Source organism: Lagopus leucura, unplaced genomic scaffold (assembly GCF_019238085.1).
Source record: "Lagopus leucura isolate 7727_CA_CO unplaced genomic scaffold, USGS_WTPT01 Super-Scaffold_100021, whole genome shotgun sequence".
Lineage (NCBI taxonomy): Eukaryota > Metazoa > Chordata > Aves > Galliformes > Phasianidae > Lagopus > Lagopus leucura.
In genome coordinates, this window is record NW_024962274.1 from 7,624,723 (window position 1) to 7,875,902 (window position 251,180).

A 251,180-nucleotide genomic window follows, 5' to 3' on the forward strand; every position below is an offset into this window, starting at 1 on the left:
TGGTGCAGTTGACAAAATAGAAGGGAAAAACATCATTCAGAGGACCTGGACATGCTTGAAAAGTGGGCAGTGAGAATCTAATGGGGCTTAATAAGGTCAAGTGCAAGGCATTGCAGTCGGATCGAGGCAATCCCAAACATGAGTACTTTCTGGAAGATGCACTCATTGAGAGCAGTCCTGCAGAGATGGACTTGGAGATCCTGGTAGATGAAAGGCTTAACATGAGGCAGCAGTGTGCGCTTGCAGCCCGCAAGGCCAACTGTGCTGTGGGCTGCATCAGAAGAGAGGTGGCCAGCAGTGAGAGGGAGGGGATTGTTCCCCTCTGCTGTGCCCTCCCAAGGCCCCATCTGGAGGATTGTGTCCAGGCCTGGGGCCCCCAGTACAGGAGGGATGTAGAGCTGTTGGAGTGGGTCCAGGGAAGGGGCACAAGGATGATCAGAGGGCTGGAGCACCTCTGTTACGAAGAAAGGCTGAGAGAGTTGGGCTTGTTTAGCTTGGAGAAGGCTCTTGGGAGACTTATTTGTGGCCTTCCCGTACTTGAAAGGAGCTTATAAACAAGAAGGGGACTGACTTTTTGCATGGTCTGATAGTGACAGGACAAAGGGAAATGGCTTTAAACTAAAAAAGGGAGATTTTGGTTAGATGATAGGAAGAAATTTTTTCTCAGAGCAGTGAGGCACTGGAACACACTACCCAAAAAAGCTGTGGATGCCCCATATTTGGAGGCATTCAAGGCCAGGTTGGATGAGATCCTGGGCAGCCTGATCTAGTGGTTCGCAATCCTGTCCATGGCAAGGAGTTAGAGCTAGATGATCTTTAAGCACCTTACCAACACAAGATATTCTATGATTCTTATTTGAAAGACAGTACACATTCCTGCCCTCCTTTCTCAGAACATTTAAGGGTTTATCACACTGCCTTCACCAGACTTTGGATCCAAGCTCCAAGAGACAAAACCTTGGTCACAAGGCATGATGTTTTGGTGCAACAGCATCCCTCCAGGGAAGTTAAATTCTTCAGCTGGAAAGAAAGAACAACAACAAAACTACTTCAAAAGGCAGCCAACACACAAAGTGCTGTGCAAACTGCAGCACAAGCTCAATTCTTCCTGCAAGAAATTATTTCACATTAAACAACATTCTCCTTTTTGTCAGGTCTCAAAATACAGTAAAACAACACAAACCAACAACCCAGACAAAAGCTGAGAGCTCCAAGCAGTGGATTTCAGATGGAAAGAGAAAGACATTGTGCCAAGTGCCCTGTGACCCTAAGGAGCTGCTGCCTGCAGCAATTGACTGGAGCACCAATCTGCTCTGCAGGTGACCCCACATTGCCTGTTCTTTGATATTTATGGTGGCATTTCACCAGTGTATTGCCCTTTTAGAGCTCACTCCCACCATCAGACCCTAACACAGGTAATTCTGCAAATAGCTCAATTCTGAACTGAAAACTCAAGCAGCAGAGAAGAGTTCAGTTTCAGGAGAATAGTAAACAAAGAACAGGACCAAAATGACATCTCAAAGTACTCGTTTCATCTGGTTGGGAACAGCCTGCAGGCACAGGCTCAAAGCAATGGGAATGTAACGATAGCTAGCACTGCACAGCGAGTTACGAACTGCAGTTGCAGAGTTTGGATAAGACTTTCAAATGCTGAAAGGCTACACTTGGCATTCAGTTTCAGAATTGTTGCTGTTGTGAGCCCTTTGAAATCTAAGCATTCTGACACATTTTAATACTGTATATGTAAATAATGTTTTTCACATTCAGGCAGAAGGAATCAGGCAGACTAATAATGCACACATATTAGAGATAATGCCTTCGGGGAGAAATAATAATTTGCAGCTAAATTACTTAGAGAGGTAATTGGTATTTGTATCCCATACTGCCTAGCATGATATTTAAAGATGCTGCAAAATCCTCGTTACATAGTTATGTTATATGCTATGAAGCAGCTCTCAGACAAAAATCTGCTTAATAGTTAAACCTGTTGCTATAACAACCACTTTTCACAGACATGGATACACAGAACATACACAATGACATCTGCATTAACAAAATCTCTTATTACAATTGAATTTTACCTGGCAAAAGAATCAGTTAAATTTGGGGGGGAGAGGGTGGAAGGGGGAGAAAGGTCTTTTTTTTTCTTTTTTTTTTTTCTTAAACTACCAACAGAATTTGATCTCTGAACACCAAAAGTCTCTCCAAGAAAAACTTCCTGTTTAATTCACCTGGTTTTGGGTTCCACTTAAATGTTTCCCATCCAAAGAAAGGAATTCAACATCAGCCGAGCAGACATTTAAGCATATGGCTGATTCCACTTAAGTGGGTCAAAATACTGTTTTTGATACACACTGCACATGCTCAAAGATGCAACTTCTTCCAGCCTTTGCTCACAAAACTGAAGAGCAGAAACAAAAGCTCAGTGTGACACAGCAGGTCTGGCAAAGAATCAGCAGACTTTTCCTATATTTATTTGATGAATCAAATCACCGTTTGCCCCAACTTTATCCACCTTAGACCTTAATTAATTGCCTGGAATAGGAGAAGGGTATATCATAATAATAATAAAGAAAATTGAAAGAGAGAGATGAAAAACTCTTGTAGGTCAAGCTAAGGCCAGCAGAGAAGTGTTGGGGGCAGTTCAGGAATGGCAGACGGTTTGTGATGCTCTCAGTAATGGTTTGTGATGGCTTCCAGTAATTATGGATATTTACAGACTCAGGAGGTTCATCTCTGCATGAAAACAATAACATACAAAGGAGTGCTACACACAAAGCACAGTGAAAGCCGCTGACTGGGTGCAGGACTGGGTGCTGAAGATGGTTACTTCAAAATAAAGAGAATAAAAACTTCTGTGTAATACTTCCATCCATTTGCATGCACTATACAGTGGCATTATAAAGGAGTATGACAGTAATTATTTCCATCACGAGATTTCATTTCAACCTTAAAACATCTCACAACTAGAAAGACCAAAAGTGGTTTGGACCTAATATAGGAAATAATGATTTTCAGCATAAGAAGTACTCACCAAGAAATTTTCATACACATAATCACAGAATCACAGAACTGTACGGGTTGGAAGGGACCTCCAGAAATCATTGATAATCATATTACTTTTTATGATGGGCCAACTGTAGCTCCTACCTAGTTAAATCTGTTCTTCTCATTGCCAGTTATGAAAGATACCAGTGGAGACAGAAGTACTTGTCTGATTTACAAACAATTTGACATCCCTGTACCATTTCTCTATTTAGAGCATCTCAAACAATACAACTCCTACAATAAACACAAATTACTTTGACTCACTCTATTCCCTCCTCCATCAGTTTCAATATTTACATATTCTAGAAGACAGCTTCAGAAGCAAGATCAAATTTAGCACAAGTTTCACAAAGCTTTCCAGAACTGTGATTTTGTTAATAGCAAGTAGAAAAATACAGGTTTCTACACAGCTGTCTTCTGTGTTCCTCTTGAAAACACCAGCTGTGGCTTTGAATTAATGTTATTGTTTTCAACTGGCTGCACACCTTTTAAAGGATAAAGGAGGGCACTGGAAGCAGAAGTTGATAACTATGTTACGTTGTTCAAGGTTTCTCTTTCAATATAGAACGTGTAAGTAGTAAGGCAGCCTGCCAAGGGCAGACCACAGAAAGATTTAGCAGTAAAAGTTACATATTTTTTTCCTTTTAAATGTAAGCACAAACTAATGTGTGCTAGACTAATACTGTTTACAACAGAAGGCACTAAGAGTATTTTGCCATCAATGATAGAAATACTCAAGTTGCAGGCCTCCCACTTAAATGTAACTAGCCTCATCCCTGCAATTGGGAGGTCAAACAGGAGCATGAAATGTGTTACTGTGGCTGTCAGATATGCAGGATGAACAACCAGCTCATAGGAAAGGATGTTTTGCTCTTCATTTCTGAAGAGATGAGATTCCACTCACTGACTTGGTGTGTTAAGTCAGACATAATGTGGAAGAAGAAGAAGAAGACACTGTGATGGTAATGAGAATAATCATTAAACTTAGCCATTAATCTTTCAGCTATTTACTAAAAAAAAACGTTTAAGGAGTGAGATTAAGATCAGGAAATTTAAATGTATGGCTTTAATTTACAAGTAAGACTCAATATAATCAAATTAGGACTCAGTGTATAGGACTGGTGCACTATGTCTGATTCCTGTCATCTAAAACTCTTAACAACTTTAAAAAAACATGGAAACTGGGTTACTAAATAGCTTCTGTCCAATTACAGGAAAAAGCTGACAAAAAAAAAAAAAAAAAAAAAAGGAGGAAACTGCCTCATCATTTCGCTGACATTAACTGGCATCACACTCTACCTGTATCTAGGTTGCAGTCATCATATTCTATATCCTACTCTTTTCTTCTTAAGAAGACAAGTGTGTGAAAAGAGTAATCTTTTATTTAAGCCAGGTAACACATCTGAGAAAGCAGTCCCTAGTTCAGCTATTTCATAGCCTCAAGCACCTTGAGGCCAGTGAAGAGCTACCTTCCTGTCAGATAAGCAATGGCTCCTGTGCTGCAGTTTCTCTACAAGAAAAGCCAGACCCAGCTGGGACACACACCAGGGCACAGCAGCCTGCAAGTCCCCGCCAGGCCCTGAACAGGCAGGGTCTCGGCTGGAAGGCAAGTTGGGAAGCTTCCACAGTACTGTTGTGACATGTGCTAGACACATCATTCCGTTTGTGCCCCTTTCAGAGAGCTGTATTGGTGGTTTTCTGGTATTTGTTTTCCTATTGCAATCTCCTTTAGCCGCCAGCACAATTTTCAAATTACAGGCAACTTACAGTAACAGTGTGCACAAAATGGCTGGTGTTAAATGCTGTCATCCATCTCCACTAAAACTTTTTGATTATTCAGTATAAAAACTGGCAAGAAGACAGATGGCATCCTGGATATATTTTAGCAATTTTTATCTACCATCAATTATTTATGCCCACTTTTGGTTACAGATGCAAAATAGTCCATTTTTTACATTTTCCAAACAGAGGCTTTCAGTACTGGCTTCAATTACAGCTAAATACTGAGCTTCAGTTGGGATAAACTGCCTACTTTCGACAGTCTTCTCAGGCTCTACTGGAAGGCACAAGGACAGGGCTGACCTCCAGCCCAGAAACCTATCATCAGGGGCTGCCTTGGGGCCACGACTGTGCAGAAGAACTGCTGCTTCCACACAGGACCAAGAACAATCCTTTTGGTTTACCTGTACCATCAGCAAAAACAGTAAATGGTACTTTTCACTGAAAAGAGAAAATGTTCCACAGAGTTGAGTTACAGAATCATTTGAAATGGCCAGAATTTTTCTTAGCCCAATCAATATTTCTATGCCTTGGCTAGAAAAGAAGAACATGCCTAAAGGATGCAACACCCAAATCTACAAATCCCTGTTTCTAATGCAACGGTTCGTGAGAGCTTTGCTCGGGGACAGCCTGCTCCCATTTCCCCCACTGTGAAGGCAGACTCCTGAGTAGCCTCGCTGGAGATGCTCCTGGAGGCAGAAGACTGTGCATCATGAATGTGAAATGGCCAAAGCATGTCATGGAGGATCACAAAATCTATATCACAGAGGACAAGGAGAACATGAATATATGAGTTGTGGTTTTTATGGAACGCTGCCCTAACAAGCGTAGCTGTAACATTCTGTATGCTTCATTCACCTGGAGGTCTGGCCCTCTCTTCCTTGCAGCCACTAGAGGTCAACACAATCACACACTTCAGAGAGGAACACAGAGCTATGGTGGACCGATGTCAGTCATTTGGGCTGGGATTGTGAGATGGACCAGGGTCACTGCTCACCTCCTGCCTGATGGAAAATAGCACGTGTGGCTGCACAGCTCCAGTGGACCAGAACCACAACTGTCTTGAATGCAAATGGGCCTCATTCACCTGTGGAAAAGGAAGGGATGTGGTCACAAGAGTGCATGGCACTCATGATGGTCTTCCGATCTGTGGCCAATGTTCTTCTCATACTGCAATGCAAAATCAGGAAACCAATATCTTCTCTTAGATAATACACTTCCAAATACACTTCTTGCATTATTCAGATTCTCTATGAATTCTGGAGGCAATGACCAGTATTTATTTCAGTGCAGGCATACAATTCTTCAAAATCTATCTTAGAATCTTGTATAACTGTCCAGCAGTTTTGATTCCAAAAATGAATGGATAGACAAGCATACACATGCAGCAGAAACCAGCTCTTCAATCATTTAACCACCTCCCACAAACATGTATTTTCTGGAAAGCCTAATACATTGCTATTAAATTATGAAATTGTGTCTCTCACATCCCCAGTTTTACTGCTGCAGCTTGATAACCTCTTCCCCAGCTGGATGTTTGTTTTGACATAGCATGTCACTGAAGTTCCTCATTTTATCAATCCTTTTCCAACACAAACGTATATAACATCTTCCTAACATCATAAATATCAACAGTGACTCCACACCCTCCACACCCCTACGCTCCACCCTCAGTTCATTTTGCTACCTCTTTGCATGGCCTTGATCAAAGCAGAAGGAAGAAGGTGCTGGGGTGGCTTCCTTTTTCTTTTCTTCATTTGCTGCCTCTGTGAAAGGATGTCCTCATGCTGCTCCTGTGGGGTAGGGGGAAAGTGGGAGCAAACATGGTAAAGGGAAGTTGTGGAGTCACCATCTGTGGAGGTGTTTGAGGAAAAGGTATACATGGTATTTAGGGACATGGTATTTAGGGATATGGTTTATTGGGCTGTATTGGTGGGAAGTGGCTGGTTGGACTAGAATGGTCTTGGAGGTCTTCTCCAACCTTAACAATCCTATGTTTTAGCAAAATAAAAACACTAATATTTTGCCTGCATCTTTATATTTTAGCCTCTTCCAAGAAAGGACAATTCAACAGTTTCTCTCAATAAATACGGATTTAAAGTTCAGGTTACTGCAGATTCAAGTTATTGCTGCCTTATGAAAACCTCTGTGCCAAGTGGAAATATTATTACAAGCCTTATTGCGTTCTCCTGATTGACATGCCAGCATTATAGATAAACTGCTGTCAGAATTGTGACTTATTGTAGAGCACAAACTGTGACATGTAGTGATGTTAACAGCTTTTCAATTTCTTTTTATGACAGTAAGCCCATCTTCCTCAAGTAATTATACATATTTATTACACACTGCAAACTGCTTCATTGCTTTAGTAACACTATCTCACGCTGATTCTAGAAATCAGAACACATTCAATTTTAAAGTCATTTAATTTAGAACAGTAACTGCACATAATTATTAGAAGTTTCATAGAGGGTCTTGATATTCTGTACCTACTTAGAAGAAATTGCAAATTTAAAATTATTCTTTTGATCAGTAAAACATATCCTCGTTTTTTTTACTTCTTGTACTACTCTATAGATTTCTGTTGTTGAAAAACACACACACACACACAAAAACCCACAAAAAAACCCACCCCAAATCATAACAACCAAGGAATTTGGATCTAGAAGTATGGAAAAAAATCTTTACTCGGACAGTAATGAGTCACTGGCAGTGCCACCAGAGATGCTGTGGATGCCCCATCCTTGGAGGTGTTCATTGCCAGGTTGGATGGGGAAGCCTGAGCTGGTGGGTGGGCATGATCTAGAAAGGGATTCTGGGCTATAAACACAGAGGGCATGCCTACCCCTGGTGGGATCTCTCTGTCTACCCAGGCTCCTACTGCTGTCCCTCGCTGGTTCTGCAATAGTCCTGCGCTGCTCAGAGATGTGGCTTCCCAAGTGAAGCACTGTGTCACTCGCAGTGCCCAAATGCTTTCCTACAGTTTCTTCCTGATGAGAGAATCTGCACTTCCAGTGTTGAGAAAGATAGCAGAAATAACAAATACAACTTCACCAAGAAGAAGCAGAACAAAGAAGACTGCTTCCAAGATCAGACCAGGGCTCACCTACATTTCAGGCATGGATTTAGCTGCTCTGAAGTTAAAAAAAAAAAAAAAAAGTTGGAAAAGCCTTCTCAGACCTCATGAATCATTCTCAACTAATGAGAGTAAGATGTGGCTCAGCTATCAAATAAACACACATTATCTGCACTTAGCCCTGGCGGACGTGACTGCAGGGCTGCAGCCCATCGGGCTTCCAGCTATTAGGATAAACAGGTACTGACTGTGCTTCATTTCACTCTTTTACTACTGGATGTACTGGTTTATTCATTAACTGAAAGTCCTCTAGGAGGACAGTGCTGAATACACTGGTGAGCTCCTGTAATGTTAAATTCATTCTTCTACCAGTAAGATTTTAGAATTTACACAAAGAAAACAGAGGCTTCACTAATCTCTCCAAGCTCTCCCTACTCTAGGTTTCCAGCCATTAGGTTCTGAAGGCAGGATAAATTTGGGGAAAAAAAAAGGAAAGAAACTGCAACAATGCTTTAATGTTTTGCTTGTTTCTTTGTTCTTAATTCTTCAAGCTCTTCATTTCTGTCTGCAGACAGATCCTGAACACTTGGAGAAATACATTTCAGAAAGCTGTGGCTCTGAAAGGCAGCCATCACAGACACATGCATGGATGGAAAGGTATATAAGAATGTTCACATAGTTGTGGCAAGGTGTCACTGAAAAATGTGTCAAAGATCTTCCACAAATTTACTCTAAATCAGGCAGGGCTCCCACCAATGCCACCAAGACTGCAGCTTAGATAAAGGTCTATGTCTCAGATCTTTGGAAGGGAGAGCACATTGGTGAGCAAACTTCATGGCATCAGAGACAGCTAAAGCAAGCTACATCAGGAATATAGCCATGGTGATAATTAAAAATATGAATTTTTGTTTCTTTTGAAACAAAAGAACTTTTTGAACTTTTGTTTGCTTATAATTTCAACAAACCTCCACATTTCACAGCTTCATAAAAACAGGAGAGCTCTTCCATGGTTACACATCTATCCTAGCAGCAGACTAGGCACTTTCCTAAATGAATACATCTTCACCAGCATACCTGTATTCATATGATATTAATATTTAAAAAATAAAGTAAAAGTGTGCATGACCTCAAAGCAACTCAGCCAGGTCTGTAGTTGTGTGTGGACAAAGTCAGCCAGCCCCTGAAAACCAAACAAACGAGTCTCATATACAGTGTAATGCATCAAATATCACACAAAGAAATTTTTCTCATCTTCAAAATGTAAATAAAACTTCGGTTCTACAGATATGTGGAGCCAAAATCAAGGAACACTTAATAGCTCTTAAGCAGATCCTAAAAAGATCTTGAGGAGACTGCTTCCATTTTTAATTTGTCTGCAAGGAAATAAGCAATCACAGATGTCTGAGGTTGATTTGTGATAGTGTGCAGCACCTGTTTTTGTTGTGAAGTGCAGGATTTGGATGTCTGGTATTCCACCATCACCGAACCATTGAGGAACCAAAGCTTTCTCCTGGATTACTCTTCCTGCTCAGACCATTCCTGTGGTCTCACTGGCAGCAGATCCAGCCCAGCACTTGGACACAGGGAGACAGGTGACCTTTCCATTCCTCCGTATTTCTTCCTCCTCCCGTTCCTGCTCTTGGTCGTGCAGTCCAGCCTCTGCCTGATGTCTTCCAGGCACCTTCCTCAACCTGGATGAATTTAGCTCCCCATAAAACTAGTGAGGCTAAATTAGTTCCTCCGTGGGTCCAGGGAGCACCAAATGAGCCACTAGTTCAGGGGACATGGCTGGAGTAAGGCTGATGGAGATGGAAGAGACAGAAAAACACTTTCCTGATAGGACTTCCAGCATCCTTTCGAGCCACACCTCCATCGTTCTCCTATGGCTTTCTGCCCTGCTGAGCCACCAGGCAGCAGCCTGCCAGCATGCAGGAAACAGCATGGGCTGAGAAACACATGTCCCTGGGGTAGGGAGGCTGGGGGACACAGGACAGGAAGCTGATGCATCTGAAAGCAGCTTACAGTTCTATGATAACAGTCCCAAATATTTTGTCTATTAGTTTAGGCCCCAGTTTTTGGCAGTCAGAGACGGGATGAAGGCAGGATACATTGTCATGCTATTTTAGCCAATAAATATCTGCCTGTGTGTCCACCAATGAATTTTGCTGTGTAAAAAAGCTAACAGACTTTCATTTAAAACAAAATTAAAAATTCTTGCAGCTTCTCCTCTTACAAATTGCACAGAGCGGCTTGAGAGCTGCTCTGCTATGACCAATGCTTCTCATTCTTACCTTGAGCTTGGCTCATCATAGCCACCTGCTGTTTTCTACATTGTAATGAGACTGCATGTGGAGAAATAGTCCCCTTCTATATATTTGTTCAAATATCTCTCAGGCCAGTTGGGTCACCAGTATGATTACTAAAGAAAAAAAAAGAGTAAGTGGAACAACATCTCAGGGAAGCAGTGCAGCTAATTGTTCTCAGAGCTCAGAAGCCTGTTGTGAAAACAAACAAACAAACAAAATGGACACTGAAAAAGGGCTGCTTGCTGCATGCATTATTTCTGGGAAAGCGAGGATGCAGCTGCAGGTTTAAAAATGGTTTCCCCCCAGCAGTTTGTTGAGTTCTTTCGTTCTGCTGGCTTCACTTGTTTTTTCTTATGTTGACAGCCTGTCTCTTGTCTGTGTTTTACATTAAACAAGAGACAAGTGATGCCATCACAGAGGTTTGCTTATTTGATTGATATTGTTGCAAGTACTTCAAGGAAACGTGCACAGAAAGAAGACTTCATGGAGAAGTACTCCATGATATGGGAAGTTTGCAGCAGCTGCAGATCCCAAGATCTGCCAGAAAGGCTTACATTCATTGAGAACATCATGCACAAGGCAGTTTGCAGACCACTCACTTGTAATAACGGTATCAGCATCTCACAATACTATAACCATACCTCTGGAGAGGCAAACAGAGATAATATAATATCGAACAGCAGGACAACAGCCATCTGTCAGCTGGACATTCAAGTAAAAGTAGCAGGGTAGAACATTTAATGCTTCGTCTGCTTTCAGCAGGGAGATGTATGCCATCCTAGCCAGAGCATCCCTGAATGATGAAGCAAACTAAAATGTTTGCATTAAAAAGTAACGAAGGGAAGCTATTCTTGGAGCCATGTGGGCCACTAGATTCTTGCTAAATGATGCAGAAATATCAGCATGAAAAATTAATACCTGAAGTGGATGATTCTTACTCAGGAAAAGGAGGCGGTACTCAGTGGTCCTCCAGCTGTCCCTCCTGCCAGAGACAAGAGTCCACTTTTGTGCTGCCTTACACAGCAGCAAAGACAGGACACAACTGTGCTTAGCTCTAGGCAGGGAGAGGGTGAAGTACTGTTAGAGGGCCTGCTGGACAGAAGGAGGTTTGTTTTATGGTCCATTTCAGGACCTCAACAGCTCTAACAGAGAAAAAAATCCAGACGGTAGCAGCTGTAACACGGCACAACAGCCTGAACATGGCATGCTCACAAACCTGACAGGGTGGTAACCCATCCTCCCCATGACCACGAGCTGTCACACACTCTGTTCATACAGCCTGAGCCTCTGCCCGATAGAGAAGAACATCACTCTCCCACCTTCCATTTGTAGATTTGGACTTGTTTCAGAGTCCTACAACAGCACAATCTGATTGTACAGGATAGATGAGGCATGGTATTGCTGTATGGCCACAGATATGTTCCTGCATGGAGCAAAACCTATTTCTAGGATTTTGTCTATGTTTGCAGAGCAATTTCAAAACAGAATCAAAGACTCAGTTCAGTATGAGAACTGATCAGGCACTGAAATATCAAGCAACTGGCCTTGAAAGTCAGGGTAAGAACCAAAATACAATGCCATGCTCAGAGCTTTTATCTCCATTCAAGACACTCTTCCTCACAAAACTTGATGAGAGAATACAAAAGGTGAGAAGCAATTTCTAGCTGAGATTAAAACTATGAATGCATTATGGCAACAACACAGCAGAGCTCAAGCACAAGTGTGGATCTGAAATACAGCTTCCATGAAGGGAAAGCAAGATGTGGGACAAAACCTTGGTGTTACGCAGCTATACAGCAAAAATACTATAAAGCTGCTCAAATCCTCAAGGCTTCATTTTCTAAAATACAATCTCACATGACATTGGGTGCAGATCAGGACACGAACTCCAACTGGGCTAAATCTGTTCAACTGAGGAGATAGTTTAAATAGCAGGACACACATCCTGCTGGATGGACAGCGCAGGAACCAGGAAAATAACCTCACCAACGTCTGCATGTTGAGCCTTCAGGCAAAGTAAATGACCTTTCTCCTTTTGAACCCAAACAAATAAATAAATAAATCTTGCTTCACTTTCATGACATATAACAAATAAACCAAATAATAATAATGACTCTATGTAATTTTGGATAGAGTATTATTTCTGGCATATCTCTCTACAAAAGAAAATAACTGGCAAACAGAAAGGTTGATATGAGAAGGAAATAGTTTCCTCCTTTGCTACTTCTAATATCAGTCTAGGTCTTTTCTGAACAGCTCTGAGACTGAGGAGTACAGCAAATGAGTAACAAATGAGGCATATCAAAATTTCCTTTACTGATTGACCGTGAATAGTACACTTACTCCACCAGTCTAACATGCTATTATTTCTAATAGAGCTAGAAGGGACAAGTACTGGACTCTGTTAGGATTTGCCACATTCACGCCGATAAAACCTCTCCAGCTAAATACAAGACTTGAAATTTCTTGGTTCTTGTCAGTAACTCGATGGGACTACATATGTCTGGGCATAGGCTTAGAACTACAGCCATATACAGTATCCCAGAGAAGTCTGGAGGGTCAGAAGTCAGCCAGGGAGAAAGGTTCTAGTCTATTTGATCTAAACATGACATGTCAGGTTGACAGAGTATACTGGGGAGAAGGAACAGTCCTGAGAAATAGAGAAAATGCAAGAACTGTAGCACTCTTTGTTGAAAAAACTGTGCTACCAGATCAAGATGAGCAGAGACAGTAAAACAATTTACATTAGCCACACCATAAAAAAAAACTTGCCGTTCCTGTCACCCCAATGGTTTAGCCTTTTCTACATAACGCAACAGGACAAATTTGCTCTTAGAGGGATTCTTTTCTTTTTTGATGGCTTCAAAATTATTGCCATAAAGAAAATGGTGAAAGAAAAGTCATACAAAATAGATCACTTGCCCATTACACAATCAATTAGACTAAATTAGGCTACTGCACAGTGATGGTACTTGATGAGAAGCAAAGGAAATTGTTCAGGCAGTCCCAACAGGAATTTGGTTAATTATTGATAGAGACTTTATATAGACGACATCCACTGTATTAGAGGAAACCCCCAGTGCTTTAGTGCATGGGTGAGATGTTCGCTTCTAGCTAAATAAGCCAATCTGGCCAATAAACTTAGAACGTTTTCTTAGTTGGTCACAAGCAGGGAGAAAATTGTAAGACAGAAGTCAGGAGATAAATCAGTCTTTTTGAACTACTGAACCCATAACAAGAAGTCTGGACTTTAATTGACTCAAATGTTTAAGTTTGTTAAGACAATGAATGTAACTGAATGTCTAAAAAGAAAAAAGGGACAAGTCTTTGAATCACAGAACTTCTCAGGTTGGAAAAGACCTTAAAGATCATCAAGTCCAACTGCAAACTGACCAAATCACCATAACTCTAGCAACCCTCTGCTAAATCATGTCCATGAGCACCACATCCAAAAGAACTGTAAACACATTCATGGATGGTGACTCAACCACCTCCCTGGGGAGCCTATTCCAATGCTTAATAACCTTTTCTGTAAAGAAGCGTTTCCTGACATCCAACCTAAACTTCCCCTGGCCCCTTGCTGTAAGCAGCTTTCATGTATTTGAAGAGAGTAATAAGGTCTCCCCTCAGCCTCCTCTTCCCCAGACTAAACAACCCCAGTTCCTTCATTCGCTCCTTGTAGGGCATATTCTCCAAGCCCTTCACAAGCCTTGCTTTGGACCTGCTCCAGCACCTCCATGTCCTTTCCGTACTGAGGTGCCCATTGGCAAATTCATTAATATGAATGTATGAGACCACAGAATATATCTGTACCAACTGCTAAACTGACTTCATTTCAGTTTTATTCCCACTATTGAGTATTACTTGGTTTATAGTTGGGGATTTAATAGGATTTCATCTTGAATATTAGAGCTGAAAGTTTTCATCTCATCTGGACTTCCTGAAATTAAATTAACAATTTTAAATAAAAGATGAGGCAGGAAGACAAGGAAGAGTCCAAGCACAATACTAGTACTGCCGTATTTTGAAGGATTTTGAGGAACAGGCATCAGATTGAGACTCCAGACAAATACAGCATGCTTGACCAGTGCATCTGTTGCATTAACATACCACTCAGCCAGCATGTTCCTCAAAATAAGTGGGCAGGTATTTTGCCCTGAAGTGAGTTTCTTCTATTGAGTGTTTTGTTCATGTAGGTTTGCATACAGCCAGCCCATCTATACGTGCACAAGACCCATAAGGGAACAAGTACAGTCCTTGCACAGCAAGGAGGAACATTTATTTTCTGTCAGAGTTAGGTGCAGAGAAAGCTGCAGGGTGCAATCAATCTCCTAATTGATATGTGCATGACACTACAACTCATGGATCCCCTGTGATCTCCAAAGCCTGCTATTTACGGCAGCCACTGATATGTCAGACTTGCAACATATGGACAAACTTTTCATTTCACCTATGCTTCACAGAGATACCCTACTTGTCTCTACTTCTGCTTGCACTGTATAGGCAAGAGAGCTGTTTCAAGATGTGGAGGCAGTACGTCCTATCATCTATTTTTAATGAAGTTTCTTGAGAGAACAAGCACCTAGTACATTATATCCCTGCTTCAAAAAGAACTAACTTTCAGAAAGTCAAAGTACTAATGTTTCCCAAGCTACGGAGTGAATTTTCTGCGAAGACAGTCCAGTAAATACTGCTTTTTTTTTCTCCTTTTTCCTTTTTTCAAATAACTGCTCTGTAATGTTAGCAGACTTTATCTGATAAATCAGTCCATCAGCAGATAAGAAGAATGTTCACAGGAGAAGCATCAGTCAGAAGGGAAAAGGAAGAGATCACCTGGCAAGAGAAAAAGTTAAAAAGAACCACTGGTGTGCTTACCATCTTTTGTGCTACTTCCTTGGTCTGAAAGCCAGCATTAGAAACACTTACACTACCTGTAAATGAAAAGAGAGACCGTAGATGCCACTGGCTGTAGAGAGAAGGAGTGAGGTGGAATAGAACAGTGCCCTGACTGAGCCCTTTGTGCAAGCGAGCATTCTGGGGCACATGTTCAAGGTGCAGACCAAGGATGATCATTTGTAAGTTGTTGTCTGACTGGAGTGGGTTTTGGTTATACATTCTCTTGGAAACATCCTCCCCTTTACACAGTCCACATACACTTAAGCCTTGCAATGAGCTCTGGAGCTCTTTTTTTCTCAAAACATTATTTTTGATTCAGTCCAACAGCTTATGCACATACATACTCTCATGTACCATTTCATGTGACCTTCAGAGCAAAGAGGAATCTATCATCACACTTTCACCTACTGTCCTCAGTATTTATCCAGTCACTCACTAACTGCTGCACCTCCCAGGCATTTAAAAACAACAATACTTTTTCTTCCCATCCTGCCTGAGAAACTTACAGATTCTCATAATTGACCACCACGTAAATATTTATGTTTCAGACCAGAAATTAAGCTTCAGTAGGAAACATTTTCCTTTCTCGCTAGCATAGACATAGTGGGGGTGCAGGAGCTGAGCTGAGAAGTGCAGCAAGGACATACGACTGGACTTGTCCTGAAATCATTTGCAGTTGTGTTCCCTGGTGCAGGGCTGGTCTGCACAGACCTGGCCTGGAATCCACTGAGCTCTGGGCCTGCCCGTGCTCTGCAATGTGCACTGTGCAGAGCTGAGGTCAGGAAGTGAAAGCTCGCTGTCTGTCGCATGGAGCATCTGCTGCAAGTACATGAAGAAAATTGCTCATAAGTAGTGCTTTCCACCAGAAGATCTTCTACAGGTGGCAAAGGTGAAGCAAAGAAAGAAATGACTTTACAGAAGTGACTGAACAGATTGCTAACAGAGCCTGGAAATGATTCTATGCCTTCAAACCCTCTATCAGTAGACACAGCAATCAAGTACTTAGGGGATTATGAATGGTAGGTGGCAGGGTGACATTTTTCTTTCAGAAAGGAAAACACTCCTTTTCTTCACTCATGCTGCTCTTCACAGCGTTTTGCTCAAAGATCAATTCACTAAACATTTTTCCTAAAAAAAAGGTTCAAACACACTGAGATATTTTTCCCCTTCACACAGTACTATTTCATCTATTGAAAAAAAAAAAACAACCAAAGCCTTGGTCAATACATTCATGGTTCAGACAATGAGGAATCTGTTTGCCATTGAGTATTACCAGCTTACCTTAGCACTGAGGTGGATTGTTATTTACCTACCTGCGGTCTCTGGATACCAAATTTCTTATATGCCAATTTTTATATTGGTTGTGGCATATTGGTGCATGGATTTTTCTCCCTATGTTTTTTTACCTTACCAAATAAAGTAAGTACTTTCAAGACAATGCCTTGCAGAACCTGTATTCCTGCAGCAGCAGGCAACACAAGGAAGGATTTCTCATTTTGTTACAGGTCACTACTGACATACGCTGTGTTATCTATTATGATTAGAGCATACCTGACTGCAAGTCATACTGTGACCAGTCAGCTCATGCTGTTCAGGTAACTTATCCTCCAGCACTAAGCTCTTGTAGGGATACCTGAGGTGACATAGCCATTCCGAGCTTCTGCTACCCTGCCTTACCATCAGCGGTGTTCACCCTGGGGCACTCTGATGCTGAACTGTGCTAGAGGCGACACAGTCCCTTGCAAGGGATGCTCCTAAATATTCAGGAGCACTCCAGGGCTGCATTTCTGTGGAGTCAAGGATGCAAGATGCACAGACCCTTGGGGGCAGCTTCTGCCGGTGTTTGCGCAGCCCGGCTCACTGATTTGGCTCAGACTGTAATTCTGAAAGATTTTTCTTCTTGGTTGGCTGACTGTTTTACTTTCAGATCACTCAACAAACAGGAAATGAAAAGGACATCAAACAAAGCAACACTACTGTACTGCTCAGCTGGGAAGATTAGTGTGAGTCTTTGAGGGATGGGGGTTCCAGAACCCGTGTTTCCTTGGATGGGCCCACTTCTCCCCAGTCCTCTTCTTCCTTTTACCTGTGATTATGAAAGGACTTTTTATTTAGCCAGCACGGGGAGCCCTGAAGTTCAACTGCCTAAAAGCCAGGCCACTACTTAATTCAAAACATAAGTAGAAAGAAAAGAGAATGACAGAAACTTAATGAGAGGCATACAGCCTCCAATGCCCCTGTGGACAGAGATGGCATGGGGGGGAAGCAATTTTCATCATACTGACAAAAAAAAAAAAAAAGACTCAAAATAGAAACAATAACAGAAACTAAACACACATCTACTGTTCAGTGGTCAGAGTCACCTAATCTAGCAAAAAGACAATAATTTTGATGGAACAAATGATACTTCCTTAGGCCCAGTACAAATCCTCAGCCTCCCACCTATTTTGTGATTCCAGCCTTCATTCTTACATTGCACAGCTGTCTTAAACAGTCAGTGTCAATCATTTCAGCCCATTTAAACTAAAATAAGAGTGGCAAAATAACTCCAGTTTAATTTGGAGTTACATTGATACCACAAAGATTTTCTGCCCAATGCACTACCTCTGTAAATGAAGTTTTTCAAGCCTCCTGAATTCAGAGACCTGTATAAAAGTAGGAGACTGGAAAGGCTCTGTCTGCTGATTTTCTAGTGGCTTCCAAAATCCATAGATTTCTTCTGGTTCATCACCCTTTTCATAGAATGAGTGCCAGAAGCTCCTACCTCATTAAAAGCAGAAAAGCCACCATTAGAGCATTATTCCCTCCTTCTCCAAACCCTATAGAGGAGAAATTAATTGAATGCAGTCTTACTACTGATGTGCTGTGGAGGGAGTTATTAAAGTTTAGTTAGTGAATTCTGACGCCCTGTTTCCCCTGTGGAGTGCATACTCATCTGCTTATTCACCCAGAGAACTATTTCATTTTATTTTGGGCCCTTCACTATGAGAGTTGCTGGACTGTGTTCAGAGCAGAGCAATGAAGCTGGTGATCGGACCAGAAAACAAGACATTGAAGAGAGACTGACAGAACCAGGCTGATCAATCTGGAGAAGAAGAAATTAAGGGGAGACTTTGTCACTCTATACCTGCCTTAAAGGAGGTTCTAGTAAGGAGAGCATTGGTTTTTCTTAGGTTACAAAACATGAGAAAGTAGCCTCAAATTGGGTCAGGGTAAGTTTAGATTGGAAATCAAGAAGAAATTCTTCATAGAAAGGAGGGTTTAGGCATTGAAAGGGGCTGCCCTTGGCAGTTGTGAAGTTGCCAGTCCCAGATATATTTAAGAGAAGTGTGGATGTGGTGCTTAGGAATGTGGTTTAGTGATACTACTGTTAGGCTGATGGTTGGATTTGATGTCAAGGGTCTTTTCCAACCTGAATGATTCCCTGCTGCATTAGTAGAGAATTGAACACTAAGGGACAACTCAAGATTAACCACAAATGCCATGAACAAAAATCACCTCTTTGAAAATGACATCTGGCATTGTCATCTCAAGCAACCAAAGGCAAAACCTCCATGTGTATCAGAGCTCAGTGTCTGCCAACTTCCTACTGACATTCAGGAGAATTCAACTCAAACTAGGACATGAAAACAAGGGGATTAAATGTTCTCTTTTATGGAGCTATCTCTATGAAGGCACAGAAATCAGAGGTATTTAGGAAATGTGCATAAGAACACGAGTGGGGCGGAACTTTGTGTTTGTTTTTCAAAACAAATATTGAGGCTATTTCTTCTCTTTGTATAAATTGAATGGCTATTGTAACAGGAATATTGTGCACGGCTCTTATCAAGGACTAGAATTTGTATTTCTGAGGGATATATTTGGCTGAAGCAGCTAGGAAGGATGTGCTGCCATGGCATTTAGCTAAGCTCTGCAGAATCCCATATGAAATGCAGATGACTTGAAGTCCAGGTTGGGGATCAGAGTTAAGGACCTGGGTTCACTGCTGGTTACTTTTGAAAGTACATTTATCAAATGTGCACCAGAAATCCACACGAGCTGCTCACATTTCGTCTTCATCTCTCCCCCTCACCCAGCTCCTCACAGACTCCTTCCTGACAGTGCAGCTCAAGCAGACTTTGTTCAGTAAAAGACTATTCATACAACTCCCAAACCCACTAGAAGCGGGATGTATCAAAAAGGCTCTTCCCAGCAGATCTCAGCAGTGCCACGAGTTCACATTTCCCTGTAACACTGCAGACAGACAACGCGGATCAATAATGCCAACAAAGAGGTGACACAGGTCCCTCACCAACTGCACCTCCAACAGCCAGTCTTCCCCACTCCTTGCAGTCCACACTAGGACACTGTTCTCCCTTCTCCTGTTTCTCTGGACCAGTGTCATAGCACAAGCACATTTTCTAATGCAGGAAATAGCAGAGTGCATGGAAATTTATTCTGTGTTCTTAAGATTCCAGTTGTCACGTATTTTCAGCTAGATTTAAACTCCATATGAAGGTTAATGATAGCAATAAAATAAACCAGCCCTATTATAAGCGCTCCATCTTATCTATTAACTCTGTAAATTTATACTAAGCATATATTTCTTGGTCATAAATATCTCTCCATGTTTATATTTTAAATACATAAAACATAATTCACCATGGCAGGAATTAGTATTCAGCATCAGTAGAGCTAACAGCCAAGCAGGGTACAACACCAGGTTTTGCCACCTCTTTCCAGCTGAACACACACAAACATTTAAAGAAAGAATTTGTGAGAAGCTTATTCAGCCTTTTTTCAAACTGTGAATATGTTAAAAGTATCTCAGAGAGTCCCTAGAACATGGGCAAAATGTGAGCCCAGAGTAAACACAGCAAAACACCACATCAGACAGGCAATAGAGGGAACTCATTGCCTTGCCTGGGCTTACCTGCAGCACTAAAAGACTTCAAGATCGCTTTCAGAAGAGTTAGTACAGCCCAAGCTGCAAAACTGATACTTCAGCTCTAGCTTCTCAAAAACCATGCAGTCTTCACAATCCAGCTTCTTGTGAAGGTGAGCAAAAGCCCCTTGGATGAAAAAAACAGTTTTTGCCTCAAGGTGTGAGATATATACATCTTTATTGCACAAAAATATGACAAAGACTTCTGAAAAGTCTTTAATATGCTTATCCATCCTCATGGAAACAACTGGAGTCATATCCAGGTAGGCAGTCTTGCTCTATAATCTATAATTATGTGCTCCTGGCAAGTCATCTGTACTGTTGTATTTACAATATCTTTGAGTGATTCTGCAGCATTCAGACTGTATTGAAGGCAGGAGAATTAGGATCAGAGCAAAAATAAATTAGAGAATGAGATTGCTAATTAGTGTTCACTCTACGCATTTTACTGTAATACACACTCTATAGAAAACACTGAAGTTGGAAAATGCGGTGCTGATCTCCCCACTGAGTTGTATGTAGTATTTAATGAACTAAATTTTTATAACCAAAGCCCACAGATCTGTATCTTTATGAAACATTTCTTAGAAGGTTTTGACTAAGCACTCTGACCTGTCATCACACCTACAACGGACAGATCACACGATACCACGGCATTCCTTGCACATGAAGGGTATTTGCCTTAAATGTAGCCAAAACGGAGCCCTGAGTTGTTTCCTGCCTATGTCAGCACGGTGTTAGGCTTAAATTTGGTAAAGATATCTCTGTGTGAGAGGCTCCCTTGAAATCAATGAAGTCAATTGCAGTTACAATAATAATCACTCTGAATAATCACAGAATAATCACTCTGTTTGCTGCCAGGCTGTTGATGGCAAGACTGAGGCACACACTGTCTGCATGTCCCCATCTTTACCATTTTCCTATTGCAAACATCAAACAGGACTTTTACAAGAATTTAAAGGAAAACAAGGACAATACCTCTGTATCAGCTACTGCCACTATACTTAAACCAATTAGAGACAACTTACATAACCCTGGCAGCTAAAGCCCAGGAGCACAGAGTTTCAAAGTTCTTCTGCTGGTCTGGCTTATTTCACTCAACAGATCTGGTAAACCGTATTAGTAAAGGCACTTTTCCTTCTGTAAAAGATGAGTCTACACGAGGACTGTTTTGCTAGCACAGCTATGCTGGCAAATCTCTTAAGCAGAGGCAGATCCCAACAGAACTGGAGATGAGGGTCAGAGTTCAGATTCATAAATCAGATGGCAGCGGGTATCAGCTGAGACCTGGCAGCTGCTTGCAAGCCTGCTTTTTCCTTGAGGCAAAAGCACCTCAATACAATAGTTTGAATGTCTTTTACTGTACCTTAAGCTGGCACGCATTTCCTGTGAGCTGAGAACCTGCTCTCAGAACTGCAGCTTCTTTTCTACGTACAGGTAATTGGTTAAACCAAAGTGACATGAGCCAGGCACCCACCGAGCAGCTGGGGAAGACAATACTGATCCTCCTCCTTCTCACACTTGACACCAGGAACAAAAATACTGGCACTGCCTGACATACACATTCAATTTTCCATCCTTCCCATTCTATTAGATCTTCAGACCAAAGTGGGCAGAGAGCTTCATCTTTTATTTTATGGGGTTTTTAAGCCAAAGCTCTCAAAGGCTACATTTCAGTCTGTTGCATTCTGCTAAAGGAGATTAGTGAGACCAAAAGAGAGCCCAACTCCTTCTCAGTGTTTGCATCAAACCAAGCACTGTGCAGACAATCAATAAATCAGAGACTGTCTCAGTAAAATGTTGTATATATTTCATTAAATCATTTAAGCGTGTGTGTAAGTAACTGTATGAATAGCATCCAAGTGGAGCACTGCAGAATACTGTAACACCAATGGCATTAGGGAAAGGGAAGGCAGCCTTTGGAAAATGAATAGCTGCAGATGTCGCAGCTTTCAGCCACACTAGATTCCTGGGTTGCAGTATATGATTCACTATTTGTTCCCCCCATAGTGTGAACTAAGAAGAATGGGAACTAGTTAAGTGGGTAAAACCTGCTTCTGACTGCTCCACACTGTTTTCCCAGTTCTTATTAGTTCTCTAGGGCAGCCACAGCGTGAACAGCCCTACTCCTCTTAGTGCAAATATCACAGCTGTGTATAAGACCTTGGTCAGGTCCAGGTGCATACAGTGATGGAGAGGACATGGATCCAGGCTGCAAAAAGACCTGGTCTGCACTGTAGCTGAGCTGTGGGCACGGTGCCTCCTGCCCCATTCAGCCTGAGCTGCCATGTGCTAGGAGGTCCCACAGCACTGCCACACACAGCAGCTCACTGGGAGCACCCAGATGTCACTGCTGCCAGACCAGTGACAAAAGCCAGAGTGCTCACAGCACAGCACAACAGGGAGGCTGCCAGGAAAACATCCAACAGGGTCGGCTGAAAAATGCTCCAGGCTTTTTAAAGAGTCTTATTACTTTTAATATCTGCATTTCAGATCTTTCTGTTATTACTATTTTCTCTCTTGGCAAGTACCAAAGGACAGGGAAGAACTAAGATATTTCCTGATATATTTTGTTTCTCTTTGGATAAATAAACCCTTAAACATTTTAAAAGATGCTCAAGGTTTTCTTTTCAATACATATTACCCATGTCATTTCTTCTCAAAAATACACTTACGGGAATTCTCCACAGTTCCCATATTCACATTCAAAATAGACAGCCCTCATTTCAAACTAAAACAGCCCATATCTCATGCCTCTGCACGTGGCCGGGCCACACTGGGGTGTAGGTTATACTTTCATCACTGATGTAGATTCATACATTTGTCTTCTGCAGATGGTGATGCTTTTCCTAGGCTGCTGATGCATGATGCTTCCTGATTTTTGCCCTGATACAGAGCTATGTCAGTAAAGCAACAAAAAAATCAAGCAACAACAACAAAAAACACAATAAAGCACACAAATCCAAAAGCATACAGATTAAAGTGTACTAGCGTTAGTTTTTTTTTTTCCTGATGGCTCACTTCACCTCAGAACAGATACAAACAATCCTGTTCCAAAGGACTCATTTGTGCTGCTACAGATTCCATCTGTGCTAATGGAGCGTCTAAGTATAACTAGAAGAGCAAACCCAAATGCTCTTTTACCACCTGTCATCTGGATGCAAAGATTTAACTTCAGGATGCTGAGCTTAGCAGTTGCATCCAAGTAGTTTGGCCAAGGTCCACCAAGGCATCACCCTGTAGCCTACTTGTGCAATTCTCAGCCCGTAACAAAGCTTCCCATAAAAGAGCCAACAAAACATGGAACTCAAGACAGCAGTGTAGTCCTCACCATCCTTTTCACTGCCATTAGGGGAGCACTTATAGCCACAAAACATGAGCACCAATGTGGGTTGAAGGGTTGCTTTTAACTCTGTAGATTGAGTTTTGATATTCCATGTTGTGTCACTGGAGGCTGGTCCATAATTCTTTAGAAGTAATTGACAGGTCTCTGACTAAAAAAACAAGATTCATTTGGTCATGCTACCTGGGTTTTGCTCAGTCTGACACTGGATTTGTTATCTATTGCCATCAGTTTCAGTATCTGCAAGAGCTGGATTCCTTTGGGAAAGAAACAAGAATAAAAGCAAATTCACTTCGACTTTGGAGTTCCTGAATGTTTTTTTTATAAAGCCTTTAATAAAACAAACGGAAAGGAGGAAAGGTCTCTGGTGCTCAGAGAATGTGAAGGTAACCTTCAAAATGTGAGTCAGATATAACCTATGCTGAAACATCTACCTGTCTGGGCAAATAGCTTGAAGCAATGACGCATGAACTACTGTCCAGTTCTGCTTCTATAATAAGTATCCACACCAACTATTTCAGTGCTCGAAGACCTGAAAAGTGAAGAGAGCTATTACTCCAGGGATCTGCAAAATACAACATTGTCAGTCTCTAATAGTGAAAAAAGTCCCACAACAATTCCCACTCCAAAAATGATGGAAGACCAGGTAAAAAATCATGAAGTTAAACGTTTGTGAACATTGTGGTGTGCCTTCATACTTTCTATTATCATGTACACGGAGATAAAAAAATTTAAGCTTTCATTCTCACTCAGAAACATAAAACACATTAAAGCTGCTTTGCAGCCACTTGGCATTTGTGGGGTGGGAAACAGATCACTCTCAAGCTCACAGTTACTTTTTGAGAGTTGACAAGGTCAGCAGCCTATTTTCCTGTTACCAGCAACAGGTGATTCCAGGGCCATAAATGAAGCTGACATCACTTCAGCGCATGCTAAACTGAGCCTGGCAGGTTAAATCCTGAGAAGGAATCTGATGGAGTTTTGGCTACATAGGCTTTCCATGAAATCATCACGTTAATTCATTTGCTCCAGTAAAGATTCACCCCATAGTCCAGCCTATCATCATTGTAAAAGCCAACACCTCTGTCTTCGTACCATCTATTTGTTTCTGAAAATGTAACGAATGTGTGTTGTGCAAATAAAACAAAAAATGCAGACCAGATAATCACCACAGTAAAAAAGAGACTCCCTCACATGTCTGTGCCTATAAGAGCATGCAGAACTAAAGAAGCTTATTGCAGCAGAAAGAAAAAGGAAGGCTCTTGAAACACCAGTTGTCTCTCTCAGTCATTCAGGTGAAAGTGCCAGAATGAAACAGCAAGAGCTGAAATGTGAGTGACAAGGGCTGTATTTCAGCCCTGTGCTTAAGAGCAAACTGTGATTCTGTGCTGGTAGGATGGGACGAGCAAGCAGGACAGCTGTCCTGTTTTAGAGGCAGGACATGCTGTAATATTCCCTTACCCTGAGTCAGCTCTGGAGTTGTGTCCAGCACAGCCATGCTCAGGGCTGCACGAGTATCTCACCCTTTTCCCCAGCTTTTGTTCTCAGAGATCCTTTTGGAGTTGTGAACATAAGGGACAGGATGCTCCTTTCAGCTCATCTGCAAGATTATCCTCAATTAAGAGCCTGGTTTAATTTCCTCTGCAACAACATAATACACATTTTGCTAGTTACTATGAAATATGGAGAAGGGAGAGGGAAGAAGAGCAAGTCTTCGTACAAGCAATGCTTTCAGCAGTGTCCCTCACTGCTGTTCTTCCACAGCATCAGACTTTCATTAAGTGAGATGGCTTGGCTGTGCTCTCTGGGTTCTTAATAATGTGTGCTGTGTAGGGCCAGGGAGCCCTGCTTCAGGCAGTCCCTGCGCTGTATGCTCTTCCCTATTGAAATTTGCTTCGCTGTCTTTCAGTTTTATTTGTGCAATGCACTGTACTTCAATTTTGTTTGTGTAAGGACTTCCAGAATTTCAGAGGGCAAAGCTGGTGTAGCATTACCAGGTTGTTATGGATCTCTTTTTGTCCTCCTGAGTTATCCAAGTTTAACCTTATTTAGGAGACAATCTGTCTGGTGCTGCCCCTGTACATGCTCCCCTGGTACAGCTTCCATTGAGAATTTAGCTGCGGCTCAGCAGACCACTGAGTTTTGCCTTGCATTTACAGTCAGAAAGATGAAGAAACCAGGGTTTTCTATTTTACCATAAGGAAAGGCTCCTTAACACTGGGAATATTCTCATTATTGCAACAATAACAGCAGTGTAGTAAAGTACCTTGAAACCTACAAAAAGGCCACCCACCACTGTGGATTCGGGCTATCCACCACTGTGTTCTTGTCCTTACTATCTTACTTATTCCTCCTTCCAAGTTCTGGCAGAGCCTTTAAGAAAAAAAAGCAGAGAACAAATGGCCAGAAGAGTTATCGTCCCCTGGAGCTCATACTGTCCAGCTTCACACCAACCTCAGCAGCCAGGGGGCTTCTGGCCTCCTGCAGAACCCGCCATGAACACCGCACTCATAACAAGACCTGACTGCTGCCTTGAGAAGCAGTTCTGCCTAGAAAGGAAAAAGCATATTGCCCTGCTGTTTCACAGGGAACCAAAGCTAGCACAACATGTCATCTAAGACTAAATGTTTGCTACCATAAGATCCATCCATCTTCTCTGGGAGGAGTCCCTTTTCCAGTCTCACTTGTGCTGGTAAAGGGGCAGCAAGGAGTCTTTTATCTGAAAGCTTGTTTCCCTGGAGATCAAAAGTGTATTCTTTAGTTTTCAAATCTTCCCTCTTTATCCTCACGGTTCCCATATACGGGAAAAAAATGGCAAAACGTTAGGGGGAGTGCATATAAATCACACCAGCCGCTGATCCTCTTATCCAGTAACCATAACACATCATATGCTGAGAGTCTCTCTCTGAGAGAATAAAATAAATTACATTTTACTGGCCAGCATAATAAACCTAATGTTGGTTATTGTAAATTACTGAAAGCATAAAGGTATAGTCTTTGTGTGCTCTTCTTCAAGCGTGGCATATGAAGATCAAAGAAGGTAGTTATCATAGCTGCCCTTTCTCTGTCTCTGCCTTTGACAATAGACGGATCTCATCCGATTCATTATCAAGTCAAGAGACAGAATTAGACAAACTGTTTGAAAAGAAAAAAAAAACAAAAACACTTGCTACCAAAGACAGTAAATTATCTTTGTTATAAATATCGTAACTAAATATTTTGGCATTAAAATAACTAATTCTGGGATAAAATCATAAACAGAACTAGTGAAAGGCTGCGAAGATGATGCGTTCCTTACAAAAGTTTTCACAATACTCAAGTTCTAGAAAAGTCACCCAAAGTCAAACCCCAGTCCAGCGCTCAGACAACCCCAGAAACAACGCTTGCTTGTGCCAATGGTGCTGAAGTGAGAAAATCAAATAACCTGAAGTTACTTCATGAAATAACAGAGGATGGCTGCAAATTTTGCTTAAACAAACAAAAAAACTTCCCTGGGCAGCTGAACTTTTACTTGCAGATTTCTGCATCTTCTCCCACTAGCTCGATTGGACTCAGTGCTTGCTGAGACTCCCCACCACAACAAAACTTTACCTTCTTTCAAGCAACGTGTATGACTCATCAGCTCAGTAATCATGACAAATAAACCAAATTTCCCATCTGTGCCATTGAAGTAAAGACCACTTAAAATCCGTGCCTACAGATACTTCCTCAAATGCACTGCAAAAAGTACAGGAGCAAGGACCTGCTGGATCTTTGACCATCCAGTGTCAAGCAAGAGCAGATCACCCTTAGAGGTGAGCCATGTGAGAGTCACTCAAAAAGAAGAGTGACTTACCTTGTCAGGAAAGGTGTTTTAATTATGTTTCTTGCTGTAAAGATGCACAGCGATGGCTTTGTTTTATGAGTGCTCTGGAGCCTCAGGCACTCGTTTGTATTACAGTTGGGTGCTTTTATTGTATATTGTGTTTTTAATAGTTCCTCAGAAGAATAATCATTTTTCCTTTGAGAAATCTAATACATTATTATTATTTCTGATTCCATAATTATTTGGATCACTGCGGTACATGTCAGCCACATGACTTGTGTATCTTTCTTTCTCCCTCTCTCTCAAAGGATTCTGTTGTTTGCATTATGCAATCATTTTTGCTAATACCAGGACAGATGGCCACAATGAAAACACAGAGTGCGCTTTCTGATAGATACTTGCCAACATCAACAGGAAAGAACAGAATTCATGAACTTTTAGAGAGAATGCACAAGCTTGCTCTTGAGCAGGGAAAAGTATAATGCTTTTACATGCACAGTAGCAGCCAATCTACAGACACGAAGGCAGCAAGACTAGAATAATCTAAAACAGGGCCTGAATTAGCCTTGAAGGCCATTTAACAGAGAGCTGCCAATAGCCTGTTTACCACAGATGGCACAAGTCAGATTTGGATGGGATGCAGTAAGGTGGAAACACTTCAGAAAGTATCTCCTGACTTCTGCATTTAGCAGGAGATGACTTCCCCATCCTGTATGATATGTGCATTGCATTGATCACATGCTTTGGTGCAGGAAAATGGAATCTCTTGTATCTCACTGAGTTTCCAGAAGGAATTTTCGGTTGGGAAAAACAAAGGCAAAAGCACTACCTCTTGAGGCTGCTGAGTCCCAACCTTCCATCCTTTTACTCAAAAGCTGAATGAGTTATTTCTAAACCACTGTTGCATAAAAATCTTCCCTGATAGAACTGTCTCTAGTCTATTCCAGAGCTTTGCTAGGCTGCCCACTGGAAAGATTTCCTAACAACCCAAACTGCTATCCCAATACAATTTAAGCCCACCGTGCCTCCCTCACTCTGTTCACAATTTCTTCCCTTTCTTTTTCAGCAGCCTTTTACACTTCAGGAGGCTCCTCCTCCATCTCCACACAGTCACCTCTAAACCATGCTAAACTAGCATCCAGGCACTTAACATTCCACCTATGCAGCAACTCACACCATAATTCCTGCACCAAGCCCCAAGCTTGTGTGAGGTGTGGGCTGGGCACCCCATGTTATGTACCATAATACATCAAGAATGGGCGAAGGCAGTTACCTATACAGTACTGAGATCGTTTGGATTTTAGGTGGAAGGCTTGCAGATTTGTGTGCTAACTTCACCAGACCCCAGCTCACAAAAGGAAGTCTAACACATTTGGAAAATTTCCGTTCTCCCAGTCAGACTGGATTCCCAGGGCACCTTTGTTCTTCACCAAGAGAGAGACTCTTAGGTGTCACTTAGTAACGTCTGAAAATCCATTTCCTTCCTAAGAACTCACATTGCAGAACGCCACTCAAGAACAGGAAGATTAAATCAGAGAATCCCTACCACCCATTAAACGCATCTGAAAAAGACCAAAGAACTGAAAGGAATTAGATTTCAAACCGATGTTCCTGCTACCATCAAAATTATGATGTTCAGTTGAGCACAGATGATATGAGAAAGCAGAGAGTGTAAGAAAGCCATCTTTGCTTTGTTGAGCGTGTGGTCTCTGATGCTGCCCTGGTTAAGGTTTGACAGAGCACATTAAATTCAAGAGTCTCAAAATAATTAACCCAAGCAAGGTGTAAGAAAAAGAATCAGGTGTCATTGCCAGAGTAAAGCTCTGCATTTCTTTAAAACAAGTGACAAAGAACAGGTCCTACTTAGGCCAGTATTCCTCGTCTGTACAATCTAAATGCAGATGCATACGTTAACCAGATACCCTAGCAGAGCTTAGACCTATGCTCCGTGCACTTAAATCTTAAGATGAAATGTAACATTTTTAATACCATGGAAATGTCTGTACACATTTCTCTGGTATTGAGCCCTGTGCTCACACACCCTCACAAGCACACCACAGAACAGTATTTGCTAATATAATAGTATTGATTTCAACCAGAAATGAGTAGCATAGACTTGGGTCAAGCAGAAGTAAAACACTGTACAAATTCCTGCTGTGAATCTATGAAGGCAGTGTCTGCACTGAAAGCTTTTTCTTTCAGTCTCTATCAGTTCAATGCAGAAAGCATTGATACTGAGAAGAATTTTTCTTGACTTCTACGTGGAAGAGAACAGAAAGCTTTTTGCAGTTTTTCAGCTGCATTTGAAGTAAAATCACTGCTGTAAATAGCAGAAAGCAAATGAACTATGCCTATGAGATGCTGGGATTCAAAATGAGCATTCTGTTGTGAGTTTGACCACGCTGCCCCACACATAAATTGATAGAATGTCTTGGGCTGGAAGGGACTTTAAAGATCATCGTGTCCCAACCCCCTGCTGTGGGCAGGGTTGCCAATCACTAGGATCAGGCTACCCAGAGCCCATCCAACCAGAATTTGGGCTATTCCAAGGCTATATTTGATTGAAGCAACCAACACCTCTTCAACTAAGATGAGGGACACTGCACACACTCATTCAGGCAGTTCATACTAATGTCGGTGCTTTGTGAAACTGAACTTCTGCTGAAGAAGTGTACAGGCTGGCTTCTGCCCTATAGGATTAGGGCAGATTCCAGAAAACGAGTATCTGCCAAAGCTGTAGACCAGCCTCTGGAACTGTCTTCCAGTACAGGTGTATGGCTGACCCTACAGCAAATGAATAGACAGAAAGGCCCGCACTGAGAAGAGCCTGGGCAATTCCCCGGCAGGATCCAAAGTACTTGTACAGAGGCAATTTGTCACTGACAAGGAATGTTTTTCTCCCCTCTGTGATACTTTAAAACAGGCATTTTGTTATATTCATTTGCATGCCAAAGAAAAATGTCACAGACTAAAATTTAGTGAACTAGAATCCTGAGGCAAACTAATTCTAGCTCTTTGTTTTTCTTTATATTCTTCCCCTTCACTTTTTTACATTCCTTAGTTTTGATCATCTTTCCACCAAAAATGTTCTTGATGAATACATTTTGTGGTGAAAAAGTTGTAAAGAACCCACTGCATTTCTTACTTGCACTAGTTCTACACAATTACAGTAAAATAGAAGGATAACATGTCATCTCAGTTTTTTTTTTCCTTCCCATTAGACTTTTCCTAACAAATGCTATTTTGATTTAAAGGTTTTGGTTTAGGGCTCTTTAATGGAAGCAACGAAGAATTAAGAAACGTAAGGTGATTGGTAGAGGTACCTTCCCCAGATGTACCACTTTATCACAGCTGGTAGAGGCTGACAATTCCACTCATTCCATTTGCATGAGCAACTCCAAGGATTCCAATCATAGATAAGAACACAGCAATAAGTATTTACCTCAGGGCTATGACACCATTGTTGACAGTGGAGGTGTTTTTAATTTCCTACAGATCACACCGAAGTGCTTCTCCCAATAATCTATCAACTGAAGTTTCCCATTAAAGTACTTGATAGCAAGGGCCCTCATCTCCCTCCAGCAAGTTATAAGCATGGCAAAACGAAGATGCATTTCCCACAAATTAAAATCATTCTTATGATTGCAATAGCTGAATCCCCTAGAGAAGTGGCACATTGGAGGTGGGAGGATAAACAAATACTCTAATCACATTCTTCTGAAAGCTGAAATTTGGTTTCAAGATCTGATTTTATTTTTATTCCTTCTCCTAGCTCAGTGAGAACTATAAAAAAAAACAAAAAACAAAAAACAAAAACAGAACACCTAAAAAACACATCCTGGTAGCAGACTGCTTTTCAATCTGTGATGGTTTATTTGCATGCTTATCTACCTTAGCATAACAATAGGTTTTAGATATTTGTCTTTTTTGTTACTCTTTTCACAGCACATGCTGCACTGAATGGTGATCATTCATTCCAGTAAATGAGTGATTAACCCAGGGGGTGTCAATTAACACAGGGGAGTCAATCCCTAACTCCTACAAACCAAGCAGTGCTCACTAATGTTTACAGTTCTATTGTTGGTATTTTTTACCACACTTCACATGTGGGTTTGCACTGTGCATTTGGGAGCACTAGCAGCGAGGAAGACTGAGATTCACACGTCTTTGCATACAATGCCCCAGGACCACGCTGACACAACGCAGACCACAGTTTGCATCCGCCTGGGCACACTGGCCCCATTTCCTCACAGCAAATCAAGCACCGCTTGCTGCATCTTGGTGAGGACGGTGCAGGAGAGATCAGCTGGTTTTGCAGAGGACACAAAGGGAAAATCAGTTTTCAAGAGACTGATTCCCAACTCACCACTGTCCCAGAGGCCACTTCATAATTCTGTTACAACACCACGCTTTTTGCATATTGCCATGATCTGGTGGCTGTCTCCATACATTTTAAAGAGCTGCTTTCTCTGGTTGCTGAAGATATCCAAGGTAAGTGCCACATGAATGACTGAAGAAAGACACAAAACCAAGGGTGAAGGATGTTCAAATTGGTCCAATACTGAACTCTCTTAAAGAATGCAGCCAAAATGCAAATTCTTATTAATTATTTACTAATCCCATCTCAGTTTAAGAGCTGTTTCAAAAAATATTAAATCTGTTTCAAAAGCACTAAAAGTAAATACAGTAAGTTCACATTTATCAGAGCACAGCATGAGCATATAAGATGTCATTTTCTCCACCATGGGGAAACTCTGGAAATGAACATTGGCAACCATCAAAACACATTTTATTAAATCTATTTCATTCAATAGAACATTATTAGAATCGCAAGGCTCAGTGAAGACAACTTACATTTAGTTAGGGTAGGTTTCTGAGGTCTTAACTGATGCTATAGAGAAAAATCTTAAGAAATGCTTGACCTTGAGAATATGAAAATGGATGTCTCAACAGCTCTGCTTCACAGACAGCGGAAAGTTTGATCTTCTTCCAACAGGGAATTTCAAAACCTTAAAGGCTGTAGCAAGTCAGATCGTTGTTCCTCAGCCAGCTCTTGCTAGAATAGTCATAATAACCATAATCAGAGATTTATGTATTGTCTTTAATCCCTATAGAACTTAAAGCCGTTTGCAAGAGACTGTGATCATAAAAAGCATGTACAAAAATATATATCACACTCATACTCCTCACTAAGAAAAGGCCAGCCTGCAATGAGACATAACAGCTGCTGAAGAAATCGCAGCATTAGCCTTGAAGAATAAATATGAGGAAAATATAATAACTAATTAAATAGCAAAGGGGATTTAAATAGGCGAGTTATAATCATTATAACTGAACTTGGCTGGAAGATGAAAGCAAACAAGAAAGAAGTATCAACTGAGAAGTTGTAAAAAATCAGTGCATTAATTGTAATGCTGGGAAAGATTTCCTGCTGCACTTGCCTCTGCAACCCCAGTTTCAGTCCCTAAACCTAGTACCAAGCCCCAGTACCAGCTGATGCAGTACAGAACGAGCCAGAGGTCTGTGCATACAGTTCATTGGAGTCCCCCATTAAGATACCTCTCCCCCATAAATATTTTCTCCAAGTCCACCAAAATGAAAGTGGAATGTCACAGAGGCAGTGACACAATAGCTCTTCACACATGTGCTGCTACTGATATTATAGGCAGGGTAGAAGATTTTTAAAAGTTCTTTTTCATTTCCATGTAAATACCAATCTGTTCAACTCCGCAGAAAATTTGAAGCAAGGTTTTTATATCTATTAAGCAACAACCAAAAAAAAAAAAAAAAAAAAAAAAAAAAAAAAAAAAGACATCCAGTTAACGTGATCCTAAACAGCCTGAAAAGACATTTATCATTCATGCAACTTCCGGAGATCCAAAGGCCAATTTCACATCATCTGGGGCTTAAATTCATGGAAAGCTCCTGTGAGAGCTCCCATGGCTGCAGACGTGCATTCCCCATTCTTGATGTTGCCAAACATGTGAAGGATATACTGCAGTGTGTTCACATTGAAAACACTTTAAATATTACTGTGTCAAAGAGCAAAGCAGAGCACACTCTGACGAGGAAGAAATTTCCAAGAATTTTCTGAATCAGGCTTCAGCTGAACTCAGCGGCTTCTGAAGGAAGGCTTTCACTTGGAGAAAAGCAGCTGCCTTCTGTCCAAAGCAAAGAGGAGACACTTGTGACGTGCAATGTAGCAGAAACACAGTGCCCATGCAGGGCAAAGTGCTGCAAAGAAGATCGATGCAACTTTGCCATTGTCATGAGAGGGTTACGTTTGTAGATGGTTATCACCACAAGGAACACTTTTGCACCAAAGTGGAAGAGGAGTATAACAGTGCAAAACGTTAGCAAGAGAGATGGATGAGATGCTGAGTCTCCTAGATCTGTCTAAATTTAATTAGAAGTAACTTTTCAAAAATGATAACTGGAATCCTCTCACACCAGGTTGCTAAACTGCTATCTTTATGAAGTTATATGAAAGTCAACACATCAAAGATTAGCCAAAACACTATCTTGGCTTAACTTTTTTTTCAACCTGATAAAGTATATGTGGACCCTAAACACCACGCTACAAGTCACTGAGCTGAAGTGGTTCAGAAAACGAAACAGCTTATGTTAACTGGAATACTGGTAGCACTGTAATCTCACCTCAAACAGGTTCAGGATCACAGTCAATAACAGGGAAACATTTACAAATGGCAAACAGCTTCAGTCAAAACCACATCTACTCCAGGTAACAGTTATGTTTCCTCAGCATTGTTCTCTGCTGAGTAATTTCCATCAGAGAAAACAACAAACAGAGCCTTAGAAGTTCTGAACGCATCTCAAAGAAAAGAGGAAAATGGAAAGCAGACCCTCAGTGCAGTTAGGCATGTCATTTCTTTCTTTAAGGAAAGGCCTCTCTAAGGAAGAAGCGCAACTCGGCTCAGCTCGTAAAGCTATGTACCTCTGTATTCTCACAGGAGGCTGAGAAGTTCCCAACAGCATTGTGAAGGCTGCCTAATGTTTCTTATTAGGCGCTCAAGAAGTCTTGGCTAGTGAAGTCCCCAAGAAAAAATTGATAAGGCTGGGTTTGAATTGTTAGAGAAATCAAGGTGTGCATGGATACCTCAGTGGTGTGCCACCAGATCCCTGTAACCACTGTTAAGTTCTGTTCATCATATGCTCTGTAACATCTTTCAAACTGTTTCCATGTATCTTATCAAAGGTCTGTCAGCAAAAGGAGGCTTTGTTGTTGCAAGTTCCTGCAAACTGTTAGGCTCTCAGGCAGTCTGCTTGGTGACACAAAAATTCTTCATTTAAGGCTAGACTTAATACTGCATGATCATTGTTTCTTTGTTTTCCTTCTGAAAAGGAAATCCTTATACCTGACAGGGAGAAAAAAAAACAAACAAAAAACTCTTCTCTGTGTCCTTTATATAATTCTTGAGGCATTGCTCTCCCAATACTTGCATACCACCACCAACAACAACAAAAAGTGAGATTTCTCTCTCATATTGTTGGAAGTTATTGTTGCTAGAGGAAGTTGTGCTCCTCTAGCAAGCCATAGGCCAGCTGAAATCCATTTTCAACTTCTCTTCTACCAACACTTACTGGTATTAGCAAGCACAAAAAATTCAATGACACAGATTTGAGGATTCATAAGACAAAGGTTCAAGTTTCAGTCAAATACTTCACTTCAATCCTACCATTTGTACGTAAGAGAGTTTCTAGTGTGCATTTTGATGGCAGAAAATAATCCAAACACTACTGGATCTCTCTCCAAAAGTGCTTCTAAAGAAAAGTTGTTCTCCAGTTTCACCTAATGGGTATTAAGCAAAGTTATACAGTAACTTTTGTGAACTGAAGAAGCTTGCCCAATCCTATCAAGAATGACTATTCAAACAAGGCTGATTTTTTTCCTCATCTGTGTACAACTTGCACCACGTTTCAAATCCCCAGTGAGTCAGCAGAACACTCCAGCTTCAAGCGTAGGAAGAAAATGAAATAAGAAAGCCGCTAATAAATAAAGTCCTGCTAAGCAAAGCCCCAGCATGAACTGTATGACAGGTGGACCACACCCTATTCTTGATGTGCACATCTAACTGTGCTGCATACTTTTAAAGTTGTCATTGCTTAAACAAAACAAAACAAAAAGAAAGAAAGGGTAGAATTTCACTGCTCCTCCATACTGAGTGTTCCACATTTGGCTGCCACAGAAGAGATGAGCTGTCTGTTCCTACAGCAGTTAGATGGAGGAGGCACATGGCCATTAGCCAGAGCCAGGAACCAATAGTTAAAGTGAGATGCTTATCCTAGTTGCCCATTATGTAGGAACAGTGACAGAGAAGTGTTTTATTCATGCAGATAAGCAATTTTACTATGAACTGTTTAAGCTCTCATGCCAACATCTAGGCTTGTCTAAAACAACACTATATATTTAATTAACTGTAACTGATCTGATTGCTGACGGGAAAAATACATGCTCAGTGTGCTCATGACTCAACATTCAACCAAAACTACAGAGGTCAAGAAAGATCAGAATTAACTGTTTCCCATCATTGGATCAAACAGCTTGTTCTAGCTACAGCTCAAAAAAAGAATTTTGTCTCCAGTGAAAGTAGCCTTCAGTCAAGTGGATTCAGAGTCACTGAAAAATACTAGATCAGTCCAACTGTATATAACCAGAACACACAATTCCTGCAGTTTAGTGACTTGAGGGGAACTGATGTTGCAATTAAACTTTCTTTCCCCCCCTCACCCCCTCCCCCCATAAGAGGAAGAAAGAAAGTACTATGAAAGTGTGGACAGTCCTGAAAGAGTTTGGAAGAGGTAAGGCAGCAAGTCCTCAAGTGACAGAGTAGAACTGAAGGACAGAATTAGAAGAGACAAAATAAAGGTACAGGAAACATGAAAAAGATTATCCAAGTATGATAGTGAAGTATAGCAGCAGCTCAGACAGTAGGAAACTTTTAGAAGATGACAGCAACCAATTTATTTAGGAAAGAAAAAAAAAAAAAGAATTGAAAAAGACACATGGTTAAGCAGCAAGTGGAGGCATGAGATAATACACCTGAGTTATAGGTTGCACACTTGCTGTGTTACTCTTACATCCAACAGCAGGTATTTGATCACCACCACTTCTTGCTCCTTAAAGAGGTTCCCCCCCAGTTCCTCCATTTTCTTCCTCATTGCTGAAACAGGAAAAAGTTTCTATAGTCAATGAAATGTTTCACATAATCAGAAATATATTTAGTACCTATAGCCCCACGTGCACTCCTAAGTCCAGAGCTGTTCCTCCCTTACAGTGCAGAGCCCCTGTTTGTGTGGGTGCACTCCGGGTCCCATCCCACCCCAGGCCCCATTCCAGGATTGACAACCCAACGGCAACTGGCCATGAGGCAAAAAGACAGAAAGAACTTCAGCCTCAGCTCACAATGACATTTCAGTCTTTAATCATTTCTCTTTTTGATTTTTTTTCCATTTTTTTTCTATTTAACTGAGGGTGACAACAACTGTGATTGTTTTGTGGTGGGTTTTTGTTGTGGTTTTTTTTTTTTTCCTTGAGATTTTGTAGATGGGATTTTCCAAAGAAACCAGGTTTTTCTACTAACGGGATAAGGAAGGAAAAAAAAAAGAGGTAAAAACAGTCATAATTAGTCTAAAATCAGATTTCAAGACTGCCTTCAGATTGTTATTACATAGATCAGATGACGCAAAATCTTGTTTGGACAAGATCCTTATCCTTGAAGCAATGAAGAACTACACAATGGATAAGAAGTGGTCTTCATTGTGAAAATGCCAGTAACTGAACAATTTCAGCCCGATCATTTGGTTTTCTGTGTTTCAGTGCTCTGGCACACTGCAAAAAGTACATAGGGCTCTGCCTACTTGCCAGCAGCTGAATGAATCACAATCACCCTTGACAAATAAAGCAGGCTAAATATAGGCACATAAACAGAAAACATTACAGACTTGTGATGAATTAATTTACTTGCATGTTACACAAGATTGAACAGCAAACAGAATGGAATCTGTGGAAGTGACAATAATTCTTTAAAAGCTTAAAAAGGATTTGGATTGAGTTCTGCACTGCAGTTGAAAGTGACTCTGGTTCTCACATGAACATCTTACTTTGCAAGTTATGTACTTGCTTGGACTTGGTATAACCTGAGAACTTCTTGTTACAATTCTTTTTCAAATGAGAAACAATAAAATGACAAGTTTTACAAGGGTATGGAAGATTTAGATGACTTTTAAATCTGTCATCTCCCTATGGCTTTCCATCTCTGCAGAAATTTTTCCTCTGCTTAAAAAGGACTCCTCCCCAGCCGAATCCAGCCCAAAACAGAACAAATTTCCTGCAAGGCTTGAGCTTTAAAAATCGTGGAATGTATTTACTTTTATTTAAACAAACAAACAAACAGAATTAAGAACAAGATCTGTCTGCATGGGGCTCTGAGCACCCTGATCAAGCTGTAGATGTCCCTGTTCATTGCAGGACAGTTGGACTAGATGAGCTTGAAGTCCCATTCAACTCAAACAATTCTGTGGTTCTATGAACTGACTATAGACCCTCTTTTCCCTGGAGCAAACAGTCATGGTTCAGTCATTGCTGAACAAAAGTAGAAGAGTATATACCAGGTTTTTCTAGGCTGGGCATCCAGAAGCACTCCTAGTTTCCCAGTTGGCTGCATCCCAGCTCCATGTTGAGAGCCACCCTATCCTCCAGCCAACTCACAGCATCCTCACAACAGAAGGGGTCCGAGCCAAAGGTGATGGCCTCCAATACACTGCACCTCAAGTAAGCAAACATTGTTAAAAATCTCAAAATTTGAAGTCAAAGAGAGTAGTAAAATCCATACCTAGGAAAAATAAAGATGCAGAACTTTCACCTGGATGTTGACAGTCAAGTCCTGGGGGTCACCTAGGTAAGAATACTGCCATTATGTGCAAGAAGGTAAGAGGGTACTTTATCATTAGCAGTTGCTGAGAAGCAGCTGTGTAAGCTTTCTCCTGAATACTGATGGTGGGTTGAGCAAGAGCTTGATTTGCAACACTCACATTTCATCTTTGTTGTTCACTCCACTATATATACACATCAGAGGACACCACAGAAAATTCTGGCATGTCTTTAGTTTAAACTACTAGTGTAATACTTGGACTCACACATCTCTCACACTATAAATGTTTTGCTAGCATGATATAACATTAAAGATGAGGATGAACCACGGCCGTAAGCAGCATTTGCATTCCACTTTCAGAACCATTTGAGTTCCCAGATAGCTTTTGTTGTATTACAGGTCAATATTCTTAATGGTAGCTGACTTTATAAATGAAAATCTATTATTAAAACAAGGCAAAATACAGTATAAGGATGTTCACCTTCTCCTTAGATTTTTTTCATCCCATAGGGACAGAGCAGAGAGTTAAGGCTGGGATTATTTTTCAGCTGCTCTGTACACCAGCTCATTTCACACATGGCAGCACTGGGACTTTGAACACTCATATGGAATACTAATCATCAATGGTTTTGATCATCTGTAATTTAAGTATAGGATTGAAGCAGTCACAAACAGCTGGGAAGATCCAGCTGGTATTTAAAGATCATTCTTTGCCCATTCTGATCTGAAGAAAAAAAAAAAACAGCTGATTTTGGACCAAATTCAGAATGGCTTGGCCTAGGATAGTGCTAGAAGCAGGAGCTTGTTGACAAAGTCTGTTGTTTTGTTTGTTTGTTTGTTTGTTTTTGAACAATTTCTATTATTAATAAACTGCTTCATTAGCTTCAGAAACTAAGACTCTTTCTAAAGATTGTGTTTAACAAATAGATATACATACAAAAGAAAACAAAATCCTCCCTATTCAGTTATCTACTATGCAAACATAAACTTAACTTTCCCCTCTGAGAAATATAATTTTTCTGAAATATATGGAAGCACTGGCAGCTGATCACAAGTTGTGATCCTGATAACAGCAGATGTCAGCATTAAATCATCTGAAAGCAGCTCAGCTGACCCAGGTTCAACACATCCATTGAAGCTTTACATAAAACCAGCTGCACTCAAAATATAAGCCAAAATTTCAATTACATTGGATAAAATCAAATCATAGATTTACTTAAAGTTCTTGCAGGAAAGCAGTTTGGCTGATTGCTTATGTGGGGTGAATGCAGCTCAGTGCTGGCCCTGAGAAGCAGGTGATCACAAACACATCACAGCTACACACAATGGAAACATTTAGAGAAGTTGCTTGCTACACTGCACATACATGTGGTTAAAACAAGCAAACAAAAAACCAACAGCATAAAAGATATCATACTCAGAACCTTAAATATTACAAAGCATTTCTTTTCCTTTTTCCAGAGGCTGCTGGTTGGAGAGGGTATGAGGCGGTCTCATACTTCTGGAAAACACACTCAGCAGACTTGCAGCCCCATATGGTGTTCATATGGCAACTTAGCTGCTTGAGAAGGTGAAGATGCATTCTGTATTTATGTTGATGCAACTCATCTGAGTGGCCCTTCATTTACTACCTCACCTTAACACAGAATGATGAGCTGTGGTTTGAATTCTAGACTCTGTACAAATGTGGTAGGAGGAGGGGTTTTCAAAAACTGTAACACAATAAAGAGAAAGGGCCCGCACTAGCTACTTCACATAACTCATTTTAAGGGAATGAGTTTCTTGCAGAAGATGCGAGTTTCCCTGGTGAGTGCCTATCTGCCATCCTGTGGTTACAAGCCCAAAATGATGGTTGGTTCACATTTACTGTGTTCATAGAGGCACAGAGGAGGGCTGCATCTGCCACTCTGAGCGTTGCTCACACGCACTGATTTACCATTAGATTCTCCCAGCAGCCCTGGCTGTGTTTTGGTCCATGAAGTAAGAATCAACCAACACTGAATATAAACACACGTTCACAAACGTCTGCTCAAAGTTATGAATTCCATTAAGATGTGCTAAGTCTGCTTTAGAAGGAAATTACTAAGCAAATACTGAATTATTCAATCTAATGTTCCATGACGTCTCATATTGCTCTGCTGCAAAACTGGGTTTGAAAATTCACTATTTCATTACATAGGGCTCCTGAAGAATTTTACCTACTTTCCAGGTATTGTATTTAAGGGTCTATACCTATATCCTTTTTCCGTAGGCAAAAATAGACAACCTCATTACAACATATATAATAATGATATTTGCATTTGTTTCTATTTGTTAAGATACAAAGAAAACAGCAAAGGGTAAAATTACTAAAAATATAGCTACACAATAAATCCTCATCTGGAGGAATTTTGCAATATGCTGAAACTTGGTTACATTCTGACTGGAAAGTCTCCAAAGGCATGTTTTTCCATAGGAAAATGCCAATTCATCAAAATCAAAGCATTTAGCAATTGTAAAAAGCCAAATACCGTGGAAACCTATCTTGTACTGGAACCATGCCCAGGCTCCTGCCAGCCTGCCTGCAGCTCTGCACTGCACAGATGGGAAATCAAATCATCAGGAAACTGAAGATAAAAGGCTTGACATGGAGATAAAAACATGCAAGTCCCATTAGCTCCTGCTTCCACTATCCTGACTTTCCAGGGTTTTCAGTCTGACACAACTCACCCAGAGAGTTCATTGCCTGCAGAGGAGTTGGGGGGCAGGGGGAATGAGGGTGCAGATGGTCAGGCTTCCAAGGCCAGGAGGTCCCAACCCCAGTTGAGCCCCACTGTTCCCCTGCCCAGAAAGGGATGCTCAGACCTATTCTCTTTACCATTAAATGCTTAAGTTCTATAGAGAGATCTTATGCCCAGCTGGAGAACATTTGGTATTTCCATTACTCAGAAATGGGCCTACACTTGTGATGTGCAGTTATGGAAACCCAAGGATTGTACCTATCCTTACCTAGTGAAGGATACTGCAGTCACTCACAATAGAAGCAAGACAAGACAAAGCTTGAAAAGTTAATGCTTGAAGCTTGCAGTCTGGACAATTATAACTTTGCAAAATAAAGTTTGCAGAGAAGGTCGTGTTGAGGCAGCTCAAAAATCTAGCTAACCACTGATCTAGATATAGACATAATGGCAAAGAGCTTGTGCCAACAAAAAACTTTGTCTCAGCAACAAGTACAGAACAACATGATGATCTGTGTGCTCAGATCTGCCAGCCAGTGTGCAGGTGAGAGTGCACAGCTCAACACATCATTATAAGCAACTTCACCAGCTCTTCCACTGAACTGCTACTCCCCAGGGCCATCATCCACTGCTATTCAGTCATACCCTTCTCCTTCAACAACTTGCCACATGCCAAGGAATCCAGCTCTACCTCTTCTTTTTCTTTAATTTGGATGCTTCTACTCAGAGTTGGAGCCAGTAACAATGGGATTACGTGAGTGCAAAGCAACAGATGCTTAGCCTAAGCAAGCCAGACAACTTGAGATCTTCCAGGAGTAGGTTTGTTATAATGGGTATAAGCATTTTCAAATCAGTGGTGACTTAGAGGTCTCTTTAAGACTAATTCAGTGGAGCTTTTGGAAACTGGAACTGACTACCCTCTTCACCTTGCAGGAAACACATGGATTGCATTCCCTAGAATTCAAAATAGTTGCCCACCAGTCTTGATGGGATAGGGAGAGTTTAAGCCTCCAAAGCAAGAGGAAAGCAAAATTCAAATACCAAGAACAGATGTTATTGACTTAACTGGACTTTACTGCAGAAATGGCATTTTCAGGTTTTGTTCAGCAATTAAATCATGTTTCATCATCTAGATGTACTAAACAATGAGATTTACAGTAGTAGAGTTAAATATAGATAATATCCACTGGCCTGTATCTGGGAAAGCATCTCACAAATTTTCAGCTCTCAGCATGCCACTGGAATGCAGGATATGAAGTACTAATGAGTCCTTCACAGTTCTGAGAATTGCCACATACAGCATCAAGCAATTTACAAAGTTTCTTTCAAGTGGTAGGACCTGCATCTTCTAACGTGGAAGTCAAAACTGAATTGACAATTCTTTCTATTTGCCTTCATCTTGTTCTTGAAGTAGATTTTCATGCTTGCTTTCTTCCAGTATTCTGGATGCTTTCCTTTCCTGACAGACCTCAGAGACCTTCCTTTATAGTTGATATACCCATATGGAACTGGCCAAATCAAAATATTTTGAAGTTCTTACCATATTGTTCAATTTCAGATGCCAAAGGAGTCCATCTTAAACATGCAGTTTAATTATCGAGAAACTTCTCTCTTTCTCTCTGAAGAACATCTCTGTTCACTTTACTGGGGTTATTCTTTGTGAAACTCTTCACTGGAAGCCAAAATAATTATGGAGATTGCAAAGACGAGATTCCCTGAATCTTTGAAGCGTTCCTTATCAGAAATTTGTGCAACCAGGACCATACAAAGAAATCTAAAGATTTCAGTTATCAGAAAACTACAATATCCTCAAGGAGTGACATGCCAGTGATCTCTACAAGGAACACTAGTAAGCAAAATGGGCAGGGGGATAAGAGGAACAACAAAAATCTAATAAAGTTATAATGTAGGATTTCCATCATTCGCTTCTAAACTTGTCTTCTGTCAGAAAGTATGACCTTAAGAGAATCATTTCTTGGAACAACTCATTCTGGAGCACACAGGGGAGAGGATGTTCTGACCCCTGTCCTGAAAATGCACTAGCTTGTCTTGGCGCAAGTCAAGAAACGAGTCTAGTGGAGCTGCTAATGAGCACTTACTGCCATGTATAACTGAATGCAATGTCCTTGAGGGAAAAATTAACAGGGAAGGGGAGAAAATAATAATCAAAGGACACAGAATACCCAATAAGGAGAACTTTTTCAAAACTTTGTTAAAGACACCCTGAAGCATGAATACAAAAATTGATGTTCTTTGCTAAGACATTGCTCCTTATTTGTTTGAATCAAAAACATATCCATTAGAAGACAGAATATAACCCCAACTGAACATAAGTAAACAAGAAACCAGAGTTAAATTCACTGGTAGTTGAGGCCAATGTCTTCTACACAGCTCACAGACATCGATCCAAAAGTGCATAATTATCAGAGAGGAAGTTTCCCCTTAGTTATGTCAAGTCCTAAATCCTGATATCTCCGCTGATTGTTAATCTATGTTGTCCAGGATATTAGAGAGTGGAGCTCAGTTTTATCAATTACCTACTGACGTATCCAAGAGTAGTCTAGCAGATACATTATAGCATACACAGTTTTGAAAAGGGCGTAAAAATGAGAGCTATCAATGATTTAATGAACCTGACTGTCAGCCACACAGTATGAAAAACAGAGTCTGAGGAGTTTTGTTTGTTCATTTGAGCATTGGAAAGTTTGCACAAAAATTGACAAGAAAGGAATTTGCTTGCTCAATATAACCATGTTATAGCCATCTACTAGAGGGTGTATTGCATCTTCCTTTGAAGACAGGAAGATGGTCCTATCATTTGAGACAAGGAGCTAATTAGGAGTGATTACTGCTACGTCTGTGTGGGTAGATATGAAGAGGTGCCTATAGCTTGCATGTTTACAAGGACAGCACAAAGTAAAAAGGCCACCATATTTTGAGAATTTGCACAGCTGTGGGAATTGTCACAGATTTCTCTAGTCTGCAGAGCATCTTCTTCTGTTGATTATGTAGTCCACAGATGTTTGACAAGTAGCACAGGCATAGTTAACTCTGCCTCTAAAAATGAAATGCAAGTAAAGATGTTTATTAACCTCTCATTCTTAAGAAAAGAGATGTGATAGGATTTTAAAAGAACAGTAGGAAGGAAGAGTCTGCTCTGATTAACCTCTTCTAGGTGCACTACCTCTGGAGCAGAGCGAGTGGTTGCTACAGGCAGTGCTGGTTGAGATTTCTTCCTGCAATTGCAAACAAACTAAGCAGTGAAACAGTTCACATGGTCTTGTGCCTTGTTTTCTCAGAAACACAGATCCACAGATAATCACAGTGCTGCCACTGTGCAATAGAACTGAAAGGGTGCACAGAAGTGGTCCTTTCAACTCCTGCAGCTCTCCTGACACAGCCCTGCTTGGATTCACCACATCCCTCTCCTCTGCTCTCAGGGCCTGGAGTGAGTGGGCCAGCAGGTTCTAACTACCCTGAGCACTCCTCTATAATCCTCTGCTACAACATCTTCCCTCTTTAAGGGTTCATTTCTTTATGTCCAAGTTCGCTCCAATACCACAACCCTACATAACCTTAGATCATCCTTCCATAAAAACAGCAGAGGTGTGAGAAGCGATGCTGTGAAGTCTCAACTGCACTGCCTGCCCACATACCCTTCACCCACTGGACTGAGAGATGCATTTGGTCCTCCTCTGAGCCATGCAATAGGCACACTGTACCTGGCTTTTGTACCGTGCTGAACCTTTGCTCGACTTCCACACTTGTGACCTCAGACCTGCCTCGTCACCATGGATGTGTGTCTGGTCTCCTGACTGGACCTGGCTATTCCCAACGGTCCTTTGAATCCGTGACCTGCTATTACACCAGTTGGATGCTGTGTAATCAGACTCTTGCTACACAGGTAGCCGCTTGCTTGACCACTGTTACCACCAGATCCCTTTCCCTTCCCAGGCACACCACCCTAGTACACAAGACATTTCATCACAGCCACTGCATGCACCTGCTGAGCAGCACCTATGTTTCAGCTCATGCAAATGGTCCAGCATTAAATATCTGCTGAATCAATATTTTAAAGAAACTGCTACAAGTATCAAAGCTGTGGCTGCCTCATCTTGAGAAAACTAGGGAGAATTAGTCTAATGTGGATGTTGTGATGGAAAGTTCTTTGGCTGACTTTGTGGGGGGTGGTTTCCATCCCTTTGTGGAGCCATGGTTTATTTTGTTTCTTGTTCTGTTTCTTGATAGTTTGCCAGCATCCTCTGGGATAGATTCTTCCTCAGCATTTTCTGAATCTATGTCAGTACAGTCCAACAGTTCCTCCTCCCAGCTCTCATACACGCAATGACTCAGCCTTGGCTATCACTTTCCCTTTATTGAACTTCATGACAATTTTTTCAGCTGCGCTGCTGTGTGGTCAAAACAAGTATGTAAGCACTGTGCCAAAAAGGAGTTTCAAACAACAAGAAAGAAAAAGCAAGAGAGATGTTTTGAGACATTGAAAATGGATCTTTTAATACAAAGCAAGCAAACTACGCACTGGAACTCTAGCATTTATCTAACTAGGACTGGTGTGACCAATAAAATGCTCAGCTGTAGCTAAACCTGTAGAAAACTTCAGCTGAAAAAAGCTTTGAATATTCCTCTTGTTTCATAGGCCTCATATTATCAGTGGGCACTAAGAAGATGCCTTTGAGACCTGAAAAAAGTAAATGGCGGAGTGAGCTGCAGAGATGGAGTCACAGACATGCAAGAAGGATTAAGAGGCAAGACTCCTTAAATTACTACCCTAGGATTGCTTGCAAGCAAAATAACCCACTATTGTTGTTAAAAGCAAGGATGACTGTATCAATGACTGGAGTTTCACTGAGAAAGACCATAGGTGTCATGGTTTTGTGATTTTTGGTACAAGTGATGTCTCCAGTCAGAAGGAGGATAAGGAAGCTGAAGAAATTGGGGGACCCTCAAAATTAACTTTAAAATTTTCCTTTACACAGATAAAAATGGGTAACAGCCTCCCTGTTCAGATAAACCTGGCCCTTTTTATCCCCACAATTCAGTTCTAATTGAAAACACACAGGGAAGAGAAAACCTTAACCAATACAGAATGATGCATGCCTTCCTGGCTCACCAAGGTAGCAACATCAACACTGTGATGAGAGATTCCTAATACCACCACCCACAATATAATGTGAGTTGTCAATTTAAAAGTCTCTGTGCTGCACCACATCACAACATAGTTATTAAAAGCTTGATGCATCCATGTTTCCTTAGCTATGGAATAATTGCTTTCTCTGAAATTGAGCCTGAGAAAATCCAAACTGAAACTCAGGCATACAAGAACAGCCCACATTTTTTCCCCATGTTTCAAAACTTAGAGAAAGACTCAAATTCAGTAGAAGGATTTGATAAGTTGTGCACACATTTTTTTCTCTCTTCCTCAAACTACTTTCATCACCAAGTTGTTATCTGCTGCAATATTTTACCCTGAATGCCTATAACTTATATTGACTTCTCTGTCAAAGCTTTTGTTCTATTGATTTTGTTAGAACTTACAGACCCAGAGATCAAGTCTTGCTTTGACTCAAAAGCTGGATATATATATATATATTTTTTTTTTTTTGCTTGTTTTCTAGAGAATTGTTAGTCCCAGCTGCTGCTAGAGGGGGCACACAAGGCCTTTGCTGTGTTCCTGTAATCTTTGTTCTCTTGTAAAAATCCACCAGTATTCAGATTTCTAACTCAGTGAAGACACACCATAAACAACTCCTCAGCCTCTCAGTGTCTTTTTTAGGTCACAGCCAGGTTTTCAGACATCTTCCCTGAGAGGGACACGTTGTTGCCTCTCCTTAGGATACCACTTATATAACCACATGTTCTCAATGGTGACGCAAGCCTCGTGCGTTCCTGGCCACAGCAGGACAGTGTGCGAGACATGCAGCCTCCAGGAAACAGCGATTCAAGTTATGATAATGCTCCACTTGGGATCTCAGTCTGGAGATGGGCCTGAACTGAAACAGAGGACAAATGCATGTATTCTCTGAAGATCGTAGCTATTTGTTTGTACACAAAGGATTGCCAGGGATACTACAAGGCTTCTCGTCTATCTCCACAATAATCTACTCCAGCTTGACTGAGCCCACTTCTATGCCATGGTTTACCCTGCTCAGCCCTGAAAACTGGAATCTTGTTATTATTGTATTTATCTTTTAGTGTGGTTATAGGGAAGGGCTGGAACTGAAGGGACAGAAACATCTCTAGTCCATTATTTCTCTGTCAAGCTCTTTAGGAGACAATAAATGTGGATTCTGTTTCTGTCTTACAGAAATTATAGAGTTAGCTTATTTGAATGGATAAGAATGAGCAAAACAGAGGTAACATCTTCCAGCTCTAGGAGATGACTAATAGAAAAGCTCTTATTATATTTACTATGGACTAAATGGTACAGCTTCTGTCTCTTTGCTGTATGCACTGGTAGTTTCAAGGAGAATAGATGTTGATGTTCAAGATATGATGATGTTTGCATTAAAATGCCTTGTTCTTTTTAAAAAGTTGAGCTTGATAAACAGGATTTAAAAAATGACAACGTTATGTAAAGGTACGTGAGGACAAGCTGAAAACCAGCAAGGACAACCAAATGGCTGCAGTACACTAATTGTTCATATTCTCATACCCCAAGTAAGGAACTGTGCAAGGGAGCTACCAAGGGTTTTAGTTTCAGATCTGATTTTTGTAATTATTTGTAACACACTGCCCAGTCACATTATAACAATGCATACTGTGGATTAAGGGAGCTCAAGTTTAAGGAAGATAAATCAAAAAGGTGTGTTCGCGATTGGGAATATGTGGAAGGGCTGACCCATACAAGACAAAATTCTCTAAACATTTTCCACTTTTAGGTATTTAATAATATTTGGTTAGGAGACCCCCGAAATCCCAGGCAATCTATGCACAAGACAGGTAAAACAACAAACAGCTGGCAAACATGAAGCCACAGGCGTCAAACAAGCTCTTAAGCTGTGTTCTGCCTCACTGCCAAACCTGACCTAATGGGTGGAAAAAAAATAAAAACGTCAATAAAGGAATGTGCTCACAGTACAGATGAACAACTTTGGATGTTTGTGGTGTGACATCAGAGATGCAGTAATGACATTTAGCACTCAGTGTGGGAACTTCTCATCTTTGCATGAAAGGATTAATTCTGGTTCCAAGTTCACCCATTAGGAGCCTCTAGCCATAAAAATCAGCTGGTTTGAGAGCAGGAGCTGAGGGGTTGATTTTTTTAGTTGTTGCTGCTTTGTTTTTAATATAAGATCATTATTTTTTTTTAAGCAATTTTGTTTTGTTTTCAATTCCATCACTTCTTTCCTTACAATATCCATTAGACAGATGATGTGAAGGGAAAGAACAAGAAAAGGGAAACTGAAGAGATGCCAAACTAAGAGCACAGAGTTGTGCCATGTCAAGGAAAAGGACTTGTCTTCATCTGACAGAAGTTATTCCCATTCAGCCTGAAGCTAATTTTCCTCCCTGTTCTTCATAAAAATCTGAACTAGCCTTTAGGTGACTATACTGGGGAACACTAAGATGATTTTTAGGCTCAGCAGAAGAAAGACTACAATAACTTTACTGGGAAGGATTTTTGTAATAGAACCTTGGACAGGAGGACATTTCTATTTACACAAATAACTTCTATAAGAAATTTTATAAGAAGTCTGCAAGGTTACAAGTTTTCTCCAATGCAATCTGGCCTCAGTGTCATGCTTTCATCCAGATAAACTTGGAGGTATTCGAGGAAGTCTTATGACTGACTAGCTGAGATTTTTTTGTACAGTGTTAGTTTATATCCTTTATTCTGAGAATACATGCTAACTTATTCTAGGAGACAATATCTAAAAGTAGATCTCTATTATTTCTAAATTGCAAGTTGCAAAGATCATTACCCACAACCCTGACAATTCTTATTAGACACAACCAAGGATATAATACTGCCTGTAAACAGTAAAGGTATATTCACAGTTTAAGTTGGTTTCCTGTCAACATTTTCTGTACTTTAATAGGACTGCAAAGAAATTAGTCTTTTAATGGCAAGCAGGTTAAATACACTTCCTTCCCATTTTCCAAGCATGGTGCAGGCTTCTGTAGCAGTGAGCCATGGCCAGCCAGCCCGCCTATTAGCCCTGCATTCAGGAACTGACCACAGGTAATTAGTGCTCTTCTGACAGTGGAGGGGCGCAGAAGGTGAGAGCCCAGAGAGGCTCTCTGAGCAATATGGCTTTGCTGTTCATCACAGCTGCATATAACCCCAAAATGCTTGGGGGAGGAGGAAAAGGAGCAGCAGTCCACTATAAATTTACCTATGCTAGATGACTGACAAAGCCATGATAAACAAAATAGTTCACGTGATGTTTTGTGACTCTCATTTTGTAACAAAGAAACAGATTTTACTGTGTTGAGTAGCTAACATGAGAATGGGCAACTGCAGCCCCAGAACCTCTCTCTAAATACACTGTGCTCACCATGATGTGCACAGTCAACAGGGAAGACTGTAGAAACCACAATGAGAAAGTCATCTGGAAAGTTAAAGTTATAGCACAAATGAGAGCCCAGGGAACTTCTACTACATTGCCAAAACTGCAATTTAATGTTCAGGCCAAAAACATTGCACTGCACATTAGGGAGACAGTGTGGTCTGGAGGTTACAGAAGAGGGCTGGGAACCAAAGGATCCTCTTGGGATTCTATCTGGAATGATCTGCTCCCTCTGCAACTTGAAGGAAGTCACTTTGATTTCTGTATCTCTTAGTTTAGATATGAATGTAGATGGAAAACAGAACGTCACTAAAATCTCTCCATGCTGTAGTCAGACCTTATCTATGCAGAATATGTCAGTCTTTTTGACAGTTCATTTCAGGAGGGAATGTCCAAGAAGGGGATCCAAAAAACAGCCTAGTTTCCTAATAAGAAACAAAATCAAGCACAAAATCAACAGCATTTTTATGGTTAAAAAAAAATGTATATGAATGGTACAGGAAACATTAAGCTGCAAACTGTTCCTGGAGAGGGTGGATTTCTAGAAGAAAAGAAAAGGTATCAGGAGGAATCTTGCTGCCAGCATGACACCAATTTATTAAAAAGATACCTTAGCAGTCAGATTGGATGCTGATACTCAAACGAAGGTGTACATTTGGAGTCATCTGGTCAACAGTTTGTGGTATCCACTGGTGAGAGAGAACTGGGCAACATCAAAGTGAGCAGATGTGCTGCTCTGCTGCTGGTCTATGGAAATAGGCAGGAGGGTCCTCCCGGGTCAGTGGCCTACACTGCATCAAAGCCATTCTGCAGTTAAGCGGTGCCATTTCACATGAGTGAAAGTTAGAATGTTGAGGATTCTCTCACTACAGTTGGAATCACATTATTAGAAGGCCTGGATTTGCCACGGATACAGCTTCCTAATATCTGCTAATCCATTATTTCAACTCTGAAGTCCAAGTCTGAAAGCACGGTTGTGCCTCAGCATCACTCAAGGACATTTTACTCAAGAACCGTGATCAAAAACTGCACCCAGCCCTTCGACTCAGCTAACCCAACCTGCTCGGACAGTCACACCAGGATCCATTCAGATTCACCAGCCATTCACTAAGTCAAAGGAAGGAAAGCCTCAGGTTGCAGCACCATCTTCCCTGCAGTTTCACATACAACATACTGTCACTTCAAAAAAGGGTCTAGTACATTTCAATCTCATTTTTATGATTTGCCTGTTATTTTAATTCCTAAAAACATATTTTTGAACATTCCCTTTAAGTGTAGTACCAGATAAATACGATGGGAAAGCATTCTGCAGTAAGGATGCGTTCTCCCTCTGCTCACAAATGGCTTATAAAATCCAACAGTGACATTTTGGCAATCAGAATTATTTACATAGGAGATGGATGACTAGGCATGGGAAAGCAGTCCTGTGTTCACATCAAAGAACTACATTCAAATTCTCACATGTTACATATACTCATTTTTATTTACAGACAAGAATGATTGTGTAACTTAGTGCAAGCATGACCAGGGAGAAGTGCAGTAGGCTGAAAGGGGAAAAATACCGCTTTACTTGCACAGCACAAAAGTTATCTGATTGCATCAGATAGGAAAGTGTTGCCTCAGAGTTCAAGCAGGGGCCATGAAAGCTGAGCTCCTACACTCCCAGATCTTGTCCTGCAGCACAAAGTTGCTGAGTGATGTTTCTCACTTCTATCACCTCAAAAATAAGCCCTGCATGCTGCTGAGGATTTCAGAACAACAACAACAAAAAAAAGCCAAGATACAAACAAACCTCCAAGCCAAAAACCTCCAAACAATAAGCTGAAGAGCAATCCAAGGCTTACAGTGCTACCCAGCTGCAGTTAGTCTCTCCTGTTTAGAACCTCTCTCGTAAATGCTCCCTCCTACCAATCACCTCTCACACCACCAAAAAGCCAGTTTTTTCAGTGCATAAAATGAGGCCTAGAAATCCACTTTTAAGGATACCAGTTTAAAAAGATCTCAACAGCGTATTCTGTGCTTGAGAATTAAACTCTGCAGCAGCACTAAGCACAAGCTAGCAGCTACAAACCAATTAGTTCACACCTGGGAGCGAAGGAAGGCGATAGCAGTGCCTTCTACTAGGATACAAGCACTGCAGAGCAATGAAAGATAACAACAAAGAAAAAACAGCTCACCCTTTCTGATGACCAGCAACAGCTCAAGAGAACTGCAATCTCTATCCTGAGACACTACTTTCTTAGATGCTAATGCTTAAATGAGGGCGAGGAGGTGGTGAGGATTGATCTGGTGGTAATTCTGTTTCGTTACTTGCACCTGAGCTCCCTCGATTAGCCATGCATTCTCACCTGCTGTTCAACATTGGTTCACGCTATGACCCGGCAATTCCTATACAACATCTCAAAGGCAACCCCAGTTTGACTGAAGAATTTTGGGGAACCTGGTTCTAAGCAGAAAGTATAGCACACAAGTGATATTAGAGAACAACAATAACAACAAAGGAACAGTGGTATAGAAAAGTAGTGATTCAAATACTATACAAGTTACTTAACATTAGAACTGGATTGGGATTGTGGTTTTTTTTCCATTTGTTTTTAAAATTTAAACTCTGTCACCTTGTGATTTTTCTCTACTCCTAAAGAGTTGCTGTCAAGGAAAGTCAGTCCTCCCATATTTATCAAAGATTACATCAATTTCTGAACAGCTCATTTAGCTCTTCCATGGCAGTGGAACATAAAATACAGATGCCTGCAAGTCACAGGTATGCTAGAAATTATACTGGAACTTATTGAGTAATGACAGCTCAAAACCCATCATATTTTAATGGCAATCTGTGCATGCAGGAACGCATTAGTGTGATCTTTAAGTGAGAAACTTGCATTGCACCACTGGAGGTTGAAGTCTCAATGCTTGCTTCAGATCATCCACTTACACCAGCTTACACGTAGGATGTCTAAAACATCCAGCTCTGTGAGAAAGACTGTGGTCAACACCCACGTTCCTCAGGCATGGCGGAGCACTCTGCGGTAAAGGCTGGAGTTTGTCTGCTCTGGAGACAGAAGTCTGCCAGAGACAGTCAGAGACCCTGAAGGGAATTCCCCTAGGAGCATAAGGCTCACTCCCTCCTGTTGTGACCACTTTTCTCATTGTTCGTTTTCTAACATAAATGAATAGTGATGTGAATTTAACAAGGACAACCATAGCCGAGACACTTCACAAAACAGCTTTCTCCCTTTGGGAAGAGGATAACAGACACATCATGCGGCAGATGTTAGTCACATTATTAATGTGCTACTGGAAGATGCTCAGGGAATCCTATACGTGGTAAGAAAAGCCACTAAAGGAAGTTTTTGATGACAACAGATCTAATCACTGACCACCTCTTGCATACAAATTATAAAACCACAGCTTATTTTCTAACACCTTGGACAAGTTATTTTTATCCCTTATTACACTTACTTTACTATTCAATCAGTTAATTTATAAAAAAGAAACCAGTTAAAAACAATCTGTGGGTTTTAATCCCATATATAATAGGTAAACCTTGCTTCCCATAGCTCAGCTGTCTCTGATCTAGGATGAGTGATGTGGGGATGGGAGGAGCATTGCTAGAGCTAAACATGCATTTGGGATGAATCCATAGATATTGTTTACCAACGGAAGTGATGTGTTTACTGTACAGTCAATACTACTTGATCTACTTTGAGGAAGCCAGCTGGTAGAGAAGGAGAGTAAATCATTCATTAAAATTGCAATAAGCATATTTTTTATTCCCATGGAATTGGGCTTGGGTGCTTTTGTTTGCTTGTTTTCTAACTGATGCACAAGGTTCTGGATACCTGTGCCTCTTTCTCTGTTGCTGAACTCTATTTAAATGCAAATTAACAAGCCGGGAAATTATCTCATTACTGCTTAGGTATAAGTAGATGATCTGGAACAGTCAGAATATATCTATTTCTGATTTAACAAACAAGCTAACAAAGACCCACAACTCAAAAGTGAAGGCCTTATTCCCCCAAGGTATCACTTGCAGTAAAGTACTACATCCAAACAGAACTTCATATCAAATAGAAGGCACTGCATTAGATACACACCACCTACTTGCTGAACAGTTCTGACTGGAAAAATGTTTTGATAAATTTGCTTCCTTCACACTGGGGATGGCTGGAAGTTCTAGATCATTCTTCTGGTTTGTAGGAGACATAAGTCTACCATTTTCAGATCCTTTCAGCCTGCTGAATTTCCAAAAAGGAGAGGGCAGATGGCATTCTGCGCTTCCCTAAGCTCTTCCCATTAAACCATACTGCATTCTTGGGAATAGTTTAAAAAATAAATCAAATAATATAATGATCTTTCGTAGTGGCCAAAGAGCTGTGATATACTATTTGAATTCAGGACTTTCAGAGGAGCTATGAACTGAACTGGTGTGCTTCGGGCAGAGAGGGAAATAGCAATGCCTTTTAGGATCTCCACAACAGTCATGTGCATACAATTATCTCAATCCTTATTTCAGAAATGTTTTCATTTGAGACTTTTGATTCAAAATGAAAGAATTATTTCAGCAAATAAAGCCACAGTATTTTAAATCTAATTTGAACAGTGTAAGAATTCTTTCCAGTTGTCAGACTTCAAAGATTGCTCACACAAACTCTATGCTGTCTTCCTTTTACCCCATTGAAATCAAAAGGGAGACTAAATGTCCTCTATCCATTTGAGGCTGTGCTGTTACTGACACGGTCCAGACACGTCAAACAGGATAGAGCCCAGTGGCTGTTCAACAGGACAAAGTCAGCCTTTTCCCTAGCTTTGCACAAAAGTAAAATTTGTTCCCTGACCTCTTTGCTTGACCTGTGTGGTCAATACTTTTGTTCTCTAAGATCAGGATTTGAGCTCCATGAGCTGCTGTGAGTCATGGTAGATTCATGACACTAAATGGAGTGAAGCTCATTTAGAGGTCAGATCCCCTCTCACTGCACTGAATTTCATTAACCTCCCAGCTTTTGGCATGACTCTCAGTACTGCAGTGCTTCAGCCTGCTGAAGCATCAGCTTCCATACAGGTACAGTAAAACACTTTAACAGGAGCAATCTTTTTCTTTGCTGAGGAAAAGAAACTTATGACAAAAGCCATCTTACCTTTGTTTTTTACCTGTTGTTAAGGAACTCTGTTAACAAATTACAATGCAAACATTTTCCTGAACCAAGAGATAGGTTTCTTTATTTTGACACTGAAAAAGATCACTTACTTGATTTATTTTGCTTAGTGAAAATATTTGAGGAAAGGACCAAATAAAATGTCGTGTTCTGAGAAGATCAAAACCAGCCAGGAAATCCAGTGTGACATCTTGCTGACAGTTTAGCCCACTGTACGTATTTTCATTGAAAACAAAGACCCTAGTTGATGATTTAATTCTACTTAAAATATACTTGTGTGCTAAATTAATAGCACAGCCTAAGATAAATAAGACACAAATAGAATTTCAAGGATAGCTCAACTTTTTTCTTTCTTTTTTTTTTTTTTTTTCATCATTTAGTATTTTTATGGACTTTTCCCTGCCATCTAATTAGTTCTGTTGCTTCCTCAGACAAACAATTCTTTCTCAGCTAATTGCAAATATGGATCCCAAGTGTTTGCTGACAACCATATGGCTGTAGATATGAAATGTAAATCTTTACTCAATTTTGCCTTAAAAATAAATCCAAAAATGTGCATATATTCAATCAAGAAACATGGAAGTAAAACCTGTTGATGATGCAGGGCTGGGCAGTGGTATGATGTTTTTGTTCAAACCATATTTTAAACTGCTTTTTACCTAAATCTGAAAGCACAGATAATGTGAATAAACAACAAACACTCCTTCCATAGCACACCCCACACAACCATTCCCATTGGGTAAAGGCTGTTCTCACACGCAAGCATGGACTCTTTTGCCAAAGAAATTATTTGGAAACCCTCTGGAGTCATTTTTTAAGGAAGGTAAATATTCCTTAACAGTTGAGCAGCGAAGTTCTGGTGCTGGTTCTTCTGGACTGGTTCTTACTGCTGTTAGCCACTGCTTCTAAAACTATGTTCCTCTCTAAGTGTTGGATACATGACCCTCATGGGATGTATAGTCACCACAGTGCAATTCAAAGTATTTTACAGACCAATATAAAAGTCCCAATCAGAAAACTGAAAGAAGAATCTGAAGATGTTATTCCTGAACCCCTCTTCTGAGGGTATATGTAACACCCTCTACGTAGTTGCAGAGAGAAATGAGGTCATCCCTGAGCCTCCTCTTCTCCAGACTAAGAAGGTTAGGGCCAATGTATTGATCGGAGCTTTGAAAAAGTTCAGGCCTTTTCCAATCTGTTATTTTATTTTTTCCTGTGCGAGAATCAAAGTCAGCGTCAAGGCTTCAAACTTGATTTATAATATCTACTGTATTTAAAGTGGGGCATGATATTCCAGAAGAATCTGGGGAGACTGTGGTACCAAGGCACGCGTTATTCCACGTACAGTAATAAATTTTTGTGGAGGAGGTCACAAGACATCTCAACTAGTTATAGAAATAAAAGGAAACGAGTGCTTCCATTCACACCATGCAGCAGGTAGTTAGAAAAACATAACCCTACACAGTCTGCCTACAGCATCCAACTAAAGTTTAAACCCAGTCAAGATGGCAAAAGGGACCACAGTGGCAATGAGGATTAGGGAGACTGCACAGATTGGCAAGGGTGGGAACTTCAGCTACCCCTTTCCTGGTGAGGCAAAACTCATGCAATGGCATGACTCATATTCTTCCTCCTTCTCTCTGAAATAAACTTTAAATAAGCTGAGAAACTACCTCTTAGATAACCTCTGAAAACTCATAAGAAGTGATTCATAAGTCAGCACAGAATCTGTTTCAAGCTGAATCACAGAAAAACTGCTATTTGATGATCACAATACAATCCACTCTAAGCTTTCATTATAAGAGACAGAACAACTCAAAATTCCACCACAGGAATGTTAAAGTTTATCAACGAAGCTACGGAAAAATGGAAACAGTTAAGATACAAAAGAGCAGCAACGAAAGCAGGGTGACAGCACACAGCAGAGGGGTTATTCAAAAATATCACATAAAGGGACCACATGACCCAAAAAGAAAAATGACTCAGAAAGTCACAATAAGAAGACAGCCTGGTTAAACACCTGAGTAAGGACTGCTCTTAGAATTGAAAGGTACTTCAAAATGCAGAAGACATGGACAGGTGGAGAAAATAGAAAAAGGAACGTATTCCACCAAGTTAGAAATAAAAGCACATTAAAACTTTTTCCTTGTTGGCATGAAGTACAACTTGCTATAGGCATAAAGAGTACTAAAAACAACTTTTTCAAACATACTAGAAGCAGAGGCCTGTCAGAAAGTTTCTGAATCCAGCAGATCAGAAAGATTGAATCACTTCAGAAGATAAAGCTGTTTCAGGAAACTAATTCTTTCCATTAGCACTCAGTAGAGAGGGGTCATGCAGGTTTGCCCATAAGCCAGCCTTCCTGAGCAACCATCTCATGTCAAGGAGCTGAAGAAGTGGCTTCCTCCCAGCTCTGGAAAGCAAACAGCTATGCATAGTCAAGACCTGAATACTCATCCACAGGTGCTAAGCGAACTCACATATGAGATTCTGCTGAGCTACTGGGCTGCATATCTTGTCACGTAGATCTCCAGCATTTGCAGAAAGGTGCAAGCAGCAAATGTCTCACAAATCTGTAGTGTTCAGAAGTGTTCTTGCAAACAAAAGATTGGGGAATTTAGTTTCTACTCTCGTATGCCAGTAAAATACGTAACAAATAACAAAATAATAAATACTGGAGCAAATGTCATTTAGTGAGGAAAAGATGTTAAGTTTCCTAACACAAAATGATGCCTAATAAATCATGTAAGGCCTTCCTCCTTTTTCCTTCTATCAATACATGCTTGGCATTTGTCAGATTCTTCTGTTAAAGGTGAGCAGGCAAACTGAAATACAGATTTTTGTAAAAGGCCTTTCTCTGATTTAATGCGCTTGCAAGAAAATAAATCTGCCTCATCCACAGTGAGATTAATGGATTCCATTTGCACTGCGTATAAGTAGGTACTCGTTTCTCTTTGGGGAAATAACTGTGAATTCAAAGATTTCATAATTTTATTATTTTTATTTTTAAAAAGCACGAGATAATTTTTCTAAACAGACCTAAAGCTTTTCCAGGCTCCCTTTTCATCATCGCATACATTACTTATTGCCAGCCATTCCTGATGAAATTTCTCAGGTTGGATATACTTCTTCTCTGAAAGAGTGGTCAGGCACTGGAAAGGGCTGCCCAGGGAGGTGGTGAGGTCACCATCCCTGGAGGTGTTCAAGAAACATTTAGGTGTTGTACTGAGGGATGTGGTTTAGTGGGAACTACTGGTGATAGGCAGACAGTTGGACTGGATGATCTTTTCCAGGCTTGGTGATTCTATGATTCTCTTCCCATCGCTCCAGTGCCTGCACCATTGCCTCCACTGGGCTCAGATTTTTTGCAAGAGGAGTATGTGTGTGCATATGCACATTTATATATAAAAGCTTTTCCAAGAGATCCCCAGCAGTAGCAAAACTATCATATTTCAATCAAATGTTACTGTCTTTTATATGCAAACAGCAATTTGTACAGCACAAAGCCAAAAACAGATACCACCATCCCTTTGGTAAAGCCCAAGCAAACAGAGCAGTACAAGACATCAGCCAAAAAAAATAAAATAAAAATAAAAAGGAAATCACAGAATCACAGAACGGCCAGGGTTGGAAGGGACCTCAAGGATCACGAATCTCCAACCCATCTGCCACATGCAGGGCCACCAACCTCCACATTCAATACTAGACCAGGCTGCCCAGGGCCCCATCCAATCTGGCCTTGAACACTTCCAAGTACGGGGCATCCACAGCCTCCAGCACCTCACCACTGTCTCTGTAAAAATTTCCCCCTGACATCACAGGAGTTCTGTCTACAAAAGATCTAGACCCTAAACAAGGGCAGCATTTCTAATTCATAAGCATCCTCATTCACTGGACAGAGTACTCCAGATGTGGCTTCACCAGGACAGAGCAAAGAGGAAGGATAACCTCCTTTGCCCTGCTGGCCACATTCTTCTTGATGCACTCCAGGATACCACTGATCTTCTTGGCCATGAGGGAATGTTTTAATGGTCCTCAAGAACAATTTTCTTCCTACCCAGAGAGCTTTGTTGTACTAGAGCCAAAAGAAATCAGAAATGTTACCAAAGCCCCAAGTGCTTGGAGCCAGCTTATTCTACTCCCAGGTGTCTCAGAACCCCTGGCCCTGCTGGCTCCAAGCTACAGTGCCTATCCAAGGGACTGTTGCTCTTCAGAATTTCACAGGGCAGAAATCTAGATGAGGACAGAACTTCCCTGGAATATACCAGGAAGGTTCCCTAGCAATACTACAGACCCAGGGTCGGGGCAGAGACCCACTGGATTCTCCTCACTCCCTCCCAGCAGCTGGGATGCCTGGAGAAAGTATACACAATTATATTTCCCTGGGGTATCCTCCCAGCTCTGAACTTCCTCAGCCAGAGACTGTATCTACAGATTTGTGCACAGGAGCCCTTTGTGGCTTTCTCCTCCATTGATTTGTTTAATCATGGTTTGAATCATTTTGTTTTCAAAACATCCTGTGGCAAGGCATGCCACCATTTAATTATGTTTCTATGGAAAAAGTAAATTTTTTTGTTTGTTTTCATCTTGCCAACCTATTGCTTCATTGTGTTCTTATAGTTCTCATGTCATGAGAAATACTGCCTATGCCTTCATTGTTTACCTTTTCCATACCTCCTCCGATAGTATAAACTGCCATAATCTGCCTTTCCAGGCTAAGAAAAACAGAAACTAGTCATGAGGTTATATGACACTTTCTCTTCTGTCCTCCTAGTATATATCCTAGTCATTTTTTGTCTTTTTTTTTTTTTTTTTAATTGCTTTCAATCATTCTACTGTGAAAAACTACTGCTTTATCTCCATCTTCATCTCAGAAAGGAATTTTGCATGTGGTGGGATTTTTGTTTATATAGTTCTGATTTGTGGTACTCTAACATAGGAGAGATTGGGGCTTATCCTCTTAATTACTAAAACCATATAAAAACATGACAGATGTAAGGCATAGTTTCTTTGTGTAAAGGTTATGTGAACCTCTCCTCTTCACTGTGTATACATGATGACTCATTCTATTTTTTATTTTTTAATTGCTAGCAGTTTTCCCAGTAGAAATCCTTCCCTACACACCTAGAGCCTCCCAGATCCATTTAATATCTGGCATCCATTTGCTACCTGCTATTCCTTAGGCAGCAAGGCTAATTAAAGTCACATATTATGAACCACAGCCAACAGCTTTGTAATTTCACATTTGAATTCCTTTGTAACGTTTGGGTTATACCATTTCACATTGGCAAAAAGCACTGATTGTATTGATTTTGTTCCAAATTCTTCTGCTGATATCTCAATTGGAAATTGGTGCAAAACCTCTGTGAGTTCACATCAGACTGTGTCACAGCAATGCTGCGCACACCTAAGAAAGCACACAGACTGTCCTTAGAACAGGATTCCCAGAGAGAGCTCAGGGCCATCGTGACATATCACAAGATTAAAAGGTCTCATTAACCCTGCAAGTGTGCCTCTTTCCAAATTTGGCATTTAAAGATCTTTCCTTTCACACACACAAATGTTAATGCTGACATCATTTATAACTCAGCAGGGAAAATTTCCAAGCTGGGTGAAAGAAACCTTTTTCTTGCTTCTATGTGCTAGAAAAGTTTGAAGACTAAATGTAAGCAAGACCCTAGTATAATCACATTACTTGTGGCTAGGGAAAAGAGCAAAGAAGCACGAAGCATCTTTCCAAAGGCAAACAAGCAGTCAATCAGATTGTCCTTGGGTTTCTCCTTGGCTTGTTTTCAAAAGGCTGCAAAATTAAGTGGTGTGTTACCTAAAATAACGTAGCAAAACTGAAGACCACATATTTCAGGTCTAAATAAGCTGCAGAGTTTTAGTTCATGGAGTGTCTGTTGTAGCCCCTGTTTTCACCATCCATAACCAAAGAAAGAAGTCCTGCAGTATAACATTATAGCTTACTGTTGTTACTGTTGTTTACCTGATGTTTTCCTTGTATCCCTTTTTCTGTATTGTGCTAGTTATCACAGAGGCCTCCTGATCAGACGTGGTCCTTACCTCTGTCTTCCTCCCCACACACACATTTTTTGCCCACAGGAAAAACAGACTACAACAGCTAACAGCACTTTCCAGCACTGCTGGCTCTGCCCAACCCTGCAGCCAGCAAAGAAAAGTCATCTTCTCACAAGACGACTACCAGGAAGGGCAGGAAGAATTAGTTCCCTGCACCAAATAATCCCTTTTTAGTATACCGCACCTTAACAACCCCATGCAGATCTATACACACACACACACACACATATATATATATACAAAAGTGTATCTTCACTTTCAGAAAACTGCTTGTGCAATTTCACTAAATCTAAAGTCTCAACCTGCAGCAAAATAACTTTCTGCTAAGCTGACATGGCATTTGTTTCCCCGCAGAGAAATGTAGGGAAAAGGAGGATTTCACATCCTCTGACTTATTTTGTCGGGTTGAATTTGATCATACCCACATCATCAATTCAGACACCAAATACAGAGTGCTCCAGGGGAAAGGTAGCCTGACAGTTTTTTATAGGAGGAAAAAGCATTTTTTCATGTGAATATCACTGAGTTGGAGGGCAGTATTTTTCATCCTATCGGGCATGTACATATGCTCCAGGTATTTGCCATGTGTACCTCCTTCTAAGTCTTCTCTGCTGCTGAGAGTGCTCCTTTTCTCCTTCACAAGTTCATGCACACTCACTATCTTCCCTGGTGGGTCTCTAAAATCTAAAGCCCCAGATAATTTTCTTCATATGAGGGCTCAAAAACTCAGAGCTACATCTGCAGCAGCTCAACACTGACATCACACTCCCAGACAGATTCCATCTGCTCTACCAGAAGAGCTGTAACAGACAACATCAGGGAACACAGGACGCAACAAGCCAACCAGACTGCACTCCTTGCACCCATGCACTCGGCCTCAAGAGCAGAAGGCTCGACTCTGTAAGCAATGCAACAACGTGGAGAGCTCCTCCCATACAGCTCTTCTGGGACCAGTTTGCACTGAGCTGGTGGTCCGGTCATTCTCTCAGCAACATACACCCACCTTACACACGCAGTGCTCTTCTCTATTGCTCCCATGGGAATACATTTCTATTTCAACCTGGAGACAGAAAAGGCATCATCCAGTTTCTTTCACTACTGGTAACATTCAGAGCTTTATATGTGTTAAGTTGCCCAGTTCCTGTTGCCCAGTTCCTGTTGAATCCTATATAGGTAAGGTATTTAAGTACCCCAATCCAGTCTTGACTGACTTAAGTAGTCGATAGACATTCAACCAAGTCTCTAAATTATAAAACAATTGAAAACAAATAACAAAAACAAAACAAAAAGAATAGCCACACAACAAATCAGCAGAGACAATTAAAAAAAATAACAGGAACAAGGAATCTTGTATGCAGCATCCATGCCAACAAAACCAGACTGCAGTGTCTCTGCACCTGTTAACACTCTCAATGATAAAGCTACTGTTGAGGTTTTTGTGGTTATTTCACCCTGAATTTCTGCTCAGTTAAGAAAAAATGTAGATTAGGCTGCAAGAACCTTTAAAATATGGCCATGAATTACAACTGAGAGACACCTTTGTCTCAGATTACTCAAGTCACACTGCACAAGTTAGTGGGATATAAATTCTATACACACATAGATGTCATAGAGTCTATTTCACAGCATCATGCTTTTATCTCACAGATCTGGGCTCACATCCACTGAGAGACATTCCAAGAGCATGTGGGGCCTTTGCATCCACAGCCACGCAATCAACAAGGCAGAGAGGTTCTTCTCACTGTGTGCCATCAGCATGACTGCTCTCCACAAGCACTGAGCATTTGAAGAGCCAGCTTTGCTGCTCATGCACAGTGACTCCATCCCGTAAGAACAGGAAAACTCAGTCTTCATTAACTGCCCATAACAACCAGTTCTGCTCTCATCAAGCCCAGAAGAGTGGATTCTTCATAACTGCTGCACATGAGCAGAGCAATTTCACAGGCACTGACTTTAGGACAGTTCAGTAGTAAACCAGTACCCCAAAGACCTATGGCATAACCTGAAGCCACCCTTAGTAAATACCACTGCGCAGCAACTCCTGGATTCTGCTTTGTGGTTACACAGTGCAGTCAGATCTTCTGCTTGCATGGCACACGTTATATCCACTGAACAAGCAGCTGCTGGCGGTTTCCAAAGCCTGGAGAGGTCTCAGCTATCCCAGTTCCATCTCTTTGCTCACCTGAAAGCTCTCCCTAGAGGACCCCCAACCTCTGGCAGCACCCCATGGCTGGCAGTGATGTTGGCACACACCAGGCACCTGGCACACTAGCCCAAGGATTTCAGCCACCGAGTTCCACTCAGCTTGGTGGCACAGCACAAAGAGTAATGTGTCCTTTCATTTCAGCAGAACAGAAGGATGTAAACTGCACCAGCAGAGAACAAATAATTTAAAGTGTAATATCATAATGAGATTATCCAAGAAATTTTAGCTGCTTACAACATCATCAAGACAATATCTGGACCCATTGTTGTAAATATTTTAGTAAGCTTTTTTCTGTGTAAGTAGCTTTTTTTCCCCACAGATAGGGTAGATATGGAGATAAAATGGTTGTTACTTGATTTGACCAAATCTAGCACAGTATCTCCAAGAATACAAACAGAGAATAACAGCACAGAATAGCAATTGCCCAGAATAATCTGCCAGCATCCTGGTATTTCTCACTCAGCTTTCTTAGCCAGAGACCACAGTGCAATCAGAGATCAGTTTACATCTTCAAACCTTAACATGCCTGCTTACCACAGCTGGCACACCTGGATGCTGGCTTACACCTGCACGAAGCCACAGCTCTCCTGCCCTCAGGAACATGAAGGGAACACATTGGCACTGTACACACTCGCATCGTTTTCATTTTACCTTCAGAAGCAGCTCCAGTGCTATGGCAACACAGACAACAAATAAAAAGCAAGACAATGTGAACTTTAAACATAATTGCCATCTTTATGACTTTAATGAAAATTAGCTTTGGGAAAATTCTAGTGCATTTCCACATTTTGTTGACCATCTTTCACCAGTAATTCAATAGGTCCTGAGACTTGGTCTCTGCCTACGCACTGCTTTCCATGGACAGGTCCCCAGGTAATAATTATGCTTTGGCAGTGTATCTTCATACATCTCCAGCAATATTAGAAAACCAGTGCCCAAAGCCAAACCACTGACGGTTGCTTTTTGCATTTTCTCCTTCCACTTCCAAGTGGCTGCTGCTACCCTGAGACAGCCAGCAATACAAAAGCCTGGGAAGCAAAGCAACAGGAAAGGCCCATTAATATACCCTGTAGCCTTCAAAAAAAATAGATCATGGAAAATAAACCTACACATTCTTTCCGCCTTCAGTTTGCTATGGCTTGGCGCCTCTGCTGACTGTGCTCAGGAAGACTTACTTCCAGCCCTTCACCAAAGCACTGTATACTAGAGATCCCAAAAACTGTACTGTGCCACAGAACGGCCATTCTCACAGACATTAACGTCCCATGTGAAATAGCAGAAATTAGCGTTGAACTTAACTTACCTCCTTGGTTCTTAGATCACCTTGGAGGTTTGATGCTGCCTTTCTTGCTGTTAAGCAGAGGCTTTGTTCCTGAACCATATGATTACACATACATATGAACGCTTGCACAAACATGCACACGCAGACAAATTTACTGAAGAATCTGAAAGACTGTAACAGCTTTCACTAAACTTTCTTCTTAGAACATTTAATGTCCATTTAAAGACTACTGAATTATTTATGTGCAAAGCTTCTATATATGTGATGACAGAAGGGATGGTCAGTTAAAGGGAATTCCTGGCAGTGTGCTTGCACACCTTCCTGGCTTTCCAGAAAGGAAACAAACAAAAAATTTAGAATATTTAAGATTTATTGTGGATTTCTGGAAGTTGCACTCAGCCCAGTGGTTGTGGCAGGCGGGTTATTGTGCATGTCATGGTATTTGCAATCTGCCTGCTGCTCCCTCTTGCTTCATGCTTCACTGTTCATTTGAAGCAAACCTCAAAGCTCTTAGTGCACCGTCATGGGACATTTTGGCTAAATCAAGGACTGAAACATTAACCTTCAAAGCTCAAAAGCATTTCTTCCTGCTAAAACACCAGGCTCCCAAGCAAATGTGTCCCATATGCACACATCCTCTGTGAACTGGGCACAGCTGGGGATACACTGGACACAACGCGCCCACACAGTGATCTGTAGGTCACCCAGCAGCCATGTGGGATGCACAACAGAATACCATGTTTGAATGTGATGAGTCATGCACTGTTTTCAAGTTACGGGTTTGCAGAACGTATTGCCTTGCAAAGAATACGTTGCTGTGTTAAATACCAGAAACTTCTCAGCCACCCCAGAGAAATCAGGAACAAAACTCAAGTTCTGTGATCTCCTTAGGCTCTCTAGTTTAACCCTCCCTAAGCAGCTCATGAGCTGGAAGGCTCATATCCCTGATACATTGCAAGCATCTACAGACAAACATCCCTAAAGCACAACAGACCTGGGAACCCACAAAGCCCTTGTTAAACAGAGATGTTTTTATTGAGGATTCCATACTACACGTCACCACATTTATTAATTCCTTGATCAGAAGAGCCTGACTGCTTTCTTACTGCAACAGGGTATTCCAGTCCACACAGAGGCAGAAAAATTTGCAAGCCTGGGGAACAAAAAAGAACCTAAATACTCCTTCCAGTCATGGAAGCTGAAAATGTTGAAAAGGTTTAAAATTGTCCTTCAATTAATAACACACCTACAAGTGACTTTTCCAGTGGGGTTTGTCATTTTAATCAGGCAGGAACATTAGGTACAAAGTACTGATGTGTACTTAATGTTCACTAACACATTTAGTGAACGTTCACACTTCTGCAGAGCCATGGGATCAGTGCCCCAGCAGCTCAAGCAGCAAATCCCCTGCTTTTGTTCACTAAATCGATAAGAATGTCTTCAATACAGGCTGCTGCTTTTCTCTTGCCTGTGTTTGTTTACAGGGAAACCCTCGAAATAACTATCCTGCTTCCCACATCCTCTCTGTCAACCAGCAAGCAAAGTAAGCCACACATTCATTTACAGATGTAAAGCCATTATGTTACATGTTTGCCTTCCAGCATCATTACCTCCTCACATGCACAGGAATGAGATCCATGGCTGGGTATCATCAACCTGTCACATACCTGAGGTAGCAAATAGTATCAATTACCATGTGGAATTCAGAAAGCAACCATGTGCATGCAGAGAATGATTAGACACCTGTTACTCCCACCAAGTTTAAAATGCTGTAATAGTTCCCTCTAAGACATTCATATGCAAAGTATCCAAACAGAAGAGTTCTGGGACATTTTAGAAGCTTAATGAAGTGTTTCACTTTACCATGGTGTCTCGTACTGACCTGTTACTGTACGCAGTAGGAATAAAATGGTTTTAATCTTGACATGTAGACATGACATCTGTTCCTTCTTACTTGAGCAGGACAGAGCAGAGGGCTGCTTGTTTAAACCAGAGCCCCCACTTGGCTCTGGTTCCACTGCCCAGTAAAAACAGGTCTATAAGGGAAGTGAGCAAAATGGCAAAGGCCATGGTGTGCGATGCCTCTCTCCCAAACCGGTCCAAAAATCTAAGTTTGATGGCTGATGTTTCATAGGATTTTCCCTGACATTCTGTCCACTGCAGCTTCCCCAGTACAAGCAGCTACCAAGAAAAAGACAAAAACATTCTCATCAAAACTCCTAGACTCATTTCTAGTTAAGGGTGCCGTAAAAGAACATGTTTATAAATCAGATGGAAAAAGCCAAAGAACAGTTTAAAGAGAGATGGGTTTCTTCTTAGAAAAATAAATGTCAGTCCAGCTCCACCTTCTTTTCTATATACAGGACAGACTGAAAAGACTAGAGAAGGTCACACAGGACATTTAATTTCCTCATTAGATCAAAGAAGCAAGGAACGTAGGCTGATTTTATTCAAGTCCTGAAGGAATCCATATCTCATATCAGATGAGATATGCCTAGCCGCCACTGTTCAGAGTAGCCAAATCTCAGAGCATCTTGATATTAGTGTGCAATTTTATCAAAATAACAGTCACTGGAATAGGAATTGAAATTCAGTATATTCTTGCTTATGAGTACTTGCTAAGCACTGAGCTAGAGAGTATTTCTCAGTTTTTATTCTCTGGCTCAGGAGAAACATAATTTGTACTGTAAGGACATAGGTCCAGAGGGAGAAATTGTGAGTGTAATGCCCTTTCTTCCTAAGACAATCCAGGACACTGGTAATTCAGTGTGATTGGGTTATCCAGCTCCACCCAACTAAAGGCTGGAACTGACTCAGGGATTCCCAGTTTCAGTCTCTGACTGAAGTAAAAGGGAACAGAGTCTGTCAAGACAAAAATGAATCCCAAGAGCAACTAGTTACAGAAATTGACCCGAATTCATAAATAGTTTCAGGATGACCTAAATACCATTTTCCAACCTTATTAATCACAAGGTTTGTTATTTTTGGTGTTCTTTTCCCCCTGATTTTGAAGGGCAGTTGGGTCATTTGGGGCACTTCACTGTGCACGTTAAATACCAGCAAACATAAGAAGAAAGAGTTCTATTTTTATACAGCCTGGACAGAAAGGAAGTCACTTTGGAATTCATTAGTGCATACTTGTAAGGCTGTACTTTGTTTTTCTAGAGTGACCATCATTGCAAAAATTATCACTGTAAGTAACACAGCAGACTAAATGACCTCAGTCATCCTCAAGAATGACATTCTCTTAAATTAAAGGTCACAAAATGCCTGACAGAGTTGCCCTTTTTGTAAGTCACTGGAAATATCAAAACTTCTGAGAATAGAGGATGACCTGGTATCATCTTCAGACACAAAGCAAAATGAAAGGATGCCTAACTAGAGGATCAGAAATATCAGACAAGACAGAGTTGAAGCAGACATCAGTCTGTGGGAAAGAACAGTTGTCAGTTGGCACGTGCTGGAGGTTGTGGCTGTGATCAGCACCACAAACCAGCTGTATCCCTGGTGCATGAACATGGACACAACCACCAGACAGTACAACCTGGGTAACACTATGTGCTAAGCTTCTCCACTTTGTTTTTTATCCTACAAAAGAAGCTTTGTAAAGTACAAGATATAGCAATGACAAAATACACACTGTATAAACTCAGCACATCTTTCGCTGGTCTTTTCAGAGCTGGAAGGCAAATACTAGCAGTTAAATAGGGCTTGACAAGCCTAGCAACTGGAGACGTTACTCAAACTGGGGATATGTAATTAAGCAATAAAGTGTACCATGCTTTGATTGCTAAGGAGTAATAACATGCCTCAGGGGGTGTTAAAAAGCATAAAGCTGTGAGCAATGGCATCTGAGAGTTGCAGTTATGAAGAAAATCACAAGTTTATTACTCATGCTGTGGGCTCAGAGGCTGAAGGCCTGCCCAATGAGTGCCCTCTACCCTAGCCCAGACCTTCCTCTCAGCTCACGAGGAGACCACCACCACCACTTATGGCCATTCCAGATGTGAAAGGCCTGGGTGCAGCCCTTGGGCTGCCCTGCACCCTCATTCTACAATGAAACTTCTCTCAGAGCCCCCATCAGTACAGTGAGCCTTTGGTTGCAGGCTCCAGTTCTTACTTTATGTTTTTTTTATCACCTTGCAGTTTATTCTGAAGTCTATTGGCATAACTAAGAGAGAATTTTACAACTTCCAGTTGCTTCATACTTGCTAACAAAGCACCCAAGGGTACTGCAAGGAAAATAAGGCGTGTAGGCATCCGCAAGGCCAGGATGTCTGCCTTATTTCTGCAGTGGTCAGATAAACTAGCCAACAGATCCATCCTCACTGGGTTGGGAGCCACACTGAGGTGCCCGAGAGCTCTCTGACTGCCCCATGTGGGGAAGGGACACGGTGTTGGTGTGGCACTGTTGTGATTGTACCCAAGTTTAGGGACACATGTGACTGAAGGCAAAGAAAAGCCTTTGAGAGAGAAAATACAAGTATCTAGGGATCACACCATGCTGCTGGGTAGATGTAGTACTTTGCAACATGGTTTAATGGACAATACAGGTGATAGGTAGATGGTTGGACTAGGTGATCTTAAAAGCCTTAACTGTTCTGTAATTCTAAGGGCTGTGTGTGCAAAGATGACCTGCTCTAATGAGACTTCAGAACTTCTATTTCAAGCTCTTAGCCAAGCAAAACGCTTCCTAAACAAGCAAGCTGTGCCATTACAGCTCAGCATTCATGTTTCAACTTGTTTCACTGTACTTTAACATGCAGGTCCACTGACAGCATGGGGAAAAAGTGAACTTCAGGCAATCTTCAAAGTCATGGGAGCAGTGACAGCAACTGAACTTGCAAAATAATCCAGTTCCTGTGTAACTAACCTCACAGCACTGAGGGTACATATGAACTCATTATTTCTACACGAAAAATATCACCAGTGGCAAATCTTGTGGAAAGATTGGGAGAAGAGGGAAAAAAGGCCAATAAATAGCTGATGTTGGAGCACAGTGTTGTTTTCATTGTCGTGCTGGCTGCTTGAAACCCAGTCTTTCCCTAAGGCTTTATTGCACAGTCATTTTTATGGACCAGGGTTTAAATGGAACAGTTTGGCCTTCCAATGTAACAATAGCTTACGTGCAAGGCTCCTTAAAACCACGGGTCCCAGGAGGAGAACATGAGGATGTCTACACGAATGCATTGGCCCTGGCCTGAAACAGCGGAGCAGATTTGTGTAAGACCAAAGAGAGGAGTTAATCATTTTCCAGGCAGTGTTTCAAATTGGATCACTAGGGATATCTGCGAGGATTCCAAAAGAAATGCTCCTGACTGCCATTAATGTACTCCCAGTGACATATGACACACACACACACAGACCAGCAGCTAGCTTGGAAAAAAATCAGTTTGTGTGCAAAGGTGCACTTAGAGTAAAACGCATCACCAGTGACCCATTAATTCCCAGGACAAATAATGACTCCCACTGCCATTCCTCCTGTGCCAGGCAAAGGGGCACAGAGCTGGATGCGGGGCATGTGTGCAGCCCAGCCTCCATCCCTGAAAGCGCCAAGGGGCCGCGCTCTGTTTCCATAACACTTTTTACATGCTTACTTTATGGGTCTCTCGATGACAATCTAAATCCTGCCTGTTCTTCAATAAGCCATTAATCTTCCAGATAGAGTTCAGGGAAGTTACTGTGTAGCAATAAAGTGCGTGTTTCCAGAGCCCAGAGGGAACAACAAAAAAAGTGAAAGGGAGTGACACTGCTTTTAAAAGAACTTCCTGGCTTGTGGGGTCTAAGGGGCATGCGGGGTTATCTGGCCCAAATCCTACCTGGAGCCTGCCCCTTCCTTCCCTCACTGAGCCCTGATGCTGCTGTGCAGGTAGCATTCATGAGAACAAAGTCAATCAAATGCAACTTCTTTGTCTTTGAACCATTTCCTTGCAGTGTGCTGAGGGTGCCAATCTCACAGAGGCAGTGGTGCAAAGCCCCCCAGTGCCCCACGCCCCTTGGCTGGTCCTGTCCTGGGTTTGCATTTCAACTGGTGGCCCACAGTGGGCATTCAACAGTCAACGGCAACAACGGCACAGTCCTCAGCAGAATGATGGGGAAAGCTCGCTGTCTATCTAGACTTAGACAAAGACACAAGACATGTGGTACTTTTACTCCAAATTCCTGGGTCTGTGGTCCTTCGTTGGCACACGTGTATCTCACAAATATTCCTGTACAAGACACTCCTAATCCCCAGTGTTTAATCTGCCCATTCCATATGAATATCACATTCCTTTTTTTACTAATGGTTCTTCACAAAACAAACCATGTGTCACGGGACAGCTTTGGAAAAAATTATTTTCCTTACCAGATGAAATCCTGTGATATTTTGAAAGTCCTTCTTGAGTCTTAATAAAATAGTAATGCATAATGAGGTACACAAACATCAACCAAACACTGAACGTAGCCCCTGCAGCTCACCTGAAGTAGCAAACCTTGAGCAGCAAAATTGAAGGCAATGTTTTCACGTTCTACTGCAGCATAATGACTACTGCTGACACCGAGCTCTGTCAGCAGCCATTTCCATCTCACCAGTGATGAATCCCACCAGCAGTTAAGTTGCACGGTCCTTTTCATCTGCTCTTTCATTCTTGTCAGTTTTTTAGAGCTTAGTGAACATAAGACAAAAAATTTACATGAGAATCTCTCTGAGGTGCACATGTTGGCCAAGGAGCAGCTAATTAGATGTGACTGAAGTTAATTCTGTTTAACACTCATCAGCTAGACACCATGAGAGGGAACATGACAAAGCCTTTAGTGCAGGAGCAGTTCCTCAGTATGGGTAGGTGCCATCACTGCATCACCCATGGGCTTCACCATCATCTCTTAGATAACTCACCCATTTAACCAAAGTCAACAGCAGCATAAAGGTCATTATCCTTTGGTTCAAAATACTATGCAGCTGCAAAAATTAACACACACACAGAGGATATGTGCACAGCCCCAGACCCCACAGTGCTCTTCTGCAGCGCTGCATGTGGAAAACCACTTCTGAAGAAGTGTTGCAGTGGTTCTTGGGCTTTCAGCAGCCACAGATCTGCTCCCTGCTGTCGGAGTGTCAGGAGTGCCCCCTGCTTCCCTGTGCAGCAGGAGCACACTGACTGAAAGCAACTGGTGACACTGGATGCCCTGCTGCTGCTATTAGCTTGGAAACAGCAGTGAGGCATTTTGTAGCAGGAAGGAAAAGGATGAGGAGATGCTCCTCTAAGGCCAGTGGGGACTGGCTTCAACTGAACGGTAATGTATCTGCTGCTCCAAAGCTCCATATCTCATTAAAAATAGTGGCAGCAGTCTGCTCCTCTCTGCTCCTCCCTTCCCTTTTACAGGAAGCTTGGCTTCACCACATCTCCATATTCTGGAGAGAGGGAAGGCTGTATCCATCCTGGGAGGCACACAGTTTACATTTCTTCCTGCAGAGAAGGAAAGGTTGGTCCTCTGTTATTCTCTAGGACACAATTCACAATTCCTTGCAAACACTGCACCTCTCACATCCTCCTGCCTGCTCTCACATTATCACTGCTGGGATGAGACACAGCTGTCTAGGGAAGGCTGGGCTGGGGACCGGCTCTGCACTGGGAGGTAAGAAGCAGGATGGAGGCACTTGCTGGGCACCAGAGCTCACACCAGAGGAAGCGGTTTGTGCTCTGGGGTTCCTTCTCCAAACACAAAGAGTAACATTTTGTCAGAGCTCAGCACCCTGACGTTTGCAACACAGTTATTCTCACATCCACCACAGGCAGTCAAGATGGACTATTGTTAAAAGTTTATAAAGGAGAATCTCAGCCAAAACGAGTAATTTTCCAGAGTACCAGAGTGAACCTGGAGCAGGGGAGGGACTGAGGCACCTCGGGGCTGCTGCTGAGCCGGAAGAGCTGGAGGGATGAGCTGTGCTCTTCCAGACAGCCACAGATGTTAGCAAGTGTCATCTGTTGCTTGTGGTTACTTTGGCATCTAATAACATCAAGGAGGGTAAAAAAGTTCATTGTTCCTAGGTGGGTAGATTTCTTTATTTATGCTGTATCTTCCACTTGAAAATTGCAAGCATTTCGTGTCTGTCAAGGGCACATCATATTCTCACAGCTATGAGTGTAAGCAGCAGCATCTGATAAACCAGTGAAGCACGAGACAATTAAACAGATCACCCAGGAAGAGAGATAGAAACACAGATTGGTGTACATCATTCAACAGTTTTTATTATCCTTAGTCACTTATTGCGACAGCAAAAAGCCTCAGTCTACCCTGACATCATATAAACTCAAACTCTGCCCAAGGCTAAACTAAACCAAAAAAACTCTGGCCCTCATTGATCTTGTATAATTTTCCATTTTTACCCTTGTTGAAATGGATACGGAAGTGTTAATGCAATAAGACAAAGGCTCATCTTGCAGCTATTTTTGGCTGCATGCAGAAGGAACTGTAGAGAGGTGTGATAATTGAAAGAATATGAAAGTAAAACACCAAATGCACAGAGGCAAATATGGTCAGTGCATAAAATAGCAATAGCTTAAAAAATTGTATTAATTTTCTGTGTCTCTCAAATTGAAAAACTATATGCTAAATCTGAAATAACCATGAACTCAGAGAAATATGAAACAGTAAGATTATAACCCAAGCACAGTAAGTCCACAGCCACAGGAGAACTTTGGCACAATGTATTTGTTGTGATCAAGCAGTGTCCTTCACCCCACTCACCACTGCTTATCTACCATATGGTGGGGCTTCTTCGTCCTTTCTTTGCAAGGTTTTGAAATCCTGAGATGAGAATTTAAGGTGGGTGATTTCATCTTCTCCTGAATGAGATGAATGCTTTAAAAGAGATATTCATGTTTGGGGACTCGTCTGCTCCCTATCCTTGAGTTATGCACCTATCCTTGTCCAACACCAGTCACTGAGGACTAAGAAGTGGCAGTAATGGCTGACCTATTTCCTTCCTTTGTACCCCTTACAGACTCAATTTGATTATTGGGGTGGGTGTGGGGATATGTATGAAAAAATTAGACAGATCCAGGGGAACCCACTGTGAGAAGGCCAAACTGGGGAGAGAGGTTTTGTGTTGAGTTGAAGCACATAGTTCTCCTGGCCTTACTATCACTACTACCACTATCTGGGAAAGTGAAGTCCTTCATCTTTCTTAGCCTTCCCTCCCTGGCTAGCTCTTTTCCTGGACCGGAGTGTGCAGTCCTGGGAGATTTCTTCATTTCCACTTCAATTATTCAGCAGGTTAAAGCTATTGAATGAGTAACTCACCTGCATGCAATCCACTGGAAGAGTTTTGAGACTGTGAATCAGCCAGGTGCTACCACAAACCCCAGACTGACAATCTTGAGAGCTGGTGTTTATATTTCCAGCAGGTCCTGGAGCTATGCATACCACATGTGGCCAACATTTCCTATCTATCAAAGGAGAGATGCGTTAGTAATTCCAACAAATGTATGAGGTAGAACATTGCCGGGAGGAGGGAGCCCAATTGCTGTGTTCTTTCGAGACAGCGCATTTGTAAAAATAAATCTCCACTCAGTTCAATTACAATCAATTATCACTATCTTCAAAACCAGATCTGTTAGCTGTGAATCTGATTTAACTTACTGAAGCACACTGGAAACCTCTACCATTCTGGGAGAAAAAGGAGGTTATCTCTACCTTCTCCTCTGTAGCAGTCAAAAGGATTATGAACCATGCTTAATGGAAGCAGTTTTCCTCCCTCCATCCATAGCTTTTCAAGGCTAGCAATATCTCTTCTGGTTTGGAAAAACTACTGCTTGTATTCCTGGGATAGCAGCCTGTCTTCAAGGCATCATGGCAGCCTGACCTGGTGGGTGGCAATCCTGTTCGCAACAAGTGGTTGGAACGAGATAATCTTTAAGGTCCTTTCCAACCCAAGCCAATCTATGATCATTGTTTCAGTTGCACACACAACTAGCTTTTAAAGCCAAAATATGTTTTAGCTGCTCTTTTTTCACCCCTTGTACTATTAAAATACTAATTTGGACAAAGAGAACTGCTCTAGTAAATGAAGGTGTGCCAGACTATCATGCGTACCCTCTGAGCCCCACAGACCAAGAGAGCTCCACAGCTGTCCACAAGAAGGTGGTCACAATTTCGTGCTTATCAGCTCACTTTAGAGCCCAAAGCACAGCATTTCCCTTTATAGCAGCTCAGTTTAACACAAGAGACTGCTGGAATAAGATAGCTTTTTGATCCGCAAAGCAGAGCTGTAACTTACATCTTGTTCTGTTTTTCCTTCTTATCGCCAGCGTTGTCAGGAGTCTCTTGATTCATTATTGTGGCAATGGAAACACTGAGGCAGCACCACGGGTGCGTGTGGAAGATGCAGCATTACTGACCCGCTCTTCCAGGACACTGCGGGTGTCCCAGGAGATTACACTGCTGCTTACATAGCTGCTGGGCAGCTCTGGGTCCACAGAACAGGCCCCAGAGTAATTTAAGCGGGAGGGAGTGGAGAGAACAGAGCACAGGGGAACAGGTTTTGTGGGAAAGCAAACAGACATAACCTTACACAACCTGATTTTTGAAGCAATCTAGAATAACCCACATGCAAGTAGGTCTCAGCCAGTGCCCGTGACCCCATACATACCGTCACAGCTTGAAGGAGCTGCGGAAGTGCAAAGTTGCCTCTGAACACTTCCTCCCTTCGGTGGGAGCCAGAACCCTGCAGCCTCCCGTCCCTGCTGCTGGAAATGACAGCACAGCAACGAGACCCGGGGTCACACACAGCCTGTAACAAAGCCAGCTACGTACCATGGCCAAGCGCTGGAAATCCAGTGGGAACCTGTGTCAGATACTTGCACTAACCTCAACCCTAACCCACGCGATTTGCTGCAGCACACACTTAAAACTAAATCCCACAACACAGACTGGTGGCAGAGAAAAAAACTCTCACAGCAACTTGTCCCTGGAGGAGGACTTGGCGGCAGCAGGAGCACGGTGCGGGCCCAGCACACAGCCCTGGTGCAAATGGCTGGCGGTGCTGCAGCTCTGCTGGACACATGGGTCCTCCCAGAGGAGCTGAGGAAAAGCTCCTGTAGACACTGTGCTCGGTCCCACTCCTTGAAATCTATTCGAGATAGTGAACAAACACGGAAACATTTCCAGGAAATGTGTTTCTTTATTTAAATAAAAATGAGTGCCAGTAGAAACAATAAACTTTAAATACGTGAGACAATTATATACAACTCAACGTCAGGAATTATATACATCAGGTTTTTACAGATACAAATACATTTATAATGAAGTAGAAGGACGAAGGAGGAAGCAATGGAAAATGTGACAACTCACGCATGTCAGTCTCGTTTGGAAAGTTTCAGGATTCAAGTGATTCCAGGCAAAATGCCAAACTGAATTTGGCTTCTTTCAAACTTAAAACAACCCCTTTTGGAGTAAATCTACCAAAAAGCTTTATATGGTCTGATCCAAAGTTCACTGAAGTCAATGGAAAAACTCCTGCTGCCTTCAGACTGAACTGGAGCAGGACCCCTTGGAGCACAACGCAGTTGTTGTTCTGCTGCCTGGGACACCTCTGGGCTGCAGCACCTCCGCTCCAGCCCTGCATGCTGCTCTGCTCCAGACAACAGCAGCCTCCCCAGCCTGGCTCCTTCCCGCTGTTCTGCACTCCTATTTTTCAAGCTGTCCCTCAAACTCTAATGCCGGTGGACATATCGCAGAGCTATTTTAACACGGGAAATATGTGGAGATGTTTTACAAGCATTTTGCTGTGCAACGCTGAAGTCTCAGGCTCTCTAGCCCTCATGCTTCAGAACTATTCTAACCATTGTAATAAGTTACTATAAAATATAAGGTATGATTGAAATAATCATACATTGCCACAACATCAACATTACTCCTTTTAACAGTGCAATGATTTAGCAACTAAGTTCATGAGCATTTGAAAAACCACAGTACTATTAAATTAGAGGGGGGCTGTTCATGGTGGTTTTAAAAACTAGTTACTAATGCCTAATGCATGTGTTACATGCGAGCTGGAAAAAAAATAAAGACGTAATGCAACGTTTATCTACGCTGGTTTAAATAGAGCAGAAAAGCTGGATTATGTAGTGATGTAAATGGATTCAGTTTTACTGACCTCAAATGGAGAATGTGACTCCAGCAGAGAAGCACAACTTCTTGTGCCTGTTACCTGAAGTCAGTAGGGCTCTGCTGGTGACTTCAGCGAGGCCAGGATCTCACCTTTGCTACGTGAAATTCATTCTAAGTTCCACCCATTTTCAAGGGGCGTAACAGAGCAGCATTTGTTCAAGCCTTCCTAGATCTTGCACCTTGTAACAAAGATTTTTCAGGTGCTTTGTTAACTTACGGATCTTTGGTTTTAGTGATCAAATATACATGTCATTGAAGAATACAAAAGCAAAACTCAAGACCACTTTTCCTACTGTTAGTTCAGCCAAAGGCTGGATTGCAGCAGCAGTTGGCATACCTGACCCAGCCAGCACAGGTACAACTTCAGCAAAGACAAATGTAGCAATATGGATCTGAACCCATCTGTACAAACCTTCTGGAAATATAGGGCCTCCCCTTGCTTTTTGTTTCCATCTTTCACTCTCTCTGTGCCTAAGGTCAGTCTCCAGCCATGCTGCAATCTCCCTCCAACACCATCATCCACAAAGGTTTGGCCTTTGAGGTCTCACTGAGCAAATCTGCTGATGGCTGTAGTTTGTTATAAGAAAAACACAGTGGAAGTACTTCTAGTCTATCACAGCTTTGTGTGAATGAGCATCACCCATCAGCTTTAACAGCCAGGTTCTTGTGCTATCTGCAGGATCCTGCAACATGCAGAGACATGCCAGTAGTAGTTACCTCATTAGAATATATATATATATATATATATTCTCTTTGCTCTTAGCTCTTATGGTGAGAAATTAAAATGGTAAAAATAAAATGAAGCATCCCAATTATGTGCAAGTTGGGTGTTGGAGCTTGGTACCACCGCTTCCTTGTGCTGCCAGTTCTCAGGAATATCGTGGGCCCCAGGGCACAGTTGCTGGTGGAAAGTTCACAGGCAAGCAGGAAGGTAGAACCACAAGTCGTCAGTGGGAGCTCCGCTCGTGCTCTGGCTGCACCCAGGGGAGCCCGGCAGGTGCTAGGAGTTCTTGTGGATGTTCTCCACAGAGCCCTCGCTGCTCTCGTTGAGGAGTTTTTCTGACACTTCCCCCAGCTCAGCATCCAGCACCTCCTCCTGGATGGTGAAGTGCACATCTGGGGAGGAGGATTCTGAGCTGACGCTGCTGCCTTCCATCGAGCAGATGGCACAGGACAGGGAGGGCACCATGCTCTCCTGCAGCATGTTCAGCATCATGGGGATCTGGACAGACTTCAGCCCTGATATGGTTGGTAGAGGCTTCACAGCTTCTCCCCATTCTCTCTCCTCATCTTTGTAGAGCAGAAGCAAATTGGATGTCTTCTCTTTCCTTTTTGATTTCATGTAGCCAAGCATGATCCCTATCAGGAAGATCCCATAGAAAGACATGACGATCAGGATGTAAAAATACTCATTGCTGTTATTCTTCTCCGTGCTGCGGGACTCAGTGTTCAGCATGGCTTGGGTGATGTTTGCATGGTCCATCTTCAGCATGGAAACAGTACGACCACAGCTAAAGCCTGGGGAAGAATTGATGTGGAAACAAAGATTAAACCTCATATCAAAGATTTAAAGAAACATCTAAAGGGATATATCCCCAAGCTATTCTTTATTACTTGTAATTGGAGGCTCACAGGACACATCTGATTGAAGCTCGCTGTCTGCCATGCCTCTGCAGTAATATTGTAGCTGAATGTACTGTTACCCAGATACAGAGAACATTAGAGGAAATGATACTTAATACTAAATCACGGTGAGTGATATTCTGAAGTACAGAACCCCCAAGGCACATAAATAAAGAAAGAAAACTACACAGAAAAAATGCTGCTAGACACTTAAACTTAGATTTGTGCTATTTGACCACATTTCCAAAAAGGGGAAAAGCTTCTAAGGAAAAAAATTAAAAAGCAACTTACGTCGGTATGCAAATAATTCTTCCCTGTGCAAAGCTCAAGAGACCTTTCCTCTCCCAAACGCCGGGTGCTCTGAAAACTTTCCTCTGCTGCAGTTGGAATAAATAGCCCTCAAGAAATGTTTCATCACGTGTTTTAGAGGCACAGTTTATAATAGTTTTGTGTTGGAGTCAAAGATGAACTTGAAGGATTGCAGTTCAACCCACTGAACTCTTAACAGCTGTGAAAAGAAAAAGATTTGGGAACTCAGATTTTACTCTTTCCTCCCCAGCTCAGCAGTGGTTCCTTCACCTCTGGATCTGCTCCCTTTCACTGCCACCCCAATGGTTACATTTGAACTGCTACCCTGGGAGCTGCTCTGCAGCGTGACAAAGCAGCAAGCCATTATCCTGTGCTTGTCATCTAATATGGAAAATATGCATTTGGGTTTTATAGTGGGTTCTGTTAATTATGTGCTGCTACACAAACAGTATTCTCTGAAGGGATGGGGGAGGAATTGCTCAGAGAGGTTGTGGATGCCCCGTCCCTGGAGGTGTTCAAGGCCAGATTGGACGAGGCCCTGGGCAGCCTGGTCTAGCATTAAATGGGGAGGTTGGTGGCCCTGCATGTGGCAGATGGGTTGGAGATTCGTGATCCTTGAGGTCCCTTCCAACCCTGGCCATTCTGTGATTCTGTGATAATATTTTTTTTTGCCCAGAACTGGTGACAAAGCCTCACAAAGTGTGTACAGATCAAAGTGGAGACTGAGCTCCTGTCCTGATAGCACAAGATGCAGGGCTGTGGAGAACTGGGATCTGGGTCAGGGATGAATTTTGGATGGAGGGCTGCCAGTGCTGTCACACTTCAGGCATCAAGCAGCAACGATGGGACTTTGGTTCCTGCCAAGATCGATGGAAAGATGCAGCCTCCTCCAGAGGGCAACTTGGAGCTCAGGTTGGCACTTCCCTTCTCCCTGCATGCAAAGCTGTACGTTTTGCATGCTATTTGTGCTTGTACTGACCAGCACCACTGAGTTAACACGGACTGCAGTGCGATGGAGGCTAACCCCTCTGGGCAGAGGGCTCTGAGTCACACACACACTGTGGGCGCTGCAGCTGGTGCTGGGCTGAGCGGGACGCCCTGCACTCCCCAGAGTATGAGGATGTGCTGAGTTCCCAGTCATGGGCTCAGTGGCACAGGAGGCTCTGAGACCCCCTACAACACGTAAGCAGCAGTATAGGCCATGGGAAGAAGGAGGCCCTGCTTGCACCTTGGGGATTTCACTTCCTTATCCCTTGCCATCCCCATTCTTCACACACAAAACCCAATTAGTCTGGCCCCACATATGTGATGTGAATGTCACCCCTTCTGCAAAGCTTCAAGGATGTTTATGTAACAGGACACTCCACTTCCAGAAAACAGTTGACTGGCCCTGGACTTTCCCAATGGTAGGTCTGGTTTGTTGGGCTGTTCTGTTTTGTTTTTTTTTTTCTTTACCATGCAGTCACTCATGGATTCTTTGCATAGATGGCAACTTTTTTTTTTCAAAACTGTCCTCACGGCCCCTCTGAGGTAAAGGCAGATAGGATTAAGCTCTCTTCACATGCAGGAAAAGGCAAGAAAGAGAGTTAAGCAACACTTAAATGAAGTTAAGAGTTCAAGAGAAGGCAGAACTCTGTTGAAACCAGCGTTTTCCATTGTTTCTCTGTACTTCACAAAGAAATGAAAAAAAAAATTACATTAGCCAGATTCCCTTCTCTGCCCCCTAAAATACAGGATCCACCCTTTACAGTGTTGGCTTTATCTCCCTGCACATTCCCATGTGATAGCTCAGGAGCTGTTGATGTTGGACTAATGTCTGCTGGGATTTCATCTGACAAAGTCTGTCTGCAGCACCAGCTTGCCAAGTCTGGATTCTTCCCCCCTGTTTCCAACAAATTACTGAACAGGCAGCAAGAACATACAAACTGGTAGGCTGAGGCTCAACCCAAAGCAAGTCTCTGGACTTTCTGGCTAACTTTGGGAATTTTTATTTCACATCTTTCTCAGCTCCATGAGACAGATACTTTCCCAAATAACATGATGGCCATTTACTCCCTTATTCAGCTCCAGAAATTTGGAATTTGAAGAATTAAAGACAACACATCAGACTTTACCAACAGCCTATTACACAAGACATTCACAAAATAGTAAGAAAACACCCAGAACAGATGGGACAATGAAATTTCTTTCAGTACTAGGAGAAACACCTTTTCTTTGCCTATAACAGCCCTGCAGGCCACCTCTGAAGCTACTTCACACTGAGAACAAGAGGGCCTAGAGCCTGTTTCAATGCCGGTGTTACTTAGAACCCATCACTCACCTGAATGTGAGTAGCAGTATGACTTGCCAGGGCACCAACACGCAGCAGGACAACTCGCTCTTCTGTATGTCCCATGTTTGCTCCAAGGCTGCAGATTCTTCATGCAGGTGAAGCCCTACACAAGAAGAAACGTACCACTCAACAGCAGTACTTGTCAGGTACATCTACACATCTATGCAGTCTCCTGAAGTCCAGCAGAAATATTTAATTGCTTAATTATGCATAGTTATTACTAAGAACTCTTTGCAACTATATTTACTTTGGCTAGCTGATAACAACAGTTATCCATCTGTTAGCCCAAGATACTGAAAAGCATTTCAGTTCTAAAAAGACCTAGAAGGAATCCACCAGCTTTCTTATATAGACAGAGAGGAGGGATAGGAAGACACTGGGGTATAAGCATCTGAAAAACATGTCACTTGTATACTGGTGCTCTGTCAGCTTTCTCAATCTGTATTCTTCAGAAAATACATTTCTTTAAAAAGTAAAAGGAAAAAAAAAAAAGAGAGAGACCTAAAGTTGAAGATGGAGGCCTTTTAACTCAGCATTTCTAAATGACTTTTGTTGCAAATTAAGTTACAAATTGCACAGTGTAAAACTATTGATCATGGGAAATTAAACTTGCTTAATTTGAAGTAATTTATTGTTGTTTGAATTTACTATCTATGTCCTGTTGGAGGTTTTCCCTCCTCCTTTTAGATCAAATTTACTTTTTCCAAAGCTCACAGGATTTCCCCCAAAATTTCTTTCAGATCTCTTATGCTTTCAGCAGTTGCTTCTCATGCATTCCTCCTCACCATTTTTGCATCACTCCCCACCCAAGCTATAACATTCAAGAATAAGCCCCGTGGCCTTTGCTCCCACCTTCCAGATTTACCCTTTGGAAACCATTTGGACTAATAAAGCAGAGAAGCAGTTGGGCACTCCAGTAATGAAAAGGTCACAACATTGTTGCCAATGCCAGATCATTTTTCTCAAGGTCTCTGGCTCCTAGAGAGTCTTCTGTGGTAGCAAACTCCGTCACCAAAGGACACAGAAGTTGAAGCTTAAGGCATCCCATGGGGGAGGAATTCTTCACAACATGGCTTAAGGGACAGCATAATGTGAATCTTTTCTCCAAATAAAAATTTGAGGATGGACAGAAAGTGGAACAAAGACAGAACCCATTATCAAGACAACTTGAAATGTCCTTAGAGACTCAGATGACTTTCTGCAGGCTACCATGGAAAATAGAAGCCTAACCCTTCATTACGGTCATAATCATGGTCTGATGCTGCATTTATCTTGCTTTTTCCACTTACTGAGTTAATAAGACTGAAGATACAAGATACAACCATTAGAGAGCTAGTTCCTATGGGAAGCAGAGCCCATTTCGTAGGTCAAAGGTATGACTCTAAAGAGATTTTGAGCATGTACAATCTTGGAAATAATCATCTGAAGTTCAACAGCATGGAAAGAAAATAGGAAAGGGAAAAGGGGAAGGACAGATGGACTGTTCTTTTCCTCCCGCATTTTGACTTTTATCTGAAGTAATGGCATGGCATCTGCTTCTTTCAAGTTCCATGAAACTCAGACTGAATTTTCAGTGAAGCTTATGAGTGTTTTGGAATAAAAGAACTAGTTCAAAAACAGCTAGTTGTGTTCTCTTTCTGAGAGAAAGACACAGCAGCCTGACACAAGCCATGTGTGTCCTCGGTAACAAGCTTCCACGCCTCAGTTCACTCACTTGCAAAATGGATTCAATGATACATACAAATTATATGCGTTGTGAGGGTACAGCACTGTAATGCATTTGCTGATCACTACCTGAGAAGGTAATATCTGTTGTGTGTAAGCATGGCAGCATTACCACACAGCTGGCCTGGCATCTTACACTTCTTACACAGCGCTAGGTTCAGTGTCATCCTCCATCACTCTTCCTCGTTTCTCATGTTACAGAAATAGATGACACTTTGATATACTTCATGCAAGTAATTTATAGAGGAAGGAGGCAATTTCTTAGTGTAATCAGCAATGCGCTGAGTTACCAGCGGGATTCCAAATGGAAACTTAAGGCTGAGTAACCTGGGTCTGTTCAGCCTGGGGAAAAGATGATTGAGAGGGCATCCAATTAACGTTTATAAATGTCTGAAGGGAGATGGGAGGCAAATGTATGAAGCCATGCTTTTCTAGGCGGTGTGCAGAGATAGGACAAGGAGAAATGGCCTAAAACTTGTACATAGAAAGTTCCATATTAACATGCAGAGGAATTTCACACAGTAAGAGTGACAGAGACTGGAACAGGCAGCCCAGAGGGGTGGTGGAGTCTACTCCTCTGGAGATACTCAAGATCCATCTGGATGCCTACTTTTGCATCCTGCTGTAGGGCACCTGCTATAACAGGTGGGCTGGATTCGAATTCTTCAGGTCCCTTCCAACCCCTGCAATTCTGTGATACTGTGAAACAATTCTACAGAGATGTTAACTGTGGAAAATTTAATAAAATGCTGCAGTTCTGCCTTGGTACCTTACAATCTTCAATGGTAGCAACATGCAAGCATAAGTCCAGATGCACAATTCAGCCTTCTCACCAACTTCAGTGTTTAGTTTGCTTAATTCAAGTTTTACTTACAATTCATAGCAGACTCACATACCATGAAACGTCAAGTTTTGCAGGCATTCCCTGCACCCAGAGCAGCAGCAACTCTCATTTTTTATCAATAACAGCAAATACAGCTTCTAAGAAGAACCTCTCAGCCAGTGTTGCAGCTTGCCCTAGTGCTTGCAACCCTTGCATGGCAGGGGATAACCCAAACATGACATCTGAATTTTTGCAATTGCCCTCCAAGCACACAACAGAGACCTCTAAGGTAAACTGGCTTCTGATCCTGAAAGATCACAAGCAACAGAAAAACCTCAATGCTGTCTGGAATAACAGCTTACACTAAGGTTAGCATTTACTACAAGGCATCAGTTGTAGAAGCTGCACAGTTTGGAGACAGACATTTTTCAACCCATAGACTTAACTCAGCTATGAGTAACTGCAAACAGAGTGAAGATGGATAACTCTTCATGATAGCAATAATAAGAAATTATATAGGAATTTTCAATGGCTGATGCAAGAATCTGAGTCAGTCATCATATTCTCAGTTCTCTTTGTTGTAGCTTACATATTTTGCAAAATATTTGCAAATATTTTATCAGTATATATTTCTAAATGATGAAAGAAATACACATCACCTGCTACCTTACATTTTCCCTTTGATGCAGCCCAGAAGAAGTAGGTTTGTATGACTTCAAAATATATTTCTGAACACCATGAAGAACAGAAGCTTTCTTTGTCCAGAGTCTCAAATACCAGATTCAATTGCACTGTAAGTGATCAGCTGTGTTTGGGATTTTAAAGTTAGCAGCCTACCAAATTTTGGACACCATTAAAAATAACTCAAACTCCTCTACATTTGATAAACAGCTGTTTGAAGGAATTCACTGACAATAAGAATACATTCACCCTCCCTCTGAACTGCCCCTGACTCTGGCTGGCTCAAAACTAGCACCTTTATTTACACTGGAGCCTTTGAAAAAAATCAAATTGTAAATGAACAAATATCTAGAGGTTGTTGTTTTGCTGTTGTTTTAAGTTCTTTTCAGGTAGCATGAAGATCTTTTCTCAATTCCAAAATTTCTTTTGCTCATTTCAAGATTCTCCATGAGAAGTTCAGCATGTCCCATTAGTCGAGAAGCATAGGAAATAAAGGGGGAAGAAGCACTGAAAACATTCAAGTGCTTGGGTTGAGCTGTCACCTGACTGCAGACAGACCAGAAATTAAAGGATCTTGGGAAGAGCTGAGATGCTTGCACAGTGTAGAGGGAAAGTTTTCAGAGACACTGACAAACATGCAGCCATCCAGCTGAAACTCATGTAGGAAGACATGCATTCTTTCATGCCAGGAGACATTCTTTAAGTAGCATTCACTTCAGCTGGGATTTGCACCCAGCAGCTCCCACTGCCCCCTGCCATTCCCTATCACTTTGGGTTGGGCTTTTCCCAAAGTCATGCACAGAAACTGAGAAGACACGAGAGTGAGACGCTCTTACTAAAACGTAACATTTCATTTCAACTTTCAGATACCAAGAGCAGTAAGGAGCCCAGTGTGGAGACATAAGCCCTGCCTCAGATACATGCCTTGAACTCCCACTGAATGCAGCAGGACTTGCTGAGTGTGAACAACTTCTAACACGGAGCAAGGCAGCAGGCCAATCTCCCACATGGGCTCTGTCTTGATTTCAACCTGGAGGTTAAAGTTCCTGCCGATATATAAGAGAAATTACACATCAATCTCCATTAGCACTGCTCTTGAGGGCAGGTCTTGAGGGCAGCATGGTCAAAAAGGGAGGGATAGCACACATGCACCTCAAAAGCAATTTTGCTCCTTTAGAAGCTTAGAGCTGCACACAATAAGGAGTGCAGCACAGGTGTCTCAGCAATCATCCATCTCTCCTGAGGAAAACTGGGCACGCAGAAATGAGATCATCTCTCCCACAGCACTGCATGCACAGTAGAAAGAAGGAAACACACAGTGCCCTCTCAGGAGCACTCACATGGCCCAGCTGAAGGCTTGCAAAGCCTGGGAGGAGCAAGCCACATCACTCCTCTTTAGTGCTATTTTTTCTAGCCCTGGAAAATCTGTTCACAAAGCACAAGGCAGTCCATGCTGCTTCGCAGCCACATCAGCACAGTGTCCCAGGTCACTGTGACCTACAGCACGCAACGGATCTTCCACTTTCACATGGATAGCAGATGTCAAGCGCTCTGCCTCTCATGCTCAGGGCCCTCAGGCTTCATACACCATCAGGCACTGACCATCACCTGCGTTTGTAATGCTGCCTTCGAGAATTTGTTGTGAAACCTCCACATGTGCTGTAGCTATTGCATCAAATGCCACAGCCCATTCATTTTTGCTCTCTGCCCTGCTGACCTGAATCTTCACGGGACAGCAAATGCACTCAGCACCGCCTTTTCCTGCAGCAGCCCCTTTCAGACTTCGGTTTGATTTACTGCAGCCTGGCATCTGTTGACTGCACTTTTACTTTTAGAGCATAACATACTCAAAACAGCTATTTGTATTCTTATTCCAGAAGTCTGCTTTCGAAAGCACAACCAAAGGCTCCAAACAGCAGGCCAGGTGTAAGTAAGTGGCACCAGCTGGATGAAATTCAGGTGTACAGCAAAGGGGAAAGAAAGCCTACAAAGGAGGCAACAGTAACACGTGTCTGCTCAGATGGGAAGATTTCTGCATGGTAAAGGAGAGAAAGAAGGGCATCTCGGTGGGGAGATCTCATCCCTTCCTGACAGTGTTTGCTAAAGGGAAGCCTGCCATTAGTTGGATGGAATTATGCTTTTAGCATGAAGGGAAAACAGTCTCCTCTTTTGGCTGCTCCTAACATGTGAATAATCAGCCCAAAGTAAACAACATGTGGTCTTGTGTGGTCTTTTTGCTCTCGGCATTAAGCTGGTATTTCACTTGAATCTGAGAAGCGACAGGAAGTGAAGAATTCGGCACAGACACCAGAGATCCTGCATTTTCCTTGCAAGCTCTAGAAAAGCTGTTTGGTTGGGAAAATAACACTGCCATTCCTGATGGAAAACGCATCAAAACATCTCCAGACACACAGAATTTAATTAATGCTCCTTCAGCTACAAAACTAAAGAATTTTGACACAGCTGTATTCACAGAATTCCTCAACTTACACAAACATACAAATATTTATGTGTCAGGGGACTAATAATCAATTTTTCAAATGAAACATTAAAGAGTTCCTGAAGGTGACATAACTGTGCATTATTTGTAAACACAGCTCATGGTGTGCTGTGGTTGCTCCCATAAGTCTCCCTCGTGGGGAGGAAACACAGAGCTCACAGATGAAAGGGTTCAACACAGCGGGACTTTGTTCCCTTTGCACTGCAGACAAGGAATCTGTTTGCTGCTTCCTGCAGCAAGGATCCCAAACAACGAGGACTTCTGTCATGCTGATACCCATTTTCAAATGAATGGCCTCATGCAGCCCATACATACCCAGCAAAAGGCTCACCTCCTCTGAGATTAAAAGCCCTCCCACTTCTCACCACCTTTTCCACCCATGCCTCTGGTTCCTCTCCTTTGGTTTCTCCCATGTTTTTCCATTTTCAGTATCAACATCCTTCACAAACTGGGTTGCCAAAGCTGCTTCATCAAAGCCCTCAAAAACCCAGCAGCTTGCCTTCAGCTGTAAGGGAGAAAGGAGTTTAAAGACAATCTAGATAACACCATAAGACAAGAAGCACCCAGCCACATGCACACACTGCTCAGCACCACCCATGTGTATTACTTGTCCATGCACCTTACAGTTCCTCTTTGGCATTCCCACGTATAGATGTACTTACTATGCCACATCAGATCACAGGGCTACTTTTTCTCCAAGAGGTTTCCTCCGATGGTTGCTCATTCTGGAGCAAAGACAGGGGCATCTGTCCTGGAAGGTTCTCAGCTCTTACTACCTGTTCCCCCTCACTGGGACTGGAGTCCACACACAGAGAAGGCTCATCCAAAGCCATCTGTTTGTCAACAACAGCTTCAAATAAAAAAACTGGGTGTAGATGCAGTTGCAGTGGGTGTATCTTGGCATTAGGATTAGCTACCAGCATAAGCGACGAAAACACCTTTCTAGGTTAAGGAGAGTTGATGACTAACTATGTTCAACAAATTGTTGCTGAACCAACTGACATATCTGGAATAAAAACAGCTAAAAGGCAGCTGCAGAACCATTCCCAGCCAGGAGCCCCATCCCCATGGTGCTGGGCAGACAGGGCTGGTATGCCTTGTGGAGTGCTGGGCCCATGGGCCTGGGAGAGCCCCTCAACCAATGCACTCCACTTCTGAGGACAGAGGATATCTGCCATGATACAGCCAGCCAGGAAGCGCGGGCTCACCCTGAGTACTTCTCATTTCCGTGGGATACAGCAAACCCTCCCAGGGACTGTTTCCACTAAACTCGGGGTTTGTTTGTTTTTCTATAAGGTAAATCACATTGTCCCCCTTGGTCTTAATACCTAAATCCCACCACAGATGAAATTCCCACTAATTCAGCTCTGCAAGTTGCCAGCCTCATAATATCACATCCCATTAATGTTGTGATGTAGTGCTCCAAAGCAACACTGCAGACCTGCCCCAACTACAGACATCGTTGCAGCACCTCCAGATCTCAGGTGCAAAGTTTGCTGATTGCTGCCCTGCCCCTCCTGTACAGCCCACAGATCCTCTGCTCTGCCCACACAGATAACGAGGGGAAGCCTGGGACGTTGTCAATGTAACAAGTCATCCTTGAGAAGGTTTGGGGTATCTTTTTTCTATTGAATGTTTTCAGGGCCTGATGAATCTATAATAATAATAATAATAATAATAATTTTAAAAATGCAGGCACTGACTCAGGTGCCCAGTTCTCATATACTTCAAATAAACTGTTCTCTCTGTAATTTAGCTCAGGAAAGCAGTCAATTCAGTAAATTAAAGATTTTAGAAGTCTTGTGAGTAAAGCGAAACAAGGCTTTACCCTCTAATTTATTCGGGCTTTCATTTCTGTAATCTTTCTCAGCCCCTCACTTCAGATCAGGTCAGCCTTCCAGCAGGTCGGGCCATCGGCACGTGGACAAACCCATGTGCAGCACGCGCTGTGCTGAGCAGCCACAGCTGCGGTGGAGCTGCCGTGTCCCAGCCTGGTGCCACCGTCCCACACGTTGCTGTGGCTACAAGGCAGGCTGGGCAGCCAGCACTGCTCAGGAGATGAGATTGCCATGGCATCGCAGTGAGCGAGATGCTGCACAGGGCAGGGAGCGTGCTCCAAGCGCTTGGCAGCGGCTTAATTAAGGAGAGAATGTGCCACAGTCCTTCACGTGTGTGCTGCTTTGGGAGTGTTTTGGTTAAATCGGGGAGTTTTAATGCAGCGCTGAAAATGAATGGCAAAATGAAGGACCTTGTTAACAAAAGAGAGCGCAAACTACAGTAGATTTGCACTTTTGTAATAATAAATTGGAAACAAATTGTATGCGCTAATTATAGGTGAAAAGCAAATGAGAATCTCTTGCATCACTATTAAGTACATATCACTGCCTTCCCAAGGGAGAAGGACAGCAGCTTCCCAGGAGGCAGTTACAGCACAAGCAGTGCTGAGCAGTGAGCAAGCAGCCACCCACATCCCAGGGGACTCCGCATTTGGGGCACGCAGCACTCAGGCACTCACCCTGGAGCAGGCTGCATGCAGCAGCAGCCCTCCTGATGGCACCTGGCACCCCGAGAGCCTCTCGTGCAGCCCGGATGCTGTGGGCTGTTCTGTTCCACCCTTGCAGCCCTCACTGGAAAAGCAGGTGGAAAACCCCCAGCCCCACCCCTTCCTCACACAGCCCTGCCAGCCCCACAGCAGAGCTGCTCACAGCCCCTGCACAGATGCTGGCTGGGGTCTGAAGGCTCCACTGTATGGGCAACATGCAGCTGCAGAATCGTTACACCAAAGCTGGACACACCACTTACGCACAACATGCATAAGCCCTCCTCAGCCTTAAGGCACAGAGTGAGTTGTTTAGGATGTGTGCGTGTATTTATGCAACATGTTATATGGATTAACAAACGAATGATTTGCAAAAATCCTTCCTCTAAGTGACACCGACAAATAGGAGCTCCTCAGAAGAAAAGCAAACACTCTTTCTGTGGGTCAACAAGGAGAGCAGAAAGCTCTGTGCTCACAGGAGGGCTCAAAAGCACATCCTGTGCCCGGCTCCCTGCACCTGGCAGCAGCCCAGCCTCACTGGTGGCCAAGAGGAGCTAAGGACAAACACGTCAGACTGCAGCACGCAGTGATGGGAACTCCAGAAGCTGTTAAAATAGACCATTTAACCAGAAACAGCACTGCTGCTCTGTGATGGGTGCCTGTGGGGCCAAGGCAAGCCAGGTCCAGTCCTTACATGCGAAAAAACCAGAGTGGGCCAACCAGAAGAGTGAGTCCCAGCACAGGGATACCACAGGTCCACAGCCACTGCACACTGCTCTGCTCACATCACCAAGGCTGGGGGGCACGGCCTGAGGAAAGCAGCACAGCAGCATCACTGAGGGCAAACACCACTTAGAGGATGTTTGAATAGCATGAATATTTGTTGCCACCCTTCATACTTAACATTCGTGTTTTCTTAATCTTTGGTTTCAGGGTATAAACATGCTCAGATGTGCCCTAGGATATTCACACAACTCCCACTTGAGATTGTCACACAGATGAGCAGAGGAAATCAGTAGAGATAGCATGCTTTGAAAATACCAATGCTCCAGTTTACTGGCACAGGAAATCGAGTTAATTACCAGAGCCTGAGCTGGGCTGTGTTACCAACTCCCTTTGCTGCAGCACTGCCCTCCCCCAGCAGCTGCACAGCCCCACAAGATGTTTGCTGCACACATATATCAAGAACCTCACCTACAGCAGTGCCCATCCTCAGCCACCTGAGGAACGTGGCATAATTATGCTTCTTTCATATGAATGCAAAAATAATTACACATCTGTATTTAATAAATAACAAAAAACCTAGCATTGTTTGATTATACCTGATGTACGTGTGCTTGGAAGAGAAAGCCACCAGAAGAGGAATCCCAGGCTGCAGGGCTGAGCTCCCTGTTAGTCAAGGGTGAGGGGACAGCAGTATCACAGCACTTCATGGGGCAGGGCAGGTGGGGGCACCTGCAGAGCTGAGAACAGAAGTCAGAGTTACCTTGGGTAGGTCTGGAATGAGAGAAAAACCTGTGATATCACGCTATTGCTGGGCAGCAGTTCTGCAGCCTGGCACTTGGCTGCACACGTGAACAGAGCGTGGAGAAGAGTCTTGCATGCTCAGTCAGTGTGGGTCAGCTTCACTGGAGTCCACAGGTGCTTCCTAATTCTGAGTAATTCATCAGATGTAGACAGGATGCAAGCATTTGAGCAGACTATCAGTCTTCAGAGTTTGGGGTCTTAGCAACAAAAGCAAAAAAAAAAAAATCACAGTAAAAAAAAGTACAGCAAACAAGATACTAATGAGTTTCTCAAGTGGGACTGGGATGAAAATCAAAACTGGAATACTTAATGGTGGAAGCTGTTCTGAAGCATCCTCTAAAGCTTAACCTTAGCTGTATGAAGTCACTGTTTACGGATAATGGGCCCTTACAGAGCTCCATCCACAGTCTCCTGATGTCAGGAGGAAAATTCCCCTTTGCCTTAATGGGCTCTGGCTCAAGCCCTTGCTCAGCAGCTGGCTGCACGTGGTGACGAGCACCGTGGCACTGCTATGGGAAAGCATGCAGCAGCCCCGTGCTCCCAGCCTGGAGATCAGCAACACCGCCTGCGGCTGCTCTCATAGTCACAGAGAAGCTGGAATACGTGGCCAGGCTTCCAAAGGAGAAAAGCTCTGGGGAGATCACTCAGTGCCAGAGTCCCAGCAGCGGTCAGCAGCAGCTCAGACCCAAAGCACACCGGGAACACCACGTGAAACCTGGAGAGGCAGGCAGATTTAAAAATACGAGCAAAGAGGAGAAGCAACTGAATGCTTGAAGCTTTAACTACACAAAGATCCCAAGAAGCCCAGAAGCACTCTGCAGCATCAGCTGAGCTGGCAAGGGGATTGCCCAGTAGGGCAGCCATGCGCTGGGGGCTGGCTGTGCCTTTCGTGGTGCTGGGTCTGAAGGGCTGGAAGCTTCCAACACGACAAAGCTGCCCTACAGCTTTTCAGAAAAAGTAAATAAACAAAGCAAGGCAGATGGAAGTCATTAGAATATGAATGCCTGCAGTCCTAGGAGTAGATTTCAATTATCCCAGATTGGTTTAGGCCTTAAAAAGCGCTTCATGCATCTAAAACCACAAAAGGACAGGAAAATCACTGCTGGTCTGAGCAGGCGTGAGTCCCCAGAGCTAAAAGAGCAGTGCCATGCCCTGAAGCACAGAGCCTGCTCTGCACACCAGCCTGCCTCCATCATGTGGGGCTAGGCAGGAACCAGGGGTCCAGGCAGCAGCACACAGCCCAGCACCGCCTGAGGGGACCACAGAACAGGGCCAGGTGCCACACCAGCTGCCACAGAAGCTCCCAAAGGCTGTTCCCTTTGCCCTGGCCCTACGGAGGACCACACAGTTATCGTACCCCCACCTGTGCCAAATGCTGAAAGTGAAAGCAATTACTTTAAAAATGGACTAATAAGAATAGAAGTGCATGCCTTTTTCATTGACACTCCTCCTTGTTGCTAAGCAGCAATCTCTTATGTGCCATCTCCCCAAAGCCACAGCTGCTGGAGAGGTGACAAGTGACCCCTGGGCACACGGGGAGGGATGCTGGCCAGGCAGGCAGGGGCAGCTGGCTACAGCTGTTGTCACTCGATGGGCACCAGAATGGGGCTGGAGTGGTTTTTCAGTTTTGTGGTAAACCAACACATCTGTAAAGTCATCTGTGGGAGATCAGCAGCTCCTCCATCCCCTGTGTGAACTGACAGCGGCAGCAGCATGGCTCTGACTCGCCTGTGCTCTGCGCCGGCCATGGCAGCACTGAGAGCTCAGGGCCAAAAAAGGGAGGAGACCTGCAGGGCACAGCACACAGGACTTCCCTGCACCGCACTGCAGAAGGCTTTGGGCTGCTGTGGCTGTCGTAGCAGCACAGGTGTGCACGGGGAGGAGGAGATGTAAGACTTAAACCCAGCCGCTCCGCGTGTCGGAGGATGTCCAGGAACCGTGCGACTGGAGGCACTGCTCTCTCTGGCTGCCTGCTGTTCAGTAGCGCTGCTGAATGCACGCTGTGTGCAAAGGGATAAAGTTAGACTGCCCTCTACTTGCTGTACCCCTACTTGCATGTTTCACAGCAACATGCAGGGAGGAGGTTCTGCTGGGGATCGCTCCCTGCGACACCATATTTTCTGGTGCAAGTATTTTCTACAGCAAAAGCAAGCAGCTCTGGGGAAGCTCAGTTTAGAAAGGCGGCTGTGCACGGGGCAGGCTGCGACAGATGCTTAGCAGCAGCAGGAGCGAGGAGGGTGCTAGGAAGGTAGAAGCCCACCTTCAGCAAAGCGAGCAGCAGAGAAAGGCAGGGCAGAGGCCCCTAGCAGCCAACAGGGAACAGAGAGGGGCCGTACCCTCCCACCAGGTGTGGTTTTCACAGGACACCATTTGTTGGGACATCAAACAAGTAAAACACTTCTGGAAGAGGCATAGTATGTTTTGCTGATGGCATCCTTGGCAAAACAGGGAGCAGAGGCACAGCAGGCAGGCAGGCTCCTGACACCTCTTCAGCTCCTGTCCCCCAGAAGCTCCATGCTGGTCTGCATCAGATAGAGATGAACCAAAGTCTTCCAGCCTGCTGCAAGCCACCAACACAGCATTAACTGGGATATCTCCAGGTGTGCGCATGCATATGGATGTATCTTAGTGGAGTAACAGTAAATCACAGATTTATCAGTCCCTTTTGATGCAAAAAGTATTCAGGAAAAATCAACCTTTTTCTCTACTGTTATATGCCTCTTATGCAACCTTGGCTGTTGGGGAAAGAAAGGATGCGATTGCTGAATAGGTCAGATTGCTCACTGGCATTCTCACTGCGCTCTCAGCCTTCCTTTGTTACACAGCCTGAGAGAGAACAGGCTAAGCCACGACTCTCAACGGAATCAAGCAAACACGTTTCATTTCCAAGAACATTGGCTCAGTAAACGTGGGTGAGATTCCAGAGAAGTGAACTGTTTAGACATAAAATTCTTAGTGCCTTTTAACAACTAGCTTCCTTACAGCTTGCTAAGCATCTACAACATAACTTCCAACTGCATCAAGTAGTGGAAAATTCACTGGATGATGCTTTTTGAGTAATTCTCGAGTCAAACGCATTACACATTTAAGCTTTTAAGCCAACAGATACACAGCATACCAGGAACGGAATCAAAATAGTGTGTTCACAGCAAAAAATTCTGATGTAAATCTTATTTGGAGAAGACTGAACTGTATCTGATCAGTGACATGAAGGTAAACCTTGAAAACAAAGCCTACATTAATTAGTGACCCATCCAGGCCTTTTTTCTAGATTGACGTACAGTGAATTTCATGGCTGCTTGATACAATAGCCACTCTCTTTTGCTATTCATGTTTTCACTCTTCAAAATGATGCCATCTTCCTTCTCTCCCTCTCTACACGCCTCAAGAAGCAAGCATCCAATCTGTACCAATAACTTTCAGAGGGATTAAAGATACCATTTACCAGGCCTGTACAAAGCAGTCACTGGGGCTGCAACCGAAAGCCACACAAACTTCTCCATTAAAACCATTTACGTTTATCAAGTTGTTTCTCAATTACCTGCAAATAATTAACCACCCTACCACCACTAATAGAAAATATTACAGATTTAGAGAAAAACCAGTTTGTTCTAATACAGTGAGAAAAGGTGCACCATAAGCATTTCAAAAGAAAGCAAGCTTTTTTGATCACTCTTCCTTCCTGCCCATGGTGCCTTCTTGCAGCCCAAATGGTTATCCATACACCTCAGGCCATTTTGTTTTTCCACGGTTTTGTGTTTATTCTTTTTAATAGGTGTGAGCTATCTGAATCCACTCAATTCAAAGATTTTGTATTTGCAGGCTACATTAATGGCCTAGAGGTGAAAACAAGGCATTTGGCTATTTTCCTGCTCAGCAGCACTGCATGACCCCGAAGCCTAAATTAAGCTGTTCCTGTTACTCGCATGGAACAGCACACCCTTGAAGAGATGCACAGTCACAGAGAGCACGGCCTGTGCGCACAACAGGAAATGGTGCTTTCTTTTCTAACAGCCATTTCTCATGCACAATTCCGGGGATAACAGTGGCAATTTTCCACGTCATTTGCCTTTCCCCAGCTATTGCCACCCAGAAAACATTTGGAATGGACAGCAGGAAGACTCCCCCCTCTAGCCACATGCGGCCATCCACCCAGCTGCAGCCTGCTGCACACTGAACAGCAGGCAGCGCCCCAGCTGCTCACACACAGTGGTACACGAGCACAGCTGTTGGCCTTTGTTCAACTTCTATGGCCAAAAGAGAAAGTGTATACACGTATATACACACACAAGGAACCTGCTTTGCAGGGGTTGGACTTGATCCCCAGAGATCCCTTGCAACCCCAATGATTCTGCGACATGCAGAAACACTAAAAAACACATTGTTCCTAAGTCTTGGAAGAAAGTTTTGTTTCTTTCACAGATCAGGACAGCTGACCCGCTGCCTTTCAGGCATTTGGGTACTGCCATTCCCCTCTTTTGTTCCTTCTGCTTTTTTTCCTCACGTAGAAAACAGTAACAATTCAGAACTTCAGGATACTTTCAGCTATAATGTTACTGCAATAATTATTTTCCGCAATACCTTTCCAATATTTCCTTAAGTGATTTTTCCCTCTGACAGGCAGAACTCCTTAAATGGCTACATACTTATCCTTTCTGAAATCATTTGCTATCATAAATTACCCACTACAACAGTCTAGGATGGTTTATGTTATTTAGAAAGATCCTCCTAAAGGCATTTTAGCAGCTGTGGATGCTTAAGGGGAAAAAATAAAATAAAATCGTGTTATATGAACCTAAATGAATTTGGAATTAAAAAGTAATTTGAAGGAAAGATGCCAATTACTTTGAAAAGAACTGAAACCCAGGAGGGAGCTGGAGCCCTCCCATGGCTGGATAAGGAAGCAAAGATCAGCAGCCCAGCAGAGGCAGCTTAACACTCAGCCAGCACTACAACCCTATGCATCTGAGGAACTTGTGAGGAAAGAGGAAAAAATATGTATATATAGAGTTGCCTCCAGGCTGAATTACCAGCAACAGTCTGGGAAATCAAAATCAGAGTCTTTGGTCTATCTGCTCAAGATCTTCAGAAGTCCACTTGCAAACATCTAGCGTCACTTCACAACTTGGCCCTCAAGCCTACAAACTCAAAGCTTGAACACCAAATGGAGACACTAATACACCTGGAGAGTAGAACGGTCAGCACCTGCCAGCTGTAAGTAAGGTTTTAGCATAGCTGGACCTCTTCAAAAGTGGGAAGTGAAATGGCAAGTCATTGCTTTACAACTGAGCTGGCAAGCCGTGTGCATCAGGGCAAGCATTACCTTGTCCAGATACAGAAACCAGCAGCAATACTTACATGCAGAAAAATAAATCACCAACACATGGATATCACTAATAGCTGAGCGGTCAACCAGAATCTTCCCCATCTGCCAACACAAGGGCATGGCTATTAACACAGAAAACCATCCAGATATCACACAGGAGCAGCACAGGCAGAGCGCACATCCCAGCCAAAACTTCCCCTGTAAAGCAACATTTTGAATGTGCTTTCAACTAATTAACTCCCATTCTTCAACTGCCACATTCTCATTTGTTAGTCAATCCACTGATTTACAACTAGACATTACTGAGGATCAGACTGATAAAAATGAAAACCTGCTTTAAAAACTGGACATATGGCGCCTGATTTGTGAAATTAATTTTATTTTTGAAACATGATATCCAATTACAAATAAATAATTCATACAGCATAACTCAATTAGGATATACGATGCTCAGGCAGGTCCTAGTAACAACCAAGATCACATTGAAAAGGAGTTTAAATTAATTAACCAATTACAGAAATATACAACTGGTCGTTCAATTGATTTCTCAGCCCAGTCCAAGATGTACACAAGTTGAAAAGAGTTCCTCTTACCAGAACAGATGTACACAAATTAATACCAACTCCAAAGTAGTTACTGCACCACATGAGGAAAAAGGCTGCACCGCGTGGCCGACACGTAGCTTTGGTGCAGAATGAAAGCTTGTACATTCTAGCAGGATACAGACTCACCCCACAGCAATTTCTGCAGACAGATTCACAAGCTTTATGGGATGTTTTTGTGCATGGTTTCAACCACACGACTTCTTCCACATCCTAGCCACCAAACCGCAGCATGAGGATATGCGTTATGTTCTTACCTTCAGTTCCACGTTGTTCGTTGCTTTCACTTCGGCCAAATATTCTACTGCTAAGCTACAGCTTCCCACTGAGGTATGGCTCTTACACGTGCAAACTGCAGTAACAGCAGCATCAGTAAACTCAAAAGGCCTTTGCTGACACTATTTTTTAATTTCCTGATCTGTTCCACGAATCAATATCCTCCACAAAGAACATTTATCATGACCAGATTGAATTCAGTCTGAAGTCCTGATAAATGCATTAAGTGGTTATGGGACTTACAGGACATTCACAGCATCCTTGGAAATTCTTGGACAGCCAAGATTTTTTATAAATGAAATACATTTGTATGCTACATAAATTCTCACAACAGAGAAAGTAGTTACCATTTCCAATGGTCCAAAATTCTGCAAGATCTGTATTTACAAAGCTCTGTTAAAAATTCCACTGTCCATTTGGGGCCCTCAGGTGAGGTATATACCCTTTGTTCTTAATTTGAATTCAGATTGTTCAAAAGTTACAGCTCTTCTCGTTGCAGAATTCCCCACAGGATGAAGACTGCTACTGCTAACCAAGCACTTCTCATAGCTCACTCTACGGCTGCCTACAGCATTTGGGACACTTGCATTATGTCCCTCGGGTGGTTCTGCTGTTTCTTTTTTACACTAGCCATAAGAAGTCTGAAAAAAGGGAAGATACCAGGCAAATTGCTGGCTGGTGATAATGCACCGTGCATCTACACCAGTACTACCAGCATTTCAAACTCCCCCCAGTTGTCTTTCAGCTCAGCAGTGCAGTGCACATGGTGCAAACCTGGTGGCAGCCCCAAATTCCTACCAGTCGCAGCACTCACTGGCCTCCAGGGAAGAACAGAACGCAGAGCAGCGTTACATTGCCACACTCACAAGTTTTTTAAGCTCATCCAAATATTTTATAAGTCTTTCAAAACTTCAGCACTGAAGCTCAAATTGATGAACCACTTCAACTTCACATCCCATATAAGTTCTGCAATGAATCTGATTCCGCAAGGAGGAGGAACTATGTATACTGATATCAATGTTAAACATAAAAAACCTGAACTGGAAAAAAAAAAAAATCAAATCAAATACAGACTGCAACTCAATCAGAGAAAAAAAGACAACTACTAATACCAAATTATTTCAGTTTCATTTACACAATTTACCCAAAACTGCATGTAAACTCTGGAGTAACAATTTCCAATTCCTTCTGAATTTAGCAAATAAATCAAACCTGCTGCACGATGCACCAAGTGTTACACACAGTAACAGTACTGGAGTGGTTTATTAATTTTCACCAAAACCACTTGAGCAATGCACGTCCTGTGCTGAGTGCAAACATCTTAAGAACCTGTTGATGGAGGGCAGACACATCTTGACACTTCCCTTCACTCCTGGCAAACTCCCACATCCTGACAGTTCATTTCCAACATGAATCTTTACCTATTTGTCAGAAAAAATCATCTATTGTCCAGGTATCCAAAGGCATCACTCTTACAAAAGCAGTCTTGGTTTGTTTTTTGTATTTCCACTTCACCTGTTACACCACAAACATAAGTCTTTTTCATAGGAGAGGAAATTGATGATAATACAACAAAGAACACAAACCTTATCATTTTTCCAAAACTGAAACCTACTGGATAACATTCAACTGCTTTGAAACTGCTTTCTGTAACCAGTGGAAAGTGTTAATTGAAATAACATTTCAGAATACTTTTTAAAGAGAATTCACACATTGAGGAACTTCCACAACTGCCACATCAAAACTCTGAGTGCTAGCAGCAGGAATTCCCTTCCCCAAATCAACCTTCTGCTGTTCAGAATTGCCACATGCTGCCATAACATGCTATTAAGTAGGTAGCAACAAGACTTCAACTTTTAGCACTGCCAGTATGATACACGCAAGAACTGTCTCCAAATTAACACTATTTTTGTATTTGCTCCATCACAAAGTTGAGGGATGTGTATTTTTTCACACTGATGTAACCCTGATTATTTTCTTTCTAGAAATATTTTGAGAATGAAACTCAAATCCGAAACAAATCTAAGTGTTGTCACTGAAGATGAAGAGATTTCTGGTAACTCTTCAAACAATATTGACATATCTACAGCAAAACAGAAACTGAGACTCCTTCCCAAAGTAAGAATTTTGGTGTAATGATTAGACAAGTAACATAAATACAACTCTGGCTGACAAATAGCTCAAATATCTGTGTTTGAAAGGAACAAAAAACAAACCTCTGAATAGAAGAACACAACATTAAAAGGGAGATTTGTAATGGCACAAAGGGCAGCTAGGCACTGTGTGAACTGAGAACATAACTGCTATTAGGACTTCAGCCTCCCCTCTCTCCAGTAAGATCTGGGATGCAGCTAGCACAGAACAGGGCTGTTATCATACTTGTACAAACCAAACAGCAAACCCACACTGTTGTCCAAATCTAACAAGAAAACAGAACAGGATTTGTTGCAGTCTCTCTGCTAGACACTGTTAAACGTACAAAGCATTAATTGAAATTAATTCTGAGAGTTCTTATTAGCTCCATGCAGTTCAACTACTGTACGGAATGATCACGAGCTACTTCAAGAAGGGGCTTCTGTATTTGAGAGATTATTCCTCCATTTCATTTCTGCTGTGTTAATAAGTGTTACTTAATACAAAAGATGCTCACTAACACCTGCACAGCTACCCACCTTTATGCAGAGCTGTGCCATGACCATCTTTTCACTTTCAGACAAAAACAAAAGTAACCATTAGGCACATATTAAGGATGTTTTAAACAAGCTGTAACGTCAAATGTTTTTCCCTCAGATTCACACAGAAAAATACCACAGCAGCAAATCATCTGGTCCTCTGTTCAACAGTGACGTCATTATAAGCATTTTTAATTTACAGAATGTCACAACATCAGTACCTTATCTTGAAATAGTTAGGTAAAAAAAAAGGCCCCCAGTATCACCATTTCTTACATGGCCAAGTTCTCCCTATATACATCCAAATGTTAAAGATACAAATAAAACATTATACAGGATTTATAAATGTTTAAAAACTTGAGGCTTCAGAATCATGGTTTCCCAAAAACAGTCAGGAAAATCCAAGAACTGACAAGGTAGCAGAGAAAACTGGATAAAAAAGGAGACAGACACAAGTTTGCTGCCGTAAGATTTTACTAAACTCGCTGGTCATCAGGGTGATGTTATCAGAAATAACAGTTTAGGCTTCAAATGAGGAATGGTGGTTTGGTGTTTGATCTCAAGTGCTGAGACAGGCAATTCAAGTATTTCCTATTTGATCCAAGCTCACTGTAGCAACGTGGTGCAGAGAAGTACTTATTTGACATGTGTCCCGTACATCCGGTCGATGTCCCCCTGGTAGTGCGCCGTGAGCTCCTTGCGTTTCAGTTTGAACGCATCTGTCACTAATCCAGTCTCAGGGGTCCAAGGATCAGGGCTCAAACGGATTTTCACTGGTATTTCAAATTTCTCCAGATTAGCTACAGAAGAAGATAATAACAATAAAAGTCGCACAACCGTTTCTAAATACCAAACACGACGTAAGCATTTGGACACAACTTTATACAATCAATAAGAAAAAGCGAGGATCCGTATTCTCACACAGAGAAGCATATGATATTACTGAAGAAGTGCTCCACAAATTCCCTATGGTCAGGCTCAAAAAACCCCAGAGAGATCATATACAGAGCTGTAGGATCTACCAGTGCTCATTTTCCAGTTCCCACAGAAATAGTGGAATAAGCCTCAGATGTTTGGCTGCCTGTGCTGTTCCCTAGCTTCAGAAAAGCCTCAGTGCTTACTTTAAACCTTATGATACCAAAGGGAAAAACAAAACCATATAAAATAACACAAAAGTGTATGTAAAAGGTGCCTCAGGATTAAATCAAATATTCTGTTTCATCCATTTTAACGAAATAGTTGCAACAATAGAATCTTCTTTGAATAGTTAGTGCTACTCAAAAAAGAAAAAAAAAAAGCAATGTTGTACATCCCAGCAGCTGCTTAGAAGAACTTCCCTGTATGCTCTGTGCCTTGAAGAAAGATCTACTAGAGATGTGGACAAGAAAATAAAAGTCTATTGCTCTACTGAGTCTGTATTCCTCATAAGATTATGTTCCAGCAGCACAAATGTGCAAATACACTACTTGCACAGCTTAAGGTATTCACAATATGAGTATGAAGGAGAGGTGAAGGTTAACAGGACAGACTGCTGGAAGTACAGAATTATTCAGGGGAGAAAAGATGAAGGCAAGATGCAAAGAGCTACAGAAGGACATCACAGTACTGAATGACTGCAAAACACAGCAGTGGCAAACACTGAAGAAAGATGTAGAAGAGGACGCATAAGAAAAATTTAACCTCCACTGTGACTATTTAAGAAACATTCTGTGGCAATAACACAGTTATATGACAAAAGTTTGGCTCTTAGTAATGGTCAAAAGCAAAAAAAAAAAAAAAAGCAGAAATTGTTATGTAAGGAGAAACAGAATATCACTGTGCCACTGAATAATTCCACAACCAGAACAGCTAAGTAGATTACAAGCAATTAGCATGATAAAGACACAGCTGAGAGGGAAGCACAATAGGCACTGAAAAAATCCGACTGCATTGAGACCATTCACTGCCTCTTCCAACACAAGAGCTCAGCAGAACCAAATGACCCTAGCAGATGGCAGGGATAAAATACACAGGAGGCATTTCTTCACCTTTAACATCGCTGAACTGAGCAACCCTGCCACAAGACAGTATGGATACTGATATTTATATAACTTTAAAATATGACTGAGGCGTTAATCAAAAAAAGGTACTGCTTTACATTTAGGAAATCCCTGAAGTGTAAGACAGGAGAGCCCACATCACTGTGGGCTTTTCTCAGTCACCTACATGTAGGCAAGTAGCACGTGAGACTGTCTAGTACTCAACACAGACATATAATGGGTCTATAGAAGACCCACGTTCTTCTGGACTAGCAGCAGAAGGCCAAGATGATACTACAGAAAATCCTAAACAGCATTAGACACAAAGACATAGGGAACCAAACTGTGCTTGCTGCATTTGCTCCGTCAGTATATTCTTTACTTGGGTACTGGCCACATTAAAAAGTTACAAGACGACATGAACCAGAACTAATCTGGTTCTCTGACCCACTCATGCTTTGCTGTTTACTTTTGTATGGAAATTTCACTCTGTGTATGTTCTATGAATACACAATGAAACCCACATGCACAAGGAAATATTTTTAGGGCGTGTGCTTATCCTTTTCACAGACACTTTCTGTCCACAAATCTACTAACAATTATCCAGCCACTCACCTGCCATGGCAGCCTCAGCTAGCACCTTCAGTACCTCTTTTTCCATCTCTGGACTGTTACAGATTTCTTCCCAGGTTCCTTTAAATCCTTTCTTTCGAGCTAGTTCTGCAAGCTCCTTTTGATTTGGCACAACAAATCCAATGACGTAAGAATGGAAACTGAGAAGTATAATGTATTTCAGTATGAATTTTGTGAAGTTAATGACTCATCAAAAATAACATTACAGCTTGAGGATATTGCAGTTCGTACAAGGATATGGCTCTTAACAACTGACTTCTGTTCACCTGATTGTCTTTTTGAAGTAGTACGCAAATCACCTCTGCCTACTTAGAAGTAAGTAGAAAGAGAAGCTACTTACCTTACAGCAACTGGATTGCTTCAAGGTGTGCTGTCCATATGCATATTCCACTGTGCCTCATGCTCAAAGCTTTGGGGAAGCAGTACCCATACGATGTCAATGTGCCCTGCCTCTCCTCATGCTTTGCATCGTGGGATGAAGACAGGTGTGCAGCTTCCCTACCTCAGTTTCCTCTCAACTGCAGAAATCCAGTTACTGTAGAGGAGCAGAGGACTGCAGTGAAGAGGGGTTGGAGAGCAGATTGTGGAATAAGCATATGCACAACACATCTCAAAGAACGCCTGCTTCTGTAGGGGAAGTAACTTCTCTTTCTCTTTCAAGTGGTTCTCCACACGCTCTCTACTGTTGGCAATCTTTGTCTACTTCTGATAAGTCTAGAACATTCAAAGCCGTTATCTCAAAGTCTTTGGAAAATAATGAAACAACTGTCCCTGAAACAAGTAATTGAGATTTTTCAGATGATGAAAAGCTTAAGGAAAACGTGAACAGAGCCTTACGTATAGAACTGCTATGCAACTCATTTCTCTCCTTTCCACAAAAGCCATTTATCACAAACTGCAACTGTTTTTGGTTGGTTGTTTTGTTCTGTTTTTACTTCTCAACTTTCTTGTTCCTTTTCCCCTCTTGAACTTCTTTAGGAGTCTAAGCAATACCCCTTCCTCATTGGTTATGCCTCACAGAGCTCCAATCAGCTGCAGTTCCCAGTTTTCTTCTGGACACTTTTTAGGTGGTCCACCTTTTCTGAAGTGTTGTGTCCAGAACAGAAATTGTATAACACTTAGTAAAGCAAAAAGATCACTGTGCATCTGGTTGGTTACACATTTCATTATGCCACGTATTTATCTGGGTGCAACAGCATGACATTTGGCGATCAATATCAATTCCTAGTGAACTACTACCAGCTGGTGTTTCTTTATATGCATACAAAAAAGATAACAACAGTACTCTGACTACAGTGATCTTACTATATAATAAAAATCAGGTCAGCGAAGAAGAAATTATCAACAAAATGAATAAGTATGCTTTGCTAGGTTGAGCAGTAAAACAGATGGCTCTTCTACTTACGAAATGCTTCAGACTGACTAGACAAATCTGTTTTAGATATTCTTATTCTTGGCCATTTCAAAAATTAGTTACGATTACTTCACATGCATTCACAGATGTTTTGCCAAGTATTACATAGTAGATGTGTCAATTGCAGGAGAATTGCTGAAATTTAATGGCCTTTTAGAAGTATTCTAGTACACTGCAGACGTCACGTTTACCTTGGAAAAATCAGCAACAAAATTGACAGTGCACTTCTAATAATGCACTCCAATCCCAGCATTGCAGAAATGACCATCTGTAGAAGACTATGTCCATCAATTACAGAGAACACTCAGAACATGCATGTAACTTCATGCAGCCAAATCTGAGATGTGCCCATTGGGTGAAACCCACAATGAAAGCTAAATATTGTGAAAGTTTCTCAGCAGTGTTGTCTCCAATGCCTATTTTTCCAAAACTGTCAAAACTGATGTCACACGATCACTGTTAGTTACAAAATAACACAGAACCAGGTGAACAAACCAGAAGCTTATTTTTTTATCCACTACTACTGAGCAATTCCCTGCTGTCTGCTCCAGCTGCCTTCAAAGTTAAGTGGAATTATAGGGGCCCATACTGAACAGAGCATTTTGGATTGCTGAGAAGCTCCAAAATGACAACAGGAAAAAAAGACCATCCGAAGTATGTTTAAACATGTAAGTCTATACTATGTATAGATAGGAAATTCTAGAAATAGAAAATTAAGATATGTTTGAGCCCTTATATGCCTAATTTAGTAGTACAGTTAGAAAGTAAATCGAAAGCACATTTATCACTATTTGTTAGTTGTGAGTCTGCACAGTATTTACAGTGCTTTCAATTCAAGCTTCAGGGTTTCTGTTGGTGATCTGCATGGGTGCAAGTCAGCTTGTGGGTCATTGGTTTTACTTTTACTCCCCCCCTTCCTCTGAAGAACAGATCACAGCTAAATAGAGCAAAGAGCAAGATGTGCTAGGGCTTGTGTAAGGACTAACTCTAAAGAGCTTGATTAATCATGAAAGCAGTCAGTTGCTTTTCAGACTGGGAAAGAGGGAAATTAAAGACTTATTTCTGGCATTTTTCAACAAATGGTGGGAAAAGAAAAATAAAAGAGATATCATTCAGATGTTTTAGTTTTCACAAAGAACACTATTCCATTGTGTTTTAAATAGGAGTTGAAAATATCCACACTTTGAGGGGCAAAACATTTCGCCTAGAGCTTCAGGAAGAGCTCTAAAAAAGAATACAGCAATATCAAAACACCAGCTGCCTCTCACCTGCTTGCGTATGCACAAATGTTATCTACCAGCGGAAGATTCTTCAGAGCTGCTTCTACTTTGCCAAGAGAAACATATTCTCCTGCTTGGAGTTTTACAAGGTCTTTTTTACGATCTATTGACGAAGAAAGAAATCTAATGTTAGTTATGCAACACTGAATTTTGACATTGATTTTATACTTCTCTGAGATGTATGTATACACGCCAGAAAGCAAGCTGACTCATGTTTGGAGTAAGTTCTGGAAGCATTTCGTATCAGATTTACAGACTTCAATTTCATTAACCTATCCCTCACTACAACATGAACCACATTTCATCTGCACAGATTTTCTGCCTATAAATCAGCACCTCCTATATCACAGTACTGGCACGTGAATAATGGAAGACAGTTAGAATTGCAGAAAAACCAGTGTCTGAATAGAAACACACGCTGTGCTCTCTCAACCAGATGTCTGAGGCAGGAGGGAAGCAGCATTTGGTGACATTTGGCTGTTTATTCTTAGACTAAATCCATATTGAAAAAGTGACTACCTGTTATTTGAAACACAACAACAAGTGAAACTGAAAATTAAGCCAAAATTACTTGAGCTTATTGTATGCAGCCCAAAGAAGGCCAAAAGGTGGAGGGCCAGACCCACCTGGCTATGATGGCAGCCAAGATTGCCTCTTACTTGTTGTATCTGCACGCTTTTTGGTACAGTCAGGCAAAGCTCTGTAGCATTTACCTGTTTGACCAACGAAGGGCAGCTGCAACAGGACCGAAGCTTTTGTTCATGTAATAAAACACATAAGCTTAGTTTTCAGGACTAAAGAGCAGCCTGAATCACTCTCTAACTTCAAGAGAGACAACTGGTAGTTTATAGAGCATTTTGACACCCGTAGACATTAAAAAATTAGGAGCCTATCACAGGTTTACGTGTATCACCTTTGTCTTAGTATATTCTTCCACTAGTTCCTTTAGTATAAAGGAATATACTTATTCTAAAGAATGGAAAGACTAAAAAAAAAAACCACACACACACAACTTATTTAATTCCTGAAAACACGGCACCAGAGAAATATTTTCACTTAATCAGACTCCACATTTAAAGAAAAAAAAAAAATTATAAGATCTACGACAGTTTATTTGAGTCAAGTTAGCTTATATTTAGCTACTTACTACTCAGTCAAGTTAACAAAGTAGAATCAATGTTAAGATTTTAATAGGAAACAATTATCTTAAAAATTATCTTTAAAACACACAATTGACTTTGTTACAGTATCAGAGTTTGCTTGGGATGTATCATAAGACCTTAAACTGTATGCCAGAAGATACAGATTTTTTGTACAGCAACTACAGCAACAAGCAGCCCTGAAAAACAGATGTGCATATACATATATATGTTTACCTGAATTTAAGAACTCACCAATAATTTTTAGACATCCATCTTGATGAAACTCTCCAATATCTCCAGTATGGAGCCACCTCTGCCCATTCTCATCAATAGTGAAATCCTTTCTGGTTCGTCCTTCATTTTTATAGTAGCCTACAGTCACATTTTGCCCTCCAATAAGAATCTCACCTCTAGGATATGGCTTATCAGTGTTGTAATATCCACCTGAGAATTGTTCCAGTTACCAAGAATTAAAAATACATTCCAAAGCAAGAATCCCTACTACTTTGTATTCAAATACCAACAAATTTAGTAAGCCCTTAGCCAAAGTTACCACTTGAAAACTCAGTGTAAGTAGTTCAGTAAGAAACACCTTGTTCCAATTCCTTCCCGCATATAAACAGCTATTTAACAGGCATGCTTACAGACAGTGAAACTCAAACATATGTGGAAGAAAAATGCCACATCTGCGCAATTTTTGTTTTTATTTTTGGCCACTGACACACACCATCAGCCTCCTACAGGCTCACGTCAAAAAAAGAAAATTTTCACTTTATATTTTAGAAACAAAACCCACCAGAATCTGAGGTTTCACATTTTCCCTAAATTCCCTTAAGTACTATGCAGGGGTACTCTACAATACATAACAGCCTACCTCAGAGGAAATGGTCTAAACACATTCAAATTTCATTAAATGTATTTTATACAGCTTCCACTAAACTTCCTTTCTATACATCACTGTTTTGCCTTTTATTAATAATATTAGGAAGACTATTTTAAAACTTATTAATGGCAAAGAAGATATCATGCATGTGCTTTAGTTAAAGCCTACTGAATCCAACTACTCCAAGAGACAACACAAGACTTGCACCCTCTCCTGTAAGGGTGGCTTCTCCAAATTGCATTACAGTGACTGGAATAAAAGCCAAAATGTAACCTAGTCAAAACACTATTCATGTGTTGATAGATTCTGTCTATATATTTTTTTAAATACAAAAAATGGCTTCAAACATAGAAACTGCTCTCCCTGAAGATTTTGTCTATATAGGTAAAGGTAGGATTAAGAAGAAAAATAATCTTCTAGTAAATACTACCAAGCAAAGTCCAACAGAAACTAGCTTAAAGTTCTTGCAAATACACAAATATTTAATCACATAAAAAACTTCTCACCTTCTTCCCAGTTCATTAACTTGATTTCACAGCAAACCAAAGGTGCTCCCACTCTCCCTGTAGTGTAGTCCCAAACTACAATGTTAAAAAAAAAAAAAGGAATTTCCAGATTAAAAAAAAAGAGTAGAAAAAAATTTATGTTGTCATGTACTTTGTTTACTTTATTCATTTATTTTATTCCTGAAGTTTAATGTATACAATAGAACAAAACAAACAAGGTAATAAGCATAAAACTTTTATCCTGCAAGAGAACAGATGTCTTTATTTAGAAGTAGCTCCAGCCACAACAATAAAGCTCTGATGATAAGCTGCACACATGGATCACACTGCAGAAAGCATCACAGCTTTTAATAGTACTTGCATGACTTTGAAATGACATTTCATAAAAACTTGAAGATTCTACTTTTTTGATCCACTTTCCTGCTTTCAGTCCCCAACACTTCTGCACCTGAGCACCTTCACAGACAGAATTACAGGAAAGGGCAACACTCATATTACAATTCCACCATTACTTTCCCTAAACATCTGAAGAAACTATTACCAAAAACCACATACCACAATCTGTTGTCATCAAGGAACATAATACACGTTCTACAATCGAGCATAATCTAGCAGTGAGCCTCAGATACATCTTACCACTGCCAAAAACAAAACAAAACAAAACAAACAAACCAGGAGCTCTGAGTGGTTTTGCCACCACAGAATGAATGAAATTTTAGGACTAAGGGGCAAATGGAATCATGAAGTTAAAATTCAGCACAGGTTTTTGCGTTCCATTTTCTTATTACTGTTATCTTCCTAATGTTTCTATACACTCACCAAAATATTCACTTCAGTCAGTAAATACAATGCTGCCAAGATCCCATTCACACTATCACAAGTAAGAACGTTGATTCTCTATGTAGGCCATCACAACGCGTCAAAATTAAAATGTTTCATTAATTTTTTGATGCAGAGAAATTCCCAGGATTCCCCAATTCTATTTTAAGGCATAAACCAAATGTAGGCACTGTCAAAGATTATCAGTGCAGAGCACGCAGCATGGATCACAGCACCCCGCAGAACCCACCAACACCAACCTTCTGTGATTGTTCCAGCTCCAGCTGATTCAGTGAGCCCGTACCCCTGCCCTACAGGGCAACAGAAACAAATGTTCATAAATCGCTGAGTCGCTGCAGAGAGTGGAGCTCCTCCACAAAGCAGGATGCGAATTTTTCCACCTAGCAGCATTCGTACTTTCCGGAAAATAAGGCTAAAATACAAAGATACGAATATTCATTGCTTAAAAACAAAACAACGGAGTATCTAATTTTGTATTTGAGATTATTTCACATGGCAAGACTTGAGACACACTTTCTGATGCCATTGAAAATAAATTTACAATTACCTATCGCAGAGCGGGGTCGTGTAGCCTTTGGAAATCTGTTCCATTTTGTAATTGTAGGCCAATATAAATAGATTTCGCTGGAAACTCGTCATTTCATTTACCTTATTCATGACATTTTTGTAGATTCGGTCCATAATTTCCTAGTTAAAGAAAGACCAACTCAAAGTAAAAGAAATCACGCAACCAATACAAGAAAATGATCTAGACACTACAGTATAGTTCAGACAACCAACCGCTCCCAGCTGCTTCCTCTTCCATTAGTGAAACATAACAAAACTAAAACTAAAATTAAATGAGAGCAAAAATCTGAACAGGATCACTGTTCAATCCCAGTCTGTCTGCTGTCAACTACCCACCTCCTATGAAGAATTACACAAGACAGAGTCCATTTCTCTCTTCACTACCATCTTGCACTGACATCACAAACTAATGTGAAATCTAGCACACTGCTAAACAATCAAATACTGTCCTGAACAGGTTACAATACAGGAAATACAGCCTCTCTTCCCAGAAAAGATTTAGTGACACAAAGGAAGTCTGTGCCTAGGGCTATTTTCATCACATGGTGGCTGTTTCCAAATCACGTATGTATCATTATGTGTGGTTCTTTGTCCTTATATCTCATATATATATGATTTATAAACAGCCTTTGTGAAGAAAGTATACAGACATGTAAATACATAGTATGTGCATACATATATACGAGCATATTATGATGAACAGATAACTAAAATGGCAGTGTAATCCCCACACCTATTTAAACTTTTTCAAAGTTTATGATACTTACATTGAGAATAAACATCATCATATAAAAATAAATATCAATAACATTATTTTATGCTACCTTCACATCCAAGATTCTACTTTTTATTTTACATTTACTTTAATGATAAAATTTAAATTATGAATTACATTTTTAACACATTGTTATATCCTTCAGCAACTTACCGGCACAGCTGCCATTAGAGTTGGTTTAAGTGTAGTAACATCACCTTTGCTTCCTTTCTTGATTTTAGAGGACTAAAATGAAGAACAAGTTCATCAGCAGGCACATTTCAAGACTTTTAAGAAACAAAATGACATAGCACATCTTCCAAATGATCGTTTTAATTTTCTTGTCAACAATTAAACTACCTCAGTATATCAGTCATAACTGCCAATATCCTGTTTCTTGGGATCTATAAGCAAGAACTGACACAAGTAATTTTTTTTTCTTCCCTCTCCATATGGGCTTACATCAAGACCATACCTGGTCAGCCAATGTCTGAGGTGATGAGTAACCAATGCGGCATCCATGAGACAGGCACACAAGTTCAGCACTCAGCTCCAGAACATGGGCAAGAGGCAAGTAGCCAATATAAATGTCTTTTTCCCTAAAAAGAAATTTTAAGAGAGAGGTTTATACCATACCATTAAAGTCACTAAGCCAAATTTACTCAGAGCTTTCAGAAGAACTGTAAGAGGAACAATGCCTATGAGCTTATGACCATACTTCAAGTATGATAGGCTTTGTCTCAAAAATTGCCTAAGTAGTATTGTAGGTTTACAGCATGCATGAAGTGTGATGTTTACACTTCCCAAGACCATTAGCTGTGCTAAAGCTGCACAAGCAACTCTGCAGATGATATTAAAATCTGCACCAAGCAGAAACAAACCACAGAATGCAGCACTTGCTAAAGAAGTGACCGCTGAAGGCAGATTTCAACCACACTGCAAGGCAGCTTCACAGGCTTTGCGTCCCAGTCTTTCCAGTGTACAGATGATGAGAAAGATAGCACATGGAACACTCACGGCATTTAACCCAGTACTGGAAGATGCTCAGACATCAGTGCATAATCTGATGGGTCAAAGACACTTCATATTTTACACAATAATTATATGCAGCTACCCACGTGCATCTTTGAGTAAGAGTTGGCACATACCCCAGATTTGGAATCCTTTCAGCCATTCCAGTTATACCAGCAATTATGTTGCAGTGGGAGATCATAACTCCTTTGGGAATTCCTGTGGATCCACTTGTATACATGATCACTGCAATATCAGAAGGTACAGGCCTGGCCTGCTGTTTGTTTCCTGCAATTTTCATTAAAAAAAAAAAAAAAAAGAAAGAACATACAATGCATGGAAGGCCTACCAGATTTGAAGATCTTACAAGCTAACATACTAGAGCAATTGTTCTAATATAATACTTGTGACTATTGCTACTACATTTTGCTTTCATTTGGAAAGACTGTGGTCATGCTTAAAGGCCTTCACAAAGAGAAGGAACTTTTTTATATGAGCTGAGTAATACTTCCAGTGATTGCTCCAGCCTACTGAAACAACATTTTATCTTCCGTTTCCTGTATTCCTGTTGAGGACAGAGAAATGGACAGATCTTCATTTCTCCAAAACACCTCTCAGCTTCGTATGCTTATAAAAAAGTAAGCTGCACTGGTTCCAAGCTTGTACAAGGTAAATCCCCATGTACAAATCTACTTTGCAATGCACTTCCCAGAAGAGGAACAACACACTGCTTCATCTGTAGCAGTCAGGGCATGGTTCTGCTGGGCCAACATGAGCTCCAATTTCCATAAACATTTAAATTCAACAGCTTTAATAGGATTATTGTTTTCAAATACTTGCACTGAAAACAAGAAAATATGAAAACAACTGTGTACTCAAAGGAAACGCTGCATAATGCGCAATACACGCAGCACAACATGTACACTCTATGAGAACACTGAAAGCTTATTTGAAAGTTCACACTCACTGAACCCTGTCCATCCTGCACAGTGACCAACACAGAGGAAACAAGATAAAAATAAGCTCCTTCACTTAATATGTGAGTAGAACCGTCTTGAGCATAAATAATTACTTGTAGTATTCCATAGCTTATGAGCGGCTAACTCAACAAAGGTAATGTTCTTTTACTATAGTTTACAGCACACAATGTCTGAAAGACTGGAGGAAGAAGGATTAGACACCTTTTTACAAGAATTGAGGGGCCATCATGTCAGCAACAAACCTGACATTCCCCTAAACATCAGCAGATGGGCTGATCACTCATAATGCTCCTAAAACACAACTAATCCCAACACTCACGTGCTGTCAGTGGTTAAAATACTCTGAAAACACAGAAAACAAGAAGCATTGAATACAATGAAATATTGAGATACTTTAACACACGACTACTCTTCAGAGCTGAATAAAAACTTTGCCATGACAAGTCAATTAAAACACCTAAAGTTCCATCTTCTAATTTTCAAAATGTTGCGAAGGTCAGAAATAGATCTCAAGAAATCAAGATCGTAGATTGATACTTTCAGAAATATAATAGAAGTGACCAAGTTCTATCAGATTTAGGTAACCATTTTACATTTTCATATTTGTTAGATTCACAAAATTTCATGGTAGCAATTTACTGATGCTTTCTGCTATAAAATGCAGAATAATTTTCCCTGTGTGGCTTAAATAACCTGTTCCCAAATACAACTGACCATATGAATGTGTTTTAAGTTTCTGCCCTTGCCTAAATGCTTATCCTAAATATTTTTCTTCAGCATGTCTGGTGCTTGCTTGGGGAAAGACCATTTTTATTAAATGCACTTTATTAACTGCACAGTTTTCTGAGACCTGCAATTTTTCCAAGTTTACTTAACAGTAAACCAAGTAGGATCAAATTAGGACAGATGAACCAAACAGAAAGAAAAGGTAACCTACCACTGTCTGCCTTGGCTCCCATAGCTTGCACAGAAGCCATAGTGTGAACAATGACACCCTTGGGAAATTCTGACCACGTTGTTGGTTTGCCATCCACTGTAATAATATGTCGCAGCCGTGGAATTTGAGAAACAATTGCCTGTAGAAATTCACATGTCAATCGTGAGGTTTGAGCAAACAAGAGAAAAAGTTATCTACTGCATACATTAAAAAAAAAAAAAAAAAAAAAGAGGCATAAAATATTTGAGGATTTAAAATACAGAGCATAAACTTGTCTAGCTTACATGGCTGCAAAGGTTGAAGCTTTCCACATTCAGATTTGTAGGACTAATTGAATTTTCCATTTGTAAGTCCAAACATTTCTCCAACAATTTTTTAATCAGGGTCTTATTTCAAGAGAAGCACACACTTAAGACTATGAAGATTACCAGAGATTGACTATCCACTCTCACAGAACACCAGAAGAAAAGGTCCTGGGCATCACGGAGCTCACAATAATACTTAGGTCACCACTTGATTACTGTGCTATCTGAAATAACTGACACCAAGCCAAAAACACAGAAAATGCTTAAGTACTGGTTAAGTATTTCAAGCTAACTATGAATTCTAAAATAGCTACCAAAGTTCTAAAGAAAGACGACAGAAGTCTCTAGCAGAAGAAATTCGTTTTCTTACAATGATTATTTATGCCAGCTTGCACTATATACAGTATCATTCCAGTAATTTAAGAGAAAGAAATACAAAGTTTGGAAAATTCTCATTCAAAATGCAGCAATAATGCACAATTTTTTAATTAAACAACTGCCCTACATGAAAGATCCACTTCCTCACATACACTGTAGCTTGACTCATACAAAAACATAGTTTCACCTGTTCCACCTGAGTCGCTAAGGTCTCAAAAAACAGCAGGTATCCTGAACTCAGGGCTTTGCCAAATAAGCAAACCATCACAAAGTTACCATGTGGCATTTGTTTCATAAGCCTGTTGGCCTGGCAGTAACAACACAGGGATAAGTTACCTAAGCTGTGTGTCCTGCCGGCCTGTAGATTCCACAGCAGTTGGCCAACTGACATGCCACAGTAAGTAGCTGACACTGACTCAGTCGTACCCTCAAAAATCAAAGCTTACAGAGAAAGGAGCAATCAAATCTTAGAAGTTCTCCTTATGAAAACAGCTAAGAAACCGATGCGGCACACTGGCGTTTGAAACAAGGCACCTAGAACCCCTGCTGGTTGAAGCATGACATTAAGACTCTGAACTATTCTTAATGGATTGCAAGGATTTACTGGTTTAAATGAAATCATAAAGTTAAATACAAAATACATTTTGAGGGATTTTTTTTTTTTAATTAAAAAAAGCTATACTAATGTTTCATAGGCTTTCTTTGCACTACAAAACAGCTCTGACTCTTCAAGCACCAATCTGGAGATGTAAGTCATCAATTCTCTGCTGGGAAAACATCCACGAATAAAGCAGGAGTATAATCACATACAGTTATTCATATACAGTTTATACATTTTTCTGTTCCTCCCTCTTCCTTCAACAGTTGAGTTTAGAGGCTCTAAATTCACCCAGAAAACACAGTTCTTGTGGAGGTGCTGTTTCAGACAGGACTGCAGCTCTTCAATAGCACAGATGGTTCATCCTGCTCTCAGAAGTCATCCTGGAGCCTGAATCCAAAAGCTATCATTTTTTATGTATATGAAGACAGATACAAAGACCTCACTCTACAAGAAGTCTTTGCGCTACAGAATGGTAATTCATCATTTCATACACCTACCAAACCTTTTAACAATAATGAACAGATATACTGGAAAAAAGATACAAATAACACTTTCTGACCTTCAATTTTGTTTGCATCAGCTCTTTACTAGTAATGATGGTGGTCACCTCTGTTTCATTTAGCCCATGTACTATTGCTGCACCTCCTAGGGTAGCGTACAGAGTAACAACTGGAACAAAAAAGAAGAAACTGGTGAATCTTTACACTTTCAAGTACAGTTTACAATAAATAGCTGAGATTAACCTGCTCTTAGGCAAAGTATTTGTCAGCTATTACAAAGATGGTACAGTTTTGTGCTTTAAAAATACATATTACATGATTTAAATACAGCATAATTTTCAATTAGAGTGGGAATAAAGAATAAGTAATGCATATGTGACTTTACTACTCCTCAAGCTCTAGTTACACATATTAAAACCATATTATCCTATTCTAGATCTACTATTGTATCTTCATGGTTTTTAATCATGCATCTGTACTCAATAAATCCATTGTTTAAACAGTTGTCTTGCACACAAGAAAGAAACTGCAAATATTTACTTGGCTCCTCTTTTCAGAAGTGTTGTCACTAGCCTAGACCGAATGCTAATAAGAAATTATCAGCAGATTAATACCTACATTCAGTATTATGTCTGAGACTATCAAATTCTCCCATCAATTTAATAAATACAAATAAATAATAATCAATTTAATAACCACCACAATCACTAGACACTGAACTGACATCATGACAACACAGAATAACAAGAAAATTAAATACTTTGGAAATTGACTATTGGAAAAAACTGTCTCCTGTATGTAAGGGCAGCTCATCAGTGATGGAGCATTAATCCACAGTTATTTCACACTGACTATTTTAAAAAACCCAATTTCATTTCCTGCCACTTTTATGGGAACTGCACGAGACAAGGAAGGAAGAGATCTGGGAGGAAAGGCAGCTCTAAAAGGAAGAGAGGAATGGCTCTCAAGAAAACAAACAAACAAGGTAATGTCTTTTTCCCCTAAGCATAACACTAAACAGAGGTATAACAATTTAGTATAGCTCACATTTCAAAAATGTTATAGAATCAGATATCACAATTATTAATTACAGCAACATCAGTGCTCTAAGTTTCATAACATGAAGTATCTGACTTTCTTTTGTATTTCTTTTGTATGGAGTTACTCACTCAGTACAGCACAGTAAGGAAGAACTCAGAACCAGGCATTTCTTACACAGAGAAGTAAATAGTTGACCTCTATTTATTTTTTCCTTGTTCAAACAGCCTATCGTAGTTCAGAACTGTTGCAGGGCAAACACACATGCACTGTGTTTTCTTTAATTTGGTGGGAGCAAAGTCCAGCAGAGTGCCTCCACTAGTTCCCACGAGCTCTCCCTCCTTACTTCGGTGACCCCTGTTATATAAACATCTCGCAGAAATTCAGCCTCCCCAGGCCAACAAGCACAACGGAGATGCTGTGCTGCTTGGAAAGAAAAGTATAAATCTCTGAAATAACCATTTACATAATTACTCATCCACAGAACAAATGCATCAAGGGAAAAAAACAGAGGTACACCACTTATAAGTTGGAGTACTTAAGATGGAGTACTGATGTCACAAGGAGAAACAAACCAAGTGGTGGCTGAGTCACTTCTCTGCACTGGCACCTAAAACATTTTCAGGCATTCTGAAAGTGGTTCCAGTATTCCCTTCCCATCCCTCCTGTTTTTCCCTTGAAGACAGACCAAAGCAGGATTATCTTTTGTGTTCATCTTTTCACGTACAATAATACAACTGAGTATTAAATGCAAAGGGGATCTTACAATTTCTGCTACAGAAAACAATCTAATCTGAAAAAGCAAAAAAAAAAAAAAAAAAAAAAAAAAAGCAGTAACACTAAGTTTGCCAGCTAATCATACAGAATCTTGTCCTAAAGCAATAGGATTTTTTTCACCATTTATTTCAACCTAACTAGACTGCTGAACCCATCACACCTCAGAAAGAAAAAGTAAAGTGTACCTTTACAGGCTTCAGCAAAACCAATTCTGACAAAAGCACTTCTGCTCAAGTTTCAGGAAAGTATAACTGAAAAACAAAACCATGACCTTTTCTATTTACTTCTTTATTTGATTATACACACCAGCTGTTGCATCTGCTCACACCACTGAACAACTCTTTGCAGATGAAGAGAGGATACACCAGTAGAAAATCTATTTTTTTTTTTTTTTTTTTTTTTTTTTTTTTTTTTTAACCCCCCTCCCTATTTTTCAACTACCAATCCCACTCTACTCTGGCAAATACAAGACCTACATAGTTTCAAAAAGATGTAAATATGACAGTCAAGAACACACAGTATTTCTTATCATCAAGCCACTTGTATGTGCAATACATAGGAATGAATCTCACTAATTCTGAAGTACAAAAGGCTCCTCTCTAATACCAAGTACAAGGCACGTGAACCTGGTCTGTTGGTGTGAAGGCTGTGCACCTACCATCAGGTTTAACACATTCCACATTCAAAGAATGCCACGCTACCAGAGTGGCTGCAGTTAGCTGATGTGGTATCTGAAAACTAAGAGGTGTTAATTTAAGTAATTTAGTAATGCCTTGCCACACTATAACTTCAACAAAAACTGAAGTCTATAATGAATCTAGAATGAATCTATAATTCATTCAAATTGAGCAAAATGATTACGTGAACACTGCATGATATTATTATCTGCCAATAGAAAAGTCAGCCAAGTTCACGTAAGATGACACACAGCTCAGATGCTAAACATCACATCAGACAGTGTGCTGAAGCACGTCTCAACACAGGAATTTAGAACACTAATATAACCAAATCAAAAACATATGCGTAACATTCTACACACAACATCCATGCACTCACTATCTCAGATTCCTTTTTCCCAAATTACAAAATCCTCCTAGTATTTATAAGCGTACTTCACTTCCAGTGTGAAGATAACTGATGCAAGCCTTTGTATTTTATTCCCAGGATGACCACTAGGAATCTAGCAGATCCCAAAAGTAATAAAAGGAACTGAGCAGTAGAATGGGATAAAATGCTGAACAGATGTTTTCCTATCAGCCTCTCCTCCTATGCCACGTCTTCCAATCACTCCACCATCTTGACAGCCCTCCTCTGGACTTATTTTGGTATCTCAACACAGAAGGTAATCACACAGAACCACGTGAGAACTGCTACGGATTCATAACTCTGTGGTTTAATCAAATAAACAAACTGATATTTATAGCACAGAGGGATCATTTTAAACAATTATGTTAGGTTTGCTTCCAAAATCTGAGAGAAGCCTGTGTGATACACTCCTTTTCTGTAACTAGGTACTAAACCAGAAGTTTCTGCACATCTGGCTTTTATGACCTGGTTCTTATAAAGGAAGAATGAACATGGCATGGGCAAGAAGAGGCCTAGGCCCATGGGGAACTACAGCTTTTAGAGTGCCCTTTGTGAAAATAAGGAATGTGCCCCTGAGGATGCCCCCACCACAGACTTACAGTTAGGTGTAGGACACATTAAGTCACGCTGATGAAATGGCCAATAATCCCCAGACCAAACAAGTTCAGTACTCAATAGATTTCTTAACAAGAAACTCAGTGATCCTATGCAAAACCCTGCACTGAGGCTCAGGCCACGTTGCAGCATGCAGCAGGCTTTGTGCCACTGGTGGAACTCAGACACTGCCGTGGCCTTTCACGTGACTGAAGCAAGGAGAAGGGAGCAGAGTGGCTTTGCACCCCTCTCTGCATGGTGCTGCAAAGTGAAGCTGTGCAAGGACAGCTCCAGCCAGTCTGTCCTATTCTGCCTCTTCCTCCCTGAACAGACTCTGCTTTGCCCACTGTTAGTGGTCTCAGCAATGAAACAGCAGAGGACTAACGGATTGGGAACTAGGGGTTATTAATGCAGATATTATCAATGAGAGAGAGACTGACTTTAAACAGTTTGCCAAAACTAAACATGGGAGAAAAGTAAAAGAGAGACACCAGGCTGCTCTTGAGCAAAGTCTCAGATAAGCATTCCAGTTAAATTAGAATGCACTAAATGACAAAACAGGCTATGAGAAAGCTGTGAGCAAACAAAAAGCAAAATGAGAAAATATACTAAATATTAATATTAAGCTCATTATTAATATTTTAAGCTCATTATTAATATTAAGCTCAGCTTAATGTTTGAACTGAGGAGTATCTTATACCTGGGAAGAGGAGTTACTAAGAAGCTTTTCAATTAGAAAGAGCTCTCCAAAATAAGTTCAAGACTCACCCATTCATTTTCGCTTTTAGAGATAACAATACAATAAACTAACTAAAATCACAACTGAAGAACTGCCAAATATCCAGGAAAACTTGCACAGCTTAAACTTTGACGTCAACTCCTTAAATTGAGTCAATGAATTCATGTGTGATTTTTGTTTGTTTGTTTTCATGAACTTGAGAATAATATGTACTGATTTGAGATTAGAAGAAAATAAATCTCTCTCAGAAATTCATTGAGCAAGATATATTTACTGACACCATAACCCAGCTGCAAATGCTACAGGTTTCTCAATTCAGCAAAGTAACTACAAATTACAATCTCTTTCTTACACAGCATTATTATTATTTTTTATAGGGGGAAAAAATCCTCAGTGTCCTATATAAACTTCTCTTAGTGTGTACAGTGAAGAGAGAGGTTTATTTTCACTCTATCCTCTTAGACCAAAAGAAATTAAATCTTTAGGAAAGATTCATACTTACGCTGATAGTTGCACATAAAGCAGGCTTGTGCTGCAATCATCCACTCAGCTCTAGTCTCACAGAAGATAGCAATGTTTGTCTTTGGTTGCTGACCCAACACTGCTAAGCCATTTCCAAAATTAACAGCTTTGATGTACACATCTTCATACGAAAGCCAGGTGTACTTGCCAAGGATGACCTAACAAGAATAATAAATTCAATTTAAAAAACAAAAAGCCTTAACATATGTCCTCTGCAACCTTATCCATGTGAGTAAGCTGCAGATGTCCGAAGCTGTTTAAATTGTAACACCGGTTTATTAATAATGAAAATATTCTTGCCAAAAATTACAGCAGCTGTTGCAGTATTTGTGTTGGAGCTTCCACATCTCCTTGCACATCACCGCCTGTTTTGGTTTTCACAATAGGAGGACACACAATTCCCACTGTATTTTGCAGTTCAGAAGCCCTAAGAAAGGCTGTGATTATCTGACCCAAATGCCTTTGGTTTCACAAAGCTTTTTCCTCAAACAGAGTGTGACAAGTTCTGTCTAATACGAGTCTTTCTGTGCATTTGCTTTCTTAGACATTTGGACTAAGATTCTCCTACACAAATACAATAAATAGGTGTTTGATCGTATGGAAGACTAACAAACTGGAATCCAGAAAGCACTGTATCCGTGGGTTCTGACACAAATTATGAAATTCCATTCCCTTTGTTTGTTCTAAAACAAACGTCAGGGGAAGAGGAACAATCTTACTGCCATGTTTTACTGCCAAACAGCAGAGGGACTGAAGATGGGAAACTATTGGCAAGCCTCAGCACTGAAAAGCCATGTGGAAAAAGTTAAGCAACCACACTTTCCTTCCGTATGGAAAGTTGGTGCACAGTAAAATTGGATTTGAATTTACAGTTCAGTACCTAGCAGGTTCCTATGTGTCTGCTTGTACCTTGCAGTGCCATTTTCTCACCAAGTAACAGGTTATTTAGAGGATATCCTAGAAATTTTCACACGTAGATGCAATACAAAGACATTTAGTATTGCATTTTCAGTCTATTTTCAGTCTACCTTTCTTATCTAGCTACAAGCACCCTGCCAATTTTGAACACCACCATTTTCATTGGTCAAGTATTTTCGACCTTTCCTTTGGCTAGAGAGCATTAATAATAAATGCACACAAACACTACAAAACAAAATCAGATAAGCAAACTTTTCCCCCATTGCCCCATTCTGTTTTTCAGATTTATCTAAGTTTTGAGGTTACAGATTGGAACATCTAACTTGGACGTGTAACCACATTTCTAACAAGGCTGTATTTCCAGACTTCCTAGCAAAATGAAAAGCTCGCTTGAATTTTAACAGAAAGAAAACAAAATTCCAATACATTTCTTTTATCAACACACTTTTTCAAGCTGCTGAAATTTTCTGCTGAGTTGTACTCACTACAGCCTTAATCCATACTCCTCATTAATGCCTACATCTAGGGAAACAACACTCAGGGCACACACAGAAAGATGCTTGGAAACTTCCAAAGCATTTTCATTAGAAAATATCATTTATCAAAACAAAAAACCAATACTTGCCAACAACAGCACTACCACCGAAAAATGAACAGATTTCACACACATCTGCTCAAGATTCCCCATCTTGTTTACAGAAACAGCCTCACAGACAAGTAGGCTGCCCCAGAACCAAAACCCTTACTGAAGGAGGATCACCAGCAACTCCCCTGCTGTCCTAGCAGAGAACCACTGCAGGATGCTGCCTGGCCATGCGTGGCTGCTGGCAACCCCACGGGCACAGTGCCTGGGCACCGACTCGCTGCTAACACGCCAATGACTGGGACCTGGCATGACAGCCACTTTAACACACCAAAGTGCTTCTGGAATGGCAACATTTTAATGTTTCAAAAACAAACAAAAAAAACCACACACGTTTTCCTATCCATTAAAACTTCAATTATTTCAAATTTCAATTTCAGCTTGAGAAATTTTTTTCCGCCCTAAACACCTTGGAAAGTCTCAACAGAACTCACCAGTACAAAGCAACTTAAAGCAACACCCTTTCTACCACCATTCTCCACTTACAGAAGTGTATCAGAATGCTGCTCTTAAATAATAACAGGAAAAAGCAGCAGGTTCTTGTTACCACTTCTGGTAGCTTTTCCAACTAGTAAATCAACAGCCTTTGGTCTTTTTCACCACCCGTGGTGTAACTTGCCAAAGTTGAAAAAAGAAAACAAACAAACCTGATCTTTCTGAATAACACTTGTGATTCTTTCTCCTTCTTTAAGCAACTTTCAGTTTCTTAAATAATTTATCCTCACTGTTTAAGCCAGTTTGATACAAAGCAGTGAAAAAAGGCCCTATATGTGCTTTGCTTTCCTGAAACAGGAGACAACCTGCAGAAAGGAAATAACATACTGGAAGCTGCATTTCTGGAGAACTCTAGTGAGTCTGAGTCATTAAGACTTTTCTCCATCAGGCTATATTGGGTTTTACTTTTGCTACTGCCTTCTATGTATTTGAATTCCCATGTTCATTCCCTCCCCACACCCAGAGTCTCTCTGCTATCCTCTCCCCCCATCATTAACATACCTCTTTTGTATACATTCCCTTTTTCTTCCCTGCATGCTTCCTCTGCAGGATGCAGCACAGCTTAGGGTTTCACACACCCTTCCTGATGTTTGAGTACTCATCTTCAAACACATCTCCTTCCTTGGCCCTTTTTGTGTAAAGTTGCTACTATAAAGAGCTGTTCAGGCCGATGGTTAAGTGCCATAATCTTCTGAACATTCACCCACACACCTTACTTTGCAGCTTTCAGAACCTCTCCCTGCTCTCACTACTGACACATGCCAAGAAAGTAACTGTCTGGGAGTTTGCAAGAGAAGGGCCAAGGAGCCAAGATTATTCAGAACCGATTAAACAGACATGTAAAACCAAACACGAAATCAGAAGAGACAGCACCTCTCAATGTTTCCTTAGAATAGTGCACAAGTAGAAAGACACTGCCCTCTAGTGCATCAGCTTTTAACCAGATTCAACCTGCAAGTTAATAAAAATACTTCAATCTTACCCTTTAATGCTGGAAAATATTTAATAACACTACTGAATTAATATTGGGAAATTTATCAAATTACCAACGAATAAGTATTTGCTGAACATTTTTTTAACCTGGATTGTAGGGCAGCTCTATTCTATATATTTTAGCATGAAGGTGCCACAAAACGTTCTGAAAGGCACAGAGGGCACACAGTCATGGAACTGCCCAACCTGACTGACCATTTGCAGTCTGCTGACAAACAGCTCAGAAGCCTCAAAGAATCTCAACTACAATTTGAAGCTGAACATTTTTGGAAACAGCAATAAAAATGAAGAACCACACACTCCCTAAAATACTGATTACCTAGGAGCACCTACGGTGTTTTTCATCATCATAAGCTACCCTCGTTCTGCCCATCACAGCCAGAACCTTCCTGCAGCCCCCTGCAGCAGGTTTCTGCACCAGGCACCCTGAACACTGCAGCACTCCCCTGCTGCAAGGAAAGGCTCCTCTTGTACCTCACTGCTCATCTCTCTAGCCTCATTTTTTTTTATTTATTTATTTTTAATAAAGTGAGGAACAGCACGGATTGTGTATTAAACACCTGCCACCATAATGACCCAGTGTCTAAACTCACACTATTTCCTATCTCTGTTGTTCTGCTGCTTGTTTTGTTTGATTGTTTTTACTTAAAGTCTATGAACTTCTGCTTCTTTGGCCACTGCACAGGAATAGATCTTTCAAACAATAATATAAAATACAAAGTTCCAAAAACAGTACAGATTATCTTGGATATCACTGCTCTCTAAATTAAGAGTGCACACAAACTTAAAGATGTAAATCTAGCTTTAAATAATTTTAGCTTAAAGTGGACATACACTTAGTTCTGTTAAGAATCAGAAGCTTTGTTTTAATTTGAGGGGATATGTCTTTAGTCGATAAATTACTTAGGCTAATTTAGCCCAATGCAGTCTGCAAATCAGAAAGCCATCTTCTAACAGGCAATGCAATTCAGTACACAGATCCACGATCTACATTCAGAGTTGCCACTGACATACAGATGACCTCAGATAGGCACATAAGCCATTCCCACCACTCCATTCAATTTCTGAAAGGGAAAAAATAATCAACAAGTTTTGCAGCTCCCAGAAGGTACATGAATTACATGCTCTACACATAAGAACTGAGAAGTGCCATGCACCTATTTAAAAAGCTGTACCAAATAAACCTCAGCCTTAACTTTCACTAAGAGGACCTGGGCAGTGAAGAGATGCATGGTATGAAAGACCAAAATCAAAGCAGAAGAACCCTGACATTCAAAGACACCTTGTACAATTTTCACATTTACTCACTTGCTAAAACGTGCTATGAGGTAATAAGAAATATCGTCTTCCTAATGGAGAAAAAAATAAAGCTACTTGCTAATTCCACAACTTGGAACAGAACAGGGTCAAGGCAAGCATGGCAATCAACCATCATAAGGGACTGTTGTGTCAAGCTTAGATAGAATTACCTAGCTTAGGTAATTTCTAATCTAAAGGCTGAAAAAATAAGTAATTTAAGTAGGTCAACATCAACATTCATCAACCTTCCAGTATTCAGAGCATGTTGTTTGCATAATAGGAAAGGCTAAAACTCATAAGATCTTAAGCCTTGTGCTACCAATTATATTCGAAGAACAGAGCACTGAAAATTCTGATCTGTGCCCAGAAGCCTTTACTTTGCAGAACACCAACTCCTTTCTGCTTCTTTACAGGGCATCAAAGCATAAATCAGAAACGATTCTATGGACCCTTTTCTCAAGAAGAAAAAAAAAAGTGCATTTCTGAACTCAGGGAAAAATTAATGACTGGGAGGAAGTTTCACTAACAAATCTGTAAAGGCTTCAACACAACTAGATTTTTGCCAACCACTGTGATATTAACTGATTTATTACTACATCAGAATTTAAAATAAGCATTGTTTAAGGACCCCTTTATTACAGACGTAACTTCTTCTGCAGGAAAACCAACCTAAACCAAAAATAGTCCCAAAAGTGCACGCAATTAATAACATCTGACATAAAAGCAAAGGACTCAAACCCTTCTTTGCACATGTCTATTCTGGTTCACTTCTTTAGGGAAAACTACATTTTTAAATGCCTGTAATCAAACATAAATCAACTACCAGCAAAGCAACACAAACCCTGAACTTTAAAGACTACAAAAACCTCAGTCTCTTGAAACAGCAGTTTTACACTAAAATTAAACCTCCCTCTCTGCACTACAATTACAGATTAGCAGAAAAAAATCACCTTAAAGAAGGCCAAGAAAATAAAAGTTTTGCAATTAAAGTCTGGGCAATCCTTTTTCAAGCAAAAATTCCATTAAGGACCTGAACATGCAGGGTAAAACTGCAAACTCTTAATTTACGGTTAACCTCACTGAAAATTGACTACTTTTCTTTACTCCTTTTAATTATGATTTTGAAGAAGACAAAGGGAAATATTTTTTGCTTACCTACAATAGGAACTTTAAGCCACTTACACCAGCCAACTACTTAAAGTAAATAAGCAAATAAAAGGCAGCACCTATCTTTTCCTCCTCCCAACTTGCTCTGCTGGACCAGAAATGTTCCAAGAGGAAGTAAATGCATGGAATAAAAAGTTCTCAAAAGGCAGACTGCAAAAACCCTTACCTTTTTGAAAACCTTTCCTGATGGCTGGATTTCATCTTCCTCCTTCAGGATTTCCCGCGTTCCTAACAGCTTTTTGTCCTTATATTTAGTTTTAGCATACTTAAAAACTTTGTCGAGTGTATCACAGCCAGGATATAGAACTGAAGCTAAGCAGTGCAGACTGTTAACAGACCTGTATGCACCCCCAGGCCTGTTATTCACAGGTCTAGCCTTAACCTGCTTGGATTTTGCTATAGCCTGCCTTGAGCCTGAAAATATGTACCAAGGAATGTACGTTACAACCGTATAAACCAAGATAATAAAGTTTATAAACTGCAGAAGAATGGGGTTGATGTTATGTTTCAACTTCATTTTGGCTCCTTGCGACAGTTACAGGGGAGAGTTTGAGACCATGGAGCAATCAGACAGGGATCCAGAAAGATCTGCAAAAAAAGAAACGAAAAGTTAACAGTAAACTGTATTTGAGAGAGAATGTTTTCAAACACGCATTTCAATACGTATCAGAAGTAGGCCTCTATGCAGAAATCAGGCCAGGAGCCTTAATCCCCCAACACAAACACCGCCAGCCACCCGTACTGAGGAAACATTCTTCTGCCCATTTAACAGGCTGCACTGCTGTTGGTATTTGCATTTCTTTGGACGTTAAACAGTACAAACACAATTGTTATGGAATTCAAGACTTGAGTTCTTTTTTTTTTTTCTTCATAAATTACACATATAACCACATTTATTAGCACATAACCACATAACATTTCAGGACAAACACAACTCATTCACAATTTCAAAAGACTCTCTCCGATCACATTAGAAACCTGCATGTGTATCTGAACAGCAGTCTGCACATCCTTCTACTGTAAGCATCCGACCTCCATACAGAACATAAGAAAACAAGTCACGTAACCATTCTGCATGAGGGAAACCTGATTGCTGGTCACCCAACCACTGATCAGCCCAAATCCTACCAACAGCGCTAAGAAGAGATTGTGCAACTTCCTCCAGTGTCCTTACAACACCTCTATACTCCATATACTTTTTTTTTTTTAAGCACAGTTTATCATATCTAATGAATTCAATGATGCAATGCCCTAACGTGCTCTAATGCACAGTAAATAAATTAGTCTGTCTATCCAGAAGATCCACACAACCAAGAGAATTAATTAAAATTACTATGGCAAATCAAAGACAATTGTCATAATGGTTGAAGATGAATTTCTGCAACAGAGAATGAGCTGCCCATTACAAAAATAGTTTTGCCCATAAAAGCAAAGCAGTCTAACTATAATTACACATCATTCAGTTAACTTCAAATGTATCGGTACAACTACATGAAGAGCAATAACGTAAGTCAGAAAACTATTACTGATGTGTGCACAAGATGGACAGATTTGACTGTTCTTAACTAAATGAACCAAGTGCCCGTTCACAGGACACAATGCCAATCCCATACCAGTTTTGCTGTCTTACAGACACCCACCAACTTCAAAAACCCTAATAAAAAGAAAGTTAGTAGAAAAAAAAGTTTGTATCATAAAAGATAAAACTTAGTAATGGAAAGACACCTCACTTTATCACAAGCATTAGACTTGTACATCCTTTTGTAATCGATCCACAATCCTAAATGTGATGAATGAGATCAATTCCATCTTTCTCCAGATCATTCACTTTTTTAGAACTCCAAGCAAAAGTATTTCTGCAAAGCACCCAGAGACTAGTATTAACTCCAGCATAGGAGTCCTTCCTTGTAGATACTTAGTGGAGCAAGCAGCAGAGAGGGAAAGGAGTTTAAAACCTAAAATGGAACAGTGTATATATATATATACACAAATTATTTTTAAGATCAAAGGCAAAACAAGTGACGATAAAAAAAAATCTTAAGTAGGCTAAAGGGCAAATTCAATAATCGTTTGAAGAGACTTATGTTCTTAGGCTGTCACTGAAGGATACTTAAATGGAAATAACCACGTGCCAGACAATAAGCTGCTGTTGTCCAGAAAAATTATGGTGCTGTTGATAGCAGCACAGAACGTGACGTCTTCATGCTGAATTCTGAGTTGAGCAGACAGAAGTTCACCCGTTTTTCAGGAAGTAACACACCATGGGAATTGTGTCTGGCCCATCTCAGGGCAGACGGGAGAAGACACTTTTTCCTTATAAAGCTGAAGACGTTATTTGTGGCTACGCAGTAGAAAAGGAATTTAACCAAACTCTGTGATAAGCAAGAAATAAAGACAACTGACTTAATACCTTTTGGCAAATTCTTCTCTAAAGAAAGTCCCTATCTGAAAAACAAGCAAGCTGTCCAGAAACATTCACTGTAGGTTGCACGGCTCTTTGCTTAGGGAGGCACTGAGACCTTCTAGAACAGCAGCTTTCCCTTTGATTTTGCTGATATTCAAACAGCTTTATTCCCAATTCAGAATGAGAAAGGCTTTTCCACTTTCTTTGGGAAAAAAAAAAAGAATAAATGCACCAAGGTCTGATCTTAAGCTCTTTTTTTTGGTGGCTTATTCAAAGCCTTGCACAAAACCCCACGTTTGAGTTGATTTCTTTGAATTGCAAATCATTAACTGTGTTAAGGCTTCATTGCAACAAAAGGTCTATTTCAAACGGATTCTTTTAAAAATTAACGTTTACAAAAACGTAGCTTTTCTGCCTCAAATGCTACTTTTTGTAGATTAAAAAAAACAAGATTTTCCAAATACATTTTCTTGCCTACAGATCAGTTGAGACTCATTTCTTCTCATTGAAATCTTGTAAGGTTTATTTGAAGATGTCCTTGAAATGATGATTTGTGGTCATCACTCTCTTAATACAGCTACTCACAAGAAGAGGTTAAATAAACTCAACATTTAGGGGCAGGGAAGGCAAAGTAGACAAGAACGGGATCCTAAGTAGGTTTAGTAAATATTGGTGAGAGCCAATACACTGAGAGAGCACCCACTGCCTTTACAATGCCCACATACTGTTCTTAAGTAAGTCACTGACAAATAAAAACATATGAAGTATGTGAAACATCTGGAAGTCAGCAGCCTACACAGCAGGTTAGCTGTAAGCATTCAGGCCCCCAGATAGCACACACGCATTCTAATGCAGTTGGGGTGTTCAAACCCTGACCAAACATGCAAGAAAGTTGGCAGATGAGACTAAGCACTGGAGGAGAAAGCTTTTCATTTATGCAAAATCATTTATACAGAAAAAGCGCAGAAGCAAACATTCCTGCACACACCCAACAGCAGTTCTATTTATATGTAAAGCTATTCCATGAAACAGGCACCGAGCAGCAAAGAGTAAGAACATGGGTTTCTTCGACCAGCCCAGGAAGAGGCAACCAGCACACCCACCGCTGAGTTTGGGGCAGCACACGGCAGTGCTCAGCACTGATCTGCTTAGTGCATAAGCAGCGATTTGGCCTGATACACTTCTTACACTAATGCTGTTACGCCCTTTTGGTTTAGAAGCAAACTTTTGTTGAATGAGAAATAAAATCCTTGCAGGAATGTGTTTACTAATTGATCTGCTTACAGCAGTTGCACTACAATAAAAGCATAAATTAATAAGAAAAAAGAAACCTTACACAACTTTTTATTATGGCAGGCACAGGTACATCAACTGATACAATATGTTCCTGTCTCATTTTACTCAACAGGAGCTGTCACAGGCAACTGCAAGATCTAAAAGTGGAAAATCCCAATTACATATGTCGATTACAAAAGATATTCCCTGCTTCTTCAGTTGTGTTTTGTAATATACACAAATAAACAAATCCTTTTGCTCACCTACCACTGCACTGTATCACCTTGGAGAGTCCAGGCCCACCACATTAAGTTAAAACAAACCCTGTTACAACACGCAGCAGGCTGGTCCTGGTTCATGCCTAAGCACAGCACAACCAAGGCGCTGCAGCAGTCAGACTCAGCAGCTCGTACCACCAGTTCCACCATTTGGAGTTGAAAAAAACTACATACACAGCACTGTATATTTATCTATGCATAGAATAGACTTCAGCAAGAGTCGTAAACATTCCTGGATTAAAAAGACTACACAAAACAGTAATTGTCACAAACACCAACTTCAATCTACTAAAGACAAAGGCTTTATTTATCACACTTTAGGGAAACAAGTCACACTTAAAATGCATACCAGCAACTCAGATTTAAAATATGCAGCACAGGTAACACTTCCTACCTATTCCCCGACTGCAAACATTATAATTTACAAAGCCACTCACTCCTCAGGCAGATTATCACTTCCACAAGACCATTTCAGTGGCTGGAGGTTAAGAATCAAGGTGCTTCCATCCAACTTCTGTCACACACAGCAACTAAACAAGCAAACTCAAACCCAGGGAGTTCAGATTATCCACGCAAAAACACTGATACGTGTGTAACTTAAATTGTAAATTTCTCACACCAGTGAATCCTGCAAACTAATCAATTAATTAATAGTTGCAGAAAAGTTAACAAGGGTTATTAATAGGCTTGGCTTTATTGGACTAAATATCAGACAATACATGTAGATATTCTGATATCTTGATTAAGAAAATTAAGACAACATAGGAAAACACATTATACAGCACTCTGCACTGTTTGCAAACTTTGCATAACTAGCCTCTGCTAGTTTACACCTGGACTTTAAATGTTTCTTTGCTGATATTCAGCAAGTTAAATACTTGTTTTTACAAAATGAAGAGTTCTAGAAGTTGCTGTTACTTATTTTTAAACATTCATGTATTCACCTGCATAAAACTGGGACAGAAAGCCAAACACCCAGAAATAGTTAGCAGCCTCTATTTCACAAGGAAATCCCTGGAATGCTACATGAGTTGCAGGCTGAGGTGATGAACGCTTTTGGGAACAGAAATCTAAATACATGCCAATCTAAGTAGAAGAGCTGTTCTGCAAGATAAGTTTATCATAGTCTTATCTGAAAACTGATGTTCCTCACAGCTGCCGCAGGAGTGCCGTCACATTGCTTATAAAGAAGCAGAGCAGACAGGAACCCTACACAGCCCAACAGCCCGGCTGGTGCGAACCCAACAGAGCCCCGAGGCCCGGCTGACTGAGAACTGCACAGGCCCAGCAGACTGATCTGAGAGCAGAGCTGGTGCTCAGCACACCTCCCGAATCCCAGCCCTGTCGGCAGCTCAGGCCTTCCTGCACACAAGGCTCATCTGAGCACACAGCTGCTGGGGAGAGGCGGCAGCAGGCTGTGGGCTGGGTGGGTGACAGCGCCGGGCAGCCACAGCAGCAGTTCCCACGTGGCTCAAGCACATTTAATGCTGGGCTGCTAATAAAAACAGAACGTTTGTTTGCAAAATCCAGCTCTTCCCTTCCATTGTCCCACTACTTTAGTGCCTGTGTGGCTAGGAACAAGTCTGATTAGCTCACTGATCCACTTTAAACCTTCTTGTCAAGCCAGAAGGGTGGACCTCCCTTTGTATCAACTCTGGTGCTTTCTGGAGCCTAGGGTATCATTGCAGGAACCTAAATCAACAGAAAGGCAATGCTACAGACACCTAAACAGGCACTCCTGAACCTATTGTCACCTATAAACATCCTTTGAAGATACTAACATCAGTTGAAAAAACAGCCTTCCCTGCAATTCTGATCTTAGCAATGTTCCTACTCAGTTGTTCCTCAATGTTCCTACTAAAATGTATTTACCTTAAGCTTTTAACTTATATAAGCCTAATGAAATGGATTGGCCAATCAATCTTCCACTAATAAGAGTAATTAAAATCAAGTCTAAGGTAGCAAATTTGATGGACGAAGTACCTTACTACAACTGAAGATGTTCAAGTAGCTTTGGTATCTACATAGTAAACATCAAAAAGAAGTAAACAACAACTTCCCAAATATAGTATTAGGTTTTTGAACCACAGCTACAAATTATGCATCAAAGAGCAGTTGAACAAAGACACCAAGACCACTATACATAAAGTAAGAACTCAACATAAGAATTAAATAGAAGCTTCAACATTATCCCCAGCTCTGGCTACTGGAGAGGGGGAGTACGGCCCAGGCATCACTGCCAGTTTACCCTGCTCCAAACTTCAACTTACTGCCATTTTCCAATCGTTTAAGACAGTCCTGCTAAGTACGTCCACTGGGAGGCAGACTCTGCTTTCCATATGAATAGAACGGAAGGATCAGAACGGTGTGATATGCATTTTCTATTGCCAAACACAGCCGGAGTTCACTTCTCTTATTTCTGGGCAAGTTAAAATGCCAAGCTGTGAAACAGGCTTCTGTGTGTATGTGGGGAGGGGGAAAAGGGAGGATAGATGAAAAAGAAACGAAAAACAATCAAAATAGAAATCAGTGTTCTGTTTCTGTATGCTCAGTCTGGCTGTGCATTGCATAACAGTCATATCTGTCAGATAAGAACGTAACATCAGAAACTTCCAGCATGCACAGAGATGTTCTCATTTACTTTTAGATGAGCTGCTTTTCCTATAATGTGACAGAAAACATTTTTTAAGGGAATATAGGTTAATGAATTAAAAAAGAAACCCACAACGTATGGCCAGCCCTGAAGTCAGGTAAGACCTTGTGTTTTTATGCCATTGTCTTCCTTAACATTTGTTTTTGACTTCATGGGCTTCTGCTAGGGATAACTTTAATTCAGAAGCCCTTTAAAGAGCAAGCAGCAGACAAATAAACTTAAGCCAATCAACACAGTCATACCTAGAGACCAAAATGATGTTATAGACTCCTGAAGAAAAAGTAAAGATTTATTCTAAATCTTTAAAGATGTTCTTCACAAGAAAAGTACCAGCCAGATGAACTACACTTTCAAGAGGAGTTGAATCCATTTTAAAGGGATAAAGATATCCACAGCACAATCAGACAGCGGACCGATGAAGTGGCACATTTCACCACTTAACTGGACAGGCTGAGCTGCCAACATTTTAAATACACTTTCTATTTTGAAGAACAAATAAATGTTCAGGCTCTAATTCCTTTTTTGTTTTGTTTTGTTTTCCCAACATAATTGTGCCCAGCCAGCTACAAGAATTTACCAGCAAGAAATGTAATGAATTAACTCACCAGGAACATCAGCTCTTCTTCCCCCATGTTCTGCTGCAGTGACTGCACCTCCAGACCAGGGGAAGATCCCTGCTCTGGCAGCAGTAGTTGCTGTGAGGTTCCCAGATGGAACCATCACATTTCAGCGAAGGATTTCTGCTCCAAAGCCCAACTGCATGTTTCAGGCTGCATTTTGTACCAGTCACTCAGTGTAAGGAAGGGATAACCCCAATCCACTCAGCAGGAGAGCTACCACAATGCTCAGGAGCTATCACATAAACTGGAAAGTCACTGATGCAGGAAGCAGTGCTGTACTTGCATTACTTGCACAGAAGCCTCTGGGCATTTGGTATCTCACTTAGTGAGCCTCTCACAAGGGTTAAGTAAGACATACAAGGAGCGGTACCTCACTCCAGCAACCATACAAATGCAGAGCACAACATGTGGAGGTTTTCCTGAACACAAAGAAAAAGGACAATATCCTAAGTTCTGTGAATATGGAATATTCAAGTACATTTTTCGTAATCACACAATCATTAAAATTGGAAAAGACCTCTAAAATCATCTAGTCCAACCAACCACCTACCACCACCAGGCCCACTGATCCACATCCCAAGTACACATCTACCCTTTCCTTGACCACCTCCAAGGATGGTGACTCCACTCTTCACCACTCATTCACCACTCTTCCTAAGAAGAAATTCTTCCAAATACCCAACCTGAACACCCCCAGCATAACTTGAGGCCATTCCCTTTCATCCTATTGCTGTTACCTGGGAGCAGAGATCACCCCCAACTCACACAGCCTCCTTCCAGGCAGCTGTAGAGTGCGATGAGGTCTCCCCTGAACCTCCTCCCCCTCAGACTGAACATCCCAGTTTCCTCAAGACTGTTTGTTTTAGACTGCATACATTAATAACTGTGAAATCCCATCTCCAAATAGAACTTCACAGACTACTGCCCTTGACTCCCAAGCTGCATCTTCTCAGAAATACTGTTACATTTGAACATATAGTCCACTTGAGCAGCAACGTATCGACACTGTTTTTCTCCTCAGAACCTAATATTAAATTATCACATGGCTTATTTAACTTCAGTTTTCAAGTAGGCTCAAACTAAGCTAAGCCGTAACTTACAATACACTGGAATGCTGCAGAACACAGTTATTTGCACGAGTGCCGACCAAATGTGTGCCACGTGCAGAAGCACGACACCAGGTCGTGTATGACATTAGGTCACTAGTCACTAGCTAGTTCCAGCTCGGAACTCAGGGCTTTGTCACAGATGGCACTGCCCTGTTCTCTGCAACATCTCAGCTGGCTAAAAAGCTCCCTGAGATAAGCACTTTCAGAAGTGCAAGCAGGGCTCCACAGCAGGCTGCCTCAGCTGCTCTGCCCTCCATCCCCCCATGCCCTGTGTCCAGGTAACCCTGCAGCAGACAGCACTCCTTGCACTCAAGAAGTGCGTAGAGGTGACATTGGGCTGTTGCAGGGAAGCTTAAAACACAAACAAGCAGGATGCTTTGCTGCAACCCTTGGATGCTCTGATTCTCCAGGGAAAGCAGGAGAACTTGAAATTTATATAAGTAAGGTATGAGGATGCCTAACATGGTCATTTGAAATATCACCCTATTTTCTAACCTAGACATAAGAGGACATGAGGGCTACTTTTTTCCTTAGCTGCAACTGAGTGAATACCCTTTTCTCTCTTTTTATAATCCCCTCCCTTTCTTGTAAGCAAAGGCAAGCAGGACGATCGATGAGCATGCCTGACAACCCCAGAATACAAAACAAAGGCAAAACAAGAACTCGTTAAATTAAATATCATTTATTCTAAGAGCACTGATAAGAACTAAGAGCATGATCCCCAGCTTCAGCTCCCTGTTCAACCTTTTAAAAATAAATTTACAAACCCAAGCGCTGAAAGTCAAAGGACTACATCCAGTACCCACTGCTGGGGGCCAGAGGAGATTAAGCTGAGGAGGCAATTCGCTACTCACAGAGGTTAATTCAAGTCCTTCGAATCAGTACACAAATATCATATAGGTAAAGAGTCTCTTGCAGAAGGGAATTGTCCCTTCAGCGAAAACAAAGAGCCCTCAGACCCCAAGTACATAAACAAGATCGAAACATTCAAGTACCTGTTCTGGATAGTCTGCACCACAAGTTTTAAAAAGGTCAACATTCTTGTTTTTAAAGAAAGAAAAGTGCCATTGTACCAACTGCACTTGAAGGAATTCTGTGTATATTCTCAGCCAAACTTATTTTGCCTGCGTTATTCAAATGGTCAGATTAGATTAATACATGTTGACAATTGGAAGTCCAGAATAACCTATTAAATATTTCCAGAATCTAAGATCAGAAATCAAGAATTTTATCTATTTCATGAGCTACAAACATTTAAAAACAACAAAGTAACCACAACTTTCAATAAAGAAATAAATCCCCCAAATCATCATGAACAACAAAGCTAGCAATGTAATGAAAATACAATTTCAACCATTATACTTTTAAACTCGTACTTTAGATACAGAAACATCTATACCAGGCTGGAAGCTCTCTCCACTCTATCATGCCCTAGATACTGTGAATGCATAACATAGAATGTGGACAGGATTTTTTTTTTCTTTGTAATAAAACTTTTATTGGTAAATTACAGATTTTTAGGAACAGAAGCTGTCACGTGTCCCTGTGAACGTCCTCTTAAGTTCCTGGTGAAAGGCCCTAAGGCCATGTTCCATTGCCCACCAGCAGCCTTGGTTGGGCCAAACCTCCATGCTAGGCCACTCACATGGCAGTTCATAGCCCCACCACACTCAGTTGGGATTTGTACCTTGTTCTTGAAAATTCTGGACATTATTAGGCAAAGCTAGTTATGTGGATTGTAAGAAAACCAGATAAAAATCTCCATAAGCATGTTTCTATACAAGAAAAATAAAATCTACAGAGTTATCACAGCTGCCAAGCTAGAAAATATATTTTTAAGCATCTCAGAGCTGTCCATTAGGAAAATAGTTTCCCTCTTCACACTTTCCTTAAAACAGGAAGATGAAGCAAACTTCCCCCCACCATAAGGGCAGAGTAAGTCCAAGATCCACTCATGAGACTGAATGTGCCCAAGTCCATGGGGCCAGATGACATGCATCCCAGTGTCCTAACGGAGATAGCTGATGTGGTTGCTGAGCCACTCTGTACATGTGAGAAGCCAGGGCTGTCAGGCAAAGTCCCCAGGGACTACATAGAGGGAAACATCACTCCCATCTGGGAGAAAGGGAAGAAGGATGACTCGGGGAACTACAAGCCAGGGAGCCTCACCTCTGTGCCTGAGAAGATGGTGAAACAGATCCACTGGGAATACATGTTAAGGCACATGAGGGACAAGCGGGTGATCCGAGACAAGCAGCACAGCTTCTCCAAGGGAAGGCTGCGCCTAACCAGTCTGGTGACCTGTGGTGGAGTGATGGTGTTGGTATACCTCTGCTCTGCCCTTGTGAGGCCCAGCTGGAGTTCTGCATCTGAGTCTGTGGTCCCCAACACAGGAGCTTTTGGAGAGGGTCCAGAGGAGGGTGATGAAGATAATCAGAGGGCTGTAATACCTCTCCTATAAAGATAAGCTGAAGGAACTTGGCTTGTTCAAATTGGAGAAGAGAAAGCTGTGGAGAGAACTCACTGGGGCCTTCCAATATTTAAAGGGAGTTTATAAACATGAGGGAAATCAGCTTTTTACAAAGGTAGATAGTGATAGGGCAAGGAGTAATGTTTAACACTAAAGGAGGAGAGATTTACACTAGATGTCAAGAGGAAGTTCTTTACTGGGTGAGTGGTGCACTGCTGGAACACTGGTTGCCCAGAGAAGTTGTGGATGCCCCACCTGCCCTGGAGGCAATTAAAGCTAGGACGGATGGGGCCCTGAGCAATCTGATCTAGTACTTGATCTGATCTAGTGCAAGGTTGGCAACCCTGCCTGTGGCAAGGGATTGGAACTTGATGATCCTTGAGGTCTGTTCCAGCCCAAGCCATTCAATGACTCTACGGTTCATCAGAACCATTAAACACACAGCTATACATGCATGACAAGCCCTGGTGACAGGACTTCCAAAATCACTGTGAACTTTATGACAGCAGAGCAGATGCAGCTCACATCTTCCCACACATGCAAGCAAGCTCCCTGCCCTAGTGCTGCTGAGGCTACTGCCTTCTTCCTACGCCTGCTGCCTTACCGTCCCCCTCTCCTCCTCAATACTCACCACAAATCCTTATGATGTCTGGAGACACAAAAAGAGAAGCATTATAGATCTTTGTGTACACCACTCCTACCCTTCCACAAAGCATTCTCAACTTCTGGTTTCTTCCCTGCTCCCTTCTAACTTTCACACACACTAAACTTTTTTAACACAGATAACAGATAGCCTCTTTACCAAACACAAAATTACACACATACCAACTGTTAACAACTCACCATACATCTTCTACTTTCTAACTTTTTCTTTTAAGTTCCCAGAGAATGAGTCTGTGCATTTTGATTTTTACTAAGTTTGATTTAACAACTGCAGAGCATGCTCCACTGTTTCACAGAATACAATGTGCCTTCGCTTTGCTTTGCTTCACTTTGCTTTTCAGAAGTCACACCACTTTGCTTGGTCCGATAAACTTAGGTCATCACACACACACATGCATGTCACTGCACTAACTGCTCTGTGTCTGCTCAGGAAGCAACGAACCTCAGGAAGAGGCTTTACTTAAAGCATCTCCACGGACACAGAGGTTGCCCACATGTCTCTTAATTGTCAACCTGCATAAAACATAGCAAGTTCTACATCCTGCTCTGGAGAGCAAGATGAGAAAGGAAGAATACTTTTCTCTCTGAAGATACAGGCAAGTTGTTGCTAGATGGCATTTCTACTTTCCATTTACAATGGGTTTATCACAGAAGAATGAAGTGTTTTCCAGAGACAGGAATGTAAAGCAGCAAACAGATATGGGACAGGACATGGGATTTGCAGTACCACTGCTATTTCACTGCTTAATCAACACAAAGTCATCTCTTCCCCCATCCAGGTCTTACACTGCTTAATCTAGTGGATATAAGCATTCCAAGCAAGGATGATGCTTACACAGTACTCAATAACAGAGTATCGCATTTCCAATTTTTAAGAGAAATAGGGAAAGGCTTGCACTTAGTTATTGCTGCTTTTGACTGTGAAAAGCCACAATTCAGTAACTTTTGATAAGCCTTGCATTATCTTCCCTGCTTTTCAGGAAACTAATGAAACTGAGAAGCCGGTCTGTCCCACATCAGATGTTGTAATGAGGTAGCATGGCTTGCTAAATGACAACCATCACAAACACTGACACACGACTTCCCAAAACACGTGTGCTGACAAACTGCCACCTCCTCTTATGGGATTACATACACCAAACAGCACTACGACTGGGGATTCGTTCATGGGACAAGGAGGCACTTGTGAAGGCAATTCCTTCCCAAGAATCAATGGAGACTGCTGCAAAACAACTCACGAGTTCTGAATAGTATTTCCCTAGTTGATCTAGAAGCAAATGCAGAATGAGATTTGAGCTTTCTTCGGAGATTTCAATTTTTGTTTCACCTGTAGCCCTGGATTTAATAACGGTCATGCAGGAGGTGCAACTGGGATACAGCCTGTCCAGCTCATTTCTTTCAACATGTTCAAAAGTGCACCTTGAAGCAGAGTACTGAAATCTTCAAGGGCCCTTCAGGCCTTACTACACTGCAAGCCACCATGTAGATCAGGATCTCAGAATGGAGAGCAGTTCTTTCAACTCTAACTGCAAAATTAAACAAATAACGCCTTGCCATTTGAGAGCCTCTTAAGATTGCCTGAAGTGCTTGCAATATTCCTGCAAGTACAAGAAATAAACCTGCTTTGCAGAACAGCACACAGCTCTCAATAAGGCGGCTCAGAGACTTCCACCATGCAGGCAGCAGCTACCTGGAGACTCAGGGTGACTATGAGGGGAAGGGACTGCAGGGATCTTCAGTTCCACCCTCAGCTCAAAGCAGGGTGACCCAGGGGATGAGACCTCCCTTCTGAGGGCTTTGCACAATTACATCTCGAAAACTCCAAGGAAGGAGATGGGACTGCAACGCTCTGGAGCCATGAGGAAGGGGATGATTTGCTGCCACAGGGACATCAGGTGAGACCCAGTGGTAGGGCTGCAGGGCTGCACCCCACCAGGACAGCCCTGCAAAGGGTGAGTTTGCTTAGTAACCGACAGCACACGAAATGGATAGAAATCAAAGCCAAGTCTTCTTAGTGTTAATACACCTTACTTAGTAGTACTAAGTCGCATCTTAGGGCCATATTCAGATGCCCTAAATTCCACATAAATCCTTCTGCCTCCTATTTCTTATTAGCTGGCTTTCAGTCAGCTCCCCATTCAGCATCTTACATAAATTCTCTGAACTGCTCTCCAAAAACAACTGGATTTCTCCATGGTCTGGGAAAAGTGGATTCGGTGTAATTGCAGCCACCTGAACCCCGTCTGTAAGGCCCAGCAGCACCACTTTAGGCTGCATTACTCCTTTGGTCTCATCACTGTGGTGAGAAGCAGCAGTTTGTCAAGGTAAGTTTTGATTTTGTTACTCTTCCACTGGAAAAAAAAAAAAAAGTACTTTTAAACAAAAAGCAGATTTCTAAACAATTCAGGACCCAATTCTTCATGTTCTCCTCTGGAACACAACTCCATACCTGGGTCTCCTTGAACATGAATGCTCCACCCACAGTTCTCTCACATTTGGTCCTAAGCCACACATGCTGCTTTGTTCCTGATCCTTTGATAAAGATTTGGTCTTTAGTATGATTATAGCTCAAACTATTCACTGGTTTGTTGAAAGGAAAAGTAAAAGCCCCAGACCAGCAGTAAACACGGGCTGCGATCGTGTCTTAAATAAGAGCGCACAAAGACATCACATCCAGTTCTTCAAAGACTATCAATCTTATCAATTAAGAGCCCTTTTGGTGTTTCTAACGATTCCAGTTGAGCCAGATCTCCTCATTTGAGAAGTTCCTCAAACAGAAATCAGTATTACAGTTTTATAAAAGCACCCTAAATTGAGAACTTATATGTGCCAGCACACTCATCCCAAGATGCTCTGCTCAAGCAGCCTTACGTAATTAGGACCCTTCACACAAGCAAGACAGAGTAAAGAGACAGAAGCACTCCTCACCATTCTTAGAAGAGGAACCAGCACCTGTGCCCTGGCAGCTCACCCCACGGCCCAAGGCCTGTGCATAGCCACCAGGCACAGATCCTGCCCCAGCCCGAAGCCAGCTCTCTCTGAAAACATCACAGCACACCAGCAAGACACACAACTGTGAAATATCCTGTATCAGCTGATGTCACTGTTTGCTGAGGGTTCATCCTTTTCACAATCACTCTGAGCAGAATGGGACGCCTGGAGACAACATAACTCTCAGAAACAAGTGACAGCTTATTGTGGATCAAACAGACTATTTTATAACAAGTGTGGCAGGTTTGCTTCTCTTCCAGTGGCATTGTTTCTAGTAGTAAGAAGCCAGCTGCTCTGAGCAGTCACCAGAAGCAGACCTGTACCAAAGTGCCCAATGCCCTTCAGCTACCTTGAGCACAGGGAACAGCAGAGCCACAAGGTTTATCCCTGTTTGTCAGACAGCCATCAACATCAAACAAAGCATCAGATATGGCTCTACCTCTTGTTTCTAGGGACTCACAACCACAAACATACAGAGGGAAGTAAGCCTTTGGGTCACAGCGTTCAGCTTCAGACACTCCTGAAGCACACATGATGAAGTGACCACCAGGAGCAACAATGCTTTTCCTCACCTTCTCATGGCATGCAGGACATGCAAATATGACATTCAAGCTCACTGTGGTACAGATAGCAATGGACATCAAGTCTCACGGGTTCACCCAGATTATTGCCTTCCTTTCAGGACACATCAAAACCTGATTAGGCACCCACCATTTCTGATTACATGCCATTACATATAAAGTTACATAGTGGTGGGGCTTTTTTGGGGAGGGTTCTGCTTCAAAAAGCTCAGAAGACAACCCAGCAATGCTTCCTTCCAGCTGCCTTCATGCAGCCCACGGTTCTAATTTTCCCGGCGGTTTCTGCCTCGTGACTGTAGAAGCTCCGTGCCCAGCTCGCACGGCCCGAGCCCGGCGCTGCTCACGGCGACGGCCGAGGCCCCGGAACGCGCTCCTGTCCGCGCACCTCTGCCAAAGGCAGCGCCCAGCGGGCTGACCGCGGCACACACCGCAGCAGCACGGAGCCCTTCGGAATGCGAAGGCAGCACGGCAGCACGGGCCGGCAGCGCGCACAGCCGCTGGGCTCCCGCAGGCGGCGCGTTTCGGACCGCACAACGAAGCCCGCACGCGATGCGCTCCCAGCGGGCAGCTCCGGGCCGGGGGCCGCCGCAGCCAGATCCAGAATCCGAGCCAGAGCCCGCCGCCCGCCACGCTGGCACAGCCGGCCCCGAACCGCCACCTGCCCCGGCCCGGCCTCACCGCCGCTCCGGACGCCCCACACAAAGCGCAGCGCACGCCGCCCCTGGAGGAGCCGAGCCCAGCCCAGTCCAGCCCTACCTGACCCGCCGCGCCGCCGCGGCACCTTCAGCACCACTCCGGCCCGGATGGCCGCCGTGAGGCCACCCCGCCGGGAGCTGCTACAGGCCCCGCGCCGCCCGCTCCGCTCGGCGCTACGAGGACGCCCGGCCGCCGGACACTCACCGGTGCGCTGCCCGCGGGCGGAGGGTCCCGGCGTACCCCTCGGCTCAGCCCCGGCTCGGCCGCCCGCCGCCGGGCGCGCTCATCCCGTATGCGGCTGGGCGCCTCCCGATTGGCCGCCGGGCGGTGGCGCGCGGGGCCGGGCTCCGCAGGAATGGCGGCGGGGGGGGGTGAGGCGAAGCGGGGTTACTACAGGTCAGGCGCGGCGCGGCGCTGGGCGGGGCCAGGAGGCGGGGCCGGGCAGCCGGAGGGGTCGAGCTGCGCACCGCGCCTGCGCGGCGGTCCCGCGGCTGTGAGGCGCGGGGAGGTTGCGGGGCCCGCGTTGTGAGCGGCCGGGCGCAGGCAGCCTGACGTCAGCTGTCGTGGCGGCTGTGGCTGACGGAGCAGGCTTTGGTCAGGGCTCGGTTCCTGCCGGCCGTTACTGAAGACCTGTCCGTGCAAACACCTCCAAATCCTGCAAATGGCCCTTCGTGATAGAAGGTTCACATTTCTGGTTGTGCGTGGAGCCCTGGAGTGGCAGGAACATACCGAGTGTTGCTGGAAGTTAATTAACAGAGTAGACACTTCTGATCCGTGGAGCAACAGAAGTCACCTCGGTTACTGGAAAAAATGCTTCCAAGTATTTAGAACTGAAATGCAAGAGAAGACCATTGGCTTCTAAAAAGTGGGAAATATTATCCACAGGAGATAACTGAGCTACAAAGGTTATGAACTACGCAACCAAAAAAGATGCTAGCTGAAATAGCTGAAATAGGGTTAGGAGCACAGAAAGGTTCTGTTTAAAAGTTTCATGCTTGCTGGAAGAAGAAAGAAAGAAAAAACAGGAAAAGGAAAAGTACTTTTGGAAGGAGAAGAAACTGTTTTTCGAAGATGGCAAACATGGGCCTTTCTGCTACAGGAGAGAATTCACATCACTTTCTGCCAGTGGTTTCACTTACGTCAGTAGAGACAAAGTAAACTTAATGAATATGATGTGAATATTAATACACTGGAAGCAGTCCTACACTGCCATGTAATCTCTGACATTTCATTCCAGACAAAGAATTTTCAGGATAACGCTACAAAAGCTATTTTACGTGAAGGGAAATGGGAGGTTTAACACTGGATAGTGGCATGGGGCAGAGCTCATCTGCTCGGCATTGAGTCTTAAGTTTGAATCCTCTGTTCACATGTTTGCTCCTGGCAATTACTACAGTGCCTAGCAAAGACCTCTCTTTGAGAAATGCATGAAATGCACAACTTGCAATTAAACATGACCCTTATTAAACTGCTAGATCTGAACATTACTGAAGTATTCAGTGAGATAGCATCTGCGGATAACGTAGATTATTCCATGCCTGCAGCTGATTATCTCACAAGGTTGTTATGGAAACCAAAGCAACTGAAGTACTTCCCTTGCCCTGGAAGTACCAACTGTCAAACCCCACCTGGATGTCCTACGTGCAGGACATTCAGCAAAGAGCACTTCTTATGTCCCCAAAATCTGTCCAGTGCACACCACATCTTAAGATTATTTAGACAGAACTCAGCTGTTCAAATAACAACAAAAACACTTACAAAGAATGAGGAGATCTTGACTGGTCCTGAAGCTTTCAGTCACCAGCGTTCAAGTCAATTTTTAAGGAGTTCTGATTAAAAAGGCTCAACTGTGTCCAATTCCATTAGTCTGCAGTGATATCCCTTAAACTGCCCTCTGTACCGCTCAGTGCTGACAGCTGCCGAAGGCAAAAGTCTAAGCTAGATAACTTGGTTCCTGCACACCTTGCAGTTTCTCACTCACAGCTCAGCATCAGAGGTGAAAGATTATCTGCAGTCCCTGCTGATTAAGCAACTTTGGAGTTAGAGACACCAAAGGTTTAAATACACATTTACACATATATATTTGTATACGTGACAGCATATTGATTTAAACAGATGTCTACATGTATTCAGCATTCTCTTGAGCATCTTTATAGATTCCTGATGTTTAACATCTAGTACAGGCAAAGCTTATATTGATTTCACTGATTGTATCATACCTTTTAACTGAAACAGTTTGGTAAAGCATAGGAAAGATGCGGAGGATTGGGAGGATATCAATGTAATGAGTGCTTTACACCGTAACACTTTTCTTGTTCAACTCTATGCTGAATACCCATAGGAAAACTAAAGAACTTGGGGATTTATAGGAACCGATGATCACATACAGAATGATTGATAACCCACGTTTCTAATTGGAAATTCAAACTGTAGAAGACACTGTATAAAACACAAAATGTATAAGACACTGTGACTGTGGTAAGACACTGTGATAAGACAAGGTGACTGTGGGAGGTTGTGACCTTTCATATATAAACTACATACAACGATAAGAACTACCAAGTAAAAATATTAGCTGATTTATATATATAAAAAAAGACACAATAGCACAATTAAAGGCAATTAAAAAGCTTTTGTGTCACCCTAGAGCATTCAGGCAGTTAAGGAGTAGCTGCAAAATCCTTAATGGCTGCTACAGATTGCACTGATGTATTCACAAATGCTTGTTTATTGTTTTTAATTTCCAGTCAGCAAAACTCATTAGCTATTCTCACTTCTAAAAGTTCCAGGCATCCAGTCAAGGGGAAAGGAACACTGCCATATGTTTTGATCAACAACCGAGGATGAATAGCAAGTAGTAACTAGCAGGGAAGATTGCTTATGAAAATACTGATTAGGAAATGCAGTCAACTGACTCATCGGGAAAGAGAACAGAGAACCAATGTTATCTTGTTAAATGTGGCCAATTCTAACTAGTATCCAGTGGGAATTAACAAAAACAAAGAGCTACACTGAAAGAGGAGAGTCTATGAATGGGTAAATGCATGTGGAAGGTTGGCATTAATCTTTGATGAGCAGACTGCTGTGTACTGATACTGAGGAAGAAGCCAGAGGGGGAAAAAACAGTGTCACAGATATAACAGATGTGAAAGCTTTTAGCTAAAATTCCCTGGAGGAACACAAACAAAATTAAGCACTTCAAGAAGATACATACATTGAAACTAAAACCAAACTGACTTATGTGAACCAGCAGGGACGATTAAAGAAGGACTTGGGTAGGACAAACCTCTTGGTCTGAATAGAATATATTTCTTCTGTGTGCCTTCAAACTTGTGAAAAATCAGTGACCCTATAATTAGTAATCTTTCTCCATGACTCACTGCATAATTGAGCACAACAAATTAATGTACCCTTACTCTAAATTAAATGAACTTTAGCTAAAAAGAAGACAATGTTTTTAAACTGTTTGTTTGGAACCTATTTTGTCTTAGCTACAAACGATAACCAGTTTATCAAAGGAGGCACTTACCCCCCGATTTTTTTAATTAAACAATCAAATCAGCATTGCAGGGTTCCATCTCTAAGGATATCCTGGTAGTGTGGCATTCCAGATGCCCTCTTAAAATGGGGACAGGATTGAACTGATGGTGCAGAAGCAGGGGAAGCCATCTGGGATGGGGCTCTGGAAGCAGGGACGGCTTATGTTCCTAAGGTCATCATTCCCAGAACTATTAATTTGGGGGTGTTGTTTTAAAGGATGGATTGTCTTTTGATTTTTGGCTTTTTGCTTTTCCTGGAAGAAACAGCATGAGATCTCTATGCTGAATAGTCTGCACGTACATATCAGTACATTTGACTCATTTTTGCCCGTGAAGCTTTTTGATTCCAAATAAAGGAACAAATGAGTAAGTTGATACGGTTCAATTGGAAAGAGGCAAACTGTGGCATCATACCTCAAATGATTAATTATTTAGTAGAACATTTGGTATTGTGGTCGTAGCCAGAGCTAATAAGTGCTGCCACTTTTCACAGAGAGAGATTGATGGCATTAATAACAGGGTGATCAAGGGTGCAGTGTAAAATTCATCATCACTTGACGTGGTTCAGCTTTGTTAATGCTCCAGTACTTCTTTAAATGCCTCTCTTATGTTTTCTGTTACTACATATATATTGCCAACCTACTGCAATAAATCAGAGTGCCATGTAAGTATTAGCAGTACGATAACCTCCTCCAGACTGAAATTTCCAGCTGGGGGAAAGCATGTGAATCTGTGCAACAACCCACGAGGAGCGCTCTGTGTCACCACGTGCTCCAGAACTGCCACGCTATGAGAAACTGTATGGCCCATGGAAAATAGAGGCAGGATTAAAAATAGATTTTATTTCTGCTCTTGATCTTTCTTGCTCAAAAGCCTCCTGTCATTTTCTAGGCCAGTGAAACTCTGACAGCACCAAGTCAGCCAAGAGAAATCACAAGCATCTAACAATGAACAGTGGGGCTTTAGCCTGCAGAAGAAAGGTGATCCTTACAGGCTCCAAAAACAACAATGATGGAATTGGCCAAGCCCAGGTCTGAGCCCATAGCCCATATTTGAGGTCAGTCATGCAGCGTTCACATGCACACACCTGCCACATGTCCCAGCTGCATTCCACGCACATGGGTGCTGCAGGCACACCGCAGCCTGCTGCAGCCTCGGCTCTCCCAGGCGTGCCACAGGTTTAAGGCTGCAGAGCTGCTGCCACTACAGGTAAGGCAGCACTGGGTGCCGCAGCATCCTGTGTTACCTGCACAGCAGTGACTGCCAGCCTGCCCAGCTCTGGGAAATCTGGGTTGTTAAACTGCATTGATGAGACTTAGCAGACTTGTCCAGATGACCCTGCGCCCACCTGCAATTTGAGAAAAGGCCGCTCCCAGGGCAGACTTGCTTTCTTCCACAATTCTGAATGAATAAGCACAGTAATGAAGCAGTGTTACAGATGGAGTTGATGATAACTTGTTTGTAATGAGACAGCGAGTGGCTCAAATAATCAAAGTGTGCCTTCCTGCTGTAGCAAGTGAAAGCTACAAAGGCTTCTGACATTTTGCCTTTATTTAGTGGATTTTCTTTAGTCAATTACTGTGCAATGTTTTCACGAAGCAAAAGCATTTTACAGTGCAAGATTTCAACCAGGAAATAAAAGTGGCCAAGAGTTTCCAAAACAGGAGCTTAAATTCAAGCTCTTGTGCAAGTCAGATATTTTGGGTTATTGGAGAAAACTAATTGAGGAAAACTACTGAGCTCTCCACAGTTTGGGAAACACTGTAACTTGATGAGTAGCCCGAGATGTCACTGGGGAAAGCGTCCCCCACTTGTTATGTCTTCTGTGCAAACAGAATCCCCAAGGTAACCCTCCCAACACATTTGCAAGTCTGTGTAACAATTTCATGACAGAAATCACTGCTACCCCCATCATATTTATATAACATTGCTTCAAAGATGTAATTAAGGGAATCTTTACCAACAAGAAAAACTCAAACTTGAAAAGTGAAACAAGGGTGAATGAATAATTTTCTTTCTCCAGGTTATTAGGTGAAGGTAAGTAACACAGATGCTTTGGATGGAGCACAGCACATTTATGCAGACACAATCTTGTGACTAAGTATAATAACAGTAAGTTACCTTATGGTGAATGTGGTTATCCTGGAAATTCATACAGAATTATGAAAGTAGGACTGAAAGGATTTAGAGTTCTGCCTGAAGTTTAAAGCAAGCTGCAAAATCATTTGTGCAGGGTGAGTCCATCAGGATCATATAATTATAGAGAAATTCTTCCTGGAAAAAACAAGGAGTTCTCTAAGAGCAGACAGTTGTTCTCTCATGTAATGTGTAAGAAACAAAAGTGTCTTTTAGAAAGGAAAGCTGTTGCAGTGAGTGCCAGGTCTGGGCTGTAAAGCTCAAGCTCTGGGTGACTCACAGAGACCAGAGTGCTGTTGATCAATACATCCAGGCTCTGACCATTCAAACCGCGTTTTGCGTTCATGTATGAAATTGATTTTGAATCTGGAGTTGTTTGAATTCTAACACGTGCATCTGATTTCACTTTGGCATAACAAATCAATCGTTCTAATACCCATGAAATTTAGTCTGCAAATAATAAGTTCATGGACTACACTTGGCTTTCCTTTGTACTGAAGGGCAGCACTGCTTCAATAAAGCTGTGAAACTTCAAATGATTGCCTTTCAGCGAGCTGAGTGTAGGAGGAGCAGCCACTCTCCCCCTTCCAGAATCAAGGAAAGTAAGCTATCACAGGGATTTGACTAAGCTTGACCAGCAAATCCTACCCTAAGTCAGGGCTACAGCAGAGGTGTGCAGTTCTGCAGGCCATGCAGAGTGCAAGCTGGAAGCTGGAGCTACGCAGCAGCAGAGTAGGTGACCTGAGATGTGCTGGGAGCAGTGGGAGGAAGAAAAGTTAGCCCTTCCCTTATGAACTAATTTATGTCAGTTGCATGTGTGTAAAAACAGCAATTGTTCAGGGACTTCCGTGTCCATAGGTTCTTCTGGGCAGCACTGAGTAGAATGTCAGATCTGCTCAATTCTATATTTACAGAGCTCCCTGCTGACTACCTCAGATAAATGATTCAATCTACTGCTTAAGGGAATCTTCACTCTTCAAGTTACTCCTCAGTAATGATACCAGGAGATTTACTGAAGTTTCGATTGATGTATGTACTCCATTCCTTCACTGTGATTACTTAGTCATTGAAAATCTGGTATCAGAGATAGCAGGCAATGAAATAGAACTTCAATTGCAGATAGATTTTCTGTTCCTAATAAAAAGTAATTACAAAATTCAATAAATTTTAAGGTTGTTTTTCTGCAGTAGAAGAAGGGGATCGCTGTTAATAAATTCTAAATCAATACTGATACATGCATGCCAGCATTCTATGCTATATTGTAAAAGCATATTGAAAAGTTACTAATGCAGAGCTGAGCGCTCGCAGTAACATCAGAATGTATATATGTAAAATTAAAAAGTATCAGGAAATGAAGGAAAATATTCAGAGAATTGCAGGAGGATTTAAGATAAAAGTCTTGTTCAAGAATTTACACTGGAAGGTACAATAATGAAAATATGATTTTATGCTCCTACATCTTGGCATCACTCTGAAGTAAATCTGAGAAGGCATAAATAATGGAAGACAGATTGATCTCTTCATGATTAAAGTGATACAACACTCCAAGTTCAGATATAGGGTGGCTTGGGTTTCAGGAAAACAGGTCAGTAATATCTGAGAGCACATGAGGAACTCATCCTCTCCTGACACAGGAAAGGTCTAAAGATTAGGAGGATTAAGGTTAAGGCAGACAATTCATGTGTGAGGAAGGCTACAACCACGCTTCCTTACCAGCAGATAAACGAGGACATCCACATACCGTGATCTGCACCCCTACAAAGTGTTTGCATTGCCGGATAGTGAATCACGTGTGTTCTTCAAAACACTGCACGACGTTCCTCTTATCTCTTCTGATATTTCCAGCACACGAGCATTTCTGAGAAATGAAAGTTGAGTGTGTGAGAATACGTATAACAACTCAGAAACAACAGCTTGTACGTGCAGTTAATGCTTTTAAAGATTTGTTTCCCCATCCATTTACCTTAAGAGACCAAAGATCTGCAGGAGTCCAAACTTGCGGGAGAACGCCGTGACTCAAAGAAATCTGAAGTCCCGAAGGGGTGATGCGCCTTAAACACGAGCTGTATGTCCTGCTGATCGCTGCATGCTGGAGATACCGAGAAGTTCTAACCCCAGTCCAAAGGCACATTACCATTGGCAAAACAACAAACGTGACTTCATCCTCTGCCAGCTATAAATTGCTCACAAAATCCATTTTGGGCTTGTCTTCAGACACACCGCGCAGACAAGGAGTGCTGCGTTCCTCCGCAGCCAGCTGCCATCTGACAGCATGACGGTACAGGCATTCAGAGACCTTCCAGAAACACAGCAGGTGTGGGTTTAGTTTATTAACCTTTCGTGCTATGACAGCTTGCGAAGAATTGAACACACTTTAGCTTGTCATCACCTGGTTACTAACAGCATTTTACATTATATCTGCACTTCTTTTAATGTTCTTGTGGTTGCCTTTAACAGACATTTTGTCTCATCCGTTTCTCTAGCTGAGACAAAAGTTTGGAATTTCAAATGTTCTAATTAGCGCAGCTCACCCAGGTCATGTTCTTACACAACCTGTTCTGCTCCTGGAAGACATTCTGAGAGAGACTGCAGAGCTCAGCTGCACCTACTGAGTCAGCTGCCTTGTCTTCCACATTTGACGCGAGCTCAGGGAGCAGCACTGTTTTTGCTTGTAGTGAAGTACTGCAATTCACCGGGGAGCGTTAGGTGGTGAATGCTTCTTAACTGAATGTGGACAACGCGTTCTGGAGGCCTGGATAAAAGTTTTATTGATTCCTTGAAAATATGCACAGGTGTAAGGTCTTGGACCTGATAAAAAAAGGCATTCTACGCTTCTGTCTCCTGTGTTTGAGCAATTAGTTCTGTAGTGTGCTAACTTGTTAGAGATGGCTGCAAACTGTTTTAGCACACAGGCCTCTCTGAATAAATTGAAGCACCGCTTTTTCAAGGTTTTAAATCTGTAAAAGACAGCAGTACTCTGTGATTCTGTAGTTGGTAGTGGTGTACATGCAATGGTGAACAATGAATGCAGTCACCAAAAGCGCGCGGTGGAACATCTCATGTGTGTGTGAAATCCAGATGCCTTTGGGATACGATCAGCTGGAAGAGCTGCCATCAGGTGCCCTTTGCTTTGTTCCTGCCAAGCCAATGAAAGCATGGCAGATCACCGAGAACAGTTATTAAACTGAATTTTAAAAGCCCTAAATATGTATCTCCTTCTTTTTCTTGTGTAAAGGATAACAGATTTTATAGCAATATAAAATATTTCAAAGAACAAAACAGAAAAAAAAAGGTGATTAACTGAACTATATTTCTATCTTGAACTGCTTGCAGCAGCAACACATGAACTCCTAAGACTTTCTTTACTCCAGCCCTTTCTCAGCACACAGCTCTGAAGGTGACAACCAACAGCACAGCAATCGTGCCATGAAAAAAGCAGTTATTTTTTAAGCAAGAGAAAATGCAGCTTGCAGCCTGAATTGAGATGTTGGTTAGTGCTGCTCTGCAAATATACAAAGCATCATGCAGCACGGAGCAGATTACACCCCATTGCCCTTATGTGCTAATTTTATATTACATTTAGCAATTATCTTTCATAGAGTAATACTGAGTAGCCACACGCCTCACTCTAAAGCACCAAATGATCTCCAACCCTGCTGAAAAACATTACTGCTTCCAAAACACTCAGTCTTCATTGGGAACAACAACAAAAAAAAACAAAAACAAACCAACCCAAAAACCAGCAATAAGACTTCAGTGCTTGTGTAAACAAAGTCTGACGTTCTGACAGGCTCAGAACCCAGAATGGAAGGAATGAGATCTTAAATACACTACTACACTTTTTCAGATTGTTTGTGGTGTGAGTAAATATATATTCCTTTAATTGTAGACTTACAAAGTGGCCTTCAAGAAATTCTTGTAGCCCACAGAACCCAGGCCTTGATTTAGGAAATATATATATATGCAATGATATCATGGGAACTGACTAACGTAAGTGCCAGAGAAGCCGCGTTTGCATGCCAGCTGTGCAGGCCTGCAGCTGTGCCCTGCTGAACACGCAGACAGCAGAACTGCCGCTGGCATTTCCAGGCAGACGTGTTATGTTCCAACAAAAGCTCTTTTAAAAGAACACAGCGAAATTGGTGCCAAGGAAGGAGAGGCCAACAACCAGGTACCCCTCCTCTTCGACTGCACTTTTTGGGTCACCTGAAAATTCTGCTTCATCTCCTGCTTTTCCTTCCCTGGAAGAACTGCAGTCCTCATGAACAACTTTACCCGCTCGAGCAGATAACTCAGATGCACGTATCTCAGCTGCTGCAACCCCTGCTATCACTCACCTTTGCCCTTTTTCTTCCCTGTCCCCATCACTTATTGTGAAGGCAGCAGTGCCCTTGATCTCACAACGTTGCACTAGACTAGGATCAAAGTTTAGAGGTCAGCAAATTAGCACAGAAGACACCAACCACACGGAAAAGGCATTTTCATACTTGAAAAACAACGTGCATGCTTCTGCTGCCACGTAACTGAAAACAAGCTTATGGTTAGACACATGATGATGAGTAACAAGGATGCAGATTGGTAGCTCTCGAGTGCATGGAGATGTGTTCATGCCAACAGAGCAGCTTAGCATGCAAAGATTCATCCCGTGCCTTCACTGCCAGCTCCCCTCTGTGTTTTTATTTTTCCTCCAGGAGCTAAAATTTCCAAATGTGACAGTAAGAATTGCAAATGTCCTGTACTGACACAGAAAGCTGGATGCCATTTTTGGAAGCTCATGCATCCACATCCCATGTCGTTGGCACTAACTGTGGTAATAGCCCCTCTTCACAACAGCTTTAATGACCGCAGCTCAATGGCTGCTCTCTGCCCTCAGCTCTGCTGCAACATCCTGCCAAATCTGGGTGGCTGGAACTGGGAGGAGAAGTGCTACAGACCGATCCCAGCTCCCTTGCTCCTGTTGGCTTGCACTAATTCTCACTGTTGGTCTTAGTTTGGTTCTTCAGTGGGTGACAGAAAGATGGGATAATTGGCCTTTGATGTCACTCAGAGCAGTAATTCCCTGTTCTCTGGGACCTGTGGCCAGCATTGGCAGAAGAAAACTTCTCACTGGGATCAGTGGAGGCACTGCTTCTCCTCTAAGCCAGTTATTTTAAGTCACATCTAAACACGGAATTATCAGCTTAAGATCAGCCTTTCTCCCTTGCAGCAGGTTCAATTAGATGCAACACAAGTTAGCTAAAAAGCACAGTTACACCTTTCTCATTGGAGCCACGCTTCTGCTGGCTTCACCAGGCCCTGGCTGCTGCTGATCCAAGGGATTCACAGCCCAGCTCAGGAACATGAGCAAACACCTGTGTGAGCGATGCACCCCACAGCCAGCATGGCCCTGCTGGCACCTGGGGCCGCCTGTGAGTCAGCACCGTGCTCTGTGCCGCTGCCTGCCAACAGCATGCTTGCTGCTGGTATTTATGTGCCTTCTCTCCAGCTCATCTCCTAAGTGAAACTGAACTGGAGCACAAGCTCAGCAGGCTGTGCCATGCTGCTCTCCCTTAGCCAGTGGCACAGGCCCACATCTCAGGCTCCGTGCAGTTTCCCCCCTTGCAGAACTTCACCCAGCTGTCCCATCAGCATGGCTCAGTGCCAAAAAGAAACAAGATGTGGCTTCCCATCGGGGAAGAGGCACAAGCAACAAGTGAGCAGTGAGAACACCCAGACTTGCCAACACAGCCTGCCTCTGCATTGGACTGCACCACGTTAGGGCTGAGATTTAACACTGCTGAATTAATTTGTTCAGTCCTCATTCACTTACCTTTATTGGAGGGGAATGGTCTGACAGCAGCCGAAATCACGGTTCTGTGTCAGAACATTCACCTATGTGTGGTTGGTCTGGGCTGCAGTAGGGCAATGGCAATCCCAAGGTTGCTTTCTACAACACTGAGTTAGGCTGTGGGAGCCTACAGAGAGAACCAGGAGAGCTGGTGAAAAGCTATCATTTAAAATGAGGCCGGTGTCATGAAAGCCCCACGATCCCACCTTCACTGCAGGCAGAACCTGAAGTTTTGATGCTACTGTGTGCTAAGCACGATGGGTCTTTTTAGCAATTCTAAACAGAGCCAACGTCACACTCTTCTCTGCTTTCTCCAGCACTTACCATCATGCACTATGAAATCCCACACAAAAAAAATACAGCAATAAGGTCACACGGCACTGCAAGAATATCCTTTGAATACTGAAAAGGACACATCATATATAATATCAGCAGAGCTGACAGCAGTGCCATACAGATGTGTCAGCACCAATAACCAGCTGCCACCGTGAAGCACTGCAGACAAACAGGACAAGAAACCTTTTAAAAGTGGGGATTTCCATGCACCTACCCTTTCCCCACAGGTTTGGAGTGCCAGCCTATCGACATCCAGAATCTGTGGAAGAGATTGTTGTAGAAGCAAGGCAAGTCTTCAGGATTCCAGCTAGTGAAACAATTAGCTAAACCTGAAAGTCATCTTATGTTAATTCATACTTCCTGGGTTTGATCTTTCACGTGGATCATTTTCTTACATAGTTTGCTTTTTACTAATGCTCTAACTATAAACAGTGTGTTTCATTTTCCTGTTTCTTAAGTAAAATACCAATTAGTAGTTAAGCCAGCTTTCAAAACAAACATTATCATCCAAAGGAGGAATTGGGGAGCTGCCTCTCCATGCAGGCAAACAGCAATACCGACAGAAGAAGGCTGAGGTTGGTGTCTATCACTTTCTGTTTTTACCTCCTCCACGTCATTTTGACAGCACACCCACAAGAGATAAGGATCGGAGCTTTTCACACTCATGAGTGGTTTTCTTCAAACGGAGAGGAGCTGCAGTCTGCTGGCTGGCCCAGTTTCCAGCGCTGGGTTGTAAAGATGTGGTGCTCAGGGCTCGCTGGGATCAGGCCCCCACAGTACCTTATTGCCCTCTGCTTTTACACCAGGACGAGGGCCCAGGCTGACCATAAGGCAGTTACTGAACTCTGGTTTACCTGTCACAAATGCCCTTTGATTCCCCATTCCCCAGTCCACCCTGATCCTGAGTCCCAGACCAGCCCCTGGCTAAAGGGATCCCAAAGCCAGCAGGAGATCTATTTTCCCATTGAAATTTACGTTCAGATATGAGGGAGGCTCTTACACCATCAGCAGCTGGAAAAGGAATCCTCTGGAGCTGATTATCCATTGTCTAAAGTAGCTTTTCACAAGGCCAGTGCCCGTTTTTAGGGCAGAATTAGGGCTGAGGATGGCACAGCACTGAAGTCCTCCACACCTTGGGCAGCTGATGGCTCCGGAAATACACATATTTCCAACTGCTCCTAAAACACATGGAGCTGTATGGAACCATCTGGGTGGTGAGAAAACTTCAAGTGCCTTGCCTTGCAAAAGGCCATCTCCTGAAAGAACACTTCCTGAGAAGCAAAGAGGTCTTGAAATGATCCTGCAGGGCTTGAAGAGGACCCCAAATCTGAAAGCCAAACAAACAAAGCCCACGTTGTCTGCAAAGCAAACTGGATCAGCACTTTTTCCTGAAACCTACAGATTCCAGATGACCTGGCAGTGACTTCTGCCTCACATAAATCTAGAACAAGCTTCATATATATCACCAAGGATACCTTACTAGATACGAGGAGCATTAAATCTTCTCAGCTATTCCTGCTGACTCCAAGACCTTTTCCCTGGCACTGTATGTTTTAAAGAAAGAAAAAATACTGCAGTCACTGCATTTTGGCCTTCCTGCTGTGAGCTTGATTCAAAGCAGGTCTGAATTAGCAGCACAGATGAGCTGCCATACAACAGAGAAGAGGTAGGATTAGAAATGGACATATCTTTCCTGTTTGGATTCTAAGAGGGCTGAGGACAGCGGTGCCCACAGTGCGTTCCTAACACACCTGTAACGTGCTCAGCACACATTAACTCCTTAAAAAAAGGCTTGGATATTTGAGCTGGGCTGTAGCACTTTTTTTTTCCCTCTCTCTCTCCTTCTCAGTGCTGCTTGCATATGAAATGTGAGCTCCGTTTTCTCCCGCACAGCTTCACACCGTGCTGTCCTGTGCTATAGGCATCACCATAGACAGGACATGCTGCGATTCAAGTGCCAAAAGTTGCTAAAGCGCTTATGCAAGTTAATTACTGTGCCTGTTTAATCCCACATAATGCAGATTAGCGCTGCCAACTACCGCTCTGAGAGCAGTTGATGTAACAGGCCGGCCCGCCGTCATCCACACCATCTCCCCGAGCCGCAGAATTGCTGATCCTGAAGGTAGGAAATAAATGCTGAGCAGTGATGGGAGCAGGGCCTTGTGGCACCATCTCCTGGTCTCTGCCACGGGGTGGGAAGCTGACACAAGAGCTGGGCATGGCAAAGAGGTATAAAAAAGATGTCAGATTCCTCCTTTCAAGATAAAGTGCCCTTGTTTATCAGCTTTGATCCCATGCTCTGCTTCGGAAGGTGTGGATGAAAACCTTCTGAAGAAGAGTTCAGGAAACAGAATCATAAAAGCGTCCCTCCTTCAGGACATGAGCCAGAATGCAGCCAAGTCACTGCTGGTGTGTCAGACAGCAACGCCTCAGACGCTCGGACATGAGAGTGAATGGCAAGAGGCAGTCTGATCTGAACAGCAAAGCACACGTACGGGAAGGGGGGGTGAAAGGGTGAAGGACTGACTGGGAACTACAGCTTCTCACAATCTGAGTAATCTAACTGGATTAATTTACAATCATTACTTGAGTGAGACGCCCTTTGGCATCACAATGTTTACGTAGCACCTGCTTATTCCTCAAAAGATGCAAATACACGTGCCCGGGTACACAATTTCATGAACTAATGCCATGTCATGCCTCAGGATTTCCAATAAAGCTTTTCCTGCTCTGGAGGGGGAGCGATACCAGTTATCCTGGCTCCAGGTGGTCATGGATGGGAACAACATTCTTCACATGACACCACTGTAACAGCACCCACTTCCCCAACCCAAGTATTACAGGATAGATAAGCAAATATTTTCCACCTAAGCAGATCTGTATGGTCAGACGACAGCCTCTTCCATCACTGGTTCACGGCTGATAAAACTTCGTTTCACGGAGTCGAGAACAGCAGCACTTAACGCTACACCACAGGGCTTTTACCACTGGCTGTGAGTCCGGGCACAGGACAGCAAACTGCCTCAAAGCACTCCCGGCTCTCGCAGGCGCTCGAGGCGAGCCCTTCCCTCTCGTTAACCCGACCTGTGCAGGACGCTGCCGTCAGTCACCCCGCACGCAGCCCAGCGGAGCCCGGCCCCGCACCGCCCCGCGCCGCCTCTCCCGCAGCTGCCCCTCTGCGGCACTATGGCGCCCCCTGGCGGCCGCAGGCGCAGCGCTCAGCCCCAGCCCCGCTGCTTCTTGAAAAGAGAAAGGAGCAGCGGCACGCGGAGGAGGCTGCGGGAAAGCTGTGCAGACGGCGGAGGCTCCTGCCTCTCTTCTCCGCCCCTCCCGCATGAGCCTGTCCCTGCAGGTGCCGTAAAAACTCCTTAGGAACCAACAGCCCCTCACACAGCTGGGAGAGAGCGCAGGCCCTGCCGGACAGAGCGAGCACACACAGAGGTAGTGAGAACCCCTTCATGACCAGCATGCTTTCTTGATCCCATCCCTTCCTCTTGCACTGCCAAAGGTCTCTTCACAAGCTTTCTCTATTTGTGATGCTTACTGTTATAGCATGGAAAGCAGCCATAAGGCATACGATACAGTTCCTCACCTTTTTTACTTATATTTTGAGGTGGGTGTACTTCTCCAGCACACTAATACTTTAAGTGAACTTCCCCTTTTTATCTGATCCTCCTTTTCTGCAGCTGTAGAACCGACAAAGCCCCTGCAGTGCGGGCAGTGCTCAGCAGCATCAACGCAGAACTGATGCAACAGCTGGAAACAGCAGCTGACGGGCTGCCTGCAGCCTCCCATCTGCCAAAGCGCCACAGAGCCACCTGCTTTGGGACGAAGTGACATCACTTACCTGCTGCAAGCAGCTGCCATCAGGATTTGTGTTTCTGAAGCATTCCAAGGTGTATGAAGATTCGGTTGTTCTCCATGCCTCAGTTTTTTCCCATTTCTTGCTTTCAGGTATCACTCAGTTCTTCTTATTAGCTTCAACAAAACTGAGATGTTGAGGATAAACCATAATCAACTTCCTACTGAGACACACGCAGAGGCATAATGAGACTGCTTCAAAGCAAGCCAAGGCTACCACATTTTATCCATTTTAATGCTCAGGAATAATGACTTCGTGGAGGGCTGTTAGGGTAGTATGGTTAGGTCGTAGTTGGACTTGATGATCTTTAAGATCTTTTCCAACCTAAGCGATTGTATGATTCTACGCCTCTGTGCATACAGAGATGCAAGGTGGGATCCTTCCATAAACCACTAAAGCAGTAATAAAACGCCATCAGCCCTTCCCAGGCTTAGGAAATCATACTTACCAGGACAGTTACTGCCATAAACATTGCCAGAGTTCTTTATACGAAAGCTATGCTGCATCACCACTTTAAGGTGGCTGGTTCTTCTTTTCCTGATAGAAGAACACAATACCTTTTTACACAGTACTTACCCCAAGCAGCCACTTAGTTCCTGTTTCCAGAGTTAAGCAGACTGTAGGGTTCATTCTTCGTTCTGGGGTGCAGATACTTAGAGCTTAACTCCTCAAGTTTGACCTAGAATTCAAGCTCACACTTAAGCTCAAGTTGAATTCAGCTTAGAAGCTCTGACATCACTCACTTCAGGGGTCACCCACCTCGATGCCTTCTGCCCCCTGCATCCCCTTGGCTGTCTGTTCCTGGCTGCAAACAGCTGCTGCTCAGCCTTCCCAGCACCAACCGCTCCTTCCACAGAGCCTTCTGGAGCACCCAGCAGACTGCAGCAAGTAATCCTTCACTGCCCTGCTCTGAGCACAACTACAGCCACCACCTTACAGCTGCTCTCATGCACCCTCATGAGTTCAGTCAGACCCTTGAAGTTCAGTGGATGGATTACAAACCCTTTAGTGAGAAATATTTGAACTTCAGTCCACACAAAAGCTCTTTGGTACAAACCTTTATTATCTCACACCACCTTGCCACATCTATCACTGAAACAACTGGTGGTCATATTTTTCTGGTGCCGTCAAAAGCTACAATGTGTAGAATACGTTCCATAGTTCACAGAGTAAAAATTCTTAAGGACCGATATGTAAAGGCTTTCTGTAAATGGAATTTGGAAGAGACATTCACTGACAAACAACAGGCAGGCACTGCTGGCTGGAGAACACTGGAGAGGCACTATTGTACAGTATAAACACGGAGCATCCACCTCTGCAATAGATGGCCAGCTGCCCTGGGAGTAGCTGTCTCATTACAGGCACAAAGGGAAACATTGCAATGCAGGTCTGGACATCCCAGCAAAAGTTTGAGCACCACATAAGTCTTCATATCAAGGTTTGTAAAGACCATCATAGGCAATATGCAGCATTTGTCAAGCAACAATGTGTACTGGTTTGAAGACTATCTTGCTTTTTCCTTCAATCTTCCTGTGCTATAAGGCAAAGAAAACACGAGAAGTCACAGTAACACAGCCCCTACTTGTTCTAACTATGCTGGTTATCAGAGACCACAAGTCATTTTCTCACAGAATTCAGACTGTTTGTAGGGTACCCTCTAGACCAGATATTGCCCCAAAACCTGGGTCTTCATATTCCCTAGCAGAAATTCACTGGCTGAGTGCTCGTCACCTCTGACTATTCCTTATGATTTGGGGCTAATTTGATCAATAACAATCTAAACATTTCCCATCCTCAACCCAGTGCTTATGCTTTCAAATTTTCATCCAGAGCTTCTGTATCATTAGGTACTAGGAGAAGAGCAGGCTGAAAATGAGAGGAAATGTCTTATTAGAGCAGATGATCTATGAGAGAACAGTCTGACACAGACTCCAAATTCTTCCTGCACGACTACGTCAGCACTCCTCATCAGGGCAGGCAGCAAAAAAACAAATCTGAAGGAAATTTCACTTAGCTGGTATGCAAAAGTAGGTCAGCGACTGTGCAGTGCTCATTGCTTGCTACAGCCTTCAGGATGCTAGAGGCTTCTTCCCGGCTCTCAAAGCTGCCATGTTTGATTTCCCTAGACACATGCCCTTCCAAGAGCTGAAACAGTCCTGAGCTTAAGCTCATGTTAAACATTCACACTCATAGTGCTTCATCTTGTCAAGCTGTGCTTGTAAACTCCATTTCTGTGGGATGATAAGTCCACACCCATAGTTTTGTATGCACAGTCATTCAGAGATCTTAACCTGGGGAGAGATGGACCGAGCAGGAGGAAGTTACATGCCTACACCACAGTGATCATCAGGCAGCAAAAGGGTTGTGTAGACGCATGCAAGAGCACGTGGCACCAAGAAAGCTGAGTACATAGAGATGGGCTGTGGACACAACAGCAGCCTGCCAGGAAAGAGGGAGCTTCTTCAGGCAGCACAGCTTGCAGCTCTCATCCTGGCTCCCAGAAGGGCATCCACAATCCTAGCAGGATTTGCTGGCTGAGCGCTGGTTACCTCTGAGTGACGGGCACACCAGAAGGCACAGCTCTCCTAAGGACACCAGTCTGCTGGAGGCCTTCCACACCATGTTAGCCCAACAGAAATCTGCTTCATCTAGCAATTGTCTGCACAGCTTTGGTTCATTAAGAACCCACTCCTCAGGAGTCAAAGTATTTCACCCTTTTCCCTAAAGACCTTTTTGCTAAGATCTCTTCTTTCCAAGGCTTTAACTCTCCCCAAAATCCCCACTGCATTTCTCCTGAGGAGACTCCAATGTGCTCAGCATCTCCCGGGCAGCCAGCACTGCTACCTGCACCCTGTGCTGGGCTTCCCTGGCTGCAGACAGCCCATGCAGCCCAACGTGCCCGTGTGTGTCCTGTCAAAGCACCTAACCCACACAAAGCTCAGGCACCAAAGCTGCCCAGGGCAAACCAAACGTTTGTCAATAAAAGCAGGTCCGCTAAGTCCACACACAGATGGAAAGCATTTACAAATAGAAGAATTTCATTAAAAAGTTTAATAAAATACTGTAATTCTTTTCACACATCATCATCTCAGTGACCCAGGCACTTTAACTGAAAAGGAGTTTGGCTAAGATTTTTTTTCCCTCTTCAGTGCACATCCACATTTCAGAGAAACCCCTCAAATCTAGGCAGCTGTTTGTACACAAAGCATCCTCTCAACCCACTGCACCTCAGAGCCGTGCTCCCACTGCCCTGGGGCAATTACAGCTCTGTCACACAGAAACAGCTCCCCACATACCTCCCCACATCTGTCAGTGGGGAAGAAAGAGGCATAAATCAAGTACTATTTTCTTGGTGAAGTGTCAGAACTAGACTTGAACAAATGCCACTTTTCCTTCCTTCCGTGGCAGTGCTTGGCATACAGCTTCTGATTTGCACAAGACGTGAAATTCACACGATTCCCACACTACTTTCATTGCATACTTCTCCTGTCCTGCCATCTCCTGTGAGATCAGAACTAGTGAACAAAGCTGCTTCATCTCACAAACCGATGATCCAAAGTACAGCTTGCCTAAAAAGGCCACCTTATTCAGTGCTTCCCACCACCAGCATATACACACAATAACTCAACACTCTGTCCTTCCTTCCAGCAGAGTTTGGCCTGCTCCATCAGTCGGACAAACTGCTTTTGCTGACTGTCCTATTCAAGGCAGAAAACTCTTAATTATTCATGAATTCACACATAAATGGCTTGTAGTAGCCATCTACTGAAAACATACAAATTCTTCCATGGAAGAGCAGCAGACTCTCGATGTTCAGAGGAAAACTTGCTTTCATATTTGAGTGTTGGTAGGACTCCCAGCTTCCAACGACAGACCTCAGGGCTATTCACTTTTTCCTGCTCTTGATGTCATGCTGGGACAACGTCCTCTGCTCAAGCTATGGTAAAGTTCTTGGCAGTAAGAACATCAGTGTTGAGTCTCTCACTGGCATTTTTAGTACCGATGAACCCCAAATGGCAACTTGAAACAGCACTTGCTTCAAGGCTCACACCCTAAGGATGGTTGGTTGTGTTTTTTTCCATAAGATAAAGATCAATAAACTATTTAATCCCTTCTTAAAATTGTTCCTTACACAAGGCTAATTACAGATTGCAAAATACAGATTGCAAGAAAAACCTCTTTCAGCATATATATATATATTTTTTTTTTCCATGAGATTTGGAATTATAAATTGTAATTTACTACTCAAAGATAAGAGTTTTGTGCTCAGGGATTCCGTATTTTCTTTTGTGTTCTTCAAATAATTTTCTGAGTTCCTGCAGATACAGTGCATGTAGCTGTTCAACCTCTTCATTGGTGGGATTTGGGTTCCTTTTTACAACGATGGGGCTTCCCACTGTAAAACAAACACAAGAGCAGGATTAGCTTCATTGACATCTCTTTTCAAGAGAAACCACTCTCCCTCCTGTAATAATGACTGCCCCAGCTCACAGCAGAGCCACAACACAGTTGTCTTGCTCTTGGGCCTCATCCTGCCTCTCACAAACCTAATCCCTGGCTCTTTTTCTCCCCAGTGTTGCTCAAAGTCAGATAAAAAGAATTAAAACTCTGCATCGTTTCAGTTTGGCATGAGAGGAGCAAATGAGAAGCTCAGCTCCAACTCGGAGCAGCTGATGCCTAACGTACATCCCCAGGGGCTGCACACCGCCTTGCCACTGGGGCAGTGCTCCACAGAGACAGCTTAAAACAGCACTGAAAAATGTCTACCTTCCCACTGTCTTCTGTTCTGAATACTACAGGTATCCAACGTGAGGGGCGTGCCTCAGCAATGAGTTCCATCGCACAAACACACAACGCTGAAGGGAAACAGGAGTGAAGGAAAGACAAGGCTGAAGGAAAGACAGACATCCTCCAATCTACACGAAATGGGTATCACTGCACCTGTGCCAGAAATCTCATTGGTTACCTCAGCCCAGTGAGTGGCAGCACTTACAAACCCCAGAGCCTGTGAGGTGGCTGTGAGCCACACGCTGCCCACAGGTATCATTCCAGACTGAACACCCTCCACATGTGAGGCACTGCATGAAACCTGCTACTGTGTTTTTTCAGCTGGGGCAAGATCTGGAAGGAGCATGAAGTAATCCCAGAGGGCTGTCTCCTCCACAAAATACTGCAGTTTAAACGCAGTTAGCTAACAGAAGCTTCCCATGATCTCAGTGTTGTGTTGTTCAATCACTACAGTTTTTGAAGGCTGCTCTTCTTTCATTGGAAATGAATAGAGGAATAGAGCATAATAGACCTGATAAAGATTACAGAGGATCTAATCAACTCTCTGCTAGAAAAACAGAGAGATAAGAGCACCCCCAGCAGTTTTCAGAAATGCACCTGAAAATCCCTTTCAACACATATTGCTGATTCAAATTGGATTGTGTTGACGACAGGGAAGTGCAGCCAGAGCCTCAGAGGATCTGACTCTGTGTGCTCCTCCTGCAGCTTTGGCTGCCAATTGCTCAGATTTAAGATGGCCAGGGGTGAGAAGCCAGCCCTGGGCTCAGCAATACCTTGAGCAAGGGAAATCACTATCCATCAAACACAGGACGGGAAGCACAGTGTCTGAGCCAGCTCCAGGAGGAAGAGGCTCACTGCTACCTGCTGGTGTTCTCTACATGGCTACCAGTGGGGTGAAGCTCAGTGCAGCCCTGCAGCTGTCAGGAGGTGAGCTGACACTTCCAAGCCTGCGTGGAGCCATAGCGTGAGCTGCCCAGAATGCAGCTTTAAAACAGAAACAGCAAAAGCAAAGGCTTTAGGAGATGACACAGGATCTGCTGCAAGACTCTGGTCTTGCTGATCTGTAGCATTATGGTGCTTCAGCCACAGGCCACCTCTGCCCTGGCAGGAGCTATTACAATAATGAAGATTTGCTTTTAACTAAAAAAACGTTGTAAAATTCAGAACAGGTAGAAATACTGCCCAATGAAGAACTGCAGAAAATGCATAATTTTCATTCCAGTGCTTTGAAAACTTCATGGCTTTAAATCAAGTGACATTTTCAGCCTGCTTATGCACACTGTGGGCTTTAAAAATTAAATATTTTCCAAATTATTTTATTAGATGCACTGATTAAACATAGAAAGAGCTACTTCTTAAATGTATGGATCTGATTCATACTAAAATCAAGTCCTCCTTCCACTAAGGGAAGGCCTTCTTAGACGGCCCTTATGGAAATGCCAAACAAGCTCTGTTTAGTTTTCTGTAGAAACACAATTGATTAGTTCAGAATCGAGCTGAAAAAGATTTATCCATAGTATGTAAGAAACCAACTCTTGCTTTGCACAACCCCTAGCATAACCTTTCTTTTTTTCTACCATTTAAAAAAGACATTCAGTCCTACATTCCAGTGAGAGAAGATGATAAGGATGGAAGCTTTGGGGAAAAAAGTTCTCTTCCAAAGTGCCTGTCAACATGGCATGCATGTTCTTAATTAAATGTGAATGGATCTTCCCATGGCAGGAAGAAAACAACTAAACCAGGGAGTGGGGGAGGAAGGAAACACCCCGGTGAGCTGCAGGGCCAACCAAGCAGCAGCCTGCTGAAGGCGTGCTCTCCCTTCTCTCCCCAGCAAGCACCACATTGGAACCACCCAGCTCCTTCCAACAGCACTGCCACACTGCAGTGCCTGCACTGCTTCTCTGCAGGTAAAAACTGAAGGTGCTGAGCCTCTTACAAAGTAACATCAGCATCCAGAACACACAGCAGTTCTGGTATGGGCTGGACAACCCCCTCTGTTTCCTTGAGGACTGCTGAGACAACAAGCCTGGGAACAACTGTGAATAAAGAATGACTTTTGGCCTGGGACAGAAAGGGGGAGAAAGGATTTCCCCCTTTGAAAAATATACGGAGAGGTATATTTTAAATCTCACATGCTTGTCTTAGGTGCACAGTAACCAGATGCTTCAGTTAGATTTATCCATTCACACAGATATCAATAGAACACTTTTGCATTTTTAAACAATTGCAAACGCGTTAGAAAAGGCAGAAGGAACTCACCAACAGTATGAATCGGTTGCCTGAAAGGTATTAAGCCAAAACTGTACTGAAATATTCCTCGGGCATGAAACAGCGGCAGAGCAAAGCCCATTATCTTTTGCAACCTCTCCTGTACAGTTCTGAGCAGTGAACCTCTGGGGTTTGCAACTTGCTTGTAGAGCTCGTTTTCACCAAAGGAAAACACTGGGACCAAATGAGCTCTGTAAAGCAAAGAACAGTGAGTAACCCACACCAGCCTGCACTCGCACTGTGCTTCACACCAGCAGCATGGAAACTTTCCCAATAATCAGCACAGAACTTCTGCAGCTCCAGAACTCCTCAGTAGCAGCATTCAGCTCTTCTGATACACAGCTGCTTTTTGGCTGCGTACAGGTTTTGTTTCCAAAAAAGAAGTCATTCACATACAAGTAGCATTGAGCATTTGGGCAGTATTTAGCTGTTTGCTACCCATTATAACCTTTGATTAATCACAGTAATAAAAATGGATAATTGTATGTACTGTAATTATGATCTTATCCACCGCTACTCCAGAAAGTCCACTCTTGTTCCAGTGTGTTTTCATCTTTGGCAGGCGAAGAAGCCCCACTGCTAACCTCACGGTGCTCCCAGCTGGGTGATGCCAGAAGCAGATCTGAGCCCCTCTGGCTGCTGGCTGGAATAATGCATGCACTTGAGTTCAGCATAGAAAACATGACAAAAAACAGACATCCGTACAAACAAAAGTCTGATGCCAAACTCCCTCACTGTCCAACTCCCAGACTTCTTGGAAGGCCATTCTTCAGCTATGATTTTATCAGGGGTCAGATCATACCCACAGAAATTCTACTAACTCACTCTGGCTCCTTCACAGCTGAATGAATTTTCATTCAGTTCATGAACTGCGTTGGAAGGAAAGGCACTGAGCAGTTCCTGCATTAACTGCCCTGGGCACTTGCCTCCAAGAGGCAAAGGTACCGCCATACTTTCAGTCTCAACAGCAGCATAAGCAAGATTAGAGCTTAGTTCGATGAAATCGCATTCTACACAGCTTAAGCTTTTAAAAAATGACCAGGGTGAGCTTAAGCTTTTAAAAAATGACCAGGGTGATCCTATGCAATCTCTGAAGGATGTTTTATTTGCTTTACCTAAGTCTTAATTTCACCCATTCCACTCAGCTTGCACTGTCTGTTGAAAACACAGTAAAATAGCAGCATTGCTATAATACTGCCACAGTGATTTCCCACAGAGCTCTGAACTCCCAAAGTCCTCAGTGGTACTGAGGGCAGAGCTGGCTGTAAAGAACTGTGGACAACCAAAACTTCCTGTGTGGACAAAACACTGCTTTGGGAGCTTCTGAAGCCTGAGAGTTCCCAAATACTGTAACTCTCACTCCCTATTCCAACTGGTGTCTGCTCAAAGGTTAGTTTCTCCAATGCAGTGCATCATCCAGCTGCTTGTAAAGCAAGTATTAGCACAGTACGTACCAGGCTTTCCATGTAAATACTCCATTTTTTTACTACAGCACTGAGACAAACAGGAAAATCTTGTGGAGCAATAGCAACCTAAGACTGAGATTTGTTCTAATCTGCATGGTGAAGGCTGTTGCAAGACACTATGTAGGAGGCTGTGACAGAGAAATAAGTAATTTCTGATTGTGAAACTAAGGATAAGTTGAGTTGACTGATTCATCATTTGTTTCACATTTTTAGGATTTCTTCACTTCATATCAGATACCTGTATTACTTCGGACCACAATGTCATTTCCAGCAGCATAGACAACTTCATCTTACATACCCAGAGCACGTTTGACAAGTTCCCAGCTGAGGAACCAGTGCTTCTCTATACCAGCAGCACAAGAGCCAGGCCAGGGAGCACAAAACTCCTGGGCCCTGCATCACCCTTCCTCATCCTGTATGATGCTGCACCCCTCCCTTGCCTTTTCACTTCCACTTGAGTTGGAAGCTCATTTCAGATTTTAGTAACTGTTAGAAACAAATGTTACAAGGGATATGTAACATATGGATATGTTTTGGATGGTATCTATATGGATATGTTACAAAAGGATAAGTAACTACCGGATGCAGAGCCTTTGGCACAAGATCTCAAGACTTCAAAAGCTCAACATCCTGTCATCACAGAGTCCATCCGCACAGAAGTTGTATCAGGATTCCCACACTTCTCCTAGCAGCTGCTTCCCTTGAACATGCTCAGACTTTGACTAACTTGTAGCCCAGCAGTTAGGATGATCATGTGTGAGGTGTGGGAAAGCCATTCAGGCAGAGACAGAGCGTTATTGCCCTCTCAGAATGCTCTAGACACTAATCCTCTTCCTTAAAGAGGATAACAATTATGTGAAACACCAAACTTCATAAGGCAAAAAGTGGCCCTTGCTGTGTTTTGTAAGTGCCCTGACCTTGTCATCACATGTGAGGATGCTCTTGAAATCACAAGCATGAAAGGCACAGGAGTATCTAGTTTCTCAATCCAAATCAGCTTAGATGAGAGATAAATACCAGCCTCTGTGAACTGACAGATCAGATGTATCTGGACATGCTCAAAAAAGCACTTAAATATTCTTCTAAAATTTGTGGTAAAAAGTAAAAACTACTGATGGTGTTCTGGACCCCATTGGAATTATCAGTGGTTGAGCAGGGATTAGTGCCTAAACAAGTCCTCACTCCTAATCCCAATTTACACACAAAGTGTTGTATCTGGGTACAAATTACATTAAATTACCTTACCAGAGAACAGATCCTTTATGAGAATTCTAGTGACATTTATACATAAAAAACTCTTGTAACTATTCTGTGTCAGAATATTTCTAGGAAAAAAACAAAACAAAACAAAAAAAAATGACCTCAGCATCCTATGTGAAAACAGATGCTCTCTCAGAGCCCACCTTTCTTTTAGTTAATGGCTTAAGAAGAGCGCTACAGATCTGTTGAGGATTAATATTGGTTTCTCATTGCTTTGCATGTCATATATAACTCTGAGTGTCTGACAGCTTAGCAGAACAAAAAGCTCCACTTTTCCTAGTACACAAGATTCTGCACCTGTCCAGCATTAATACAACCTGTACTGTGTACAACATGCTAAAGGTATTAACACCAGCTCTGTTCAGTCATACATTCATGGATGTTTGATAGTAAAAAACAAGCTAGCTTCTCTTGAGATTCACTTCAAATATTCCCGGAAACTTACTTTTCTAAACAACAATCCTTCAAAGAAATTATTCAGAATGGAGGTGAAAAGAAATCTTCCTGGACTATGCTTTACAGTGATTTAATGAAACAGGGCCTAGCGCTCTTATTTACTTATTGGCTTCAAACGATAAGAAAACTCTGTTGTAATATAACTTCAATATACAGAAGAGAAAACAGAATGGCTGCAGTCAGCAATAAAATCTGAGGTTTACTAACACTGTTTCACAATTCTTAATTTTTGCTACTGCAATATAAAGCAACTGAAACAGATCACCAAGATATGCTAATAAGTCCACCTACTGCTCACCAATTATGAAAGGCAAAAGGGATTTTTCAACACTCACAGATTGGATGGAGGTGCACAGACTGGCTCTTATGTCAGATATCTGCATGTACATAAACAGTTCTTTCAAATTCTAATTGCGGGCTTACTGTACATAGTATGTATTTAAGACTCTGCATTCAAAGTGCACTTGGTGGATACATACCCATGTTTCAAGGCCATTTTAATGAAGCCCTTTCTCTTGAGAATGTTCAAAGTCAAACTCCCAGGATGTGCATTCAGAGATTCCTCTGCTCCTCCAATCACAATGATGGACGCATGGCCGCCTCCCGCGTTATTCAGCACGTATGAGACGCTCTCCTTGGAGGCAGAAACCATTCCTTCAGGAGCAAACATTTTGAGAGTGATTCACTATAGCTTCATGTGCAAGTTCTGTGGAATTCATGAAGTTTTTAAATAGTGTCTAAATGATGTTTCTCAGCATTTACAGCACGTGACAAGAGTTTAAAGGTTTGGGTTCAACCTCCTCACTCTACAAAAGATTTGGCCCTAGACCTAAGTCCTTTAATTTCACACTTAGGACTTACATGATTTGCCTGCCACAGAAATCTGAGATCTTCAGGGAAGAGTATGCCCTTCTGCCTGCTCAACACAACTCACATTCCAAGTCAGCTGAATTGCAGCAGATAAAGCCACAAAGCACAGAGTGCTTAACAGAATGATTGGTGAACTTGTTAACTTAAACACAGATCTGTGGTGCCAAGCTGATTCCCTTCTCTTCAGAGCTCTTAGCAGCAGCTTCACTGAAGGCAGTGGCACAGCAGCGTTAGAAGAAGCAGGAAAGGCTCAGCTGTTTCAGCTTATGATGACTACATCAGCTTATTCCCTAGTAACCAGGACCTGCCACTCAAATTTATTGAGGCTAATCCCTTCTTGCTAGAGTAGCAGTACTTTCCTGGTGCTGCTGCCATACTGATACTTCTACTCAGAGGCGCACTGACACATGAGCCCGTAGCATTGACTCAGACCTTGCTCTGAACTTGGTACACTGAGATATCCCCTTTCTAACAGAAATATCCAACCCCTCTGGAGTTCCTTTGTACCATAAATTCTTACTGAAAAGGCTCATAGTGGTACCACTCACCCAGAAGCCATGTTTAGTCACATTGTGTTGAATTTAAATACTCAGTTTCTAAAATAAACAGTTCTAGATAAAATCTATGCTTGCTTTTTTTTTTTCCACTTTGTGTTTTTTGGTTGGTTGGTGTTTGATTTGTTTTTGAGGTGCTGTTTTGGGTTTGTTGTTTTGTTTGTTTTGGTCTGGTTGTTTTCTGTGCTGTTTTTACAGGGCTTCCATCAAAGCCTGCTCTTTTGAATGCTGAGTGAAGGCTTCTTCTTTCTATCTCCCACTGAGACATAACACGAATTATGAAATCTCAGAACAAAAAACAACAATTGTGATCTAACTTTCAGAGTTGGCTACCAAGAGAAATAGCTTGCTACTGGAGCAAATTAAGAGCACTCTGTAAAAAAAGCTATTTGCCACATACAACTTTACAGTCACTGCTACTCTGAAAAAGGCAGCTGGCCTGAGCCCTGCAAGTCATTAAGGAGATGCTCTTTCACCAATCAACATGCATTTTCTCAAAGAGGAAGCAATGTCTTTCCCTTGGACAAACTCCTCTCCCTTTTGAAGTGAAGGCAGGGCACTGCTCCCACCACACAGCAGTTCAGCTCAGAGAGAAAAAGGCTGGGAAAGAAAATAGTATGTTACAAGTATGGCTTTTAGTAACATGAAGATTTTGTAAGTGTTTCATAATTTGACTGATAACCTGTATTATACTGAAGGGTCCCCTTTGGTTTATCAGCTACAGACCAGAGAAGAAGCAGCTAAGATGCTGACCATAATGTAGCATGTTTTTACTCAAGATATTTCTCATCCAGCAGGTAAATATTTATTTCTGTAGGTCAAGATGGCAACAACACGTAAACTGACTTTCAGGCTAGGCAAAGTTTAAATTTGTCATCTTTCATCACTATCAGTCTGACAAGTTTGCAAGCCTGAAAAAAATCCTCTAAAATATATCTATATTTTTTTTGCATGGCGAAGCATCCAGTGGTAAGCTGAAGTGGATGTAGATTTGCAATTCCAGAATCAGTCTGAACATCCTAGACATGTTTCCCATATGGAGCAAATGAATAGCTTGTCTGAAATCAGTACCTATGTTACAGTCAGGTCTAAGAGCTAGTTCTATCTCCCAAACCTCCTCTTGCCCACTGCACTGTACTTTCTCAAATGCTGCAGTTCAATGAATTTAAGTGAAATAGCTCCTCTATTAAACCACTGGGGGGAAACACTGCTCAGTGACAGAACTGTAGTCCTGATTTCATTACACCTTTTTCTATTTACCAATCTCTATTGCATGCTATTTTTGTCTCTTATTATTGCACTACTAATGACCAGTATGACTCCCTTATGACAAATGCGATACAGAACAGTGAAAAAAAACCTGTCTGTCTTTACAGTTTATATCTCTGTTAAAATCACACAGATTTGAAGTGTGGGACCTTAGTCAGAAGTAGGCAATTGACTTTTGACTAAATCTGTTTGTACTGAGTAGGACTTTAAGCTTTACAGGTGAGAGATTATCCTCAATGTTTTTCAAGCATCATTGCACAATGACTGAATTACATTATACCTTCATATGCTGTCCTCCTCTTGTAAATAAATGCTGCTTAGCACCGCTGTCTCTCAGTTAGAGGAGAGACCAGCAATTTTTTTTTTCATTAAACAAAAATGGCTCAGTGATATGAGTGGCAAAAGAAAAAACCAGAGTCCTACAGTCATGAAACCCCCCAGTGAATCTATTAGGAGCTCTGTAGGAACCTTTTAGTCATACAAACTCCAGCTTCCCAACCAGCAAAGTTTCCTTGGTGTCAAGGTTGTTTCTGTGCAAGAAGCACAGTCTCAGGCTAAAGTCTAAACCAGAAGTTCAAAAAAGCTTCTTTAATTCAATTCCCCACTTTGAGAACCACTTACTAAATCATTCATTCTCACAACACATTTAGGATAAGGCAAAGGAACAGTGATTGCTCAAAAGCCACCAAACAAGTGCCAGAGTTCAGCAAGGGTGGGAGGGCTGAGCTAGGGCAGGTTCTGAGGTTTGGAACAGCAGGGTGGGGAAGGGAAAGCGAAGCTCTCAAAACACCTCTGACCAAAGGCTACAGAGAGAGCGTGGGCTGCTGGAGGCTCCTTTCCCGTTGCCTGGCAGGCAGGCGACAGACAGATGACATGCACATTCAGTCCCTGGCTGCATTAGCTCCAGCTCCCCTTCCTACCTTCTTGCCACATCTAGAAAACAAAAATCAGTTTTGCAGTGACACTCTCATGATCAGCAATTACTTGACCTATAACTGTTTATTTGTTCTAGCTATGATAATGTTTTAAAAGGTAGAGATATAGTATTTGACCTTAAGATTTCAGATTTAATAACTAGCATTAACACCCAACAGTTCTCTTAGAAGAGCAATTGCTTTGAACCTGTTCCTGCTGTAATGCTCTTATTTTTTTTGCAATGTATCAGCTGCATTGCCATCTGCTCAGACTTCCACTAGGATCGATTTTAAATAATGACATAATCAGACAGCTTAGCAAAATTAACAAATTTCCCAAAAATTTCAAAATTATTTTGCAACCAGAATTCAGTTCATCATACAACAGCTCCAGATAAGCACCAGCTCTGATTATTCTGAAGTGAAATTACTTACAGCTTACAGGTACAGGACCATATTGTACATCTGAAACAGAAGGTGCAAAAATGCAGCGAGAGCTAAGACAGTTTGCTTTTACCTACCAGCACTCATTACATATTCTCTGAAGAAGGGACAGCCAAACCAGATGGGCATAATATGAAGATATGGAGTAAGTCCGGGAAATAAATTTTTGAAACTTGGACCAGTGCAAAAGTTTCCAAAGGCTCCAGCTACCAGCACTCCATGAGGGTGAAAGCCAAGTAAATAGTTGTGCTTTGGATCCAAATCTGAAGTTTTTATTAGCTGAAAAAGAGAGACAGTGGAAGACACTTTAATCCTTGTATCACAGCTGTTCTGAAAAACAACAAAAGCACGGAGACTGCATATTGACATACTGACAGTAGACCCTGCCAACAGCCATTCAAGCTGTCTCTTTTAAAACATTTACAATTTGGTGAGAAACCTTTTACCCACCTGAATGGGGAAGTATTCCCTGAAGTAATTCCAAATAGTCCAGTTCCTGACCCACTGAGACCGCCTGCCCCCAGCGCATGGCGTCCCCCAGTCGAGGTACAGCCACAGCAGGTACAGAACACCAAGGAACCAGAAGTTGCCCAGAATCAAGAGCACGAATAATCCACAGCAAAACTGCCCTGCAGGAGATGAAGGAAAATAAAACAAAAATCACGTCACTATTACTAATCACTGTAGGACTGGTTGGTTGGTTTTTTTCTGTTTGTTTGTAGACCTTGAATTCCCACTGTTATTGTGGGTGCTACTCAGAATATACACACACTGAAGTTAGCTTGTTCATACTGCGTGAATAAAATAAAAAAAGATGCAATATTCCAGTGAACCAGAAGTTGGCAGAAGAGGTGCAAAATGGAAAAGGGCTGCAGCAAGACCTCGTATTAATGGAAATGGTGTTGGGCAATTCTTTTCTCTTTCTGCTTCTTCATTTCTCTACCTATATAGTGTGGATGGTATTTCTCCCTATGAAAGGTGCCCTGCTGCTGACCAAGGAGAAGCACTAGACAAAACCAGAACAGCAAAGGTTCCATTTCAGCCTCTGAATATGTCACTGCAAAGAGAAACTCAGCATTTCTATGGGGGCCCAGTAGCAGTTTTACACCCTGCTACTTTCAGACCCAGGTAAATAAGAACTGTGGCATCCTACAACATAAATACACACAAAATACCTTATACACAATTCAAAAAACTTAAAAAAGGGAAAAAAAGATTAAACAGATGATGTTATTGTGGGGCTCAAACCTGAAATTCAGGAAAACTCCCTATGGAAATATTACCTTTGTAGGACATGCAGAATTCTGTGCTCTTGCAGCAAAGCAAACAGATGTGGGCAGCCAGCAAAAGCCAGGGCAGCAGCATGTGCTGCTGTCTGCCTGCAGTACACCTTACATCAGCTGCTTACTCTGGCTTCTTGCAAGCAAAATGCATCAGTTGCATGGATAAGAGTAATTCAGCAGATGCTAAATTCCAGGTTGCCCAGGCTTTGGTGCTGTCTGTTCATATGACAGCAAGAAAATCAGGACCTTGTTCTTGCTGGAAGACTTAATAGGCAGAGCTGCATCAAACAGGCATTATTCTGTGGCGCCTTAGAAAGCAGCCTTTTAAGAAGCATGTTGTATATCTCACAGCTGACAGTCTTTCATGAAGGCAATACCCTGTTGCTTCCCAAAAGAAGCTGCACCAGTGAAACACCCTGGGCTAGGTAAAGAGAGCAGAATAAAAACATCACAGAAGGGCAGCAGCCAATAATTTGAATAACACAGTGAAAACACTGGCAGCGCTTATAACTGTAAAATAAGCAAACGAATCAACTGTAAAAAAACCACTTGTTTCAGTTAAGATGAGCTTCATTAAAGATTTTCCCTAGCAGAGTTTACCTGGGAGCTGAAAGCTAACAGCAAATTCCCTACATCAGGGAAGCGCAGGTTTCGAGGTGTTGAAATCAGAGCCTAATTTGGCATGTAGGCAGTCCTGCATTTCCTCCAACCTGAATACTTATTTTTTCTTGAATTTCTCCCAACTCACTCCTTATTGTCCCCTTTCACACCTCTCTGCGCCTTCAGTGTAGAAATGGATATGTTGTTAGGGGGTAACTGAGTACTACTGCAGAATGCAAAAACAGGCAAAGCTGCTGGTTAGATTGTGCAGGAAAGAGATGAATATTCCTGGCAGGGAATGAGCAGAAAAATAAGGAACTGCATTTGTTTACAGGAAGGGACAGAAAACAACTCCCAGCCAAAACTGAAGCAGGATCAAACATCCCTTGTGAAGGATGCTCCACAGTTGTTTCAGTAGAACCAGGACAGAAGGCTACTGCTTCTGCTTAAACCTCACACAGAGGGAACCTCAGTAGAACTAGAAAAATACCACAGCTGAGACACACAGACCTCCAAAGTCAACGTGGAAAACCTCCAGAAAACAGCAGCACGTTGTAGGGAAGATTTTTACCACGGGCCAAGGAATGTGGGTGAAGGAGGACAATCAGTTGCACTTCTCCTGAGAGAGAACTCACTGGGAACCCCACACTGGCAACACTTCAAAATAAGGAATAGAAGGATTTGGAGGAAAAGCCCTTATCTATTCTTTGAAGAAGAAATTGTGAAATAATAGGAATTTCCATAAATGATAACCTGGACAGGATACAAAGGGTCACAGGCTATATTTAAGTAAGTTCTTTAATTGCCATCAATTAATGAATTTCAAGTTCTCATGAGGAAGTTGGTATTTATATTCTGTAGCCTTCCTTTCAGAAGCACTTTTGGCTCAGTGCAGAATCACGTGGTTTTTAAGTACCAGTTACCTAGCCAAACAGTTGAAAGGGGCCTTGGATCAAAGCAAAGCATCCTTGCTGTGAAAGCTAATTAAATCAGCAGTGTGAAGTACTAGATAGCACTATTTAATACCATGCAGACATACAGTGGAGACCAGCAAGCTCACTACTTTGCTTTAGCCAGAACAGAACTGGAGCCAAGGTTACTGCAGAAAGTACAGGGAGTTGAGTACCCTGCCTACACTTCCTAGAGCTCAGCATCTCATAGCACAAAGCCCATTTATTATAGCATTCACAAGGAAACATGCAAAGCAAATTCCTTCTACCATGCCTCCTTATTATTTCAGTGCATTAACTCACGGCAAGATGAGTTAAACACTGATGACTCAAAACCAATGAGCCTGTAAACACAAAACCTGTATTTTCACCTTCGGAAAAGTCAGAGAGCACATTTAAATTCACAAATTCCAGGGAAAAGGTAAATGACATGGAATTTGTCACTTGCTGTATTGTTGCCCCCTCCAATGTACTTTCAGCATACACTGTAAGTAATGTTTGAATTAATTTGAACTAAAGTTTTGAAAATATTTCAGTGGTGTTTTGAAGCAAAAAGAGAACAACATGGATTAGAAGACAAATCAATACTACAAGATTCCCAACATCTGGTTTGCCAGCCAAACCTGGGCTAGTGACTTTAAGTTTCTTTTCCTCCGTTTTTCAAATTATAACATGGGGATACCATCCTGCTGCATGATGAAAAAATCTATACACAGTGTTAGTTGGTAGTACCAGCAGCCATCTTGCCCAATGACGCTTGAACACCTGATGTTTCACTCATTAAATACACCCTGAGATTGCAGCAGCAAGCACCAAATCCATAAAACGGTTAAATAGCATAGAGATAGGAAGTAGGAAACCAACATACTGGGTTGGTAAACACAGGTGATCCCATCTGGAAGCTCCAAATCCATCTGCAATCACTGAAGAGCTGAAAACATTTGAGTAGTATCTGCTGTGAGGGCCCCCAAATCTAAGATCAGCAACAAGAAGAAAAGCCTCCCATTGCTCCCAGAACAACAACAGCTCATGTCCAGCCAGTGTAGGCTCTCCAGAGCACTGCACTAATCAGTACCATCAGCTTGCCTTCCAAACAGGGCCACTCACATCAAGCTCTCTGGGCTGCAGGAAGGCTCAGACAGCCCAAATTCTGCCACGGGTCCCGCTGTAACTGCAGCACTTAGCAGCAAAGCTAAGGAGGCTGTCAGAGTTGGGCAATTTGAACCTCACCCCTCAGTGGATGCAGTAACAGGGACATCTCTATGCCACTGGGATTATGGCGAATAAATATGCTAGTAGAGATGTGATTTTTAATACTTATAATCTGCTGGGCTTGGAGTATGCATGCCTACCAATAGATAACACAAGTCTGCACAGAAAGCAAGCTAAAAAATTTCATTTCTTACTTCTGTGGCCAGAGGAAAAATAAAGATAGCATCTTCTTTAACAACTGCATTGACATACCTACCACAGAACAGGCCTTTCCTTACCCTTACTCTTCAGAGCAGCAACACTTCTGAGCTATGTGTGAGGAACAGAACACTGGGTGGAATGCAGAAGGAGAACAGTACAGCAAACTTTTAGTCTCTAACAAACACTTTTTTCTTCTCTATTATCACTCAAGATAACACTCATAAGTTGATACTGTCATTGCAAACAGTTTCTCCCTGCTTACTGGATGCTTTTGCTAGGGAAAAGAAAAAAACAACTAAAAAACAACTTAGCTTCTGGAAGCACTTTCTAAGTTACCTTTAACTAGTAAAAGAAAGGGATAGAAAGCATGGGAACTTGCTGCCACTTTCTATGTGTGGCAGATATGGACTCCCAAACAAAACTTATATCTGCAACAAAAAGAAGGTGGCAGCTAATTTAAACTAGCTGCACTGGAATGCAGTTGAAATCCACTTAGGTTTTGTAGCCATCTTCAGGACAGAGATGATGAGGAGGTCAGCACTGTTGAATAGATCACTGACCCTTCTTGGTGTATTGGTCACAGTCCGGAGCCACAGCCACAGCGTATTTGAGCATTCCTACCCAGGGAGTTGTATTTCAACATTACCCTGATAACAAATACAAATCCTCAGATGCCAAGGTTTGGAAGGTTGGTTTAAAAGCTTGTTTATTCTGCAATTTGGTTCTATTTTCAAGCAAGCGTATCTTCCATTGGCAAATACTGATAAACTAGAGATACAGAGCATTAGGCACTATTAGCTGCTAGACAGAGCGGTCTGGATACAGTAAATCCCCGAGTTACTAATTACCAAATCCTGAGACAGCATGCCAAAGAACATGTAAGTCTACAAACTTCCTACACCTTTATTCCTCCTTAGGCAATCAGTGTTAGTTAAGCTCACATATAGGTTGCCACACTAGATGGCCACTGGCCTGACACAGCACAGCCATTTTTCTGTTCTTATATACGCACAGACACGGCTAAATTCCCTCCCTAAGATGCAGGTAACAGAGCTAGCATTCCTAGAAATACTAGTCAGTCAGGCATCAGCAAATACCCTGTTATTCTGTGATCATACATCAGTCCCTGCCTGAGGGTCAGCAATACACATCCGGGATAGATGAGTACAGAGAGGGGCATGAAAACAAGCACGCTATCAGCCAGCTAGCCAGGAAGGCTCACAGCTTTCAGAACAACTTGTCTGTTAAAGAGAGAGAAGAGCAAAGCTTTGAAGAAGAATGAGATAGTGGTTTTGCTAGCCAGCCAGCCGATGAATCAGTTCAACATAGGGTAACACAGGGTAACAGAACATCAAGAAATGTTTGGGGAAAAGGTTACTTTGTTTTCTGTATGAGCACACCACAGCACGCACCTGCTTTCTCACTGCTGAAGTCACTTGTTATTCCAGTCGCAATATCTCACTCTGTGGCAACTGTTTCATCACTTTTATTATTTTGGGGAAGCCAGAACCAGAACTCAAACCGTCTCTGGCCAAATTCAGCTAAGGGTGTTTCACCCTGCACATGCACAGAAGTTCAATTGCTAGAAGACAAGGTGCACATCAGTATACACAGATTCTTTTGGCATATTATTTTGTGGCTTCATGCATATTCTAGTTTTTATTATGTATTATTTAGTATTATTATTTTGCAAATAAACACAGGAGTGCACATGTAACACTCTCTTCCCAGCTCCCCAGTAAAGGCAAGCCAAGTCCCACCACTGCTGGGCCTAGAAAGTAAACCATAAAAGAGGTAGCATGTGTGCCTCGGCTCAAAACTAAATCCTGGTACCTTGTCCAAGGATTGAACACATTTTATCTCTCTGCTTCACTGCTGTTACTTGATTTATGCATATCAGAGAGGAAGATGACACTGCAGTCACAAAGTAGCACATGAACCAAATATAACAAAACTGAATTATTTTGCCTTGAAACAAACACTTGGATCTACCATCTCCTACTGATATGAGCTGAAGCTCATTCACAGATAAGCAGTATTGTGGCACACAGCTCACCTCTGTAACTCTTTTAGGGACTCAGTTATTATGTGAGGAACAGAAAATCCACACTAGTTCTTAGTGGGAGAAGATTAGACATACAGCTAACTGTAGCAGAATGCATTCAGTTAAGATTCTTAAGAAAAAGACTGCCAAGCTTAAAAACAAAGATCACAGAATCATAGAATAACCTGACTGGGAAAGGATCCTCAAGTCCAACTCCATGGCTCCACTCCAGACCACCCAAACCCAATGCCTGAAAGCGGTGTCCCAACGCTCCTTGAACTCTGGCAGCTCGGGGCTGTACCCACTGCCATGGGATCTGCTCTGTGCCCACCGCCCTGTGCTGCAGAACCTCTCCCTGACCCCAGCTGCCCCTCCCAACACAGCTCCATGCCGTTCCCTCAGGCCCTGCTGCTGTCACACAGCAGAGCTCAGTGCTGTCCCTCCGCTCCCTGTGAGGAGCAGCAGCCGCCATGAGGGCTGCCCTCAGCTCCTCTGCTCAGGGATGATCAAACCCAGGGCCCTCAGCTGCTCCTCACACCTCCTGCCCTTCAGACACTTCTCCATCTATGCAGCCCTTCTTTGGATGCTCTCTGATACTTTTATGCCCTTATAATGCAATGCCCAAACCTGCCCCCAGCGCCCATGGTGTGGCCACACAGTGCAGAGCAGAGTGGGACAACCCCTTCCCTCGCCCAGCCTGATGCACCCCAGGGTACAGCTGGCTTTTTGGACTGCCACAGTACACTGCTGGCCTACATTCAACTTGCTGTCAACCAGAAACCCCAGATCCCTTTCTGCAGGACTGCTCATCCAGGACTGCACAATCCCAGGTGCAAAATCCAGCACTTGCTCTTGCTAAATTTCATGTTGTTGGCAATTACCCAGCCATCTGATTTGTCAAGATCTTTCTGCAAGGCCCTCCACCCTCAAGGGAGTCAACAGCTCCTTCCAGTTAGCATCGTCTGCAAACTTACTGTAACTTCAAGCCCTGTATCCAAGCGGTTGATGGAAACATTAAATAGAATAGGCCCTAACATGGAGCCCTGTGGAAGCCCACACCAGTAACACCCCTTGTGTTCATTGCCTGTCACAATTTATTTTGAGAATGGGATGCAACATGGGAGCAATGCAAGCTCTCTGCTCTTGCCCCTAGTCAGCCCAACAGCACTAGCAAGCTTGCATATCTCATTTCTGCAGGTGATGTTCTGCTTGGGATTTGGCTGGAAAACAGCACAGGCAGCCCAGAAGCAGCCACCAGCACGCAGAACCATGCGCTGCATAAGCCTGGAGTCACACCTGCCCTGAGACTGCCAGCCCTTGGCCAGGCCAATGAACAGTAATTACAGGCATAGAACTACATTCACCAAAATCATATCTTTTTTTTTTTTTTTTCCTTCCCAAAAATAGATAAATGATTTGACATTAAGCTTCAGCCTGAAACTTTTCTGGATATGACAACAGCAGACTTTGATGCTTTGGTTTCCTAGACTCCAAGGTGACAGTTTTCTTTTAAAAGCAACAAGCCCATTTAGAACACTTTTCTCTTTCATGGAACTTGACCTAAACTACTGCAGCCTGCTGCACTTAGAGTGCATGAGAAAGTAGCACAGAGCAGGAAACTGTTAGACTAGCTCCTAGATACAGCTCATACTATTTCAGAGCTCATTTTTGCTTCTGGAGTCATGGATAACCAACAGAATAACCAGGGTTACAATAAAAACTTGGGTTTTTTTTCTGTTTGAGGGCAAATTTTGGCAGCTTACATTACAGAACAGGAAAGTAGAGGAACTTACACTCTGCATTTTAAGGAGGTTCCTTTTGTTTAATGAACTGCTGTGTACATCTATGCAGCTTTTTCGAGGCAGAGGCATGTTTATTCTGCCTATGCTCTAAAGCAGAAGAATACACTTGCAGTACAGACCTAGCCCAGGCCGGTAAGCAAAGCAAAGAAGCAGAACTTACCTGTCCTTTGTTGACTGATTAGCTCTTTCTACAAGTGGTGATAAGCAATTGCAAACTGAAGATTCACAGTGTGAGGTAACTATTGCACACATGTACTTCAGCCCAAACTGCCCACAGCCTTTAGTCTTAGCAAAGGGGCATTTTCAACCATGATATGAAAACCATGCAGCAATGCAACAGTGGAATCCTGGAGAGCCAGAAGCAAAGACCATCACAAAGCACTTTTTACAAAACATGTAGGTAGTCTTTAAGAGTCCTAGTGAGGAAGACAGAAATCAGTGCTGTATTTCCAGAGTCTTATATCCAAGCCACACCACGGATTCAATGTTACAACAGACTCAAGTTCCCCTTACAGCACCAAATCACATTTTCATGTCCTGTTTCCCAGATTTAAATGATGTCTTCACCTGGTTCAACTTTTGTCTTTCCAGGCACTAATCTTTAAAGTTCTCCAGCTTTGTCTTTTCATTCTACTGAGCCATTTTGTTCAGCTTAGGCTGAATAAGCACATCCTAAATGAACAACAGTTGGAAAAAAAGCCAACACCCTATTTATTCACCGTATAATATCTATAATAGAAGCTATTAGTTTCCATCTCATGTTACCTGAAGGTTTTTATGTGAGAAAGATTGAATTTACAGGAAAGCCTTGCCTGGTATAAACTAGTTGGAGCCACACTAAAAAAAAAAAACAAAAAACAAACCAAAAAACTCCCACAATAATATCCACTCAAGCACCAGCCCCACAACCTTCCCTGTGATCAATTCACACAGTATTCCACTCGTGCCTGAGTATTCTCTGCATGACCAGAAAGCATCACTTTTGAATTCAAGAATTTAAGAACTCTTTCCACACCTGGTAGCTCAGTGAATGCAAAAAGGATAAAGGACAGCTAAACACAACCACTATCCAGAACGCTAAGAACAAATCTATTGCTTTGGTTCTTATTTAGGATTCAATCAAATGACCTTTTTCTAGATCCTAGTGAAATTTTTTAACCCTCCCATTCTGACTGACACGTGACTGAAATGGTGCACCTATAAGATGACAGGGTCACTTCAGAAAGCTTGAACAATAAGTGAAAGTGCAGGGAGATTATTATCAGCATCACTTCAGCCTCTTTTTGAGCATTAATAAACTGTTTCAAGGCCAGGCTAGATGTGTCTCTGAGCAGCCCGGTCTGGTGGTTGGTAGCCCTGAACATAACAGTGGGGGTTGAAACTAAACGATCATGGTGGTCCTTCTCAACCCAGGCCATTCTATGATATGATATAATAGTTAACTCATTATATTCAACATAAACAACTATAAGACCCCTTCCTTGCCAGCTTCCCTTCACACTTGTTCCCAGGTAGTGCCAGCTGCAGAAGACAGCTGCTTGTTTATTCTACTTAATCTAGCAAGAGGGGATTTCTGCTGCTCATTCACTCCAACTAAGCACGAAATGACAGGATTTTCTGTATTCCTCAAGGAAGTAGCAGCACTGCCACCACATATGATGGGACAAGAAATTGTTTTCTCTCACTGCTACTTGGTGTCCACTGTTCTATTTAAACTGGAATAATGAGAGATGCTAAAATTTAATTCAGTAATACAGACTCAAAAGCACAGACTATTTGCAATGTAGCCACAGACATAAACAGACGGACATTATATGTCCAACCACATATAATTTAGAAGTAAAATAAACTAGACAAATGCTAAGGGTAAGTCTGTAAAGATGTTCCATATCCTCCATGCTTCCCTCATGTACATAAGTGATTTGGGCACAGTCAAATAACCCTACAACAGCCTGAAACACATCACACCTACATCTGAATGACAGTATATTTCAAAGATGTACAAGAAGCTCACACATTCCCTTTCTCCATCCAAATCCTGAAGCACAGATGATGGCGAAGCATTCCAGGATTACACGCAATCGGTCGCACCATACTTTGGGTCAGGTCTGCCCCATGAGTACTCACACAGAGCCCTGCTAATCTACACGAGCTGGGGATCTGGTCACAGAGGATTACAGATCAACTTACCTGATGAAGTGACTCATTTTATCAAATTGCAGATAACTACCCATCAGATTTGCTTGCTGCGATTAGATTTTCAGTGATAAGAGCCTACCTATTAGGAAAGCGCTCTACAAAACAATCGGAAGAACAAGTTCACTAGGTAAAATTGTCAGTAAGCAAATGTATTCTTCATTAGTTTTACTGAAGTGGTTGTGTTACTGGCTGGCAGTTCACTCAAGCCATCAATCTTTATTAATCACCTACTTAAATGAGAAGTTCATTGAATTACAGCACATTAAGCTATTTGACAGCAGCATCAGTAAAGTCTTTAGGTGGCATTCCCTACCAACTTGGCGTTAGCTGTCAGAAACCTGGCAGGCAGCTCAATGAGGATGCCATCCCTAGCATTTTAAGAACCCATTCTTAAAAGAATCCATAGAAAGGAAGAGACCCGGCAGAAGAAAAGCCAAGCGGAGCCGTCAGAGAAGAGAAGCGCCCATCGCAGAGGTGCCCAGCCCGCACACAGGTGGCCGCGGGCGAGAAAACCCCGGTTCGGCCCTTCTCGTTTCGGGAAGGACAGGAAAGAAGACGGGGCTGTTACCCAGCAGGAGGAAGGAGAAGATCCACTGCAGCACCGCGACGGTCTGGATCCTCCTCTTCAGGGGGACGTTAACGGGAGCGAAGCGGACCTTCATGCTGAGCCGCGCGGGCGCCGAGCGGGAGCAGGGGAGGCACGCAGCGCCCGGCCCGCACCTGCCGCCTCCTGCCTGCGCCCCGCCCGCCGCCAGCGCTGCCCACGGCCGGCACGGCTCCGGCGGGCGGGGCCGGGCGGCGGGGCGGAGCTCGGGGCCGGGCGGCGCGTCCCGCGGGGCCTCGGGGCGCTCTGGGCTCGGCGATCGCCGCAGCCTCATCTTCCCGCGCGGAAAGCCCACGCCCGCGCCTCATCCGCACGCACGGCCCCGGCGCCCGTCGGTCTGCGCCGGGCCCCGCGGCAGTTCCGCCCCGCGAGCCGCGTGCGGTAGAGGCGGAGACGAGCAGCTCCGCGCTCGCGAGGCAGACCGAGAACGCCGAGCTGCCGCGGCGCTCGCTTTTAACTCCATTTTTAATCGAAGCGGCGCAGACGCGGCACGCGCCCCCCCTTAAAGAATGACCAAACCCTGTCGGCCCACGGCACCCGCCACCCCCGGCTCAGTGGCGGAAGAGGCGCAGGGCCCTCAGCCCCGCTGCGGCTGCCCGCCGCTCCGCCTGTTCTCTCGGTCAGGCGTTGTCAGGGGCGCCCTGTGCGGCGGGGGCCTCGCGGTGCGTAGCGCAGGCGCGCCGTGCCGGGCGCAGCCATGCCGACTGTCAGCGTGAAGCGAGATCTGCTCTTCGAGGCGCTGGGCAGGAGCTACAGTGAGTGCGGCGGGCTCGGGCCGCGGCGGGGCTGCGCTGCCAGTGCGGACGGCTCGGGCGTTCGACTGTGCTGCGTCGGCAGAGCCGGCGTGCCGCTACCGCCGTCCCGCAGCAGCCGCAGTGAACGCGGCGCGGCCGGAAGCGCGCCGGCCTCTGAGGAACGTGCTGCTCGCGTGCGAACGTGAACAAAATGCTCTGTGCTTCTTGTTGTCCTTTCTCAAAATGACCGTTTGAAAATGCCCAAAACAAACACAAAGTTTAATCGAATCTCAGTTGTGCTTATAATGAAAAATTCACTTTTTTTTTTTTTCTTTTTTTTCTTTTTTTTTCCTTCACAGCCGATGAAGAATTTAACGACCTTTGCTTTGAGTTCGGTTTGGAGCTTGACGAAGTTGTGAGTAGCGCTGTGGTCTGTTGCTCCGTGGGTAGATGCAGCAGCACAGCCTTTGTGTCTGTACAGATCCGTGGCACACGGCTGGCAGTGAGTTCCTCAGGGCAGCATTGAGCCCGTGCCTTCTGGAGGGCACCATACGTATCCAGAGCGTGGGGCTGTTCTTAAAAAGGGACATGGGCAGGGCTTCAGCATGCCCTTCTACACATGCAGTCCTCCAGCAGTACAGAAGCAGGCTTGTCAATCTGAAGCATCCTCATATCTCTCTGCACAGTACTGCCCAGAGAACATAACATACCCTGTGTTCTTGTTACAACACCACTGTCATCAGCTGTGTTAACACAGGTGGTTTGAATCCAAAAAGAACATAAAAAAAACTACCATCTTAGGAACAAGAGACCCTGAGGTGGCACACTGCTATGGTTTATGGAGTTTGGCTCTGTCCCTCCCGTTCTTAAGGCTCTGGCCAATTTAGATAGCAGCATAAGGATGGCCATAGGCCATCTATTAGACATACTTTGAGAGATACTTTTGGCCATATTTTGTACACGTTTTTGTGTGCAGCGCCACAAGTTCATGTTTGTCCCGGACATTCAGTAACCTGAGTTGCAATTCATGTATTTTTTTTAATCCAGGCTCTATAGTTGCGAAAGTTTGCTGACTCAACAGTCTGTATCCACATAAGTCTTGAGAAGTACAGCACATTTTGTCCTTGCTTATTAATTGTTCTTTCAGTTAGGCTTATCAAAAGATATCCAAGCATCATATGTTGTGCTGAATTTCACAATAGACCTGATGCTACAAATCTTTGCTGATCTGTAGCAGGAAATAAGGTCTAGTGTTCTCTGCTGGGATCTGCCTGCCTGGAGACTTGTGTTTCTATCTCTGTTTTCAAAATTCAAATTCTGGTAGTGAAGTTTTCTCTTGATATACTGGATTACAATCTTTATATCTGAGAAAAATGTTGATTTTTACAGTACTTTTGGTATTTGGCATGCTTATTTGCTATACAAATCCAAATTATGTTTTTAAATCTCTTACTATTGTTCCCTATTATCTCACTGTCATAGTGCTGTGAATGTTAAGATATTTCAGATTAAAAAAAAACAACAAACAGCCATATTTTGCTTGATTTCAGACATCCGAAAAAGACATTATAAGTAAGGAGAAAGGTGAAGGAAAGGCAGAGGGTGCATCTGAGACTGTTCTCTATAAAATCGATGTTCCTGCCAACCGCTATGATCTTCTTTGCCTCGAAGGGCTGGTCCGAGGACTGCAGGTTTTTAAAGAAAGGTAACAGAGTGAGGCAGCTGTGTGTGTGGTAATTTGTTTAAATGAGGGTCCATTTCTGGTGAACAGCTTTGACACATGATTGGGTTTTGAGGACAGTCTGATGTGTAAATCAGGTATATTAGTGTCCGTATGTTTCGTGATTGTTCCTCTGCAGAGGAGGACCTGTTAAATACTCTTATAAAACTAGAACAGTGTTACATTTTGAATCTGTTCTAGAAGTTTTTCAACTGCTATTCCATTTGAGACTTATCCTCTGTAAAGAACTCCTGCAGTAGCACTTCTCTGTGCTCCTGTTACAAATACCAACATAAATAATTTCATTTCTGTTATGACTTTATCTTCCTGAGAGCTTTCTTTCTGTTTTAGTTACGTGTTTACCATTCAATAGAAAATTTGAGGCTTACACATCATAAATATAATTTACATACCTGAATTCCAATGTCCAAAACAAGGACAGTTGCCAAGAAAATATTCTACATGCAGTCACTCTTGCACTTCTAGAAAGCTTTCTGAATTTTGCACATATTCTGTCCGTTAGTTACATATTTATTACTATCTTTATTCTAGGATAAATCTCCCTAGGTATGAAAAGATAATACCAGCTAAAGGTGAAGGTCAGAAGCTGATTATCACTGAAGAGGTAAAAGTGTTTACTGCCCCACTGTATATTTATCAAAAGTTTCTGAACCACAAAGATGTATCAGTAGCAATTTTATGACTGCAGCGAGACCAGAAATCTTACTTGCAGAACAAGATCTAAAGAAACTTTAATGCCTCTACTCAGTATGATTTATTTTTAGGGACTACAAAGGAAAGGAACAACAAGCAAATTATTCTGGGTGAACCTAATTGCAGATCAGCTCAAAGCTTCAGACATTGGTATTGCATTTACTTTCTGGACTGTGCCAGACTTTAATTTTTTTGTTTGATTTTGTTTCCCCTTGAATTCTACCATATTTCCAGAATTTTTCCTTTTGATTGCTACTCCACTGAAAAGAAAAACAGAAAGGGAAAAAAATCAGTTCTTGTGTCTTTTGTATTCAAAATTTGTAATCTGTTGCTGTTGCAAATTGCAGACTGTCAAAATCCGTCCTCATGCTGTAGCTGCAGTCCTTCGTAACATAACTTTCACCAAAGAACGTTACGACAGTTTCATTGACCTCCAAGAAAAGCTGCACCAAAATATTTGCAGGTTAGTGCTTAAATTTCAAATACCACGTAGTACCTGAGCATGATTTGATTTTATATTAAGATTTCACTGCCCTGTTGTGGAAAGGCATTATATATTAGGTTCATATTAAAGAAAATACATCATAGCCACTCCTTCTTGCTCCTTCTCATTTCTTTGTCCATTTCTATCTGCTCTCAGACACAGAGTATCATAAGTTGCTGTCTCAAAGGAACTCCAAAAGTTACTAGTGAAATCATTATTTTGTCTTTCTTTCTAGGAGAAGAGCATTAGTAGCAATAGGTACCCATGACTTGGACGCCATTTCTGGTCCGTTCACTTTTACAGCTAAAGCACCTTCTGAAATTAAATTCAAGCCCTTGAACCAATCACAGGAATACACAGCTTCACAAATTATGGATCTGTATAGGGTAAGTGGGATTTTTCAGCGTTACTGTGCGAAGTAAAGGAAAAATGTTTCCAAAGTTAACATCTAATAGCCTTGCATGTAAAGGTTGCTCTTACAAGTAGAGCACAGCCAAGCCATCTTCTGTAGCTTCAGCTAGTGCAGGTGATAAGTGCATGGTAATACTTAATTTGTGTTGCTCATGAAAGATACATCACAGTGCTCAGAGCCTAAATGTAACTCTTAAAATAGCAGTCTTGATGTTAAACTCCACTGATTCATCAACGCAAAGGTTACTTTTCATAATATTATAAAAGGGTTACGTTCTTGCCTACACTGGTAAGATACTCTTTGTACAAAGCTGAAAAGAAGGTAGGTGTAAATAATACCAAACTTTAAAATGTTGTTTCATTTGGGCCAGCTTGATGGCTATGTTGAATTACTTACCCAGCTACACATTAGGCAGCTGTAGCTGTGTGAAAGACGCAGTTAAAGTTTGGCATCATCTTGGCCCAGCATCCTCTTGAAGTCAGGTAAACAATAAGAAAAGATCCTAATTTTAGGATCTTTTATAATTTAGGTCTAATTTTATAATAATTACTGTATTTGGAAATACACTTATTTCCAAATTAGTTAGTATTTGAAAATGATACTATTACAATTAAAATATACAATACTGTTAGAGCATGCATACAGAGTAAAAAGAAATTTACAACAGTATCTGACTAAAGGCTAGTGAAAACTAGGAGAAAAAGAGGTCAGAGAGAATAAAAGTGAACTATGTTTTTGGTAGAATACATATCCATGTTATTGGAACAGATGCAAGCTTTGAATCAAGCATAAGTGTAGAGTGCTAAACCCTGACACAATTGAAAGTACCTAAATGAAATTTTTTATCGCTTCTAAGGAGAATGCTGATAAACTAAGGATGGGTACCCATGGGTTTGGCAAGGGAAGGACTGTTGCAGTGAGCAAAGACTTTGTTTAGGTAGCATACCTTAAACATCTTTGAGACAATCCTTAAAGAAATAGTTCCTAATGTTTCTGAAGGAAAAAATTCAGCTCTCTCATTTAAAAGTTTTCCCACTTCTGAGAGTGAGCAGCTTTTGCTAGAGGTACTGTAATGCTGTAAAGGGATGATAATAGCAGGGTGGCAGAGACCTTGGCTATAGCAAATGAGAACAAGCCCATATGAAGGAGAGGAGCTGCTTACTTTTGGAAGGCCTCAGGTAGGCAGAGATCTCTGGCAAGAGATACTTTCACCTCCACTGCCAACCCTTAAATAAGATCTGGAAAAGGGTGCATCCTGGCTGCACCCCTTCTGGTCACTCATGAACATTGCACACACCTGAGCTCCCCTGGGTTGGCCCTGCCTTCCCACCAGGTGCTCAATCACTGCTTCAGGCCATGTCAGCATTTCCACTACAGGTACCTAGCTGTAAGCCCAATCATACCTTCTTTAAAAATTCCATTTAATACCTCACCTGAGGACTGTGGTAGGATGGAAATTCAAAAGTGAGCTATTGTTAAGTGTGGTATTACTCTGTTTCCCCAGACTGACAGCCATCTCCGACACTATTTACACCTGATTGAAAACAAGCCACGTTATCCTGTCATTTTTGATAGCAATGGTGTTGTTCTGTCCATGCCACCAATCATCAATGGTAAGTTTATTTCTGACTCGTTTATGCTGTTGCTCCTATTTTGTGAGTCAGAATGTCCAATAGAAACATTGTTACATAATGTGGGTTATTCTGTTCTGTTACAAATGTTTCACTTATTTCTTTTTTAAACACAAAGTTTAAACACAGATTTTTTTGCTCCCTCAGGAACAGATAATTAAATGTAAATATGGCTATTATTTGGTTTTTTTTTTGATTGGCTACAAGCACTTCAGAGAAAGATTTTATGGGTGTTGAAGCGAGTCCAGAAGAGCTGAGTCTTTTTCAATTGTAAAGAGATAGAGCACAGCGTGCTGGGAAGGGAGTACAGCTTCCTTCACTCTTGAGAGCTCAGGTGCTCCTGACTACATTCACACAGCATGGTTATTGGCAATGAAATTCATTCAGTGTACACACTGGCCATCAGTGTTAGCAAGTGATACAAGGCAGATTTCTGCTCAACCACAATAGATAGTTTACCATATACTAACAGAACCCCATTTTTGTAAGGAATCTACTTCTGAGGGACTTCACATCTACTTTGCAAGGAAGACACTTTAAGTGATGCTCCTAAGTGTATTTTCTATGTTGTTCCAGACAAGGAACAGTTTTGAGTACGTCAGTGATGTGCTACAGTGTATGCCTTGTGATTGCAAGTGCAGGCAAAAAGCAAATCTATGCTTAAGAGGAACTTGTCCTATGCTGGACTACTCACATAGACAAAACCTCTAGTGTCTCAGGTGACAGTGTCAAGAGGTCTTGTTTATTAATGAAAGTAGTTATGGATTTTCATCAGTCTAAATCATTTCTTAAGAAACATTCATTGCTATCTGTTTGCTTTCTCACACATGTCACATCAAATGCCAATCTGTTACTAAAGCTGGGGAAGGGGAGATGCAGAACCACTGTGCCACCAGCAGATGGCTGCGATTCTGCTAGTTTGCTTTCTCTACTGCCAGTAGAGACTCCCTGTCGATTTATGTTTTCTAGTGTTCAAGGGTAGCCAGGTCAGCAAGACCGGTGTGCCTTTCCTGGTTAGAATGTGTTGTATTTTTGCTCTTTTTGATTTATAAGTTTAAAAATAAAAAGCCCTGCTACTCTGGTAAGAATGGTGTGATTGTTGATGCAGTAGACATAGTAGCTTTTAAGCTGGGGAAGATGGTGATGATGGTCATTTTGAAATACAAAATCAGTCAGTATCATTGACACTGCAGGAAAAGTAACAACGTTTCTTAACATGCTATTGTCTTCACATGTTTTAGGAGATCATTCAAAAATAAGCCTAAAAACCAGAAATGTATTTATTGAATGTACAGGCACAGACATGACAAAGGTAAATTAATCTTTTCTGCTTTTGATATGCTGTAACATCATTGTTATCCCAAAGGGACAACAATGCTGTAGTACAAAGACCTACAGTAGATGAGTGTTTGTTTTATGGAGCAGACTGTCCATTTCAAAAGGGCAGGATAAGTTGTGGGACTGTGTGGACTTCCCTCAGTACAGTTTTAGTTGTGCTTTACAGGTGGTGGTGTGTTTCCTGCAGGTTTTGTTTTTACTGTATCTTCATGTTGACACCAAGCTTTCAGCTTACGTGTATTAAAAAAAAGTAAACTAGGTTTATTTTTGTTTTTGAACACTTTCCAAAGTCTTTAAGATTTAGAAAAAGAATGGAATTAATTAAGACTGCTCATTTTGCCAAAATATTCGTCGTGAAGAATAATTAAAATCTGGGCTGTGGAAAGGGAGAAAGCAATTTTTCTTCTTAGTTATCTTTTTCAAGCAGGGATGCTGTGCAAATAACTGTCAACTGGAAGTCTTTCTATATGCAAATTCTGCAACTCAGCACCAAAGCATGAAAGCCTAGCAGGTATAATTGCCTGTTCTGGAATGTAGGTTGTGCATTCATTGATAGTTTCCCTAAAATGTGTACATTGACGCTCAAGAACAAAAGTTCTTTTAATTTATCCTACTACACAATGGTTCATTAATGACAGAAATTTGCATATTGTGATATGGCTTCTAAGGAAACTCAAAAATAACTGCTTGCTACTGCTTACTTTGATAGTAAATACAAAAATAGTGTTGGTTTCTTTTCACAAAGGAAATTATCGTGCGAGGCATCTTAAAGCAAGTCTTGTAGATGAAGAGTTTGATTAAAATCTCATCATTGTGTTCTGTTATGCTAACTTCAAATACTTCAGGCATAGAATAAAAGATGCCAATGTAGCCTCATTTGCAACAATATGTTTTTAAACAGTGCACAACCTCTTGGCTTCAATGAAGTGATAAGATTAAAGGTTTGGAAGACGCAGTTCCAACCAATATCTTCAGAACAGTTTAGCAAAAATGTGTAAATGCTTTAGAGCCTTGAAAACCAAAGATCTCCAGTTACCAGGGTTTTGAGTACCATCTTTGCAGCAGAAGCAAAGCATCTCTTAAAATGCAGCCTGGTATTTTAGATGCGAAATTTTTAAGTAGAATAGAATGAAGAGAATATAACGAATGTTTCCCCTCTTTGTTATGATATTTTGTCTGCTTTAGCCCAAAGTGGAGGACAGATTTCAATGTGGTTATCATCTTTATTTTGTAGGCAAAAATTGTTCTTGATATCATAGTTGCGATGTTTAGTGAATACTGTGAGAAGCAATTCACGTGAGTATAAATTTGGAGTCAGAAAGACATTGCACTTCTGCCACATTTTAGAAGTGTTTTTAGTTCTGTTTTTATATCTCTTACAGTGTTGAAGCAGTAGAAGTAATTTATCCTAATGGGAAGACTCACATCTATCCGGTAAGGGAGTCTCGTTGTCACTGGGGAAAGGAGTTTGTTTACACAAAGTATAAGAATGACATTGTCTTCTTTTTCTGCAGAGGTGAAGAGTAAGTCAGGGCCTTCTTTAACCCCACATATATATATAACATATATAACATAAGTAACATATAGTATATATAACATATATAACATATATATAACCCCACATATAAATAACATAGAGTCTCAGTTTCTCCTTATCTCGAAAATTCACTCTGAAGCACTGCTAATTTATGATAAGGCTGAGAACAGTCTCATTTAATCTGGTGCTCAAGAAAGAAGGCTAGGCTTTAAAAAGTTATGAGTGGTGATGTGGATTAGAGTTTTGATACAGACATTCTCAGGAACAGTAAAGATGGCTATCAAAAGTCTGTGTCTAAAGCCTACCTGTTCCAAGTCAGGAAATGTGAATGCAGAAGGAGGCTTAAATCACTGGACAACTGAAATCAGCCTCAGCGTAACAGACTTATCACATCTGGAATCTTTAATGCCTTTGAATAAAATAGCCTTTTAATCCTGGATTTTTCAGTCCTTCATTTTATAGATTCCAGCTATTTAAGTCAGTGTGCTGCGTGATAAATATTTAAGTGCAGGTTTGCCTGCATTCAGAGTGCGAGGCATACCTTTGTGCAGCAATGAAGGTTTACTTTTTCAAGTTAAAATAAAGCAATTCTTCCTGTTTCTTGAACGTGACTGAGAACAAATAGGTCTGATTGAGTTCATAAAATGGTCTCAAGTGAGTACAAATTAATTAGGGAGAAACCCTTTTTTTTTTTTCTTACACTTTTTCTATCTTCAGAAGCAAGACCTAGAAGCTAGAAGAGACATCCAACAAAACAAAAGTATCTGCATTAACCAGTACAGTTTCCCTGCATAAAACAGTGCAAAAAAATTGCTGCAGTTTTGGATGCTAAGGGTTTTTAGAGATTTGGTCTTTTAATCAAATTTAGAAGCACTAAATGTATGCATACAAAACAACTTTCTTAGATGCATTACGTACTTCCTAGGTAAAATAACAAGATATTTCTGTGCCAATACAGAGGGAACAAGCTTTTTTTTCCTTTTCATTGTAAAGTCATATGATCTATACGAGACTGTGCTGCCTTTTGCATGACCATTATTGCTTTAGGGCTTTGACTTAAGATGAACTGGTAACTAGAAACTATCAGAAACTCAGTTACTTGCATGTATCTGAAGTTATCGGAAGTTTCAATAACAAGGATTTCATGCTGCATTCAGACTTCTAGTTTAAATGAGAACAGCTTTTGCATTATGTACAATAATGTTATTTGCAAGAACAGTTTTATCTTAAAATGTTGAGATCGACCTAATGTTCCATACTTGTCTTTTGTGGACATTATTTGGGTATCGTAATTAGAAGAAGTTAAATGGTGTCAAAACTGAACCCTCTTAGAAATGGCCAGTGTTGTGTATGCTGAAAAGCTTTGCCTTTCTTTTTAGGAACTGGCTTACCGAAAGGAAAAGGTGAAGCCTGAACTCATTAACAAGAAATTAGGAATCAGGTGTGTTACTGCAAATAACAACTTCTAAATTTTTTTTTTCCACTCAAGCATTAATCACAAAAAAGATACCTGAAAACGTTGGTTATTGCATTGTTTTAGAGATATTTACAGTGTGATTTTTAATTTAGCAGAAATTCAGAGGTTAACTTTGGCAATACAGTCAGTTTTGTAGGACGACCTCTCTTTTCAGTAAATGTAAGTCATTCTCTTTGGCCTCACACACTGTTGTAAAATAAAAATGACAGTTTGAGTCAGAATCTGAGCTGGATCTGATGGCATACTCAGTTTCTGTACAGTCTATAAAGCACTTCAGAGATTATCCAGGAATTGAGGCAACATAGCAGAAACACTGATTACTTTAAAAAAAAACCAAACTAAAAAAACCAACAGTATAGTCTAAGACCTGTAAATTACTACTCTTGCTTTGTTTCAGTGAAACTCCATCAAGCCTTGCAAAGCTGCTGACTAGGATGTGTTTGAGCTCACACATCACAGGGAGCGGGAACAATATAGAGATTGAAATCCCTCCTACCAGAGCGGACGTTATCCATGCGTGTGATATCGTAGAAGATGCAGCAATAGCTTATGGTTATAACAACATTCAGATGGTTATTCCGAAAACGTACACCATAGCTAATCAAGTAAGATTGCCCCTTCAAATAAGCGCTCTGTTGTCAGTGAACGACCAGTGCATGCCAGAAGGGCTTTGGGGAAAACAGAACCTAGGAATTAAATATTTTGACATGCTTTGCCTTGAGAAGTATTTACCATGGATGGGATACAAAACAGATGCCCCGCTGATTTGAATAAGTCCAAGACCAGTGGTTGCTGGTACTTGAAAAAAGACAGGGTTTAAGCAGGGAGCCCATATTAAATCTCTAATTGGGAGATTCATTTCCTCAGGCAAACCTAAAGGCAACCGGCTGATGCTTTCAAAAATATTTTAAGCACACAGAGTACCTCCCAAGTGAGTTCTCTGTAACATAACAGGCAGAATCACCCCGGGAAAGAATAGAAAAGCATTTTTAGATTGAAGTTGAAAAGTGTGTTTTGTTTCATTTTAGCTTCCTCTCAATAAGCTCACAGAACTTCTGAGACTGGACTTGGCAGCTGCTGGATTCACTGAAGCACTCACTTTTGCTCTGGTATATTATATTGTTTTCATTTTTTTTAAGTTGCACGTTGAAACAACAGTGACTATTTCCCTGTATGAATGTACCCATATTATCTGTTACTGTTTTGGCATGTAATTATTTGCTAATGCTTTGGAATTGTAGTGTAATATTTTATGAGTTTCTAGGTCAGATAAATTCAATGAGTCACTGCTAATGTGGCATGCAATTCTAAGTACAGAGGCAAAAATAGTGCTAAAGTACTGTTTTTGTTTAACTTGATAGTATGAAATTGTAAGACAGCAAGTCTTTAGAAACTTCCATCAGCAGATTCAAAATTCATCATAGTTTGATAGTCTGAAAGATATCATCAAAATGTAGTGATTTCTGGTGGATACTGCTGCACTTCAGAGATCACACTGTTTCTATTTGCCTCTTCCCAATATTGTCACCTGCTCACGATTGCATTAGGTACCTGGTCAATATGTAATTCAAAGAGTTTATTTTAAGAATCCCTGTAAGGCTTACAGTGCAGACCAAGGGATCACTGATAAGGCCTTGATAATATACCCAAAGGCTTTAAGATACAGTGACACAGCCTCGCAAAATGCTTGCATGGATTAGTTCAGGTACTGCAACCAAAGTTGGTAGTCCAAAGAGATTAAATAAAATTAGCACCTACACATTTTATAGAGCTTCATCTGCAAGCAGTGGAGTTAACTCTAAAGCCTGCAAAATATATTGCAGTTCTAATATTTTGTTGTTTGTTAGATGTTACTCATTTAAGAAAGAAGGATAATATCTAGTATTACCTCCTGGGGTGCTGGTATCTGACAAAGATATTCAGACTACCTGCAGTAGTGCCATGTTGGGAAAGTGCTGTGTATGACAAGTTCAAACTTTTGTAGGCTCTTGCTTGTACACTAAGTTATATACATATTTTTTTCCAGCACTGAACAGTAAGGATGCTTTAAAAACATTGACTGTGTTGTATCAGTACAAAGGGAACCTTTTTAACTTCCACAGCAGAATTTTGAACAAACAGTGTTTCATTTTATCACATTAAGTACCTGGTGACTGGGTCACCAACACTTCATTCAAGCATCAGTGAGGCCTGTGACAAATAGCAGTTATGCTCCAGCATTCTGTAGCCCAGCGCTGTGTGCCAAGTACTGCTTACATATTTATGCATGTCATCCTGTTCTTGCTTTGAACCCTACATTGTCGCCCACAGAGTAGCAGTGCTTTCTGGGAGTGCCTCTGATTTAGCCCAGATGCACTTAGTTACATCATAGTAACGTGCTGTTTAGATACACACGTGAAAACTTGAACACAATTTTCTCCTCCTAAAGTCAGCATTCATTCAATTTATTTATTATTTTATTTTAATTTGGTAATCTGCTTTTTCAGATGGTACCATCTGCTCACTTTCCTCACGTTTGGTCTGTCAACACACTCAGGCACTGCCAGTGCAAAGGGAACACTTGGGAGACTGCAGTCCTATCAAATCCCCACATCCTAGCTTGCTATTGGTTTCTTAGTACATTAATGAAGCAATAAATTCTGGAAATCTGCAGTGTGGCTCTTAGCATTTGTTGCTGTATGTGTACAGACATAATCTGAGCCTGATAATGTGCACCTATACTGCTTCCTTAGAAGTACAGCTTGAGAGTAACAGCTTTAGAAAGATCACACGTTTAAAAAAAAGTGAGAAATGAGAATCTTACACAGTTGTGAAAGTTGAAGGCTTTGCCATATCCTGTTTTGGCTTTTTTTAGGTAGTACTTTACTTTCCTTAAGTAGCCCCCAAGGCATTGTTTTCTTCTGAAGCTTGAATGCCATTCCTTTGACAATTTTTTTTTAAACTATTTTCAGAATCAGATTTTAACTGCAAGTCAGAAGGCAGAACCTGAGCCTCTGCTTTTAAACAGACAGCCATCTCTGACAGAAGCTTAAATAAACACTTTAAAACTGCCTTTATTTTGCTTAGTAATTAACTTTTGTAGATAAACCAGTTTGCCTACAATGTCTTAAAGCTCAGGCCTAATTTGTATCAAAAGAGGGTGTTGTACGAGGGCATCAGAGCTACTGCTGTGCTGTATTGTTCATTCTTGTTACCTGGTTTCACCATTGGTTCACTGTCTCATTGAACTACTTGACTTTTTTTCCCTTTTCTTTTTGCTGTCTCTTCCTCCCAGTGTTCTACAGAAGACATTGCAGACAAACTTGGCATGGATATCTCTGCTACAAATGCAGTGCACATAGCAAACCCCAAAACTGCAGAATTTCAGGTAAGGTAACTTAATTCAGGTCAGATTTGTCATACAGTCTATGTACAAAGAGGCAAGAAAGAAGCTAATAGGAAATAACATTTATAAACTATAAAGCTACTTTTCAGAGCAGTAAAGAGAGTGTATGTTTACATGCTACATTTGCTAACAGTCATATTCTGTTACTCCTTGACTGAGAAAGACCTTATTCAGTGTGAAATGCTATTACCTTTTCAAGGAAGCAAAGTACCATATTTAATGTGATGGCATCTGGCAAAAGTGAGCTGTCTTATTGCAGAAAATTCCACCTAGGTTTTGGAACAGCTCCTGCATTTAGAAAAGCTGGTTAGTAAAAATGGAGATATTAGGCTGGGCAATTTTTAAACTTCAAGCTCTCAATAAAAAAGATGTTTTTAAAAATATGAATTGTTATTGCTCTTTTTTTTTTTACTGAAAATTGATATTATATTTTACTTCTAGAGATTATTAAATTTCTGTTTTGTTTGCAGGTTGTTGGTTTTTTTTTTTTTTTAAATGCTTTCTTTAGCTTATAGGCAAGGTGACTTTACATTATGAGATCTGTAAAATAAATTGAAAGCAATTGAGTCATATTCATGTGTGTAACCTAAGAGATTCAAAGGGAAACACTTCATAGGAAGGCTCAGGAAAATTTCAGTAGTCTGGGATCTTAATTATGTGAAACCCCCCACCCACTCCCCCCCAACCCACACACAAAGATTCACATAAGTCTAATTTCTCTGAGCATCTAAAATGCTGAAGTCTTTTCTCTGTTAGTACAAACATTCTGCTTATCTGATAGTCTGGAACATAATTTGGGGGTAACTTCATGTATTTTCTGTTCACTACCACAACTAAATAGTTACATAAGACACTGTTGTATGATATTTTGACTATTATTCCCTGTTTGTATGTATTATTTGGCATGGTAATTACAACTGACCAATATAGAATGTACCACAAACGTAAAAGATACTGAGCATAAACAAGATCAGAAAAGCATCAGCCCCACTAGCCCAGTACAATTTCATGTTCCTGTTCTTCAGAGAACACAGGCCTTGCTGTGACAAAAGCAAAATGATGCCAAGGGCCTCTCTGAGTGTACACCTTCAAGCCTTTATTGGGTAGTTAAGAAGAGAGGAACACATAGGAATGCTGCATGATGAGAAGTTATTATGGCTGAGTACATGATAACTTCTCACCAGCAGTCAAGAAGTATTCAGTCACTTCCATCTTTTTCACAGCAGTTTGACTAAATAAGGCTGCCAATCTGAAAAAAAAAACAAAGTGTCCTTTTCTCTCCATTCAGGTAGTTCCACAGAAAGTAAGGAATGTAACTTTAAAATAATAACATGCCTCCTGCCTGTACCTGCACTTTGCATATGTTGTTTACGTATTTCAGGTCTTCCACAGCTGCAAGATGGATATGTTTATCTCACTTCTTTTCTGCCTGTATCATTGTTTAATATTAGGATGTATCAAGATAATATTTCAAATAGTATTTAATATTTCCAAAATAAAACTTAACATTTACCTTTTGCGTAAGCAGGATTAAACTGTAAGGGTTTCTTTTGGTTTTCATTCTTTGTGTATGGCTTTTCCTCCCTGGACTGCAGTCTGGCATCTGTGAGATGTTGTCTGTTCCTAAGCTTGTATATACTCTTACAGACACGTGCAAAAATATATCTTTTCAGGTTTAATAATTCTAAAACAAAGACATTCAAACATAATAGGTCAGCACAGTATTTGCATCTCACTACTGTTGAATTCTTGTTTGAAATGAGCAAACCAAAACTTAGAAAGGTGTACTGTTGGCTATTTTGGAAGGTCATTCACCTGCAGCATCCACGTTTGTCCTGCAGGTGGCACGCACAACCCTCCTTCCTGGTCTGCTGAAAACCATAGCTGCTAACCGGAAGATGCCCTTGCCTTTGAAACTCTTTGAGATTTCTGACATTGTGGTAAAAGATCTTACTAAAGGTAAGAGAAGTTTCCTCAGCGTTTGTAATTTCAAAAGTTATTAAAAATTTTCCTCTTTGAAAGGATCGTAGATCCAGATTAATTTCAGAAATTATTTGAGTAACCAGTTAAGGCTGCAGCTGTGCAAACTCAGGGAAAAATAGGTGTTTCCATTAGAATGAGAAATATGAAAATAGACCCAACTTTTTAAAGAAGCAAGTGGAATGACCTCAAGAACTGCAGTGCAGTCAGCATGATGGGAACCCCAGCTATGTTCAAGATGAATACGTCTGCACCACTGACTGGTGCAGCAACTGAAGGAAAGGAGCTGAGCTTGATTTGCCATTATCGCTTACAGTTCAAGTCTTTATAGCTGTCCTGCATCTTCACTAGCAGTGCTGTTTACACTGTTTATCAGTCATAGGGTACACACAGTGCAGCTGCCACAGGATTTAGCATCCAAATTTCAAGAGCTGCTCCAGCTGCTAGTCCTGAGCATGACTCAAGGACAACTGTTAATATGTGGAATAGGTGCAAGGCAATTTTGCAGCAAAAAAAACCATAAGCAGCTCATATTGATTCACTCATTTTGACTTGCTCTTACTTCACTACTCTTTTGCATTTGTATTGGAGGCATAGTTCATGAGAAATTCCCTACTAGTAATTTTTTCAAGTGGTACAAACCTTGGAGACTAGTCAGTACTGGAAGCACACTGCTATTACGGTGCTGAAGCCTGTTTCAGTGGCTGCAGTCTTCAAGATGTACAGCACTGCCAACTAAGAAGCAGTACATCTGTAGTCAGTGAAGGGCAAGCTATACTTGGAGACTGATTCTAATCTGGAGAGCTGTAACTCAGGAAAAACTTGGGAATCAGTGCAATTTGATATCTTAAAATGAATCCCTTCTTCATCACCTTTGAACAGCGTTAGTTGTATTTGTTTCCCAAAACTGTTCAGGAATACTGACAACCAATACAAAGAATTAGACTTGTAGCACATATACGATAAAGAACAGAGTAAGTCTATGTATAAATAAGCAAAAAGCCCAACAGGCTAAGATTTGCCCAGTCAGCTACGAAAAGATTTTGCTTATCTTTCGTTTTCATCCAACTATGCTAAGAAAGCATGGCTGCCTTTGAATTGCTCTGCATCATTAATTATGTGAAGCAGCAACAGCAGCAGTTCACTCTTCAAAAACTTCAGTGAAAGCCTGCTTGTGTGATGTGGCATCTGTGCACTGATTTCACTGTACAGTATCAAAATTTCCGATTAACTTGTTTATCTGGAAAATGTATAAAAGATTTAAGAAATATACCAATTCATTTCTTCTTATAGGTTATATTAGTGGGAAAAAAAACTTACAGCTACAAATTCTGGGAGTATGTGCTAACATGACAAGTTATAACTCAGGATTAAGTTTTGCTTCTTGGTGGAAAAGGCTGGCATGACTTTGAGTTCAGCAACAGAATTGGTTTTGTTGTTTCCTTATCTGGTTTCAGACTTTAATGGTTGTGTTTAAGGTATTTGGAATCTGCAAAACAAAGGTTTATGTAAGGCATAAGAGAAACGTCAAGAGAATTGCTTTGGTGATGAATTTAACAGTAGATTACTGTTTTGGAGGAGAAAAAGCAGCTGTGCCAAGCTAAATAAGCAGTTTTAGGAAAGCATGTTGATTTACTTAGTTATTTTCAAATCACATGCAAACAGTTTGGTGCAGCTCATTCCTTGCTGAGCATGGAGTTGTTACAGCACAAAAACTTGGTACAGATAGCAGAATAGCATTAGCATTCTTCAGAACCAAGAGTGGGCTGTTTATCTTGAAAGAAGGAGTGTAGTTAACCTGACTCTATAAAATTTGCAAGCTTGATTGCTTTTATTCTGTGCATGTTAATTGTAGCTTTTGAAAGTATCATTTATTCAGGTAGCTGTTTCACAGCTTTAGAGAGGCTGATTCTGTCGTGTACTTCATACTGTTGGGAGTTATTGCAGCAAATGAAAGAGCAATACTGTTTAGGTGGAAGCTTTGTGGCCCTGGCTCTTGGGCAGCTCTCTCACAGGTTGAGCGCCTGCAGACTGTGAGCAATATCTGAAACTGTTTTTAGTGATGTGTTGAGAATAACTGCTGTGTTTCTCAAACTCGCTTCTGAAATTAAGCTTGCATCATAAATGGTTTGAAAAGGAAGGAGAGAAAGAAATAACGGGTAACTGTAAACACTGCAAAATGTGGGATTGCCCTCTCACATATGGAATGAGATTTCCTGCAGAAGACTTATGTCATCAGACTGACTAATTTAATTTTATTATTTCATGATTTTGGCATGCAGAATTTCCAATTAATAATGTAAGAAGCATGAGTCAAAAGAGTACTGACGTTAACTATATTCGAAACAGCATCTTGCAGTCATTCATGTGTGAACAAACCTAGCTTTTAAACACACTGGTTTTTAATAAAATACCTGCTGACACAGAATTTAATCTTACCAAGGTGAACAGAACGTATTTCTCTTCAGACATATCTGGCAGAAAGGCTTGACATATTAAATTGGCATAACGTGCGCCAGATTTGATGTTGCTAAACAGAACCAAACATGAGCAGAAATGTTTCTTCTCAAGACAAGAGAAATGTGCTGATTTTGAGTATGTTACACAGCATTTGTAGTGTTGTAACTCTAGATAATCATCTCTAGTAAAGCAGCAATGCAAGTTCAGCATGTAAGCCATCACCTTGCACCACTATACCTAACCTAGAATGCCTTTCTCCCTCCTACCACAAGAAGAGAAATAAATCCATCAAAAACATCACCTCTGACTGATGATCTTGTAGAACCAAGCAAGCTCATGGCAGCATACATGGCTGATGCCATATTTCAGAGCAGTTTTCCTGTCTCAATCTGCAAGTGTTAATTACATGCAGAAATTACACAAAAATCCAGGTTCAAATGAGCAGGTGCCCCCTTCCAGATCAACATATTTTCCTGAAACATCCCTAATTTGGAAGAGGGCAGTGTACAACACAGCTCTGCCTTCCTCTGTGCTCTTTTGGCTCACGTACTCCAGACCAGCTGCCCATCCTTTGGGTTGTTTTTCAGTAGGATCTCCAGGAAGTGCTTTGAAGTCTCAGAAATATATATATGTAATTTAAGTTGACATACTTGGCAGGCTGATTTAAAAAATAGAATTGCTTCATGGCATGACACAAGAGATCTCTCAAGTGAGTTATAAAGAACTGAAGCATTTAAAACAGCCGCCAGCTTTTGCACACAGTTCTTAATGCTTCTCCTGCCATCTGTAGTGAATGCAATTCTTGTGCCATAGCGTAACTCTAAAGAAATAAGTTCTGTAGTGCAACTTTTTGGAATGCTTCAAAATACAGCCTGTCCTTTACTGAAGATCTTAACAGTTGGCTTGAAATCAGGAGGTGTAAGATTTATCACATTTCTATCTGATGATTTAGTTAAGAATAGTGTTCTGAAGACCACTGACTTCAAATACAAAGTAAAATTCAGATAGTTGCAGAAATTCTGGTAGCATAGCAAGAAAAAAAATACATCCTACTGAATGCCTAGCACATAAAGCTTGCTTTCCTAGCAACAAATGGAAAAGGGAGAACATTTTCTTTTCTGCTGCACAGTACAACATGAAAATAGATTAGCCACTACTCATGACTGTGTATTAGTGTCTAGCATCTTATTTGAGTTGGGAAACAGAGACATAATAATATAACTGAGCGGTCAGAGTGCTTAGAGAACAGAAATCAGATGTTGCATTTTCTGATATTTTCTCTGTAACCTTTGCTGTTCTTATAGCATTTTTTTACTTAAGTCTTCAGAACTGAATTCTCCATTGTTTAATACTGCAAATTATCATTATGACACTAAAAGGTTACAGCTGCAGTAAGTTCAGCAGGAGAACTCACAAGACAACCTGTGGCTGTATTGCCAAGCTGCTGCTCTCAGAGTTCTGAATGACTTTTGGCTCAAAAAGGCTGCTCTTTCACATAGGCTCTTGCTCCTCTATTTCATGTTTCTTCAAAATCCTTGTCCCTAGTCACTTGGTAAAAGTTTTCCTGCTTAGTTATTGATAGATTTCTGTTATTAAATGGTCAGTTGGACCAAATAAGCAAGATATAGATTGCTTATGTAGTTGATATTCGCAGTATAGGAAACACCCAGTGAACGCTCAAGTTTCCACTTGTGATGAAGCTTACTGTATCTCAGAGATCAGCTATAGTGGATCAGACCTGAGGCTCACTTAGCCTAATGTCCTGCCTGTAACAATAGCTAGACGTGTTTGTCAAGGGAAAAGCACAAAATTTAGTAAGCATATGTAGTACTCCCCATTCTCCAGTCATTTATACCTCAGAGACTTACTGATTCAAATGTGATTCTTTGGATTCAGCAGCACGTAATAGATTTCTCCCTATGAGCATTCACTGCTTAACTAGGTGATGTCTGAAAACACCTACTCCTTGTGTTGTTTGAAGCTTGGCCCCTGCTGGTTTTTGCATCCACTAATGCTTCTATTGAATGCAGCAGTGAATGATTAATCCCAGTAGAAAAGAACTATCTCAAGGCCTGAGGTACTGACATCCTCAGCCCTGGTACTTAAATCCAGAGCTGCGTGGCAGTACAGCTCAGACTGCAGGTGCAGCTGCAACTCTCTTTAGCACTTAGCTATATGCTTGGCACTTGTCATTGTCTGACCATTTTCTTTTTATTTAACAACTGTATTTGCTTCACAAGACGTAAGGTACCTTAAATCTACATTTCTGATTGTTTGACGTAGTGAGCTAAGGAAATCCCATCATTTCCTCAGATCACAGTAGGTGCAGCAAATACTATTTTGCATACTCATTTCTCCTTTCAGCTACAAGTACCCTCAGTGTAATAGCAGGGAAAAAAATTGCTGCAAAAGGCAAGGCTGGAAGTATGATGAAGCCTGCCAGATAACAACTACTTCCTTCTTTTCAGATGTAGGTGCAAGAAACTACAGGCATTTGTGTGCTATTTATTACAACAAGAGCCCTGGGTTTGAGATTATCCATGGTTTGCTGGATAGAGTCATGCAGCTTCTGGAAGTACCACCAAATGAAGAGAATGGATATACAATCAAGGCAACTGAAGGTAAGGAAGACACAGCATATTGCAGAGCTTGTTTTGGAGCTCAGATGTTCCCCTACAATCTCATGTGAACTTTCTGTTGTTGCTAGCAGTCACAGAATATTATTACACTGTGGTGTGGCAGCATGTATAATTTTGGAAAGGCATTAACTGCATTCACAGATAGCAAATCAGGTTTGGTGTCTTTCTACGATGTATTCTTACTATAAACAATGAGTTGACAACTTTTTAAAGAAATCATAGTAAATTGTAAGCTATGAACTTCACAGGCTGTTTATGATAAATTAACCTAATTATTAGGTGAGTAGGAATTCACAAAATGAATGAGTATGCTACATACCCACTGCATTCTCTTCAGCTAACAGTAACTGGAAAAGGCAACTTCTTACACTGTTCTTTTACTTTATAGCTTTATCTATATCATTTATTTATATATGCCTCTTATTTGTATATTCACATGAAGCTATACACTTCATTTATCTTTTGTTTGAAGACCTGCTGTCTTTGAGACTGAGCCTTTCAGACTGCTCAGACAAGCAGTTGTATAACAGACCTCTTCATTCTCCATACAGGGTCAGCTGCACATGAATTAAAAATAACATCCTTAAGTGCTCAGCCTCCCTTCTATGTGCATTTGTGTGCAAGAGATAAAGAAAGCAGACTGACTTGATTGTAGGAGCAGGGATGTCAACTCAAGAGAACAAGCAGCAGCAATTAATCTATTCATTTAACTTAAACAAAAGCATAGTGATTACACTGCAGAAAGACTGTACGGACAGTGACTGTGATTTTACTTCACTGTGTATTGGTGTTCAGAGGTATGAAATAATGATGTAAATTGGCTCAGCTTGAAAAAGTGCTTCCATTCTGCACTTACTGAAACCAGTGGCACCAGTATAAGATCCCTACAGCCTGAGAAGCTCACCTATTTGTCCTGTAATTTGGCATTACAGTACACATCTTGTTTCAGCGTGCTGCCAGAAATGCCAGGCGTAACGCTTCAACCAAGTGGTGTCCTAGCCCATTTTTGATGCATGCTTCTGTCATACAGTGATGATTTTCCCCCCCCCAGTCTCTGCCTCTCCCTTCCCATTTTTTCTACAAAGTGCTTGGCTCAGTATTAGTTAGGCAGACATTCAAAAGGTTTGCTAATTAATATTGTTAATATGATTACCGGGTTGACTAGTGGGCTGTTCAAAGTCTTGTAGTTTTTGTTATAATTCTACACAGTACAGAACTGGTAACAACAAAGCTTATTTGGGGGGATTTAAAAGAAATCAAGGAGCTGAGTACTTGGGTGCCATTGATGCATCAGTCAAACCTAACTGTTACATTCCTTGTTTAAAATAGGCCTATGAAGTTTGCTTTAGAAAAGTATTTGCAAATGTTTTGTATTCTGTACCATAGCGTTTCAGTTAGATAGGACTGTCTGAGGAACTGGAATAAGAAGATGAACAAATAATCCTAACAGTGAAGAAGTTATTTCTAGATTCTAGTGTTGTTGTTTTTGATGCTGTGGATTTGCAATACCTTTAAAAAAATCCCTGCATCTCCATGGCATAGAGTGCAGGACAGGTGATGCCTTGCCCTATGCAATATAGTACAAGCAACTTGTAACTCTTTGCTATAGAGCAGAAAAAGGAAGTGCCTACTGCTTTGTTTTGGCAGCGATTCAGAAACTCTCCTGGGATGACATGTAGATCCCTTGCAGTTCTACTGACATTGGAATTTAACCTCAATAACAATGCAGGTGGCTGATACTCATAGTGCCAAGTGAATGCAGTGTCACTGCACCAACTTACTGAAAAGATACTGACTGCAGAAGTAACTCAGTCAAAGTGGCCTAGAGAGGTTTGTTTGATTTTGTTTTTAACTTGCACTGCAATCTGTGCATTACGCACGCATGAAAGAAAATGTCAGCAGATGATGGAGTAAGGTCAATTGCTGAGCAAAAGAAAGATATCCTATAACATCTTATGAGACTGCAGCATCCTGAAATAATTCAGGAAGAGCAATGCTAGTTACTTCAGAGTTTTTAACTCAGGACATTAATGTGGCACGGCTGTTTCGATGCATCTTTATGGAGCGTGTTTCTCATTGACTGTGCCAAGTTAAAATTTGTATACTGAGAAATGGATTTATCCTACGAGACCGATACTACTTTTGTATGCAGTCTTAAGTAGAACTTGAGACTAGTATTGAAGGTGGCACTTTGTACTTGGTGTAACTGCTTAAAACAGCTCCAATAATTGTTGGAAAACCAACACTGGGAAAAACCTTGTTTTGTACGAGCAACACAGAATAGAGGAGATGTACTGGGCACATATTTTGCTCCTTTCCAAATTCACTTTGGAAAATGAAACACCCCCACTATATTCTTCTTTGGCCCATATGTTCAAATCATAAGTATTTAAGCTCCTTCTGTTCTACCAACACCTAAGTGCCCTGTGATTTGACCCAAAGGTCAGAGCCTTTCTGCCTTCATAGCAACACCTGTGAAAAAGTGCAGATGCTAGAAAATATGGGTGAAATTGTGATGTTCCCCTGGCCTTTGCACTACAGTTTGGTGTAATCTGAGCTAGGTAATAAGTGGAGAAAAGATGTTTAAAGCAGCCTTAAGGAAGGGAGGGTTCTAAGCGTCTGAATTCAGTTTCAGTATATGTACATTTGGCACTCAGAGCTTTTCAGTTTCTTAGAGTTACTGAGGAAACTTTTTTCCTTTATTGCTACATACAGAAGATTATGAAGTATTAAAGGCAGAATGCTGAAATGCTACCCACTGTTTTAAAACACATGGGACTGACTTTCTGAATTCCATGATCACTGACCTAGAAAATACTTTGGTTTTTGTTTTAGAACAGCCTAGGCATCCATAATTGAACAGTCTGAGTATAATTACTGCTTCCTTCCTCACATTTTCCTGTGCTCCATAATACAGCCTCCTTGCATAAGCTATCTCAAAATTCTATATCATAAGATGTATGGATCAATCTTTTTAAGTGATAAATATGAGTGGAAAGAGCCAATGAATTTAATGGAATTAGTTTTTTCATTTCAATTGGTTTCACTTTCTTTGAAATGAAAACTAACATCGTTCTGATAAATACACTGGAAGTTATTCTTAATTTCAAGCTTTTATCTCTGCAGAAAAGGCAAGTTTTCTGCAACATTTCGGTAATCCCATGTCCTAGATGACTATTTTCTTCCAGAAGTCAGGACCATGATCAGAAAAGGTGTTCCTCATGGGACTTAGGTTCACAGTAAAGTTTTACTTAAGCTAGAAAAGCAGTTTGTGCATATTAAATACTGATGGTAGATTGTCTTGCACAATACTCAAAGCTATGGCATAAGGTACAAGGTAGAACTACTCTGTTGCCCTATAAGAAAGTGACAGTGATTGTAAACATGAAGGAAAAAAGCCCTATTTTTGCAGTACCTCCTAAGAGTCTCCCATACCTTGCACATATAAATGAATTGAGCATAACCTGTTTGAAAACAGAGAGTAATGCCCATGCATTATGAAAATGAAGCAACTTGATATGTTCACAGAGAATACGAATGCTGCTTGCTTACATGAAAGCAAACAGTTTCTGGATAGCGTGGGCTTACAGCACCAGCTCCTTTATTTGTTCTTGTGAATTGCAGCTCAAGCTTTGGACTTTCTGTTTATTTATTTTTTTAGATAAATTTGCATGCCATTCATTGTGTTCGGGTAGTCAGCAGCTTAATAAGGCTGGGAAGTCAGCCAGTTTGTGTTCACCATAAATGTCTGCTTAATAAATGCATACTTGAATGCCTACTAAGTCTTGCTTCCTTTAGTAATTGACAGTTGTCTTTTAAAAAAATTGCTCCCCTTTATTTTTACAGCCCTTAATTAAATGAAAGGTGTGGTAAAGTGTAGAAAATTTTAATTCCACAGTAAATCACAGTAATAACTTCTCAGTTAATGAGGTTTAGCTGTGAAATTAGAGGTGTAATAGTTATCTCCATAGCTAAGAACATCAGTTTGCTTTTAAAGTAATAATTATGCAACAGATCAGAGTCTAAATCTCCATTTAGAGTTAATCTCAATTCACAAGACAAAAGGAGGAAAGTCTGGGACTAATTCCGAGTTGCACATGTAGCACTGAGCCCCTGCATCTCTCTGGTGGTCAGTTTGAACTGGGAGATTGAACCACGCACAGAAGTTTAGTGCTGAACTTGGCATTATGAATGCCTGTTCTGGCTTTATTAACTGGAGCTCAGATGCACTCAGTAGCAGTCCTGGCTTTTCAGTTTGCTGTCCTGGCAGCTATTGCATCATTCACAAGTGTCAGTAATTACATATTTACTCATAGATAAATGAAGGAAGCGTGCACATCTTACTGTGAAGCCTCAAGCACCATTTGCAACACATTAGAAAATATTAGCCAGTTTTTCATCCATTTAATGGCCGTTCAAACACAGATACCTTGTAGTTGCTATTGCATCCTTGTTATTGTATTTATCTACCAAATTTTAGTTTGAAAGAGTAGAGTCACATTTTTGTGACAACATCCATTCTCCATAAACCTGTATCAGCTGCTAATTGTCTGTATCCACATCCTCTGAATTTCAGATTTGCCTATTACCAAATCATGTTTTTCTCAAGATCAGTATCAAATCACTGGTTTCTGGTTTTGCAGACCATTCACCTGGAAATACCAGCAGCACATGAATATTTTTTCTCGTACTACAGAAGTGCCAGCACTGCTGTCAGGCAGAGGAGAACTGTGTTACTGTGACATATTGCGGGGCAATGAGAGGTTTGGCAGTCCCCCCAGTGTTTAGTCTTTATTCTTCTGCTGTACAGGCCTCTTTAGAGTTGCATTCTGCTGCTCCCCACCCCCATCAGCAAGAGCAATATATTTTTTTTTTATAATCATTTATCTTAACAAGCATAAGATTAAAATCTTCCTTGCATCAAGAGTTTTAAAGCCTGGCACAGCTTACGTTATATGATACAAAATTTGGTCATTTTTATATTCTCTCCTTAGATTTTGAAATACAGAATGATTGCTTTGTCACAGACTGCGTTTTCAATGTAGCTGTTGCAAAGCCCTCTCTATAAAAGATGATTCATCCAACCTAGTAAGCAGAAGTAGCAAATTGCATCTCTCCTTTTGCAGCAAGCAGGGGCAGCGCCAGTGATGTCAGCGGCGGCTGCAGTGCTGCTTCCCTGCTGTGTGGTGCCCTGCTGTGACACAGGCAGGCTGTGTGCTCAGCTGATCACATTTTTGCTACAACATTAATGCTGTGATTAGTGATCTTGTTAAGCTTGCAGTCTTAATAATCACTAAATACATTAGATTCTGTTTTTAAAGTAATTCTGGCTTTATTTATTCCCATCGTCACAGGCTTGCATTTGTTGTTTGGTTGGTTTTTCTTGTGAGGGTGAGGCTTCTTTTTCCTTGTTTCATTTGTTTTTGAAGCAGACAGCTTATTTTAAGATCTAGTTATGGCCTTTTCCCATATATGCATCTGCTTTAATAAAGATAGAGAGTAATGCTGCTGGCTGACTGCAGTGTAATTGATGTTGAGGGGTGTATCAGCCCAAAGCACAGTTGATAACAATGCCACGTCAAGTGTGCAAGTCATCAGTTGTGAGCAGGGCTGTACATGGATGTTGGATGTGCTACCACATCTTCAGACTGCTGTGAGGCTGTAGCTAAGCAGGTGTCTGATTTTTGTGATACAGAAGCAGAGACAGCACTTCAAATTTAACATCACGTACATGTCTCACAATTATGTATGCAATACAGTTTTAAACAGAAGGCTGTAAGGTTTTCACCTCAAATTTCTACATCAGTGTGAATGCAGAATCTTAAGATTTGCCTGTGTTAGAGGAATTGACTTGACCAAGACTTGAGAAGCCTTGGTTGCTGGCCCTGACAGTTTCACTGGGTGCTGAGATTCGTAGCTTAAACTACCATGGAATAGTACATAATTAAGTCATTTAGGGCCCGGTAGCCATGAAAGCATATCATAGAATCACCAAGGTTGAAAACAACCTCCAAGATCATCTAGTCAACCATCCACCTATCACCAATACTTCCCCACTAAACCACGTTCTTTAGTACATCTCCTGAGTGTTTCTTGAACACCTCCAGAGACAGTGACTCAACCACCTCCCTGTCTATCTCAGCAAGTGGCATCAGGTCACTGGGAGGGGAGGATGGCTTGATCAAGGGTGTGAAATGCATACATATCATGCAAACTAGATGCGACATGCTAAAGCAGAATTGCAGGCTGACAGTGCTGGCTCTTGTTCAAGCCAGAAGCTGAGACCTACTGGCTTACTGCACAACGTGGAGTACACAATACCCCTACCATGAAGAGTATGGTTTATTGTTTCATTTTTACTTCTGAGGAATACTGATGTAAAAGGTGAATCATTCTTTTACGTATATGGAAAGGGACAAAAAGATCCCGGAACAGAGAAGTTAGCTGTGATGCAATAGCTAAGGTGTGGGACTTCTAGACAGGGCAGACCCACATTTCAGATAAATCCGGATTTCAGGACTGGCCTAAAAACAAAGCTTGGCTATGTGATGATTCACCTTAAGTCTAGCTAAAGGCTAATGTAGAATTGTTGTTTTCTCAGAGCTGCCTCACAAATGCAGATTTATTGAGCTTGATACACAAGTACACATTTCAAGAAAAAAAGATACAAATTTGATAGAATTATTTCTAGGTTTTCTACTCAGGGCAAATTTTTCCTGTACAGATCATTGAAGCAGTCACGCTGGTACTTCAGCATCGCATTTCCAAAATCCCATTACCTAGATTGGTGACCCAGGGTGTCTGGATGTCCTTAGCCTCAGCCTCCACCCAAATACTGCCTTCCACTGGGAAAGTCAGGAACACAGCGATGTTACCCATATAATCTTACATTCTTTTGACAATATTGTAGTCCTGAGAACAATGCAGGAGGTTAAAAAGGAACTCTAAACCTGGTACATTCTTGGATCGTGTCTGGACATCCAGTAACACCCTCTGTTACTGCTCTTGTTTTTCCACAGCAAAAGTGGAAAAATAAAGCTAGCCTGAACCCTCTACCAGTCTGTGTTGAAGGCAAAGGAGAGGAGGAGAGTGCTAGCTGTACCAGTCCCCAGGTTGATGCTGCATCAATTTCTTAATGGCGACTGTAACAGTTGAGCCTGGGTATAAGTGCTTTTATGATTTCTCCACACTCTTTACAGTAAGAAGTTTGTTGCAGGCTTTACAGAAGTAATTAACATTCAGCAAACTACCATAGGAATGTTTACAACAGAGGATATTTTGTTTGTGCTTTTAACTTTAGGCAAATAGAGGACATCATTTCAAATATACGTATTACAAGTTCATATTAGTTGAAAGATGTGATGTTGAGGTAGCTGCAGTTTTGGAGGTCTTTGCATAAGATTTTGAGAGCCCAACTGTACTGTATACATGCACGAGAAAAGGTGATTGCCTCTTAACAATGCTGATGCATGCTGTGACTTTGTACTTCAGTGCATCTGCTGGAAAAGGGAATTAGTAAGAAATGTGAAGAACCTGATCCTAAAAAAGGAAAAGCCACCACTACCCTCCAAACTAAATTCCATACAGTGTCGCAAAGGTAACATACTTCAGCAGATGAGCCAGGGTGAGGTGGTCACCCAGCTGCCCTCTCACCACGGGGACAGGGAATTAAGATGAAAGACTTCGGAGGCCACATGAGCTCCTCTCTATTACCTTCTTAAGCTTCAGCTTCCGATGTTCCTTCAAATTATAGGAACAAACGAGTAGGTTTGAAGGCTTAGCACAACTGTAGGCCTCTAATACTGCTTTAATCTATTTCTTTTTGAAAAGGAGGGAGAGTAAAGCACAGAAAAGAAACTGTGCAAGGTGTTTGACAACAAAGAGTGCAGGGAACTCCGAGCATTTTGAGGGTCAATTAGCCAGAAAATGTGCTAAAGACTACATGCTCTATTGGATTACTGGCCAAAGAATTACCCCAAAGCAATCACAGTTGCTTGAATACAGAAAGGCAATTACAGATTTTTGAGGACAACCTGCAGAAGCTGTAATTAAAGGTGTTATTTCTACATCACTGAACATTAGAAATTAAATTCTTACTCGCAGCCACGAGAAGTAACTTTTGTCTTTCACTTCTGTGTAATATATCAGCATAAACCATGACTGGCTTCGGCATCTCTTCTTCAGGAATGCATATTGTATTTCACCCCACCCCTTCTGGCAACTACCAATTATAACGTTGACATATTAAAAGGTGGATTTCAATTGTCATACCTTCTGACTTCCTCTGACATTGTGCAAGTCTCCATTAGCTAGGACAATACAATCCCTGGCTGGATTTCAAGGTGAGGTTTGTGAAGAGCTATTTGTGTGTGGAGCAGACAGGATTATATCAGAAGAGCGATAGATTTGCCATTACTGAAGTGAACGATGTAGTAAATTGCAGTTTTTAAATGAACGTTGGCTCTCTTGATAGCACAGGCAATAAGACCTACAGGAGGAGGCATTGGGTGTGATCACAACAGCCACAAAGGCAGCCACCTCCTGGCATGCTCAGTGTTGCCTTTGGATGTTCTGCAGCAACTCCCTGACCAGCCAAAGCCTATTTCAGGAAGGCCATGCTCCTCACAACCTTACAGTTCTTGACACTGTATGCAGCTAGAACAGCGCACACTTAGCATTGACTTCTGCTTCATTGACACTTAAGAGTAAGCTCCAGCTTATGGTCTGGCATATTCCAAACAAAGTACTCATGCCTTTTTTGCTGACTCCTCATACGTGGAAAGCAGCATAAGCTCATATCTTTCACACAACCTTGGCTCTTTAAGGCTTTATACCTTACTTTGAGAACTAACACAAAGGCCCAGCCCACAACACATAAGCTTGCTCAGAGTCTGAGGCACTATTAACATTTCCTCCAGACCACAAGGAAAATACAAAGCAAGAAGCATACCTGTTATTTTGGAGCACCTGTGGGCTGCTGTTTCTGTGGACCCTGCTGCAGTTCCATCCATCCTCTTAAGGAGCTGCCTCCTTCTCACTTCTCTTCTAGTGCTGGTTGGCACTTCACTCAAATCACACCTCCAACTTCACTGTACCTTTTTCCCTGCTTCTACTTGTGTATGTTTCTTCTTAATCTTCCTTTATGGGCTCCCTTTTCAACACCTGTTTTTTGTGATCTGAAATTGGCTCTTAATTGTAGCAGCCTGGCAGAGCTGTGTGTGTGTGTGTGTGTGCCAGCACAGGGTCAGGTGTGAGCCCACCTCTCTCACCTGCTGCCTGTTGGGCTGTAGGGAAGCTGCTTACAAAGGGAACCCTCAGGCCCCCATCTGCTGGATGCAGCCCAGAGGCTGTTCTGGCAAGCAGGAATATACTGAGGCATTCCACAGTGCACCCAATTATCACAATAATAGTTTCATTATTAACCAGTGTTCGTAAACTGTCTGTAAAACTATTCCTCAGCTCATGTTTCTCTGGTGCAGGAGCCAAGTGTTAGCCAGACAGATGGGAACCTGAAGCTTTTAACAGGTTTTTCTATTTGTATTTGTTGATTGTCTGACCTCTTCCAGTCAGGAGTAGTGGTGTCTGCAAAGCACCACACGCACTGTGGGTTATCCCATGAGCAGTGAACCCTTCTAGGCTGGAAGAGAAGAGGTGGTTTGAAGGTTCTGTTGCACAAACTTTGAGGAGTAAATTTTTTCCTGTTGATATTAATGAGATTTTTACTCCTTTTCTGCAAGGAATATCAAATCAAATAGCATTGTGGTCATTGACCAGTGCTGGCTGGAACATGTGAAGCTGCAGACACGGGGAGAAGGAGAGCATCGCCTCTGTTCTGTGGTTGGAAGTCTTAGTGGTGTCTCTTTGCTTGTGTTACATGTTCAGAAGTTGTGCTGTAAGCTTACGGTAAGAAGGAACACATTTTGCCATTGTTCAGCTTATAGCTGATTCAGCACTTGGCTTTGTGATGTAATCATTAAACATACAGCTTCTGATACAACGCAGTGAATTGCCACTGGCTTCCAACGTGCATTACAAATGCTCAGGTAGCAGATGCCCCATCCCATCTGTGCTCTGCTAATGTAAGGCTGACTGCTGCCCATGCCCTTTCTTGGGCCCGAAACACAAAATTGTTTCACGCTATGGGAAACAGCACAGATCTTGGGAATGGCAGCAGCTCGGTGCTCTCCTGACCCCATTGACCACGAGGTTACGCCCAGAGTAGAACTGGCCTCTGGGAAACCTGTGGCCCAGTGGCAGCTCACTGGGTGCTACAGGTGAAAGTGTAACAAGGAATTTGTTTTTTAATGGCTGTAAGGATGCAGGGATGACAGCTGGGTTTGCAGCGTTTGATTCAGTGCAGTGTTGTGTTAGACCCTATTCAGATGCTTAACGTTTAAAACCAGTTGAGTCGCATGATGTAACTGGGATGGATGTGTGAGGAAAAAGTAACTCTCCCAAGGCTGCACCGAGCTCAACTCAGACTCAGTTTTTTAATTAACCCTACTGTCAACGTTTTTGTTAATTTGTTTGCTTTTTTCTCCCTAATTTTGCAGTGGCATGCCAGCATTATGACCATGTGTTCAGTTCTTGCTGTTGTGCCAGGGTAAGCTCACACAGGCGTTTCTGAAAGAACGTCACTGTGCTGCTCACATCCTTGGCACAATACCGGCTTTATTCACAGAGAGGAAAGCCTTTACCACTAACTGCAAGGGTACTTTATTTTTAGGCTGTGTTTTCACCCACAGTCTGCAGAGTGATCTGTACACACGGCGTTTGTTTCTTTTCTAAATGTGTTCCGTCAAGTTTTATTTTAACACTGGCGTTGCAGCGTGGCAGTGGGAAGTGTCTGTTTGGGAAGAGTCATGTGTGGGTGAGAGTCAGGGTCAGATAATGGCACTTTGTGCCCAGTGCAGGCAGCAGGGCTGTGCTCAGGGATAAGATTGAAATGGATCACCTATAATACACTGGGTCAGAATACTTCTATTAAAAACCCTTACTTCATGTTACCATGATACAAATAAAGCTGAGATGCCTGGGACTTTTGTGTTCCCCTACTGGTCTGTCTGAATGTGGGAGAACTGCAGCCATCCTCTTGGGTCTCCCCAAAGGTCAACAGTGGGCAATGAGGTGCTGGAACTGCTGCCCAGAGCAGCTGTGGGTGCTCCATCCCTCACAGTGCACAAAGCTAGGCTGGATGGTCAGCCTAGGGGCAGCTAGCCCATGACAGGGCTTGGAACTGGGTGGGATTTAAGGTCCCATCCAACCCCAGCCATTCTATGAGCATACGAAATGTTCCTGAAGTTTGAGTTTAATTTTGGCCCTTTTTAAAATTTGGCACTGCAGGGATGCACCCCAGCTGCAGCATCACAGCTTCCTCATTCCCATCCACTGTCTATTCTCATAGAAGATGCTTTGTTGGATTTTAGGATACTGAGAAAAAGATGCAGAGTAAGCAGATGTGCTGCTGTCTGGTGCTGACTGATTTCCTAGTGGAAGTACAGAAGCGAGGCCGACTCTCTCTGCAGGATGCTGCTGTAGGAGCACAGTGCAGAGGCTTTGTGTAGGAGGAACTGCAGGGTCCAGCACTGTGTTTCATCCCCTCCTCCCTCCCTGAGCTCCCTGCACTGCCTGCAGTGCTGCTGGCAGTGAGCCCTGAGCTGTGCTCCTACAACCAGCCCTCACTTTCTTCTCAGGGTTACAGTAACTGAAGGAAGGAATAAACAGCAATAAAATACACTAGCTTCATGTTTCAGCTTAGAAGGCAGAAGTCATCCCTTCAGGTTTGATGCAGATGCTGTTGAAGCATCCCAGCACTCTGATCACGCTGGAAATGACCACAGAAGGAGTTGGGAAGGGTTCTTCCCATGTGACGAGTTTCCCAGCTCCAAATGTGCATTCCATCATTCTTCCCTAGGGAAAGCCATGTGTTACCTCCTCATCCTGCAGATGAGGAACGCAGCTCGTGCCCAGTTATGTGAGGTGTACTCAGGCATGACGTGCTGCCGACCTGTAGGTGCCAGTGAGCTCCATTTCCTTAAACAGAGTCAGGTGGGAAACATTCTGGTGTTCAGTAGTACCCAAAGCCCAGAAAGCCCATCTCGCTGTCCCTCTGAATTCAGTTATCTGTGCGTATTCCCAGTCAAAATAACTGAGTGCAAAAGTTGCCCACGCTTTGGGCTTCATGTTTTATTTTTAACTCAAAGTGTTTCCTCATTTGCTATCAGTCATGGCAGCTGCTAATGCAGAAAGTGAGAGCCTATTCTTAGCATCTCAGCACACAGAGCTGCCTAATAGTGAGTGCTTTGTTCCCCATGGTAAATGCCTATTGACTTCCTTGGCCCAGAGAAATATTGATTTTTCTCTCGCTTTCTTCACAGGCTCCGCTTTCTTCCCTGGGCGCTGCGCTGAGATCTTTGCCAGAGGTCAGAGCGTGGGGAAGCTGGGAGTGCTGCACCCCGACGTCATCACCAAGTTCGAGCTCACCATGCCCTGCTCTGCCCTGGAGATCAAGATTGAGCCCTTCGTGTGACGGCAGGGCCTTACCCACAGATGCCCACTCCCATGCTCTGCACCCTCTGCTCCTCTTCCTCTGTAGGCAACATCTGCTTCTGCTTTTACGTTGCAATAAACCACAGAGTCTGGCTCCATGGGTAGATGTGTTCCTTACGGTGTAGGATGGAGCTGCAGTGAGACTGCCGTCGGTATTTGGAGAGGGGTGAAAAAGCCAAGCTGGGTAACAGCCCAGCGTTCTACAAGAGAAATGTAATGGCAGAGCACGTGATTTGTTTTCAAAATCAGAAATGTTCCACAGGCGCAGCTTCATACTGTAACTGATTATGGCTGCGTAACAGGAATCTCATTCTTTTCTTATTGCATGAAATAAGATAATTGATTAGAGCAAATGCTGAGTGAATGTGAGCAGAACGAAGGAGTTGAGCTTTTCTTCTGTACGGTTGTCATGTGCTCATCAGTGGCTGGGGGAGGAAAACAAACTTATTTCATGAAAACCAGAGATACTTTGTAAGCAAGATGTGTGTAATATCTGCTGTCCCACTCCAGACATCACTGCCGATCCTTTATCATTCTAAATTCAGAAGGCGTGGGTGGAATTACATTTTTCCATGGTTGATGTAAGCCAAGTGGGTTTTGAAGCACCAAAGTAAATTGGGGAAATGCATTTAGGAGCATATGCCCGTGGTCGTCTGCAGGAAGAGCTGAAAATATCAAAGCTTTGGTCAGACTGAGGTCAGTGTCTGTCTGCCTGGGGCAGCGCTCACTGCACAGCCTTCTGGTGGGTGGCTGAGCCCCAGCAGCACAGCTAGGACATGGCACTGGCCCTGGGTGCACCCAGGCACAGCATGCTGTGACCACAGCATTCAGCCCAGTGCTCCTGGCTCATCACCCACCCATGAAGCTGGCAGTTGTTCATTTGCATTGGTACAACCATTGCAATGTCGCATGCCAGTAGCAGCAGCCTGATTTTTTTGTGGCTCATCACCTCTGGGGAGCCAGGCAGCCTCTGGTCCAGGAGCAGCCCTGTGAGCAACGCACTGCCGTCACCCACCTGGAAACACCACAGTTTCCCCAGAGCAGCGTGCATGGGGGCAGAATCCTGCGTGGAGAATCCTGCGGCCGCACTGCCGTGCCCCCAGGGCCCATCTTGCTTGCGTGCGGGGTGCAGCACAGGGAGCCCTGCCCAGCCCCCCCAGGCTGCTCAGTGTGGGAAGCAGCCTGAAACACAGATGGAAGGCATTAGAAAGCCCTGTTTATTGGTGTGTCATGCATGGGGATTAGGACGGCAATACGGCAGATTTGCATTTCAGCAGACTGCAGGCATGTGTGCATGCACTAAACGTATTTCTCCACGCATGATTTTCTCTCTCTTTGGGTGTCCCAATTCTCCTGTGAATTTATGCTCTCTGAGTGTGAAGGCAGTGCTGGGGCCGCAGTCTCTCACTGCTGCTTCAGGATTTGGTCTTTCGTGAAGCAGAAATGTGGAGTTTTGCTCAGAGCAGGCACTAGCAGGGCTAGAGTTGCGACTACAAACATTTCCTGTTCCTCCCTTCCAGCTGGGAGCCCCTCCCAGCCCAGCAGTCACTTGCAGGTAGTGAAAAAGTGCATAACATGAACACAGTAGCAAACCAAATCTTGCAAAATATTTATATTTTAAAATTTGAACCAAGTACAGTTTGCATGTATCACATGAATCCCATACGGGTGAATACTATAAAAGATAAAAATATCTCTGCACATACTTTATAAATCCAAGCATTTCTGTACAACTTACACAAGTTCCCATATCACCAAGTAGCTGCAATTCAGAACAGGAGTGTTACACACAGGTGCCCCCCCCCCCAGGCTGTGCCTCTCAGCTCCCCAGGTCCCACCTGCAGTGACACCGTGTCCCCTGCCTGTGTCCAGCAGCACCAGAACGGGGCCAAATGGGGACCTAGCAGCTTTGGTGGCCTCAGCCCCACGCCCACCACGGCAGTGTGGGAGGAAATCCATCCAAACTCTTTGCGTGCACATGTGAAGACAGATGTGTCCACACACTCTAATTTAAAACAGTTTAACCGCAGCCTGGGCAAACCTACAAATCGCTAACATTTCTGCCTGCCTTCCTTCTGCAGCTTACGGACCGTGTCTGACATCACATGGTTCTTTCAAGTGCCCCAGCTGCTCAGCCAGAGCCACCAGCTTGGCACTGAGGCTCGGCTGTGTGTGTACAGGCAGCCAACAGCTGGCAAAGCACCTGCCTTACATCCGAGTCAACCTTGCAGCCATGAGCACGAAGGCGCACAGCTAAAGCTCGTGCTGTACAGCTAAAGTTCGTGTGCACAGGCAGGGAAGGCACACAGGCCCACCCCAAGCTCTGTGGCGCAGCACTGTGCTGTCCCGGCCCAGCAGACCACACTCACTGCTGTATTTGTCATACAGCTCATTGGTCCTAGAGCAACTACACACTTAAATAAGCAGCTTGAGCAGCACAGTGATGGCATGCCTATGAACATTGCTAATGCTATTGTACAACTTTGTACAGTACTGCGTGGAAGACAGTGATGTGGCAGCTCAGCATCACCCCTCAGCCCAGGGCACTGCAGGGGCTGTCTGCGCCCGGTCCCTGCATGGACACAGCTGGGCTCCAGCAGCACCACCACAAGCCTCACTGCTGCCACCATTCTGCTCCACCGTACAGGGAAACAATCTTTTGGGTCAGGATTAGAGAAAGATTGGTCAGAAATCACTCTGTGGGGTTGGATTTTTCTTTTCTTGCGTGTGCCCGTGGCACTGCTGACTTGCAGGGCCGTGGCTTCATGCTGTGCTCACATGCTATGCTCAGCCACCTTGGCCATGTGTCACTACTTTATGGGATCCGGTATCAGTGGGATCAATGATGTTTAACTCAAAGTTATTTGCGTACAGCGAGTCCTCCCCAGTTTTCAGAACTGAGTGTTTTGCCAGCGCAGAAAGGCAACAACCCTTTTTGATCAAGTTGATCACAACAACTTGAACAACTTCCCTCTGAAATGGTGGTGCCATGTGCTACTTGCCAAGGAACCAGGCTCAAATCAGCCCCAACAGCTTGTGCAGCAGTGGCACGATGACAGTAGCAGTGAAGCCCACTGATGAGTATGTTACAAATTTATACGGCACTTCTACTTCCAGCCTCCTCCGGGCATCCAGGTCAGCAATGGGGAACATGTAGCAGTAGCATAGCACACGCAGGACCACATTCTTCATCAGCTGCCGTGTCAGTAGGATAACGAGGAGCCCTACAAAGAACCTGGCCAGCATGAGCACCACCGTGATACCGGTGACAAGAGGAAATCCCATGTTGCTGTCCACATAGGCAGGTGCCACATACTGGTTGTTCAGCCAGAACCCCACAGTCGCTCCGGCTCCAGCCCCGAGGATGGTGGTGGTGTCCCCGCGGGTGGGGCTGTAGTAGTCCAGCTTGGGGTAGTTGTAGCACAGCAGGAGGGGCACAGCGATGGACAGCAGCGGGCAGAAGGGGCTGGTCAGCAGCATGTGGTCGATGCTGTCCCACACGGGGTACAGGAACACCAGCAGCACTGCGGAGATCAGCGCCCCGCCAATCACATCCTGCAAAGAGATGGCTGTGAAAGGCTTTGCAAAACAGAACTCCTCACTGCCTGTAAGGCATCGACATCCTCTGCTACCAGGGCCCACCAGCTTCTCTTCCCCAGGCTGAACAGCCCCGGGGCTCTCAGCCCTGCCCTGTACAGGAGATGCTCCACACCTCAGTCATCTTTGCAGCCCTCTGCTGGACTCTCTCTAGGAAGACCCCTGTCCTCTTAAACTAAGGAGCCCAGAACTGGGCACAGAACTCCAGTGTGGCCTCACCAGGGCAGAGCAGATCACCTCCCTTGCCCTGCTGGCCATGCCCTCTGTAATGCACCCCAGGTCACCATTGGCCTTCTTGGCCACCAATGCACGCTGCTGGCTCATAGCCAACATGTTATTTACCAGGACACCCACATCCTCCTCTGCATTGCTCCTTTCCAGCAGATCAGCCCCAACTCAGTACTCAGTATGCAGTTATTTCTCCCCACGTGTAGTACTCTGAATATCTGCCCTTGCTGAAGCTCCTCAGGTTCCTCTCCTCCCAACTCTCCAGCCTCTCCAGGTTTCAGTGAATGACAGCACTGCCTTCTGCTAAGTAAGCCACTCCTTCCAGCTTTGTCTCATCAGCAAATTTGCTGAGGATGCATTCTATCCCTTCATCCAGGTCAGTGATGATATCGAACGTGACCAGAAGATTCCCCCCCCCCATGCTTTATGGTCACTGTCCAGACATGACTTCAACAGAAGAGACAGACACACAGCTTCATCCCAGGGATGACATTAAGCGAAAATGCCTTGGCACAAACCCTTCCCATAATCCTACAAGTAATTTCATAACATCCATTGGATCATCACTTGCCCATTTTGCATGGAGAGGTGCCTTCCTTTGCTGCAGATGGCCACCAGGAACACAAAGCACAGGGCACCCCCAGGCAGGAGTAGGGTAGCATGAAAGTTACAGCCTGAGCCTCTGAAATCTGGCTGTATTTAGGCACCCGAGGCAAGCCCATGGTTAAAACCTCATTTATTAACAGAGAGAAATCAGATGTTTTGAGAAATTGACTGTTGTTAAGAACAGTGTTGAAGAAGCAGACAAAAGCTTCCCCAAAACAGTGGCTTTCTGTATGAAAGCAGTGTAAGAAGCGTCAGTGTGCTGCTGCAGATACTGCTCAAGATGCAGCAGAATTTGTACTGCGACCATGAAATTCACTGCAAATGCTGTAGTTAATCACATACAGCAACGTCCTGCTCTCAAGATGGTATATTTTTCAGCAAGTCATGACAGTTGACTACTTCTATGCTTGGTCACAGTCTAACATGAATTATTTATAAGAACTTAATTTCTAGTTATGCCAGAATGAGGGGACTTGTTCACAACAAATATTTATTAGCTTTCTGGTAAATGCATTACTAGAGTACAGCCGAACTTCAGCTGTTTACAGCTCCCAGGCAACAGCTCCACGGCACGCTTGGCTTTAAGCAAGAAAATAGACATGGGAGCATAGCCAGCACATGGACACCCCCTACTCAGGGGCCTGGGTACAGTTCTTCAAATCATGCTATGCTGTCCCCTCACTGTACGTGTGTTAGCGCAGGGGTCCACATGCATGGTCTACAAATATACATATACTGGGGAGCAAGGCCAAAAGTATTTTACAGATAGGGCTGTGCAATCAAAAAGCTAGCAGAGCACTGCTTTATACAGTCTTCCCACAGGACATGGGCTTAGCACATCTCCTCTTGGAGAAACCCTTCCAACCCAAGCCATTCTGTGACTTCTGAAAGAAAAAGTGCTTTTCTGGCATCTCCATGCTGTGTGTTAAGGAGACCCCAGCTTCACCCTGTGGCAGGATGCTGGCAGGAAATGCAGCCCCTGCCCATCTGGCTGTGTAAGCAGCTCAGCCTCTCCTCTAATTGTGACCTGCAATTACGAAAGAATTCTCAAATTAGGACAGGTGTAAATTCTGCCGGAGATGGTGATGCTTGGAGCCTTCCCCTTCCTGCCCCCCTCCACTCAGGCTGCACACAGAATGGACCTCATGCCTGCAGATCTGAGTTGGAAAGTCACTGTTTTGCTTTGCTGCCTAAAGACAATGTCCTTCACTGCCAGCCTGGAGGGTCCCACCACTGGGCTCCTTCTCTGTTCATTGCATTTTTTTTCTTAGGAGTACAAACACATATGGTCTGGCTTTTGGAAGGCAATGCCCTGCTCTATGCCTGCCATTAAAATGAACCTGAAGACATGCTGGAACTGCAATCACCTGCACAGGCACCCAGGACATCAAACCTGCACCCAAACACGGTGGCATTCCAAAATACTCCCCCAAAGATTCAAAGCCCTTCTGTGTGCAGTCCCACATCCAGCTGGAATTTGCGCTCAGAAGAGCCAGCACTCATCAGCCCCAGCACCACGTGATTCTGACAGGAACACACCGAGACAGAAAAACGTCTTACTTTTTTGTGATCCATGTAATCCCCATTTGCACCTCCTCAGGCCCCATACCTGCAGGCATACACCCTGCATCTCCTCTGCTTCTCCACCAACACGGAATGTCCTCATGCTAGGACAGCAGAGAGAGGTTTTGTACCTAAGCCATCTCTAAACAACTGCGCTGCTTCCATCCCTTCCCATGGCTGAACTCTCCTAACAGCTGAGGTTAGTGGGTGCTTACTACTCCCTTCTCTCAAACCACCACATTTCTGCTATCAGCAGGCAGCCACACGCCCTCTTCCATGATGCCCACATGGAGATGTCCATGCACAGAGGGGCTGCACTCATGCAACCTGCCAGCTCCCCGTGCCACCATGGTGTGCAAAGGAGTCCCCAGGAGCAACGTGTGGCCTCAGGGGTAGCATTTCTCCTAGTGACGTGAGGGAGCTTTTTTTATTTACTTATTTTAAAGCCCTTTTTAATAGGGTCAAAGGCACAAAAGACTTTTTCTTCTTTACCCTAAAAATCCATCTAAATTTAGAGGCGTCTTTCATTATAATGGAACAGCAAGGGAAATATGCCAGGAATTTTTACTGATTGACTTAAGGTCACTGGTGAAGAAAGGATGTCTCCAGATGAGATTTAAGATATTGTTTTGATCCACCAGGCCTGGCGGGAAGGTCAGGCTATATTTTATAGACAACCTTCATCGCACAAGGGCCCTCTTTCTTACACTCATCAATTCCCCTTATTACAGCACCATTATCAGTCACAAAAAAATGCACTATTTCTTCACAGGCACCCACCAAGACTCGCATCTCCAGCTGGTGGGAGATGCTGTATTCACATGGCAGAACAGGGTCACACTGACAGCCTCACATGACAGAGCAGTGATGATCCCCATTAGCCACAAGTAGCAGCATTTACCCCAAGATCAGCTCTCAGAGCAGCGCTGACACGCACAGAGCATGGCCATCAGCTCACCCTGCAGCACCGTGCTATTTCTGCACAGCAAGTCTGCCCCTCTCAATCCCGTAGGCTCAGTTCCTTCCCAGCCCGGCCTTGCAGCTGCCTGTAGCGCCATTTCAAAGCCCATCCCGAGGAGCTGTGCCCCCCAGGCTGCCCTGCCCACCGCCCCACCGCTCCCAGTTGCTTCCTGCTGATGCAGGGCCTTGCACAACAGCCTGGCATGGAGCCACGTGTTGCTCAAGTGCATTCCTACAATTAACATTTCAAAATACAGAGCGACAACTCGCGTCCCACACCATCCTCGCCCGGCTCTCAAACCCACACACGGCAGTGGGTTCCCCAGCTGTGTTCATCATTCCCTTCAGGTTCCAACAACGGTAGCCCAAGGGTTTCCTCACGGTGGCCTCAGAAAGCACAGCCTCACCACGGGCACAGCACGTGTACCACTGCGGTCACACAGAGGGCACGGCCAGGCCCACCCTAAGGAAGGAGGGAACGTGCAGCCTCACCAGCACCGTGTGCATCCCCGTGTACAGCCTGCTGAGGCACACCAGCGTGGAGAACACGAACGCTGCCATCAGGCCGAGCTCAAACGGGTACTGCAAAAGCAAAACAAACACAGTGTTACAGCATCGTGCACGTGAACGTGGTGCAGCAGCAGGAGCCGGTACCAGACTGCAGCCGCCACACAGCTGTTAGGGAAGCTGGGGGCTCCTCTGTGGCAGGTGAGGCTCAGCCATCTGCCGAGGAAGGTGGTTTTACATAGCCCTCTCTCTGAGGTACCTACCAGCATGGAGGGGGGCGTTGAAATAAATCAATGTTTTTAAAAAAACAAATTGCATTTGGTAATGTATAATAACTGGTAAACCTGGCAGTGGCAGGGGGATGGAACTAGACAATCTTTAAGGTTCATTCCAACCCAAGACATTCTATGTCTATGGGTCTACTAATAAACTTAACACATTAGACCTTATTCCACTCTTTCAAATCCCATCTTAGGGCTCAATTGAAAAGAAGCCCCATGGGTTCATTTCACTCCCTTTCTTTCCCCCCACTCCCTCTCCAGCAGGCAGTCGTAGAGCTGGGCCAGCCCAGTTACTGATGATGAGGGCAGCTCTGTGAAGTACTGGTAGATTCCTTTATTCATAACAGAGGCCAATTAAACCACATAATTATTTTATAGCAGCTTTATTGTCCCATGGAAGTCTCTGACAGGTGGAGAACAGCCTGGGAAGATCTGAGTGTCTCACCCCCAGTGATTAGCTTAGGAGGAGGAGAAAGTGCTGCTGACCAAGGCTTTTGGGGCTGGTGCACCAAAAGGGGTGGCAGCGTGACTCCTCACAGCAGTTGTCCCCACATGGTTTTACTACAACACAATAAAGCAGGGGGACAGTGCTGCTTTTACAGCAGAGACCCAGCCTGCTGCAGGACATGTCTGTATCCTTGCTGCTCATCCATCGCTCTGAGCAACAGCAATGCTCAGCAGAGCCCAGAGAGCTGGGGCCCTTTCTAACAAAGAAAACCTTTCTAACAGGTGGTGGGATGGTGCAAGGTGCCTCAGGGACAACCCCAACCAGGCCAAGAGTCCTCTGGACTTATGAGGTAAGTTTAACTTTGAAATTCACTTGAAGAGGATGAGAAACACGCTTAAGTATGCTGCAGCCAGGACGTTGTTATTGCTGAACACAGGAAATGCTTGTTAGGATTTATAAACCAGAATCAAAATCACCATGGAGCAATAGGTTTCCAGGAAACAAACCTTTTTAGGTAGGCAGAAGGTTTGGGGAAAATAATTATTATGGGATCTCCCTAAGCAGCCTAAAGCAGCAATGCAGCAAAACTGGTGCTGCTTCTGCAGTGAACAGCCTTTTGAGCTGTGCTACATGTTATTTAGCCTAACAAGTGATAGCCAGGGGATTTCCAAGGACGCATCTCCTATCTCAGACAAAATGAAATGACACACAGTTCCCTTCACGTCACCAAGAAAGTGACAGCCTCCAAGCAACACTTGTGCTAAAGGGTTTGTGCTAAAGGAGCAAAATTTCCAACAAAATTCTTATTCCCATTATCAGCTGGCTGTGAATAACAGGGAAAAGCACACATAATTGGAAATGAATACAGAGAGCTCCTCTGGAAGAAGCAACAGTTTTGGGCTTGCTGGGTCTTCTGCAGCTTGCTAGAAGCAGACCCGCTCACTTTTTATTAAAAAAAGAAACAGCTTTTTGTTTGTTTTTTTTAACCCTTACCTTGTACTGGTTCATGGTCGTGATGAAAAAGGAGAAGGAAATGGCAGTAGCTGCCATGGCGTGGGTGGAAGGCATCCCATACTCTGCATCTGTCCGCATCTCCAGCTTCACAACAGGTGGTGAGAGGGGCCGCGGCCACTTGAGGATGTCCTTGGAGACCTGCCCTATGTACATCACAATCTGGGGAGAGGAAATGCCACAGGCTGTCAGCAAGCAAAGCCAATTCCCACCCTGCCACCCCAGAACCACAGCTCCAAGCTTTTCTGCTGCTAAATCTACCACCCAAGAGCAGAACTTGTGCCCTGAATTATTAAAGGATTTTCCATTATCCTGGTCAGTGGAGACAGCAGTGGTTTTACTGCACAGCAAGGTAACTGGATCAGAACTGGAACTAAATGCAGGTTTTGCTGATGAGACACAGCAGCACAGGATGGTGCAAGATGGATGGCTGCCTCCCACCCCATACCATGAAGCAGAAGTCTCTCCCTTGAAACTCCACTGCTGCAAAACAAGCACTGCACTTCATTGTGTCATGAAAGCAGGACAGCTCGTTGTTCTGTTTCTCCCACTTCCAGTAGGAAAGCAGAGTTCTTAAAACAACACCCTTCCTGCTAGAACAGCAACAGGCCCATCTGTGGCCATATCCACTACAGCCATGATGCATCACTCTCTCCCAAAGGCAATTTAAAAAAATGCTTTCAAGTCGAAAGGACATTGGGATTCAGGGTTCACAAAACAGAACAAAAGCCCAAATGCCCAGTTCCTTTATCCTCCTGACTGCAGTGGAGCACACCCTGCAGAGCCCCATGCTGCCAGGCAGCCCCAGCTGCTCTGCCTCTGCTCCTCACCATGTGAGCCACACACCACTACATCACGAGGGGCACATCTGGCTGCTGCTGGGCAGTGACACACAGGGCACAGCGCCATACCCTGTGCCATCCTAAGCAGAAGGAAACAACCTCTTAAAGAAACCACCGGATGGATTTATTTGGTTCATGCCACTCATTTCCAAATGGATGTGGGCACACCTTTGGAAGCCAGTTAAATGCCAAGGGTTCCTAAACAGAAGGAGAAATGTTGAGGCTACCGTGCGTGATCTCAGAGGTGAGGTGGGACAAGTCAGTGTATCAGTAGCCCTCTGTAATAACAACTTTCACTTGGACAAGTATTATTAGCACTAATATGTAAGAGAATTACAGAAAGGGAAATGAGTCATCTTCCAAATGAAGGCTGTGTTGGGACTGCCCTGATGGACACAAACATCCTGAGTGCTGGAGGTGGTATGGGTAAGCAGGAACACCAGGCATCATCACGTTTTTTTCCTTCCATTCCAAATTAGTTTCTCATCCTTACAGTTTTTTTAAATGCACACTGCATGGCCCCTTACAGCACTGAGAGGTGAGCCAAACCCATAGGTCATCCATGGGAACCCAGCATATGCTCAGCACTGCTCTCTGCAGCACCAGATCTTGGTGCACAGGTTTTTATAAGCGTTGTCCTGGCTCAGTGAGCAAAGCAGCACACGTGGGTACGGCAGGACAACCCTGTCAGCCAGTTTCCTCTAGGAAAAACAAGTGCCGTGCAGCACAGCACAGAGCAGCACAGAGTTCCTGCACTACCCACAACTAGTGGATCCCTGTATTCCAGGTGTCACACAGACAGAGAGGCTCCCAGCACAGCATCACACTGCAGGGTACATTTGACCCATGCTCTGCTGCAGGTCTCATCTTCCAAGGGCAGCACGCACCTCTCTCAGTTAATGGTACATTCTCTCTTACGTAAGATTTCCTCACCTTATTTCTCTGTCATTTTGGATTTATTCCCTAACAGTTCCAGGAAAGAAGACAAGCAACTTGCAGCAGGTTTTTTCAGCCTAACAGGCGAGTTGCCCCTGTAACAAATGTTGCAAATCACAAGCATTGGAGCACTAGAAACAGGGAGAGATGAGCACTGGGACATGATAAATACAGAACTAAGCTTCCACTACAACACTTGACTTGAATTACTTATTTGCACAGCATCAAAAACCTTTCAATGGCCCCAGAACAGATTCATGATGGGTAGAAATCACCCCAGCCCCAGACAACCGACCACCAGCACTGTTATGCATTTCCAGACCTACAGACAGATGGTATTCAGACACAATTTGCTGTCTTGTAGGCAGCAGAAACTTCCACGTAAGCCACTTCTTCATTCTGTACAGTCCTGTTTGCTTCTCCCCCACCTCAGCGAGGTTTCTGCCTACCCAGTGTGGCACACTGCAGCTCTGTGCTGCTCTGTGTACATCTCCAGTGCCAGCTGTTCCACTCGGCCACGCAGACACACGGGACTTTCAGCACTTTTGGGGGAAAGCCATCTGCAGATCTCTTCAGTGTAAATAATTTTAATTAGCGCATTAATAAGTACCTGTCTTTGCATGGGGAAGTTTGTTTGAACCTGAAGACTTCCCCATTACTAAAGCAACAGCCAAAAACATGATGGGCTGCGTGGGATGTAATTAACTTCAGAGAGCTACAAAGGAACACATGGGAATTCAGCTGAGATGCAAGAAGCATTAGAAAGGAACTTAGCTACAGCCTTCCTCCTTGATCCCCTCCTGAAGCATCTCGGCGACACCAGGAGCAACACAGAAACACGGCACTGTCCAAAGGCAAGGCTTCAACGCCACTGTTGGTCAGCAGCATTACCATTTACTACCTCAACACCATCAGCAGTCGCTACAGCAGCGCAACCACCTCTGTATCCTTCACCTGAGGACTTCCTGCAAGTCTGCCCTGAGTCACACGTGCTCCACCACAAAGATGCACTCCCTCCCACCCTTGGTCCCAGGCTCACCAAGCAGGCTCTGACTGCTGTGGCAGCTCCAGGCACATGGCACAGCCCCTCATGGCCAGGCCCAGCCACCATGCAGCCCAGCAGGGAGGCTCTTGCCATGCAGGCAGGGGGCAGTCAGGCTGGTTCTGATCTTTGCACTCTAATATCGGGTATAACCACGGCAAGAAAGAACAGATTTGTTTTAAACCTGTGATTGTACAGCTTCCCCGGCTGCACTCCTGATCTATTAAAAGGTACAGATGAAATTCTAGAGAAGACGTGGGGTCAGAGAGCATCACTGCCTTCTTCCCTGGGACTTGTGCCACACCAGCCTGACGCTGAACCCACTGCTGTGCTTCAGAAATAGCAATTCCATAGCTAGCTCTGCAACTGTCTATCACCTTCCTAGGATGGAAATATACAGCTTAACAGTGAGTTTGCTTTTGGTTTTAATCACGGTCTTGGTATGCCAATGGAAGTGACAGAGCACATCAGGAGCACCATAGGGAGGAAAAAAAGTAGGGATGCACTAATAATAAGCTGCCATGTGTGGGAAATTGGCCAACTAGAAGCAGAGCCTGCATCCTGGAAGTGCCAGTTCTCCTCCAGGCTGTTGAGTGAGCAGTCACCTTGACTCAGTACAGAGGAACTAAGTCAAGCCCCTGGCTGGCACCACTCACAGCCTCTCATCTTTACATCCTGCGCCTAAAGTAAAGGCCCTGCAGTGCTCATCAGGGAGCTCAGTGCTTCTTATGAGGCACGATGGTGCAGATGAGGACAGGATGAGGACATGGCTGCATGCTGCTGCCCCACACCTCCTGGGCTGCTACCCACTGCTGTCAAGCTGGGTACTCTCTCAGGGTACAGAGGCCAAACAGCACAGGGCACCGGGGCAGACAGGACACAGGGACACACTGGGCTGTAGGAGCCCCACGGCTTTCTGCACAGCATCACAGAGCACTTCCAAGGGCTCACATGCTGGACAGGTGCGTTACGTGATCAACTGTCAGGAGCTCATCTTGGAGAAATGCCACTAAAAGCACAACTACTAACCTTTGTTAGGGCAGAACAACCAATAAAAGCAAAGGTTGCTGCGAAGCAACTTCTCGAAGCAGCCAAGATTTCAGCTTGCGAAGCACTGTGAGCACGGGTAGATCCTGGCTCGTTATCACAGCAGGTTGCCCTGAGTTCAAAGCTCAGCATGCCCCTGCACCAGAGCCACAGCATCCTGGGAAGGCCATTGCTCTGGGCAGCCAGCAAGAAGCCAGACCCAGGCTCCCAAGCCTGGCCCACCCCGCACCTCAACACAGCTTATCACACCATGCTGCCATACTTGCCCTGACAAAGTCCACAGCAGGTGGCTGTTATTTATACTGCACAAATCACAGCTTTATAGGCTTGAAAGAGGTGTGGGTACACTTCACATTTACACACACTGTGGAAAATAAGGAAAACAATGTTTTCAGCTTTTGAGCTGAGATACACGGAAAAACTTAAAGCACATCTGAGACTTGGCTTATTTCAAGTTGCTTTCCACTTCTCTTGAAGCAGAAAGAATCCTAGGCATCAAAGCCAGGTCAAAGAGTACTTCCTTCAAAGGGAAGAGGATGGGATGTGCTGACACCAGGCTGCCTGCCCAGCGCCTCACTGCGGGGCATCAGACACCCATCTCCCTCCTCTGCCCATAAAGTCTGTGCACATCCCAAGGAGAAGAGCACCACAGAAGCATCACATACTGTTCAAGCTCCCAAAACATCTGGAGGAGACTGCAGCCCCCATTCTACAGAACTGACCAATTAAGCCAAAGATATGAGCAGCTGGTTTGGAGGACACAAGACTGGGAAACACAGCCAGAGCGTAAAGGCTGGTCCCCTACTGCTGCTGAAATACTCTTTCCATAATCTTTCTTTCTGCCCTTCTAAAGCTATGACCTCAATCCTTGCACGTCAGAACTTTGGGCTTATTCATGGCTATCTTCCACACATCTGTTTCTGCTTCAGTGTTTTTACATTAAGAACCTCCTTCCTTCCCACCATTCCCACCAGCATCAGCCTCTCTCTGATTTCATTTGGTTGGGGCTTATTTCAGCTCTCAGTCTCTGCTCAGAAACAGCCTGCTCCCCAGCCATTCCTGGCCCTGCTCCAGCTGGAATTTATCCTTCTCCACCACAGATGACTGGCTCTGCAGAAGCTATTGCAGATAAAATGCTGTGAAGGCCTTGGAAACAGCATTAATGCTTCTGATATTTAAGGGAAGACTCTCCAAAACAGTCTGGGACCCTCATTCTGTCATTAAAGCCCCTGGGTAAGATGAAAAGTACCAACTTGTCACACTGAACACCTTGGCACTTCCCCTGCAGCACGGCCAGTCCTGATGTCACACACACAACCGATGTATCACAGATAGACAGAGACCCCTCAGTAACACCACAAATGCCTCCTCCTTCTCAAAAGCAAGTACGCCACCCAGTCAAGCCTGCCACGTTAATGCAGAGCCTACACATGTATTTCTAGTGCTATGTCAAACTTGCACGAGCTTCTAAAACTGCAGATCGTCACAAGCCTGTATATATATAGAACAGCTTCTCCTTTTCCCCTCTTCACTACAAACATTTGATTCCACAACTCCTTCAGGAACTGGGAAAATAACACTGGACTCTTGCATACTGTAATTAAGCCAGGCTAGCCCTGGCCAGTAACCAGGCAGACTCCTGGTAAAGGCAAGGCAAGCCTTCAGAGGCACGCAGGCAGCTTTGAGAAGTCATTTTTTGAGCAATCTGCAAAAGCAGACAGCAGAGACTACCAATTATCATTTTCTGTGGCACACTTCCAAATGAAGTAGGTGTAGTCCTGGCCAAAACCCAGCTCTAATTAGTAAGTGTCCGCCTACTTCTCCATTTCATATTTTTCATATTCTTTTTATAAGAAATTATTGACTAGGGTAACTGGCAGAGAAGAGCAGATGCTCTCTGCCCAAGACTGAATGCATTTTAAGTGCATGACCCAATTCAAATTGCTTTTATTATTTCTAATCATGTTATTTGGACAAAAAGAGAATATTACTAACCAGAATTGACTAAGTCAAGGACAAGCATTGTTGTGAAGAAAAAGAGCTAAGCATCACACTCATGTTTTTATCAAGTTTCAATTTCTTAAAGTGGATTAACAATCAAACCTTCAGGGTCCATCATCCACCAGAGATGCTTCCTACCTCCCTTCTCTGTTCTGAAAGAGTTTCATTTGGGTAAAGACCTGATAAATGCCAGGACAAGCAATGGCAGCAACAGAACGTTCAACCCCTGTGCAGAAGAATGAAGTTCTCAGTTACCTGCTGGATTTCAGTGCAAGACCAGAAATATATTTTGGATTTTCTAAACTGCATTTGTGAACACTGAAGCAATACTGAAGCCTGTTCATTCATTCAAGAATGCTGCTGTATTAATAAAAATCAATGCTTTTAAGCTTTGGTCTTCAGAGAACCTGTTGTGCATGTGCGTTTTGTATGTGAGGTTGCTTTGTTTTTTGTGGTTTTTTTTGGTGGTGGTAGATTTTTTTGCTTTTGTTTTGAGTTTTTGGTTGGTTTCTTGTTTGTTTGAAGGAACTGCAGCAGCAGCATCTTCATTCAGCTGCAGCCTACAAGATCTAAGCCTTCCTTAGGTTTATACCCATTTCAAACAAGCCTGAATTGCAATGAGCAGCCTTCACAGAAGCACCCAGGGAGAAAGATTTCCCAGTATAAGAAAAATCCATCCATAGCAGACCATGATATTGGAAAGGAAGCATTTTTTCCAGCTGCTCTGTACAAACCCTATCAAAAAGAGCTCAGCAAGTTCTTGGGCTGAAAATATACATCAGACCAAGACAGCAGAGACGAACAGATGCTGCACAAGCCAACGCCTCCTCTGCCAGCCATTGCAATGTCATGCACACACACACCTCTGCCATCAGCAGCAAATCTCAGAAGTGCCTGTCTGGACCATATGAGAACCATACAAATAATGCTGCTGGTTTGAAAGGTTGTTCTTACTCTTAATTCTGTAATTGTAACAAGTGAATATTTAAGAAGTATGTGCATAAATAAGTGATCGAAATACTTACGGACCAAATGATTATCATCCTTCTAGACACAGAGTGATCGATGTTCCAGTAGATAAACGGGAGGAAAGTGATATAGAAGATCTCTTCACCCAAAGCAGCTGAAAACTTGAACAAGTAATAGTAGAAGTAGTTCTTCACAACATACTTCTGTACACAGCCCTGAAAAGGAGAGGATTTTAGAAAGTTTCAGCAAGTTAGCAAGTTGTATCAAACACCAAAGGGATTTCACCATTACAGTTCTGAGTCCTTAAATCAATTACTTTGTTATAGTGGATGCCAAGAAAAAAAGTTCAGTGCTTATACTCAAAGACCACAGCAATAGCTCAGTTATACTTTCTGTAGGTCAGAAATCCATCAGAACTACCAAAGGGCAGCACTCACATTCACAAAGGTTTCCCAGAGATCAGATCAGCCTTTGCTCCAAGGAAGTTATCTGTATTTAATGGAAGAGTACAAATGCTTTAATTTGGAAGTTTCTACATCTGTAGATAAAAAGAGCCACCACTGCTTTCACTAGAAACTTGTGTTGAGGCAAATCAAGTACCATAGAATCACTGAACTCTTTCATTTGAAGTTTGTCTCATTAGAGCAGTCAAAAATTTACTTATAGTCCCTGAAATCTTGGTTTTCCCTCTTCTGAAAAGCAGCAGGCTGGAGCTGAGGCCCCACCACCATGCGCAGCACTGGGGACACAAAGGTTTGCTGTCTGCTGGTGGTGGGGACTGGGATGCCATCAAGCAGCCTGCTACTGCCCTGCTAGAGCAGCAGTACATGAATCAGGCTTTCTAGAAATACTTCTGGAAACAAGGGAAATATGAAAAGAACTTGTAGTTTGGGATGCAAGAGAAGAGCCAATCTCAGCTCTCTCTTCATCTTTCCCATAGTAAAATAAAAAATGGAATTTGGCTGTAAATAGGGGCAGAAAGAACATCCAACAGATAAGGAGTGAAGAGGGAGCACAAAAGTCTCAGCAAAGGCATGCTGGGTAAAACTCAGCTTTGATATAAGCTCTTCAAGCTCTTCTCAGATGAAAACTATCACACTCGTGAGCCTGATCTAGCAGAGAGAAATTCTCACCCTACATGCTGAAGTATAAGACTTGCCTGACGTTCACTAGACATTCACTTGTGATTACATTTAAGAGCGATTTGAAGTTCCGCTTTCTTAGCCTGCCTTCCACACCGAGATGAAGTCAACCGCACAAAAACAAGAAAAGAAAGATGGGAGAAGGTTACATCCATTCACCTACCTCAGGAAAAAAAAAAAATAATCAAATTGATTTTTGCATCAATAAACAGAAAAGATGAGTCAACGCTTTTGAAGTGCTCAGGTTACAGGAGTGTTCCCCCATGTATTAGTAATGGAGGTCACAGATACGTTACCGGCACCACTCTAAGTAAATTTAGCAGCACGCAATGGCTCAGCTGCAGAGCACTCAGCCCCCAAGTCTCAAGCCTCATACACCACTTAGAAAACACCCCCAGCGCAATTAGCAACTGTGAGGCTTCTGCCTGAGATCATTAAGCCATATCTGGTCATTCTCATGTGTCCCAAAAGAAAGCTTTCTTACAGCAGCGCTAACACCTCAATTAAGCAGCCACCTCCAGTGCACCAGCAGTGATGTGCACTAGATCAAAGACCATCAGGCATATCCCTACAGTAATTCTTCTGTACCTGAAGCCTCGAGGGGTGAGGGATAAAGCTCTATTCACATTATAGTCATCTCTCTGGGGAGGAAAAATAAAAAACAATTGTTCAGGTTCTAAGGGAAGTATGGAGCTGCAGTCACGATTCTAAGGAGTCGTAGACATGGAAAGCCCACCACAAGCTCCTTCAGACACTGGTTCATCATGAGAGGTCCCTGCTTGGTTCCAGCTGTACCAGAGTCAAAGCCAGCAGCCAACTAACACTGCTGCTGATGTCCTTTATTTCCAAAGAAAGCAGAGATTATTATGCTTCATAAAGCGTGTTCCCTTTCCTCTCTGTGCAGGAAAACACTACTGCAAGTAGTTTGTGTGAACACTTGCATCTTCTGACACTCAAGTGTATTCTATCTCTGATCCGTAGGAGATTTGCTCACACACTGCAGTAACTCATTGCCCTCTGTAACCCAAACCCTGTGGGCGAGTCAGCCCTGCAGCCATCACTTTTCAGTCAGAGTAGAAAGGTTTTCGTGGCCAATAATTAAGGCCATAGAGAAAGGCAAAATTTTAAGATTATTTCAAAAGGAAGTATGATGAGCCGTGGCATTCCCAGATGCAGAAGATGGGTAATTCCACAGAAACCACCCTTTTCATCAACTCTATCTACTTTGAAATCAACTACTCAAATTATAGATGATGTACTTGGGTGTGTGCGGTGTCCTTAAATGAACTGCCTGCCTGAAGAACCTGCACAGGAGCAAATCCCACAGCCGACTGCCCAGCCTGTGCACACTGCTGCGTGCTGCACACTGCTGCCCCGACAGCAGTGACAGGGCTGGCGGCACACCATGGGGAGACACCAGCACGCAGTGCTGCAGCACAGCAGGAACCCAGCACTGGAGAATGCATGCACATAGACAACACCTAGCTCATGGCTGAGGCACAAGACCAGTAGCTGAAACATAAAGACTGTGGTTTTTTTACCCTGCGAAAGAGGAAAAAAGCTGCAAAGAGACACCACCCTCCTCCCCAGCCCTGTAGGATCTCTTGTTTAAGAGTTACATGCAGGCACTGCTTATCCACCAGCCACTCCACGGACTGGTGCTGCAACGCTGGCCTCCTGGTGCTGAACTGACCCAGAGACACCATTAAGCAATGCATTGCTCTCAGCTCCACTGTGGGTCTTTCAGGAAATGTGCACAATTAATTAAAGTTTCTGAGGTCACTACATTACTTCACTTGCAATAGAGCAGCTTGACAGAAGACTAGAAATTCCCCTCCCAGAGCCCCTAATTAATGCACTGCAGTTATTCTCTCTTAAAGGATTTTACACCACAAAATGTAGAGAAGCAACCAAAGTTAAGACACAGGAAAAGAGCCCACAGTTCCTGTGTAGGGATGGGTAGAAAAACAGAAGACACAAAAAACGCTACAAAGCAGTGAGCAGCTCCACTAGTACCAGGAAAAGCATGCGCGCTTTGCTGGTTAGCAGAAAAGCATCACCCAGCTTGCAGCTGCAGTGCCACATGCTGATGGAACAGCTGTCAGGGGCACTGCCCTGAACTACCACTAAATACAGAAGCAAGACAGCCTCTGGGTAAGCAGAGACAGTGGGCAAGCTGCAGGCCAGGCAGCCATAGCTCTTTCAGGGGTCCTAGGTAAACAAGTAGGGAGTCTGAAAGTCAGGCAGACCTCCAGTAGCATTTCAGCATTTTTTAAATTCATTCCAAGCACCAAAGAAGTACCTTGAATGGACCTCAAAGCCCACCTCATTCCAAGCTGTGCTGTCTACCCTCAAATAGGGCCCCATCCAGCCTGGCTTTGAGCACCTCCAGGGATGGGGCACTCACAGCTGCCTTAGGCAGCAGTGCCAGCACCTCCCATCAGCTCAGTGTTGCCCTTTCAGACTTCATGGGATAAATACCACACACACTGATGTGCTCAGCACACAGAGCTAGGACAGGTCCTGGTTGTAGTAAACACACTTTGTTTTACTGCTGAAGACTTCAGTACTCTTATTTTCAGATTCTTTTCCCTTCTGCCCTGATTAGTACCTTGGGAGGCAGACTTAATTGTTATATTTCTGTACATTGTTCTGTAAGTAACATAACTAGGCCTCTTTTTTTACTAAAAAAAATATAAGTAGATATAACGAAACCTGGTAAGTTGTTTAAGTATAAGGTAGAATAAAGCAAGACTAGAGCTGACAGATGACTTGCTTAGCAATTAACAGGAGAAATTAACGAAGGAAAATACAGTCATCTTCCTAACAGAAAGCCTTCCTAATTAAGAAGAAAAAAGAGAAATCCTGCTTGTGCTGAGTTACAGTGCCCAAAGATTAGATGTAACACAGCAGCGCTGAAGGAAGAGCCTTGCACTACTTCATTCATTTTGCTGGCTGTTTTAAACAGGCTGAGCCATGTCTAGCTGTGATCTGCTCTTACCACCAACCCTGTTTTCCATTCTGTTATCAAGTACTTATTATATCCACACATTCAATAGCTATCTGCACCTACTAAAGTCAGTTTCCAATCATAATTTCAACTTGATGAGGTTATTTGATCTGCTCTTGTCCTCCAGCTCCTTCGAAGTTCATTTGACCAGCAGCAGCCCCCATAGTCACATTTCCATCCAGCACCTTGACTCCATATCCTCTCCTGACGAGTCTCTGCACTCATTGCTTCCTGCCAAAAGGCATTCCCTGTGGCACTCAAAAAAAAACTCGCAAGCCATTTGATTGGATAAATTAGTTCCTTCACATTTGCTGGAGAGCCAATTCCTACCAGCTCTTACACTTTGGGAGCTTCCCACAGCTCCAGCATCTCCTGTGTTCCAGGAAGGCTGGCTGAGCTGGGTATAATGGAAGGACAGAGTGAGGGAGGCAAGAAAGGCAAGGGCTGAAGGAAATGTCTTCCCTTCCTCCCTGTCGTACAGCGAGAGAACAGGTTTGTCTAACTGCATTTTAATTCTCCAGAATTACTGTGCAATTCTGTGAGGTACCCCACAGAGCCTGTGCCTCACAGTGGCAGAGGAAGTCATTTCAGGGTTACACAGCTGCAATACCAGCAGAGAGAGAGGATAAACACAAGCAAAGAACCAGGGAGTGTAAACTGCAGGCAGTTTGGGACAGTGATCCCAGCTTCAAAACAGAGGCTGAGAAACTCCTCCAAAACCCAGATGGATTTTGCATCTCTCCAGGTTGAACAAAAAGTGTGCTCGCAGCTTAAGACTTGTTTTTAGACACAAACCATAGCTTGGAAAAGCAACCCCAAAGATGAGCCATGTGTTCCTGCCCAGCAGCATCACACACCCAGCAGCTCACTTCTGCACAAGGAACTGTTTCTACAGCAGAAGTCTATTTCAAGAGGCACAGGGCCACAAGACTTCTGGAAGCTAAACAAGCAGAGTGACAGTATGCCACTTCTAGACAATAAAGAAGGTTTGGGTTTGTTTTATCATTTTTTTTTTTAATGTCATACAATAAGGCAGCAGCACAGGGAGAAGAGATTGCTTCCTTGGCCAGGTTTCAAGTCAAGGCACAGCTTCCTAAGGTAGTGCTGTATAAGGCTTCACATTTGCTGGGTTAACTACAGTTGTGAATGGATAAACTCCAGATCTGAGGGAGCAGAGATGCTCCACTGGGCACAGCCTGTTCCCCAGAACCCAACGGTGCTCTGTTCATTCTGCCCCAGCTTTATTCTGTAAGTCCTGGTCAGTGGGCATCCACATTCCAGCTCTTAGTTGTAGCTCTCTTGTGTGCCTGACACTGACTTCTGCAGAATGAGGTATCTGAATGCTCTTTATCTGCACAGAGAAATGTAACTGGGGAACACCAAGACGATGCACCTAATTAAGTTGGTTAGCATAATTAGACAGCTCTACCTCTGTCAAGTCCAGCTCACAGGGAATAACAATGCTATGGGCTGCTGTCAGGGAGACTGCAGTGCTCCAGATGTACTGGCACAAGCAGACTCAAGCAACTCCACAGCAGTATATTGGATTAAACATTTTTTTTTTTAATCTAGTCATTAATATCAACTAATATAGCAATAAAACAAAGTGGTAATAAACCAATGTTCATGTACCTTAATCTAGACCAATAATAGTTTACCTTGGAAAAATGAGCTGTAGGCAATCAAGACATAAAATGATATGATACCCTATGATTTATTAGCCTGGAGGGCCATGGCCGCCAATAGCTCTTTCCCACTGTCTAGTTGACCTGCAAGTGTTTCCTGCAGAGCATATATATGAGATGAAGTACAAGAACTCTGGGTCCAAAGGAACCTTCCAGGGAGAAGAGATTTTCCTGGCTCCCTGCCCATCAAACCTACTCCTGGACTCCAGAGATCCAAAGGAGAAAAATGATGGCAGATAAGCTCTTATTCTTCTGTTTGATAGCTGAGCTAATGGGCTAAGACGTTCAGCAGAATTATACAACAGCAAGTGGCTTACCTCCAAGTGCAGGAATTAATCCCAGGCCCCTGACAGCTCCTTGTTACAAGGGCCAGCAGCCTCCAAAGGGATGACTCAGGCTGTGAGCCATGAAGCGCCGAGTCACTGAGTGCCCATCACCACTGACGCTGCTCCAGCCACCAGATCCGCACTGCAGCCCCCAGCAAATCTCTGTGCCTCCGTCCACAGCTTCTCCAGCAGCACTACACAGCTGGCAGGGCAGCAATCATCATCAGCACATAGAACTTGTACAGCAAGCTGGGACAGACCACCAGACACTGGTCCCTAGCAGCACATGCCAGACTTTGCTATGGCTCCTGCTCATCACGTGCTGCTGACCACTGGATAAGGAGGCTCGAGCAGCACCAGCAATCCCAGGGCTGCACATGCTGCCCAGTGAAACTCTCAGCAATCAACTACAAAATCCCGTAATGGCTGCTTTCCACAGGAATCCCAGAGCAAAAATCAGACATGTGCATGCAGCAGTGCCAGCCTTGGGAGGGCGAGGGCCAGAGCAAGAGGAGGGGTGCTGAGCAACGTGGGCCCGTTGGTACAGGAGGCTGAGCCTTGTGTTTCTCCAGCAGCACCTCCTAAGGGAGCCACTTCCAAACACAGCTATAACCTGCAGGAGGATGGAGTCAGCACATCAGCCAGAAATGCCCCCCTCACAGCTCTCCCAACAGGGCTCAAGGCATCTCTCACCTGCTGAGCCTGCCTCGCTTACCTTTCTGAGATAGATGCAGTTCATGCCTACCTTCTCCTTTGACGTCACTATCACCTCCTGAGCCCTGCCATTAGTTTCTGCATCAGGGCACGAGCCACAATAGCTACATAATCAGTAAATGCTGTTGGGCACTTGGTAAGCATTACACAAGCCTGGAGCACTTCTGACAGTTAAGGTATAACTACAGAGCAAACATGAACTGTACTCTCATACAGTAGAGAGACAGATCACAGGAGATGATAAAGAATCTCTGAGAAGGAAGTGTGGATGAAATACAAGCAAATACAAACAAGTCTACAGAAATGAGAGGTTTTTTTCTTCATCACCTTAAATTCAGGTTATCAATTTCAGGACAAAGCCTCCATCAGAAGGCTGCAGATAAGCAGAGCTCTTCTTTTTAAACATAGATAACATTTATTTGGCCACCCACTGCAACAATGGAGAAGCCTTCAGAAAGTTACTGTTTGTAAACGTGTGACCTCAGGACCCACCGAAAATCAGGAAGAGGTCCCTCCCAACCAGTTTCTGACACAAGTCTCCCACAAGGTTGTGGAGCCTCATTCATGATGTGTTCACCCTCTCACCGAGATACTTTGTGCCTTCCGGTTTTATGCGAAACCCAAGACAACCACTCCAGTGGCAGGAATGGCTCGGCCAACGGACAGTTAGCTGGGGCAGGGTTTTGGTGTCAACAATGCGACACTAAGCGCGCCTCCAATCAAAAGCAAGCAGAGACGGGTCTTTCAGCGGATGTGTGCACAATCTACTTGAAACGGTTCGGCATAATTCAGCATGAGCAGCGTGCAATAATCCCGTTTGCCTTCTAATTGAGAAGGCATCAAGCAGAGGTCGGTGAGGACAACACGAACACTGGATGTCGGACGCGGAAAGGAACGACATCGCGCAAGGGGAGGAGCGGCGGCTGTTTACCGGGCAGAGACTCGCAGGCCATCATCACCTCCTTCCGATCCGCAAAGCCGCCCGCTCACGAAGCGCTCCTCGCAGCAGGACGAGCTGCGGGCAGCCCCGCCCCGATGGCTGCGGTCGGCACCGAGCAGAAAGCCCGCGACCCGCAGTGCCGGGAGAACGCAGCCCGTGCCCGGCCGTACGGACAGCGGGGACGCGGCGCCGGGCAGCCGCGGCACGGCACCACAACAGGTGCACCTGCGGAGGGCGGGCAGCCCCGAGCAGCAGGAGGAAGGGCCGCGCTCCGTGCCCGCCAGCGGCGGGGCGAGCCCTGCGGCACGGCCACGAGGCCCCCCCGCCCCGCGTTCTCGCCGATTACGGATTGGTAACCCGGGACCCTCCCGCTCATCGCCGTCCCCGCCGCCCCACATCCCGCGGAGCCCTCGTACGCGGAACGGCTCTGCTGACTCACGGCCCCCGCTCTCCCCGCACTCACCTTCGGGCCGCGGCCGCCCCTCGCTCCGTCGGGCGCTCCGCAGCCGGCGGCTTCCAGACGGCGGCTCCCTCCCGCGTCGCCCCCGTTGCAGACGACGCGACGCCGGACCCCCTCGGCGGGGTCGCCGCCGCCCTCCTCGCCGGCGGGGAACAGCCCGCAGCAGCGCTGGAAGCGCGCCACGGGCTGCGAGCCGCGCAGGGTGCCCAGCAAGCGGGCCATGCCGCCGCAGCCTCCGTACAGCGCAGCCCCGCCGCGGGGCCACGGCAGGTGCGCCCGGCAGGCCCCGCCCCGCAGGTGCGCTGCCCCCGCCCCGATAGGCCCCGCCCCGCAGGTGCGCTGCCCCCGCCCCCCTGTGCCGCGCCCAGCCAGGCCCCGCCCCGTGGCGCAACGCCCCCTGCCGGCCGTGCTCCCTTCTGCCCCCCGCTGTCAAGATGCGGGGAGGCCCGGGTTTTTTTTGCCGTCTGTTTTGGGCGAGTTTTCACCCCAGAAATGTATCCTGTACCCGGCCAGAGGGCTGCTGAGGATCCCACGCAGCCTTGGTCCCGTGATGGACAGGAGGGCGGCGGAGTGCCAGGCACAGCCGGCTCCTGGCCACAAGCTGACAGCTATGTTCCTCTGGCCCCGTGCCCATGGGTGCACAACATGCCCTGTGCATCTGGGACCAGCTGGGAAGCTCTTCTGTTCACACAGAGATCTGGGCTAGTGCCTGACAGGTCCCAGCCCCTGACACTCATCCAACCAGCATGGTAAGGGGGACAGAGCTGACAAGGGCAGTTTGCAAGCTCCTTTTCTGGTAAGGTGAAAGCTTTCTGGAAAGTGATTTGTGAAAAGTAGTTTCCTGATAGATTGATTTTTGGAATGAAGGAAACATTTCAGTTTGGATTTCGGTGACAACATTTTCATAACACAAAACTTCTCGTGGGTTTTGGGGCATTTCCTTGGGAAGATGACACCAACATGACCACTCTGCCTCTGGCCCACATGAACTGCTACACTCAGCCTCAGTCAGCACGGGAGCAGGGTCTCCACGGAGCTGCATTCCTTCAGTTTTCAGGAGAGACAGCCGTGGGAGAGGGAAAGGGATGCACCTGCTCCAGGCGGCCCTGCTTGGAGCACACTTATTTCCGGGTGACCAAGAACCAGCAGCAGAAGGGACGGCAGGAGCCTAGCGAGGACCGAGAGCAGCAGGGGGAGGAGCATCGGCCACAGGAATGCAGGGTTTGGAGGGAGCTGAGGGCAGGAAGCTGGCTATTGCAAGGGAAGGATCCTCAGAACTGGGAATAACACCCGTAGGAAGCTCATTTTATCACTGGCACTGCCCGTTGAACCTGTTTGCCCTCGTTCAAAGCAAGTGTATGAATCATTCCACTTACAGAGCAATGCTCCACTACCCTTTTTCTGAGACCTGCCTTGTGTTATCTCTGACAGCCAATAAAAGCACTCAGGCTTTGACTCCGTCCCACACACTGTATGCCCCGTACAGATTTCCTGACATGACATCATGCAGCTTTCTGTAAAAGCAGTGGAAGCAGTACCATTGCAAAGGACTATCCTTCTGAGAAGTTACAAACCACACAGCTGCAAGGCCTGATAAAACCTTTACCCAGGGCTGTGCATCCCAGCAGCAGCTGCTCAGCACCCAGTGCCATCTGCACTAGGAAGAAATTCTCCTCTGGGCTGAGGGCAGGTGTGAAAGATGAGACAACAAAGGATAACTTAGGAAACTGAACATCATTCCTTGCACTGAGAGCCTTTCCTTATAGCAACACGTACTGCTGTCACGCTGGGAGTCATTTGCCTCCAGCACCAAGCAGTAGGAGCCAGGCACAAATCCCACGACCGGGGGCGGATGGTGCTGCTGTACAAACACAGCCCTGCTGCCAGGTGCCAGCCTGCTAGCAATCCTGACAGCCAGACACATCTTGTTTTGACTCAAAAGCTGAAGGATCGGCTCTGAAGGAGCGAACACACACAGCCTTTTGCCTGTGTGCACGGCAGTAAGGTTCTTGAAGGGCAGCACCCCTTCCAAGTGGGGCAGGTTGCTGCCATGCACCCAGATGCCATGATGTGGCTCTCCCAAAGCACAGCACGGGTGCAGATGAGACAAGCATTGCACACAGAGCTGGGCTGGACTGGCTGGGTTCAGTGCACATGACGCTGCTACAGCTTCACCTCACTGCAGGTGCTGACAGACAGCCTTTGGCCCTGCAGCAGAGGAAGAATTCCCACCCAGGTATCAGTACTGTGGCACACGGCCTTCAGACAGATACCAGCCAACTTTCTTCCCCAGTTTCATGCCTCACCTTTTCTTTATCCTCACTCATTTTCTCAGTACACTGCAGAACCCAGTTCTTATCTTCATCTTCCTTCATCTCCTTCTTCACTCTTTATATTTTAAAAGCAACTATTAAAAATTGTGTATTTTTAGTACCAAAAGTCCTGATTCCTCTTGCGAGATTCCTGCATTTTCATTTATTTAGTTGCCACATTACTGAACATACTGTTTTGGATATGAGACTTTCTGCTGTGCGTCAGACCCAACCACCCACTAACCCCACAGGGAACAACCTGGGGCTTTCTCCCTGTCTTTGGAAGAGCTGCTGACTGCAAAGCAAGCTGAGGAGATGGCTAAGTGCTGCATAATGTGCACTTAGGTACCAAGGCACCAGAGAACACATTTTTCACAGCATTTCAGTCGTTCTCTTTTCATTTAATGCATATCAAAGTTCAATTTAAATTCATTTTAAATAAACTTTTTGAGGAAAAAAAAATATATTTTGCAACATCAGCCAATAAAAGGCACAAACCACAAAGCTCTACCCTGCTCAGCTCTGCAGCAGCAGAAGTGATGGTGTGTCTGGCACATGGAGCCCAGGGCAGGCACCACTCTCACTGCATGTCTCCCAGATCTTATCTCCGTTTGAAAGCTGGTAACACAAAACCAGCCTGATTCTGCACAACAGGAGTCCACACGGCTGCAGTGGGTCCCCAGCCTGCCTGCTCTGCATGGCCTTTCTGACTATGAGAAAGTGCTTCATATGCAAGTATCCTCTCCATTAGCTAAACTGAGCAGCACAGCAAGATTAGAACACGTTTCTATGATACATCAGCTGCTTTCAATGCACTGAATACAGCCACTTGTCTTGGCACAGATGGTCTTAAAATGCAAAGTTCCAGCACACGGCATTGTGTATGCTAAATATATCAGTCCTTCAAGAGCCAAGCTGCTCACCTCCTGTTAGCTGATGCAGAGAGAAATGGAATTGTAGACCCTCGTTTTCATAACTCTCACATAATTTTCTTATTAAATCTTTGCTGTGTATATGGTCACACTGCCAGTTTTAGAGCATGTTAGTATGAAAAAAAAAGTGAATTTTAGAACTTGGAAAGATGAAAGCAGCTCCAAAAACTGCAAGAAAGAAAATGTGCTGAAATTGCTGCTGCTGTCTTGGGTGGGAATAACTAACTTTTCTGTTTGCACTGTAAGTAACCAGATAATGCTATGTAATTGCTTATGATTTGCATTGCTTGAGATGGTATTGCTAATTTCCAGCAATGATTAGCATGTCATTTGAATAATTATTCAGCACCATATCACTTGGACACTTCAATTGCATGCATTTCTACTGTGAAATTCTTGGAGGTGTTGTCAACATTCCTGGTTCTTTGTAGACCATCCCATTCCTTGTCCATTACACCATTTGGGGAAAATGATGGCAAAATGGAAGTTAATAATGCTGTGTACAAATCACTAATTTAACCCCTGGGAAGTTCTTAAAACTTGACTACCGATAGTTGATCTGATTTTATTCACAATTCCTTCTTAGCCCTCTGGAAAAATGGTCTCAACAACAGCTTCAGCACTCACAACAAATACATTTGGGAGGTGAAGAAATGGTGATACATTGACAATTAATTGTCAATTGCTACTGAGCACGGTGTCACACCCTGCCCAGCACAACGTCCTTGTCTTTCAAGCAGGCTGTGTTTCAGAAAAGGTTGGTTCTGTTCACTGTCCCCATGCACAGAGCACAAGCAAAGCTCTCACAGCAGCACATATCAAACTGAGCAAAAACTGTATGGAATGTGCTGCTGATATTAATCTTAATTTTCCAGGACGATAACAAATCGATATTCACTGGCACTGGCCAGCTCTGGGTTGTGTTGCCCTGGCACTGAGTACTGCCAGAGCTCCCACGCACTGCCTGCTGCTGCACTGCCTGAGCTCCTTGCCCATCTTGCTCAGAGCAGAGGGTGAGTTTAAACGCCAGCTATCAGCTTCATAGTTTCTCCTCAGTGGCATCTTATGGGTTGGGAACTTCAGCCATTGCTCCAGCACTGTTTTCTAAATGCTTATCAGTGATGTGAGTCACTGCTGCCAAGCATTAGGAAAGGAACACTGCCAGCTGAGAGCCGCTCTGCCTTTTCCCCGAGCTCTGCGCATGCACTGTGGAGCTGGGCAGTGCCTGGCACATCCACTGTGGCTGTCAGTGCAGGGGCAGTCCCTGAGAGAACTCACCAACACAAAGCATTCCAGAAGGCAGTGGTTACCTTTGTTTTTTGTTTGTTTTCTTCCAGTAATACATAAATCTCAACAAAACATCTGTCAGGGAGTTAGGTTCAGAGAAGGACAGATGGGAGATGGTAAATGAGCAATGAAATTGTCCTAGCCTGATGGTCAGGGTGGTTTGCTAGGGTGTCTCACACCTGCATGCATTCTGCTATGGTACAGAATTCCAGTTTTTGGCAAAAGTCTTGGTTTGTTTCTCTGTCCCATCGGGACATTCTGCAGGCTGACTGGGCTGCTGATTAATTTTAGTTGAGCTCATTTTTTCCCTTTTTTCACATTTCTTCCCTGATTTTTGCAGTCATGAAGTAAGTACATCTTCAGAATTTAATTACGATGCTATACGGTGTACAGTGCCTGATCTCCCCTGAGAATCTTCTACTGATGGCACTTTAGTTCTTAGGTTTTATTTTGCTCGTATGCATGAACTCAGGGTTACTGCCACTTCTTAAACCACCAGAAATGTAGGCTCAGTCAATTCATTCAGCTACGGAGAGCTGTGAGATTCTCTACTTTTCATTCTACTGCCACCCACATTACAGATGTCATCCTAAAACCACAAATAGCTCTTGGGGTCTTTGCTTTAATTCTACTATTTACATGACAAACCTTAATGTCATTGATCCTATTTTAAAGGCAGCAAAAAATCCCACACCCATCTGTCAACGTTTTAACGTTGATTGACTGACAGCACACCAAGAAGGATACTTATGTACATCTTTTATGGTACAGCAGAGGCAAACAATCATTAGTCAGACTGACAGCACTCGCCATGGTTCCAGGTGTGCCATGAAGGTGATCCACGCCACTCCAGAGCCGGATTTCTATTGCTTGTATAAGGACTGGCCTGGCCCAAGCACCGCAAAGCTCCATCGTTGTGCTTGAGAATGGAGCTGCTGCTGAGCCTGCCTCTCAGATCCCACCACACCAGTGATTTTCTCCCGTGCCTCACTCTTAGAGCAAACATTTTGCAGTTGGAATGCATGGAGATCACCAAATGGCAAGCGCTTTCAAGGTTCTGGGCTTTTGCAGGGGACAGTTGCAGTTAAGCTGCACTAAGCCTCCAGTGCTATTGAATCCCCACATGTGACAGGCCGAGAACACTCCTTGTAAAGCACTGCTTTGCATTCCTGGCCCACAGAATAATCCGAGAACAAGGCTCCAGACATCCACTGATGATTGTTTTACAGAAGACAGCTGTGCCCACTGATACCTCTATTTATTTGTGCTCATTTGGGGAACACGTATTCCTTTGAATGTCAATGGAAGCACTATTTAACGATGGGTTGGTGGCTTTCTTGGCAATGGCTGAACAGTAAGCCATGTTCTGCCTCCCCATCTTCACAGCTACAAGGCCTCTAGCAGAGCAAGAGCTGAGCGAGATGCACTCCCCAGGTGCTTTCCTACATTAGCATCTGCAAATCTGACCCACAACACAAACTCCAAATCCATGCTTCTAAAAGAGTTAATATAGAGACTTTGGATGAGCTTGTGAAATCTTATCTGAAGCATCAGACAGTTGAAGATACGAATCAAGACTAGAGAAATAAATAAAACAAAAATATTGATCTAAATACATTGTCATAATATTTCTGAGATTATGGGATGAGGTTTTTGAAGGCAAAAGAGCTTCCAGAGAACCGAAATGGCCCTAAGAAACCTTCTCCCAAATATGGCATTTTTCTCTCACCATGAACAAGTCAATATAGATCACATCTCCCGAGATGAGATCTGTGGTGGTTCCTGGCACAAAGAATGAATTGCCTCTTCTGCTGTTGATAAAATCATCCAAGGTCTCTTTTAAAGCGACTGCCAAACCAAGCTTGTTTTTCAGTGATTTTGTAATCTGCGTATGACAGAGTTGATCTGGGGTGGGACCCCAGCCTGGCTCCTGGGTGTGTTCCCTCGGGTCTGAAAGTGGAAAAATTATGCACAGAGGGTCTGATTCTGCACTCAGAAAGGAAGGTACCAGCAGGGTAACTGCAAGGAAGTCGGTGGAACTTCTCCAAACTGGCAGGCACTAATGAGAGCACAAACTTAGTCCACATTTTTGTGGGAAAAACAACTGTGTACAAAATATTGCAATTGAATTCATCTGCAATTATTCTTACTCATAAAACTCAGGAACCGCATACTTACTAATTGCAGCCATTTAGATTTCAAACTGGGATAAAGGAATCTCCTGACTCAGCTGTAACTGCATCGTAGCCACTCGGGAGGGCTTTCTCTCCAAATGTAATATCCTGAGTTCTCACTCCTGCCTAAAGGACATCCCGGTTGTTGGGTGATTTTCTTCCAAAATATTTAATATCTAATCAACCCATTAGAAACAAGCTTCTCATCTTCCTTTCCAATATTATGGAAAGGAGTGGGCCAGCCTAACAGAACACGCAGCAAAAGTACGCCAAGGAACAAATCAGATATCCCTCTCCTCCTAGAGTTACAGTCACCCTTGGCGGGACAAGCTGAAAGCTGGCAGCATCCCTTCTGGCAGCCTTCAGCCCCTCGCAGCACTGGAGACTTGCCTGCCATGCCTGAGCCGCTGGGCTGGTGGAGCTGAGGCAGTCAGCCTGCTGCTGTGTTCCCCTGACACAGGGCATGCTGTCCCAGCCTGCTGCCTTCCCATGAGGTGTCCCAGCCTCTCCTCCTCCTGCACACCTCTCCCAGGTGCTGTCCTAGAGAAGAGGCAGTGCACATGGTGACCGTGCCAATGATGCCTACTGGACAAAATGCCATGTTCTGTTTTGATTCGTGGCTGTTCTAATGCACCTACCTTGGTACCTAACACTTGGTATTCTCCCCCCCTTCCAAGCTAGCATAGAACAAAACGTGAGTGTATCCTGTGAATTTTCTTCTCCCCTGTGTTGGTGCTTCTTGGGCGTAAAGCTGGACTACATCAACAGGAGAAAATAATACTGTATGAAAATAACCTCGAGTCTATGGAAATCGATGGAAATGGCCCCTCAGGCTTCAGCTAGCAGTAGATCGGATTTTAGGTTTCACACTGAGTGATCTTTAACTCTAGTATTTCTTGTAAGATGTTAATTATAGAATCATAGAATGGCCTGGATTGAAAAGGACCACAATGATCATCAAGTTTCAACCCCCCTGCCATGTGCAGGGTCACCAACCAGCAGCCCAGGCTGCCCAGAGCCACATCCAGCCTGGCCTTGAATGCCTCCAGGGATGGGGCATCCACAGCCTCCTTGGGCAACCTGTTCCAGTGCATCACCACCCTCTGTGTGAAAAACTTCCTCCTAATATCTAACCTAAGCCTCCCCTGTCCTTAAACCAGTTTTTTTTTTTTTTAAGCTCAGTTTAAAACCGTTCTCCCTCGTCCTGTCACTATCCACCCATGTAAGCAGTCATTCCCTCTCCAGTGTATACGCTCCCTTCAAGTACTGGAAAGCCACAGTGAGGAATGAGGTCTCCCTGGAGCCTTCTCTTCTCCAAGCAAGTTAATCTTTGTCTAAAAAAATAACAAATTCCCATGTGCTCACTTTAGCTGAAAGGAAAAGACAACTGTATTATCTGAATAGATGCAATAGTATGAATGCAAAAAATTCCCAAATCCTTCATCAGTTTCTCATTCAGAACAAAATTGATTGAAGTACATATACACAATATTGTGGTCTGAGCAATGGCAGTTTTTTCCAAGATGTCTTAAAAAATATGTCCCCATCATTACCAAGGATAAAAACGTGTCTGAAAGATTATGAGAAAACGTTTACCAACCTCACCAGGTCAGGCTTTTATTTTGGAGATAGCAGTAGCTATTTGCAGTCAGTGCTGCCAATGATGAGCTGTAATCAAAGCCGTAACTGTAATGTGTCTGGGTGCTCCAAATAAAGCTCCCGAGGTACTATAGAATCTTTTTAAGTGATTCCATATAGAAACAGCTTTTCTTAGTACAACGCAAGGACGAGTTAAGTTGCAAAACTGAACTGCCCAACAGCAAATAGCCATGTGGTGCTCTCTAAATACACACATTGTTACTAGCAATGATTCATCCTGGCAATGTTTTCCCACAGAAGTGCTTTATGTGGCCAGGACACGGCTAACCTCAGCCCCCCGGTGCTACACAAGGCACAGCCATCCCCATCACACACGCCTGCCCCTGCCCGGCTGCTGTGCCATGCACTGCACACACAGCCCAGCAGCTCAGCCATTCCTGCACCAGCACTGACCTCAGTGCTCCAGCATCAACTCCCGCTGTCACTGTTGCTGTGATGGGCAGAAAGCACGGCGCTGTTTGAACCAAAGGACTTATCCCAGTTCAACTGTACAGTTACAATTTAGGCCTGCTATTGGCTTAAAGAGCTCTCAAGCCGGGCCTGCTCTGGGTACCAAGTCTAGGGATGCTCCTTGAAGCTGTTCAACATGGGCTCTTGGAGAAGAGTATTGCACTAATGGAAATATCCTCTTATCTGTAAATGGCTGCTTGTCTTAACCAACGCTTATAGTACAGCTGCCTGTTTGTGACATGCTGAAAACACAGGGTTATGGAAAACAAATGGAAAGGAATCACCAGAAATGGTGTCTGACATGGTCAGTCCCAGCTGCAAGCCCACACCCTCACCCACTTGCTGTGAACGACCCAGCGTCTTTGCAGTGCTTGCAGAGGAGGCTCAACGTCAGCTCCCTTCTCACCGTTCAGGAGGAAGCAGCTTCACTTTAAGAAAATCTGGGATCTTTCACACATTGCTCATTGCTTGAGGCAACTGACACAGGACTGTATTTAGCAGCTACAACACAACAGAGAGTTTTTGGGGAGTAGAGGAGCGTCAAATATAGTACCATCGTTTCTATTTACCTCTGCACGTTTTGTATCACATGCATTAAGGGAGGGAACAACACATTTTGTACACGGCTACAACTGACATGGCATTGCTCATAACTGTAATCCTTCTTATCCTTTTTTAGGTCCCTAAAATAGCATATAAATATTATTGAAAATTAACATTCCCATCTGTACTGCATGTAATGGCTTTTACAGAAGTTCCAAAGGAGAAAAGACAAAAAAAGAAAACACTTTTATTATAAATTATTCATAAATACATTATATGAAATAAAATGTTAACGTGAAGAAAGCAGAGGATGCTGCTGCAGCATCCTGCAGCCCAATGATAGGGCACAAAGGTAATGCACAACTGCCAATGCCCTGCAACAGTGACAGGAAATGGGACTGGAGGGGAAAAATTGTGTAAATGAATGAAAAGCAAGAGTTTTCTTCTAAACAGCTACAGTGTGAGCTCCAAGCTTAGTGACTCAGTGCACACTAGAAAGTTCTACAGTAAGCACACTTTTATAAAATGAAAGCTTGTGATATTCAGGTATTGGCAAAAAGCTTCTGGTGTCAACCACAGGAGCATGTTAAACCACGAGGACTTAACTAAAGAGCTGTCCGACTTCAACATCCTATCCATCAGTCCTACATAGCTACTGAATTGTTGAAACATAGAGAACGTATGAAAGGGATTCTTAACATTGTTACCACGAGCAGGCTGGCAGCCCAGCCATCCCTATCTGACATGTCTATCAGAAATAATGTTCTTCCCACCTACAAAGTAAGATGTTCAACATTATTAGACATACCAACTGTGCAGCAGAACAGAAATTATGAATACAACACACTGGTGCTGCAGGGATGCTCCAGCACAGTGCTTGTGACAAATGTGTGGTGCTGGGGCTTGGCTCACCACCAGCTCCTGCCTCACCGTGCAGCTCCTCCTGGATCCAGTCAAGCATCAGTTCAGAACTGAAGGGCTGCATGGGGTACATCGGCCCAGTATTTAACATGCTAAAATCAATCCTTAGCAGCTATAGGGTGGTTATTTTAAGTGGAAAAATGTGTGTTTTGCAAGGGTTGTCTGTCACCTCTGCTCAGTTGTATCCAAAGGCTCAGGCACTGGCTCCCTTGGAAACACCATAGCAGCATTACAGGATTTTTTACCATTAAAGAATGGTCCTCCAGGCCAACAGTCCAAAAACAAATGCTGACTGTAACTAAAGCAACTGAAGGACAGAACACATCTGGACCTCGGGGCATGCAGTGACTCTTTCAAAATCTAGACACGTTTCTGTTCTCCTAATTCCAGTTTTCGAGGCCTTCACACCCTACAGAGAGACACTTTTCCACCCTTGCTGCACACAGACGCTGCTCCTGGGAGAACATGGGCTGCCCATACCATGCTGGCCCCACGCACGTGGCACGGCTGGGAGCAGAGGGTAAGGCTGGGGGTAGCTGTGCCCTGTTGGGAGCTCTGTACACAAAGCACTGCTGCTGCGGTTCCGGCTTCATTTCCTCTCCCAGCCACAGCACTCTGTTCACAGGAGTAACCACCACCCAAGAGCCTTCTGCAACTCAACACTTGCTTTTCTAAAGTAAAATGTAAAATTCATCCTACATTTACCTCTAGCAGCTTTATTTTTCAGTTCTATCCCACTCTGCCCTTTCCCCAGTGTGTTTACTCCCGAGCTGCAGGAAGCTCTCCCAAAGCTGCCTTCCATGCTAGGTGGAGTTCCAGCTGACCTCCAGGCAGAAACTGCTCAGATAAGAAAATTCAGAACACAAAAGGCAGAGGTCTGAACCAGAACAACGGCTGATATATCTGGACTCTATTAAAGCATTTGATACAGTACCTTGAATAATTTTACTTGAATTTGAATTTGCTTGGATCTTGGCACTTTTGGGTGTTTTGAACATTAACTGAAAGTTGGAAGATTACAAACATGGCAAAAGTATTAAGTGGAAGAATGGAGCCTGGGATAATCTGACATACAACTGTTACAAATCTTCTGAAATGTAGCAACAAACTCATTAAATGGGAAGGCAGAAACAACTGGAGACAGTACCAAACAACAAACAAACAAAGCATAACAAAAACAAATATAAACACATATCTGAAAGTATTTAAGAGTTCACAAGTGAATGACAAGGTGTATCGCACCAAATGAATGTACAAGAGCTGGATGGAGAAGTTCCCAACCCAGGCTTCCCAACCCAGGTGTGGCAATGCTCTGCGGCTGCAGGCAGTGCTAGTTGCCCTTAGGGAGGGCTGATTGCTGACCCCACGTGCAGAAGTGGCTGTCCACCACAGTGACAGCAATACTCATTTTCTTTCTTCTTTTCACAGACTGAAGTTCCGCAACTTTATCCCATTATTTCAGTTTATGCTAAGCTGAGAATCCCCACACAAGCTCTGTCCTGTGAGATGTACTGCTCAGTACACACTCGGATCTGCTTCCATACATCAGCCACACATGCTCAGCCCTCACAGGCTGTCCCTGGGCAGTTCCTCACCTCATTCAGCACCCTCAGGTTCAGGACAAGGCCAAGGTCCAGCACAGGCGAAGGGCAACACGTCTGGTGAGCACTGTGAGGCCCATACAGGGCAGAGCCTGCAATACAGCCCCACAGTTACCCCTACCTGGATGTGCATTTCAGATCTGCTGAGAAAAAACACTGGTTTTAGAGGGCCTGTGCTAAACTTGAATATAATGGAGTTACTCCAGATGCATAAGGCATAGAAGAGCAGAATTTACCACAATGAACCTGTTGAATTGCTCAGTGTTACAGTGCTGGAAGAAACGGATACACTGTTGCATGGATTGGGTCTGCACTGAGTGAAGGCTCTCAGTGCTACAACACAACGCTGGAAGAAGGATGTGGTGGTTTTAGCTGACAGGTGGCTGAACACAAGCCAGCAGCGTGCCCAGGTGACCAAGAAAGCCAATGGCACCCTGGCTGATACCAGAAATGCGGCAGCCAGCAGGAACAGGAGGCAATCGCCCCTCTGTACTGGCACTAGTGAGGCTGCACCTTGAGTGCTGTGCTCAGTGTTGGGCCCCTCACTGCAAGAAAGGCAGTATGTCCAGAGAAGGGCAAGAGAGCTGGTGAAGGGTCTAGGGAGCAGAATACTGAAAATAGCCTCTGCTCCTCTCAGGTAACAGCGACAGGACAAGAGGTGATGGCTTTATGTCTCTCCACAGGTGCAGGCTGGCTATTCAGAAGAATTTCTTCTCAGAAAGAGCAGTGAGGCACCGGCAGCGGTGAGCTGCCCAGGGAGGTGCCTGGAGACGTTCAAGTACCGCAGAGATGTGGCACTGAGGGACACGGGGGTGGGCCGACGGTTAGACTAGACAATCTCCGTGGTCTTTTCCAACCTTAACGGCTGTACGCCGTACACAAGCACAGCGGCGGCTCCTCCCGGCCCGGCTGCAGCACAGGCACCTGCTTTTTGCGCTGAGTAGAAAGGAAGAAACGGCCCAGGCACGCGAGGTTCCTCCCAGAAAGAAGCGGCGCCCGCAGCGCACCCCGCACCGCAGCGCTCCCCGGCAGCCGCTCCCCATCCGCCCGCCCGCCCGCGCCGGAAAACGCACGACCCGAGCCGAGGCGGCGCCCCGACCCCGCCGGCCGTGCCCGCCGCAGGGCCGCGCAGCCCCAGGGGCGGGCGGCGCCGAG

At 42.9% G+C, this 251,180-nt stretch overlaps 5 protein-coding genes and 1 long non-coding RNA gene across 9 annotated transcripts; 1 reads left to right on the forward strand and 5 right to left on the reverse strand.

Moving 5' to 3' along the window:
* Positions 1–31,035: 31,035 nt before the first annotated feature.
* Positions 31,036–51,550, reverse strand: LOC122183969. 3 transcript variants are annotated; one of them, XR_006180460.1, is made up of 5 exons: positions 51,495–51,550; positions 38,031–38,092; positions 36,239–36,359; positions 32,032–32,233; positions 31,036–31,687 (listed from the first exon to the last, which is right to left on the reverse strand). It is a non-coding gene; the product is annotated as an uncharacterized LOC122183969 (long non-coding RNA). The 3 variants fall into 3 exon arrangements; XR_006180461.1 differs by lacking the exon at positions 38,031–38,092 and adding an exon at positions 37,807–37,958 and having other exon boundaries at positions 36,277–36,359; positions 51,495–51,537; XR_006180459.1 differs by lacking the exon at positions 38,031–38,092 and adding an exon at positions 37,807–37,958 and having other exon boundaries at positions 51,495–51,537.
* Positions 51,551–75,191: 23,641 nt separating this feature from the next.
* On the reverse strand, positions 75,192–78,281 carry KCNE4 (potassium voltage-gated channel subfamily E regulatory subunit 4). Its single transcript, XM_042878369.1, has 2 exons — positions 78,107–78,281; positions 75,192–77,710 (listed from the first exon to the last, which is right to left on the reverse strand). Exon 2 carries the CDS (start codon positions 77,682–77,684, stop codon positions 77,193–77,195), a length of 492 nt encoding a protein of 163 aa, XP_042734303.1. The 5' UTR covers positions 77,685–77,710; positions 78,107–78,281; the 3' UTR covers positions 75,192–77,192.
* A 17,658-nt stretch (positions 78,282–95,939) lies between these two features.
* On the reverse strand, positions 95,940–140,160 carry ACSL3 (acyl-CoA synthetase long chain family member 3). Its single transcript, XM_042878461.1, has 15 exons — positions 140,092–140,160; positions 124,314–124,735; positions 118,613–118,790; positions 113,936–114,045; positions 112,093–112,231; positions 110,313–110,463; positions 109,640–109,763; positions 109,339–109,410; positions 108,391–108,530; positions 108,083–108,255; positions 107,004–107,078; positions 105,867–106,058; positions 104,461–104,575; positions 101,761–101,918; positions 95,940–99,927 (listed from the first exon to the last, which is right to left on the reverse strand). Exons 2-15 carry the CDS (start codon positions 124,662–124,664, stop codon positions 99,764–99,766), a joined length of 2,142 nt encoding a protein of 713 aa, XP_042734395.1. The 5' UTR covers positions 124,665–124,735; positions 140,092–140,160; the 3' UTR covers positions 95,940–99,763.
* An 18,463-nt stretch (positions 140,161–158,623) lies between these two features.
* Positions 158,624–180,875, reverse strand: MOGAT1 (monoacylglycerol O-acyltransferase 1). The gene is made up of 6 exons (XM_042878312.1): positions 180,736–180,875; positions 170,327–170,505; positions 169,954–170,155; positions 166,305–166,479; positions 162,635–162,834; positions 158,624–159,983 (listed from the first exon to the last, which is right to left on the reverse strand). Exons 1-6 carry the CDS (start codon positions 180,827–180,829, stop codon positions 159,829–159,831), a joined length of 1,005 nt encoding a protein of 334 aa, XP_042734246.1. The 5' UTR covers positions 180,830–180,875; the 3' UTR covers positions 158,624–159,828.
* Positions 180,876–181,428: 553 nt separating this feature from the next.
* On the forward strand, positions 181,429–213,925 carry FARSB (phenylalanyl-tRNA synthetase subunit beta). The gene is made up of 17 exons (XM_042878337.1): positions 181,429–181,526; positions 181,865–181,920; positions 183,056–183,210; positions 183,778–183,850; positions 184,287–184,402; positions 184,659–184,809; positions 186,340–186,448; positions 187,708–187,778; positions 189,039–189,100; positions 189,187–189,238; positions 190,721–190,782; positions 191,216–191,423; positions 191,847–191,927; positions 194,093–194,185; positions 196,045–196,162; positions 201,112–201,264; positions 213,660–213,925. Exons 1-17 carry the CDS (start codon positions 181,469–181,471, stop codon positions 213,809–213,811), a joined length of 1,770 nt encoding a protein of 589 aa, XP_042734271.1. The 5' UTR covers positions 181,429–181,468; the 3' UTR covers positions 213,812–213,925.
* Positions 213,926–215,670: 1,745 nt separating this feature from the next.
* SGPP2 (sphingosine-1-phosphate phosphatase 2) lies at positions 215,671–238,368 on the reverse strand. 2 transcript variants are annotated; one of them, XM_042878595.1, is made up of 5 exons: positions 238,150–238,368; positions 229,926–230,084; positions 223,015–223,194; positions 221,278–221,367; positions 215,671–217,386 (listed from the first exon to the last, which is right to left on the reverse strand). In XM_042878595.1, exons 1-5 carry the CDS (start codon positions 238,366–238,368, stop codon positions 216,847–216,849), a joined length of 1,188 nt encoding a protein of 395 aa, XP_042734529.1. In that variant the 3' UTR covers positions 215,671–216,846. The 2 variants fall into 2 exon arrangements, with proteins under 2 accessions (XP_042734529.1, XP_042734530.1); XM_042878596.1 differs by lacking the exon at positions 238,150–238,368 and having other exon boundaries at positions 229,930–229,979.
* Positions 238,369–251,180: the final 12,812 nt, after the last annotated feature.

Coding starts and splice junctions, on each gene's coding strand:
- ACSL3 (XM_042878461.1), bottom strand. CDS start 124,664: ATGAAGTTGAAACATAACATCAACCCCATTCTTCTGCAGTTTATAAAC. Junction 109,411..109,639: donor CTCAGACATTGGCTGACCAG/GTATGGTCTTGA, acceptor TCTTCATTTTAG/TCCTCTAAAATCAAGAAAGG. Junction 108,256..108,390: donor ACGACCCCGCTCTGCGATAG/GTAATTGTAAAT, acceptor TTTGTATTTTAG/CCTTATTTTCCGGAAAGTAC.
- KCNE4 (XM_042878369.1), bottom strand. CDS start 77,684: ATGCTGAAGATGGACCATGCAAACATCACCCAAGCCATGCTGAACACT.
- SGPP2 (XM_042878595.1), bottom strand. CDS start 238,368: ATGGCCCGCTTGCTGGGCACCCTGCGCGGCTCGCAGCCCGTGGCGCGC. Junction 221,368..223,014: donor CGACCATGAACCAGTACAAG/GTAAGGGTTAAA, acceptor TTGCTTTTGCAG/TACCCGTTTGAGCTCGGCCT. Junction 217,387..221,277: donor CGGGGATGCACACGGTGCTG/GTGAGGCTGCAC, acceptor ATCTCTTTGCAG/GATGTGATTGGCGGGGCGCT.
- MOGAT1 (XM_042878312.1), bottom strand. CDS start 180,829: ATGAAGGTCCGCTTCGCTCCCGTTAACGTCCCCCTGAAGAGGAGGATC. Junction 166,480..169,953: donor AGAATATGTAATGAGTGCTG/GTAGGTAAAAGC, acceptor TTGCTCCTGAAG/GAATGGTTTCTGCCTCCAAG. Junction 159,984..162,634: donor GCAACCGATTCATACTGTTG/GTGAGTTCCTTC, acceptor TTTGTTTTACAG/TGGGAAGCCCCATCGTTGTA.
- FARSB (XM_042878337.1), top strand. CDS start 181,469: ATGCCGACTGTCAGCGTGAAGCGAGATCTGCTCTTCGAGGCGCTGGGC. Junction 181,921..183,055: donor GTTTGGAGCTTGACGAAGTT/GTGAGTAGCGCT, acceptor GCTTGATTTCAG/ACATCCGAAAAAGACATTAT. Junction 189,101..189,186: donor TACTGTGAGAAGCAATTCAC/GTGAGTATAAAT, acceptor TATCTCTTACAG/TGTTGAAGCAGTAGAAGTAA.